At 42.3% G+C, this 288358-nt stretch overlaps 7 protein-coding genes across 9 annotated transcripts; 3 read left to right on the top strand and 4 right to left on the bottom strand.

Annotated features, from left to right (window-relative positions):
* Nucleotides 1–2523: 2523 nt before the first annotated feature.
* LOC308107617 (ephrin type-A receptor 4) lies at nucleotides 2524–73994 on the bottom strand. The gene is made up of 18 exons (XM_080460038.1): nucleotides 73775–73994; nucleotides 72168–72235; nucleotides 68645–69308; nucleotides 43678–43833; nucleotides 35440–35775; nucleotides 25532–25656; nucleotides 25293–25452; nucleotides 23324–23435; nucleotides 21336–21394; nucleotides 20720–20833; nucleotides 20024–20209; nucleotides 14743–14804; nucleotides 13118–13327; nucleotides 12851–13000; nucleotides 12253–12449; nucleotides 9190–9348; nucleotides 6348–7469; nucleotides 2524–3827 (listed from the first exon to the last, which is right to left on the bottom strand). The coding sequence occupies exons 1-17, from the start codon at nucleotides 73869–73871 to the stop codon at nucleotides 7355–7357; spliced, it is 2970 nt and encodes a 989-aa protein (XP_080316164.1). The 5' UTR covers nucleotides 73872–73994; the 3' UTR covers nucleotides 2524–3827; nucleotides 6348–7354.
* An 86167-nt stretch (nucleotides 73995–160161) lies between these two features.
* pax3b (paired box 3b) lies at nucleotides 160162–193969 on the bottom strand. 3 transcript variants are annotated; one of them, XM_080460464.1, is made up of 9 exons: nucleotides 193618–193969; nucleotides 193048–193283; nucleotides 192803–192860; nucleotides 192313–192456; nucleotides 174505–174704; nucleotides 173133–173298; nucleotides 171189–171403; nucleotides 165919–166198; nucleotides 160162–160990 (listed from the first exon to the last, which is right to left on the bottom strand). In XM_080460464.1, the coding sequence occupies exons 1-9, from the start codon at nucleotides 193700–193702 to the stop codon at nucleotides 160956–160958; spliced, it is 1419 nt and encodes a 472-aa protein (XP_080316590.1). In that variant the 5' UTR covers nucleotides 193703–193969; the 3' UTR covers nucleotides 160162–160955. The 3 variants fall into 3 exon arrangements, with proteins under 3 accessions (XP_080316590.1, XP_080316589.1, XP_080316591.1); XM_080460463.1 differs by having other exon boundaries at nucleotides 160193–160990; nucleotides 192731–192860; XM_080460465.1 differs by having other exon boundaries at nucleotides 160193–160990; nucleotides 165914–166198.
* A 5874-nt stretch (nucleotides 193970–199843) lies between these two features.
* rnf228 (ring finger protein 228) lies at nucleotides 199844–204543 on the bottom strand. Its single transcript, XM_080459236.1, has 2 exons — nucleotides 204475–204543; nucleotides 199844–203354 (listed from the first exon to the last, which is right to left on the bottom strand). Exon 2 carries the CDS (start codon nucleotides 203056–203058, stop codon nucleotides 202279–202281), a length of 780 nt encoding a protein of 259 aa, XP_080315362.1. The 5' UTR covers nucleotides 203059–203354; nucleotides 204475–204543; the 3' UTR covers nucleotides 199844–202278.
* Nucleotides 204544–205599: 1056 nt separating this feature from the next.
* On the top strand, nucleotides 205600–222026 carry sgpp2 (sphingosine-1-phosphate phosphatase 2). Its single transcript, XM_080460174.1, has 5 exons — nucleotides 205600–205967; nucleotides 210003–210164; nucleotides 216916–217095; nucleotides 219311–219409; nucleotides 220795–222026. The coding sequence occupies exons 1-5, from the start codon at nucleotides 205776–205778 to the stop codon at nucleotides 221341–221343; spliced, it is 1182 nt and encodes a 393-aa protein (XP_080316300.1). The 5' UTR covers nucleotides 205600–205775; the 3' UTR covers nucleotides 221344–222026.
* A 434-nt stretch (nucleotides 222027–222460) lies between these two features.
* farsb (phenylalanyl-tRNA synthetase subunit beta) lies at nucleotides 222461–241256 on the bottom strand. The gene is made up of 18 exons (XM_080458942.1): nucleotides 241157–241256; nucleotides 239871–239926; nucleotides 239551–239705; nucleotides 238260–238332; nucleotides 238045–238160; nucleotides 236968–237118; nucleotides 236774–236882; nucleotides 236364–236434; nucleotides 236219–236280; nucleotides 235534–235585; nucleotides 234881–234942; nucleotides 233508–233715; nucleotides 233345–233425; nucleotides 233165–233257; nucleotides 232221–232338; nucleotides 231810–231962; nucleotides 223880–224027; nucleotides 222461–223484 (listed from the first exon to the last, which is right to left on the bottom strand). The coding sequence occupies exons 1-18, from the start codon at nucleotides 241212–241214 to the stop codon at nucleotides 222704–222706; spliced, it is 2547 nt and encodes an 848-aa protein (XP_080315068.1). The 5' UTR covers nucleotides 241215–241256; the 3' UTR covers nucleotides 222461–222703.
* Nucleotides 241257–244648: 3392 nt separating this feature from the next.
* acsl3a (acyl-CoA synthetase long chain family member 3a) lies at nucleotides 244649–277170 on the top strand. The gene is made up of 15 exons (XM_080460024.1): nucleotides 244649–244822; nucleotides 250691–251141; nucleotides 252821–252998; nucleotides 259550–259659; nucleotides 260290–260428; nucleotides 264009–264159; nucleotides 265733–265856; nucleotides 265993–266064; nucleotides 269482–269621; nucleotides 269711–269883; nucleotides 271499–271573; nucleotides 271883–272074; nucleotides 272273–272387; nucleotides 273031–273188; nucleotides 274232–277170. The coding sequence occupies exons 2-15, from the start codon at nucleotides 250767–250769 to the stop codon at nucleotides 274387–274389; spliced, it is 2160 nt and encodes a 719-aa protein (XP_080316150.1). The 5' UTR covers nucleotides 244649–244822; nucleotides 250691–250766; the 3' UTR covers nucleotides 274390–277170.
* A 1535-nt stretch (nucleotides 277171–278705) lies between these two features.
* On the top strand, nucleotides 278706–281079 carry kcne4 (potassium voltage-gated channel, Isk-related family, member 4). The gene is made up of 2 exons (XM_080460558.1): nucleotides 278706–278772; nucleotides 279186–281079. The coding sequence occupies exon 2, from the start codon at nucleotides 279226–279228 to the stop codon at nucleotides 279769–279771; it is 546 nt and encodes a 181-aa protein (XP_080316684.1). The 5' UTR covers nucleotides 278706–278772; nucleotides 279186–279225; the 3' UTR covers nucleotides 279772–281079.
* Nucleotides 281080–288358: the final 7279 nt, after the last annotated feature.

Below are 288358 nucleotides of genomic sequence, written 5' to 3'. Positions count from 1 at the left end.
TTACCTAGAAACAGCCATAGACTACTATCAAAAATCAAACATCAGTTTCTGTTTGTCAAATCTGGTTTGAGAGGGAAGAATATGACCTGCCTGCTTTTTAACGATTGTGAAGTGTGATGGACAAGAAGACGTACTGGTATGAGGCTGTTTGGTCCTTATCTTTACCGTTAATGCTGGAACATACCAAGGCATTTTGAACAATAGTCCATGAAGTCGTGCTTTGATGAGTTTGCTGTGGAAGACCTGAAGTGGTCCACACGAAGCATTGACCTTAACCCCATTGACAACATTTTGGATGAATTAGAACAAACAATGCAACAGCAGTATGAGATCTCATGAATGCTCTACAGCACAACTGGACACAGAAATAATCCAACACTTGGTGAAGCCTTCTGAAATTATGGGTAATCTCCATATTCAAGCATATTTATTCTAATTCAATGTCATTGCAGTCCCTGTTGGTAATGGTCTGGTATCTGGATACCTTTGGTCATATAGTATATGTTCACTGGCGAAATAACATTCTGTTTCAGACTGTGGACACTTGCACAACACTTTCCTCAAGGTGCCCTCATATTTACTGACTGCTTACGCAGAGAGATTGGTAGGATGTCTGAGATGTCTGTATGTTTTCCAAAGACAAATGTACTGTGACGCTCTCGTCCAAGGTCCAGAATAATGGTCCGTACTCCATATACTCTATGGTTCATGAATATCTTATTTCTTGTATCTTTTTTTTTTTTTTTAACATTCAAAGCTCGCGGCTTGGGGCAAATTTATCAATCCGAGCCTCACTAATCTTCTTCCAGGCCCTCCTTTAAGATTGCCAAGCAGCCGTACTTTCCCTCCTCGGCCGATAACCATCTCCTGCTGCAGACTTCAGAGCATGCCTCGCACTGGCGTCGTCTCAGGAAATGTGTAAAAACACCATTTGGCTGAGTGTTTACATGATTTCTAAAACTGTCCTTTCTTCCCTTCTCCTCCACCTCCTTCTTCTTTTCCTCCGCCCCGCCGGCCTTTATCAAAGGCTCGGGACAATCAGCAGTTTATCGCTGCTGGAAGTGAGCGCAGGAAGCAGATGTTGTTCTGATTAAACGCACACGCACACGCACACGCACACACACACACACACACACACACACACACACACACACACACACACACACACACACACACACACACACACACACACACACACACACACACGCTGAGAGGAGTTCATCAGAACCGCTGTCATGATAGCTGCTGAAAATGAGCTGTTGACAGAATAAGACTGCTCATTTGTGTACCATTCTCAGTGTTTTGAAGTATGGTTTAGTTAGTTAGTTAGTTAGTTGGTTAACCTTAAACAACAACAACAAAAAACGGGTGAAATCCTGCTAAATGTCGTACCTCGGCCTTGAGTTCTATCTATTCTATGCAGTCACACGATACAGTAATCAATACACTATGACTCATAATCAGCTCTCCTCTGCAGACACAGTGACTTCAATAACAGATGGAAATGCTGCTGGCCTTAACATAAAGCTGTGTGTGTGTTTATCGCTGTCGTGGGATCGAGAGCTGTTCACACACTCGCACTGTGGGGACTTGACATCCTTGTGGGTCCAACATCAAGTCCCAGAAGGAAAATCATTCAATTTTGAAGTGAGCAAGTTTCAGGGTTAGACTGAGTTTAAGGTCAGGAAAGGAGTTGTTATGGTCGAGTCTGCAGGAAATGAATGTAAGTCAATGTAATGTCCCTGTAAGACAGGGGTGTCACATTCATTTTGCTTGAGGGGCCACACACAGTCCAATCTAATCTTGAGTGGGCTGGACCAGGAAAATGATATCTAAATAACTTAAATAATGACAACTTCAAATTTTTCTCGTTTTATGAAAACATAATTTTGTAAAAAAAAAAAAAAGAAAAAGAAAGAAAAGACCCAACACGTGGCTGTGAGTGGTCTTGTATTTTCTCTTTGTTGGGCCCAAGAACGAGGAAACTATTGTAAGGGAATGTAATGTCCCAGTAAAACATAACCTGTGCTGTTGTGTTCATTCCTTTTGAAGGAACCAAATTCTATACACTCACATTCTGTGGACTTGCTTGGCCTACAGTTGGGGGTTGTGTTTTGTTCAGATTTATTACATAAGAAATCCTGTTAAGACATAATCATTAAGGAAAAATATGAAGGATTTCATGAGAATTATCATTTGTGTGTGTGTGTGTGCGCGTGTGCGTGTGCGTGTAAATGAGAGGCACAGAGATCGTCGCATAGTTTCTACTTTAATAAGAATGCACTTTGGCACCCTTTTATTTTCTTCACTTTAGGCTATTATTTTACAAACTAGATATAAAAGGACATAAATAAATGACATAAGTTACATGTACCTAGAGCTCATTGACCAAAAAAAAAAAAAATCAAACAAACAAAATGAAAAGAATGTCCAAAAAGAAAGACAAAAAAAAAAAAATCATGTTCACAGAAAAAAAAAGTATAAAAGAAGATTGAGAGAATGTTAGATCTACATGGCTAGATCAGCTCATATGGCATCAGAAGGCATACAATGACAGACATTAACTCTTGTGTATTTTTTTTTTTTCCTTTTTTCATCAGTTTTTTCAAATCATCCAACATTTAAGTAAAAGGAAAAAAGTATTTTACAGTACATTCTGGTTTCCTTCTCCTTGCCCAACATGTCTTGCATATTTCCAAACAGGTCCTTTTATATTTCGATTTATACCCAAAAAGAAGTGTCACGCTGCCAGGAAGAAAAAAAAAAAAAAAGAAGAAGAAAAAAAGATACGAGCGGTAGAGCTGTATTAAGGACGGAGGTGTTTCTTTTTTTTTTTTCTATTATGAGTTCAAAAACATTCACATAAGTGTCCTTTTAGCGGAGATAAAAGAAGAAAAAGAAGACAGTCCATTGGGTTAAACCTGTAGCTGTATGATGCTGTGGAGAAAATAAAGATAAGTTTTCCCTTCTTAGACACCGTTCTTCTTCACTTGTCCGCTCCGATGTTGAGTTCGCGTGCGACGGTTTTCCTGCGGCTCGGGAGAGTCTCTGCCTGCGTGCATCGTCGTGTGTTGCATTCCAGAAAGCTGTTTGATAAATGCTGTCGCCGAGCAAAAGTTTGAGCAACACACCTGTTTTTGTTTATTTGTTGTTATTTTTTTTCTGTAGAAGACACAAGAAATGGAAAAAAAAAAAAAAGAAAAGAAAAACAAAGACCAGGATTTTTCTCTTTTATATCAAAAACTATACAACTCTGTAATCTCCGCCTCCACAGTGGCATGAAAACAAGACAGTTACTGATAGTACTTTAAGACACGCACGCACGCACGCACGCACACACACACACACGCACACACACACAAACTCTTCATTTGCACGCTCAAATAAAACCCTTGTTACTTTACATGCAAACGGAACAATAAAAAAAAAAAAAAAAACACAAAAATAAAAAGAAACCTTCCAGAAGAAATCAAAGTACATTATATTACATTCTTCTTATTGTCTCTTTTTTTTTTTTTTTTTTGTCTGTTTTATTTGTTTTTCTTTCAAATCATTCAGAGTTAATTCCAGCACTGCCACGAGCACAGGGCGGCTGAGTCTCGTCAAGTTTGACGTGTTTTGGACGTCCCAGACGCATTCGAGGGCGGAGGAAGATGAGGGGCTGAGCAACAGGAGGAGGTTTGGTGGTGGTGGTGGTGAGTGTGGGGGGGGGGCGTGTGGGTTTGTCGTCTCGGTGCCGAAGGAGGAAGACAAAGAGGAAGAGCAGTAAAGAATGGCGGTGGTGGCCAGTGAGGCCCGGATCCTGTTTTTGTGATGGACGGCAGCAGCTGGGAGAGAAAGAGGGAGAAAAAGAGGGGCGGGCGAGGGAGGGAGAGAGAGAGAGAGAGAGAGAGAGAGAGACTGCATCAGTCATGGTGGTTTTGAATACAAACATTTTGCTGCCTGGCATCCATTTCTGACCAACAACGTTGGAACATTCGACTCCTCTGCTAAACAAAATCGAGCGTCCGGAGACCAGCGGAACGGACGGGGGGGTGGAAATATGGATTCCGTGGCAGCAGTGTACTAACTTTTTGTACGCCACATGCTGTTTTGTGTACATAACGTGCGAAACATGCCCTTGACTTACTGGCACACATCAAACACGCGCCAGTACACATATAATGGGAGCCTGTGTCCGATGAGCGCTCTATTTATAGCGGTGCGGTAAATGCCAAGTGAAATAAATCCTTTGTAAGCCGCCGAAAGTCCTCAGGCAAGGATATTGATTATCTATAGCTTAGTAACTGTCAACATTTATGACAGATATTCTTTCATGTTCCAAATAACATCTTTTTCACCTTTTATAGAAAGTAAATTTGTTCCGTAAGAATATTCCCCTGGGATTAATTAGGTGTTCCAAATCTTTACTGAATAATTTCCTTTTTAAATTATCATACTAAGTGATCAAGTACTGGATCATAAAAGGAGAGATACGCTCTAAGTTTAATTAGTATTTTCTATTTTAATGGTTAATAGCGACGACATTGTTCACTAAAAGCTTTTAAAAGGTAGATAGCTAATTTTTAGCATTTATAATTTCAGAACAAATTAAACTACGCAGACAGCTGGCGTTTCAAAAACTAAAAGTCAATCAGTCAAATGTCTTTTAATCAAATAATTGTCTTGTTCCTGTGAGGTTTTAATAGCAGGTCACGATTATGAATGAGTTGTTCATATGTAGCGCTAGCTAGCTAGCTAGCGCAATCAAGCTTTAATGGAAAACCTTGAGTTATTTGTCAAGTTCATCAGAAAAGCCTCATCTCATGTTAATGCATCAAAAGTGGCTCACAGTTCCCCCCCCACAAAACCACAAGTTTTTGGGGGGAATCGATGGCACACTTTTGTGAATAAGAAGCTAACGAGGCTAATTGCTCCCTGAATCTATTTATCATACATTTTCAATCAGATGCATTTATTGAGTTATTTCTTTTTTAAAAGTAGCTTTCAAACTTAAAACTGGTAGGAACCCTTGTTGTAAAAAAGCATCTCGTCACAAAACAGGGCTCAACTACTTGCACTCACAACATGTAGTACGAGTTAGTGATCTCAGTTCTTCCAAACCAATCAGGCGACTTCCTGCTTGGAAATCGAAGTGAAACTAGTTTGTTTGGCGATAAGAGGAAAGTCGTATGACAACGCTACTTTGGATTTCAAGCAATCGTGAGATGCAGCAGCATTTAAAAAGTACCTTAAGAGTAGACGCTCTGAAGTAACAATAACAATCATTATCTCAACTGAAACACTGGAAACACTCGAGCATATTTTTCACACTCCCACATTTTTTAACTGCTGTTTTTATCGTAAGCACCTATGTGTAAAAAGTTAGCAATGCCTAGTTAAACACTTTTACCTACTGAGGTTAATTGTGCGAACAAGAAATACTGCAGGTTAGGCAGACACACACACACACACACACACACACACACACACACACTGGGCTCATTTGGACAGTACATATTTCATTCTGTGGATATATCATTATACTCTAAAGTGTTCATATAAACCGAAGTATTTACTATGGCCGTGTAGCAGCAGTTGTGTGCTACAGCGCGTCTGTCTACATGGAGCTGTAGTCACAGCATTTTCGAAAAGCTCCACCTTGGGGGCACTTTTCAAAGAGTTGCGTTTTCAGCGGCTCCGACCACCATTGTCGTGTTAACACACACACACACACACAACAACCAAAACGCAACAAACGTTTTGCATTTTTACTTGAAAGCTTTGTCGTGTAGATGACACCTAACATGATGCTTTATTAACATGTTCATCTATGTACACAGAATACAACTTTCTCCTCATAATGATATTATAAATCTGCCCAAAGGTTAACTAATTGTGGAAGCTGCTTTACCAAAGATACTCCTGGCACAAAGCACATATTGATGTGTTTGTTTTGCGGGAAATTGCAATGCGTCTTTGTTCCTGGAAAGCATCTCCGAGCTCTGCGAGGTCGGTTTGGCTGACTGTTATTCAGCCACTGATTAATTCTTCTCATTATTATGCCCGAGGCGTCAAGCCTGCAGACTGATCACAGACCGGTGGCTATTGATCTGCTCCAGCTGCCTGAGGTGGCGCGACCTGCTTGTTAATTAACGGCGTTCTCCGGAGCTGGAGGGCCAGCGACGGCGGCGAGGAGGTGCAGAGTCTAATAAGCACTCTGTGGCTACACAAATTCGGTCCGAGAGCCACACAGTGATAATGAAGGGTGGTTTAATCCAATATTGTTATTTGTTTAGCTTAACAGAGCTGTTTCTGTGCCCAGTCTCTGACAACAAAAGAAGTAACAGAAGACTATTGATCCTCACCTTGATGACGCTTCCAGTCGTCCTCCGTCTGTTTCCTTATTAGCCTGATGGTTGTGACTCATTCTGCATTGTTTTGTTTTTCTTTGTCAGTAAACGTTGGTTGGTCCTGTAGTAGCTGAGGTGATGTGGAAGCTTTGATTTGGACGGGAAGAAAGATGGAAGGACCCAAATTGGGTGTTTATCGCAGGTGTAGGGGGGTATTTTTCGGAGCGGGGAGGGGGAGGAAGGCTCTGGAAGATCAAAAACATTCTCAGCAGCGTCCTGAGGGCAACAAACCGCGGCGTTCTGGGAGAAAAACAAGGCCAGAACAGACACAAAAATGTCCTTAAATTAAACCCTCCCACACCTTGATATTCCAATCCTCCACCTCCGAGAGATTCACTGCTTTCGATCTGATGGTGTGGGGAATCCTCCGCGACGTCAAACAGATCCAGGGAGAACAATGGTGGCCGGGGTAAAGCCCGGCGAGTCCCACAGAAACAATTCATGTACAATAAACTCTAGTCCTAGGAAATCAAAACAGTTCTGCTCCTTGGGTTATTCCAGAAAGAAGGTTCCAGAAACAACACTCTGCCCAAAAGGAGGAGGAGAAGGTACGATTCCACCCTTCCCCACCTCCTTCACTTTTCCTTCCAGACCATTAAAGGCACTCCAGATTGGCCCCTCGGAAGCACTTTTCCAGGCGTCCCTCCATCTGTCTATAAATGCAGACAGAAGCGTTGCGTTCTCCAAAACAACAAAAAGGGCAGAGTAAAAGGTCTGATTCTCCAAAAAAAAAAAAAAAAAAAAAAGTGCAGTTTTCACCACTTTTTTCTTCTTCTTCATGAACGTCAACTTTTCTTTTAGATCCAATTTAAAGTGCATGGATGAGGTAAACTATTTCTTCATAGTTTCTTTGTCTGTTTTTACTTCATATTTTGTATTTTTTTTGTTATTTGTTTTATTTTTTTTCCATAAGAAACGAAGTCGATTTTGCTCCCTTTGTCATTTTTCTGCCTGGTGACGGGTCAGACGGGAACCATTCGGCCTTGCATTTGTTGCATTTGGGACAGCATTCCCTGGACGCTGGTAAGGATCTTGCTCTGGTGTGCTGCCGAGGAGATGCCGATGCGTGCCATGTCCCTAAAAAAAAGACAGGGAGAAGAAGACTTTTAGGATGGAGGACAACAATAACAAACACATTAAAAGCCTCATACACATGATGATTTTTACAGCCTTCCAATGTAAACTGGATGGACGGTTTAACTGCTGTTTCAGGAATTTGACTTGGCAAGGCGGCTTTCCCAATCCTCTGATCTCCATTGAGCAGACAAACAGCTCAGACTGAGACACATTCAACATATGCACCTTTGCAAATATTCAAAATTACACCAAAAGATAGCTACTTGTGTCACACCATGAATGTAAAGGCTTAGTACCAGAGTGCTAAAGGAAGATGCATGTTTCTGGTAGAACGCAGCATTTCATGACTGCATCATTCTGAAGTCTTCAGTGAACAGTTTCCAAAGGAAAACATGCTGTTTTATTTTACAGACTTGTTACAGCGCAGCTGAATGGGCTGATGTCAATATTCCTCCTGACAAGGAACAAAATCAAAGCCACCTTGAACGGCCGTCCAACATTCGTACAAACAATGATGAACAAATCTAGTTATTCAAGGTCAGACAGGCTTTGATGTGTGACGCTTGCAGAAAATTGGGAAATCCTCCCACGATATTCCTGCGATAACTCGACCTTATCCTTGACCGAAACAAGTACAAATAATCTGTCCATTTCTGTCTTCGTCTCCATTGTAAACGGGTGAAAACGCCACTTTTCGAAAACGGTCGGACTCCGTCTCTATGTCGTCGCAGTCTCTGTGTTTGTAGCTTATTGCTCTCTGCGTGCATGTGTGTGTGTGGTTGCAATAGAAAAACAACCAACAGCCACAACTTGTGGCCTGGCATGCCAATTAAATCGCTTTCAAAACATTGCTGTGTGAACATAACACTTTTCTGAAGCAAAAACTATGCATTTTCACAAAATTTCATAAAGTAATTTGTTGTATTTTAACTTAAAAACACATTCAAAAAATGCCTAATCTTAAAATTAATTCATTAATAATATAATAAATAATTCACTAATCTTTAATTAAATATAATGTAGGCTACTGTTGAGTTGTGTTTTCTTTCTAGATTATTATATTGATAATGGTTCAGTCACAAAGAGATCAAATTCTGTGCGACACGTAGTCTTTGAAATAACACCCCTGGCTCATATCTGACAACTTCCACAATACCCTTCGCAGATATTGCATTTATATCACCATGAGGTCACTTATAAAATTTCACCCAAAAAAATATTACTTTGTCAAACAGTTACTAGAATTTGTAACGTAAATTTGATTCCTTTAACCAGTTCCTGAGACATCATCTAGAAACGGACCACATACACAGGGCTACGTATTATGAAGTGACTATGCAACGTCTGATAATGTTAAGTTTTGTGATAACAATAGGATTTCCAAAAAATACAAGCACTTCTATAGATGGTAGGTGATGTTAATGTCTTAGTTGACAAATTTCTTTTCGTAAATCAGTTGCACAGCATGAACGCACAGTGCGTGGGAAACATAATTTATTGCAGTTCAGTCAGTAATTTGTGAAATGTGTATTGTGCATGCTGATATCGGATAATGAGAAATTTGCGATTAATGGCGCAGGCCAGTGCTTACACTCTGAGGTTGTCGTAGCAGCAGGAATCAGTTTCCGAATTCTTGTTAATTTTAAAAATAACTCCAAATACCAATAATAGAGTTCATCTTGTCAACACGATATTCAGATGATTCCCCCCCCATACTCACTCTTGTGTCATGTGGACCACGGCCTCTGGAGTGGTGTAGCCGGCAGCGGTGAAGTTGTCGCTGTATCTCTCCATGCCTATGGCCTGCAGCCAGTCCTCCACCGTGCCCACAGCCGAGGACGACTCGGGGCTCCCTGGATCCAGCAGGGTGGTGTTGGGCCTGAGCGAGGGTGGAGGAGAGAGACAGGTTAGGGATTAATCCTTTATCGGACAAAGCAACTTTGTTTGGTAACGGCCACATTTTCCCTATGGCGTAGTAGACTTGGTTCAAATCCCAAGAGGAGGTATTCCTATATTGTAGTAGTAAAGTGAAAAAAAAAGTATTATTGAGCAATGCGACTGTTATCTTATGCCCCCTCCTTCCAGCGAGAGCACCTCATTGATGCTTTTTATAAAATGATAAGTGAAAGGACAACAGCAATGCTTGGTTTAAGTTCAAGTGAACGTATGCAAATGTTTAAATATAGAGTTCCAATTTAAGTGATATGTAGTGTACTGTGATGCATATAATAGTTTGGTGGTGGCTCGGTTGATAGAGTAGATGTCTCTCAAGCAGAATATTGCAGGTTCAATTCCCCACCCCCATCTGTCGAAATGTCCTTGAGCAAGACACTGCACTCCAAATTGTTCCCAATGGATGGATTGAGCACATTACCTGGCAGCTGCCTCCTTTGGTGTGTAAATGTGTGTGTAAATGGGTGAATGTGAGCAGTGTAAAGCACTTTAGGGGCTGCTTAAGCAGTGGAAAAGAACTATAAGTGAAAGCCATTTACCATTCATGGTACAATTGGTGGTCAATAAACGTGTACGCAATCATTTACAGAAATCCATTGAGCAAATTATTAGATTTAGGGTTTATCCTTAATATAGAAATTGAAAAATATCCTTAATTTTGGTAATTTAATTGAATTTCAACATATTGTAATCTATATAAATGGCAAAAAATCCCTAAATCTGAACATATTTGAACTATAAATGCTAAAAAAAAAAAAAGACATTGCACTGTTTACAGCCTGTTTGAAGCTGTACTGTTTGCAAATGGGCAATAAAAGTTATGTTCTGTGTGACGGCTTCGGACTGTTGATGTGATGTAACGTTACAAACAGGCGTGACCACAACACCTTGTATGATGACAAGAAGCTGTAAAAAGCAGCACGCCACATTTCTCCCAAACGTTTCCTCCTGGACTGAATCCTCTCCTCTGTGCTGCGTCGTTCGGATGCAGGATCCAACACGACACTCGCCAAGTCAAACACTGCCCGTCGTCAGCGTGACCGACACAGTTAGTTAATCCTTATTTTACAGAAGACACACTGCAGGAGCACACTCGGGTGAATTTTACAGTGCGGCATGATTCCGTCTGAACATTCCCATGATCATGTGCACATCTCCTTCTTTAAGAAAGGCCCACTTTTCAGTTAGAAATGTCCATCTGATCCAAAGCAGCCCAGCATTCTTAACTGAACCTCACTGGTATAGAACATTTTAGCTCTTGAGTATTCTCAATATGTCATGAGGTTGAGTTGTTTGTTTTTTTTTCTTCCTGTGAGGTGAACGCACCAATACCTGCTACATTTTCCTGTAAGATGGATGCAACAGGGACGCAACAGTTCCACCGAGCCCCAGAATCTTGTTCTGCTTTCTCTTAATCTCACTTTTCTTTCTCTCCATTCTATAGAAGACGATTTAAGCTGTGAGGACCGGGTGTCAGACTCTTTAATAAGTCAAGTTGGTGGAAAAGATTAAGTGCACACACTTTCTGCACTCTCTTCTCCTCTGTAACTGTGAAACTACATTTACAGGATTCAGTCCTGCTAATTACTCCACATGGACTCCCCTCTCGCACCTACCATGTCCTATTAGATGTGTGTTTGTGTGAACGTATGAGTGTGTATTTGTGCACTCGTTAAACTCAAACAGACTCCCGCTGGCCCGCGTCGAGTCTGTAAACACACACATAGGTCATTCTTAACACGTTTAGCCGCTCCAGAGTAATGGTTTCGGAGACGTAGGGGTCACATTTGTTTTTAACTCGGCGTTACATCGTAACTCTCCCTCTACCCCCCCCCCCTCGTTAGAGCATCTACATTCCTGAGCATACTGTTAAATAAAGCTGCTTTTGCAGGGGCATATTTCTGCTGAGAAGAGCCATGCGACCCTGCTGGATGTTGTTTAACGGTGAATGATGACCGAATTTAAATGTACCTTCTCCTGACACACTCACGTTGACACACACGACCATAGACATGACGCAGTTAGTTGTTGATTGACCTTCAACCAAGTGTGAACACAGAGCTGTTCATCGCGGAACAACTGAGTCTCCCTTCTCAAACTAATGGGAGAACTTGGACTAACTTTGTGTAATCAAGCGTGGAAGTCACCGTGAAGCGTTCACCTCTATTTCATGGAGAAAATGGGGAAACGTCACACGAGGCTGAATGAGTTATTTCTTCTCCATCAATCAACAATAAACTCAGGCCCCGTTGACATGACGTCTCGAGTGAAAATGCATTGTTTTTGCATTTTCGTTTCAGAAATGTTCGGTCTTGAAAACGATTTCCATTTACACAGAAATGGCAGAAACACGATGAACACGATGTAGTTAGCAGGCCAGGCCACAAGTTGGCGCTGTTGGTTGTTTCTATCATGAAATCACACACTCACGCACAGAGAACACTTCGCTAATACACAGACGTTCGTATGGACAGTTGACGAAGTTATTACGGGTGACTCAACTATAAAAACTACCAAGTCCCAGGAAATATGGACTGGGAGTCATGACACTCTGGGGGAAGCCATTGTTGTTATTGACCATCGACTCGCGCATGTGCAGGAGAACTATTTACTATGGCCGTGGTGCGCATGCAGAATAGTGGCATTTTGAAAACGTTGGATCCCCCCCCCATTTCCACTGAGACCATTTCAAAAGTATCCACCTTGGAAGCCGTCTTCCAAAAAACCGACTCTGAGCACTGTTGTCGTTTAAACGGATTCCCAAAATACAATGGAAGCAATCAGCAAAATCCTGATCACGCCAGCATGTTTTTTCAGTTGCTCCTCTCACCTGACCGCGGTCTCTCCCCCGGTCCTCTTCAGGGTGTTGGGGTTGCGGATCAGCTTGTCCAGCATGTTGACGATCTGGCCGAACTTGGGCCGGTCGGCCCGCTCTCGCTGCCAGCAGTCCAGCATGAGCTGGTGCAGCGCCACGGGGCAGTCCATGGGCGGGGGCAGCCGGTAGCCCTCATCGATGGCCTTGATCACCTGCACGGAGGGTTATAAAGCCGCTGTGAGTGGATTTGTTTCTGACTTTGACTTGAGCTGTAATAAAAAAACTGCAGGCAGTTTGATTACCGCGTCGTTTTCTTTCTTCTAATTTTATACACATAACCTAATTTTTAATTACCTCACTTAAGGCACCTACGCGAGACGTTTGGTTAGGCTTCAATTAAACTATTATTAGTGTAACTACAAATGTGGATTCAGTGAGTAATGAGCTGCTGGTGTTAATACCTCTGCAGGAGTGGATTATTTAACCACAGTAGGATGATGAAGCACTTTTTAAAAGCTGATTTGACAGTACGCAGCGTTCACCTCATGTGCTAATTCAAGCCATATTACTCACAACTGTCTGCACGTAATCGCATTTCACGGCTCGGACTCACGTCTTGGTTGCTCATGTCCCAGTACGGCCGCTCGCCGTACGACATCACCTCCCACATGACGATGCCGTAGCTCCACACGTCACTGGCCGAGGTGAACTTCCTGTAGGCGATGGCCTCGGGGGCCGTCCAGCGGATGGGAATCTTTCCTCCCTGTAATTGAAAATTACCAAGTGAAATTAATGAAGGCTGACAAGCAAGGTGACACACACACACACACACACACACACACACACACACACACACACACACACACACACACACACTCACCCTGGTGGTGTATGCGGCCTCGGGGTCGTCCTCCAGCACCCGCGACATGCCGAAGTCGGACACCTTGCACACCAGATTGCTGTTGACCAGGATGTTGCGTGCCGCCAGGTCGCGGTGGACGTAGCTCATGTCTGACAGGTACTTCATGCCCGAGGCGATGCCGCGCAGGATGCCCACCAGCTGGATGACGGTGAAGCGACCGTCATTCTTCTGCAACAGGAAACAGGATAGTTTCAGATGAGGTTTATGATATAATCACACTCTCATCTATCTAGCAAACTATACGCCGACTCAATCTAACTCAAGTAAGTTAAAGGGTTGAATTGAAACATATTTTCAACTGAACAAAATATAAATGCACACAGGTTTTAATACACACAAAATATATCTTTTTTTAAGACTTTCCATTATATCTTACTTTATGTATAATAAAATATGATAACTTTTTGTTAGTTATTTGTTTGCTCGTGCAAATATAGCACATTTTGTTGAAAAGCATCTTGTAACGATCTTTATATCTGGATTCAATGCTAAATGGCCATATAGATGCTAAAAATGTATACTTAGAGTCTAACAAAATATTAAGTTTTTGCAACAAAAATATATTCGACACCCCTGTTTTGTGTGATAGGTAGCTCAATAGGCCAATATCGATTATATACTATGTTTTTACAAATTTCTGAACAGTGTGAACATTCTCTATACACTCCACGAGCAAAATACACGACGCTAAAAGGAGGCGACATCTTGGAAGTTATAGAAGTTTATATCCGGCTCTCATAAAGGTACCATATAATTACTCATTGTGTACTTAATATGAAAAAAATGTATATGACGAGCATAAAGAAAATATTGTATTCCCGCTTTTAATGGGAAATACATAATGCTATGCACAAGCTTGCTTGCAATGTATGCTAGGCTAACCAGGTCAGGCTATTTTAATTTTAATGATGTCAACTCTGGCCCGCAGGACAAATTTCATTGCCACTGCTCATTACATTGCCTGTCTCTATAGTCACATTACTTTGAGTAATTATTAGGGGAATATAAAATGAAAAAAGCTATATATTTTTAGCGGTTCAAAATGAAAGTGTATAAAATGCTGAGAATTAATTTAAAATGTAAATATTCAAGATATGAGAATACTGTCATGTCAAAGTTTTGTATGTTCTTGTTATTTCTTACCAGCTTCTTTTCTTCAGTTTTAAACATTTTAATTTTACCTTGTTCACATTTTTCCACTTACATCAATGTATTGTATTGTTTTGAGCAGACTGAACCTGGTTTTAGGTGCAGTTGTTAATAATACAACTTAATTTGCACCAATAATCTCGCAATTTCTTCTTTTGAATGTCTTGTCTTCACGATAACCCTACTTATTCCTGGATTGTCGCTGAAGCGTCACTAAAACCTAAAGCGTAGTGAACTTGAGGAAACAGGAAGGTGACACCTGTGCCAATCTCGTTGTCGAGCCGATGGATAAAAATTAGGCTGAATGTTTTGTGAAGCAGCGCTTGTTAATTTTCGATGGATTACTGAGATAAGATGAGGATTGGCAATCTGCGATCATGTCGCACACACACACACCACGCGCACATTTGCATAGACAGAGACGCATGACTGACCCTCAGGAATGCATCCAGTGATCCATTTTCCATGTACTCGGTGATAATCATCACTGGCTTACCTGGAGAGAGAGAATGAAAGGCAGATGATTATGGAGGTAAACGATGCACATCACAGCTCAACACAGCATGGGAGGGTTCTCCAGGGAATGTGTGTGTGTGTGTGTGTGTGTGTGTGTGTGTGTGTGTGTGTGTGTGTGTGTGTGTGTGTTAGGCCATCCATCTCTGTCCCGTAGTGATTTAATTAGCTCAGTGCCCTGACGTCCCCCCCTTCCTTCGATGCACATGCAAAGGCATCTCAGTTGAAGCAAGACACCAGCGCACACACACACACACACACACACACACACACACACACACACACACACACACACACACACACACACACACACACACACACACACCATCTTGTGTTTATGCAAATATGAACCGACGCTGTACACATTATCCAAAGTCTGATCACAGTCACCCACACAGAATCTCTTGTTTGGCTATTTCTGTCACTCACTGTCCCTTTGCCCTCTTTGTCCTCTGCCAACTTTGGACACATCTGTCACTCTCCTGCTCGCTTCTCATGCTCTCTTCTCTCCCTGCTACTCCTCCCTGGACTTTCTCCACCCCCCCCCCCCCCCCCCCCCCCCCCATCACTCTGCCTTTGCCTCTCTCTCTTGTTGTCCCTCTTGGGGGATGCGTCTCTTGTCTTTATCTGAGCAGGGGCAGGCGGTGGCGGCAGCAGGGAAGGGTGGACGCTTCCCTAGTGGGTCTCAGTCTGTCTTTGTCTCAAAGGAAGAGGACAAGATAGAGGGCATGAGGAGAGGAGAGGCAGAAGTGGGGGGCGAAGCAAGCACGGTGTGGGCTTTGCGCGTCCCAAAATGGTTAAAAGCTGGCGCCCAAACAGCCACGGCAAAAACACATTCCGAAAAAGAAATTCCTCGCCGAACGTCGACAGTTTCTTTGTTCCAATTTCGAGTGGCTCACTTTAGGTGGACTTAAAAAGCTTTACTGCTTTGGGTGAAAGTGCTGACTTAAAGAATTTTCCACGGCAGGAGAAATGCTTGAAACCGTCGAGGACGGTTGGCAGCTGAGGTTCTGGATGGCCAAAGTTCCTCCGTTCCCGCCGTGCCAAGAGGCCGTCAGTCACCGCCTTGCCCCGCGGCGTGATTGGCACTCCATTAATTATGGGGCAATCCGGCAAATACCCTCCTGCCTCTTCCCTCCAGAGAAAGAGGAAGTTGGGCTAAACTTGGGGGAGAGCGAGGGTGAAGGGGCCCCCTCTTTGTCAGCCATCTTTGTTCCCATTGTTGTGTGCCTCTGCCCCCGGGGCCACCACTGATTGACAGCTCCGCAATCAAGTCTGAGGAGCGGCTGACCCGCGACCTTAAACTCTCGCCTTCCCAGCCCCGCCCTTTTCCTCCCAGCTCTATTTGCATGCTAATTCCTTGTTTACTGAATACACCCCGCCGTCCTTGGCAATGAACTTTGGGCGAGGACCCCGCCAGTGGGCCGATTATCACCTGCCAACATAACTGGGAGATTTGGGGGGAATTTGTTTTAAGCGCAACAGGGGGGACAATATTGGAAGAAGGTTGGACGAATGTCCTCTCGAGGCCCCCACGCTTGGTGTGAACAAAGATCTGGCTTTGAAAAACAGATTTTACTCAAATTAACACGGTCTTAATTCATGTAAATCGGCCAATCGCCATGATTTTATGTGTTCAGGTCTAATGAAGATTTGATTTCAACCACACACTAATATGACAGACAAAAGTTATAGATAGTAGGGTTGTCAAGAGTATGTTTATATCTTGTGTTTGAAAGATATCTATGTTACCATGCATGTACAATCTTAACTACACCATCACCGTAGTTCTTCAGATGATTTATGTGACTTTTTGACTCCGTTTCATAATAAAAGCTATTGAATAGAATATGTTTTGGGCTTGATTTATACAAATTAATTAAAGCATACTCAATTGAATGCTAACCCAAATATATTCTACCTATGGCTTGTGTGTGACCAACTTAGAAGTTTGATTGACATCAAGTGCAAACAGGAGTATTGAAATGGGTGTTCTGTGTGCACCATGCCCTGTGTATATGATAACTATCTACTTGAAATTATATCACTTCTGTATATGTTTAGTTGAGTTTTCCCTCGAGTGCTTGGATGGCGCACTGAGCCCCCAACAAATAAATTGGAGGAACTTACCAAACATAAGGGAGGGTTCCAGCATTAAATCAAATTTTGGCCAAAAAGGGAGGAAAAACTGATATTTGAGATAATTGGTCACAAAATGTCAGTAAATAATTCATGAGCAGGGGCAGATTAGGAAAAGTGATCCACAACAATAACAGCAGAATCTCTACTGAAGGCTGAGCTGGTTTACACCTCCTTTTCAAGTTCTCTGAAAACAAACACAATCATAAACAACACAACTATTTGCAGATTTTGTAAATCGCATTGCATGCTGTAAATTAATCCATGAGCATAAACTCCTCCCAGTCATTTCCACATGCCCGATATTCCATACTCATGAAGTTAAACGTGCAAAAATAACAGTGTGTGTTATTGTGTGCGACTGTCAAAAGTGATCTTTGGTGTGTCTACTTAGTACATTAGGTTCCACACATGCAAGTGTAATAAGAAGTCTGCATCTGTTTTTTTTATACAATAGATCAAGCCCAATGTGTTTTCCTCATCAGCCTACTGAACGTAGGTGGCTTACATTTGGACCAGCACTCAGACCTTATTTTCATAAAAGCCTTTTTTGTTTTTTCTCCACATTTTGGTTGTATTTATGAGTTATTGGAAGTTCTATTTTTATGGTAGTAGTACATCAACATTTACTTTCCTGGTATCATGGCAACCCTCACACACGATTCAAAATGGTGGAGGACAGCCAGCAGTCTTCACCGGGAGATTTCTGCACATTTATGTATTTTAGTGCCTATTTGGAGTTCCTCCATAATTAATGAGCCTTAATTGGCTCTGTTGGACATGCCAGCAAACTGAGCCCAGATTGAGAATTCCTTTTAACTTGATTGTAATGGAGAGCGGAGTGCAATTCAAATAATGGATTTTTAATAGATTCCACTGACACGCTCAAGTGTGAAGGACTAATTTGCCCAAACCTTGTGTCAAGCCTCTCAAAAGTACGCGTGGAAGGAGGTGGGAGTTATCGGATGCCCTTCTCGGTTTGGCTCGCCATCATTTCATGTCGGCTGCTGTCACCGCCGTGTAGCTCGTCTGCTTCTCCCTCAGCCCTCTCTTTCATCCTGAGCCCTCCGCTTGAGTGCTTCTCCCACCCTCAGCTTTCTCCTCTCTCTCTTTCTCTTCCGTCTATCCGTTTATCCATCACCTCCCAAACTGCCTCTCCTGTCGCTTCCTCTCTGCGTCTCTATTTGCGCCTTTCCCTCAGCCGCCGCTCGTGTCTGGCTTCTTTTCCTTCCCCCTGTCCATCTGTCCTCTTGCTCTCTCTCTCTCTTCTTCCTCGCTCCGTCTCTTCAAAGTCTGAGAGGTCATCCCCCCGTGGTGAGAGGTGTGATGGGTGATAAGCAATTCTACCGGCTTGCTGCTGTTCACTTTCTGGTACGGCTCACCAAAACGCACGCTCTGTTACAGAGACAGAGTTATCTAGTGCAGATACTGCCGGTTCTGTTGTGTCAGGACACATTAAGACACTTCATCCATCCAGACCCAACAGCACCAGGCTGTATGGTAACACTCACACACACGTGCATGCAATCACAGGATCCCGGATGCTAGCGTGTGCTGACAAGACGTTCGGCTAACAACACTGAAGGAAGGTGTAAAAGTGGGAGAGGAAGCGCGAGACAGGGAGGAGAGAGTGCCAAGGGCGGAAGGAGGGAGGAGGGGAGGTGTTCTGAGGCTGGAGCCGGGGCAGATAGAGGAGGGATAGGGTATCGCTCCCTAACCCCAAACACATTTACAGCTGACATCATGATTAATGAGCCTGGTGCCTCGCTACAGGGTCTGTTCCTGCACCCATTAGACCCCCTTCCTCCCTAATGCCCAGCTACCTGTAACACCCCCACCTCCCCAGCGCTGCAGGACCCTCTTCCATCTGGACAAAAAGCCCGCCTGGGAATGGCCAACAGGACGACACAACGTCTACACAAAAGCAGGCATCTAACACAATAAAAATACAACAGAGAATGGTTGTGTGTGTTTAGCAGGAACACACACAGACACACAAATACATTCAAATGTCCCCTGTTCACTTTTCTCCAAAGTCACCCACATCCACCACAGTTTGCAATGATTTATCGCGACATTTTTTAAGGGGGACAGCAGAAATAAATGTCCTCTCTGTGCTGTCATAATATGATAGTAATAGCGTGGGTAAATGGGTTTGTGTGTGTGTGTGTGTGTGTGTGTGTGTGTGTGTGTGTGTGTGTGTGTGTGTGTGTGTGTGTGTGTGTGTGTGTGTGTGTGTCAGCTGAGAAGCATTGCAGTTTCCTATAGTAATTTCACATTCAGAATATTGTTGGTTTTTTTGTCCTCATTTATGATGCCTTCTATAAACAGCACCGCGTTAGAAAAAGCTGGACTACACGGCTGATCGCTTTTAATTTCAGTCCTAAAATTGTCAACCTGTAAAAATAAAGTTAAAAAATACCAAAATACATTGAGGCAGACATCTCCAGGGAAGATTTCTATTTCCTGCCCGTTCAGACAATACTATAGCAAAGAAACTTAAAAACGAACAATTCCAGCGCTAAAAAAAAAGTATTGCTTTCCATCAGGATAGATCAAACTGGATAATTCAAGTAAACAAAAGACATTGGAAGAACAATCACATACTCACACTTATAGCCAATTTAATTCACTAATTAGCCTCAATTGCATGTTTTTGGACTGTGAAAAGAAACTGGACTGTCCAGAGAAAAAGCCATGCATGCACAGGAACGTCCAAACTGGATTTGTACCCACAACCTTCTTGCTATGAGATGAAAACTCTAATCACTGTGTGGCTCTTAATCATTCCAAAGCTTTGTCAGATTGCGTGTTGAGTCTCAAAACAATCGGGAGAAATCAAATGACGTCAAACTAGCGACAGGCGCCAGTCAACAGCAGCAGCAGTCATTCAGTACAAGATAACACACAAATACTTCAGTTGATGTTGGTTTGTGTTGCTCAAGTTGAGTATAATGACAAAAACTTCCTTTCCAGTTTCACATTGGACAATCAGACAAACTGTGGCAGCTTAACGAGACAACATCTCTTCATTTCCAACTCATTTCGAGTTGCGACACGTACATTTGGTGACCACGCCCTCCAGGTGGATGATGTTGGGGTGGTCGAACTGGCCCATGATGCTGGCCTCGGACAGGAAGTCCCGCCTCTGCTTGTCGGTGTAGCCGGCCTTCAGCGTCTTGATGGCGACACAGATCTCCCTCTTCCCCGGCATCTTCAGACGGCCGCTGCAGACCTCGCCGAACTCTCCTGGAAGCACACGAGCCGCATCTTTGAAATCAAATTGAAAAGGTTGTGTGCCTCTCGGTCTGTGTGTGTGTGTGTGTGTGTGTGTGTGTGTGTGTGTGTAGGTTAGAAGGGCTTCACTTTAAACATTGATCAGGGTCTCTAATCCCTTACCTCCCCTCCTCCCCTCACCCGCTGGAGCAGAGAGCGAGGGGGAAATGGATATTGATTCGTTCTCTTTATTATTTTGTCATTGGATGACTTTTCTCTGGCCACAGGAATAGCACAGACAACATATTTAGCCTCTCCTGATGTGTTTTTTTTTTAACTTCCTGACCTCTGTGAAAGCAAATTAAACACGCTCATACGTTAGACTGCAGGCAAATGCAAGCAACCTGCGTTTGCATTAAATAAAATATTCCATTATTATTCCCGAGCGTCTTTGCAGTATTGCAAATAACAGGACATTGTTGATTAAAATGTCTGAAAACAACCAAAGCACCTGTTTCACCTTGGATTGAGAACTTTCCTCACCTATGCCGATGACTTTCTCAATTTTGATGCAGGAGGCATCAATCTCTTTGGCGAACTCGCGGACGGCTTGGTTGGGGTCCTCGTAGGTGAAGGGATCAACATATATCCTGACTCCTGAAAGGGAAAAAAAAAAAAAAAGTTCCCAAAGAAAGGAAGGAAGACAGAAATGAAAGGAAAGGAAGAAAAGGGAAGAGGGGGAAAAAATGAAGGTTAATTCATTCCGTCAACTACTCTCCATCTGTTCTTTATTTGCAACATGCTGCAGGCTCCACCGCCTTCCTCTGCAGACCCTCCTCCTCCTCCTCCTCCTCCTCCTTTCTTCTCTCCATCGCTTTTCATGTCAACTATGGCTGACTCCAATGAAGATGGAGCTCATTAACTTGAATTTTTTGAGGCATGCAAATAACAATGCTGATGACTTGATAATGAGGTGTTTGGGAGCATGTTTGGATGCAAGTACATTAACTTCAAAATAGTTTGTTTGTGGCCCACCACCGCCGACTCCCACTTTATGGGCTTCATTTGCGGTTTAAAGTGCACACACACGGGCACACCTGACAGCACTAATGTTTTTTCAATTATAGAGTGTGTAGGTGGAGCGTTAACTGCGAGTTACCTTGATGTAAGTGCTTCTCTTCGTCGGAGTCCTGTTTGGCCTTGCTGTACTTACTCCTTCTGGGAGCAAAAGAAGCACAGATGAAGGAAAGAAAAAGTAGGACAGTCAAGAAACATCTTCTGTACCGCTTCATTTAGTTAACCCTTTATTAGCCACATAAAAGAATATTTTGAAATGGCTGTTTTTACATTGTTTTTGTTCAAGGCTGCTTAAAGTAGAAGTTACTGGCCTTTTTGTATTTGATGAGAACTTGACCAAAATCCCACATGTATTATTATTATTATTGTTTTTATTAATAAATTAATTGAGATGTATTGATTAAACATTTAATAATTCTATATTATTATTATTATTATTAGACTATTTTAAAATTACAATTACTTTACATATGCATTTATTTAAGCATTTCACTACACTGAACTGACAAATGTAAGAATTGATCAAAATCTGCACTGTTTTGTGTATACAGTATTTTTTATGTATGAACATGTGATAACTATCCATATTATAAAGTATTTTATTGTTGTGTGAGTCAGAATTCCCTTAAAATGCAACAAATTAAATATATCATTCTGAAGAGAGACCTTCTACATAACAAACAATTCTGATGTATATTATTTTAATATATATTACGTCTCACGGCAGAAGCCTGGAGATTTGTGAAGGGCAGTGAGCAGATAGAGCAGCCAGACGGGTAGAGAAGCCACAAATCAATCCCAGAGAAGATGCACTTAAATCTCTGCGAATCCCCCGGGCACGCCTGACACCTGTGCTTATATTGATGCAATAGGGTCAGTGGTGGAAATGACCAGATGCGAGGGCCATTGTCCTCCACTATGCCTGCGTAATGACGGTAAATGGCGCCGTGATTACAGTCCCTCCCCACAATCACAGGAGGGCCGCGGCAGCACAATGACAGCGGCCGTCACATGCATATAAAAGAGGGAGACAAGGGTGAGGAAACCACCTGCTTGGCTGCAGAGAGAGAGAGAGAGCGAGAGGGAGAGGGTGGGGTGATGATCATATGGGTGGAGGACACGCACACACACGCAATCAACAACCCCCTTCACTCTCCATCATCCTCAACTGCATGCAAACAGTGATTTGGTTCCTATATGAGGTGCAACACATGCAGGAAGCAGCACACACACACCATAAACACTCCCCTCCCCCCACACATGCAAAACTTTTTTGCAAACACACACACACACACACACACACACACACACACACACACACACACACACACACTGGGAGCGTGGTTAACACCCTGAGGTGAAGCAGCCCCATCTGCATGTAATCCCATCTGTGTGACGGCGCTTTGTCCTGCTTGCCGGTTAACACCCTGAGATTGGGTCACCACAAATCCACCTGATGCCTCTTCGCCTCGCTGTCCGTATCCTATCCCCCCCTCTCCTTCACTGGCCCCGCTTATCTCGCTGTCCGCCCTCCTGTCGCTCATTCTGTTGCTCTTTTTTTCCCCTGCTTCTGTCTCTCTCTTTCTCTCTCTCTCTCTCTTTTTCTCATTCCCTTCACGACGGTCAGGTGAAAATAACTGGAGGCTGGGATTACAGCAGAGAGATAGAGGGGAAGGAATGGGGAGGGGTGGGGGGGGGAGTGAGCGAGGGGGTCGCTGATTGCATCTCTTCAGCTGTCGGAGCTGTCAATCACATCGCCGGTGTGGCGAGTCATCACTCATCTAGCTTGTCTGCTGGCGCGCGTGTGTGTGTGTGTGTGTGTGTGTGTGTGTGTGTGTGTGTGTGTGTGTGTGTGTGTGTGTGTGTGTGTGTGTGTGTGTGTGTGTGTGTGTGTGTGTGTGTGTGTGTGTGTGTGTGTGTGTGTGTGTGTGTGTGTGTGTGTGTGTGTGTGTGTGTGTGTGTGTGTTTGATCGACTCGGGCTACTTTTCCCAAGACGTCCTCCATCGGGGAGGCAAGAGGGAGAGACAGGAAGCAGACGGGATGAGAGCGAGGGATGATGGAGTTCTCACCTTCGGCTGATGACGAAGGCGCTGATGAGGATGATGAGGAGGACCACGCTGCCCACCACGGACACCAGCAGCACCGTGGAGTTGGCCCCGTCGCCGATGATCGGAGCCGGGACTGATGGGGGGAAAAAAACAAAAAAAAAACAAAACGGTGGATGGGATTGAACAAAAGCAGCTGGGTTCGGTACGAGGCTGGACAGAGACAAAGAGCAAAGTCAATATCATTACACACATGAAAGAGCCGCCGTACGTTCAGTGTTTGTCCAAGTAACCGATCTCCCTCCCACGTCCCCGCTCGCTCCGTTTTACGGTGGCGCTCGTAAAAAAGTCTACTGTTTCTGCCGCCTCATTGGGAGACAATGACAAGCCATTGGGATGTGTGCTTGACCGTGTCATTATCATGCGCTGCTGTTTCCCATCTGCATTACAAAGGGGACACCTGGGCCTACAGTGTGCCTCTGTGAGCCGTCTCCACCATTACTAACAGATAACATTACGCGCCATTATGGATCTGAATGTCAAGAAAATCCACACGGATTCAGGTTTAGGTTGGATTGTTCATGTTTTATTACAAAGATGATGGTTTCCAGAATACGTTCTAGTGAAATAAAGTGAGCAGACATGTGTTTATGCACACGCATTTATATGCAGTGTTGGTTGGACGTTATCCGCCTTGTTGTACAGTAAATTTTGCAGCAAAATATTTTGTTGCTGGTTTACTTACTAATTGAGAGGCAACGATGTTCCATTGATTTTCAGTCAGAAAGTAATAAACAATGATTTAAGACTTCACTTTTGTTTGTTTTTTGGGAGATATAAGGAAAATATGAGTCGAGAAAATTGCTCCTGTGTTTTGTGCATTAGTGCTCGATAACACATGCAAGTAGCTTTGGTATCGAGAGTGGCAAGGAATCGATGCAGAGTACGGCCGCTTACACGATAACAATTCAAGTGAAAACACATCGATTCAGAAAGGTTTTGCGTTCACACTGCAACATTTTGAAAACGTCTATTTACACAGAATTATTATTTTTTTAAATGTATAGCAAATACTACATATGCAACTTTATGAGCTGTGCTATCCTCATTTTATAGGTTGAATATATTTTGCAGATCAGGACAAATTTCCTTTGGTGGGAAGTGGGAAAAAAAACGGTTCTAGTCATAAAGGGTTCCAGACGCCTGGTTTCGTCTTTGTAACCTTGTTTCCTTTGAGAGTCGGTCAACATGGTGAATTTTCTCAACACACTGAATAAGCGAACTACGCAGACTTTAAAATATGTATTACGACTTTGGTCAAAACCCTTTTCCTGACCTGAATTTCCTCAACATTCAGTTTCTTCTGTTTATTTCCCCTCGGGCAATGTTCTTTAAGGTTGTGTTCCTGTCTGACTGAATTACATTATATTTAGTAACAACTTGTCCAGACTCATTGAAATGGATTGGAATGAAAATCACTGAAAACTGTGGGTTCGCTGTTAGAATTTCTAAAGAAGTTCTGTATTTAAGAACCAGTTTGGGTTGAGCTGCTTGACACCATAATGACGAACCTGCCGGTGGGTCGATGGAAGGTTTTGGGAAGCTCATTTGAATTTCTGATCCGGAGTCCACCCACGTTGGAGATTTTAGTGCTGTAGATTCTGGCTGCAGCAGTTATCACCAGCTAGCTTCCAAGTAAAACTGCCAAAATGTGGTATCATTCTTCAAAAACTCATATAGTTTGAACCTCCGCTGGCACACCTCCTGAGACTCACGCTCACACTTGAGTAATGGAAACCTCTCAAGTTGCCAGTCAGGTGCTTGAGCACAATATCATGGCGGCTATTTTGATTAATGATTCCACAATGGAAAAGACCAGCTTGTAAGATTTGCTATCATCGCAGGATTTGCAGGAAATAGGCGTAACAGAGCTGGCCTCCGGCCTCTGATATCATTGAGACGGATCGCGTGGAGAAGACGTCACTGAACTCACCGGAGTTGGTCATGAACTCAAACGGCCCGCTGAAGTCCCCGTAGCCGGCCGCCGTGCGAGCGCGCACATGGAACACATACGAGGTCAAAGGGGTGAGACCCTTGATGTCGGTGTTCCTCGATGCGGTTTTTATGATCCTATAGCTTCTTTCATTCTGGTCCTGAGAAGACGAAGAAGACGAGTTCACGAAAAGGCTGTTGGAGCAACGCCGTTCTGCCTTAGAAGCTCCCCCTCCTCACCTTCTCGTAGTACTTGACCTCATACTCCAGGATGACCCCGTTGGCTCGATCAGGCGGCTGCCAGGCCAGGGAGATGGTGTGTCTTGTGATATCCCTCGCCTGGATGGAAGTCACCGGGGATGGAGCTGGGAAGAAAAAGAGAAAAAATGTTTAGGCTACTGCTTCCACTCTGTCTTCCACGTTGTTTTCGGGCTTGGAGACATGGAGTCTGCGTTGCGCCGCTCTCCTTAATCCTTCACTCCTTCCTCCCGCTGAGAAAGTCAAACAGTGGGCCAGGCCACAAGGCAATCACTTCCATTTGTCTTTGAGCTTGGATGCCGTTCAAAATCACAGGCGTTGCAGAACTGTATGACTACACGGTTGAAATTTCCAGAATATACGGCAACACTGTGCAGCTCAACTACTGCTGCCGTCTATAAATCTGATGCTTGTTCCCCTCAGCTGACACCGGCACCTCCAACACTTTCCAGACACTTCATTCGCTGTGGATTCATAGGTCACCCTGGGAATCACCTACGTCGCTGCACAGTCTGCCTCAGTCACAGTCAAACTCCAAACGAGCGCCGTGCCTTTTGCAAGCAAATCAATTGGTTTTCATTAAAGCTCCAGTTCCCGATCTTTATCGCGAAAACCCTCACTGCCGCCGCTGATAATGAGGCCATATTTCAAGCTACCGCGCTTATCAGTGTTCTGACGCTTTTAACATGTGAAGGTTAAAGCACAGATAATAGCTTACACCCGTACCCTCCCACCAGAGAGTCACTCCTGCACAAATCAAACCTCTATCTTCGCAGAGGGTGACAACGCTTAAATTGGGTCATACACACTCGAGGCGCAGGAAAAAGAAACATAGGATAGATAGTGTTGTAAACAGCTCGTGTACAGACGAGGAGTTGAGCAGTATACAAGATATGACAGGTAGATTTATAGACCCATGAAGAAAAAGATAAAGGAAAAACAGCCACAGAGGCAATAAAATGTACCAGGGAAAGTAGACACCAAGGAAACTTCATTTTTTTAGAGTAACAGATAAGTAAGAATATAAAAATGTAGTTTTTATTCACATCATTGAAAATAATAGGGAAACCATATGAAACACACACAAATACAGTCGGCTGCAGATCAGGTGCAAATGATTCAAACCTGTCTTAATGAAGCCTTTGACAATTAAACACTTCTGTTCTATTTCCTATGAAATTCCCAACTGGTGTCTTGCCAAAATCTAAAGCGTTCCCTCGAGCCTTTTAGACAAACATTTGTGGATTAGATGGCAAGAGATGTGAATGAGATCTCCAAATAATTTGAAATCAATTATCCCACTGTGCAGTTAATTATCTGTAAGTGGTGTACACTTACAGACCAAAGGGTTCGAATCCCTTTACAGGTTGTTCCTAAAACTGGAACGTTTGAAAAAAAATAGTTTCCTTACACATCATACACATCAGGACTGAAGGTACTAGCACAATAATGATGTGATTGATAAAAAATACAAACACATATAAATATTGTTAATGTTTCTGTGCTTTGTGATCTATTTATTCTTCATTATTCCAGATTTTTGCACTTCTACCTTCTCCCCTATGGAGGAGTAATTCGGGCTGTCAATAGATGCAATTGTTTATGTAAAATGCACAAATTTTCTCACTTCTCATTTTTCTTTCATATCCAAAATTTTCTTTTGCAGAGCATCAATGCACATTGATATTGTGATGATATACAGTATTAATAATATATTATGCAGCCCTGATCTTGGCATGTTGAGGGTTCTTGCACTGGGATAGTTCATTTGGGATCGTAGGCCGCGTTTACACAACGTTCAGTCAGTCCATTTATCTATTGTTGTTGTTTATGTCTATCTGCTCACGCCTGTGCAGAAGAACTATTCACCATGGCCGTGGTGCACATGAGCAATAGTTTTCAGTGGCTCCGAGCAACGGACACCGAACAAAGGTTTTCCGTTTTCACTTCAAAGCGTTGGCATGTAAACGGGGCATTTTTCTCTTTCGCCATTCACTCCAGTACCTCCAGAAACAGCCCTTGTTCTTTGTCAGGAGAACCAGAAAAAAGCCAAACGGATCAAAAGAAAAGACGCAGGTAACATTACTTAATGGCATCTGTTCTTATGAGTTCACAGGGAGGGAATCTTTGACCTCTTGCTCCTCACTGATTACTGTAACCTTACTCGTTCCAGACCATCTGCCTCTTAAAGAATTACAGTGGGATGATTAATGAGGGGTCCATGGTCCACCGATTATGATCGGATTATCTATGACATTATATACATTCTCATCACTTTGACCAGGGGCTCCAGGGAGCCTAGCCTCCCAGCTAATGCTAACAAAACCTTGCTTTTAACTGGGGATTGAATTTAAACAGGGCCTGGAATTCAAGCACCAGCCATGGATTGAGTTTCAGCGTGGTGAAGAGGCGGCAGGAGGGTGAGGTGGGGTGCGGGAGGGGGCAGTGGCAGACATTTTGTGACTGTTGGAGTCTGAGATGGAGATGGAGATGGAGAGAGGGATGGGATTGCAGACATCTCTCTGTAAATAGATTAACCCAAGCTTGTGTCAGCCTGCTGGCCTAATGTGTTGCGTGTCTGTTAAACAATTAGATGGCGGCCATTTGTAGCCCTCCGATCAATCTTCCCCGGCAGCGAGAGCCAATTTGAAAGGCCCTCCTGGGGCCGGCCAAGGACTCTCCAACTCAGAGGGAAAACCCATGAGGGGGTCAGAGGCTCTCCTTCCCCAGAGGTAATCCACACATCCATCTTCCCGCCAAACATGACAGATATGGCGTTCTAATCGCGTTCTGCTGCTCTTGTTGCGTTTTTATTTTTCTCTCTCGACTAATGTGGGGATGAAGATGAGTGATTCTCCGAGCGGCCCCTTCTGAGGTTCATTACATGGCACAACAGCCCGGACATGGAACAAGCGATCCGTCAAGGTCAGGTTTTAGAACCAGGATGAATTAGTCTGACGCATCCCTAAAAAGCAATACAGTTGAACCATGTGGCACACGAGGCTGATGCAAGACTGCACTTCAGGTGGTGAATGGGAAAAAGATTCACCTGAGGCTGCGATTTGGGAAGAACGTGCGAGACTTGCTCGCACCTGGTGGGGATTTGAATTTGAATATGTGGGGAAGATCTGTGATGTCTTACTGAGTGGGCTAAAAGTGTTAGACGCAATGAATATTCAGATCTCATTTCGGGCCCCACACACACACACACACACACACACACACACACACACACACACACACACACACACACATGGGAAGAGAGATAGACAGAAAAACACAAGTCTGGTCACATCATCTCACACAGGCGGTTTTCACCGTCCATTGCTTATACTGTAATGAGTAAAAACTCGACGCAATCTCCACAAAAAAGTCATCTTCTCTAACAACCTGTGTGAGGGCCTTCTTGTATTTGATTACTGAACGAGGTTTGAGGCCGTTTTCACGACGACTGACTGGAAATTGAATAGTTTCCCTGCTTACGTTTGAGAAATGTGTCACTTTCAAACAGCAACTTTTTAAAAATGATGACTGAAGACACAGAAACAACAAAAAAGGTGGAAAACACAGCGGTTTGCATGTTAGACCACGAGTTGATGCTTTGTTTTTGTAATCCAACCGACCATGCATGCATGCGGAGAACAGTACGATGTAAATATTGAAAGTCTTTCAAATTGTCTTTATTCGTTTTGTTGGTCCACTCGGTATCTGGAGTAAAAAAAACACGGTCTTCACATGTGATCCAGATGATATTGTCGTAAATAACAATTTGTTGGGAAAGAGCTGTGAAATTCAGAAGAGTGTGCAGTATAAACACTCTGGATTCCTCCAGTGTTATTGTTGGTGATCGACTCTCACACTATCTGCTATCAAAGGGCCCGTTTACACGACATTTTCAAGTCAAAATGGAAAACTTTCATTTTGTTTTCAGTGCCCATTTACACATCAGCATTTCTTGAAGACAACGAAAATGCAACTTTTCAAAAACAGCCACCAACAGCTATCAAAAATACTTTGACTCTGTATCTGTGTAAATGAGGGAAACTAAAACACAAAAACGATGTGTTTTCACATGAAACATCATGTACATGGGGCCTAAAGTTGCATTTTATTTTCTGTTTATACGGAGACATTATGTGGCATGTTTGAAAAAACTCTGAAAGCCGGTTTGAAAAAGTTATGTTTTGAACTTGAAGAGTTTCCCATTTTCACTTGAAAACGAGGCCTTAGAAATCAAAATGATGCCTGTATCTATCAAGTTTCACCATAAAATATAATTAGTTTTAATAATACATAAGGACTAATTGCGACTAAAATTGTGCTCATGGATCTTTCTCGCCTCATAGTTTTGGAAACAACGTCACCGACCGCAAAGACAAACGAGAGAGGAGACGGTTGCCGACGTCTAGTGTACAGTCGTGAGGTTTTGTCTCTGTGTGTTTGTTGAGTGAGAAAGTTTGTCTTTGTGAGCGTGTTCTGCGCCGCGTGGAGCGTCTGTGGTCGGTGCAAAAGTTTGGGCGAATGTGCGACCACTTACAGTTTGACATTAAAAGACGTGAGGAGGGGAGGGGGGGGGGGGGGGGGGGGGGGGGTACTCGGAAGGCCGGGAAACACGTGTGGTTGCCAGATTTGGAGCCCAGTTGCCAGATCAGAGTCACTCAATTGTGCAGGGAAAAAAAAAAAAAACAACGACCGATGAGGGAGCAGTTTCTTAGGGTGTCGAGAAAATGGCTTCTACTTACAAGAACAACCCTCCACACACTCTTCCCCTCACATCCCTGCGCCTGCAGAGGCTGCTTCCTCCTCCCCGAACACATTTCCACATGTACCTTTGTCCGGTGTTGTGAGAGAGATGGAAACTTGCACACACACACGTGAGTTGACAGACGTGCCCACACACACACCAGCCACAATCTCCGTGTACTAATTCACTTTTAGTCACCTCAGCCTGCCAAGTATTTTCTATCAAGACATAAACATGTCTCTCTAACACAGCCCCCCCCCCCCTTAGGCCCGGAGTAGCTGATCCCATAAAGCAGCATAAGATATCCATTTGAAAGCCGGGGGTCAGTTCAAAGCTTGGACATCTCCTCCCCCTCCCTTCCAAGCATCACTCTTTCGTCTCCGCTCATTTTCCCAACGCCGGGTCTGGGTGAAAGGGTTACACCCCGGCTGATTTACGAGGGTGGAATTGTTGGTGGCGACACATGGAATCTGACCTCCACGTATGCGCTCAAATCTGTGTCGGCAGTCGACATCCTCACATCATTCCCTCCATTTCTTCCCCCTCGCCCTTTTTCGACCTCCCATCTTCTCTTTATCGAAATTTTAACTTTTATTGGGGGGGGGGGGGGGGGGGCGGAGATGATGGTGGCTGTGGGGGTAGGAAGGAGGGAAAGATGGGGAGGGGGTGTCATTTCCACAGCACTTATAAATCCTAATAAATCTCTCATAATAAATGTGTAATCCGCGGTGTCTGGATGAGGGGAGGCGATACAGAGAGAAGGACAGCCGCAGATGACTGGCTGGATTACCGGCGGCTGAAACTAGAGCCTCCAAAGCCCCTACTGAGCATTAGCAGGGAGAAATCCAATCAGTCTGGAGCTATTTTCTTTAACACGCACACACATGTGCACACGCACAGGAAGAAAATTAGTAGAGAAGAATGAAATATTGAGGGGCAAACGTACACCCGCACTTCAGACAAAGCCAGGACTCTGTAATAGAATGCAATGACATGCAAATCGTTTAAACCCTGCATTTAATTGAAAATGGTACATATTGCATGTTGATACTGAGGGAATTAATATCAAGACCTTAACCTTGTTTTAAACCTGACGTACGCACTATTTTTATAGAAAGTTGGGACAGCCTGGAGGCCAATTGCAACGGAATAAACGTTAAATGCTCGCCACGAATTCAAATGTAGAACTTCTTGTGTTGTGTCAGACAGTGTCAGATGGGGACAGGACTGAATTTGTTATTGAATACCTAAAGCAGGGGTGTCAAACATGAGGCCCGTGGGCCAAAACCGGCCCGCAAGAGGCTCCAATCCGGCCCACAAAAATACCATGCAAACTGTAAAAGAAAAATTCAAAGAAAACACTGATATTCTTAGAAATTTCTTGAGAATAACGGACACAACCCAGCAGAGACTCCAGTTGAGATATCAGTGCTGCTGGCACCTTATTGCTATGAGACAGTCCTCAAAACCATGCTGACAGGGTGAGTTTGTGCAATAATGCAACAGTTACAGGAGAATTTCAATGTATTTTGCACCTTCTGGTACAAAAGTCGGTGCAGTAATTTTCGGTTGTGATTGTTTAGGTTTTGTGAAACTAAAAACATTTTCATCACGGATGATGTGCATCAAAACAAAGAAAAACTTAGAAATATAAGTTTAAAGGTTATTAAGGCACTATTTTACCAGTCTGCCTGTATGTGGCCCCTGAACTAGAGTGTGCTTGACACCTATGACCTAAAAAATATTCTTTGGCTTGTTTGAATCCTGAATTTGTCCCATGCACTGACTGATAGATATCGAGGTAGATAATCCCAATAAACTTTACTGTGGAGTTCAAGGCATCCGCCATTTAAAAAGGTATCTGGGCAATTCACTTTTAATTGCCCTCAGTACTTAAATTGAGCTTGAGACCAGAGCATTAGCAGCATCTCTGCATATCATTTCTGACTTTCAAGGCTGCACCATTGTGTCTCTTTTTATAGAACTGCTGCTACAAGGCCAAAAAGATCTAGCTCATCTTTTTATAGGGTTGTAAAGACATTATGCATTATAGATGATATAATCTTCCTGTCCTTTATGCTGAGGAATACTATTCTTGAAATTATTACTTCATTTTCCGGTGCAGTCTTCTCACACCGCCGTGAATCTTCTTATCTTTACTTGTGAATGACGTTTTTATGCATCACACTGACCTGTTGACAATTGATCACACTCACACTTTTGCTCTCTGCAGACACGTGACTTATATAAAATGAAATGTATGTTCATGTTTCAAAAAGAGCAATTTTTTTTTTTCTCGGGTTAAATCAGTTGATCTGTTGCATTGGTAGTTGTGCTATCATAACGTTCGCACATCGTACAACTCCTCCCAACTTTTCTGGGATTGGAGATCATCCCCCAAATTCTGTTTAACACATTTTCTCGCTTTTCGCCACGCATGCAGTCCGTCCGCTCTGCACATGTGCAGATAAACATGCGCACACATGCACGCTCTAATAGAGCTTCCAGCTGCCGCTTCATATAACTAATCCCGGGGAACAGTTGTGAAACATGCACCAGCGACGAGCCAAAGGCAATATCATCTATATCTCACATCTCCAAGTCAGCAGATTAGCCTGGAACAGCCTCAGGGGGACATCTGTGTGTGTGCTGAGTCTTTGTGTGAATCCGTGTCGGAAAGTGTGCGCACTTTGGAGTTCTTTTTGCACAACCATGTATCGAGGCGACCGCACTGACACGCTATTGGGAACGCTTGGCCAATGGACTCAGGGGCGTGCTCCATTACAGCCCCCACGCATGCCTGTCCGGCAGAACTCTGAGCTCTCCCATTCATCTTTATCTTCACGACACCCGCTGATAAATCAAGCCGCTGTTTCCCCAAACTGCTAGTCCGAGCCCTATTCAAGACGTTCACTTTTCCCATGGATGGAAATTGGTGATAAAAACAAAAGACACAAAAAGGCACTCAGCTCGCCACCCAAGAGCAGGCCAGTAAAAGAAGGTCGAGGTAATGATCGGCTTTAAGCGTTGGAGAGGAAGGAGGGACGAAGAGAAAGGGTCGGGGTTGTAAAAATCCATTTGCACAACAACCGGTTGCAAAGTGGCTAAATGACAAAACAACAGGAGGCTCCAAACGCACCACAGGCCCGGAGGGCTCTTCTCTACTCCTGAAGGAGAGGCTGCAGACACGTTCGAGAATAATTACACACAAACACGCATCATCCACCAGCATTTGTAATGAACCCTCCACAGATCAATACAGCTCATCTAATTCATTAGCTGGAGAGCTAAAAATAGTGCGGTGGCCCCTATGTTCAGCCGAGGCTCCTCACACCTAATTATGCAAAACTCTGTCGAAAGATTGTGGAAAATCTTCTCCAGTTCCGCAGAGAACTCATCACCCTCCTCGGTAATAACCCAAATTATTCACAGCTTTCATAAACATGTTTTCACGTGCCGATTGCCCCCCCAAAAATGTACTTGAGGCGATCAGGGTAACGAACCTACGCTCTGCATCAAACATAAGCCGGCGTGTGCTCGCACGGAGAAAGTCAACAAACTAGCTGGTGTTTTGTGATCAGCAGGAAAATGGAATCTCGCTGAATTTAGTTCTGCAAGCAAGTAGACGGAGGTTTCGTAATATATGAAATACGTTTGGAACTGTTTATATGCCTGGTAATCTAGTAAAAGAGATCGAATCAGACTGTCGGTGTAAACAGACCTCGTTTTCAAAACGTGGCTTAAGTGCACTATGAGAGGCCAGTTTTGACACCTGATGCGCTCCCTGCCCTTCTTATAATTCAACCTATGTCCACCACACTCAAGATTTCATAGTTTTAGTATGTTTTTACTGTTTTTAACTGCATTATTACTGTTTTTACAGGTTTTTTTTTTTTTTTTTTACAGTTTTACATTGTTGTAACTGCTGCACAGCAAATCTCCCTTCAAAGGACGGATAATGATAAAGTCGACATTAAAGTTGAAGTTGAAAACCAAACCTAATGTAAAAGCAGAAATCAGGCGAAGGCGATAGTTCCAACACCTGTCGGATCCTGAGTTTGGTTGAGTTTGACATTTATAATCTCTGCTGTGCTAAAGTCAAAATGCGTCGCAGTTTGTGAGGAAGCAGGCCAAGAGTAGCCCGCCAATCTAACCCATAACTGTCTGAATGTGTTGTGCCTGCAGGGTGTCCCCAATCCTTATCAATGACCTGGTCTCAATGAATGGAACTTATCTTATGGTGAGCTCAGAAAACGAGGTATGTTTTTCAAATAGAGTGTAAACTGACGAGTTGAACTGTGGCTGTCGGGAGGATTTTCACTTTGCTTCTGCTTTGGTGTCACCTCGTTTGACCTAATCAGTGCACATATAATGCTTCACCTGATTCATACATGGCCAGACATGTTTTTCTAACCCTAACCCTCCATTTAAATGCCCAGTTGCCTGCTCCCGAGAAGGACAAAGGACTCAATAATTATAGCAACAAACTGGGATTATTCGTCACTAATCCTAACCCTGTAGGTGTCACTCACAGTGGACATACTGCTGGACATCAAGGCCGTCCAACATTTGTCTCTTTGCCTTCTTGCTAAGCGACAAGCAGTCTGCAGAATCCTCGGTGCTGTGTGCTGGCCTTTGCCTTACATTTAGACTTTACAACCCTGAAACAATCAGATGAGACTGAAACAAGGACAATAGAAAAGGTACTTCCCAAACACCTTTGGACCACAGCAGTCACACTCCCCTGAATGAGCCTGCCAGCCTTCAAGATAATCAATGGAAACCTGACACGTGTGGATATACTTCAGTTCTCAATCTGGCAAAAGGAATGTGGTTCAATTGATGTATTCTAATGGCCTGACTGATATATATTCATATGTCAATACATTGAGCAAATCACTTACTCCTGAGGTAATCAATGCCACTCGGGTCACCTGTGGACAGTTTCTGACCCACTTTGATGAAGCACAGTCTATTGAATTTGCACAAATAAAAATGATTGGATTTTAAGTGCTCATGTTGGTCAGGTAATCTCTCTGAGTGATGATTTTCATTAGGAGGACCACTGATTTCAAGCACACCTCTACTCCTTGTTCACTAACACGTTGTTTCCAACCTTCCAATAATAGAATTCACGTCGTCTTACCGGCCTGGTTGGTGGTGACGGTCACTGACACGGCCTGCTCCGGCCCCGGGCTCTGTGGCGACACGCCGTTTACCGCCCACACCTCGAACGTGTAGTTGGTGTGGGCCTGCAGCTCGTTGATGGACACCCTGGTTCCCTTCAGGCTCAGCTGCTGAGGGCTGAAGTGGATGCCGTTACCGCAGGGTTGACAGCGCCGGCCATCCGGCCCGCAGCGTTTGCACACCACATTGTATGTCAAATCCTGGCGCCCCCCAGAACTCCGGGGCGGGCTCCACTCCAAATTCACTGATGTCTCGTTAACATTGGAGATCAGGTGGACGGGCGCCGATGGAGGACCTGTGGAGAACGTTGGGAAAGAGATGAGAGATGGAATATACAGAAACATACGAAACGCTAAGCAGAGGCAGACGTACATTTATATATACTCGTGGTTCATGAAGACAAATGGCGCTGACGGAAGCACACAGCGATCACACAAAATCAGTTTTCATCAACTGTACATAGTAAGAACTTCAAAAAGCTCTGTCTCCAGCAGCGGTAGTGACTGATTCTCTCCTTATGTGTTCATATAACAAAGATGTAACGGTGTAATTGACAGGGCAGTTCCTTCAATTTTTATTTGAGGCTTCTTGAATTTCCTTTTAATGTCCTGACCATTACGGTGTGGGTGGATCCAGTTTCACCTCAGTTAATTCACAGTGTTCGCAGAAACCCAACCAGCCAACCGAGTTCTTTCAGATTCATATGTGGGATCAGCTGGAAGGTGGCGGAGTGCCGAAGGCCCACTGTGAGCAGCATGACTTTATAGCACCCACTCAATAACTTTAAACAAAGTTTGCTTGGACCCTGTTATGAGGTTCCTTCTTTGAAGCAAATCCTCCATGTTGTAGATTTACATGTGAGAACTGCTCAGCCAGCCTGTGACATAAACTCTGCACCACGTCAGTCGCAATGTACATGTCTTATTTGTAATCAACATTTTTTATTTTTTTCTCAGCATTGCTTTCAAGCATAAGCGGTGGCAAATTACACTCGCTCTCTCGCTCTCTCTCCTACTCATGCACTCCCTGTCTCGCCCGCTCCCTATCTCTGACTAATGAAGCGCACGCGAGAAGGCTGGGAGGGGATCGATGTCGGGTGAAATATGAAAGCCAGTCGGTCCACAGACGAATCATTTCACAACGGAAATTAATTATCAGTGTTATTTTTGGAGGAGCAGAGTGGCAATGAGTGATTTCACGGAGACGCAGAGAGGAGCCGAGGGGCCAGTGTGTAGAAGTGTGTGTGCGCCCAGGCGCTCGCGGGCCGAGGGTATGCAATCCTTACATACGCAACGTACCATTGGAGAAGGGAGGAAGGAGAATTATACTTTCTCTGCTATGAATGGATTGGAATAATGTGGATGGATGGATGGATGGATGGATGAACAGATATGAGGTAGAAAAGGAATAGCTGCAGAAAAAGAAGAGACAGTCTTGGACAAGAAATAATGGAGAGTCGACCGTTAATATTAGCATCATCCAACCTTCCCCTTCCCAACGTCAATGAAACTCTATTAATAAATCCCTATTAAAATGATGATAAGGTGCTCACCCACCCTCTTCTTTTCCCCTGCTATTTTCTTTTCTTCACCCACTTCTCCCCCACCTTTGTATTCCATTCCCCCGTCTGTTCCTCAGACAATGGGAACCAGTTACAATTAGAGTTGCTAAATTAAGGTGCGACACAAACCATCATTATAATGTCTAGTTTTCGGGGCTCCCGATATAACCCCCACTCTGTGTGCTACGGTTACATAGTGCTGAAATAATAGGCAACAATTTGACTTTTTGGCTGAATAATGAGCTCAGAAATCTGCCAGACTGAGGTACTTTGTTGTACTTACTTCAGACATCCATCCACATCCACACACGTGCAGCGAACAATACGCAATAAACATTAGCAATTGCGAGTACAAAGACAGCTGACAAAGTAAGATTGCTCTGTTAACTATAAAACCACCAAGTCCGAGGAGAACACGGACTGGGAGTCACGACAGTCTGAGCCCGCCATTGTTGTTTTCTTATCCAACTTCTCACGTATATTTAGAATAAGGGATTTACTATGGCTGTGGTGCGCATGCCCAGTAGCAGCGTTTCAGAAAAAGTGGTGCTTTCCTCAATCTACATGGATTCGAAGCATTTTCAAAAAAAAAGTTCCACTTTGGGAGCCGTTTTCAAAAAGTTGCACCATTGTCTTTCAGTGTTTAATGCTAGGCTAAGCTAACTGTGTCCTCACTCCACCGGGACACATCTCACTCACATCGCGCTTGTCAAGATAGCGCTTACATCAGCAAATACAAAGACAACGCTGGGGTGAAAGTGTGTGTGAGTGTGTGTGTGTGTTTGCCAGCGGATGTGTGTATTATCTCCTCGCAGAGATTATTTTGTTTGTTTTTCACCATGGCCAACAGCGCCGTATAACTTTATGGCTGTATGAAGTGTTAAGCACATTCCGCCCTGTCAGTTTTCCTCCCTGCATTCCTCACACACAAATTAACACATGCAAAAAAAATAAATAAATAAATAAAACTACCTTTGGTTCTACCTGTCGCTCTCCCAGAATGCAACACTGGGAGCACGGGAGCGTGGGAGAGCCGTCGGCTGTGACTGACACCCGGTAATTAATCCTGCGAGAGGGAACGGCGGGGGGAGACGGGAGCACAAATGCTCGCGCAACCTTCATACAGCGTGAGCTTAAAAATTCACACAGCTTACAGGACGAATCCGGAGGGAGATTCACAAAGTTTCTCCTGAAGAAAGTTGGTGAAATCTTCCCCTTCTCCGTTCATTTAGGGCCGAACAATTTTCCCAGAGCCGCATTTCTCGCTTCCCCGTCGCCCCTCTGCTCTCTCCCGCCTTTTTAATCTGTCTTTCTCGTTTTCTTTCTCTTCCTTAAACGTGCTCCCACCATCTTCCTCTTTCTTCCCCTCCTGTCTTCCTGTCTCTTCGTATCAGTAATTGCGATCCAAGTGTCGGGCCGTGTAAGAGGGCTGGTTAAATTGGCCAGAGCGTCGACCTCACGATTACCATCCGGCCGGGATTCATTCGACGCCCCCCTCGAGTCCTCTGCATTCATCGTGCCGCCCGCGCTCCCTTCCTCTGACAATACTGGAGAAAAATCTGAGAAACACATCAAGAGCCGGCAGGAACCCCAAAATGTGGAGTAGCCCCCTCCTCCGTTTCACCTGAAAACAGTGGAGCTCCCATATGTGCCTGTCCCTGGTCCTCATTACTGCCCCGCGGTGTGAGTGTGGGGTGTATTTATACTGACTTGTGGTTCCTTATGTTGGACTGCCTGTTGTGTATTGAATTTCAACGCTGGACTCTAAACAGAGTTTATATGGATTGAACTGTATGTTTTATAAAGTTGTTTTCAATCTGCTGCCCATCATATACACTCAGCGTCGTGAAAAACTCAAGTGCATCACAAGGAAAATGTTGGTTTTCTTCAACATCAATCATTTTTATTTTCTTTAAAACGCTGCCTTTTTTTTTTTTTAAAAGCAATGAAACTGTAACAAATCACATCCAAAGAAAACAACTATGTTGACCTCAAAGTAACTTTAAATAGACAGAATTGTCGTGTCACATTTCAAATTCAGTGTTTGTGAATTGAGTGTTTTCACCCTTGGTTGTCGTTGAAGACTTTATCAAGACTTATATTCTAAGTTTTAGAATATAATCAAGTGTCTCTGTTGTGTTTTATTGGACTAGAAATAGTATTAAATCCTTAATTTTACATGATTACTACTTTATTTCATGCAGAGCTTTCCACCTCTCCGCCATTTTAAAAGGGATTGAAATTCTAGCTTGAACAAACGAAGGACACTTCTGATAACAACTCTGAACCAGTATCTGATTTAGCGTTGGTATTTCAGTGTGTTGTCCTTATTCCCAGATCGAAATGTTTTAAAAAAAAAAAGCCTTCCGGCGTGTGTTTAAGCCTTTTCAAATCATTCAAAAAGATCTCCAATTAATTTGAACCTAATTGGGGATTTCTTTCAAAACTGACTGTAGAAATCATCTAAATGTCACCAAGATGTCTGCAAATGGCTTTTATCATTGCTGTTTTGAAGAAGCATGTGTCCACAATCTGAAAGAGATTGCATTAATTCCACCTGCATAGATATTGAGCAAATTTTTCGTGAGATCTTGATCGTAGATAGTCCAACTACACCACTTTCCGTTTTTCTTACAGCTCCTGGATTCATTTCTGATAAATATTACTATCTTAAAGTGTGTCTGTGATGAGAAAATTCAACCGACATGTTGCAAAGGAAAAGTCTTACCATCCAAGGAGAAAAAAAAAAAAAAAAAACACAGCTCACTTCAGAACAGACACTGAGAGCATATGTGCACTGTTTTGTACGGCTGCCTGTGAAAGAGAAAAACAAACCCTGCCAAAGCTTGCGATAAAGCAGGGCCACAAGAAGTGCCTCGGCTAGTATAGATTCAGCAGCACTGGCCACGGAAATGTGGAGCAGAAGCCAAGAACAATAGAAGTGAGTCATCAAGAGCACAGAAACACAACAAGAAAATTAACCAGAAACCAGAAAACAAAAGTCAGAAAGGTCCGTTCATCATTCTTAGAAAGGCAATAAAACAGTATTTTGTCCTGGCAGCTTCCTAAAGTCAGACGATCCAACGAGTGGGAGGAAAACTCTTCATGTCGAGGGTGTCCAGACTTCTTTGACCGAGGGCCACGTTTCATATACAAATAAATCTTTGGATTTTTCTACATTTAGTTTCCGAAGTGATTTCTGCTCACCGGTAGTGCTGCACGATATCAGGTAAACATTCAATGAGGTTTAATTTTGTGATAACGATTTGATTTGCGATGAATACAAACACTTATGGAGATGATGCTATTGTTTGTGTGGTCTTAGATTTGTTGTTAACAGTGCTCTTTCTCTTGTCACTAATTTACACTACCTCAGATTGGGTGGTGAATTTTGTTCGTGACATGTGCATCTGCAGTTCCCACCATTTTTCTTTAATGTTTCTGCTTCTGACTACATATGCAATAGATTTTAACTTTTTAAAAATGTGTTAATTGTGCACATTTTGTGAATTAATCTGCAAGAATCCTAATTTTCTCTCATTTGAAATTCTGCCATTTTGAATATGCAAAACCCTGAAAGCACAGTAAGCAACAATAACTTGTCTCAGTCCAGTCGGTCTTTTGGGACGTGTGCATTAGACCTGTTGATATCGCAATGACGATACATTTAGGATGTACTCAACATTTCCCGTTGACCTAACTTGCTCAATCCCCTCCAAGTGTTGAGACTCAGAACCGTTGGTCTCATTTGAGCATTTTTTTTTTTTTATTCAACTGCAGTTGGATGTTTGGTGTCTCCAATGAGAGATTGGATCAAGATTCTAGATCAAACTAACGATAATCGCGAATGAGCAGAGGTGGAAGGATGTGACAGTGTTGCCGCTCATCGTGGGGATGACACAACATCCAGTTTTAATCATCATCTCACATCGCTAGACCACGAGCTGAGGGGGTGGGGGTGGCGTTTTCAATTACCCAACACGCACAGACACACAGACACACACACACACACACACACACACACACACACACACACACACACACACACACACACACACACACACACACACACACACACACATACGTTCCCCAATTACCCGAGACGCTCTTTCCCCGCCTGACCTTCAACAAGGCAAACTGGGAAATGAATTTAAGAGGCTGCTTTCTTTTTCTCTCTTTCTCTCTCTCTTTCGCTCTCTCTCTCTCTCTCTCTCTCTTTCTCGCTCTTCTTCTTCATCTGCTGCGTTCGTGACTCGGAGAGGTTTTACGACTAGAGTGAGGGAATGAAAACAAAATGTGGAGAAGGTAGGGTGTGTGAGTGACAGTGGTAATTACAGAGCACTAACATGTGGGTGAGAATTACAAAAAAATATATTTTTTTTTTTTTCAAATAGCGGGGAAGGAAAACAGCGGTCGACAGACGGGGCCACAGGTCAAAGATCAAATGTTGACCGGCTGACGAGGGCGGGGCAAAGGTCGGCGAGGGAGCCGGGATAATGTTCCGCTCCTGACTGCCATGCGGAGGAATGTAACGGAGATGGCGGCGCGGGGTCCTGTAAAATGGGAGCAGTAATGAGCTCCGACAGCTGTTGCTTGCAGCAGCGGCCGTCGTAAAACGCCGCAGTGACTAACAAGACAATAGGGACGGGACCCCTCCACCCCCCCACCCCCCCACCACCACCACTCTGTAGCTCATCCCTTAAAAACAGAGGTAGTAACGTGTAAGTGATGTGCTGAAGAAATCATGAGAGGGGAAGTCATTTTATTCTCATATATTAATCCTTGGGGCTGCACCGAGATTTAATCAAACCACAACCTCTTTAACCGCTCAACAAGTATTAAAAGCAGCGATAAAGACACAATAAAGATGCACTCACTCCGTCCTCAGAATCCCATTTTCTAAATTTAATTTGCAAAGAGTTTAAGCACTTTGTTTATCTTGAAGAATTCATAATTACTCAGTTGTGTGCTTTTCTTTTCATTTCCTTCCTCGATTTCCATTACAGGACGATGGAAACCAGCAAGGCGCTCAATTGTTTTAAACAGCGGTGCACACTTCAATAAGCTCCCTCAGACAAAAGATATCGACAAAACTGACTGTTTTAAGTGAAAAATAATATGTAAACCAGTTGGATCCTCATAAAATATTACGTTGTTTGCAGCAAACATGGTCAACACTACCAAGAATACTATTGAGTAGGAAATAATATCTTAAACAGATGTGGAGAGAGTACTGAAAATCTGTCCTACTGTTACGTTGTAATATTACTCATATTAAATGAATTTCCAACAGAAGGCATTTAATTTAAATGTATTAAATATCTCTGCTCAAAGCACAATTACATTATTACTGTTGTGTTTTTAAAACAAATTGTATTACACGGCAGGAATTTCCTCTGTTAAAAGAATCGACTTATTAGCCACAAAAATGTTGAAACCTTCTTTTCCAAACATGGTCGAGGTGAATATTTAGAGAAAAATAAGTGGCATTTCAAGCGCACACCAGCGAAGAGCCCAAAAATTGGAGCAATTGTTCACAATGTCCCATCGATATCAACTACAGGGGAGTAATTAGTTTAGGCATCTGATTCAATGAGCTGTTTCGCTGAGTGACGAATCCACAGGAACTCGACGGAACGTCGAGCCAACTATGAACTAAGCATCTTAACAGATGTTTTGCTAGTTAGAGCTGTTTTCTGACACACGCTCGCCCAAACACATCCAAAATCTTGTTATTTTCCTGGGAAAGGGGAGCGGGGGGATTTGTGTGTTAGGTGTTTTGAGTTCTCTTCAGTTCTCTCTCCGGATGTGTACATTTCTACCAGCTCAGAGGAGAGGAAAGCAGGTCTAGAGACCATGCGGAACAGGTATTGTCCTGGCGAGGATTTTGTTAAAACACACATGAGGAGGTGAGTCTGTGGGGGTAGGATTGAAAAAACCCAGATTCAACAGGGTTGACTCATGTAGCCAGATGGAGGAGAGCGAAGATGCCCTCTGAGGAATATAACACTGAGCGATATATCCTTCATTCCTGCTTTGAGCTTCATATATCTCTGATTGCTCGCTCTATGGCACCTTCACCTGTGTGCAGGTAGTGAATAAGAGATGTGATAGAGAATACATCTTCACCTTCCCCTATTTTCCCACCTTTTTTTCATCACCGCCCTCTGTTGTTTTATATATATTTGTCTTTTCTATTGTTCTCGCACTCCTCTGCTGTTTTTTTTTTTTTTTTGCAGCCGCTCTGTGGAAGACTGAGTTTGGAGCTGCAGCGGTTTATACCCTCATTAGCTCTGCGTCACCGTGACTGATCACTAAGTACCACCTGGAATCAAAATACACCCATTAACCCAGCAGCCTCCTGCTTTATGTTTGCGCAGAGTGATTGTGTATGCGAGTGTGTGAATCGGTAATTCAGGCGGACACGGCTCGAGAGCGAGGAAGACAGAATCAATGACCATGTTTGGGCGAATCTGCATGTGTGTGAGGTAGACTCCTTTTCAATAGCAGGGTTTGGTTACTAATACAGTAGGCAGTGAGATATTTTAGGCTATTTAAAAATGGCTGGAAACCACCGCCCCTCTGAGCATGGAGGTACAGTTATGTATGTGGTGTACTGCCAGTAGGTGTACTTACGGGTGCAGGGCATGGACGCCGGGTCTGTTTCCGAGCGGAAGTATCCCTTGTCGCAGGCGCAGGAGGTGGATCCCTCCCTGACCGAGTAACTGTGGAGCGGACACTTGGAGCAGGAGCCGTCGGTAGCCAGAGCGCGGTAGTAACCGATCTTACAGGCTGAAAGACAACAAGGGCAGAAAGGAAGTTGAGGTTGGGTTCATGTCTGTGAACACGCAACGTACCTTTATCACTCAATCGGGATAAAAAGACTCAAGAAAAACGACAATGTATGTTCTCACAAAGGGTTTGTGAGACTATAGGACTTTGCAAATGTAGGTACAAAGCAGGTTATTGGAGAGCCAGAGGAGCATCATGTGGATTCTTTGACCAAGAGAAGAAGCTTTGGAACAAAACAGGGCAGCGTCTCACAGAGGAGATAAAACAACAAGCTTGGGGTTGAATCGGTCACGTGCTCAGAAGGCCAGATGGCTGTAGAGCCAAGAAGGGCCCGTGAGTGGAACCCACAGGGGAAGAGCAAAGAGAGGGAGACCTCAACACACCTGGAGACATCCAGAATGTCAGGAGGTAGAGGAGAGAGAGAGCTTATGTGGCGCGAGGCAAAATATACTGCACAAAATAGGGTCGGATGGCAAGTGCTAGTGGAAGACCTATATTCCACCAGGAATAAAGTGGAATGTGTAAGTAAGTAAGGTTATGGGGGAAAAAAATGAAGGTATGAGCAACATTTGCCATTGCACTGCATCACTACAACATTCTCCACTGAAGAAAAATATAAGCATCTTCAAATTGATCTCTATACTCATTCACAACAATATCTTATAAGTCTGGCAAGTAAATACTGCTTCATATTGGAGTTGGAGGGGCTGAAAGGGAACAATGAGGTACAGCTGTGAGCGGTGTCCTTCCTTCATAATTTGATTTAACTTAAATAAGAGTAGTTAAATAGGAGTAGTTTTGGACTAGAAGTCAATCACATGCATGGTCAAACAGTGACGCCTCCTACATCTCTGAAAGCGCCACTCTTAGATTCAATAAACATACATCCAACCGCGGTTGCCAGTACCGAGAGACAACACGAAAAGTGAGTTTGGTTTGTACAAGCATTCTGATCAAATGCAACCATGGCATGAAGATCTGTTGAATGTTTATTTTTCCATGAACATTGTCATGTGTCTCGAGCTATGGTAGTAAATGCGGCAGGTTATATATTAGGAGCAGTGCGTTTGTCCTTTAAACTACATGATAACATCAGGATGATAAACCTAATGTAACAGTCGCTTGTTCTTAAAGTCATGATAAACCAAAAAGCACTGCCAGATGAAAAGTCAGAGAAACTCCAAAGGGGGTATTATGGTGTGGGCTGTAATGTACTAAATCCTTTAAGCAGTTGTTAAGAGATTTGGTTTTTACAAAAAAAAAAAATAAAAAAATCAGGGGATTACAAAGATGTAAGGATACATCAGCTAGATAGCATGTACCTACAAATGATACTTAACTTCAGGGTAATTTATCCCAGCTGCTGCTGGTCGGGACCAGCTGGGGTTGACTACACCAGCAGAAAGCAAGGCCATTAGCACGAACCCTCAAGAGACCACACAGGTCTGTACAACACTGCTTGGCAATCCATCTAATCATCAGCAGATCTTTTGTTAACGACTGAAATTTATTCCCCAACTGACCAAATGACACAATGATGCATATATGAAGCACAAACGAAGCTGGTGAAATTGAAGTTTTGGCGTTGAGGCAATGTCGCCATAGCACTGCATTTGTACAGTTGGAACAGAATGGACCGATCATGACTGTTTTCCCTTAAATTAGCAACAGCCAAACAATATGTTGCTGAGAGGCTTCTACTTCTTCCTTTGCCAATCCCTGCCCCCAAACCACGTTTGTCCACCTTTATCCATCCTCGGCGCCCTCTCTCTTTTCACTTTTCTCACGAGTCGGCGTTCCATCGTCAGGAACAACGGAAGACGAGAAAAGGCGACTATTTCCTCTGACAAAAAGGAAAAGATCAAATAACCACCCCTGGTCTTTGTCACAAATTTAAACGTAGCTGCTCTGTGCTGGCGAGACTCCGTGCTGCAATGAAACCAGATCCGTTGGCATTTCGGACCATTTAACAAACAAATGCCACCACACTTGGCACACTAGGGGCTCTGTCAGTCTTACAAGGCTGGACTTTTTCACGCTCCACAACACACACACACACACACACACACACACACACACACACACACGCACACACACACACACACACACACACACACACCTCTCAGTCTGAAATCGTAACCTAAGTGACACTTTTCCTACTTTTGGCGACAGTGCTCGCCTTTCTTTTGAGTGACAGTTTGATTGGAGGGCTCGTCTTTCAAGGAGTTCTCCTTCCTCTATCCGTTTCCATAATGGTCGGGGAAGCCTGAGCGGGGTTCTATTTCACCCCCTGAGCACTGAACCAGGAGATGAGGACAAAAGAACAATTCTCCGAGAGGTGCGGCGCAGACAGTCGCAACACCGATTGGACCAAATAACCTGTCATTCAGCAGGGCTGCTATGCGTTTTCTGACAGAGGGCGAATGGTATAGAGGCCCGAGGGTTGCTGGTGTGGGTTTAGTGGAGAGTGGGTGGTGTGTGTGCCTGCCTTGATGTAGAAAAGACTCACTGAAGACAGATGGGTAAATTTACTCCCAGCATAGGTACGATAATTACACTTACAGAGTGTCGGAGAGGAAGGAAAGGGGAATATATTTGGAAAGATCAGATTTCAAGTTGACACACAGAACCCAGTCACGTCAACACATTTCCACATTAGAAATGGAATCAGTGCCGCTCCATGTATTCGGCAGCATGAAGGAATCGTGCCCTCCAAGAAAAACACAAATTGAACTGGCCAGTACAAACAGCGAAATAAATTCACAAACTGCTCCAAACTATCAGGAAATCCACTCTCTTGGAAGAGCAATAAAGTCCGCCTCTTTAGCCCAACAGCGGCTCCTCTGTAGCAGCTGGATTAGCGTAGCGTGGCATTAACCGAGCTGGGGCTAGCTGCTACCTGCTGAGCCATTCTTTGCCCGCTCCCACTCGCTCAATCAGGGACTAAATCCCTGTCGCTTCACTCGCTAACATTAAACTCAGGGCCTCATTGATTGTAGCCTGCAGGGGTGTGTGAAGCCTCCGTTTCTTTTCTTCACAGTTACCAAAAAAAAAAAAAAAGAGGAGAGATTAGCTGGGAGGCACTTTGTGTTATCTCTCTATCTTTAAAGCAGTCCTTCAACACACATCACTGAGAAACAAAAGAAGATCTTCGGGATAGAGTGGACATTGTTTAAGAGGTTGCGACCGCTTCAGGTGATGAAACACAACGTTGCTGTCGGGGATTGTACGTGTGCGCTGACCAGGAAAGTGTACAGAGTTGATAAAGGGGTTGGCCAGCTGTTCATGAGCCGATGCCCCGTGTGCTAAAAGCTTGGAGGGAGAGTTAATTGAGTCCCATGCTTCACGGCCTTTGGGTCTGAGCCTCTTTAAAAGACTAAAGACGTGAACTAAGAGCGGGCTGCCTCACACTGTGCCACGGTTGATGAGTTTTTTCGCCCGTCAATTATTAAGCTGTCCCAGAATGACCCCCCCTCCTTCCTCTCCCCAAGGGCTCAGAGGCTGCCCTGGAATTCTTCGCACGACTCTGTATCCCTGTTTTTGCTTTTTTAGACATGCTCTGGCATCTTCGTCTGCGGTTTGGATTTTAGAGCCCGTGTTTGAAAAAGTGATGTCAACATATCTAGGCTTGTTTATGGCCACGACTGCCCGAAAGAAAGGAACGGCAGAGAGGAAAAGAGAGGTCGATATCCGAGTAAAGCTGGGGAATTTGCTTCCTATTAGGAGTGTGTGTGTGTGTGTGTGTGTGTGTGTGTGTGTGTGTGTGTGTGTGTGTGTGTGTGTGTGTGTGTGTGTGTGTGTGTGTGTGTGTGTGTGTGTGTGTGTGTGTGTGTGTGTGTGTGTGTGTGTGTGTGTGTGTGTGTGTGCTGGAGGAGAGACCGCAATGCTAGTGGGTGGTCCAAGAAGACTGTGGCTTCGGAGAGGAATCTCCCTTAAGACTTTGCTGGATTTATCACTGGCCATGGTAAAACCTACACACAGACGTAGAGACAGACACACACACGGACATATGCATGTGTGTTTAGTTTTTATGGGAGCGGAGCTGAGGAGCCTTCATCGGATTCTCTTATGCAGCTCTAACCTAATTTTTCCACATTGCCGTCTCCATTTTCGACCCCGTCGGTCGCTTACTCTCCTGCATTCTTTCTTCTGACGCTTGGCCTGCCCTCCATCTCGCTCTCTGAGGCTTTCTCTCGGCAGGCCTCCTCCTTTCAGACAGAGAAGGGTTTGTCAGGTGCCAAATCCCTGAGCTGAGAGATCAAAGGCAGACAAAGAGACTGGTGACTTACTGTTCTATTCTGGAAAGGCAAAAATAATGGAATCCCTCATAGACCGGGGACATCACATTCTTCCCCTCTTTTCCCCCAGCAGCTCTTTCAATCCTCTTCTCTAGCTTTAGTCTCTTTTGTCAAACCCTTCCTCTGACCCATCCCCATCCCTGTTGTCTCTGAGCTCAAGCCCATTTAGAGGAGAGGGGGGAAACAAGGGAGAGGGAGTTAATGAGTATAGTTTGGCCTGAGTGTTGAGGATACTGCCTGATGAATTGGTCACACTGCATAAAAAGGAGGGGGAAATGGGATGGCAGTGGCTATGTGTTAAAAAAAAAGAAATAGGAGCAAGCTAACTAATGATACAATGACAGCTGCCCCCGCGCAATCCAACTAAAGCCTGGCTAAGTTTTCCTCTGAGTGGCAACAACCCACACAACAGCGCTTTGAACAAGCGTAGACGCTCCCAAATAAAGCCACATCTACCCACGCACCCTCCTACTGCAGCCCACCTTGAGTGACCCGCATGCGAAGCCTGATGGGCGAGCTATTCTGCAGCCCACATAACAAAGTACCCAATACTCTAGGGAGTGAAAGCATGAGAGCTAACCTGTACTACAATAGCAATCCCCTGAATAAAAAAAAAAGAAAGAAAGAAAGAAAAACTTTGGGAATGTAACACCCAGCACATGGCACACAATAACGAGACCTGCCCAGGCAGAACAATCGCCTCCCTTGTAATCAAGAAAAGGAGAGAATTAAGTTCAAACCACTGCATTCTCCTTCCTTTCAAGGCCTTGCTTTATCTTCTCCGGGTGATGAAAACTCAGTCGCTCTTTTTTAGTCATAACAGACAGTGAGCGCTCTTCAGAAGAGCAGTCAAGAGGCGTCCTCACAAAGCCGCTCTTTCAAAAAGTGATGCGATCGGCTTTCAGGACCTGAGGGCAAGGAGAGTCTCTCCTTCTCCTGCACCTTAAGAAGCCCACCATCACTATTCAATCCGCTCTTCTGGAATCCACCTCTCCACTCCCTGCAGAAAGCGGTTTGCTGCTCAGGTGAGACTCCCGCTGGCAGGGATTACCTTCCCAAAAGGGCCTTTGTTTACCACAAACTGCAGTCACGAGCGGGACCTACATGCTGTGCGTCCCAAAACCGATGATAAAGAGTCAAGCCACATCACTACACCTGAGCCACCAGCGGATTAGCAGAGATAACTAGCCGCTGACCATTAGCATCTGTCACTGGAACAGCAGGACAGTGGAGCAGGTTAACTCATTAATTCTGTCACCCGGGGGTTATTAATTACCTCCGGCCCCGACGGCGACAACGCAGCCACACGGCCGGCGGAAACACATCAGCGTGATGGATGAGGGACACACGGCCAGCGAAACCGATCACCAAGATTGATGACACACACTCGACACACGTCTTGACCTTGACCCGGCGACCGGAAAAGGTCCTGTACAAGCTACCAGAGCCCCAACAAATGCGAAACCAGACGAAACCCCAAATCTGAGCGGTGACATCTGGGTCGACAGCGTTGCTCGTGTTAATGGAGACCTCAAACAAAAGCCAGAGAGGTTAACAATGTTAATAACACACATGCTAACCTCGCAGACAATTACTGCGGTTGTTGCTAGCGATGGTCAGTGCCAGTGGAGGGGGAGGTTTGCAAGAGTCGCCAGTAGTTTGTCAAAAGCCAGATGATTTATAACTGTGTTTTCAACCATGTCAATCCGTCATGAGAGGGCCAACCAAGATGTAATGCTAATTAAAATCTCCATTACTAATGTGCAGGAGCAGCACCCAAAGAGGTGGATAAGAGGGAAATACTGGAGATTTAAAAGTACAACAAAGGAAGAGCACAAGAACAAAATTGCTAAGGCTTCTTCAGATTGATACGGTGGCAGAAGAATTGGGATTTCCCCTAAACTGTAAATAACCTTGATTACCGTGATATAATATAAACAAAAAAATAAGTGCTAAAATGAGGAAATCGCTATAATTAAAACTTTTTGAAAGTTGTGTAATGCTACAAACTGGTAACTATCTTACACTCCAGTTCAAAACAACGTGGTGGGATTCATTTTGGGGACGACGACAGAATATGATTAATAGATTGAGACAATTTGGAGCCAAAAGAACAATATGGTTGAACATTGATCCTCAAACCATCGCGCAGCAATGCGATTAAAGCCAACATGAAATCCCAGCATGGGGTCATAAAGCCCTCTGAAAACCATTGTCAGTGAACACAGTTCATCACCGCATCAAGAACCACATGTTAGAACTCAACTCTGCACAAAAAGAAGAAACGAGCTAAACACAGGGACGTAATATCATCAAGCTCATTTAGTGCATAAGTGAGCAAAACATGCATGTCATCTGTGAATGAAGCATTTCTACAGTTTTTTATGGAAAACATAGAACCAAACCAAAAGCTTTCATGAGAAAGATATTTTAGAATTTAACTGAGTGTTGCAAAACCATATTAACAAAAGCACGGTTGGACATTAATGTTGTTATGTAAGCGATTAGTAGTATTTTACACAAATATAAAACCAAACAGGAGAAAGGAGACCCTGAACTATTGAAGCTAAAATCCCAATTTAAGTATTAATTCTTAAATAATCCTCTGTGGCATTGTTTGATATATACGTCTTAGTCTCATGTTAAAATCCGCTTAAAGAATTGCACTTTTTTTTTTTGTATATTACACATCAAACTATATTTTCTTTTCTTGACTTGTTCAAGTTTTAAAAAAAAACAATTCCTTTCTCGTCATTAAATCTAAACCAGAATCTGTTAAAAAAATGTGCAAATATGAACTTTTGAAATGTGAAATCTTGATTACTGTAAGACTGTCAGACTAACAAAGCACTTCCTGCTCCAAAATAGAGCCATTTTTGTTTTTGTTGTTCTCTGCGGTGCCAGCTATGCTGTAACAATTTGACCTGCATAACAAAACAAAAAAAAATGAAATATTGTTCTGAAGACTTCCTGTGAAACAAGGCCTTGGCGTTCTTACTGACACGTAGGCCTCAGCTTCCTCCATAATTCCTCGAGCCTGGCCTTAAGAAGGAATATCAGCACAATGGGTATATCGCACAAATCTAAGGCATTCCACCCAGCCACTTCACATGGTGCAGGGCCACTCCTTAAAGAGGGACACACAAGGTCCTGGAAGTGAATGCAAGGTAGGGAAAATGAAACGCCAAAGAGTGAAACAGATACAGACGGAGGAGCAGAGAAATGGATGGAGCAGGCACGAGAAAACAGATCTATCTTTGTTTGATGGATCACTGTTTGACTTGGCTGCGCTGGGTGGGAGCCGCTCAGATTCCACTTTTGCAACCTTGCCAGACCCGCAAAAGGGTGGCAACACCCAAAGCTGGGCGCCATGCCAACGGGCCGAGGACCTTTTGTGACCCAAGATTCGCCCAGCAGGTGGGTAATGGACCGTAATTCAAAGGCAAACAAGACAAGGGATGTATGCACAAACACACGCTCACAAACCTCTGCACACCTGCACGCTCTCAGGTAGCGACACAAAGCCCTTCAAAGGCCCTCTGGACTATAGAGATGCACTTTGCAGTGGCGTGCGTTGCATGCAAATGCGAGGAAAGACACACACGGACACACACTCAAACAGCAATCCATGGCATTGGTTTTTTTTGTGCGGGTACACTCGGGGACAGCGGCGCAGCAGGCACGAAGGGAGGTAAACAAACTCAGTCAAGGTATTGTCTCGGTCTAATTTCCTCAAGGTCTCAGGGGGGCTCCAGTCTCATGGTGACCGTGTGTGTGTGTGTGTGTGTGTGTGTGTGTGTGTGTGTGTGTGTGTGTGTGTGTGTGTGTGTGTGTGTGTGTGTGTTCACGGAGCGTGCTTTCCTGACATTGTTTACAATATGAAAAGCTGCATGTCACATCAGTTATGAACAACTACAAAAAAAAAATCAGTAGATATGTGGGAGGTGGAGGTTAGCACGTATGCTAATGCCGTTCTGCGAGGATGGGGGGGGCTCACTCACATGGATGTACACAATCAGGGGAGTCAAGCCGTTCCAGTCAAGGAGAATAAGGGCAGGAAAAGGGAGGATGTGTGAGGAGAGCGCACACAAACACTAAGAATAGGTGAGTGGTGGGGGAGGAAGCGATAGGGAAGCCGTCTGAATGGGGCCTCATAGCTCATTCTGTAAACAAGTGCAAACCACGTGTCGCGCCGCCGAGCACAAATACATAACAAATCACTGCCGAGGCCCCGCAAAGCACAAGCTCAATGCACACTTCTGCTAACGTATTGTGTGCTAATTGCATTTTATTCTTCCCTTGCACAATGTACAATGTCTCACATGGATTCTGCACCTGGAAATGAATGAAACTAGTTTTATTTACAACGAGAGCAGAAGCAGATCAGCTATGTACATTAGAACTGACATTATGATGCATATTATCTTCAGACAGACACGACGTCTTCAGACAAGGTCCATTTTAACTTTGTTTTGTGTCTCCGTTTCCACACGGGAGCCACTGAAAACGCAACTTTTTGAGAACTGCTCCCAAAGTGGCACTTCATGAAAACTTTTCTGAAACCCTGTCACTACGCTTTGGCAACGTGGCTGTAGTGAAAAGTTCTTCTGCACACGCGCAACTTTACTGACAATAACAATAATGGCGGCCGTTTTATCGTTGAGAGTCACCTGTAGCAGCAATACAACTTCATTTTCTGTCCATGGGAAGATCTGCGTTATTGTTTATTGGATATTTGTTGTTTATTGTTTATAGCATATTGTTCTCTGTGCGAATGTGTGTGTGGTTTCATTACAAAAAACAACCAACAGCACCAACTCATGGCCTGGCATGGTAACTGCATCCTTTTCAGCATTTAAATGAACAAAAATGTTGTGGTGTCGACACGAAACTTTTCTGAAATGAAAACGTAAACATGATGCCTTTTCACTTCAAATGTTGTGAAATTTAGGTGAGACAGTCCCTATAAATCACAAGAATAACTAATTTACAACTGAACGACTCTTATGCTTGAATTAAAATACAGAAAAAAGAACAACAATAAAAATAAACAAAATTACAAAACTCTGTGACTTAATACCAAAAATTGTATTATATTTTTATCTAGAAATCAACTGCAGTAGCTGTGATAAACTAATGTGAACATTTAATTAGTTGGTTTGATATAAAGGAAATATCAGTGCAAGTGCTGTCATGTCAGTAGAGAGTATAATATTTCTAAATTCATTAGTTTATTGAAAGTTTTTAATTAGACAATTACTGATGAATAAAAATATTGGCAACTAATGCTGACAGTATTCATATTAATATACAATGTTTGCATTAAAATAACCTGAAGACAAACACAATGACCACTCGATCAGAAATAATATCCAGTATAAAGCTCCACATTACCCGAATGCGGTTCCTAATAACTTCACTCCATAAAACGTGGCCTTTCTGGAAAGATTCTTGTGGGAAAATCGAGCGTTTACTGCGAACCCGACACTTGAATGATGACTTCATAATTCTTCACGGTGCAGCTCTTGAATGGCCTCTAAATCCTTCCTTTCACAGGTGTGTGTGTGCGTGTGTGTGTCTGTGTGTGTGTGTGTGTGTGTGTGTGTGTGTGTCCTCAGGTGGGTACAATGCAACTGGAAAACTGTTACCATGTGACGTCGACGGCAGCGAGCACGCAGCCCGGAGCAAAAGCAAACCTTTTGTAGCCTGATACTGACACGGAGCTTCGATCTGACGGGAGGAACGACGGCTTTTAGCCGGAGACAAACAGAACTCAAGCAAACTGCCTCTACAACAGGAGAGTCAAATATAAGGCCCGCGGGGCAAAACTTGGCCCACAAGAGGCTGCGATTTGGCCGACAAACCCACCGAGCCAACTGTAAAGATTTCAGTGGAAACATTGATTTTTTTTTTTTTTTTTAAACAAATTTCTGAAGAGTAACGAACGCAACAGAACACTAAGACCCGAGCTGAGAAATCAGTTATGCTGCCATGAAAGACCGCAACCCTGTCACTGTTAAACCAGCCTCGAAGCCAAGCTGTCGTATAACAACGGTTATAGGAGAAGTTTGTTGGACATGTCACTCTAATTCGCACCAGAAGGTTTCATGACAAATGGCTTTATGTTGAGATTGCAGCAATTTTTGGTGATAACTGATCAAATTAAAAAAAAAGAAAAAAAGACTTGTGCCACAAACTTAAAAGTTTGAATTTAAAGGCTATTATGGCACTATTTTACCGGTCCATCCTACACAAGATAAAATTGGGCTGTATGTGGCCCCTGACCTAGAATACGTTTGACACCCCAGGTCTTGTCACATTTATAGGTTTAAGCTGCTGTAATATATTTTCCTAATTCAAAAGATTAAAAAAAAAAAGATTTGATTTCTCAACTAAGACATTGTTATTTTTTCTAAATAAAAATAGATTATTAGTTTATTTCAATTTCCTGACGAAATACAATTTTTTTTTTTTACTTTTTTTGGTTGATGGTTAATATAAATACTGAAATACTGAATTAAAAGAAACACTGAAAACATTGTAGGCATGCCAGGCCATGAGTTGGCGAACCATTTACTGTACAGTAGCAGCATTTAAGAACAATTTTGTACAAACTGTTTCTGTGACTGGAGCTGAAGGGGGAGTTTTGTAAGATGCTAATTGGATTAAAAAAGGCATGAAGATTCAACAAGAAATATTATATATGCTAGATGCACACGGGTCACCATGAACACTAAGATTTAAGTTGGCAAAAGCTAAATATCTTAGCTGATTACAAATAAAACAAAAAAAACTTCTTCTTCTCAAACTCTTTTTGTGGGTTAGGGTTAGGTGACCTGTCCTCGTGATGCTTAATTGAAAAAATTAAACAAACAACAACACATGACTGAACATTTGAAGTAGTTTCTGTTTTTACTGTGTAGTGCTGATATAAGCTATATATCTATTTGATTTATTAAAAATTATGCTTTCAAGTGTCTCGTCCTCGGTACACGCCACAGACACACCTCACATGGGACATACAGTACGTGACACACACATCTGTCAGTGCTTAAGCCCAAAGAAACACCAGCACGGCCTTAATTACCCGCTTGTCTGCGGTCTCGGGGGCAAGTTTAACATCAACCTTGACGGGAGATTTTTTATTTTTTTTTTCAAGATGAGGCAGGGCGGATTGAGGGACGGGGTCGACTTACGGGTGAAAAGGAAGGTATTTTTAGCTTGTTTGTTTAGGTAATCTACTTGTAGCTCGCAGACGACAGCCTGTCTGGGGCCTCAAAAAAACACCTTCTATTGTGTGTGTGTGTGTGTTTGTGCGCGAGGTGCAGTGTGTGTGTATGTGTGTGCGTGTGTGTGTGCGTGCTCCAGATGCCATTGTGTTGCTGCATTATACGAGTTGTGTGTGTGTGTGTGTGTGTGTGTGTGTGTGTGTGTGTGTGTGTGTGTGTGTGTGTGTGTGTGTGTGTGTGTGTGTGTGTGTGTGTGTGTGTGTGTGTGTGTGTGTGTGTGTGTGTGTGTGCGCGCGCTCTGTCGAGGTACATTAAAAACTGTGCTGGGTCACTAGTTCTTCGACGGCTCATGTCAAGCCCGACGACACTCTGATGGTCTTCGCTGTGCCCGTCACTGCTCTGACCTTTGACCTTTTCTCGATGTCCACCCCCCCCCCGAATGCCACTTTCTCCTCTCTCTCAAAACAGCATCGAGGTCACTGCTGACGTGTGAGTGATAGCTGACCCCTCCCCTCGACTCGTATGTCTTGGTGTGTGTGTGTGTGTGTGTGTGTGTGTGTGTGTGTGTCTGTAAACTTCCCAGGAGTGGATGCATGCGCTGGCCTCCCTGACCCCCACGCTGGTTGAACCAGGCCCCGCAGGCGAGGGGTGTGTAACAGAAGCTGGAGGTTAATGGCCGCCGCTCGGGCAGGGTTACTCCGCTAATGTGTTTTTAGCATTTAGCTTTGAAGTGAGGACGGAGACGCAGGAGCGGCGATGACGGCGAGAGGCTAACGAAGCTGGAAGTGTGTGTTTGCGTGTGGAGGAGTTTGCAGAACGGATTTGTTGGACGTTCTCATACTCTCTATTATCTCTATCTCTATTCCTCCTCATCTACTATCTCTTCTGATTTTTATCCGCCGCCTTGTACCGCCGCCAGAGACGAACTCACGCAGTAAATCATGTTCTGTATTTTTCACTTTGGAAATGTTCGCGACATTAAAGTTTGAATTTAATTCATGAGGGCACGGTTTTACCAGTAAACAGAGATTGTTTTCTAAACGTTGCTGTGAAAACCATTGACAAACTATTAAGGCTCCACTAATGCCGGCGTGAGAAGGGAGCAGATCTTTGAGAAACAGTCTCAATAAAAACACAAATCCTGCTGCGTTTTCCAGGTTGGGAAAGTTCCCACTTGTATTTTCCGTCCTCAGCAGTGGGAACTTTCCCACTTCCCAGTTAACGAAGAATGCAGCACGTATCGCGTGACATTTTAATTTCATCCCACAGCAGGAAGAAGAAACGAGATCTGGCCTCTCGGTCTTTATCTGCAACGAAGCGCTTAAGCCGTCCGCTCTGTGCTCCCTCGACTCGAAGACGAGTGAAACGGCACTGCAACCACACACACACACACACACACACACACACACACACACACACACACACACACACACACACACACGTGCGAGTGACGGTGACTGTAATATCAACCGCAGCTGCCGGAGGTCGTGACACGGCCGCGCCAGGCTTGTTCAAAGCCGACGACCGGCGTCAGTACCCACAACCCCCTGCTTCACCTCTCACATCTCCGGCCGTTTGTCAGGAGCTCGAGACAGGAATCAATTCATCATCCTCTCCACTTTCTCTCTTGTACACACACACACACACGGCCACAGATATCTATCATTTTCTTTCAATTGTTTCCTTGTCTCACTTTCTTTTTTCCATTCACAAATCTTCCCGTAGCGTGAACCTTTAAGAGATCTCACTTTTTCACCCCCACCCCCACCCCATCCCCTCCTCTTGCAGCAGCATTTGACGACTCGCCGCGGATCAGGACAGATCAAGGCTTTAATCCCGGAGACGAGCCCGGGCACGGACGCACCTCCACCTCAGGCTGGAGGTCTGCGGAGTCGGATCCCCGCCGGCTGACGGCGTGAGGGAGAGAGAGAGAGCGTCCGCTGCATCCCCAAATTACATTTCAGCTCTCCCGCGGAGAGGTTACCCCTCGCAGGCCGCCCCACGGCGTGTTTGATACACATGGCAGTTTGCATTTCGGTGAGCATACGCATCGCAGCGGGACGTCGGCCACCTGATCTCAAAGTTACGGGCTAAAAGCAAAGATACTCACACGTGTCAGAGTTTGTGTGGAATGAGCGCTCATGTGCTTTCCTGCACAGAGGTGCATGTTCTTCCCTTTCATTACGAACACGCACCTCTGCTCGGTACTGTAATTAGTAATCAAATACCTGTAGTGGGATTTTCTGTTTCGATAGTCATTGGGAGTCTGTTGCTTAATTTAGATGTGTGTCTACAACAAATCACATTACTCACAAATCAGACGACTTCACATGTGAGATACACAATTAAGTAACACCCTGCTACCTCTGAGTCTCACATTCGATAATTATAACAACCAAACAACCACCAACGTGAAAACATTTTAGAAGAAAATAATGTTTTCTATGTAAAGGTAATGTGCATAAAAACATTTTTTTTTGGGTGTATTTAACCAAAATTTAAATGTATCAAACTAAATAATTCACATATAAAGTGGCATCTATTATGCCTTTACCTGTGTATTTAGATTACTGTGTTAACATGTGCAGGAGCAGTGTTTTCAAAAAACTACCACCTTGTGAGGCGTTGTTGAAGAGTTGCAACGAGAAGCTTTTTCCATTTTAACTTGAAATTAATGTGCAATTAATCACGTTAAATTCACAAATGTTTAACACTTTTTAAAAACGTGAGGTTGACAGTCCTAACAAAAAAAAAAAAAAAAAAACTACTGATGGGAACTACAGACATACATGTGATGTAAATCTGGGCAAGAGAAAGAACACTGTTATTTGGCAGAAGCGATCTTAATCATATATACCTTATCTACTTAAATGCTTGAATTCATCACACATCATATCCTGATCACAATATTCAACATCACACATTCACCTAATGTCGTGCAGCCTTAGTTTATATTTAAAAAATCTGTCTGACAGCCTGCTAATGCTAACAAACTGACTCGTGAATCTGAAGTTAGATCGTGAACGGTTCGAGGAATCGGTTGCATTTGTCTGCATGAAACTCATCAACAAATTATGTTTTAGGAAATAAACCAAAGCAAAGCAAAAGTCTAAACATGCAGGCAGCCGCCACCATTAGATTCAGACACAACAGCATTCATATTCCCGTCACACGGAAATGACAGAAACAAGAGCTATTGTTCTCTGGGAAACACTGCTGCTCTTCAGGCAAACAGCGCTTTCTGCTAATGCTGATGTTAAGTAACAAGGTCAGATGGAAACACCATTTCATGTAGGAGAGCGTTAAAATCCCACCGAAAGCTGTAGTATCAAAAGGAGAGAGAGAGAGAGAGCCATGTTCAGTCATGTAGTTAAGTATTGCAATAATGATATTATTTACTATAAATACAAGCAATAAAATAAACAACGGCGACGTCTTTTCCCTTTGAGATTTTGACTCTGTTGTTTTTCTTTTCTTTTGTTTTGCGTTCATGCTTCTGATTTCTACTATATCTTTTAAATTGGTTAATGTTTTTGGATTAAGAACGATTAATTTGCACTTTGTGTCCTGAGTAGTGTTTAAAAATAAAATCATTTGTTTTCTCACGTTTTCAACTTTGCCATTTGAAGATGGTTCTGTCTTCACCGTTACCGTTGTCTGCACTGCCCCCACAGGTCATCAGTGGTATTACTCTGTGGACACACATCTGTAAGCTCCCTGGAAACTTCACAAATTACCCCCGTAATGAACCCAGCAGACGGACAGATGGCTCTGTCTACAATGGTCTGCGTCTTTAACGTCGAGCATTTTTGGGTTTTCAATCTGTCAAACAAACTCGTAAGATTTGACTGAAGTCTGAACTCGATATGTACGAAAGACAAGACGGACTGAACAAACAACGTTAATGGACATTGGGATCTTAATTGCCGTTGTTGCTGTTTTGAGTCTATTCATACGTTTCTAAGGCTTTTAGTGCAGAAGAACCACAGAACCACAATCCGCCAACACATTGTTGTGGATGTTTCGGAAAAAGTTTGTCGCAGAGATGCACAGATCTGCAACGAATGCCATATTTTCAAGAGTCTTACAAGAGACCTGAGTGTAGATCAAACATCCAGGACCGATGCCACCTGTTCCATCGACACAACCTACAGGAACGTCTTTATTCAAATCACACCTCCACAGCCTGTTTTATTTTTTTTTCTCAGAATAATGACTCGGTATGTCATTTCCTCCGCCGCTTAGATTATAGAAAAGAGGGGGTATCTCAGCTCATTAAAATGGGCACTGCGTCCAGACTCAGGGCCCATCAGATTACATAGCGGCCCTTTTATTGCAAGGCTTTTTGTCGTAGCCCCCGAACTGATTGCTGCGGAGCCTTTGATTTGGCCGCTGAACTTGGCCCGGGGGTGGAGGGTGGGGGGGGGAGACCACCTAGGATTGGACGGAGGGGAGCTTAAGATAGAAATCAGCAGGCAAGAGAGACAGAAGAGGGAAGATAAAACATTTTCAAGGTGTTTGCAATCAGCTTCCCATTGTCGGCGAGCGAGGGCGAGCCGGCCGGTCCGAGGGAGCCGGCGGGCTGCTTTGTCTCCGTGTTCTGATCGCGCTAACAGATTGGAACGTTAATGGAGGTTTATGATACAGGCCACGATATGCCTGCCGAGACAGATGCACAGAATAAATACAGCACGCACAGATACACCCCTGTCTCCACACACACACACACACACACACACACACACACACACACACACACACACACACACACACACACACACACACACACACACACACACACACACACACACACACACACACACACACACACACGCGATCAGGAGCATATTGCCCCAGATCAAAGGGATTTCCGTGCGATGGTGAACCGTCAGATGAAGTGCAGAAAAAAAGCACGCTTGCCAGACTGGAACTAAATCTCTTTCCACTTCACTTCCCCCCTCGTGCTTTTTTTTTTTTTTGTGTGTGTGTGTCTCTTTTCTTTCTCGCTTTTTTTACCTCCCTCCCTCCTCATCTCCTTCCACTTTCACTCTTCTTGGCGAGAGAGGTCCGTTCTGCCTCTCTGTCGGCACAAAGAAGGTGGCAGGGGCCTTCTCTCTCACTCTCTCTCTCTCTCTCTCTCTCTCTCTCTCTCTCTCTCTCTCTCTCTCTCTCTCTCTCTCTCTCTCTCCCCCCTCTTTCAATCCCCTCTCTCTCTATCTCCAAAACAGTCCACCCATGCCCACTTGATGGCTGTCCACTTCTCCCTCTCCATCCGCCTTTCTCTGCCTATACATCCGTCCATCTCTCTTTACAAGCCCCCTTCTCCCTCTCCATCTCCCCCTTCCGCCTGCCAGCCGAGTAGGGAGGAGAAGAAGAAAAAAAAAAGAAAGGGTGAGGGATATTGAAAGAAAGTGAGCGCAGGAGAAAAGAGAGGGGGCAAGAGAGCAAGAGGGAAGAGTGCGCAGGAGAAAATGGAGGGAGAAGGAGGGGAACAGACGGAGGGGGAAGGGGTGAGGGAGGAGAGGGAGGACCGCGGGCTTGTGCTGGCGGAGAGAAGCCGGGGTATTGATTCAGGGCCTTTTGACATGCTAATTTGCTTGCTGACTGCTTTAATCGCTCCCTCTTCCCATCACGGGCTTCAAAGAGAGGATGCTTTGCGGCAGAAAGACGAGGGCAGAGGCGAGGGAAGAGCGAAACGTTATCATCCCCTCCAAACCCCCCCACCCCCACCCCCACCCACCATCCACTTTGACACTTCTGTGGCACCTACTCTACGGATGTTGGTAAAGCCGACAGCATTGACTCTTAAATACAGCTGATAAAGACCTAGAATCTCTGAATGCACCTTCCATGTGGGATTTTGCTCAACCGACTGATTGGAGATGGTTTTCTATTGGATAATGGTTTTCAGATGATGAAATGTATTTGTTGACTTTACTGTGATCTTGACCAGAACTTTCACACTTGGAAACTCCCTTCATTAAGTATTAAAATCAATTTTTTTTTTCTTCCTCCAACTTGTTACTGGAAGTGTTTGCGCCACTTTCCGAAGTCGTTTCCCAGCTCATTAAATCCATCCAAACGCTCAACCAAAAGTCAAATTAATGCAATAAAATGACCGACACTTCAGGCTGGCTCGCTCACTTTTTCCAGTGTGACTGAAGCTAATAAGCTGGAGCCTAAATAAAGGAAAGGATGTGGCTGATTTTGCCATTAATTTTTCATAGCTAATGTTTATAATCAAAAGTGTTATGATGAAAATGAGATTAAGATCATTTGAACGGGGATGAAAAGTTCCGCTTCCACATTTTCAAGAAAAAGACAATTCTATCATGAAGGGGTTGAAATGAAGCCGTATAAGGACGTCACTTTCTTTTCTTTATTCACAATAGTGTGTCTTTATGGCTCTCTTATTTCTCCAAGATTTTATCTTTAACCCTGCTTGAGTTCACTCTCAAAAGTTTCTCGTTTGGACTTTGTTATTGACATTTAGTCCTTTTTTTCCCCACTTTATGCCGGGATTACACAACATCACATTCTAGACATCTTAGTTTTTCTTGTAAAATGTTGACTTTATCGCAGATTGGACATAATATACTTTTTAAATTGTCTTTCATCTCAATGTTTCATGTTATTTTCAGTATGTGCACGTTATTCTCAACATAACTTCAGGTGTTCCATATTTAGTATTATTTCATTTAGTGTTTAGTGTTTGGGACTTTTTGATTCTTATTCTTATTATAATTATCTTATTGTCAATATTCGTTCTTATCTTTCAAAGATTTGCATTTATTTCTATCATTTAATTTATTATAATTGTCTTATGGAATTTTTATCCATGATGCTTATTACTTTTCCATTAATAAAAAAAAACCAACCTCTCATTTTTAGTGTGATTCTAATGTTTTATGGAAAAATCAAAACGTGATTCTATTTTCTGCGTTACACGCAACTCTTCATGCAGGTATAAGAACATGACTTACTATCACTGTATTGAAAAGTAAAAGTTTCCACAATGCATTTTCCACATGTAAAATCTCAATTTGAAGCCCGTCCAACTTTTTCCTGCAATCGGCTCCTTGAACTGAGCAGAACATCCTAAAAAGAAAAGATTAAGTACTCAATGGGGAGAAAAAAATAATGGGAAGCGGCGACGAACGAGCTATGCGATGGATATCGGGCGTAGGTGGCGCTGGAGAGAGCGTTCCGGCCCTCGCCCCGGGTCGCACTCCATCACCGGTGGCTTCCTGCCCTGAGCGGGGCAGGAGAACTGGAGAGGGGTGATGAGTGTCGAGAGCTGCAGAGGGGAACAAACACTGCGGCAGGACGGCAGCCCGGGCAGGAAAAACATTTCAGCACCTCGGCTAATGACGGCTGAATTACCACCGCCACCACCTCCCTCTCCCATCCGCCCCACCATCAGCCCCCGCCTCCTCCTCCTCCTTCCCCTTCCACCACGTCAGGAGAAGATTTGTGTGCATCGGATTTTCCTTCTTTGAGGGGCGAAATGAGAATATAAAAATAAAAAAAATTAAAATCATTTCAGCAGGGAGGGAGGGAGAGAGGGGAGGGCGGACTGCTCATGAGACATTTTGTCCTCTCTTTCTCTATCTGTTGTTCCTCGCTGCTCTCCGTTGGTAATAGATTCCTCGTCTCTATTCAGCAGCACAAAATGAGCCTCTCTGGTGGTGAGGAGAGTGATGAGTACATTCACCTCCAGTCTGCTGCTCAGCTCGGGCTCTGAGTGTGTGCTTAGGCATACTAAAGACTGCGTGTGCATGTGTGTGTGTGTGTGTGTGTGTGCAGCTCATACGTGTCTATCAGGTAAATCTGAATAAATATTGGCGCTCGCTTGCAGAAGGAGTTTTGCGTGTGCACGCTCGGGCTGCAGACACGAGTGATTTTGTTACGGGGGACTTTGTGCACGCCGGCGAGAAGAGTGACGGGCGATGAAGTTCAGTGTTGCTCATCTCCATTGAATGTTACTCTCATTATTCAGCCCACTTCCCTCTGCTGCAGTCAGAGACGGGCTGACGGACACTAACCACCACGATGGCCAGCGTTGGAGGAAGAAATAAGAGGGAGAGGAGGAAATGTGCAAGAGAGGGTGAAAGATCTCTTGAAATCCTGTGGTGAAAAAAAAAAAAAGATGAGGAAAGAGAAAAGACTAAGGCGAGGGGGGATTCTGTACCGATAGAGGATGCTAATGCTTCATCCGTTCCTCATTCGAGGACGAAGAAGCATAAAGGGGGGAAAAAGGAGTGAGGAGGGGGCAGAAAAGTGAAAGCGAGGGACCGAGTGTGTGTATTTAAAGCCATCAGGGGACCGGCGGGCTAAATAGAATTACGTGGTGAATTTAGAATGATGCTCCCAAGTGCATATTTAACACTGTCAACAGAGGAAGGGGGGGGGGGGGGGGGGGGGGGGGGGGTGTGAGAGACCCAGATATATACACACACAATGAGTGGAGAGAGAAACTTCATCCCTGAAAACCTCTTAATCCAATACCAATGAGAGTTTCCAGCTCGGTCAAAAGACTGCTGGGAATAATAAGTGAGGGGGAGGCAGCAGAGGAGGGTGGGATGGGGAAGGTGAGGAAAAGGCTCAGGTCCAACACTGACATCCCGATCAGGCCCTGTGATCAAACAAACAGGTTTGAAGGGAATTCTGGAGATCAGAGGAGCGATTTTAGGATTTTTACCAGTGAAAACTGAGAACTTTTGCTGCATTTTGGGGTTCGTTTACGTGACAACGGTACGGGTCCCAAAGTGGACATTTCTGAAAATGCTCCGACTTCATTTCCGTGTAAACGAGGGAAAACGCTGCTACTGCGGATGCGCATCACGGCCGTGGTCAATAATTCTTCTGCACATGCGTGAGTTGATAGACAATAACAATGGCGGCCTCCACACTGGCTATTGTTAGTGTTCATAACATATTGTTCTCTGCGTCCGTGTGAGTGATTTCATCACAAAAACAAATGACAGCACCTGCTAGTGTTTTCAGAACATTGCTGTGTAAATGCAAAACACAAAAGCGATGTGATTTCACTTGAAACGTTGTCCTTGGTAAGACTAGCAATCTATCAGCTTAGATCTGCGGTGAAACAATGAGCGCGAGTTACCTCATCAATGAAGTCTAATTGACATCAGAGCCAAACTGTGAGAATTTATCAAACAGAACACGAATGTTGAAAGATGCAAAATGCTGCATATTTATAGGACTTTTTTTTTTTTTATTGTTTTTTTTTTTTGAAAGATTAGACTAAATGTGAATTTCCTCATCATGTTGTTTGTATCTTTTCACACCGAAACCATTAAAAAAAATGCGAACGTGTGTATCCGCAAAACTTTCTTCACTTTTGGGGGGTCCGTTTGCACGACACCAGTGTGCGGAAGTTTTTATAGCGGCTCCCAAGGTGGAAAGATTCTTTCACGGTTGCAATACAGAGCGCTCTTACTGCGCTACATTCTCTTCTCGTTGAAAATACTTCCTTCCGCTCAAGCCTCTGCAAGCAAACATGGCGGACTCGTAGTGGTTTGACTCGCGGTCTGTATTCTAGTTTTATCGTCCATATCAGCAGTTTAATAGTTGAGACTCACCCATGATAGCATCCGATGCATCATCAGGCCATACGGATGTCAGATTCTCTCCATTTTTTTCCCATTTATAGTTTATTGTTCTCTGCACACATGTCTCTGTGGTTTCATTAAAACAAGCAACAGTGTCCTCCCATGGCCCGGCATACTAACTACATCGTTATCAATGTGTCTGCTGCTGCAGTGTGAACGCACTCCTTTTTTTTTTTTTTCACGGATTAGGTGTTGTCACGTGAAAAGATTAAAGTTGTATGTAGCCCCTGGGTTTTAAGTGGTTTGACACCCCTGTTCCCTCTTAAAAAGGTAGAACCCCTTAAAAAAATAAATAAATCACTACAGTTATCTGGGTTGGTTGTAGTTGTAACTAGATGTGGAACGGCAATGAAAGACAGCAGTACAAACACTTTTTATGTGTGTTGATGGTGGGGAAGGCTGTCAGGGATCGGTTTCCAGCTCAACCGTGAGCTAACAAACATTCTGCTGTGTCAAAAAGGCCTGTCACCTTCACACTTCAGCCGAGCTCTATCCTCGACAAACACACCAGCAAACAGTTTCAATGTAAACACCCGCATGCATGCACAACTTGATATCTGCTGATTTTCCTGAAAACACACAATGCTGCTCTGCTGAGGTTTTTTGTTTTGTTTTTCAGGAAAAGAAAGCAGCTGCAGGGGGGCACGCTTGCGGTCATGTGTTTCCCTCCCTCACAGACAAAAGGCAGTTAAGGTAATTATCATTTCAACCATAATGACATACCTAGTCCTCACTAATCTCCTCTTCCCACCACCTAATCAACACTGCTGCAGTCCGGCAGTAGGAGCCCCCTCACCAGATGAGGAGCGAAGGATGCCCTGACCCCCGCCCTACATGCAGAGGATGTGGGGGGGGGGGGGGGGGGGATTAACAGGGAAAGGGATCCCAAACGCAAACAGACAGAGTCCCCTTACCCTTTACATCAGGGGCCCCCTTGGCCCTCTCTGCCCTGGTTGCCCCTCTGGGCTTGGCCCCGGGAGTACACCCCAGCCACCTTGAGTCAACCACAAGCGCAGACACCCTCACACCCCCCCCCCCCCCACCGCAGCTGTCAAAACCCTGACATCTTAATCAATCCTGGATCTGCAACCCTGTCAGACGCAGCAGTAAGATGGATGCAGAAGGGGGCGACCCCTGACCTCTTGCCAGGGGTGGAGAATACAGATCCTCCATGCGCCGTCAGCTACCCCCTCCTCTGGAAAACATCGCCAGCCTCGGTCGGCTCTGCTGCTGTCCCAAAACAATGACCGAGGAGAGCCCATTCATCCTGGGCTGGGAACCAGGGGCCAAGGTGCCCTTGTAACCCTGCACGTATACAAGACAAGTTGAAGCACACCAGAATGTGAACATGCTCACAGTAGGGCTATAGCAGAAGACCTATGGAAGGAGAGTCGTTTAAAAATCGACAATTTACATAGTTTAAAGTTTGTAATATGCAAAAGAAATACCCACAACAATGTCTAAACTCACAACTCTGCCCTAACATCCACCCTCCCCCAAAACAAGCTTCTGTTTAAGCCCCTTGGTCAACAGAGGGATAAAGGAGCGAAGCCCCTCTCCTGTAGAGCCTGTCACATTGGGGAATATTAACCAGCTCATCAGCACACTTGAAGTCCAACAGTGGCCGGCACCTTTTAACCCTCCAGCCGTTGGAGCTGGCCCACCGTCACACTTCGTGCTATCCAAACTGCATGAAATGCCCAGCGTCTGACTGGAAGAGAAAGACTGGAAGAAGAAAAATTCAAAAGAGTGTAATTGAAGCTTAAAGTGAATAAAGTGGCTATACTGGCAATGCAAAGTTAAACAAACTCTGGCAGATGCAGTGATATGTTGAGTAAATGGATAAATTGGCTTGAAAAGCAACAGTGATACTGCCAGGCTGGCAAACACTGAGAGACTGCATTAGTCATATAAAGTCAAAGGTTCCAAAGCCTTTATTGCTTTCTCTGAGTTGTAACAGCCATTTATCTCAACTGGAATTAAAGGGGAAAGATAAGGAGTCAATGCCATTGTTGCAAGCGAATGCAACCTATGACACACAGAATGAGATCAGGGTTTTGAAACATGAGAGGTTATTATGGAAAATTGCAAGATAGACTGCCAGAAGAGGTTTACTTTAAGTCTGTAACTAGCTGCACTCTGCTCCCTTTCCCTCAACCCTCCCATCACTCCTCGCGTTTTTGAAGCCGACCCTTGGGGATAGAAACCTGGCCGAATCCATCAGCAACAGGGGAGAAGGGGAAACATCCCAAGAGAATTCCTGCAGCTCATACCAATCATACTTGTTTCTTCGATTTAATGGTGCACACACACATGCGCGCACACACACACACACACACACACACACACACACACACACACACACACACACACACACACACACACACACACACACACACACACACACACACACACACACACACACACACACACACAAACAACAAGCCCATCTGTGACTACTTGAACCCCTTCGCCTCCCCCTAAGCAAGCCGCTGGTACCCTCTAAATCACCAGACCTGTTTGTCATGCAATTAGTCCCCCAAGATAAAGGCTCCCTCGTAAATTGGGAGAGGTGTAGTGGTCCATCCCACTGTTAATCACCCGTGCCCAGCCTCTGACCCCTCACCGCTGTGGCTCACTGCCTTTTTTGTGTGTGGTGGTGCCGGGTGGGGTTTCTCCCAATAAACCATCATGGCAGATTTGGCATCCATGAATCTGGCCAGTTTACAACTGTGCCTCAACTTGGCAAAGTGCTGATCATGATGCACAAAACAGCTGCTGAATACAATTAGGTGAGCCACCATATACCATGAGATTAAATGTTGTGGGTGCAATGAAACAAGTGAGTTCAATTAGAGCTGACTTTGTCAAAAACACCATTTATCAACAGCGTCATTGGAAATCAAGAGCAAACGCTTTCAATTCACCAACATGGCAGGGACTCAGGAATGAAATGGTGAAGGAGACACTCTGCTCTGACCTTAAAACCTCATCAAACAGCCTTGTATAGGATCATGGTAAGCTCAGACTAGTATAATTGTCCACGAAGGGCCATTCCCTCCTACCAAATAGCACTATTTCAACCCCATTTCACAGCTGTGTACTTCCACTCTTCTCCTACCTGCTTGGAATCATAAACTACTTCTCCCTCTTTCTCTTCCACTAAAGCTGTCTATCTCTCTTGCCCAGCTTCTGATTCCAATGGGAATAAGAGAAATAGCAGGTTGGCGGGGGTGAAGGACACAGCGGTAACGCAAACCAGTTGGAGCTCAACCCTCGTCTCTACTGGTGTCAGCAATCCTCCTGAGATGCATCCCATTGCACAACGCCTCCCAGCGGGCCTGCTAATTACTCCATTTACAGTCATCATTGCTTTTATCACCCAACCAGACACTGGAAAGGAGACTGTTGGGAGAAGGAGTGTGAGGAGATAAAAACATCCAACAGAGCGTAAGGTGGGAGAATCCATGAAGGGAGGGACAAAGAAAACACAACACTGACAGTAAAAACAAAGAGGCAGACAGAGAAAGGAGGGGAAAAAATTATAGAGGTGGGGAGACTGTTAGAGTGGGCAGGATTTAAGCAGAGAGAGTGGTGTATAAATCAAGAACCGAGCCAAAAAAAAAACACCAGATAAATGTCAGTCCCTTACCCTGGCATTCTGCGTTGCGCTCTTCATATCCAGGGTTGCAAAGGCAGTTCCCAATAGGCACCAGCCATTCTCCGTCCGCCCCGCAGTACATCTTGGGAACCTCCTTCTCCTCTGAATTATCCACGCAAGAGCCACGAACTTCCACAAGCGAGGACGTGTCGGCTCCAGTGATGGTGTCAGGAAACTGGGCCAGGTTGCGCACAGCCAGAGGGCATTTCTTATAGAAGACCCTGACGGAAACGAGTGCAATGCAAGCCCCAACATCCTGGAAGGCCAAATAGAAACCCTTCCGGGTCAAGGCACCCACGTCCCGCACCTCCGTGTTCAGCTTCATGATGCGGTCACCAATGTCCACCTGAGTGAAGCTCTCGTCTGCGGCGATGGTGTCGATCTTGCCAAACTGGTTCTCACGGATATAGCGCTCTTTGTCATTGTTGGACTCGTAGTAGTAAAGGTTGAAGGTCTCCTTGCAGGTTCCCATGACCCCCGGGAGGCTGTTACAGTCCCGGAGGGTGAACTTGATCTCGATGTAGACGCGCTGGGCACCTCCTCGGGGTATCCAGTCTGTGCGGAGCCAGTTGTTTTGGTTGGGCTCCATGACGTTGCACACCTGGTACGTCCGGATCGGGATGTTCTTTTCGTCCATAATGCTCACTTCCTCCCACTGGACAGAAGACACACAGAGATACGTTACAAGGAGATTTTCAAACTTTAATAAGCTTTCAGTGAAGCACTGGAGCTTTAAGCCAAGACGCAGCAAGAGGAACCTATAAAGGCATTCCAGCAAAATTTTTACGGGTTGAGAACATTTGAAAAGGATCACAAATCATTTAAAACCAGTTATGAAGAAATTACAAATCAGTGTCTGTTAGTTCTTACTCTACTGTGCAGAGGAGTATTTTGTTAGTCAATATTGGAGTCTCAGCACTGTAATTAATTGATGGCTAAAGTTAATGCATATTTTATGAACGGACCCTAAAAGAATTGTGTGGTCCAAATATAGAATCATAAAGATATTAATATTCATTGCTTCTCTTCAACTAAGAGAAAGGAAATGTGTAATTAGTTTTATGCCTCAGTAATGCCATCAGTTTAATTACTCGGGGAGTGGTATACAAAATCCACTTCACACACACACACACACACACACACACACACACACACACACACACACACACACACACACACACACACACACACACACACACACACACACACACACACACACACTGCAAGAACCGGACAGTTCAAGTCCAAGTAAGATCCCAAGCGCTGGATTATGTTGATGCAGGAGGTTCCTTAAATAAATGCTAATGATCTAAATGTGCGCCTGCTTCACATCTGTATGCGAGATCGGGGACGAGGAGACGGTGGCACACATGTTCGCTAATGTTAGCGTGAACTCACCGGAGAGAAAGAGGGAGACGCTGACGTGGGGTGCATGGATTACGTTATCCAGAGCGGGTCTGGCTTCTTTTTTTCTTCTTTTTTTTTTGCCTGGAGTGAATGTTTGTTTTATTTATGATAAAGGTCCCCCTCTCGACAGAGCGCCGTTGAGAAAATACAAGCATGTCTTGAGAGGCTCAAAGAAGTGTGTTCCTTCTCTCGTTCTTTTTTTTCACAATGTGTTTTAAATAGAGTCTTTGACTGAGCTGGGCTGTAAGCAAGAGCAGACAAGCCTTGTGGCTGCTATAATGTCAAATAGTTTTAAAACTCTACTAAAGGGAAGAAACCATAATGGGGCAATGTGAGATACAGGTTGGACCGCAAGATGTGATTTGATGCCTGAACATAAGATATCTGGATTACAGCTTTATTTCCCTGGAGTAGAGCGAGATAATGCTAAACATAGCTGCACCTATAACATTTGAGAAAATGTCTTTCGTCCCTGGCTGTTCCATTCCACTTTGTCTTCCCCGAGCCCTAACCCCCACCTCCCCCACCGCCCAACCCCTTTCTGTTGTGGGAATCAAGCGACGCTGCGATAAAGCCGCACCTTTCCCCCGATAGCAGGAAAGAGGGAGAAAAAGGCCAATTGGTCATAATGAGAGGGTGAATGCAGGCCTGCCGGGGCTGCCCGGACCCTGTCAATCACTAGTTTAGCGATAAAAAGGCAGAGAAGAGGACCTGAGCTAGGCAGCCTCTTGGAAAGGCTCGCCACACAAAGTCTGCATGAGCTGAACCAGCTTTGAACGTGCTTTTCATTAGCTGGCTTTGTTGTCGCTGATTTGTATTAATTTTATGAAATGTTAACGAAGCCCACTCGTAATAATCACCATGTCTATACTGGCAGAACAAATAGGTGATTTCTCGCTGATTCATGGCGTTCGTTGTATCAGGTGGCTGTGTGAAGTCACTGTATTGTACAGTCTGTCCCTCAGTTTGCTGTTGGTGAGACGCAGAGAGCTTCAGCTTTCTGCTTTTCCTCTAATGATGCTTCTTCTATTGTTGTGAGTGACTCACTGCACCACCTTGTGGAACAAAATGATATTGCAAGACTGAAGGGGCCAGGCTATGGATGTTTACTAAATTTGGCTGATATTTTGAGAACAGATCTTTAGCAATCACTATTTTAACAAAAATACATTTGCTTAAGGTTTGATATGTGCACAGTTTTCTCTAAATCTCTAGACACTGTGGGCTCATTTCAATGCTTCATTCCTTCTCTTATCAGTGCCACCGTCAATCCCCCCTATTCAAGGGAGGGATGGTGCATTTGGTCGACCCCGTTCCCTGTTGTTTTATTGCCGGTCATTCTGCAGCAAGAGCTGAACTTCTCTGCACTTTCACCCCCCTCATTCATCCATTCCAAAGAACCCCCCCCCTTCTATCTCTCCCTCTCAGCTGCCAGGTTCCTCTCTCTCTCTCTCTCTCTCTCTCTCTCTCTCTCTCTCTCTCTCTCTCTCTCTCTCTCTCTCGCTCTCTCTCTCGCTCTCTCTCTCTCTCTCTCTCTCTCTTCCTCTCTCTCTCTCCCTCTCCCTCTCCCTCTTTTCGACTCAATGGTGTAAAGGGATATAAAGTTTCTCCACAAAGACCGATTCAATTCACCGTCTATTCAGGAAACCTGACACCCGCTGCAGTATCGGCCCCTGCATCTGACCATTACAGAGCGGTTAGAGAGGAGGGGAGCCTGGGGAAACAGGAGCAGGGGTTTGGGGGGAGTGGAGGGGGTTGCTCACGGACCAATGGCTCTCAAAGTGGATTCTGGGACCCCATGGGGTCTTGGAAGGTGTTCCACACACTGGCAATACACAAGAAAATTTCATATTGATCCATATTTTGGTGCACAAAATGACCTCACCATCAGTGTAAGAGCCCAACTGTTGCACAATAAATCCCCAACAAAGATAGTCCCATAAAGGGTTCACCAGGACAAGATCTTATCAAAGAGTGCTGTGTATGGACTTGGCCGTCCAGTGCAGAGCTCCAGAGACTCCTGCCAATAATGGATATCATCTCTCTATTTTATGCTCAATGGGGGACCCCACATTCTAACAAGGGGACACTTCTTTGCAGTACTCACCCCTCCTTCTGTCGGGTTGGCGACCCATCCCAGCTCCCCCTGTACAGCTCGGGAGTCCAATAACGTGACTGGAAAACAAGAACGGGAGAAGTGAGCGAGGCCGTCGACAGCGCATCAGCACTGGCGTATTCAGAATAATCCAATTATGAGCAGGACTCTCTGAGGAAGAAGCAGAGAAAACAGCTTCCTGTCTTATATCCTGATTACAAATACCTGCTAACTGGATTCAGCAAGGAAAAATATAACGGTGAACATCAGAGAGATAGGAGATCAAAACTGAAGGCCACAGATGCAGGGGAGTGTTTCAGCTGGTTCCTTAACAGATGTTGATTTTCATTCAGAAATAACTTTCGTTTTTACTGATAAGAATCCCCCTGTGCCTTTTAAATAAGGATTTTTTTTTTTTTTCCAGTTTGCTTGCTGTGGGCTGTGAGCCTCTTTGCGCATGAAGTTGGTGGCTGACGAAGATAAAAGCATTTAAAAATGTCCCCTACGAAGGATTTTAAGCACTGGTGAGCACAAAATGAGCAGATTTGCAGCTTTACTTTAACAAATAAAGCTGAATTGGTCAGGAAATTTTCAGAGGAGGTCTGTGCGCCAGTGATTTCACGTTGTTTTGGATTCATCGCGCGTAAAGACGTTTGGGTCGCAGCATGATGTATTACATTTATCATGGTGACAGACGTATAAGTAGAATTCATAATTTATTAGAAATAATGCGTTTGTTATTATACATTTTCTTTCGATTTTAACTAAAAAGAGCCCGTGGTGCATGAATGGAGACGTGGCTGGCAGGATGGCAGTTCCACAAGGGACCCATTAAGAATCTCACCAGGTCGTTTGAAATAAACAAATTAACTCGAAATGAATTTAATTGTTGCAGAAAAATCAAGAAACTCCGCTCGAGGCCTTACATTTAGAAATTGGATGCGCTGCGCTCCGGGACACGGAGCGAGCAGCCCTGGAAACCGTTCCGAGGCTCGCTGTGCGTTTACAGACTGAATTTCAACCGTTTGTCGTGTTTGGTCACTTTCAACAGACAGCAGAGCACTGACTTGGGAAATTGGGAAATATTAATCTAATTATCCGTAAATGTGAAGCGTAACACAATTCAACTTTTTTTTGAGTCGGTTTCAGTCATCATGAAGCCAAAACACAATGTGACAGCAGGAGCGATCGCAGCCGACAATTCAGAAATTGATGGATTATCGGGCTCTCGGATATGTGCCACTGACTGGCACGTTCACTTATCTTTCCATACAAATCGAGTGTGTGGATGCTTCTGGACGTGTGATCGCGGAGGTTTGACCTTCCCGACAGAAACGGGCGCAGATCAGGGCTACAAGTACTCCCGGTGTTCTCGGGCGGCTGGGCGCACGATCCAAGCCAGAAGTCCGGAGACACGACAAGCCGATGCGCATTCTGGACAGCGACATCTCGCTCCGGTTCGCTTCAAACAGTGAAAAGAAAAATGCCAAAGTCGCTGCGTAAAAAGCACGAGATCAGGAGTTTCCCTTCATTTGAACTCATCGCGGCTCCTGCAGGGGCCACGGAACTGCCGCCAGAGGCAAGTCCGCGGTCACTTCTCTTCATCCAGACAGCCTTACCTTCATTCGGGGGGTATATCCGTGCCGACGAAACAAATGTAGAAATCCCAGAAATAAGAAAGCTGGCCGTGAACAAAATCCCTGCCATGAGTGCCATTTGTGTCGTTGCCCCGTTTTTCCTCTTCTCTTTTTCTTTCGTTGCTCTTCTCCCAGGTCCTGCTCCCTCTCTCGCTCTCTCTCTTTCTCTCTCTCTCTCTCTCTCTCCTTTCCTCGCTCGCTCCCTCTCTCTCCAGTCTCTCTCTTTCTGTCCCTGTGGAATATGGGTTTGAGAGAGAGAGAGAGAGAGAGAGAGAGAGGACGCACCAAGCGCTCCACAGCGAGGAGGCGGGTCTTCCCTGTGCGCTCTTACGCGGACCCTGTCTATCCAAGTCGTAGACAGGAGCACAGAGAGGGGCAAATAATCATTAACCGCCCCCGTTAAACACCCCCCAAATAGCCAACTCTCTCAATTAGAAATGGGCACTGAGGTCTGACACACGACCAGAGTGCTTTTTTAATGTGGCGTTACTCCAATATGTTGGCGAATAAAGGCAAAGCGGGACTCAGCGGGACTCCCAGAGTCTCCTCCTGACTTCGCAACAATAAATAGCCTCCATGTTCAACTTTTAGGGCGATTTCAGCGCGTGAGCATTTAGCTCAAGAGGGGCCGCATTACGCACAGAATGTATTTGCTGCATACTCGTTCCCTAACATGCAACAGAAAGTCAATGCGTCGGTTTTTCCCGTCCTGCTGCTGATCCTGCATGTGGTCCGCGCTCCAACCGAGCGCAGCAGCGCCGCGTCCCAAAGTGAAGCCGCGCCGGACCAAGGTCGCCACCTAGCGGCGCCGCCGACGCCTGTTCTGCCTCCACAATTGGATTAAAGAACAAGCCCGAGCATGACCTCCATCCACATTACACGGCATTGCACTTTGTGGGATTGACAATACGCGTCCTGTGGATCGGTGACGAGCTTGTATTGGATTATTGTCACTTGCTGTTATTCTAATATTATCAAGGCTTTATGGGGATTTATGATGAAACGTGCGCACGGGTCCACCTGTCAGTGCAAGGCAGAGCAGTGCAGAGCTGCAAATGCGAATAATGTGCAAGCCTGATGTTCCCGCTGCAGATTTCCCTCCAAACAAAGGCAGCTTTGTTCACATGTGATAGTGAGAAGCCAGCTGTGTCCAGGTTTGAGGGTTATTATTGTTTTTTGTTTTGTTTTGTTTTGCTCCCATTCTCCTCTGTCCTCCCACTCAGGTCCTCTGCTGCTCCCAGGAGACGTGCCCAGAGCTGAGGTTGGCAGGCCAACCTCTCAATGATCTGCAGAGAGAGATTGTCACTGTGTGGGCAGGTTAGGCCGTTCTGCATCAGCGCACACCGCAGCCACTGTGACCACAGAGAGGTTTCTGCAGCCACAGCAAGCACCTTTTTCAATACAGTGTCTCCTTCAGAGTGGCGTTTTACAGATTACACAGCTGGAAAAATGTGCTCCCTACCCAAGAGCCCTTGGGCAAGTCATTGTGCTTATAACAGCAAACCAAATTATTATAAGACAGACATGCTGGGCTTGTTTGACCTCACATTGGGTTGAAATGAGGAACCAACCCACCAAAAATAGTATCAATGAAATTAGTAAAACGTAAAAGAAATACACTTTTTCTACAATATCTAGCTTTTAATGTGAAAGCAAATACTCTCACTCTCACGGTATTAGTGAGAAATCCAACTTTTGTGAGTGCGAGCTCAATGATTTCATATAACAGCTCCATCATTTCCTTAATTGTATGTGTCATCTAGTTTGTTTGACCTGTGTAAGAAAGACTTTGTGAAAACCTCTTTTTCTTGACAAAGTTGTAATATTTCACGTGAAATAAATAAGTCAAACCTATCTTAAAGAAAGCAAAAAACATTTACTGTCCCCTCCTTAACAAAAATAACACAAAAAAAACCTGCATGGAATTTCCAAACAGTTTTTAGTTTTAGTCTTCAATTATAGATGTGAGGTGTTGTAAGCCCCAGTAGTTGAATGGATAAATCATGGAGCTCAAGCTGGGGAACATTGGTCCATCGATGATGGGAAGATGAGGTAGAAGAAAAAAGGAGGAAGGAAGACATAAAAGTGGAAACAATGAGAGAAATGGGGGGAAATGAAAACCTTATATAGTCGCATAGCTTTTTTAACCACATTTAAATGTGTGACCTGGTGGGATTTGAACCCTCGGACCTCAAAGACCTCTGGGCTTGAAATGGCATCACTGTCAACATGGTTGGTTAGTCATGTGAGAAGAACACACACAAGAAATAGAAGAATTGTTATTGCCAAAAAATATATAAAGTGCTGAATCCATAAAAGGGTCGCTATGTGTTTTAAACATCCAGCGACATGTCAGGTAGTTTCCATCTAGTGAGGTTCGTAAAGTGCTTTCCACAACAAATAGCAAACTATTACACGCAAACAATAATATTAATCTTTATTTTTATGGTACTTCTCGTGTGTAGAGTGCAGTTAAAAGTGTTTTTACATAACATAAGAAAACTAATGAACGCTAATGCCAGAGGGCACGTCATTAAAAAACGAGAATATGGACGAAACATTTGATGTGAGGCACTAAAAATCAATATTAGGGCAGAGGATATCACTGAAAGTTAAACATTTTGAAAGTGAATAACACATAAAAGTTAGGTTTTAAAGTAAATTGGCTTCTGTAGAATGATGGATTTTACAATTGGATTACCCGACCCCACAAACCTGAAGCAATCATCTCGGCATTCGTCTAAAGACAGAATTTGATCACAAAGATCATTAAAAAATTAAATCTCGTATCTTGAAAATTTGAATGAAGTCGGTAGCATTTTGACTTCATTTCGATTCAAGAACCCAGAACAAGCTTAAAGTTTTTTCTCACACTCAGCAGGTGTCTGAATTCATTTCTCCCTGTCATTACTGCGCCATACGTATATAAAAAGTGTCTTTGTGTCGGGACATCATCTGTAGCCTCTAGCGTCCACACTTGGCAGAGCGCAAATGTTCCAGTTCCCATGAACATTTCCAATTCGCATTTTTTTTTTTTCTGGTAGCTGTCACACTGAACTCATGTTTCCAAGACTTGGCTGGTATATATTTATTTCTACCCATACAAGGAAACATCTAGAAGTTTTCTCACATGAGCGAGTTCATTGCGAATAGACCTGCCTTTGTCTGAAATGCTTCAACACACAGAGTGTGTCTTTGTTTCCCACCTCACAGATGCCCCTCAAAAGACAGTCTATGTTTTTTATGGTCTTGAGAAGCCAGCTTGGAAGTCTTCCTCTTGGATCGTGGTGTGGCGTGGTGTGTGTGTGTGTGTGTGTGTGTGTGGGTTTCTGGGTTTGTGTTGATCTCCTGGGACGTGATACTGGGTTGTGGGTTTCCTTACAGAAGGGTCTTTTGTCGCATATTAAGCGAACAAAGCATCTGGTGCTCCATTAAAATTGTCCCGATCCCTCCAAGAAATATCGATTGTCCAGAATAAAACCCCACCTTCAGTACCCCCACACGCCTGGCAACCTTTAAGAAAGGCCCAAGGGGAGACCCGGGGTGATGCGTTTGATGTTTGGTTTTAACCATCGACGTCTGATCGCAGTGGTGGTGGTCCAGAGCGGAGAAGTCGTGGGTGGGTGGTGTCTCCCTTTATCTGAGTCGGAGTGTTTTTGATTGATTACACTCGCATCTTCTCTTTTCTATTCCTGTCAAAACCAGCAGCTTTCATTCGGGTGCGGTGTGTGTGTGTGTGTGTGTGTGTGTGTGTGTGTGTGTGTGTGTGTGTGTGTGTGTGTGTGTGTGTGTGTGTGGGGGGAGTAAACCCTCCCCGTTCTACTCATTTCACTCCTTCTACCAGCCCACTCCGCTTTTTCCAGATGGCATCTCCTGCCCACACATCTGCATTGTGTGCCAATCACACACACCAACTCCCAAACCCTTGTACACACACACACACACACACACACACACACACACACACACACACACACTGATAGAACCGCTCGGTACTTGTTGGATACTGACAACAGTCGCTAACATTGAGGGTTCCATTTTTGTCATTCAGAGTGTTGAACTGAAATCATCCATCAAAGTTGTTAAACCTGTAATCCAACCTATCATGTAAAAAAACTATTGGGAAACTTTTGAAATATCAAGGAATTTGACACTATAATGTGTAACGAGTAGCAAAGAAATAAGAGAAATGTGCATTATAGTGGTTGCAGCATCACTAATTTGACATGTTCTTTATATCAGGCTTTTGTTTTTAATTATACTAAAAGCACACTGGATCTATTCTGTCAAAAAAACTGCCAGAAGAAGGAAATTTGCCTGCTCACATGACTAGATTGTGGTACATGGAACACTTTTCTTGAATGGAAAAGTTGTTGTCCTTTGAGACGTTGTCGTATAAACGGGGCCTTACTTTGTCGTTCTCATTCATTTTAAAGAATCTCCAAACCGGGACATGGCCCCTGCTCTCTCGTCTTCCATGCAGCTCGCATTCTTGATCGATGACGTCACGTAATACTCACCCGGTTGTACTGGGGCGCTTTCACGAGTACGAGTACTCAGGCTTGTATCGGGTATTTGTATCAGTACATCCCGAGTTATTTCACAAGTTCTACACCACACAGTTGTCACTGTGAAGCACCATGAGTTGGATTGTTGGACCCTTGTGAGTCAGGTTAGTTTTACCCGACTGATTGTGTCTTGTTGTTATAGTAATCCTGGTTTAGCCTTGTGTATCGGTTCTCTATGAACATCTTCCATGCCGAGCAGCCAAGGCATTGCCGAAATTCAACACGAATCTTCAACTCGTGAGAATGTTTCATATCTATTCCATAATTTTGGGTCGGTTGTGGTAATTCAATTCTTATGCGTTCACCAGATTTCTCTGTCACTTACTTTACCACGTTGTTGAGTGTTTGCTTTATTTAAATGTAAAAGGCTCGATTGATCGCCATTCATTTTATCCCCACCTTGGGGTAAATTGTGCTGTAAAGCAACCCGTTTTATGGCTTTCAGTTCTTAAACGGTAACGATTAGATCGCTTTTTATTTCCGTGACTGCGCAAGAACATAAGGTACGTATTAAGTTTTATTTTCCAGTAAAATCATCCAATGTAAAATGTGGCTTATGTTATTCTTCACTATGTTGATTATAGAAGTCACTGGGAAGCGGCTAAAGACCATTATCCTAAGAAAACCCTAGGAGGTTGTTAATATATCCCTAATGTGAGGGCCATGCAGGTTTACGATGTCGTCTTCATTGGAGCATTTGGGGTTTTTCCACCGGTGAAACATGTGAAGAGTGCCATTTTAGACTAAAAAAGAAAAGAGACAAAAGAGCAAATGGGAACAGTGGGAATTCAAAACACTTTGTTTGGTAATAAAATGTGCTGTCATAGTTGCTAAAGTCTATCAAAGCTTTTCCAGAAAGTGAAGTCATTTTAAAATGTTGGTTGTCAAATCTTTGGCTCGCTCTTGTTTGAGTGATTACATGTTGGGAGTTGAAATCTTTATGTGCACAAGCTCGGAAATCCAGAAATTACTCTACCAAACCAGCCACACATTTATTTATTTTTTTCCCCCAGCGCAGATTGTGATTGTTTCTCTCTTGCTGATAGAAAAATACATCTGTTGAGTTTTTTTTTTTCTCCCTGAGACTTGTGGCTTGAATGTCCAACAAAGCTTGGTAATCAAAATGGAAATTAAGCAGCACAGACTTTGTGTCTTAAGAAAGTGCACCACATATTTATTACCACCCCACTACACCCCCCCCCCCCCCCCCCACCCCCCAGGCTACAGTTTGGGCCATTGTTCCAACCCTTAAAGTCCCTTAAGTCACTCCAGCTGGCCTTTGACCCCCCCCCCAGTCAAAAGAAGCCGGCCCACCGCCTTCGGATGTCCAGCCTCACGCGGTGTTGGCGGACCTTCATTCAGGAAGACGGTCCCTGGAGGTCAGAGCGAGTGGGAGTCAGAGTTGAACAGGAGAGGGGAAAGGAGCAGCAGGAGAGCAGCTCTGAGAGGCCAGAGATAAAAAAAATAAATAAATGTAAAAATCCACTGGAGTGGAAGAAGTGCTCACAGAGCAAACTTTATTAATGCACTTGTTTTCTGTTACTCCGTCGTGACGTGACTCGTTGTTTAAGCTCACCGTCTGATCTCTCAAATCTCCTAAAGCGCTCGCATAAATCTCCTCATGATTTCCTCATTTTGAGCAAATATATCACGACGTTAACCGCCAATGATCTTTTTTTTCAAGAGATGTAAATCTGTCAGAAGAGTTCCCGTATCGCCTCAGAACTCTCTATTAAGTCCATACCTTCCTGCAAACCTTTATTAAAGTCTTTGCCTCAAACCATTCCTTATAATAAGTATTTTCAGCTCTCAGGCTTTTTAGGTTTTTTTTTTTGCTTTTTCTTTTTTTGAAAAGCTCAGATTTCATCTGGTTTACTGTTCCAGCACTCATCACGCCCCACTGGTGTTTGTCCTTTACGTCTAACTCACATCATGCCAGCAGTTATCCTCCAACCTGCTGCTTGACCAGTCACTTTCCATTTCTATCTGAATTGAAACGTAAGGAGTTTGGAAAGCGCTGTCATCCAGAGCCATTTAAAAGATTGCTCTGTGCTGAGAAGTGAGGCGACGCCCGCAGCCTAACTGAAGGTAGACATTTGGTGGCAATCAGACACACTGATTCCCTCGATATTCCCGTCTGTCACTTTTCTTTTGCACCACTGGCAGGTTGAAAACTATTTCTGTGCCTCGTCTAAAAGCTAAACTGCCCCCCTTCAGTGGCTGTACTTAAGGATACAGTGAGTGATTCTGACAGAAAATGCCTTGTTCCATGTGAGTTGATATAAAGAGACTTATTTTAAAGCTTTGAAGCGCATTGGGGCCTGATATCGTAGGCCCCTGTAGAAAGTGCTCTAAGTGACAAGCTCTCGCGAATAGATTTCTTTGCTTTTTTGGAGGGTGATACGGGAGACGAGCTGTCATAAAGCTAACACTATGGAAATAACGAGAACAACAGGGGCGATTCAGAAAAACAAAACTGCGAGACCAAATCAGAGGAACGACACAAATATGTGATGATAAAATCAAGGAGAGCCAGATCAGGAAATGTCACCCGGCAGCATTAAATGACAAACACTTTTCTTTAAAACAGGTTCGTCCCAACATTCTATAGTCTGAGGCCTGTTTTCGAATGAAACCAGGAAAACTCTGACAATACAACTTTTTGAAAACACTCTGACCATGGTTGTAGTAAATAGTTCTTCTGCACATGCATGAGTAGATGAACAATAACAACAATGTTTGCATCCTGAGGGTCATGACTACCCGTTCTTATTCTCCTGGGACTCAGTGGATTTATAGTTGATAGTCACCGTATCAGCAACCCAACTGGATCAACTATCCATGTAATTGCAACGTTAACGTTCATAGCATATCGTTTTATGTGTTTGTGTGTGTGTGTGTGCGTGCATGAGACTCAATACAAAAAACAAACAACAGCACCCACTAATGGTCCAACATGACAACTACACCGTTTTCAGCTGTTCTTCCGTTCCCATGTAAACGGATATAATTATCAAAACATAGCCAAGTAAACTCAAAACCTTTCTGAAAGGAACGTTGAGTAAATGGTGCCTGACAAAGCAGTTAAAAGGTTTTATTAAAGAGACGTTTAGATTAGAAAGTAATCTGAGTTTGCAGAGCCTCAGATTTGAGTTGCATCTCTACGCCACAAACCTGAACCGATCATCTCAACTCTTGTTAGAGTCTAATTTTATTGTAAACGGGGCCGAAAGCGGACGTGCACGTACAAATCTACTCTTATTCAGAACGTGGTACAATCTCTTGTTTGGGGCATGAGGATCGTCTGGAAGAAGGAAATGCTGACAGAATCGCACAAAATACAACGATTAGTCAACTGGTACTTCAAGCAATACAAAGGTTTTACCAAAAAGGCCCCCATACAGAGAAATCTCCACCAACGAATGACTTTATCATCATCAACATCATCTTGTGCACTGCCACGCTGACTCTGAGAAGCCTGGGCGAGCGGCCCACCCTGCAGTATCCGTCCCCGCTGCCCCTCGCCGTGATGCTGGCTGTTCCCTGACCTATTCGTGCCCCTGCCGCCTGTCTCCTGCCCCCCGACGGCGGCGTGTCGATCAATGAGCTTCGCGGCAGGCCGGGCTGTCGGGCCCAGCGGGCGCGAGCTCCGGAAAAGTAGGCGAGCGGCAAGAGGCCCCCTTTGTGCCGCTTCAGATTTACCTGGGTTTTTATTTTTCAGCGTCTGCCTTGTCGTTGACCACCCCTCGTGCTCGAGTCCAGAGTTGTTGTTGTGGGAAATGCCACTGGTTTGAGAGCTGACAGCAGGAGGCGCGAGCTCACGGGGAGCATTTCTCCAATGCCATGCATGTAACAACTTCTCCGATCAAGACATATCGGGATTACATGCCTTTCTCTGAAAAGTCTGACGGGAATGAATAGACAGTGTCACAGAAAAGTCACATTTTACAGTAATCTTTCTTCTCTGAGGCTGTGACGAAGGTGCGTGATTTACAAGTCCCCATGTCTTGTTTTATGAGGCGCGCAGGCAGCGAAGTCGTGTCAAAGTCACAAATTACTCTTTGTAACCCCATGAAAACTCAGTCATTCTCCTGTTCCGTGGGAGAGGCATCCTTTTGGGTTGTTAGGGCGCTGGGTAACGATCCAGCAAACACTCATCTGGCTGCCAGATTAAGCCTCTGCCGTCAGATGCATTGGGATGTCTGCGGCAGAGTCGTCGCTCAACGCTTAAAGCGTCAACAAGAGCAACAAATCAGCTCCGACTCCAGGCAGCTTTAGAATTTTTATGTGAAAGATTACACACAAACTGCATTTGGCAGCCGCAATAAGCGCCCGAAGGAAGATAACTTAAGGTGTCTCTGAGTTATTTTATGGCTCGGTGTCAGGAGCTCCAGAGCATCATACTTGGGAGAACGGGACAAGTCGAAACTATGGAGAGCAGACAGAGAATGATAAGAGCCGGGGTCTGCAACCTCCATGACCTGAGGATCAGGTTTCGTCTGGAGTGAAACAATATAGTAACTTATAAAATGAACATAGAACAGCTTCTAAACATGTAATTTTACTGTCTATCTTGCCTTTGTGAAATTTAAGAACTACTAAGTAATTTTATGATGGTGATTTTGTGATTTTATTCCTGTCGTTACCTGCCCTACCTAGTGTGGCACCCAAGGCAAGATTTGATATGGCGCCCCCCATCCATTGGCAAAAGAAATCAAATGCAAATGTTTTTATCATTGTCTTTAAATTTTAAGATGTGCTCAAGCGTGTTTCTGGATACTTGCCAAGCCACGATATTAGCTGATGAATAAATAAATAAATAAATAAATATGGACAAAAACAAAAACCTTTGCCCCAACAATCAACATCAAACTATTTAAATAAACACGCAGTTTGCACACAATAACTCCATACGTAAGCTACATTCACACTATGCAATATCTAAATCCAATAACTAATCAGAATAACTACATATAGAGCTATATAAAATATACATACAGTGAATATAACATCCAGGTAAACTAGAATTGTTGTCAGAGATACTAAATGTCCACCAACATAGAATGAAACTTGTTGGAACTTTTCTTTCTCCCGATATTGTTCATAGTTAACTTACTAAGATGTGTTTATTAGGATATTCTACTGGCCAATCTATTAGATATTCTCACATTTTAAAGATTATCTTTAATCCCTGGATGATGGATGTCACTCACTGTGTCCATATAATATATCCACACACGGGGTTACAGTTTTTAAGCACACAATGAGAGTTTGCCTCCCTTCAGCTCTTTAACAAACAGGTCCAATCTAAAGGTGCCGTAACAGATTCACCGTAAACCAATTTCATTATTAATCGTAGCAACATTTGTGAAACCGCTGTCACAGATGCTGAAAATTTTATTTTTATTTTTTTTGCTTTCTGCAAATCACATTGGGTGGTTTTATAGTGCTTCCTGTTGTCAGCCATAAAACATTCAGGCTTTACTGCTTCACAAGCAGAAACATGCAAACCTGGCAGAGGGCCAGGAAATAAATTCATCCCTGTTTAACGGTGACACATACAGCACTGAGTTTAATTGACTGAATTCAAAAATCTGCATATTCATTACACAGATTGATGCCATTGATGGGCGTGAATAATAAATCAATTAAAGAAGATGACAGGCATGTGGGGAAGAGGTGGAAAGTCTCAGCCTGTTAGTTCCAGTTCAGACTCTCGTCGTTTCCTGGCGTGTGGAAGACTTCCCGTTACAACGTGTGTTCCTCTGATTTGGAAAGTGATAATTGCATCTGATTGTATTTGGATTGAGCTTGGCGTGCGTGCGTGCGTGCGTGCGTGCGTGCGTGCGTGCGTGCGTGCGTGCGTGCGTGCGTGCGTGCGTGCGTGCGTGCGTGCGGCCGCTCTGTGATTGTGCTGCAGCAAACTGTAATCAGACAAGAACCCAGAACTTAAGAGGAAGTCACCACTTCGGCTTGAAACGTTGTAATGAAATGTAAATCTATGTCCTACTGTGGTTAGACAACAAACTGAACATAAAGTAATCTCAGGCCCCGTCTACGTGACAACGTTTCAAGTAAAAGCGCATCGTTTAAAGGTTTAAAGATTTAAAGGTTGACACAGTAACAATTTGAAATCGATTCCCAGGAAACTGGCAGAAACGCTGAAAACGATGTAGTGAGCATGCCAGGCCACAAGTTGATGATGTTGGTTGTTTTTGCAAAGAAACCTCAGATTTAAAAGATCTTCTCTGATCTCAGATGACAGTGACGCCAAACGCTGGTGGACTGACCCACTCTTACCAAACGCAGGAACAAGATGCAAGAGATTGAAGGATTCAGTGTCTTATTGTGTTTTCCTCCGACACCTTCACGAACCCCCGAGCAGTAAAGCCTCCGATACCAACCTGATTTCCAGCACTTCCCCAAGAGAGTCCGCCAACCCCCGATAGGGATCTTCCCTCTAACTTATCAGTCCTCCAAAATAAAATGGTTTTCCCAGCTCTCACCGAGGATTCGCAACTTACACATTTACATATAACCTTCCCTGTTCTCATTATTTTCTTTCAAAAGTTTAGTGAGGCATTTTGGAAGACGATACTGTTGCAGATGCTGCGTGTGATGCAGCGAACGCGGCAAAGTTATATCCCACATTTGGTTTCTGGTATCGTCAGGAGAGCCAAAGCTCTGGCTCTTCAAACCTGTTGCCAGAGAGACGTTGGCGTTGTGCATTCTTTTGTATCCACGGATGAGCGGAGGCTTTCCGTTTTAGAACCAGGAATATGTTGAGATTGTAAAAGCATCGAGGCGACACGCTTGTGAAAGTCACTGAAAATAATGAAATTATATTGCATATTCTTAAATATGCATGATGAGGTTACTTTACTCAGGCCTCATTTACACGTTTCAAGTGTGAAAGAATCGATTTTATTAAATTCTTTTCATTTTTGCTTCAAACTGGTCTGGGCAATGTTTTGAAAACAATGTTCATTTACACGGAGCTGGAAAACGCTGAACATGATGCAGTTAGCGTGCCAGGCCACAAGTTGGCGCTGTTGGTTGTTTTTGTAATGAAACTACACAAGCGTGCAGAGATCAATACGCTCTGAACATTAACAATAGCAAGTACGTAGAGATTCGTATGGACGGACGGTTTGATGTTTTCGATGTTTCGGCCATTTCGGTTGTTTGTCATTTGAGCTATTTATCTTTTCCTTTTTAAGCCATTTTAGCAGTAAATAAGTAAAAAAGAAATGTGCCCGTCTACTTTAGATGAAACCTTCCTTTTTCTCCCGAAGCATTTTTCGGGGGGTGACATTTTCAGGGTTAGCAACTTTTAGCAATTTACACAACTTCAGATGGCTTTACGCCATTTTAGAGTCGTCAGCTCGTTTTAGCCTTTTAGCTTTTTCATCATATATTTTTCTTTATCTAAACTCACATCATTGGCAGTAAAAAGAAAAAGAAATGAGTCTTTCCATTTTAGATAAAACCCTCAATTTTCGTTCCAAAGCATTTTGGGGGGGGGTTTGACGTTTTCAGGTTTCGCCACGTTCTTTGCTTCTGTTTCTCACTTTCCAACATACAGTTAAAGCAGTAAAATCAAATCAGTATGATGAATAGGAGACTCAAATTTTGTTCGAAGACTTTTCTTCTTTCTGAGTTATTCCTTGTTAAAGCTTTACAAAAGGCAAGAAAGATTTAACACAAATAGGTACACATACAAATGAGGAACATGGTATTCAACAGATTATTGAATCATCACCTTGAGCTGCGAGACGAGATTCCCGATTGAAGATTGTTTGCTTTGCAGCAAAAATAAAAACACATTATTCAGACATACTGTAGAACGCTGCAGGAAGCCAGTACAGCGGGGCTGAAGGAACAAGAGGACAACGGAGTATTTTGTTCCAAGAAGCAATTCCTTTCCTTCCTCTCAAGTCGTAGCCCCTCTCCTCCTCCTCCTCCTTCCAGCTCCTCCTGAGGGGGTGGGGTGGTGGGGTGGGATGTATTTGCACCCTGGGTGTTGATGGAGGAGGTGGGTGAGGTAGGGTTGAGCATGGTAATCACCTGAAGGTGGGCCGGTTGCCATGGCGTCCTGCCGCTGCTCAGTGACAGCAGAGAGGTCTTACTGAGTCGCATCGGGGAGGGGAGAGCTGTCGAGCTGTCGCGAGCACAGAGGATTACACACACACACACACACACACACACACACACACACACACACACACACACACACACACACACACACACACACACACACACACACACACACACACACACACACACACACACACACACGACACAGTCACACTTACTATACCTTGCTAGACCCACCATTCAGGTGTGATTGTACCTCTAAATAAAGACTCCTTTCAAAATAGTAGAGACTATTATACAGGAATAGAAGACACCGTTACAGTGAAGCAGAAAACACCCAAAGACAAACTCATCCCAAATATACACACACACTCACCCAGAGACAGAGTCATCCCCAGCAACTGACAGCTGCCCACATGTTTGCTTGAAATCAACATATTCAAGCACACACACACACACAGGTGGGGGTGAGGCAAAGGAAACAAGCAAGCAAGGGGAGGCAGTGAAATCCAGCAACACACACACACACAGTGGCACACCAGCAGTGCGGGACAATATGTGCCGATAACAAACCGCGCCGGTCCAACACCAACATATCAAGCCGAGGAGCCGTGGGCTGACAGAGGCAGCCTGCCGTCTCCCACCGGGGCCAAAGTAACACAAACAGGCAGCTAGACATGTGCTGCAAATAAGAAAAGGGGCACACACACACACACACACACGCACACACACACACGCACACACACACACACACACACACACACACACACACACACACACACACTCCGCAAATCTCTGACAAATTCACCGGCTTTACTTTGATTTTTTATTCAGATGACATCTCTTTACACGCACGCAGACACGCACGTAGACACACACACACACACACACACACACACACACACACACACACACACACACACACACACACACACACACACACACACAAATAGGTAGCACCTCTGTGCCAAAATAGCAATTACCCGTCCTGTGCAGTGAGATAGGAGCCGCTGGCCCCCCGGAGCAGCCGCCTGTTATTACTTATGTAAATATCGCATGGCAGTGTCTCTATCCAATTTGAAAAATGAATGATTCTGTGTGTGTGTGTGTGTGTGTGTGTGTGTGTGTGTGTGTGTGTGTGTGTGTGTGTGTGTGTGTGTGTGTGTGTGTGTGTGTGTGTGTGTGTGTGTGTGTGTGTGTGTGTGTGTGTGTGCGTGTGTGCGTGTGCGCAAGTGAAAATGCAACACATTTTAAGTTCGTTCAGTCTCAGCAAACAGAAGAAAAACATCCGTACTGACAAAGTTTGACGATGTGGTTTGAAGTTTTTTATTTCAATGTCCACATGCATGTAACTATTCTCTTTATTATTCATCAATCTAATGTTTCCGGCAGAACACAAAATGTAAAATTCAGGTTGTTAGCTCCTAGTTTATTTATAAATGTATAAAGTAATAAAGTAAAGCAGAATTCACTCAGAAAGAGCTGATAGTTTAAGTTACAGGATACGAGCCTGTCGCTCGTCGCTACAGTCTGCTGCCTTGTACCTGAAGCTCAAATATGCGCGGTCACTGTCAATCTTTTTGCCAAATTGCTCATTATGACTGGAAAATAAACATGTATTCCCTCGACGCAGAACTTCCAGGGGTGAAGGGACTGCGAAGAGGCTCTCTGGCGCCCCAAGAGAAGCCTACTCCATGTCTTTTATCCTTATGAGTCCTCGTGATCCTACTTTTATTCTTTCAGTTTCAATTAGTTTGCTCTCCAGTTAAAGTCACACTTGTTGTGAACATCAGGTTATATAGACTTCACACTGTGTTTAGTCACCAGCAACAGTTGTACAGCTGCTTCAGCTCTGCAGGACGCTCCGTTAGTGCCGTTTGCTCTCCAGCTGGAGGAAACCAAACAGCTGAAACAGAAGGAGATCAAAAACGTTTAATATAACACACAAATAAAAAGAAACACTTTTTAAAATGATATTACCATTGGCTTCTGTCGCCACAATATTTGGTTCCTTCTGGTTATGTATAGTTACAGTAATCCTGGCATATGTTCTACATTTTGCCAAAACACAGAAGGTATGACGATAATTAATTGGGAGTGTTTTTACACCCCTGAGTAGTGACTGCAGGATTATCTTTCCAAAAAGCTAATTGTCATGGTTCGTATTTGTTTTTGTGTTTGTACCTCGGTTTTTAACAGAAACTCATATTTCTTCCTCTACGTTTACAAAAGAATCTTCACTCACACTTGATCGTTTACAAAACATCTTGGGAAGAGGAGGAAGTGCTTCCTCTCGTGGTGCCATGTGCCAGAGCAGAGCTGCCTAATTGTGGGAGGAGTCAAAGGGAGGAGCCTACCTTGACCGGGATTGGCTGAACCCCCGATGACACTATATAGGGTTTGATTTCTGATTGGCTGGTTGGAGCGACACACTTTTAAGAGCGAGAGAGGACAGACTTTCTTCACTTGTGGGACGTCATTCCAGGTATGGGGACGCATATTACTGTTTGAAAGCTATTAGAAAGTGAATTTTGCAATACATGACACCTTTAATTTAATAGTCAAACTGTCCGTCTTCTTATTCAGCTCATTTGTTTTCTTGTTGAGCCAGTAGATACTGCAGATCTTACGGAGGCAGCTATTATGAAAAACATCCTTTCTCATGTCTTCTTTCTTTACTCTCCCTCACAAAGGAAAAGAACGTGATAACTGCCAACAATGTGACAACTAAAATGAATAACGAAAAGATCTTTTACAACCATAATTGAGAGCGTTGACTAGTTTGTGTCCTTTATAAATGAAAGATGACAACTATACCTATTTTTGCTCATAGGCTTTTGTTATTATATATTGATTTTTTTATTTCTATATTATATTTTAACTTCTAATCTTATTGGCTTAATTACAATGGAAACTTTTTGATCAAATTGTTTCATCTCATCAAATCATCTCACATATTGCCTTTTTTCTCACTTTAAGTTCCATTTAACTGCTGTAACGCTCCAATATGTTTGATAGGTTCCTCCCCCAACATGTCCAGCTCTTTGCTGTCACATATTATTTTATACATGAGGGCTCAGTGCTTCATACAATCACTCCAGTGTGAATCCAAACACATCAACGTAGAAACGATACCGTTCAAAGCTGTTCACCACATGCAAAACCAGAACCTCAGCACATTTTCTTTAGGATCGCAGTAAATAAGGTGCTTTCTGTGAAATGATCAGAAGCAAACAGGAGCTAGTTGATGACTGACGGACTCCTGTTTGTTCCTGCTGAGGACGGAGAAAGATAAAGAAGCTCACCTCCTTTCACCCGAGCTTGACCCGATGGCCTTTCTCACACGACCGATTTCACTGGAGGGGGGGGGTCAACATTGTAACATCACCTGATAATTTATTGATTGGATCAAGTCAAATATGTAAATAGCAGAGTAGCAACAATAAAATTTAACCAACAACGAATTATATTCATCTTTTTATTCATTTACACATATATGCATCAATATACACTTATGAATATTGTTCTGAAAATTCGGAATCTTGAGCTGTTACCTTCAACCAAAAATACATGTAGACATTGCCCAGTTTAATAAGGTGAATTAATTATGTAATAACCATCTCCTCAACCTCCTAAATCAAAAGCCAAAGTTGGTTTTTTTCACGCTTTTATTTTGACTTTAATAGTTGTAATCCTGACGTCTGTGTCATTGCCGTCTTGTTAAACACTGTAAATCTCACTCTTGGCAGTGTATCATTCAGTTTCATGGTTGAAGCAATTGTTTTGCAGATATCCATTGTTTATACCGCTCTGGGTTCTTGGCCCCGCCTCGGGTGAGGTGGGCTTGAACACAACACTACTGGACAGGTCACCAGTCCATCACAGAAACAGACATTCACAGCATGGTTTGAAGTACTTACACATATTTCAATACTTCAGCTTGCTGTACATTTCAATAAGGATACGCAAATATTTAACCAAAGACGTCTGGATTGACCAGTATCACTTAAAGTTTTCTACAATTAGCTGAAAGTCCATTTCCAGTCGATCACTAACCCAATAACCCAACAAGAAAACTTAAATGTTAAAGCCACACAACTCTGCTTGAGCTTAATAAATTCAAAGCTGTAACTTACATCAATAAATGCCAATTGAAAGCAGGAGGTTGTGTATTAATATTGTGATAAAAGTGTTTCAGAAAACTTGGCTGAGGAACTTCTGGGTGAAGTCCAAGTCATAATGAGTGCTTCACCAAAAATAAATGTCTTTTTTTTTTTTAAAGACGGCATCTGATGGGAAGGTGGATTTATAGCAATGGATGAAGATAAACGGTCCACTCTATGTTTTTTGCTTCAATCAATCGCATTTTGAGGCCAAATTATCAGGAATGAAATTACACTCAGTCACTGGTTGTTTTACTTGTTGTGTGTTCTGGAGAATCTTCTATATAAAACAGACAATCTGAGTTTCATCTGTTGCCTCCCAATCTAATATGGATTGATGGATATCGGACAATTTATTCTCTTTTAATCTTTATTTTCACTCCTGATGTCTATCCAAGGGAATGTTTACCTTCATTCTGGGTCTGAAAGTGTAGATGTCTTTTTAGTAAATGCAGGTCAAGTCACTGAAATAGTGGTGAAAACAAAATAGTGGCCGCATTTAAACACAATATGTGAAATCTGTAACTCATTTTAACTCTTTATGAGGCAAGTGAATATCTTAGTTTTTTCTTTATTTAAGCTCAGTTAAATAACAACAATATGCTTAGAACTATTGATTCCATTAAATAATTGAGCGATGAAAATAATGTAAATTTCTGCTTTAAACATTTCGTAATTAAAGCAACGGGTCAAAACAAAAAACATATTTGTGTGATTCCGTATTCCTTTGTACAATTATAGAAAAATGTTCAATACTATTATAAAATATCTGATTGCGTGCAACAAACTTATAGAGCGATATTGTCAGATTTTTCAGCACTTCCTGTCACGATTTCAGGCAGAATGCCCAAATAAAACACCCTGATAATCCCGTCTCTTCATCCATCCACACTCTTGTGTCAAAAACCACGTGGAAATGTTCTTCGCCGTGTCTTTCTACGAGAAGGCAACAAGGTTGTTTAATCAAACATAAAAACATCAGATGGCCGTCGGATGGACAGAAAGGGGTGCATGTCTGAGCGGGGGGGGGGGGGGGGGGGGGGGGGATCTATTTTTAGCAGCCTTGTGTGTGCACGGACTGCTGCACAGTCCCACAAGGTGCAGCGGTGAGTAAGCCCTGCATTAAGCCACTTCAGCAACACCGACTCCACTCACAGCTAAGAGCAGGTGGGCTTGCATCCATCCCGACCACTATACATATAGATATACCTCTGGAGTGGAGTCCCCTGTGTCCCCCCCCCCCCCCTCACAACCCTAACCACCGCAATAAAACTCCCCGTCCTCCTCTCCAGTTCCCCCTCAAAGGTTGCAGGTAAATGGGGTAATCTCCTGGCCCATCGCCCCCTCTCTCGGGGTGGATGAAACTCAAGCCCCCTCCTCCATCGAGGCATTTAGACCCCCACCCTGCCCGCATATCCCTGCCCTCTCCGAGTTTCTCCATCCTTCCCTCGCTCGCTCCCTCTCCTCCTATCTAATCACAGTCCATTAGCCGCCCCATTAAAATTCTTTTGTCCAATTTGGGAGGAATGCTACCCTCGTGGAAAAACAGAATGAAGCCACAATAGAGCCTTTTCAAATCGCGCTCGACTTTTATTACCGAGAGTCGCTGAGGAGTGCCACCCACCTCTGAGCACCAGTGTGCCTTCCAGTCCACTTCTGTGTGTGTGTGTGTGTGTGTGTGTGTGTGTGTGTGTGTGTGTGTGTGTGTGTGCACCTAATGTAATAACCCCAGGTTAAGGTTAGAGAAAGAGTGCATTGTTATCTGTGTTTCACGGTGCGATTGATACATTTATTTAGTGCTATAAGTGAAAAGTCCTTATATATATATTTATATATATATATATATATAAGGATCTCTTTAAGATATGCATATATGTGTTACAGAATCCACACAATTAAACACCACAAATATGTTGAATGTGGCATGAAAAGCTATAAACTCCAATTCCTCTCACTCAGAATATACTGTATCTCCTAGTAAAGGTGGTTTTGTTTAGTGACTCTCTCTGCTCAGCATCAGTCTCGTATTTCTTTGTATTTCACTGTAAAGAGGCCAAAAAAATAAGCTGCAAAGTCCCTTAATGTGAATGTTTTTGTGTGAATAATTTTCATATGAATCCTTTTGTATCAATCACCTTTCATGGGCCAATCAGATTCAGCCAAACGGCTGCATGTGGCTCGCGGGCCAATAACCTTTCATCTCCTTTGCTGCGGTTAATACATCATATTGTTGGACATTAGGGCTCTGCTATGTTGTGGAAGTCTTTCACAGAAATCCAGTGTAATGTTCATCATATACAGTGATTATTCTTTTAAGCAATGAAACATATAAAGTGTATGATTCAGTCAATTTTAGTAGACATACATGACATTAATTAAGCATCACAGGTGAGGAAGTCCTTAAATATGCTTGAAAAACTTTGGACATCCTCGTTTTAAATTAATTTCCAGATTCAAAAATAAACACACAAACCTTAATTTTAAACACTTAAATGGATGGAATTTTTTATTTAATTTTTTTTAAAGAAGATCAGTCACTTTTAAGATCAGGAGACCTCTGCTGAAAAGATTAGAAGTGATTCCGTACTTTAACCGTATTACTACTAAATTGACTGGATTCCTTCCTGTTGTGAAATGTACATCGAGTGTTGACTCACAAACCTTCAATATCCAGCAGTGTGTCAATATTAGTCCTGCCACAGTGTGATCGCGGCACTTTCCCACTGCCAACATGACATCCAGTGCAGCTCCAGTGTAGATTTTCATCGTAGCTGACGGGGTGTAAGGGGCACCACAAGGAAGCATTTAAAGCTTTTAGTGCAGGACTTAATGTAGGCAATTTGGAGACGTTAGTGTACATACAGTTTTTGAAGTTCTCTCTCTTTGTAACTTGGTTGAGAAAATCCTGTTGGTTACATTCATCTCTTTATCTGCTTCTACAGTATGATTTATATGGTAGAAAAGAAAGAACAACACTAGTTTAGTATTATAAACTATATATATATGTATATATATATATCCCATAACTTTTTTTTCAGTCTCTTTAAGGAGAGAGGAAGGGCTAATGAGGCTTGTCCTACATTTCCTGTTCACATTACTTTCATATTTGAGGCTTATTTCCTTTTCATAATAACATGAACGGCCTTGTTTTGTTTTTTTTACACACTGCCTGACATCACTTAGAACCACCCGTAGTTAGAAGCATACACGTTGTACGCAATCAGGAGAACTGCACTGTTACCTTGCTAAAAACACAAACATCTGAGCACTCGTTGGTATTGATAGAAAAGAGATTGCAGGCAACAAGGCTTTTTAGTCATATAACGTTTTATCGGCCGTTACACCCGGGCGGGATATTTATAGATGCTTTTCAATTGGAGGAATTCTTCCATAGTTCTTCAAACTGTTGGAGGAAAAGTCGTCTTAATGTAGAGAAAGGTCATCGTGCCAACAGGAACTCAACCGTGTACAAAATAAAAGCCAATAAAACCACCCATTTCTTCATTTTATCTGACCGGAAGTTACCGTTTTTCAAAATAAGTGCGCATATGAGACGGTGCTGTGGGAAAGAGATAGAATTTCAGCTGAATGGACATGGATCAGTGTGTTGTTTTTTGAAACAATAAAAGAGTGTGTCCCAGGAAAGAGGACATGACTGCAAAAAAAAAATAACAAACTAAGCCGCATATTTTCAGCTCATTTGACCTGAATCCAGGAGCTCACTGTGAGGTTCATGGTGAGGACGAGATCGCTCCACCACCCCATCGTTTATCCTTCGAGTGATCACACGCAGAGATTTCTGCAGATGACAAGCCTTGTTTTGCCGCATCTAAAATCACGTCAGAGTTCCAAAGACATTTCAGCCTGGGCAAGGGAAACCACAGGTCGTAGGCTGAGATTTTGTCTGTCTTGCCAGAAACTAGGCGCTGTCCTCATACGCGCTCTTACTTTGAAAATGACAACTTCCATTCGCACAATCTAAGAAATTGGGTGTTTGTTTTTGTTTTTTTCTGTTCCAGAACGATTACATTTTTTGTTTTTATTTAACAGAAAATGAAAATCAACAGGTTTTTTAAAGTTATTATCATCCCTTCTAGAGCCTGACTTTGAAAAATGCATTGAATTGTAATTTAAATTTTTGAATTTTAAAATGCAAATCAAACAACGACGATTGTTTTTGTTTTTTAAATATCTTTTTCTTAACTGTAAATCCAATGACCAAACGAGAGAACAAAATGCAGACAGACGGATGCAGCATTGAAGTTCAGGGTTTCTTGAGTCGATTCTTGAGTACAAATCCAAGAACAAAACTCATTAAAGGCTTTAATTGAATGTGACTTTTTTTTTTTTTCAGCTGAGAGAAGAATCCCAATGCAAGGACGAGCCCAAGCCATCAATACAAATACAAACCCCTGTGTATTTACATTTTATATTGTTTGTCCACATGTATTTTCTCTGGCAACTTGAATTCAACATTTAAAAGAAGAGCAGTCAGCGGAGATTCTCAGTGGGTGGTTTTCAAACCGCTTTGTTTGGTCCAGACTTGCTTTATCACAGACAAGGTGACGAAGATAAAGAAAGATAAACAAAAAGCAGTCTACTCTGAAGGACTGTTGACACAAGAACAATCTGTCGGAAATAACATTTTTTGTCCATTTGCATTTCAGAAATCTGACGTGTTCAGGCAGAAATGGTTTGATTAGCGGTCATCACTCACGCAGGAACATGACAAACGTTGACCATATGTGCACAAAGAACAAGACCTGAAGCTGTTGTTCATCATATAGGCCCGCTCAGTCGCCACGATATGAAATAAGTGTGTCTGCAGATGCAGATAATGGCGTCATAAAGGCCCCTAAATGTAGATTTTGTTAATTAAGTGCTGTTAAATTCAAAAGAGTGTGCGGCACTCCAGAACCTATTGATTGCAACTGTAGTACCCATGTGTAGCACACTTTTCAGAAATGTTGTGTTTTGCCTTTATGGATAGCCTTTTTAAATCATTGGACTCTGGAAACTGGTGAAACAAATATATATATATATATATATATATATATATATATATATATATATATATATATATATATATATATATATATATATATATATATATATATGTATGTATGTATATATATATACATATATATATACAGATGGACAGATATACAAAGGACAGAATGACACCCTTTTCACTTAAAAAGTTCCCTTTCAAATATTGATGAAGAGACAAAAAGACAATACAAACACCGATCCTAATTTACTGCCATGTAGTATGTGTAATATGCACATTCTACCACATACACCTTGCATTGGTACTGTAGCAGCTTGCTGTTGTTATACAGTGATATCTGGTGGAACCCGGTGGTTTGCACTGATATATTTTAATATACTACAAGTTGCTTCTGAATATAAGTGAAGCAACCGAAAAAAGTGGAACTTATATGGTAAATGTATTTTATTTATAAAACTACCAATTCACAGAATATTATGGACTGGGACACTCTGGAGGACGCCATCGTTGTTACTGTCCACCTACTCGCACATGAGTACGGTTTACCATGGTCGTGGGGCGCATGCGCAATGGTGCAATTTCCCCCGTTGACATGGAGACCGAGCCAGAGTGTTTTCAAAAAGTTGCACTTTCCCCTGTTTCCACGTACGAGATGGAGTCAGAGCGTTTTTGAAGTCGCTTGTTCAGTTGCTCAGAGCTCAGTTGTCGTGTACACGGGCGCCCAAAACACCACTAAAGATTTGCCTTTTTAACTTGAAAATGTCGTCAAACATAAACAGTCTTAAACTCATGGAGCATAAAAGGGTCTTATTTTTAGTTCAAAATCAGAGAAGGCTTTGTCCAAATTGGATTCCTCTTCGTATTTCTATAATGAATATATTCACTTGGACAAGCAGTTGTTTGAGTTGCTCACTTACTGTTTGCCATGACAGAGCGGGCTGAATTAATGTGATGGTTAAGTGCACATCGTGTCTTCCAGCTGCTTTTACAGCACGTCGATGTGTCTGATTTAAAAGCGTGCACATTCATATAAAGGCAGTTTATATGTCTGCATGTACTGTTTTTCTTAATGCTTTTCCATTTGCAAGTCAGCCGAATCAGTAAAAGTTGGGCCGAACGTGGGAACCCCTTAAAAGTAGACAAGCGTGGGATCCACGAAGTGCACACCAGTGCTTGACAAGCAGCCACACACACACACACACACACGCGCACACACACACACACACACACTTACGCACTCAGGCTTATCTGTCAGCATACTGGGACACAGGCTGCAGACGACAGGCAGGTATGACAGGCCAAGACATGCCGATAACAGATAGGACCGGCCATTTGACAGATGGCATATGTGTGTGTGTGTGTGTGTGTGTGTGTGTGTGTGTGTGTGTGTGTGTGTGTGTGTGTGTGTGTGTGTGTGTGTGTGTGTGTGTGTGTGTGTGTGTGTGTGTGTGTGTGTGTGTGTGTGTGTGTGTGTGTGTGTGTGTGTTTGACAGACAGAGCGGCGAGAGGAAGAATCTTGCCGGTCTAGACTGAGCGAGCAGCAGCGAGGACAAAAAGGAGATAATTTTCTTAAAGATATAACGTCGTACACTATGTACATGTATACTGGATGCGATTCACTGGATTATTATTTAATTGTTTTTCATCTCCAATGTAGTGATTGAAGCTTCTTCACCAGCAGACCAGGCAAAACACGTCAAATAATTGTACTTCAGTATAGTCTCACACTTGTTAGTGTAACACATGTATAATAACCAATAATGTAATATTGACCAGTAAAGTTGTAGAGAATCTTCAGTGAAGGAATATCACAACTCTCCCAGCCACACTATACCTATTTTTACTGAGTGAACTGCACAAAACTAAAAGAAAATAAAAGCATGATAAGAATTGTGATGATGCTTGTCATTGTCGTCGCTACGACATCACAATTTCATGTCCAGAAAATATGGTAGAAAAGACTCTTAACCCTCTCTAGGTGGCTGTGTTGTAGTCTATTCTCAGCCATTTATTCTTTTCTAAATTAGCAGTTCGAACTAACAAGCTACTTATGGATGAATTAAATACAATCCCTCCGATCGATCTGCCTGTCTGTCCCGTCCATTTCCCTCTTTCTACTCCTTCACCTCAACCAGAACAGCATAAATCTCCTGTTTCCTCCTGTTTAAAGGGAGTTTTTCTTTTTCGCCATCGTTGACGCTTGTTCATGTGGATTTGTTGTGTTTTTCTAAGTTGAGGATATGACGACTGTGTTGTATTTGTTTCTAGATAAATAGAATTGAATAAGATTAAATTGAATGTTTACCATGAACTTAAAATGTATAGAGTTCTTTAGAGGTAAAGCGTTTACAGGCGCTTGGGGCAGCAGCCCTCTGTACGACATGATTGTTCATAAAGCATTGTGGGCTCCATATATATGGGGTATAATGCTCACTATACATTTGGACTGCACATCAAAATATATAATCGATATGTAGTGTGTGTGTGTGTGTGTGTGTGTGTGTGTGTGTGTGTGTGTGTGTGTGTGTGTGTGTGTGTGTGTGTGTGTGTGTGTGTGTGTGTGTGTGTGTGTGTGTGTGTGTGTGTGGAGGGGGCTTTCATTAGACTCTCCACACAATAATTACTAAAATGATCCTCACACTCATAGAAGTGGGTTTCCGTGTGTGTGTGTGTGTGTGTGTGTGTGTGTGTGTGTGTGTGTGTGTGTGTGTGTGTGTGTGTGTGTGTGTGTGTGTGTGTGTGTGTGAGCCCTATCATGGCTGCTCTCAGCGGTGTGTTTTTGCTAATGCTCGGTGCTTTAGGTGTTTTGCTGCTTGTCCATTAACGACACTTACAGACAGATTATAACAAGTAGGTATTAAGCGGGATGGGGAATTGCTCCAATGTCATTGTGAGCGCGTGTGTGAATCCGACTCGGCGCAATACACTAGTTTCGATGACCCCCATGTTTAAATGTGAGTGGGTGAGGATAGTTTAAAAAAAACAACCAAAAAAACAACAATCAAGGGGAACGGGGAGCCAACGTCTTAGTGTTTATACGTGTGTGTCCTATATACCCTAAGCCGAGATGTAATCCAGAGCAGGAAGCGGCGTGGGCCGTTACAGTAAGTGTTAAAGCTCCACTGCTTCCCTGAAACACTGCTGCTGACTGTTTCACTCAGTGCCTGCTAATATGGAGCCCCTATTGGGTTTCAGCGCCTCCAACCGTCAACGCCGCAGCGAGAGAACCGGCCAAGCGTGAACTCAAGGTCGCTCTGCGCCTAATAAACCAGCCGCTTCATTTATAAAAACCTCAGATTGTGTGCAGCAATGCAGAAACGGCTAAATGATGGAGCAGTGTTTCTGCAAAGTGGCGGAGCTGTCGGAGGAATAATCTTATTAAAAAGCGTGTTAGGACACAAGGCACTGGAGGTTTTAGCGCATATGCTAATTCCAGTACAACACTCGTCACTTCACTGCGTTGAGTTATTGCCATATTAAAGGCCTCCCAGCGCCGATCTGGTTGTGTTTTCATCCCCAGTTTTGACGTGTTATTTCCCCAGCTTTGAGCCTGGTCTTGCTGAATCAGTCCAAAGGAAGACAACGTTGAGCATCACATGTCTGGCGCTTCCTGTTACGTTGTCAGAGACGCCCGTTCTGCTTCCTCCGGTGATGACCGGGAGGCGAGAGCCCGACTGTCTCTTCAAAGAACAAGACACGTCAACACTACTCCTCCGACAGCACTGTCAGACACAGTCTGGCACGTCGGGCAACTACCTGTCAACAAGATCCCGGCGCTTTATCACCCCCTCCCGCCTTCCCCAGACCACCCACCCCCTCTTCATCTGATGATAACGACGCTGTGTTCGCACGCTGATGTGGAGGTGAGAGTTTGAGCCTGTTGGTCTGTCAGTTCTGCCGCCGTTTACCCCCTTTTCATTGTCTTTGTTAGCCGATAGGTCCCCAGGTAGAATCTCAAAGGGTTTTGATCCAAGAGCAGCTTTTCCTTCTCAACTTTGTTCACCCACGATGGTCCAAAGCATTCAAATACTGAATAAACTGTTGGGCACAAATTGGGCACATACAACTAGTGAACGTCAAAACATATAATTAATGCTTTCAGTGACTAATATTAAGGGTACTTTTTTGCAAAATAACATAAATGGAATAAAGGGTATTTTCCTCAGGCTTATCGGAAATCTCAGTTACACTGGAGCAGCCGTGTCAAACACATTTTAGTTCAGGGGCCAGACCAGAAAAATGGTGCTATAATAACGTTTTAATTTAAACTTTATAGCCTTTCTTTGTCGTAAAGCAGAGTATACGTAATGGAAATGTTTATATTTTTGTGAAACCAAACAAATACTAGAAAAAATGACTACAATCTCAACATAAAGCCGATAAAACGATACCTTGTAGTATAAATACAGTGAAATGTTAGACTTTTTGATGGTATCGATCTTTCATGGCAGCATCACCAATATCTGAGGTCTCAGGGTTGTGTTGTGTTGTGTTGTGTTGTGTTGTGTTGTGTCCACTTAAGATTTTTTATATCTATATATTTTTTTAATTTGTTTACAGTTTTCTTGGTGGCTGGATTGAAGCCTCTTGTTGGCTGTTTTTTGTCCCACGGGCCTTATGTTTGACCCCCCCCCCCTTACACTGGACTGTAGTAATTCAGTAAATGTACATTAAAGGGTTAATTCAAGCTGCAAAACTCAATATTCCATTTATATCAAGATGTCCCAGCAAAATGTTCCACAAAAGTTGGCACAGCAGCAGTGGGCCCCAAAAAAATTGAAAATAAAAAAAAACGAATCCCATTGTTGCCTGGTGGTGGATTTCAGCTCTCCTTTGTCATATCATTTTTCTTTTTTCACATCGGATCTGGACTGTAAGCAGGTCAGTTCAACACCTGGACTCTCTCACTGAAGAGTTCAGTTCCCAATAACAAAGCCACTTTCTGTGGTTCCGACTGAAATAAAAGCTATTATTGACACTCATTCCTCACGTGACCACTTTTCCATGAAACTCGAACCAGTTGGGGTTTTGGGGAAAGAACCAAGGCACCGACACAGAATCAGAAACTTTCATGAATTCAAAAACAGGGTGTTTTAAACGGCTAAAAAAGTTTTTTAAATGGGTTCCAAAACAAAGCCTTCAAATACTGAGAGAGAAAAGTACACAGAGAACATTGAGGGGGGGGGGGGGGGGAGAAAACTTAATTTAAAAGGAAGAAGCAGGACCAAATAAACAAAACAACAAGGGAAGGTTGAGATACATAGTTAACCCAGCATTTTCAAGTGAAAACGGAAAACTTTTATATCTTTATGGGTGTCCGTGTACATGACAACTGTGCTCAGTGATACTTTAAATGCAACTTGTGAAAACGGCTCCCAAGGTGGAACTTTTCCAAAACAGTCTGACTCCGTCAACGTTTCATAAAAGGCTTCACACAAAGATGGAGAATGGAACATTTCAAAAATGAATACCGTTTTCAAAAAGTTCAATTTTGATTGTCAGGGAAACAAACATCTAGAATGCGATATCTTTCCTACGATTTAAGTGAACGAACACTGAAGATATTGCTGATTTAAACCTCCTTTAGGAAACAGACACAATTTTAAACCACTCAGGCCTTAAGCCTCATTTATATGCAAACCATAGGGAAAGGCTATGCGTTGTCACGAACCAGCTCTGCAGAGCCGGAGGTCGAATTCACAGGTTCACTGCCAATCTTTGTGCCAAATTGCTCATCATGGCCAGAAAATAAACACTACAAACAAGTTTACTGAGCTTTTGCGGCCAATCCTTCTACGTCCCCAGGATTATAACTACTTTGCGGCACATACAACCTGGACACAGAACTCCGAAGGGTGAAGGGACTGCGTAGAGGCTACATACTGCTCTATGTACTGTAGATACAGTAGCGTGTATCGGTCTTCATGTATTTAGTGGATTGGCTTCCAACACATATCAATCCTCGATACCGCTCTATCCTGTTTAGGGTTGCTGAGACCAATCCTTAACTAACTATGGGTGAAGGCAGGGTACACCCTGGAGAGGTCACTAGCTGTATTCGCATTGCATCAAACCTTATATCACACAACCTTCACTAAATCAGACATATCGTCCTCAAAACTGCCTCAAATTTCCTCAGAGGATAGAATCCTAAACCGCGTTTCTGAAATCCCCGTCAACTGGAACACACTTTTACTTTGCCTGCTTTGTTTTAATTATTAGAATATTTGGAAAAATGGCATCTTGAATGTAATTATTTCATTTCTCTCAGTTAATATAACATTGATGGCTAATTTATTCCAATCAGAAGGAGAATTTAATCACATTGAACGTTAATAGTTAAGTGTTCAGCTTGCTTGATCCTGGGTGGATGTTGAGTGGATGACGGCTGGAGGGGCGAGTTTAAACAGGAGTGAAGTGAAGTGGTGAGAAGGCTCAGGTAGGGGGGCATCGACCCGCTCCGAACCCCAGCTGAGTGACTTATCCGTGCGATCCAGCTGGTCTGCTGTGGCCCTGATGCCCTCCATCACCCGGCCCACAAGAATCAGCACTCCTGAGGAAAAACAATATGTACTATATTTCTCTGTTCTGGTGTATTTGTTCTCTCACAGACAATATAACCTTCCCCTTGCTGAGGCAATGACCCAGTTTCCCCGGAGGGATCATTAAAGTTTCATCTCTTCTTAACCGTAGGAAAAAGTTGCTTTGAAAGCATAATATATTGCTCATTAATTTTGAAAGAAAACACTTGCGATTACACTATCTTTTCTGCGGAGAACAGTGGATGAAAGCAGTTTTCCCACTGAGTTATGTGCAGCCTGCAGACTGTTAGCCAAGATGCATGTTGGTCATTTATTTTTCTGTTTCCTCCATTAAACTCTGACATCACGGACAAGCCATGTGGAGAAAAAAACACATGAAGTGGTTTACCGACTTTTAAAATCTTTGCAAAAACGTCGCTCAAAGTACAAAAGAAAAAAAAAAAGCCCCAGTTAGTTAAATGTTCTGTGTTTTGTATTGTCATTCTGAATTCCATTGCTTGTCTGTTTCCTCATGTGTGTGTCAAGTCGTTGTGGTGTCAGTGCAACAAACGCAGCCTGGCTGACAGATGACAGGATGGGGTGGAAGACACACAGGCACACACACACACACACACACACACACACACACACACACACACACACACACACACACACACACACACACACACACACACACACACACACACACACACACACACACACACACACACACACATACACACACACACCATTTGCAGTCTTCATTTGACTATGTGTCTTCAGTCAGCAACACATGCAAATGCAGGAGTTATGCATGAAACATGAGTTCCCCCATTGTTTGGTCTGTGCAGGACACGTCGCTCTAAATATGCAGAGATCAGCTGCAGTGAAGCAGAGACCCATCTGAGGCCCCGCTGACGCGGCAATGTTTCACGTGACAACACCGAATTCGTTAAAAAAGAAACAAAAAAAGGAGTGCGTTTACATTGCAGCAGCGGACAGAGACAACGATGTAGTTAGTATGCCGGGCCACAGGAGGGCGGTGCTGCTTGATTTTATAATGAAACTACACAGACGTGTGCAGAGAACAAAACGCTATATACATGAAGAAAATGGCGCGAACTCGAAATCTGCATGGGCTGATGACACATTGGCTGCTATCAGAGGTGAGTCTCAACTATTAACCTACTGATATGGACGATAAAACTAAAATACAGACCGCGATTCATACCACTACGGGGCCGCCATGTTTGTTTACAACTGGGTGAGCAGGAGGGATTTGGAGAGGTGCGCATGCGCAGTAACAGGCTCCTTCGCCTCTCCGGCTCTAGCCAATTTTACATCTTCATATTTAGTAGAAAGTTTATAATAATTATGCTGCACATTGAGATAGGTGAAAATGTATTAAACCTGTGACAACTGATTGCATTAAAATTCTCACAATCACACAAACACTGTGTAGTTTTATCCCTTTCCTTGACTAAGTATCTCTTACTTTCTTTGAAATATTGCAAAATAGTTAACACCATCACACCTGAACTGCCCTACAAAAAAAGCATACTGCTAAACAAGTCACGATCGCTTAACTTTTCACAAAACACCTGAAATCGTCAATCTGGCATGAGTCAATGAATAATTGTGATCTTCAAGCAATGCGTTCTTAAATAAATGTGTTTTATGTTAGTTTTACACCCTTAAATGTGTTATTTTGAACGTTAATGGTCTAAAAACACAGTTTACTAACTTCGAAAAGTCATAAAGGTGAATAAACATCTAAATTATTTTCATTTAGGGCCCTATAAAGGATCAACATGTGATTGTATGTCTGGATGTATGCAAGTAATACAAGGCAAAAGTCGGGACAGGAGCATGTTTAACACGGTGATGTAACAGCTGGATTTTTTAATGATACTGTGTAAGCATGTGGGAGCTGAGGGAGCCACCACATGTTGCACAAGACTACAAAGTCCAGTGTTTTTCCAATTTATTCTTGTTATTTGATGTCAGCTGCTGCCCAGATTCAGTTTTCTGCTGCATGATGAAGTCAGTGGGTGACAGGCGATGACTGTTGGAAGGTCTGTTAAGCAGCTAACAGTCTGGTAGTTATTATCCACTTATCGTGAACACTGGCTTCAGACGGTCTCAGATTGTGTGCTGTCCTTCCGAGTTTTGGTCTTGCGCCAAACTTAGATCTATTTCCTGTAACGCTGCATTATGTTTGAGAACTTCCTCCTCCATCCTGAGTCTCAGAGCTACACCCAGTCACTGCATGGTGAACACTGAAACAATACGGGAACGTTTCTGGCAGATTGTTCTTGTGCAAGCACAGAATAAAACATGCAAAAGCCACATTTGAATGCTCGTGATAGAGCGTGATGTCACTCATGGGGTTTTTCTCACTTGATCATTTGCAAACCGAAAGGTTTGGGTGAGCATGCAATCCGCCACGCCTTAAACAGGATCTCAGTAAATCGGGTCCTAAAGGTTTGTGGACGAGGGAAGTTTGGGGTACCTTATATAGTTTCCCCTCATGTCACTTCCTTTCTGTTTAAAACATCATTGCTGGATGACTCTTTCGTATTTGAGCAAAGTTTTGGGGGTGGGTGGGTTATTTTCTCCCCGAGTTTGGTCTCGTTTTGTTGTATGAATTTCATTCTTTTGGATCCATTCGGTCCTCCTTCACAAGTCTGTGAACTAATGTGATGACTATCAGTTGTTTTAAGATGTACACAGTCTTATTTAAAAAAAATAAACTTAATTTAACGTACTAAAAGTCTGCTCGTGAGCTCATTTCAATGGATGATCAAAGTGGCTTCGACAATTTACTCCATATATGATGTCATCACCATCACCGCAAATATCTGACACTGTCTGAATTTCTTTGCAGGTTGTCTTTGGTCACAAGACCATGACATCGGCAGTCCTTGAACCGGTCTCACAGTGCGACGTAAGACGGAATCTTTCATCCGGGATGGATGAAAATTGCAACGTGGCCGAGGTAAGACTATAACTTTTAGGGGCCGAGACCAAGTCAAAACAAAACTAGAGCGTCTCAAGTCCAAGCCTTGACTACTACAAGACTAATTTGTGTGATTTTGAACAAGTTACCAAAAACAGACATGTCTGGTTGTTGACACACTCTCCACAGAGTATGAGTTTAGAGTTCACGTGTGAGAGGTGACCGCTCTGCTTTACTTGACATTATTTGAAGTGTTTGGTGAAGTAGCTCTAATTACAATGCAGGAGGGATACATCATCATCTGAATTAGACGCAGGTTCTTTCCTTCCCATGTCGCCTCCAGGAAATTGCATCCTCGTTATCACTGTATCTCCCCGGGCTTCTTCCGCATCGGGAACCTCATGAGCAGCCTCTGTGAAGTTCCTTTATACCAAATTTAACTGCATTTTCTCCCGTTTTACAATTATCTTTGTTAAATACAGTAATACTTTACTCCACATTCAATATTTAGTATTTCTAGCATTCTTGGCTGAATTTTCTGTTTTTGACCGACATCCCAACTATTTTGTTTTTTAAATCTTGTTTTGTTGTGTAGTTGTAGAGTTTTAAGGTAACAATGACCACACTCAGTTCTCAGTTGGACCGGTCTTTCTCCATCTGTTTCCCTTCACTACAGTATTGAAGTACCAGGAAATGGTTTTTCTCGACTGGTGTTCAAGCTGCTATGAAAACAGAAAAGAGTCTCAGAGTTCGTTCTTTAATTTAAAAAAAAAAAAAAAAAAAACTGCAGCTGGCAAAACACTTTCGCCTCCAGGTACATTTACTAAAATCTTTCCATCATTTAAGACAATCTTCATCGACAGATGGACATTAAGTCCTTCGCCCTTCAGTGGGCTCGCGGCCATATTTGGTAACTTGAGCATTTCTTTCTGTTTCTTTCAAACTGACTGTGGTGAATTGATGACAGTGACTGAATACGCCATTAAAAACTTGTACAAACCTTTAAAATAAGTGCTGCTTTTGTGATTTGTACAATTTGAGAAGCACTTTTACTTTTCATTTCTCAAAATAAAACAACTTTTGGTGGGTTTTTTTTATAATACCATATCATATTATATGACAATAATACAAAAAGGTGTATGTGGCAATATATTACAGAAATTCTATGACAAGTTTTACCTAACAAAGAAATTTAGAGGGAATAAATTGCAGAATAAGTATGATTTTAGTTTGAATTAGCATATATTTATTACGTAAGGATTTGTGTGTTAATGTTTAATCCTTTTTTTGTGCGATCTATGTGATAAAGACCTGAGGGCCCATTTACAAGACATTTTGAAAACATCGTATTTTCTTTGGGGTTTTGCTGTTTATTTACACAACAACAGCATTTGGACTCACTGAAAATGACACTTTTTGGTAACGGTTAAAAAAACCAACTTTTCTGACACCCACACGACTGCGCCACAGTATTCGTAAATAGCTCTGCACATGTGCAGTGGATTAACAGCGACAATGAAGGCATGCCTGCTTGGTTGTATTGCAAAAACACTGTGCCACCTAGTGGCCTGACACGAGAACAACAACATTTTCATCATTTCTGGCACTTCCATATGTTCAAAACACCGCTATCTGAATGTTTACCTTCCCACCTTTACTTCAAGATTCAACCAACTTTTTTGGAGTAAACAGTGTCAGCTCAGGTCATCCAGACTTTCTATCGTTTTCAGGGAGTCACAATGTTTGGAAAAGTAGTGAATAAAAAGAGTTTGCAAGAAGCCTTTCAAGAAGTCTTTCAATGAGGGTTAAAGAGTTGACAACGGCATTAGAATTTGATCGCACGATTACATTAAACCTCAGACGTTCACATGGACCTTTAAGTAAAATTGCCTTGTCAACCGAGTCGGGCTGGACATTTTTTCCACACTCAGACCAGTTACACAAATGTTTTACATAAATAAACCCTCCAATAGAAGAGATTATTTTCCCACTGTAGTATCTACAAAGTTTTAATTCCCTCCATCCATCATTGGTGTTTTGACATTTTCAGCCAAGCACTGGAAGCATTTACAAGGTGCGTAAGGTGTCCGGCACATTGAGCTTCTTATGAGGCATGAACCCACGAGCCCATTCTCAAATCAGCCTTTGTTTTTGTAAAAAAAAAAAAAAAAAAAAAAAAACGGGGGGCGGGAAGGAGAGCAGATGCTTCGCTCATTCAATCATGCGTGTCACGGCGCGGATCGCAACCTTGTGCACTGCCACCAGTCCACAGTGTGTGTGTGTGTGTGTGTGTGTGTGTGTGTGTGTGTGTGTGTGTGTGTGTGTGTGTGTGTGTGTGTGTGTGTGTGTGTGTGTGTGTGTGTGTGTGTGTGTGTGTGTTGCAGAAAAAAAAAAAATACATCTGGCATCAGGTGTTAATCTAAGCCAGGTGGTGGAAGACCCCATCACTGGTGTCATGAATGTGACAACAAACTGCCAGGAACTTCTCACACACATACACACTCTCGCACTGACCCCACGATGAGGAGGAAGTGGGTGTTTGTGTGTGTGTGTGGCATTGTGATATTGTGTGTGTTACTGTCTGCGTGTCACTGTCTTTCCATCTTTCACTGTGTGTGTGTGAGATTGCGTGTGACTGTGTGAGTATACGTTTTGTGTAGGGTGCACGCTTAAATGTGTGTCTATCACAGTGTCCATGTGTGCATCAACTGGGACGTGTTACTTTGCATAACAGCCAAAAAAGTTGAAAGTTAAAAAAGAAGCACGTTTGCACTGCTTGTCCATTCGAATCTGTGAATATAAGCTTCTGTGTGTTTGTGTATGTCTGTGTGTGTGTGTGTGTGTGTGTGTGTATGTATGGATGTGTGTGTCCTTGATTTCTCTATCCACAGAAGCCCACCCGTAACGTGGCACATCGGGGCGAAGGGGGTCTTGGTGGAGTGTCAGCGGGTGTCAGAGGCCTGTTTACCTACCATGACGGATGGGAGTGGGGTCAGCAGAGAGGCAGGCATTTCATCTCGCGCCACCTTTGACCAATACAACACACACACACACACACACACACACACACACACACACACACACACACACACACACACACACACACACACACACACACCACACACACACCCACACACACACACACACACACACACACACACACACACACACACACACGACTGAGCTGCTCGCACAGACATTTTACTTTGTATGGTGTGATAAGAGGACATCAATTCATTATAAACAAATACAAAATACAAATTTAACACTGAATTTCACCTGATCCTGTTTCATTTTAGTGTATTCATCTTGTGAATAATTCATTTTCTCTTTTATCTACTGTTATGTAGTTCTGAGTTTGACAAAGAAACCAAAATAAACCATCAACAGCTTCCCAACCTATTAGAGACATTCATAACCATTCATAGGAACTCTAAAACATTGTTGTAAGATATTTTAAGATAAATTTTGACTTTTGAATAACTGTCTTAATTACACAATTAAAGTTTAAAACTGATCAAATAGATAGATTTCACAGTTAATAGCTTAAAACATTAACATGTGACACGTTTCTCACAAAATTTTGGGGTAAAGTTCTACAATTATGGTAAGAAATGTGATCTAATATGGTGTCACCACTTTTTTGAATGAAGCTCTTCAAATAAAAGAGGAGACCCCCCCCCCCCCCCCCCCGGTAAGAAAAGACTAAACATGTTATGATTAATAAACTTGTGTATTATCATCCTGTTCACAAATTTGACCATTTTCAGTCTTAAGTTTGAGAAAGTGCAGAAGCTTTTGGTTTTGAAGTGAAAAACTTTTTGAGTGTCCGTTTACGTGACGAAAGTGTTCAAAGACACTCCAAACGCAACTTTTTGAAAATGCTCTGTCTGTCTTGAGGCGCTGCTACTGTAGCAGTAGTAGTAAATAGTTCTGCTCATGGGCGAGCAGATGGAATAACCTCCAGAGTGTCATTACTCCCAGTTTGTGGTCATTTTCCACTGTTTATTAATCAGATCTTTACATTGTCTCCTGTGAAAAACAAAACGTTCAACTGAAAGATGCAATTGATTTGAAGACGGCCGTACAGTGACAAATCCACAAGTATTCCTCTTCCTTTTTCATGATTTCCACGTGATTATTTATAGTTGAAAGATAACTCGGTGGATCAGTGTTTAAATCAGGGCTGTGCATTTGGAGTTTGCATGTTCTTCCTCTGCCTTTGTGGGTTTTCCTGTTGGCGCTGGAGGTAAATTGGCCACCTCATTTCAGGTGAAACTGCCTCGAACCCCAAACATTGTTCACCTAAATAGAAAGTAACTACATAACCTTATAGGTATAGAAGATAGATGTAGATGGCTGCTTTATATGCTCTATGATGGAACTAATGTCTGCATTGTTAATTTCATGTGTGATGCAGTATGCGTCACATGTGGTGGAAAGTAAAGTGTGACAGCTTAACCCTCAGTGTATTACAAAAGTAGGTGATCTTCTATTAGTTTCCGGTAATTTGACTGGAGGTGCTGTAACACTTAACATGCAGCGATTGCAAATCCTCTGCTCGGGCTAAATTTGCTTCGTGCACGGGGACAAACAAAGCTTTCAGACAACATGAAAAGACTGAAAACACAAGGCGCTTTCGGTCTCCACAACAATCCCCGGTGGCGGCACAGCCGAAGGTTAACACACATGGGGTGGCTCTAATTTGGTGCAGTCCTCTCCCGTTCACCGGCCCAGCTGGGTCCAGGGGAGGCAGCGCGGAGAGGTGAAAGGACTCTCTGGACATCTGGCCTTTGAGACAAAAGAGTAATTAAAAGGGGTCTCGGAGCCAGAAGGACCCTCTAAACCCTGTCAGCTGTAGACACACGCTCACAAACAGCACCCCACCCACCCAATCACCCCCAGATAACCACTGCACTTTGTTTCAGTACACAGTCCGGTTGGCCACATCAAGCACACAATAGATGGAAGAATAAAAATAGCGAGACTTTTCCAGAAAGAACGAACACGTGAGACAAAAATACTGGATGGATTTGGACACTTAGAGTTGAATTGAGCAGCATACACACCAGTTTAGTGGTTCAGGTGCAGGTATGTGAAAGATGAGCAGCTTTTGAATAAACAAAGAACAAGTTCATGTCATTTTATATCCCATTAAACCATTTTCAAGGTAAATATGGAAAGAAAATGTAGGAAGTGGGAAGTATGGGGATCAGGACCTGGTCATCCTCACATTACGTGAAACCATTAGCAATTTAGGTAATGTACAAGTTTCCAAAACCTGCAGTACTTTTTCACTCTGATCTGAAAGAGCTTGAAAAGAACTCTTAAGTCTTCAGCTTCCTTTCAGGAATCAATGACTTTGCTCTCTGCTGAATTCCTGCTGCGTAATGTTCCACTTCAGATGTGACTGTCAACGCAGCCTCGCACAAAAGGAAAATGATTCATAACTTTCCACTGCCGACAATTTGTGGAGTGCTTATCATTTAGGAAATAGTGAATGAATGGCGGGGGAGGGGGCGTCGGGTTACATAAACCGGCTGCCCCCTTCCTCTTGGCAGAGGCTGCTCCTTTATCTCCGAAGAAAGCGGTTTCAATTTCTGAGGCTGACGCTTCGCAGCGCCGGCGTCAGCAGCGGCATCCAAGACAAACTTCGCAGAGCGCAGTGAAACTCCCCGCAGAGCAGCGACTCGGTTTGGGTTGGCATGCAGGGCTGTGAAAAGCACAAACACCCCAGTCTGTGACATCCTGGCTACCAGAGCAGCCGCCGCGGCCACTGGCCACGCAGCTGCACCGCCAGCCCCGGATTCACAGCCTCATTACCTGCTTCTTCATCTAATAGGTTCACAAAATGCCTAGATTTTTTTTGTCTTCAATTCCTGTCAGATATACTGGAAATGTAGGTTTGATCTGTGATACCAGGAGTCAAACGGTTCTTCAAAAGCAAGTCAAAAGATGTGATGATAACTGCAAAGTGAAGAGGCACTGTTGCAAACTAGTTAGGAAAAAGTTAAAAACAGAACAAACGTTAGCGCCTGATTACAGTGAAGAATAGAAGAATAGACTCATTTAGCTGAGGTCAGATGTCTTGATATATTATTCTCATCACCAGTGAGGTCAAAATCCATCCGCCCACCACAGTGATTAATGCTACTTCACTCACATGTCGAACAAAAAACATAAATTATGTATGTCTCAAAATACGTTTTTAAATAGTAAAGCAGTAACAGGTAATTAAAGTGACGTTGAACGAGCACTCCAACTGTGTTCACAAGAAAAGTCAGCTGAGGTGGAATCAGTCAGCAGCAGACTTTTAGCGTAGCTGTTTCTTTTGCGATCTGATTTTGGATAAATAAACACCCGACGCTCTTGGAGGGGCTGCTTTAAGAGGACTGGACCACCTCTGAATGCGTTGGGACGGTGGAGGCTCACAGAGGACAGTGACTGCAGAACGAGACGACTAAAAAAAGACGAGAGAAAGTCACCAAAACTCCAGAAATAGTCTCCAAAACACTACAAAATGTCTCCAAAACACCAGAAAATGACTTGAGAAGACAAAAAATGTATTAATAAATAACCAAAACACAGGAAAAAGTCACCCAAAAACAGATAATAGTCTGAAAAACACAAGAAAATGTCACCCGAACACCAGAAATTTGTCAGATTGGGGAAGTCGGCAGATTTAACAAGAAAGTTGCCAAGTTGGCTTCACTACAGTAGCATACAGACGCAAACGTTTAACACCTTTCATGGTTTGTTTGGTCTGAGATTTTATTAGATCATATAAAATTCCTTATTATCATTTTATTGAATATGTGCAAATCTAGTTTTGCCGACCTGAGCAGAGGCAAAGCCTTTACAGTCTTTGGTGCCATCCTGAAGAGCGTCGAGACTGAGAGGTTAACCACCACTGACCTGCTTCTTCACTTCTTTAATTGAAAAATGAGCACGAATTCTAAAAGATTTATTGGCAATGCAACAAGAAAGGAAGAAATGTTATGAAGTCATCTTTAGCTCTTCTCTAATGTATTCATACATAAAGAAATAATCACTTCATTTGCAGCAGGACTGTCACGTCTCTCGTCTGCTAATAAGAGCTTGAGCGCTGATGGGCAAACACAGATGACAGCCTCTTTGTGTCTCCAAACTGCCTCCCAAACAAATCCCACCAACTCCCCATGAAATCTATTCATGGAGCCATTAACGCAATTGTGTCTTATGACATGTATGAAATCAACAACAATGGCGCGTCGCCTCAGCCCGCTCGCAAAGTGACGGACTGACAAACCGTCCAGGGGAACGGGACGGAGAGACGGGAGGAGGGAAAGGAAGACAGCTGCCGTGACAGAGGTTTGTGTGAGATGAAGACAGGTGGGTTCGAGGAAGATAAAGGAAGGTCCGCTGCAGCTTCTTTGATGGAGACTGGAAGACAGGAATTTACTTGAGACATTTAACCCCCGAGCGTCAGTATGGGCTTTTGAGCTGGGAGAAAATTAGGAGTTTATACTGGGAGGAATAATAAGCCCAAATAAGCAGCTACACTTGGGAACACGCGCCCAAAAACCTCAGCACCGACAAGCTCCGCAAGAACATTCACAAGTGGAACGAGCACAGGTCGATAATAATGAACGGGCTTGGCAACACTGTACTGCAGCGTATTCAGGATGGGACCAAACTATTATTGCTGCCAATATATATTAACCATAAACCCGACAAGAAATGTCGGTAAATCCATTAGATATGCCTAAATTGATTGATATTTACAAACAGGCCAACCAATTATCATCCATCTAGCTTGTATCCTGGCAGACACTTATTGATAATGTTGGTGATTGTTCGCTGCATTTTGATATATCTAATACTAATGCATGGTAACATAGAGTTCGACGGGGATGTTGTAGCTCATACTTCAGCAAAGATTAAGCTTTTTTTTTTCTTTTTTTTAGGTGTATGCTTTGTCAGATGCCCACAGAACCAGCTCTGGATATGACATTGACAGCATTTCATGAAGGATAGTTTGCTAAAAAAAAACAAAGATCAACTCAAAGTGCACCAAAGCTGACAAACACGTGTGTTTGTCTGCCGGCGAGTTATTCCTGCCCTCGCAGTCACGGACATCAGGAAACTCATCGGCACGCTCGACGCATAAATCTTGAAAAAAAAAAAAAAAAAAAAAAAAGGGAGGAAAACAAGAAAAGCAGCCAAGCAAACAGCTGAGCTGCCAAAGCCAGCCTCTTTAAAATGACACAAGGTCAAAACCGGAGCGCAGCGTCTCATGTCCTTGTCACGTCCGTGTCGCGGGTTAGAGCCCTGACAGCCGCGCGACGCCGTTGCGCCTCTGTTAATGATAACCCAGCTCCCTCCCAGGGTTAAAGTCATTTACTAGGCCTGTTCTTCCGCCTCATTCCTCAGTAACGAAACACAGCCTCCATCCTTCACTGGCACATAACCCAGAGCAGCAGAGGCAGGTCATATTTATCACACTAAGCCAATGGTAAATGACTCAGACCAGAACATGGAGCGCACACACACTTTCCCAGTGTATAATCAGTGCTTGTAACATGCAAACCAGGAAGATTGGGTGTAACCTATTTAGTACAGATTGGTCTTGAGTGCTATTACAGCAAATTAGGAATATAAATATTGCGCTTCAATAACAGTTTACCATTAGAACATGCCAGTCTGATGTGAGATGGTCAGACATGTGCCAAACCACAAAATGCATTGAAATAGATTTCTCTTACTTCACGACTGCTTTAGCAGTTTCAAAGCACTTTATGTTATTAGGCCTTGTTTCCATGACGATGTTTCAAATTAAAACGCATCGTTTTTGCATTTTCATTTCACGGCAACGTTTTGTAAACGATTTACATGGAACGACACGCTATAAACATTAACGATGGCGAGTACGCGGACATTCGTTTGGACAGACAACGTGGTCGTTCTGCTATTACGGGTGACTTATGGAATATGGCGTGGGAGTCGTGCCACTCTGGAGGACGCCATTGTTGTTGTTGTTGTCCATCGACTTGCGCATGTGAGGAGGAACTATTCATTACAGTCGTGGTGTGCATGCGTAGTCGCAGCATGTCACAAACGTGTTTCCCCCGAGATGGAATTGTATCGTTGTCAAAAAGTTCCACTTTGAGAGACGTTTTAAAAAGGTTGTGTCAGTGGCTATAAGCGCTGTTGTCGTGTAAACAGAACCCAAAGACACAACGGAAGATTTCTCTTGAAAAAGTTGGCATATAAACGGGGCCTCAATCGTGCTCACCTCTTCAATCCATTCATTGGGAGCAATTTTCATAACCTTTTACAACTTTTACAAATTCTACAAGCACAACAAACCATACAAATTTTGTTCTTCTTCTCATTCTTGTTCTTTATGAATGTTTTCATCATTGTATTTTGTTCTATCCTCTACCCTGAACATCATATAAGTGTTACAGAAGATGATTTTTTTATTGAATTTTATTGAATTGTTAAATTGTTTTGTGTTATTTAGAAATGTCAGTCCCATACTGCTTGCAACAAAGATTGTTTAATTATGATATCCTGTCTGCATCCAGTTCAGCTCGCTGTGTTTTTAGTCTGGCTGAGGACAAAAGACTGGAAGACGGGAGGAAGTAGTTGCTCTCACACTGTCAAAAGTGAGACAACTCTATAACATTAATAATGGCCCTGCTCCAATTTTATGTGTCATTACCTCATGTCAGGGGGTTAGCACAGTACTCATACTCCTGAAATGACTGAAGCCAACATTAATGTTAAGGATCATTTCACCTCGTCTGCCCTGAGGCTGCTCTGGTTCAGGACCAGGTTCCTCATTCACTGAGAGTCTGCAGCCTCAGTAAATAGTCATTTTTTTAAACAAAAATGCAAAAACCTTTTTTTTCTTTTCCCTTGACATGTTGTCGTGTAAACGGGGCCTAAATATACTGTGGTGAACTTAAGTAAACAAACAGAAAAGCAATACTCTTACCAGCAGATCGTTGTTGTGTAAACCGGGACTAAAGCACGCAAAACCCTCATTTGGATACTCTTATTCACAATTACAGTATATTTCTTACTTGATCATCAGCAAAATTACCCACAAGCTTAAAGCACAATCTATTTGTGCTCGCAGGAAAACTAGATAGTGGATTATCACAAAAGCTAGTCATTGTAATTTTTTTATATTTCTTTCATACATTTTTTTGTTTGAGACGGAACTTAACAAAATTCTGGTTGAGTCGCATCGACTCTCACTGTTTCACATCTTAAATGTCTCACGTGTGGTCTTCCTTAAAAAACCCTCAACATACATGGGCGTTCCCTTTAGTCTCAATCCCTCCAGCTACGCTATGAAATGTCACATTAATGTAAGTTAAATCCACACCGGCCTCATTCTGATCTCATCTCCTAAAGTCGATCTCTCACTGTGTCTAACTCACGACAGTGAATCTTGGAGAGCGGCGGTCCCACGAGGTGGGGATACAGTCCTGTGTGTCAGCACTGACTGTAGCCATATGGCACTGCTTACACGGCGGCTGTGGGTGTCAGTCCTAAAATCAGCCGTTGGGGCCGAGTGGCCACTGACAGATGACAATTACACGCCATTAGAAAACCATTGACAGAGGCAGACACCGGGGTGGTAACAGAATGAATGTTTAATGTTTGAGGGGAGGATGCAGAGAAATGGACACGTTTTTTTCTTCCTTCGAGGACGATTTGAGTGACACTTGTGCTTAAAGCAAAGGAAATCTTTGGGGACAGTGAGGCTGTGTATAAATAGGACCTCGTTGTCAAGCCTCGGGACATCGGTGACAAAAACTGACGATACCAAACGATTCTCACTTCAGTGTCACCCCTCTTGAGCCGTCGTTACCATCAGGAAAAAAAGACCCTGAGGCTTCACTTCGTATACCTTTAAGTCTCGCCTGTCCTTCTCACCGAAACACTTAATCACGTTTTGGGATGTCGTAGCCTCTCTGCCCAGATCAGTAATCCTCCCCGAGCTGCAGGGCTTTTGTCTCCAGCTAAGACCGAGACTTAAGAGGGGATGTTGGGGGGCTTTAGAGGTCTGGTGTTTCAGAGTCAGACCGAGACCCTCAGGATGAATTACACTGCCAGGGCCTTCTTAATTATTATGAGAGAATTTACCAAAGTAGAGAAATGACTGTGTGTGTGTGTGTGTGTGTGTGTGTGTGTGTGTGTGTGTGTGTGTGTGTGTGTGTGTGTGTGTGTGTGTGTGTGTGTGTGTGTGTGTGTGTGTGTGTGTGTGTGTGTGTGTGTGTGTGTGTGTCACACTCTCTTTTGGTGTCCATATGCATTGGTTTATTTGAGTATTGTTCATGTGGGTTTGCACTCTCGCATGCGTGTTACTGTGTAATTTTGTGCATCAACTAGAATGTGTTGCTTTGTATGCATGTGTGTGTGTGTGTGTGTGTGTGTGTGTGTGTGTGTGTGTGTGTGTGTGTGTGTGTGTGTGTGTGTGTGTGTGTGTGTGTGTGTGTGTGTGCGTCACCTAACGTCATACAGAAAGTAATCAGTCTTAATTGGCTCCCTCTGATTATTATTTATTATTATTTCCTCTAAAGCCTTTATTCAGCCTCTGGATACACACTCAGGAAACAGCTCCTAATTACTAATGGATGATGATTAAACAGTGGGGTCAGCCAGGGTGTGTGTGTGTGTGTGTGTGTGTGTGTGTGTGTGTGTGTGTGTGTGTGTGTGTGTGTGTGTGTGTGTGTGTGTGTGTGTGTGTGTGTGTGTGTGTGTGTGTGTGTGTGTGTGTGTGTGTGTGTGTGTGTGTAGGAGCCAGTAGGAAAAGAAACAAATAGAAGGAGAAGAAAGTGATTCTGTTCCTACTGAACAACTTCTCTAAACCTTTTCGCTCTAAAAGCTACAGGATGTGTGAGAATGTAGTTCGCAGGTGAACAACTGTCTCCGTCATTAAAATACAGTTCGATGGGTGAAATGCTACCAAACACAATATCAAGTCATTGGCGTCACAATCACGTCACAGTGTATTTAGAATACATAAATATACTGTATAAACGTCTCAACCAGGTGTACTAACTGTGAGTTAGAGGCGATTTTCAATGGCAAAGGGGCAAAAGTATCATTTTTTATGTGGGACTCTGACAAGTTGAAAACTGAATTGTCATGTAATGTCATTATTCACACAAATTATAAACATCCTACACAAGGGAAATAATTAAGAAATGACCAAATATTGTGAACCGTCAACCTGTCAAAAATGCTCCAACTCTCTCCATGGATACGGGGGAAAGCACAACTTTTGTGAACTGTTGCTACTGAGCGTCACGACCGTATCGGATAGCTCTTCTGCACATGGGCGTGTAGATGGACGATCATAACAACGGTGGCATCCAGAGTAGCACGACTCCCAGTCCATGTGATTATAATTTCATTACAAAAAAACAAAAACGATGCATTCTCTCTTGAAACGTTGTGTGAGTGGGGCTTAAAATAACATTATTTTCAAGGGTTTTGGTGCGGAAATATTACAATGTTGACACTTCCAGCATTTCTGCCCCACGCCTCGGTTGACTGAACCAAATTTCAAACCTCATTCAGAGGGTGGTGATGGGGGTCTGTTCTTTCAGGTACGCCCACACACCGCTTAGGGACACCCTGCTGTTCCACCATTAAACACACACCCCCTCCACCACAGAATACACACTCGCCACGATAAAAGGGTTTGCAAGCAGTTGGGCGGACGGGCATAGCGGGGCGCTGTAGAGCGTAGGAGGAAGGGGGATGTTGATTGAGGACGTGCGTGGGTGTATGTTCCCACCCAAACGTCGCCCCCCCCCTCAACAGTTAAAAGTACATCAAACTCCCCCATAACACACACACACACACACACACACTAATCACACAAACATGCTGGTGTCCTCCCCTAAAGGTATACTTATGCTCCTGGGAAGACGGGTGTTAAACCGCTCATTGATTTGTTCTCGCTTCTTCTCCAGTGCACGTCTTAATTTAGATGTGTGTGTGTGTGTGTGTGTGTGTGTGTGTGTGTGTGTGTGTGTGTGTGTGTGTGTGTGTGTGTGTGTGTGTGTGTGTGTGTGTGTGTGTGTGTGCATTCCAGTCATTGAAAGAGATAAGAGTGGCCTCCAGACATTCCTGATGCCCCCCTGCCTCGCTCTTTTTTAACCCGACTTTAAAATCCATCTATCCCTTTATTTCTGCTTCACATTCGACCCCTCTTTGTTCTCTGAAGGGGCTCTCATGGTGACTCCATCAGCTTTCTTTTTTTTTTAATCATTTCTCTGTCAGTCTTTATTCTTTTTGTTTCTTGTTGGTCTCTTTGTTTCTTCATCAATTTACACTACGTTACGTCGCCTTGATCCCTTGGCCCTGGATAAACACCATTTATCAGAGCCGGCTGATGTTTGCACCTCTAATTCAAACAGGAAAGTCAGTCTTGGCCTGAAAAATGGCATTCCTCATGGCAGGGAGAGCGTGTGTCTGTGTGTTTGTTGGGGGTGGATGTGTTGTGGTTCTTATGTCACAATCCAATCAACCTTCCAGTTCTCCCATTCTGACCTGTGACAGAAAAACAAATCACAAACTCAGGAAGTCACACGAAGTCTCCACAAACACACAACATTTCCCCTTTAAATCACACACACACACACACACACACACACACACACACACACACACACACACACACACACACACACACACACACACACACACACACACACACACACACACACACACACACACACACACACACACACACACACACACGATAGGCTCTGAGAATCACCCAGGTGTGGCGTCTCCCACAGATAAAGGCTGCAGCAGGTCAGGATGAGGCGAGATGGATCGAGTCTAATGGCGTTGCGCGTTAACACGGGAAGTAACGCGGCTGTACATCTAAACATTTACACTCTGGACCGTGAGGGGAGGAGATGGATCGCTGTTATTCCGTCTGCACTCTGCGCTTCTTATCGGGGAGTGTTAATTAAGAGGCTGACAAGTCGAATGTGAAAGGTGACATTACAGCTCAGGTTACAATAAATCACTCAAATGGAATAGAGACGCACCGCATGGAGAAGACGGATCGCACTCTGGTCAATCTGTTAAACGGCAGCAACACGGTTAGAAAATTACAGCAAACGATAAATTCAGGTAAATTATGTGGCTGTTTAATTGGATTGCATTTACGGATTAATTAAGATTTCTTCTAGTAGAAGTCTCAACATACACTGGCTTCAGATGGAGAGCTTCTTCCTCTGTGGAATAAAACTCAGACCTCAGCATCAAGTATAGTGACGCTTGTCTTTTGGCCTAGCTGATTATCCCATTTGTACTATTGATGAATGAAGTCCTTCCCAGATTAAAACAATTCTCAATTTATTACACAACTTAAATTTACAACAGAGATACTGTTAAATCTGTCAGTTGACAACAGATGGTATAAATTTTGACAAAACACATAATTCAATATACATTATCATAATTAGATATGTAGAGAGAATAATGTGTAACGTACATGCATATTTCAGAGAACTACATGAAAGAAATTCAAAGTTATGCCACATAAAAATTAAAAGTGATGTAAATCTAACCAAAGACACGTTTGCTTTCTCAGTATTTTCACATCTGAAAGAGTTCCATAATACATATATTTAACCTGACCCAGTGAAGAAGTACATTTTAACCTTGATAATGGAGAACACTTTGTTTGGCTTTAATTACTAAGATGGAACCAGTGAGAGTTACAGTCCTGCCTGCCGTCTAATAAATACATGCTTGAATATGTATTATATCTGAATACAATTCTGTCTGATGGAGACACGTTCTAACTCCGTCATGCCCAATATTACTAATACAAAGTCTATGCCACACTATTGGATTCTGGGCTTACTGACCATATGCAGATGACAGTCGTGTTTATCTACAAAATGACAACAGAATAGATTTTCTATCCCTTTGACTTTGTTACTTGTACAAGTGAATGTACAAAGAAGAACTCCAAAGAAAACGTGGCTATACTTGGTTGCATGTACAATTTTGCTATCCATAATGATTGAGGAATCTTTTTAGACGATTCATTCTCTTACTACTAAGTTGACATGCACACACTGGGCCCTGTGTCCTTTCACAGAGAGATTACAGAAGCTTTTCCTTTTCAAAGAAAGTGGCTCAGATGATAAATATCCTTTCTTTAGACTTGCAGGGTTACCAGGTCAGATCTGAGTCCGTGAGTGGCCGTACATCGTTTCGACACCAGCATTGGTATCAGTCAACCAGTAACACTGTTCCATTGAGATATCACCTGACGGCACTGAGGGGTCAGGGGTCACGGAGGCAGAAAGGGGATACCTGCAGGACCGGGTCACGTTGGCTGAGGAGGTGAGAGGTGTCTGATAGAGTTTACAGAGATTGGGGAGGCGTTGCTAGGCTACTCGTTGATTCTCCAACTGCTTTTTGCTCTTTAGTGTTAATCTTATTTATTGTATCACTTATTGCACCGAGTGTTGATGTGTGCTGCTGTTTGGTTCCTTTGTTTTCACCAGACCACCAGAATTCTTGGTAGAAACATCACCTTAAATATTTACCTACAAAGAAGGGAATAAGGAAGCGGCTGTTTAAGTCTTCAACATGCTGTTTAACCAGTTGGATGCGCATATTTTGATTGCTATTTTCATTAAAAACCTTTGAGAAATGTATTTCTTAAAAGGGTCTAGTTCAGAGTATTCATCTCTATTGTGAGTCTATTTCTTCCTTTATACATATATATATATATATATATATATATATATAAGTTCCACATACAAAGTCTGAACTGTTTGTAAAGGGACCCGGTGTTGTTCAGGTACGTCCAGTTCAAGATTTAAGAGTCTATACCTGTTTTTTTAGGTTCTTGTTTACGGAGTCTGGTTCAATTCTGAACACCCAGGTCTTTTTTAGTTAGTTAAGTGAGTTAAGTAATTAATATTTTCCTTCAAGGCAGGACATTTTGTACGTACTGTATCTTATTCACACACAAAAGAAGGTGAATCGAAGCAATAACCTTGCCTTCAGTTTCTCTCGGTTTTGAGACTTTCCCTTGTGATCTTGCACCTCTGAGCTGACTGACATCAAATCTTTTCTGCGTCGTGCTAAGAAAAGACCAACTGAATTTAGCAACGCCTTGAGGGGCCCTAAATCCCTGGAAGTGTCAACCTTTCACCCCTGCTCTCCCAAGGGATCTCCAGATTGGTCTTACCAAGTGGACGGCTCATGTCTGGGTCCAAGACGGTGACTGTTTTAATGGACCTCTGTGTCAATAAGTATTGGAGCAAAGGGAAGCCGAGTCATCAATACTAAGGGAGGCTTCTGTATTATCGGCCATTGATTATGTGCGAGGCATAATCTGAGGCTGGAGTCGAACCTTGCGTTTGTTCACTGCTGAGTTACAGATCAATAGAAACAGTTGGACAACCCGATCTGCCACTGCAACGGTAATGTGGGTTATTATTTCCTAATTCTTCTTGATGTCGTGATAAATCTTAAGTTTTTATTCGCGACTCTGATTTTTCCTCAAGTCTTGGCACGGCCGGGTATGAATCGCTGTTAAAAGGCACAGAAACTGTAAAACATGCCTCGAGCTGAACTGTTGCTAAATAAATAATTAGCACAGCGCAGAAAGTGGGGGGAAAAAAATGACTGTGATATTTACGACGCCGGTAAAAGTGTGTGAAATATCACCATGACGACACGTGAGCAGCCTGTTCATTTGGCTAAGTGAGTGTTGAAGATGAATTAGTGCAGCGGGACTCAAGACTTTGCCCGGCTCGTGCTCTGCCCACTGGTTCACCCAGCGCTCCAGGCGTTGATTAAGATGCCCCTCCGTCCTCCTTCGTTACACGGGCTCACGAACTATCGACCCAATTAGCAAGATTAAAACCATAAAGGCGCTCGCAACAACCCTTCTTCTTAAGTTTTAAACTAAATCATGTTGACTGTGGTGGCAAACGTCCTCATTAAAGGCTGATAACATCAAGTTCCTGGATCCTCCTGGACCGTGTGGTTGGCACTGTCGTTCTCTCCTCAAGGAGAAGGGAACCTTTAGCATTGGCATAATCATGTTCAGGGTGGTGCCATTCTAACCATTTGTAGCTGGTAATTCCATATTTAAATGTTGCTTGTTCTTGGATGAATAAAGCCACAGATAGTCATTGAGAATGGGTTTTTCAGTAGGACCTGGTACCAGCTTCAACCGAAGCATCCATCCCCAGCAGGCACGAATGTAAACACATTTCCAATCCTTCCTCCTACGGGAACGCTCTGAAGAGAGTAATTTCAATCTTTTATTCATGCTCTTTAATGTAACCCTTTAATCTGGGTGGGAGCCCGGGGGGGTGCGGTGGGGGCTTTAATCCAGGAGTGCCAGCCGCCCGGTGTGCCGCTCTGCACCGCTTTCTGAGTACATCAGCTCCCATTGTAGTCCCAATCAATCACACTCTCATTACACCGGCACTATGAATGCCGAAGCATGCCAGCAGTCATGCCCGAGGCCCCCAGTCGGCAGCTCTTCCAGATCGCGCCCGTGCCAGGACCACCAATGGCGTGGGCACGACTGCAACCTCGCCAACCTGCCCGCACTGCTGTGTCAACATGCCTGTGCTGTGTTGCTCTGATGCACGGGTGCTGTCTGCTGCTGCAAGGCAGTGTCACACAACAGTGCTTTCAGGCCGGAGGAGCCATCTGGGGATGATAGTGGCTCCTCCAACCACTCCTGATTATTCATTCTCATTCGCCTGCCAGCTCCATTGAGGAGGCATACACAATGGAATGATGGGATATTGTCGGATTTACATGATTGGCATTTTTATTGACACGCCGGTTGTGTTCTTCCATATTTCATGTTGAATAAAATCCTCTTCAGGATTACTGGCATCTGTAATTTTCCAGTACAAATTCTAGCATACCTTCACGACGATACACCAGTGATGCAGGCTTGTATTTTCTTGTTTCTTACATGAGAAAATCTGTGGGTTTTTATCATTGAATAAACATAAGAATAAACACTATAATGAAAGTGACATAAAAAAAAAAAATCCAGCTATTACAGATTTGTTAAAAAAAAAAAAAAAAAGCTCAATGGATTTACTAATAAGGTACTAGATACCTGATACTACCTCGTACTAATGGTATTTCCTGGCTAGATGACGCTAACACTGTAAAAAAGGATAAGGGCTGTTTCAATGTGCTCATATTATTGATAAGTGATAACAAACAACAAAATCGAACAATTTGTTCTTGATAATATTGTGGTGGAACTTTTCTGCTGAAATACTAATAATGGGCATGTGCACCACGGCCATAATAAATTAATCTTCTGCACACGCACTATTAGATGGACAATGACACGGCGGCCTCCAGTGTGGCATGACTCCCAGTTCATATTCTCCTGGAACTTGGTAGTTTTTCATTTGAGAGTCATGATAATCCGACTTTGCCGTCTATTCTTGTGAATGTTTGTGTACATAGGCTACTGTTTCCTATAGATTTGATCCATTCATGTGCTGACTGTAGAAAGAAAAACCAATATAGTTCACTCTGAGACGAAAATGAACATTAACATTACTGTCTCAACTAAAAAAGTCAGTAATGAAGTTTAAAAAAGAAAAATTTTTATTCCAGAAAAGACCATAAAGAAAGTTATGTTGATCTTCTTATGATATCTTTATCGTGATATTGTTTTCTGTTGCTCATCATGAACTGTAAATCTAATATCATGACAGCCCTAAAAGTGATTTCTTCCTCACAAGGCAGTGACCACGGCCCTGAAAGACACTTTGATTGGAGCCAGGTTGTTGTTCTTGCTGTTGGTCCAAAGGTCATTACATGCCCGCTTTTCCTTTAGTCATATAGCCTCAGCAATAAATCATAAACGGCCAGATGTACACTGGCTTTCTGGAAATCAGTCATTATTCTGAACGTGAGTTAACATTGAGATAAATTGCACTTCACTTGTAGTCTCTCAAAGTGATTATACTGCTAATGAAGAACAGTTCAAATAAATAGAGTTTAAAAACTAAGTAAAGCAGAGCTTGTATTCCATGGTTTTCCAAATTAATAGGATCATCTTGCAAAAAGTATGATTGCTTTTTTCACAATATTTCATAAAAAGAAGATTTGCCTCCCGATGGAACTTGAACATCAGGCCCTTACACATAACTTAATCCTCTCTCAAATATTACTTTAGTTCTTTATGTATATTATACATGATCGTATCACCTTTTTTTTTTTCATAACGACTACTCCTTAGACCTTAAACATAAGAGTATGCTGGTCATTTATTCAGCTTGTGCAGTCAGCTTTTTCTGTTTGTGCTCCAAAATGGTGAAGCTGGTGTCAAATTACAAGCACCTTTTTCCTCCATGCTTTAGCTCAGTACTTAATATAATATTAGAATAGAATAGAATAGAAGTTCTTAATTGTCACTCTCTAGCAATGTTAAAACAGTGTTAGCAGCAGTGAAATGTTAAGACAGTAACCTCAGTGACAGCAGTATAAAACACACACAATGGTAGAAAAGAGAAAGCCGATTTTGCCGGTGCGTGCCATTAACTCAGCTCTGCCGTACTGTCGGCTGGCAGTTGGACAAAGCAGGGTAAGAACAATAAAAACAACGAAAAAGCTGCCAAAACGTGAGGCGCTGCAGCGTCTCTGCGCGCCGCCATCTTGGTTATTAAAAGGCTTGTCGGGAGCTTTCCCGTCTGAAGAAAGTAGTTTTTCCATAGACAGCAGATAAGAGCTCATTTCACACTGAGGATGAATTGAGCAGCTGCAAAAAGACTCAGTATAAGAAACATAAACATTTCTTTTTAAAGTGAATCATGTACATCTATACTAGTGGAGCTCCAGAGAGTAAAAACATCACCATAAGTTCCCTCTGAAGGAAATACATTTCAGCACCAGCAGCGCTCCTCTCTTAAAACTTTGGTCTCGGTTACACAATTTTCACAGCTGCCGCTTTCAAAGCCACTTTTAACCTCACAAGCAAACTTGAAAACAGTAAAACTTCTTTCGCTGCCTCCTGTCTCGGCTGCCATTGTTTTCACAACTGCAAAGATGTGCGAGGCACACATCACACACTTCACTCCTCCTCCTCCTCCTCCTCCTCCTCCTCCTCCTCGACTCCTCACAACCTGAGAGGAAGAGGAGAACAAAAGGCTAACTCAGCCTCCTACAGGTTTGTGCATGAAGCACACTTTGCATGGTGATGACCTTTAACCCCTCTCCCTATTGGAAAACACTTGGTAATCTAAGTATTCTATTAAAACTGCATTAAAAAAAACTACACATGCTTTATTATCCATCACCTGGGACATGAAAGCAAACAAATAAAAATGTGAAAAATAACTTATTTGAAAGTAAAAGTGATTTGAGTACCACAAACTTAAGAATATTAAGTTAGTGTTTTCACAACTGAAGCATCTTGGTAAAAATTCTTAAAGAAGCTATACTTTCTTGTAATTATCTTCTAACTTGGATGAAATTACACTCCACTTTTATTCATTTATTTTTTACAAATTCAGGTTTTTTATAGTTGAGTTCGTGGGAGGCCGTTTGTAATGATTGAGATTCTGACACGCGACCACGGTGCTCGAAGCCACCGAAAATGCAGCTCTTTGAAAATGGCTCCCAGGGGGGAACTTTGTGAAAACACTCTGTTTCCATGGAAACAAGGGGAAAACGTAGCTTTTCTGCAATGCTGCTACTGCGCATGCACAAAACAGTAGTAGCAAATAATTCTTCTACAATTTGCAAGCAGATGAACAATAACAACAATGGCGGCCTCCGGAGGGTCATGACGCCCAGTCCAGATTCTCTTGGTAGTTTCATAGTTGACGGTCACCAGTAATAGCAATCCAACTTGTTTAGCTGTCCATACGAATGTCCGTGTTCTCACCTTTGTTAATGTTTATAGAGTATTGCTCTCTGTGCGTCTGTGTGCGTGGCTTCAAGGTGCATGCTAACGCTTTCACCAGCTTTCAATCCGTTTGTAAAAGTTCATGTAAACCTGTGATTGGCAGACTGATCGACAGGTATAATGTCACATGTGCGACTATAATTTATATCCTAGCCTCTTAATTGGCTTAGTGTGTATTACTATTGTATTCTCTGGAATAACATTCACTAAAGACAGTGAAGTCATTGATGCTGACTTTGGAATATAAAGTTTCCTCCTATAATAAAATTGAAAGATGCTACGTTTAACAACTTTCATGATCTATAGAGAAGCAGCTACCTTAGGTTTATCTTTTTCATCTTTATCATCATGATTTATTCTCTGTTGACCTTAAATTAATGCGAGTAGATATGACTAAAATTAGAAGAAAAAACTTAGATTTCAGCTGTATTGGGTTTTTTCTCTACTTCAGCAGTGAATGGCAAGAGTCTTAGTCCAATGTGAAAAAAACAAAACAAAAGCTGACAGGGTTCCTCTTTAAAGGTCTAACCACTACAATCAATACATAGCGACGCATTGATACTTTCACTTTAATAGCAGTTTTCTCTTTCACAGTGTCGGACTGCTCTGATTTCAGTCTCCAGCTCCGGGACAAGGACTCAGGTCTCACTGATCTTCATCTTCCTGCACAGCAGCTGCTGTCCAATTATTCTGCATTGCCTGCTGCACTGTGGTCACCTGTAGCCTGTCCCCCCCTGGAGGCCACTTTAGCCACCTCACACACCGGCCGGTCAACTGTAAATCTCCCCCTTAGGAGAGGAACACAATAAGCTTAAAAGGATTATTGTGACGCTTTTGTCTCGGGCTGAAAGTAATCACAACTCCTCGCAGCGACTAATAATCCGGAGGCCTGCTTAAAAAGTAATATCTCTCTTTAATGGTAGCTTTAAAAAAAAAAAATTAAAAAAGCAATCCACCAGGAGCACCAGCTTCTTTGCTCTGTCCTGAAGAGATACAGAGACTGTGGAAACAATAGTGTTTGACAAACCACCAAGCAAATTGTACGTCCACATTTAGTCAATTCCAGCCAAAGTTCATTCTTAAAACACATATGAAAACAACTCTAGTCAAAGTTGTGTGCATGCCATTCAAACATAACAGAAACAATATGATAACGTTGATTAAAGTCAGTAGATGACAAAAGAAAAACATTAAAATTTGCTGCGAAAATTTTAAAAGTTTAATTCAAGTGATCAACTTCAAAGAGGTGGTTTGTAATTCTTTCTTCTTTTTTATTTCTCTATGCTCTGCTTCTTTTTGTTAGGGGGAGCTCTTCCAAAGTTGCACAACAGAAAATGGTTGATTACCACAGGTTTTTATGTGAATATTTAGGTATGTTTCATATGCAGGTATTAATAATCCTTGATTTGTCTTGGTTCAGTCGGTTAATTGTTCCTTTATCTCTTGATCTGCGACCAAAGGCATGTCTAAAAAACATCATGTTGGAGTATCTTTACATCAAATCAAATTTTTATTCTTGTTAAATATCTGATGACTCACTATTTCCTAATTCTTGATCCAATAGAAATGTTTCTTTGGATTGATATCAGCTTAGACTGGCATAGAATGTGGCTCACATATCCTCAGTGATTAGTTAATGAAAATGTCAATCGCTCTCACTTCACTCACACTGTTTTTATTAACAAATATGCAGAAATCAATCATATGGCTTTATTGGTACTCTTAGAGGGTCTTATTTGCATCTCTAATGTAAAGAATTTGGATTTATCTTTAGACAGTAAATTTGTTTCACTCCATCATCTGTGTGACAAGCAGAACGTTGAACCAGTGGACGGTGGCTGAGTTTGGACCTCTGATTGTTTCTTCTGCTCCTGGCTTATGTTGTTCCTCATGTTGGGCACTACAGAGTTACACTGTGTGCTTCCCTTGCAGACAGCTGCTGGCTGTTGAAAATCACTCACAATGTGGTCTAACTTAGGGTCGATGAGAATTGCTGAGGAGAAAGTAGAAAAAAAAGTACCGCACAGGGTTATGGAGCTGTTGTGGTGAAACTGTGGGAAAGTTTATTTCAGGAATCAGGAGCTGAGCTGAAAGGAGTCTCAGACTCCAGGTAATAGTTACTCTACCTAAGCAACGATTAACAAGCTCACTTTGAAATGTAATGCAGTTGTATGAACAATTTCACAATAGCAATGAGTTTCTCACTACTTTCATAAACATTACAGAATAGCCTGATATTCATAATACTGGTTATACACAGATAGTCTCTTCCTATTTTAATTCATGACTTCTACTGCAATGAGCCAAATATTAAACCAGGAAAGCATTAGCAGACCATTAGCCTGGCTGAAGTTAGACCACAGGCACCATTGATTAGTGGATTTATGTTGGTGACCAGCCAAGCACGGACTTAAATGAAGTGCAGCACATACATGTGGGTTGGAAATACCACTATCGCCATCAGCCACGGAGGAGATGACTCAGTTAACCATTAAAAATGACAAGAATAGCTGCTAATTTAGTGCTATTACACCACAACACAGAGAGCTTATGTTTCTGAGCCAGTCAAAAAAAGATGAGGCCAACGTGATCCTCCCCTCAAGTGCTTGTCACATTGACCTTCCAAGAGTGGCAGATCATCAGGATAAGCATGGCTGCAGCGCTAAAAGGGATGCCGTTAAGCTGCTGGCGTGGAGGGATGCTGCTTTTTGCTCATTCCCATCTTTCGGACTCATTCTGATTGCAACTATCGTCTCTCCAAACGCCTGCCAAAGCTGCTCCATCATTTCAGTTTGCCCGTTTCACCTCTCATATTGTGTTTAACAGCAGCTGGAAAAGTGTCCCGGCTTTGTCGGATGAGGTGGGGGGGGATCACTTGAATTCCAATATTCCTGCCATTCAGCGTGAGACTGAAACAGTCGACGCATCAAGGGTACAGACAATGTCAGTGGAGTTGTATTGGCAGCATCCCGCGAGCTTGCCAAGTCTTAGCCCAGCTTTAATGGGTTTTCGTTCAATAACAATGAAGACACAGAGAGCAGCATAAAGACGGAATCAGCCAATCCTTTCTGAATCCTAATAAGGACCGATGCATTTTAATACTGCGCGGAAGCCTGTTTTCCCGTGACAAGCTCTCATGCGCTGCCAATCAAACAAGTTGCAAGTCATTTACAGTCTGGAAAGAGTTTTGGATGGAGGGGTGGGAGGCAACCCGGAGGAGCTCCAGTTACATTCGCCGTACGAGCGAGGCAGCAGAAAGGCTTTTTCTAATTACGGTCACTAGAGAGGAAAATCCATCGCAAACAAGCTGTAATCGAACCCAGAGCGGCCCCGCCCCAGAGCGGACCTCGGACACCAACAATCTAAACATTCATGCGATTCCCTTTTTTTTTCCTGCAACGGATGACGAATCAATCAGTCAGTGAAAGTTTACGGAGAGGAGGCTGCGTGAAGCTGCTGACAAGTTCGTTCAATTATCAACATCGTACAGCTCGTGTGTGCAAAACTTTAGCGAGCACTTATGACGCGTGGTATGCAAGATGCATATGTATGATATGGCGTGTTCAAACATAACCAAGCAGGTGGTGTGAGTCCAGCAGCAGACGCAGCTGCGTGGTCCATCCATGGACCTATGGGGACACATTAAGTGGGTTAGTGGGTCGGAGGCCAGCGAAGATAGGAAACATATACTTTTTACGCACAGTGGCTGTCCGTATGGATTTATTTATATCTGCAGGCCTTGGCTGTTGAGTCAGTGTACAACATCCGAGGAGTAATAAAACACGCCCACACAACGATGGGAGAACGTTCAAGTCTTCCAACCAAATTCCAACTCTGAGCACATAGTTTTTGGGGGAATTTCGCTGGGTAAAATACGAGGGTATAATGAAGGCGAATCAAAGGGGAGGCATGATTTCATTGCCGCATATCATCCCTTGGTAAAATGACTCATGTTATTGGGTCTGTTTGTGGGTTTGAGTGTGTACGGCTCTGGCTAGACTTACAGGCACCCTCAGTACAGAATGTGGAACATCTTCACAAATATTAAATCAATTTATTAGATCACTGTTGCAATGTAATGAAAAGGAGAAAAAAAAAAGAGGAGAAGTACTGTGGACACAAATACTGGAAGACATTTGATTAATTTAGTTCCTTAAATAAAATTTCAAAACAAACCAGATTCACCTTGAACTTTCAGCAATCAAGTGATTCGAATAAAACCATCACATGTGACCGTGTTAAAAACAGCTGGTGGAATCCAGTTCAGTTTCTTTTCCAGTAAAAGCAAAATAGTTATCATTAATCAGTTATCATCCACTCCAAGGCAGGTTTGTCAATCTGTACCAAACACCAAACCAATCATGACTCCATGAGCCAAATATAACAGAAGTACTGAAAGAAAGACACAAAAAGAAAAGTGTGAAAGACGCATCAGAACAGAGAGAAGTCCTGAAAGAAAAGTCCAGCATACCTTCTGTCAAACGTGTTCGGTACTATTATCCTGTGGGTCTGGATCACTGTCCCTGATACCAGAGCCATTAAATATATGAAAGGCATCACATATATCGAAAGATTACCCAGTCATTTTAAGAAGAAACGTGTTGAACATTATTGTAGATCAAAAACTGACCCATGTAATTGTGAAGCTATTCCAACTCCTTTACTTCAAAACACTGAAGCAGCGTTTCAAGTTTTCACTGCATGAGAAGTTTCCTTTCCTCGATGCTGTTGTGGTTTCAGAAGTGAACAAACTGAAAGTATCAGACATCGTCTGAAAGCCACTTCAGTCGGTTGATTCAAGTCTTCATCAAAGCGTGACACTTGATGGAAAGTTAACATGCCTCCTGTCAGGACAGTCAGCCGTTAACCACTGAGAGACGTTTCCCTAATCCTTCAGAAATCCTTCTTCATTACATTTTGTCATTTGCAGCATTGTAGAAATGCACTTTTGGATTCTTTATTCTCCTCCAGTAGCTGAAGGCCTGGTTGTCAGATTGCAGCCACACCTCCTAGTATTTACAGGACCACATGTCTCCGGCGGCGTTGCGGTCGGCTTTATTGAGGTTCTCTTGGAAAAATTGATCCCTCCACTCCCTCCGCAATAGATTTTTTTTTAACCGTATGTGACTGACGAACATTTATACAAAGGCCTGAAGTTGGAAAGTTATGTTGAAGTTGGAAAGTAATTATCGTGTTGACTTTTGAAATGCTTTGTAGTCAGATTGCAACAATGGAAAGAGTATTTATACCTCATATGCAAAGGACACACAAAGGCTATGCATTGAAACAAACCACCTCTGCACATCATCCGATCCGATGCGTACCTCCAAAAATCTCTAAATGGAATGCACCTGAAGCTAAAATCTGTCACTCTCATTATGACCAGAAAATAAACACTACCAATGAGTTTAGTTTCATGACTCATCCTTCCACGCCCCCTAGTGTTATGGCGGTGAACTACTTTGTGATACTTATGACTTTGACGCAGACGTTAGAGGGTTTACTTCATCGTCTGTCCATACGAATGTCCCTGTAGTCGCCATTGTTGATGTTTATAGTGTATTGTTCTGTGTGCGTGTGTGTGTGTGTGTGTGTGTGTGTGTGTGTGTGTGTGTGTGTGTGTGTGTGTGTGTGTGTGTGTGTGTGTGTGTGTGTGTGTGTGTGTGTGTGTGTGTGTGTGTGTGTGTGTGTGTGTGTGTGTGTCTGCGACTTTATTATAAAAACAAGAGCAGTCAGAGATTTATGACCTCAGTCAAGGGGAGACATGGACACAGGGAACTGACACATCTAGGATCCAGGATTTGATCTGGATCACCACCAAAATGTACGTTTCTTCCTTTGATCCAAATGAACCTGTGTACCAATTTTCATAAAGATCCACTCATTAGTTTTTGAGAAATCTTGCAAACAGACAAACAGACAAATAAAAACAAGTGAGTTTAAAACCTCCTTGGCGACGGAAACAAACAAACAGCACCTCTTGTGGCCCAACAAGAAAATTACATCATTTTCAGCGTTATTGCCATTTCCATGTACACAGACAAACATTTCTAACATGAAAAAACTAAAAAAAGTGACGTAGCAATGGAACTCAATTCAACAACCCATTTAATGACCCACCTCACTTTCACTCTCAGGCAGGTGAGAAGCAGGATGTGAACTAACCTCTTTCCTCCTCCGGCCTGTGTGTCTCACAATCATGTGCTGAGGGCAACAAATTGTGGCGAGCCCCATTTCCCCCGGTGTTTGTTTTTTAGCAGCGAGTCGCCTCATCTGGTAAAAACGGGTATGGTGATGCATGGAGGGATGAAACATTTATCGAAGGACAATTTTTCATTACGGCAAGGGGAGAGCTTCCATCAATATTTCAATGGGGCTGCCACAGTGTGTCAGAGTGTGCAAGCGCTCAGCTGTGCACTCCTGCACGTCTCCTAATGACCTCACATCATCCGGGACGCCACAAAGTTTTGACGTTATCAAGACAACTTAGATTTAAAGATTGTGGCTGTTGAATGAATCATCCATTTGGAGGGACACTTTTGAAAATCTTGACCCATCATTTGCTTGTACTTCTTTATGATGATAGGACAGTCTGCGTATAGGTGAGCAGGTTTCCGGCGTCACGCTCTTGCCATGCTTCTGCAGACTCACGTGCCGCCACCTCCTCTCCCACCCTCCCCCACCCCCTTCATTTTACTCATACATGGCTGTTGTAAGCCGCTTTCCTCCAAGCATTTTCAGCTGTCACACTTTTTCAGAGTTCACGGCGCTGGTTTTAGCCCTTTGCATCAAATATTCATGGGAAGAGAGAGAGAGGCAGGTTTGCCACGTGCGACTCCGTCCTCCAACCAATCTGAATTACATCCCTCTCTTCTGATGCCCCTTAAATCCCCCCTGCCCCCCTCTCAGGCGTCCTTGTCATCCGATGTTATTATCCGCAGGTAGATTCGAATTTTCTGTCATCAGCTGGAGTCTCCCACAGGCAGAAATATGGAAAAGAGACAGACACAGAAAGAAGGAGCCATAAGATACTTCAGTCAAATTCTCTAGGAATATGAATTGTACCTAAAGGGCGCCATTTTGAGTGCAAACCCCCACAAATATGTTATTTCTTTTTTAGTTTTTTGGTTTTTCTGAGTTATTCGGGGCTTTTTCTTAAGATACTGTACGCCCAGGCAAAATAGTTTGTGAACCTTTAATGTAGGCAGCAACAGTTTACAATTATTAATCATCACCAGGAAGGAACATTTGATTAATTCCTTTATTTTAACACTGATTTATCTCGTTACATGTTACCTACCAAGTCCACTAAGGGTCTCTATGACAAGGTTTCTCTCTGACACAAGGTATTATTTTGTTGATACCGATAAATGATTGTAAAGTGCGATATATTTTATGCTCCATTTTTTTACTATTTGATTTGATAACATCATTAGTAAACTGTGGGGAACATCAGTCCAGGCTATTTTACAATCTACAGGCCACATGTGACCCGTTGATAGTCCGTGTTCTGTCTTTGTTAAAAGATATATGACACACAGGAACTTAAAGTTCTCTCTAACAATCCAAAAACACAAGTATTAAGTCAATAGTGACTCTAACATTGCCCGTAGGTGTGAGTGTGTGTGTCCGTCGCTCTGTGTTTGCTCTGTAAAGCAGTATAGAAGATGAACGGTGGACATGGGTTCAGGGTTGATGTAAGGTCACATTAAGAATCAGCTCCCAGTCTCTTCTTGTTTGCAGTATTGATGGACAGGATGACAGATGATGTCAGGTCAGAGGCTTCGCAGATCGTGATGTTTGCAGATGACATTTTAATCTGTGAAGACATGAGACAGCAAGTGGAAAAGATTCTGGACAGGTGGAAGGATGAAGCACAGTTGAGACAAGACATAATACATACGTACAAGGGAGGCAGAATGACGGAGCAGAGTTAATGAAGGAGGACGGGTTAAAGGACCAGCTAAAGCAATGGACAGTGTTCAAATGAGGCGAAAGAGAAGATGGAGAGGGTGGAGATGAGTGTCAGGGCTGATGTGAGACATCAAGCGGCAAAGAGAGGGTTTAGTATGAAGTATGGTTTGGATAGGTTTAAAATGAGATTAAAATAAACATATTGATCATTTTAGAGTTCAAGAGAAGGTGGAGAGGAGACATAGTGGATTTACTGAACAAAGGATGTTGTATGGAGCTCTTAGGCTGGAGGAACAGTAGAGGAGCATCATCATCATCATTATCATCATCATCATCATCATGCAATTAGAAAGATATAGGTAAAATACTTGTGTGAAACTCAATGCCCTGGACAGAGCTGATCTTTTTACAGGTGCAGTGGTGTCTTAGAGCCTGAAGAAGTGGATTGGGATAGGAAGCTCACAAGTTTGAATCCCACAGTGTACAGGTCACCACTGTGGCTCCCTGAGCAACACCCTTGACCTCCATCAACTCCCCAGAGCGCCGTCATGGGGCTGCCCACCGCGTCCTAGAAAATCCTAGAAAATGGAATTTCCCCATCGGATTAATATAATATGCTTAGCAATTGGTTGGTGTTATGAGGGGCCTGCAGCCAGTAGCAAAAATACATAGACGCATTTAAACAAGGTGCACGGATACTGTTACTAAAGTGTTGTTTTCACACCAGTATCATTTATTCTGCTCATGTTGGATAATTGACAACAGTGGACTACTTTATACCTCTGGACTAGCCAGTTTTTTTATATTACCTTTATTCAGATTCAAACTTAACTTAAACTTCCTGTGTGTTCCCTGACATTGGAATGGCACCCGGCCTCAGGAGTACTATTAGTTTGTAGTAGCACAGTCAATGGAGGAAATATCGAGTGGCAGTATGTTTCTTTCCACCCTTTGGTACCCTGTCAAGTGACTTGTGCGTTGTGCACTCAAACCTATTACAGAAAAAAAAAGAGTGGGAGACTCAGCATAGTACTCTCCCACATTATTACTCTCCTCCCTCAGGTCCCATTAACACACATCTGTATGTTTTGGGTTTTTTTTTCTTTCTCCAGGTAAATGTGACCCTGCTCCTTTTCTGTGATGTCTGATGCAACAAACATGAGAGACACGCGCCACTGATGTGTTAACTACACGCGAAGTGCTCTCCATACCCTGACACCGGTATGCATGTGCGGGGGCCTCGGCACCACACGGACAGACTGGAGGGGATGCTACAGGAGCTGAAGTATGGAAGATGTGAAATGTGAGGTGGGAAAAAAAAAAAAAAAAAGGAAAGCGGGGGAGTGACAGGAGCAGAGATGACATGATGTGGGGGTTAAACTCACCGGGTAATGGAGAGATGAGGAGTGACGGAGTGAGTATGAATATTTGAACTGGTAGTGAGGTGGTTAGAAGCCGGGGTGGGGGTTGGGGGTGGTCGTCCCAGAAGTCCCTGTGATGAGTGGAGCTGTAAAAATATTTACCTTAAACACAGCACCGTGGGACATGAGCAGAGAGGAAGAGGAGGAGACATGCTAGGTGCTCCCATGCTCCTGTCTCTCTCCTCCTTTCCTCGTCCTCCACCGTCAGTTTAAGTGGGTCAGCATTACACATCACTGCTGTGTTGCTTGGGGGGTGGGGGGGGGGGGGGGGGTGAAGCTGGGAGAGACGGAGAAAGGCGGATAGGAACGACGTAAGACTGAGTGCAGAAAAAAAGAGGGAGATGCAGTAGAGAGAGAAATGTAATGCTGTCACAGAGAAGTCTCTGTAGCAGCAGTGAGGAGGGAGGAGGACGAAGGGGGAGAAGTCGATGATTAATTTATCTTTGTGTTTCGGCGGGCCGCTGGCAGCCTGGCAAGACCCGGCGGCTTCCAGCTCCCTGGGACGCTCGACAACATGATGGCGAGTCGGCCATTACGGCGTTTAAAAAGCGTTGCCTCCCGACTCTCCTCTCATCCGCCGCCCGTCTCTGTCCTCAGATTTCTGTGCAGTTTTGGTTTTCAACAGAGGGAAGATGTGGAATGGATGGAGGAGGAGGAGGAGGAGGAGGAGGAGGAGGAGGAGGAGGAGGAGGAGGAGGAGAGCAGGCAGGGTGGAGAAAAAAGAGAGGAAGATGAAGAGATTGCAAAGCAGGATGAGCTCAGCCGTGTGTCAGCCCCACCGCACCCTGTGGATGTATTTACCCACATCCGGTGTGGAGACACATGTTTACCCACCTCCTCTCTACCTGCCACCAGGGCCAGACGCACAGACAAGAAACAATCAAACTGAAAGGAAACACAAACCCAAGTGATTCAGCTCTTGATTAGAGGGGGTAAAAAAACTGAACAATATTTGCATCAGTTTCGTGGAGTCAGTCCGACCTTCTGGTGAAATCATCACCAAGGAAATGGAGAGCTGGGCGTCCCATGAATTATCCACACTAACAAGGACAGTGTGTCTTGAAGGAAGACGGGGTGCTGCTGAATTTTTCAGGTGTAATTTTTCACTGTGCTGAGCACCACAAACACAATTCCATTCACCTTCAATGCGGTCTGACAGCCCAGCGGAATGCATCAACAGTACGGAGCTTCAGCCGGGTGAAGGCAGCTCGCCAATGGGAATGAAAGACTCACTCACGTTAAAGGCTTTTACGTAGAGGTTGGAGTTGAAGAAGAAAAGACTGCTCCTAAAAAGTAAAAGACTCACAGCATATGTACATACAGGTATGTATGTGTATTAGGGCTGGTGAGAGCCCAACATGTAACAATGAGCTGAACTGTTATAAAATCTAATGTAATAAAACTCGAAATGTAATACCTGGTGAATAATGTAACAGGATGCTGAGCTCAAAACCTAAACAATCAGCTCTCTTCTCAAACAATGTCAACAAGTTAGTTTGTCTTATCAGCTGGCTGAGAAAGGAGGGTCACTCTAATTTGGATAAATGTCTATTTTGAAAATTAACTTTTTTGTTTGAATGAACTGTTGAAGGTGTTTAATAAATATGTTGAGGGCATATATATATTCCCTTCTTTCTTAAGTCTGTTTGCTCATGCAAACTAAAACACTATTAATATGGATTGAAAATAAATTATATTAAATTGTGATTCATCTAAATCAATCCATGGATGGATGGATGGATGGATCCTTAAAACCTTTCTGGTAAAGGCATGGAATTTCAATTTTATCTTGTGCACATTGAACATTGTGTTAAATTAATTTCTTACCTGTAAATGAGGTGCTTGAATGCATCACAAAACTCTTGAATATTTTTGACAGTACCAATGTGAAAAAAGAAAAAAAAAAAAACTTTAATATGATGATGACATGACCTGTTTTAACTATTTTTAACAGCTTGTGTTAGAGTCTGGAAGGATTCCAGACACTTTCCAAACCCCCGAACTGTTTTTTCTGACCAGCTTCCACAGGCTCTTGCTGTATTTGGGGTTTTAATTTCTTTAGAAATACTTTGATCCCAACAGAGTTCTGAAACAGCTCTGGCTCCCACAGCGTTGTACAATCTGTAGACATAGATCGCATCCTCCGGTGAAAGACGAGTCTATTTGATGTTGTATTTCAGGACTCCGGCCCAAGTAGGTTTGAGTCTGTAGGGTCTCTCCAGTGTCTCCTTCAATGTCGACCGGCTGACTTAAAGTCCACCACTGTCTCCTAAGACTTGATGGTGTTGTAACAGCTCTAGACAGTGAAGACCCCTGTACTCCCTCTCCTGTCCAATCCACAAAAACTGCATCATCACACTATTCATGAAAATGGCAAGACTGAATTATATTTGAAGTAGAGGTTTGACTTTTAGGTTTACTGTTGACCCTAAAGGCCGTGATGGTTTATGTGAGTGGGTGTACTCAACCTTTTGTCCAATGTCATTCAGAACAGGTTCCGGCTCTCTGAGACTCTGCCTTGAATGAAGAAGCTATAAAAGGATAGATGAATAAGTTTAATGGCTATTGCAGGATAGAAATGTAATAAAGATTATGTCAGAGTTGATTTTAGAAATGTGGATCATAATAGATGTGCATCAATAAAGCGCTGTGGCTCTTAAGGAATCCAAACGAGGACATAAACGTCTCTTCCCTGCTTTACTCATTTGAAACAAGAACCGTAAGACAGGATGAGTTCAGGTTCCATTTCATGTTATTGATGGCGAGACAACAAGAGGTGCTTGGCAAGGCAGTGACCGGAAGGGCCACCTGTTGGGCGGCACGATTCCCTCACAAGGGTAGACCTGATCCTAAATGCCACCTCGATGGTTCGAGATGCTTAATAGAAGATCTCTTTTATATGGAATCAGGCAGAGTTTGGTTGGTAGAGCGGGTCGCTTCTCAATAGGAAGGTTGCAGGTTTGATTCCCTATCTGTCCACATGTCGAAGTGTGTCCTTGAGCAAGACACTGAACCCCAAACTGCTCTCTATGGCTGGACTGAGTGAACTGCATGGCGGACCTCTCCATTGGTGTGTTAATGGGTGAATGTGATTACCAATGCAAAGTGTTTGGGGGGCTGCTCAGGTGTTCTGGTCCAATCCTCAGGCAATGTGAATTACCTGAATACAAATGCAAGATTCATGTTTCATCTCCTTATGATTGAGCCACGAAACTGTAAGATTTCACTTCTTTCACTTCTAAGACATTTTTCTGAGTAATACTGAGTAATACCTACACAAGAAACATGTTATGTTCAGACAGGTGATCAAAGTACTAGTGTACTGTATTCCAGGTGATTTTGGCAAATGTTTCCATGTTTGACTTTGCAGAAGTGCCCAGTAAGAGGAAGACATTTTGTACATTCTGTGTGCTTCCCCTCCACCCTGTTTACCACCGCCTCACCTCTTCCCGTTTCTGTTTAAGCACCTGCCAAGATGAATCCAGCACAACTCGACCTGCTCACACTGTGCAAAAAAAAAAACCCTCAGCGAAGCCCCTTCACCCGGTGCCATCCTCACACACCTCGGTCCCCAGTCTGGATGAAAACATCAGGACTTTTCAATGAGAAATAAACACTACAAAGTCTTAAGAAGTGAAGGGGGAAAAAAAGGGCGTAGGGGGTGTTTTGCTTTGTAGTTTGTCGGTTGGACATCGTCACAAGCGCCTCGCTGACATCAAACGGTTGGCAGCGGCTTTGCCAACCAGCTGGTGCAGATGGCCGCACTGAAACGGGACTTTCTAATGAGGAGCAGGTAGGCCATTAGTAGTCTGGGTAGGGTGGCAGGGCCCAAGGGGACCACGTTACATACGGCTCTAACCAGCTCTCTGCAAAGAGGAGGTGCAAGTGTGTGTTTTGGCTTTAAGGAGGAGAGGAGGGGGAAAGAGGAAGGGGGGGGGGGGGAGAAACTCTATGTAACTTGCTTCGTTTCTACAGACGCGAACATACACGCAGCAGCGTCCCCCAGGCCAGTCTGGCAGCACGGCTCGTCAGAGTTGAAACAGCATAAGATGGGCTCATATCTCTGTTACAGAGCATGGAGGCCGAGGATTCTCCCACTCTGGGGTGGAAAGTGGGGGTTAATGGGTTCATGAGCAGGAGTCATCAGCTGGTGATCGCTGCCACCTAGTGGGACTCACTGGCGTGGACTTCAGTGGGAAGGGTGCAGAAGGCACGAGGAGACAGATACGCTGCCTGGTGGACAGTGTTCAGGTCATGTAACGTGAGCAAAACTCAGAGAACTGTCATTTTAGATCACTAGGTGTGACGTAGTGCTTGGTATCCTTGACTCACAGCAAGGAGACCGTCAGCTCAACCAGATGGAAATGAAGCAACCATCAACAGTGGCCAATAACAGAATTATTCTGGCCATTTCAAATGGAACAAAATACTTCACAAGCATATTTAAGAGAGACTGCAGTATGTAACTCTACGATACCATCCACTATGCTTCTATATGATGAGCAGAAAAACAAAAACTGCAGAAAATATTTTGTTTGCCAAGTAATGAAGCCTATTTGTGTATAATTACATTATTATCTACAGTTATTACATTTTATTGCTACTTCATTGATGTAATAACCTATAGCCTATAATGTGACAATTTATTAGCAAAGTCTGGCTCAAATATGTCGTTGCATCACAGGTATATTATTCCATTTACAGTAGGCAAAATGATAACATTACAGGCAGGTACTACTGCCACTTCAGTGTCCGAGTAGTTAAAGAAAATGCATATTCATTCCTCTAAATGTCTTATGTCTTTTCCAATTGTTGCATAATAAGTAAACCTGCATATAAGCAGATTAGTTTTTAGAATTCATTAAATGAACTGTGGAAAAACTACCAAATTGCATTATACTGACACGCAAAACATTCAGACTGCATTTATTCCATGTTGATAGAATTATGTGCAACCCGTAATGTTGGTTTAAAATGTCTGTAAACAGTTGTTTATGACTGTGTTTGTTCTAAACATGTTTGTAAAGGAGGTGTAGCTCAGGTCAGCCGTTAGTAGAGATGTTGCTTTTATTGTGGTGAGAGGCATCTCCTCAGCTGGCCCTCCACGACTTTTATTTGCAGACATCAAACTTGAAAATGGTGAAAATCAAATCAAACCAAGACTTTCTGCGTTGCTCTAGTTTTTCCCTCAGCTTTTGACTTTGTGACAGATCATCTTCCATGTTGAGTTTTTCTTTCGTTCTTATTTATGTTCCTAACAAATTCTGATTTATTTACCGTAATCCTCTCACAGGTTTCATAACTTCCTTCACCAATGCTTCAAACTCCATTTCATCCCATTTCTTTTTGTGCTTGCGGGACTTCAGCGCTACATCCAATCACTCGATGGTGAACTTAAACAAACACAGAAATTATTCCGCTTCCAGCAGATCATTCTCAGGTAAACAGGCCTAAGACATGCTGAACCCTCATTTTTAAAACTCTTGTGTCTTAATTATGTCGTGTTTTGATTGAGAAATGCAAATTAAACATGTGACAACTGGCTGACTTACGTGGATCAATGGATCGTATTTACATTGACCATGTGTGAGTTTTTAAGTCATTTATTGATTATTTCTAAACGGAAAACACTTTGACTTTCCCTTCATATATTCCCTCTCAGATTGAAAGTAAGAACTGGTAATCGACGTAGCTGTGTGTGCAGATCAGACTCAGTCAGATCTTAGTTTAACTCTTTATTGGTGCACATCTCAAAGTAGCATGAATCAAATACCATAAAACAGGAAGAAATTGTTGTTGTCATTTTTGGAATGATTTTTAGATTCTTTTAATATTTACACATGTTACACTATTTCAGTAGAAATTTTGAAATATGAGTGATTTTGATGTATAATTGGCATTCAACTGTGTGTATTTGCAAAGATTTCAAAATATCTAAATGTAAAAATGTCCTTCAACAACATCTTACAGTTGAAATCACATTATATTTCACATATTGTACACAAGTCTCTATAAAGTTAGATATGGGAGAGTTGGGCAGTTTCCATCGGAACCAGCAGAGGTCTGTGTTGAGCAGTGAATTTCCTTCAGAGACACACTGAGTGTGTGTCAGACTGTCCTGATGCACAATTAGAGGCTTGATTTAAAACCATAAAAATTGACTATTATCATGGCGGTTCTTCATAATGCGCTCATTTAGTTAAGGTTCTTGTTGCATTTCATGCAGCGATCGGCCAGCCAGAGATAAGGACTCCTACTGAAGAAAGCTTTCATTCAGTTTATTTGTAGCACAGCAGCATGAATGCTGAGATGAATGGAGGAAACATTTGTTAAAAGAGATTTAAACATGTGATGGGTTCAATTTTCAGACGCTAGAGATGTTTTACTGCTTCACTGATTTATTGCAGGCTGTTGGTTTAGTGTTTTAGTTGTGATTGTGACAGACTGCTGACCTATTTTAGCCTTCACTCAATGCAGCTCTGGAATCACACAAAGCTCTTTAACCATGAGCTTTCAGAAAATTATCTTTAAAACATTTTCCCCGTGTTTATTGGTTGAAACTGCTAAAAGGCGGTTAAAACAAAAACTGTTCAAAAGTCTAAAGGAAATACAGCTAAAACAAATAAAATGCTGAAACAAGAAAAAAAAAATCGCTAGGATACAAAAGATCAAAAGGAAAAAAAAAATAAACAATGTGATTAAAACAGCTTACCTGGATAGAAAATTTAAAAATAAAAAAAAAGTTGAAACAGGCTGAAACTGGAAAAAACTCTAAAATTGTTTAAAAAACATTTAAATCGCTAAAACAGATTCAAAAATAGAAAATGTTTTTTTTTAAAAGAGGAAAAACAGGTTCAGTGGCTAAAATATCTAATAATGCTAGAAAAAGTTCTTTAAGCAAAATAACCCCAAATAAAATATAAGAAAAAGACAACAAAAAAATAGCAGGGGAGAAAAAGGAAACAATTTCTTTTAAAAAGTTAACAAAGGTAAAAAATTTAAAACTACTGAAAACAGCTAAAATGGCTAAAATAAAGAAAAATGCAAAACAATTTCAAAAATGGCTCAAATGGCTCAAACAGCAAAAACAAAATTGCTTGAAAAAAATAGTATGAAGGCAAAATATTCAGAATGACAAAATGGCTAAAATAGTTCAAACAGCTTTAATTACTAGAAAAGGTGAAGGCGGGAAAAATGAGCCCACCGCGAACTTCTCTGAGCTCTCAAATAAAGCCTGAAGTCTGACAGAGTGAATCTCAGCAAGTTTCCATGAACCAACTCAGCCCAAACGCTGTGATTCTGCTCCGAGGCCGAGCGTCTGCTCACTTTCACTCCTGTTAAAGGTCTTTGTTCTGCCTTCATGGACTGGATTCATTGGCTACGCGACACCACGAAAGTCAAATCCTGCCCGCGGTAATCTGACCTATGTCGGCGTGCAATTAGCAGTCACTTGGTCGGAGGCGTTCAGAGATGATCAGGAAAAGTCTTGGGATGTGAACGTGAACGGCCACAGATGTTTATAGAGAGGTTGTTGTCTGGTGCACAGAGAGCGGTCAACACGGACCCTCAGAGGCCGAACACTACCCGATACCCACAATCACAAGTCAGTGAACCTCAGTGAACCTCAGTGAACCGCAGTTTTACAAGTCACCAAACCGTATATGAACACATACCGACAGCAGGACTCATATATTTAGGATTTTAAATGGTTATAGATTGATTCCATGTAATGAGATCAGCTGGCTTCACTTTGCATTAAAATCAGTTACAGCCTGATTTCAGGAGGGAGGATGGATGTTAGGAAACCGTTCATCGTGGACACGAGGGCTTTGAAACAGACCATCTCCGGCGAACCTTATCCTTAAAGTTTTCACTTCAAATCAACCAAAGAACACAAACCTGAAGAGTTATAGATTTTGAACTTCAAAGAGATACTGTTGTCCCCAAAACAATAGTTAAAAATCTGCTAAAACAGCTTAAAAATCCAGCAGTAAAAACAGCTTAAACATCCAACAGTAAAAGCAGCTAAAATCACCACAAAAAGATCAAATCGCCACAAAAGGTAAAAAGTAAAAATCAAGCAAATTGGCGAAAACAATAAAACAGGAGAGATTACACACTAAAAAATAAAAAATTTAAAAGGTAAAACATCTGGACAGACAGCTCATTTTTAGCCACCAGTAACATAATAATGGCCAATAACATAACTTTTTTTTTTTTTTTTTTACCATTTTAGATATAATAAAGTCAGTAATGTAATAAAGCATTTAATCTACTATCATAACATTTTGCCAATAATTGAATAAATTCTTTTAATATTGGCTGATTGTTAAATTGTTGATGCAGCATGAAAACAAATCCATTGGAAATGTAATAAGTGCAGCTAATACATAAACAGATGGTGTTCGTCCAAGATACATACTTGTGGATTGGTTCAAGCTATGATATTATTGGCAAGTTATTTTGTTGTTGGCTTTATTGCATTTCATAAAGTTATTACTTTATTGTCCAATATTACATTACTGTTTGCTACAGTTAATTTTCAATTTAAGATTTGTGGCTAAGAAACTGTTTCTGATGTGAATATTCATCCACTCATTAATCAAAACGCAATTTCATCATTTTTACCATCATGTCATCAAGTTCTCGTTTTTTCAAGCTGAATCCAATTTAGACCTGAATACAGCTAATACTTCAGTATAATCCTCTGTTTTCAAAGACTTAAAATGTTCCAAATGTCCTTTAACTCTTCTAATGTATTTTATGTTAATGTAAATTGACCAAGATTTTTGTTTTTTTATAAGACATTAAAACATACAACAAACTATTAAAATTTTGGGGATTAGTTTTAGTTTTAGTGCTGAATATTTAAAAAAAAAAAGTCATAATATCCATCAGGATCAGACTATAACATTTTGAAGCTAATAGCTAATCCAGGGGTGTTAAACACATTTCAGTTCGGGGGCCACACACAACCCAATTTCATCTTGAGTGGGTTGTACCGGTGAAATAGTGCCGTAATAACCTTTAAAATTAAACTTGAAAGGTTTTTATTAGTTGCGGCACAGAGTATACGCAATGAAAATATTAACATTTTCACAAAACGAAACAATTAACCCCAAAAATGATTCAAATCTCAACATGAAGCATATTTAATGAAACCCTCGCGTGTAAAATACAATGAAATGTCCAAAAACGAGCGAAGGTAGCCCCTCGCTTTGACTCCTCCCACAATTAGGAAGCTCTGCTCTGGCACATGGCTCCCCGAGAGGAAGTACTTCCTCCTCTTCCCAAGATGGGCATGTGTGGGCGGAGCCAGTCCAGCTCACACAGACACAGCAGATTCTGAATGCAGCTCCTGTGATCCAATATTCAAATGGAGGAAAATCAAGAAAAAGAAAAAGCTGGATTTGGGTCAATTCACTTTGAATACAAAGTTTGTGGACCAACGAGACCATGTGAAAGTGTTGAAAAGCTGAATAATAATATGACGTTTTTTTGGACTCCGTATTAGCTGGAATAATAAAAAGTGATTACAGACTTTATTAGAGACTTAACCATAGGGGGAAAAAAATGTAATTATGAGGACAATAAAAGAAATCAGCTCGTTGTAAGCTTTTTTTTTTTTTTTTTTTTAAGTAAAACTCCCATGCCAAGTCATATCCTGGACATATAACAGATGGTTAAATACATTGAATAACAGAAAATATTTGGTGTTTATGAAAGAACTAATTAAATGACTTCAAATGAATTCAATAGAAGAACAACAATGTTAAAGTAAAATACAAAAGTTCTGTTTTGTTATTCATCCAACATATACACATGGTAAAAACAAACCAAAAAAAAGGCATTTATCTTTTTAACTGGACACAAATGGCAAAAATAAATGACCGTTTGTAAACATTAGGTACGTATTTATCACAGTTTCTCCACTTTAACAGTTTATTTCTGTGTGGTTTGGTGTTTTATGATATATGGTATTGATTTATTTGCAGTGTACATGAGAGCATGTTTGTTCCCACCCAGTGTGTGTGTGTGTGTGTGTGTGTGTGTGTGTGTGTGTGTGTGTGTGTGTGTGTGTGTGTGTGTGTGTGTGTGTGTGTGTGTGTGTGTGTGTGTGTGTGTGTGTGTGTGTGTCAGCCCATCCAGTGTGGATCCAAGGGCCCATCTGGCTTCTGTGAGGGTCGCAGCTTCACGGTGCTTCAGCCTGATTCATGGGCAATGGACAGCTTCAGCTGCTATCCCACTTCCAGCGTTTTACATCACATACCTCTACATTCAAAAGAAAGAAGAGAAACCCTCTGCATACCTTCCAGCTTTCACCATTCTCCATCCAACAGAATATCGCCACGGAGCTGCTGCCTTTCCCAGAGAAAGTAGGATCCTTCCAGAAATCCATCACTTACATCTGCCTCAGTCCATCTGGTTCACAAAATCCCCGCTTGTTCTTCATGTGGAAGTCGCAAAGCCGTCTTTGTTTTTCTCTTAGAGATTTCCAATTTCACCTCAACTGCTGTAAACCCCGTGTACCACGCCCTTGTAGGAGGATATATGTGCTAATTACAACCAACCCTTCCTCTGTGTGTCCTTTTTTTATTTTTCTATTTATTTAACTCCTTCTTTCTCTTCCTCTTAATTCCGTCTCCATTTTAATCTCTGGCTTTCTTCCGCTTGTCTTTTTGGTTTTCACACTTGTTGGCGTGACACGACCGCGAGGTTCTGCCAGTTTGTCCTCGGTCCCCGAGCCAAACCTGGCGACCTTGGCTTGGCCACCCGGAGGCGATTGTGCTGCACAAGGCAAATTGTGGAAGTCTCGCATTCGCACCCTGAGGAACTCCTCTGTCAATCATAAAGCAGCACTACAGAGGGAGTGAATGGAAAGATAAAGGAAAATAAATAGCATGAATTATGAATGGATGTCGCCAGTGTGATCGGGCTCATATCTGTTGCGGTTGTGGCATTTCTTTTTTTTTTTTTTTACCTCTAATGCACCATCTAGAGATTTTCCTTAATATAAGTTGCACCTGAGTATAAGACACATAATTTACATAAAAAAGGGAATAAAAAAACGTAGGTTGCACTGGCATATGAGTCACATTAACTTTTTCATGTATTCAAAAGGTGTAGCAAATCATTTATAGAAATCCATTATGAGTCTTTGAAGTAGAAATTGTGATTGTTTTGTGAGTTTAATGTTGTTCACATTGGCTTTTTTTTTTTTTTTATCTACATATTAAGGGTTTTATTTTCACTTTAAATCTTGAAGTCTTGATCCATCCTCTGAGATTCATCCCATCAAGGGTTAACCAATGACTACAATGTGAACCACTGCAGGACAACATTCTTACCATGTGGCAACGGCAACAAGTGACTTCCATTTCGAAGTAACATCATAAAACCATAAAGATTTATTAAATCAGTGGAGGAATGTCAGAATTCCCTCCATGTTCATGTTTTATATCTAACGCCTAAAAATGGACTAAATTAGTGGTTCTTTTATCTTGAATTCAGTCTAATTAGATCAGTTGTTAATTTCATTCTGGGTCACATAGCGGCTGAAGTCATGAGTTCCTTCATGCAATGCAAAGTTGGCTTGGTTCCTCATTAACTGGATCATTTTTAATGTTTTCATTTGGTTTACAATCGTTCCAACAACCTTGTTTTGTTTACCGGAGCAGAGGTTTGTTGAGCCTCACATAAGTCACAAGGACTCACTGAGCACTGAAGCCGTGATGTCAAGTTTATCTTTATATGTTGGATTTTAGCAGCAACGCAGTTTTAACAAAAGTGGTTCAAATTCCTGAACTGGCACCAAAACAACATCACTCTCCATCCCTGTTTCCACCACAGTGGCCCTTTCAACAAGGCCACTAAATACCCCCAAAAGCCCCCATGGGGCAGCAGAGTGGCTCCCCATGACTGCTTTAGATTTGGGTAAAAGCAAAAGACAAAATGTCCTTGTACTATTTTGTACATATGACAAATAAATGAGTGTGTCAATCTTTATTTCTTCAGAGCTTTCCGTACAAAAATAATGGGTCGCCAGTGAGGCATTAATAAAGATTAAAAACAAAAGTAAAACAATTAGAGTTAAATTATATTTTTTTAAAATGGCACAATTTTGGGAGAAATGTACTGAAAGTGAGTCAGATTAATAGTTAAAGGCATTGGTAAAAAAAAAAAAAAAAAAGTGAAAAAGTTAAATAAATACATTAATTAATTAATTAGAATCGGTTAAAAAGGTGGGCCTTATGTTCAGGAATTTAGTTTTGTTTAAAAATCTCATTGTCTGCTGTCACAACTCTAAAATTATGTTTAGTAGTGATACGTATTTATATTAAAAAAAAAAATTATTCGTATATGTTATCAGATTTCGTGCAATAAATTATAACATGTCAATTAGGATTAAATGACAAATGTTAATGTTTAAAATAACGAAGGATTGGTATATTGGTACTGTATGTTTAATCTCCAGCCTAGAACAACTATCAATGCACCTGACTCTATAATAGTTTTCTATTCTGGTATTAACTCAAATAAAATGTCTAATGTTGCTTACGTTGCCTCTGCATTTGAACCAATGCTTGTTTTAGTTATAATACAGCAGATCAGTGAACAACAAACCCCCGTGTGGAAGGCGGAACAGGGATTCCTTGGTTTTAGTTCAAAAAACTTTGGATGGAAGACATTTGCAAAAAAAAACCTTCAAAGAATTTTCACTGAAGCAATTCAAGGCTTTGGTATCGCCTCAATGCTCATTGTGTAGCTGCGCACATGGACATATGAGCTAATATTAAGTTACTCGTGGTGTTAGAATTAAACAACAAAGAATAGTTGATATAATAAGTTTTGCAAAAAAAGTAAATAGATAAACCAATTATTTTGTTGTGTGAATACTTGCAAGTCTATTATTGACAAATGTTGGTCATGTTAATGAACAGAGTTTTAAAGACACATTTTATTGCATAATGTTTCATGTATCGACACAGTGGGATTTCTTTTTTTAAGCTTGCATATCAGGAGCACATTTGCCAGAGTGAAATTCAATAATATTATAGTTTTGGACATGCTTACTAATGACATGTCCTTTGCTTGAAATTTAGGCTGAACTAGACCTTAAAACCCAACGTTGTCTCACCTCAAAACCTCAGACGGGACAGAGGAGAGATTTAACTTAGAAATCACTCTGAAACAAAATATTAGCTTTACGTCTTCCTTCAGCAGTTTCTGAGATGCAGCGGATGCCAGTGTGACATCATATAACTTGGACATATAGTACTTTTTGGTTGGAATGAAAAATAAATTTCACATCAAACCCCAAAGTTGGTTTGACTGACAAACTCCATCGTTGGACAAATGCTTGATTTGTGATGGAAATCGAGATCGTTGAAACTCGCATGTGGGTTGAGGACACGTCCCACTGATAGACACACAGTAAACTTTGGTTGGAATTTAAGCTCAGATACACAAAGCCCAACGTTGACTTGACATCAAACCCACAAGTGGGACACTTGTTGGTTTTTGGTTGGAAATTGAAAGTAAGAAGACATGAGAGTGAAACGTAGGCTTTCTCCTGCCGTCAACATTGGACAGGTTATGAGACACTATTAGGAGGTCAGAATTGTCATTACATTTTTACTTCCAATTCTCCCTGAATTATCCAACAGAAATGGCCCACAGAAGTTGGAATCACCTTTTACTTTGAACTTTATGAAGCATAAAGTTTCCCCAGCTAAACACTGTAATTGCTGTCGTCTTTGGAATAAGTTGGTAATGGCGGTCCGGCGGTCAGTCCAAGCTGAAGTCAGAACAACAATAATGGGATTTCGCTTCGAAAAGACGACTCTGCTATCGACTTGATGGGGGAATATTTATGCAACACAACAAATGCTTTGGGGTGTCCTTCAATTGTGGTTCTCCGTTGGGTTTTGATCTGGGCGGATTCTTTGTTTGTGTAAGTATTTTATGTATTTATTCATTTATTTTGTCAAGGCAACACAAAGTCAGAAGCTCCAGAGTTCTTTTCATTCTCTTTACATTCACATGGAAAGAAAGAGAAGAGAAATTGTTAGTAGATCCAAAACAAGGATTTTAACATAATGCAATTTAAGGGACACACATTAAGTTAATACATATTTAAATATACGGTTGGTTCTTGTATTAACGTTTACTCCTTTTCCCGAGACTAAAAAGTAGTTGTTTAAAGTTTTTTTCCTTCTTCTCAGCCAACTGAGGACAAAAGGCAGGATTCAACCTTGACAGGTGATGAGCATATCAGAGTGAGAGGACCAGATTTATATTATCATCTTGAGTCACCAGTCAATCTCAGGAGCATGTCATTGGATTGCTGGAGAAACCTGGAGTACTTGGAGAAAACCCATGCATGGCACAGGGAGAACATGCAAACTACACAAGTTGAAACCAGGAACACATTGTTGTGACGATACGGAGATAACCACTGCTACATCACTGATTTTACGGTCCACATTCCGGGTTCAGGTTCAGATGCTGTTCTTCATTTCAGACTCAAGACATAAACTCAATATCCTTAAGTTCTGGGAACCTCTCGTATTTAAAATCCAAACTGGACCGAACTTGACAGTAATCGTTTGCATGGATCAATGAAGGAAGTACACAATGACACATATTACACACGTCGTACATGATTCCTGCTTTTTAACCAAATATGTTAAGGGGATAAAAAGTTTCTTCAAGGTCTAATATCTTCCCACACCGACTGAATGGGTGACCTGATGGCTTAACTTGGCAAAGGGTGTGGATACAGTATGATTTACCCCATGAAGGAATGTTTAGGGAGTACCAGCATGTCCCAGGAGGTTTTACAGCACGCCATGCTCCTTTCTGCTCACAAGCAACATAGAAATGCTGATTTGCTTTTTCCATCAGGATTTTCCACCTCTCCAGGGCCAAAACTCTTCAGAACTGCAATGCTGAACATTGTATTTTGATTTATTAAACACATTAGGAGAGCCGGGGCAGTTTGGTTACAATCCAGTGAAAACAGTTGGAAAAGCAATTATGCAACTATGAAAATCCCATGAAAACCTCCTGGTTCATGTACTTAACACCCTGGAAATAGAACCGTCTTTTTTAATTGTCTGACGTGGAGTAAAGCACACGCACTCTTAAGAACAACTCAGATATCGAAATCTGAAAAGTAATTGAAAGCACCATAAGAAGCAAGAGACGCAGCTTAGTCCACATGTCCAGCTTTGTGACCAGGCCGGCGGGGATGATGCTGTTGAACGCTGAACTGAAGCATTCACACATAAGTCTCTTCCCTCCAGATGAGCCGGGGCTGTGTGTAGCAGGTTATTGATGTCAAAACAACAAAAGACAACTGTAACTTCAGTTGTGAGAGAACACCTTCAGGGAAGCTGTTTGTCTTCAGAGACTACCCGAGCCCTTCTGCTCTGAAAACACCAGTTCTCACCAACAGAGGCACACTACATTTCTCAATGTGTGCAGTATTTCTTGATTCTACTGAAACGATTGTTAAAAAAAAAAAAAAAAAAAGGTTTTAATAAGTTTGAATTTCTTCTTCTATGTGAAGCAAATTCATTAGTCATGATAGAAACACCTGTCATCTGCATAGCGATGAATTCTGAAATCAGATAAGCAGCCAATCATTCATAATCCTCCATGTTCAGTTATACCGGCCCTCCAATTACTGTGGGTGTGCATGTATTAAGTATAGTTGCTATATTTCATGGTCACATTTTTAACAAGTAATTGTGGAAAGTTGTTATTGTTGTTACATTGGATTGCAGTGGAAATCTGCTGTTAATGTAGAACAGGACGAAACAAGGTGAGCATCACAGTATTTTACAGATAGTTACAGAAAAATCCTCATAAAGTCCTCCAGTGACAACAGGTAATTTCAAACACATTGAACCAGATATTAGTTGTATGTATTGGATTGTATTGTATGTATTGATTGCATGTATTTACTCTTTGTCAGGCAAGTGACTATATTTGGTAACTTTCTCATTTATTCAGATTTCTTTGAAACTAACAAAAAACCATACAGTAAAAATCCAACAACCACTCACCTGATTGAGAGGCTTTGCTTGGTTTAGGTTTTGAGAATTTATTTACAAACAAAAATGACAACTTCCACTTTAAACTTCTCATAAACTTTTTGCCTCTTTGCTATGACCACAATATTGCTTACTTGCTTCAAAATGTGCAAGAAATGCAAAACAATTTTACAGTGTTTGAGCACATCAAAACAACTGAAATGTGTAGTAAGTCATAATAAATGTCATTGTTATAGTTGGTTAGTGGTTATTGGTTAATCACGGCTCCCAATTTTTTTAGTGTCTCCATCCATCATTGTCGTCAAAATGGACACCCAAAACGCAATAAAAGTTTTGCTTTCTCTTAAAATAGTCAACAAGCCATTACAGTATATTTAACTTCATTACACTCCCAGAAAACTGCCAGTAAGTACCAGTATCGGCACTTAAACTACAAATACAGACGTACTTTCAGCTCTTGTCATTAAATTAGTGGCTCCAATACTCAGATATCTTTGTAATTGAATATTTCTGTAATCTTGTTTTTTGTGGCTTTTACAATAATGAAAGTTGCTTGTGGTTCCTTCCTGCTGGTGATATGTTATTGTGTCTGTGATACACAGAGGAGGTCTCTCTCTCTCACACACACACACACACACACACACACACACACACACACACACACACACACACACACACACACACACACACACACACACACACACACACACACACACACACACACACAGCGCTGGTATTGACGCAGTCACGTTGTTCCTGCTTCGCTCGCCATCATTTCCTAAAAATTCCTGTCTGACTTCATTCCTCCAGTCCTTTCCCTCTCTCTCTCTGATGTGCGTCAGCGTCTGGCGATCGTCTTCCGCCTCGGCCGAGAAACACATGCGAGCCGCGGAGCGCAGACACGCTGAGCGTAGCTTCCGCTAACAGGACATCTTAAACACTGTACATATTGTCTGCTTCCTCCCCTCATGTCGTCTTTTTTTCTTTTTTCCATCATGTGATTCTGAGCAAAATTGATGGAGTCTGTCCAGTCAGAACAGAACGGGCTCCAGGCTTGCCGTAGTTTAGCCTCAAAGTGATGCCCCATGACAAATCAGTCACTGGAGTATCAACCACTCACCATCTGGCGGTGGAGCTCTTCCCTCAGTTCAGATTCAGGCTGTGCCGTTACATGATGGCCTTCTTTCATTTTTTATAGGCCTGTGGTGGCCAAGCATTCATAACATCATGAAGCAGAATTCACCACTTTCTGCTAAAAATCAATCTGGAGCTACGGAGTGGCTAAAGAGCCATTATAGGGCGGCTGTAGAGCCACATTTGGCTCCACAGCGACACCTCAGGTTGCAGATTTCTGGTCTGGACCTTTGTGAGACAGGCTAGATGTCCCTGAAAAAGTCATGTCTCAGCAAGACTTACCTACATAGAAAAAGTCCCGCTTGAGGAAATTATTACAAATGTGGCTAAACATTCCAGTTTGTTCTGAAAGGAGACCGACACTGTAACGGGAAAGAAATAAGTTTGAATCGGCTATTTTTACAAAGTCTGTGAGTCACATGACTGCGTCTGCATGAAAGAGGGTACTCACTGAAACAGGACATCAGAGAGAAATAACATGACTCTGCAGTTCTGTTTACTTTCACGCATTTGTATTAAATTTGACAGTGTTGTTATAAGTAGCTGCTGTTTGATTAGAACTTTTACAAGCTCCTTTATGTCTTCACCCCACCATCCAGCAGGACACTTAAAATATAAATAATATTGCACATTGCATCCATGTGTTGGCTTCTTTAGGTGATGACAAAAGGCAGGATTTACTGCGGTATTGGAGAAACTGTGTTGTATTGCAGCTCAAGATGTTTTGGCAGTTTATTTTTCTTTTTACATTTTCTATTGATAATGCAAGTTTTATCCAGTTTGACAGTTTTAGCCACGAGGTAAACCTGTTGAAAGATAGTCGGCTGTCAAAATAAAATAAAAAATAAGATAGATTATTTATATATGATTCTGTGTACGCTGCCGGAAGCCTCTGGAAAGAAAATTATATATTTAATAAATCTCTGTAAAAATGAGAGTTCTTGTTCTCTCTCTGTGACATCCATCCCTTCCTCCTCCTCCTCCTCCTCCTCCTCCCCTCCGATGTGTTCCTTCTCTGTCGATGTGTTTTTCCGTGCGGAGGTGCAGAGGTTAAGTTGTCCCCAGCATGTGTTCGAGCTCAGGTCAGCAGCAGCCAAGACCAGTGATGACAGAGTGTGTGAACGCAGGGGAGTGTCAGGGGTTAAGTGTGTGTACAGGGGTTGTATGACACAGCCGTGTTGTGGAGGAGATGAACCCAAAGACTTCCTTCCACCTGGTGTGCAGACAGGATCAATTGTGTTCTGTGGGTGGACAAGGTGGCAACATGTGATGATGATCATAATAAGAGCATATTGACAAGTTTCATTAAAACGTTGGCAGTGATTCTGTCTATTTTGCCCCCTGAACCTCACGAAGGTGTAAATGGACTTTACTCATAAAGCGTGTTTTACTATTTTCCGTAGTTTCAGTTGACGCATGCTTTACACTGTCACTGCAATGATGAAGGCTATCATACAAGATTTTCCACAAACCATCCAGGACAATCTCTGGTTCACTGTCTATACCAGGAACACCTCGACTGATGGTCAGGACAAATATGAGTGACCTGTTCTACTATAACTGCCCCGTGTTCTGGGCCTGTCCATGAAGGATGAGTTTCTGAGGTTGACCCAAGACCATCTGGAAAGAAGATTTCTACGTACGTTTGTAAACAGTTTTAAATGAGCTGAATTCAAGAAGTCAAGATGTCTGGGCTTCTCTGCTCCCCACATTTCCAAAGTAATTCCATTCAATCTTTGATGTTCTGTTCTGCTTTATCCAGTTCAGGATCATGTGGCGTTGGAGTCAATCCCAACTAACTCAATGGCAAAGTCAGGGTACATCGGACCATCACAGAGCAAACAAAGACAAACACCTTCATTTTTCTGGTTCTGGAAGGAAACTAAACTTCCCAGAGAAAAAAGGAGAACATGCAAACTCCACACAGATTTAAAATCCACACCCACTTTGAGGCACGACCACTGCACCACGTGCCTCCGCAGTGGAAACCCTTCCAGGCCAATCAGCAAGTTTAAATAAGTACCAAGGTGCATCAACGTAAGTGGCCCGGGCTGGTTCAAAGCCACTGAAGGAGAAAATACCTGCTGTGTTTACCGTGAGACATAAACACAAAAGGCTTTGTGTGGACAGACGAATTCATTCATATCTGGGCGGAATTAAAGGTTTGCCCTCTCTAAAGTGCAACATCTGGGCTGAACCCGCACAGAAGGAAGGGAGAAACACACTAACACCAGCCAGCTGCTCATCGGACTCAAACCCAAAACCCTCCTCAGTCCATGTTAACAACCACTCGCTCTTTTACTGCCAGATTATTTCAAAGTCACTTCAAAAATGTCACAAAGAGCTGCAGGACACATGGTAGACACACACACACACACACACACACACACACACACACACACACACACACACACACACACACACACACACACACACACACACAGAAAGTCAGAATGACAGAAGCAGCTGCTGGCGTGATCTGGAGGTCATGTTGGATCACAATGCCGAGGAAAAAAACAAATTCTTTGACCCAGGGGGCTGTCTAAGATGTGAGTTACTGGATCACATGCTTGTACATGGCTAGGAGTGTTTCCTACAGTGTCTGTGTGTGAGAACAAGACAGCGAGAGGGGGGAGCATCTGTGGGGTTGATGTGATTATTCAGCTTGGAAGCCAAAAAGGCTTTTAGATAACATCAACTTTTACAAATGTATTACTTTGATGAGCATGTATGTATGTATGTATGTATGTATGTATGTATGTATGTATGTATGTATGTATGTATGTATGTATGTATGTATGTATGTATGTATGTATGTATGTATGTATGTATGTATGTATGTATGTGTCTGTGAGCTGTTACATTTAAATTAGTAAAAAATAAAAAGTGACAGGGTTCAATTGCAAAAACTTTTTATGCTTTATGTAAATATGCTAATGTAATAAAGTCGTAAGAAATGATCACATATATTCTGAAACTTTATCTCACGCTAACGTAAAACGTTTTACATGATGATATAGTGATCAATCGATCGTCTGGGAACTCGGTTGGAATGGGCGGGTAACAACGAAAAGTTTCACAGCTTCGTTTGCTTTGCTTTGCTTTCGCACTGCACTTTTAAGAAAAACACAATGTCATGCAATTACAACACCAGGGAGGAATAAAAGCATGACAAAGTAGAAACCCAGATCATTGATTGGTCCAGACCAGAAGCGGGAGTCCGTCCCCTTTACAACATAAACAATGGAGCCACAGCTGCTTGTTGGTCTTGAGCTGAGAATACCATGCAGCTCATCGCATCGTATGAACTTCTGCTTCTCTTCCCCGAGCAAACACTTTTCCATAGCGAGTCACGGACCCTAATGCATCGTTATAGCTTCACACTTCAGACCCACGCCGTCCAGACCAGAGTCCAGACGAGCTCTCACACCTGCCCAAACAGAGCGGACTGTGCCTGGAACGAACTCTGGTCTGGACCAAACAGTGCTGCTGTGAAAGTCATAATTCTGAGTTTTATTGCAAAATGTTGTCGCATGTTAATGTTCTTAGGTTATGACTTAACATCAAGGGGTGATGAATTGGAAACGTAATCACAAAACTTATTGTAACATAAAATACCTTGTTATTTTATTGTGGTGGAAGTTTGTTTTGTCTTATGAAACCTTATCGCACAAAAATAAAACATTAAACAGCCTACATCCTTAGAGAAAAGTTCTTTTGTGAGGCTGTAGTTCATTGTGAAATTTTAAAATGCGAACAAAAAGCTTCTATTGCCATGATCCAGCATTTATTGGCTACATATATCACAATGCTTAGGTCATATTGTGATTATAACTGGTCATATTATATTGTGGGAATTTATCGCATAATGTAGTAAAAGTTTATAAATTAATCTTAACAATATTCTTAGCAATGTAGTACTATATATATATATATATGTATAGATATAAACTTTATTGATATGTACTGTACACTAGTACCGTATATTGCGACTCATTTTAACTTTCATTAATCTATTTTCTTTTCTTCTTTCTATAGAAATAATATGACCTCTATCAAACGATCAGAATTATAACCAGCTTTTTTTTTTTAAGAAAAAGCTGGTTTATTTTATTTGGAAATACTTTAAATATGTGTGTGTGTGTGTGTGTGTGTGTGTGTGTGTGTGTGTGTGTGTGTTGAGGCAATAATAGCCTTTTCACTGGAGGGGGGCGTTCATTAATAAAAGTAATGTCTGCAGGTGTGATTTGTCTTCATCTTTAATGGAATGGACTGATTAAGAAAGCAAACAGTGTGTGTTTGAGTGTGTGAGCGTGTGTGTTGCCGCGTCCTCTGATTGGCCGGATTATCGGTGGCTGAGCAAACCGAGCTGACACAACTGTGAGTGATCCTGGGACGTTGTTATTGACTCAGGCTGTATTTATAGAGCACTGTGCGGCGGTGTGTGTGTGTGTGTGTGTGTGTGTGTGTGTGTGTGTGTGTGTGTGTGTGTGTGTGTGTGTGTGTGTGTGTGTGTGTGTGTGTGTGTGTGTGTGTGTGTGTGTGTGTGTGTGCGTGCGTGCGTGCGTGCGCACACAGCGCCTCCACCCCTCTGAGGCCTGCATGCAGACACGATTAATCAGAAGAATGTTATAATTAGGCATGATGCCCCCGGGCTGCATGAACACACGCATACACACAGAAACAACACTATAAGCCAATATAATATATGAATGCATGTGTTGCACGCACACACAGAGGGGGTTCTGTGTGTGTGTGTGTGTGTGTGTGTGTGTGTGTGTGTGTGTGTGTGTGTGTGTGTGTGTGTGTGTGTAGCAGTGGATGGGTTGCAGAGGTTTTGGGGCGTCACTGTTTGTCCAAAAGATCTGTATGGCCTCTTAAGGCTGGTTTAACAAAAGTCAGTCTGTTACAGCAGCATTGACTGTGTGTGTGTGTGTGTGCGTGTGTGTGTGTGTGTGTGTGTGTGTGTGTGTGTGTGTGTGTGTGTGTGTGTGTGTGTGTGTGTGTGTGTGTGTGTGTGTGTGTGTGTGTGTGTGTGTGTGTGTGTGTGTGTGTGTGTGTAGTAATACACACCAGTCTCAAGTGTTTTACATCCATCCATGTTAACGCTTGTTGCCGTTGTTGTTGTTGTTGATGTTGATGTTGATTCTCTAACATCTGGTGATTCCCCTTCTCAAATCAACCTTTTTTAGTCCAGGGGGCTCACATGAATCCCCCCCCCCCCCCCCCCCCCCCCCCCCCTTTACAAAAAGTACACATTTGTCTCCCTTTCTGCCAAAAATAAACACAAAGCCTCCATTCAAACAGAATCCACCGCCCCTCCGCACCAAAATAATCCAACAAGACAGTGGCTATTTTCAGAAAGGTTTAATTTTTATTATAAATAGTAGTAATAATGCGCTCGTACACATGACATTATGTCATATCGCTTTGTCAAATAATACAAAAAAATATTTATATATCAAAAGGGAATGAAAAGACTGCTTCATTCTGACAGCTGGAGTGCTTTTACAGTTTAGCTGGAAGACAAAAGTTTTTTTTTGTAAGTGATTTCTGGTCCATATAAATACGACTGGAATGCATCGGACACTTCAACTGTGCTTCCTGCTTTTGTAAAATGTAAGACAACACAACAAAGGTTTTTATTTTAAAGTTAAGAAGTAAAAGACAAACAATATTCCAGAAAAGTTGGGATTTTGAGTGAAATGTGAACGTGACACTGAAGGCAGCATTCTTAATGTAGTGTCCATATGGAATTTAGAGTTTTTAAACTAAACTTTCTGTGGATACTTTTCTAGAAATATCTGAATCTTTGAATGACCATATTTGCATTTCTTCCTGTTTCCTCCAAACAACCAATGATGAATTCACGGGAAAATATTGAAATTGGTGCTACTTAGATATTCAGAATTTGAGTAAATGATGTTAAAACATGACACTCAAATTTTTCATGTATCAAAACTTTTTTATCTTTTGATATGGAAAAGCGCCTCTAACTATAAATTGGTGCACGAAACCACCTGATTGTATCTTTAATATCAAAAATCTGTAAAAATATCTTAAATAAGTGACACATTAAGAAGAAATATACAAATTTTTAAGCTATAAATCATGAAATGTAGGTGACGGTCATTTTTTCCCCCCAAAATCACAAATAAATGACAAATAATGATGCTCTTTTAAAAATGTCTAGGGCACTGTCATGTTTTGGGCACTAATGTACCCTCATACATTAAATCTAGTGCAGCATGGTTTTCAGTTTTGTCCTGTTCATGATTACTCGGGTTCATTAAAGTGTTTCATGACCCAAAAGTGAGTTGGTGGCCTATTACTGGAGGGTTAAATGATCTTAATTGCCTTGTAACATTTATGTTTTATTAGGTTGAGGACAAACAAGGAACAAAACAGGTGATGGCAAAAAAAAAAAAAAATGGTTGAAGTGATTAAAACTAAAACTATGTTCAGACCAGAGGTGTCAAATAAATTTTAGGTCAGGGACCACACGCAGTTGAGTTTCAAACTCAACTACAAACTCCTCTTTTAAAGGACAACTACTTACATGTCTGATTAAAATATTTTTAGATTACGTGTTTTTTTTTTCATTGGCAGTTGTTAAAACAAACAAATAAAATAAATACATGTTTTTTTATGGCCAAAAAGCAAAATTATTTCATATTTCCCAATTTATGGTAAAAAACTGAAGACAATCAGTTTATCTCTTCCTGTACACGACTATATACACTCGTCTCCCACCAAAAATGTGAATATTTATGTGTTCATGTGTTATTTTTTAAGTAAACAAGATCACTGAATATTGATTTTTTTTCGTCTCCATCCTTGATGTCCTCAGGATTGTTCTGGATTTTCTTGTCTTGTCTCTCTGGGATGATCATTCTTGACTAAATTAGGCCACCGACAAGTTGCCAGTTTATTCTTTTTTTTTTTTTCAAAATGTGGCCCAGAATCACTTCCAAAGTGGAAAAACACAAACTCCAATCAACGCTTTACGATTGAAACTTTGCCAAAATCTTTTGTATTTATTCTACAAGATGTCCCAACTTTTCTGAAATGAAGGTTTGGAATAAAAAAATAAAATTAAAGTAATTTTGGCTTTGTCATTCCTCAATTTTCCCTTGATTGGACGTCCGTTGCTCCTTGGTGACGTTCGTCCTCGATGAGCTCGTACTGTACGAACAATGTTTCCCATTTGTTTTGGACTCGGAAACCTTCAAAGGCACACATGTTGTTCCTTTACAAAGTCCCAAACTGGATCCAGAGTCTGAATCCAGAGATTTTCGTAAGACTTCAGGAGGGTTTTTTTTTTCTCCTCTCTCTCTCTCTCTCTCTCTCTCTCTCTCTCTCTCTCTCTCTCTCTCTCTCTCTCTCTCTCTCTCTCTCTCTTCTTACTGTTTTAATAGCGAGGTTGACTCTGCGACATTTGATATTGCACTTCTGGTCAGCTGGGAGGAATGGCTGTCTTTGCTCTTAAACTCTCTCGCTTTCTCGAGTGTCTCTCACTCGTGACTTGTGACCCGGTGGCTTTTTTTCTTTTTTTTTTTGAGAGGATCTTTAAAGAGTTTTTTTTTTTTTTTTCTTTTAAACCCTGTGATCGATCTCACTGGTCCCCTCCCCTCCTCTAAAGCCACCTCGCCGCCGCTCTCTCATCTGTCACTTTCCCTGAAGTCGCCCCTTGACCTCCATGGAGTTGGAAAGACTACAAAAGGCCGAGGGTCTTTTGCCCCGCCGTCCAAAACATCAGCGAGACAGAAAGGGGCAGGGAGGTAAGAGAGGAGGGAGGGAGGGGGACCAAGAGGGGGGAGGGGGAGGAATGTTTGAATGAACTTTCTCTGCAGTACAGCTGTGGTGTACATTAGAGTTTCGGATACGGTCCGAGCCCACAGATTCGTTTGGCCGGCGTTTGTTTTCGTTCCCTCTGGAATTTTCTCTACATGTGTGGGATGCGGACATCTCAAATAAATGCAATAAAATCAACAAAGCCCTTTTCAACCACCACCACCCCCTCCCCACCCCTACCCCCCACCCTCCGCCCCCCTCCCCTACGATTCGGGGGATTCATTTGGAGATACTTGGAATTTTACAAGCGCTCACGTGGCGCTCGGACGTGTAAACACGCTCCTTTCCGCCGGGCCGTTCGGAGATAAGTCTGCGGATTTTTTTTACAACTCCGAGTCACTTTCTTTGCGCCGATATTCCTTCTGCGGTCCCTTTTGCTCCCCCACACAGCTAATATCCTGCAGCAGAAAGAATGCATCCTGGTACAAACAAAAAAAGATTTAAAAAAATAAAATAAAATTAAAAAAATTTGGTCCACATAGGAGGAGTTTCCCGCCCAAATGTCCGTCAGGTGATCTCAGGCCTCAGATAAGGAATGGCACCTGGAGGATTCAAAAGACATGAAACGGTGGTGAAGATGGTTTTCAGTGAAAGGACGGTGAAACAAACAACTTTGTGCCATTCTGTTAACATGTGGCTGCTGTTCACGTGGGATTAGTGTTTGGGCGATGTGAGGTGAATGGAGCAGTGTGAGGACAAGGAAAAATAATAATTAATGTATATTTACATAAAAAAGCAAATAGAAACACTGACATTTTATTAAATAACCACAGTTTTACCATCCTGTAAATTCAGTATTATAGAGAACTTTAGTATTCATTTGCTATAAATCAAAGTTAACGGTTTTAAAAAGGAAATTTTGTGGGGTTTTTTGGGGGGGAGGTGTTACACTCTCTAAACTGAATCATTTGGATAGCTGTGGGTGGAGTTATGTAAAGACAGTTTTGACAGTTTGGGATTTTCTTTCAGTGAATATCACAATCGCATATACAAGTAATGTTATTAGCATGGCTCCAAACTGCTCTGCAGCCTGTGGAACAAGTGAGAACTGAAGTATTTGCTACAGACATAGCATTTCTATTTTTGTGTTAATATGTTTTCTGTTTAAATCCTTATCTTTTTTTGATAATGAAATATAAGCAAATAATAAGTCAATACCAGAATCTTAATAAGAAATCCTTTGATTATCAAGAAGGAACAAACGATAACGATCAATTGTTTGATTCAAAATAGATTGGTAATAGTTTTTTGACTTCATTTTTGGGAAGACTTGAGGTCCATTTTACTCAAGTAGTAAGTTTTCTTTGTCGAAACTCATTAAAACAATTGTCATTTAATGAACTGGAAGCGACTCTGAAAGCCAATGACTGCACCTTTTCAAACTACTGAAATCAGGGCTTAGCGACGCTGTCCTTGAACACCTCAGGTGGTGAAAGTAAAGCACAGGCGAGATTCTTAAGATATAAAGTTGATCAAACAAAGGAGAAATGAACAGAAGTTCAGCTTGTAAAGTCCTAAAACTGTACGTTAGTAATCTTCCCACACTACTGTCACAGTTTTCATCATATCATTGACGTTTTACCGTGACAGATACGATGACAAATCCCCGACTGTGCCCCTTTCTGACATAAAACGTGACTCCATTCTTTAGTGCAACGGTACGACGCATGCATGAATAACCACATCAACAACAAACATTTTGTGAGCGCCTCAGTGAAATGAAGAGAAGAAAAACTCTCTTGTCATATTCTGAGTGATTTCCTGTTGCGAGAGCAGCTGCAGCAGCGTCGACGGCTCAGCTTTTTTGTCGGTGGCTCAAGTTGAGTATAAAACTCGGAGCCCGGCGGACAATAAACACACATCAAACGGAGTGAAACCGATACGACGCTATAAATCTCCTCTGGATTGTGGTTTAAGCCGGCAGAGAATTGAAGCGTTCAACACTAACAGGGAAATTTAGAGCGGAGTGACATCCAAACCAGGAGAACAATCAATAATATATTTCATAATTAACAAATTAAACAATATATACTGTATGTAGGCTCGCTGCATTTTAGTTATATAGAGCATGTATTGTGACATCGGGCTTTTAATTAATCTTCCAGGACTTTGAAAGCTTTTTGAAAACATTCAGTGATAATTTTAACCTATTCAGAGCTTTTTTTCTATCAAACGAACATTCAGTTGTGTTTTCAAGACTATAGCTCTTAAAAGACTAAACCTACAAAAGCAGCTCTTGAAATATTTGTTACCAAACCCGAATATTGAATTTCTCTATTTCCGAATACACTGAGTGCAGTATACAGGGTTAATTCACTTCAATCTTCCTCCTATATTTCTACTGAAGAGTCTGCTTCATATTGAATTTATTCACATTCAATCATGTGTGAATAAATGAACAATATAATCCAATCTGTCTTATAGAAAGATATTAATGAAATAGTTTTGGCTAAATATATAACGAACACGTCTCAATATAAGATCTAATCAGAAAAACAATCAAAAGATCAAAAATCAAGATGAAAAACATTTTTGTTTTTTTTATAAATAAATGTAAACGTTTTAAACATTAAAGCGCAAAGTAAGGATTTCAGGGTTTTTTATCAAAATACGTTTTTATTGGTGAAATTAACTTCTTTATAGTCGCTGATAATAAGAGAGTATATAATGCTAAAAGCAAAAAAGTTTTTGCAAACTATCATTTCATTTTTAATTTTGAAAAGGAATTTCTAAATTGGAATAAAAACATAAATTAAAAGGTTTTGTGATGCTCCTCAGTTGGGTGACGTTTGGGGATTTGGACCGTAACGTTGGGAGACGAAGCTTGAAATTATTAACGTTCATGTTGGGTCGTTTTGAATCAGTTCATTTATGTTTGTTATGCCGTTTTTTTTTTTTTGTTCATCACAAATGTCAATCATGCCGTTTCTGTCATGACGAAATAAAACCATGCCAAAGTGCGAAAAACCTGAATAGAAAGAAAGCAAAATACTGTTTCTCAATAATTGATACCCAAACTCAACAACTGACGTTTCTGGCGAAGACGAAAGAACAGCGACGGAAGGAAACACATACCTTTGACATGTTTCCACGGTTTTACTTCCGTCGTCGTCAGTCGCGACGTTTCCGATGAAGACGGAAGAACGTCGTCAAAACATGTCAAAGGTATGCGTTAAAACCCGACGTGCGTGAAAAGAAGAACGCAAAATACTTTGTTTCTGAATGATCGTGACCGAGAAGGAAGAAAACTGCAAAAAGGGAAATCTAATCGCCACGATGAAGTCTCCTATCAGCCTCCAGAGCGAGTAAATAAAGGAGCTGTCCTGATTTTGAAGGATTCCACTGTTCCAGGGCAGGTGACCCTTCCTACAGCGTCATGTGAAACCTGCCACGCCAGCCTCCAGCAATCCCGAGACGTTACCTCAAGAACAACAAACGAGCGTTTGACGAATCGCCTCTGTGATTTCCGTGAGGCAGCGCGGCTGCCGTGTCGTCAAGGCGCTGGAACCCGGAGCGGCACCGATCAACCGCTGCTTCCCCGGCTGACCTCGGTCCGAGCACCTGTTTCCAATCGCCGCCCTGCCAGAGGCTATTAGGATCCGTCCACCCCCAGAAAGGACCTTTCCTCCGCCGCTCCAAACCCAACCGCACACCGGCTATCCAGTCGCACTGATTAATCACATCAAGATGGGGCTGCTCGGGCCCGTAACGCCGCGAAGGTGTGTGCGTGTGTCCCGAATGCTGCCTCCTAGAGGCCTGCGCATGCTTTCTTCATGTGTGTCGCCCTAATTCCTCTCTCTGTCCACTTGAAGATGTCGGACCAAGATATTTCATTAGACGTTTGCTGCTCTCGGATATTAAGTTAGATATTCATTTGATACCTGCCGCCCCACGGAGCTGCACAGAGGCAGGCCCATTGGCCCGCTGCCACGCTCTTTGAAGGCTCTCGCTTGTCTCAAGGTTACATTGAGGTCAGTGGATGACCCTGATTGGTCAACCCCACCCCCCCCCCCACCCCCACTCCGCCTCCCCAACCCTACAACATGGAACCAAAATTGGAAACGGCGGCCGCTGTAATCACGCTGCGGCAGGAAAATGACGCTGCTCTCCAAAGTCAGACGGACGTTTGTTTGAAGTTGATTTTAACCCTTGAGGTAACGGTAATGTGAAGTGAAAAGAGGCTCTCGCCGCGGCCCGGGGAGGCCTATCGGGGCGCTGCGTTAACGTGATGGGAGCTGACTGCGACCGCAGGGTTCAGTATCAGTGCTGGGCCAATCACCTCGCAGATGGAATCAGATCTGCACAATTAACCCCAACACTTGAGACCGGACCCCCAAGATGTTGGCTGCCTCGACCAGGCAGGGCTGCAGCTACCTGCATGAGATCCACTTTATTTTTCCGACTTCTTCGAAGAAAGTCATGATTGCAGGATACAGACCAGGTGGACGAGGACCAGCGCGCCTGATACTCACACAGCTGTTCTCGTCTTGAATGGGCCATTGAGATTTAGTCAAATTTGTTTTAAAAAAAAAAATGTATGTTTTCAGTTGTGTACACAACTTGAGGAAACTTTGACTTTCTGCGGGCAGTCTACACATTCGGCCTTTAGTAGATGTTTCATTAACCTCATCTCGTCTCATAACTTGATCTGTGTGACTGAAAATGTTTGAATCTCAGAAGCAAAGTGGCATTCGTTACTCTTCACATCTTCAGAAGGACCAATTTTTCCATAAAATACTGACAGAAACATCGTATTTAAAATGACTGCATGATATATTAACGGCTGCTACTGTATTTTATTTAGGGATTTCTATTCAATGTGACATTATTCAATTACATCACAGAGAGAAAGATTGAGATTTTTAAACCCCCTACAGTTATATAACAGTTGGGTATATATTTGTATGATTGTTGTTGTATACTAAAAGGTGTTTTACTTTAAAAAACTGCATTGTGGCTTTTTTATGTTCATGTGATGGAGAATGTGGAATAAGATCTTTTTTTTTTTTATATATATTTCACACAAACACGCACACACACACACACACACACACACACACACACACACACACACACACACACACACACACACACACACACACACACACACACACACACACCTTTGTTTAGAATATAATAAAGTTTTTATTTAGTTTATACATTGAAACCTCCATACATTACTTTTTTTTTTATATAGACAAACTGAAATATGTTGGTTTATCCTAAAATTGTTTTAAATTTTATTCTTAAAAGGGGTGAAAATCTAAAAATATTGTATGTGAAAATATTTAAAAAATCTTTTAAGATCTGATGTTTTTTAATTAAAATTCAAAACAAAATGTTTCAAGCTTGTAATTTTTTAGATGTAATGTGTGAAAACATTGACCGAAACATGCCACGATACATTTTTAGTGCCACATATTTAGGATATTTTTCAATTAAAAAAAAAGAAGAAGGCTATTGACCTTACTTTGTCCGTACTGGCCGTACTGGTAGGACGCCACGTGGTCGACGGTGTAGCCCGGCGAGCTGTACGACGGCGTGCAGTAGGACTGGGAGCTTGGCAGGGAGGGCAGAGCCGACATGGAGGGGACGCTGGTGAGACCCTCCAGGCCCTTGATGTGGTCCATGCGCTGGCTGCAGCTGGCCGCCATGCCGGCGGGCGGCTCCAGGCCGCCCGTCAGAGGGGAGATGGCGTAGTCACTTTGAGGCTGATGCGGCACGCCACCGGGGTTCAGGAGACCCATCACCTGATGGGAGGAGGGGGAGAGCAGCGCATTTCCATTCAGTTTGAAGCTGTACTTCATATGTCAATGCCAGGAGGGGAAGGTATTTTCCTTCATCACTGATCTCTATGGTAGGTAAAAGTTTACTTTGAGATCTTCCTGTTCCTTTTACTCCAGAAAATCCTCACATGGGAGTCTTTCTTATATGTTCCAGTATAATCCAATAAGCTTGAAATTAGTCTTGATGATGGGAAGTCACATGATGCTGAGGGTCGTGATTACAGTCCCAAACTATGCATTACAAGCTGTAAAACTACATAGGATAAAGTCCAGTAGAGATACCCGAAAACTCTGAACTACAATAACAATGTATCTGCACCTCTGAAAAGCTGGAATAAGTCAATGAGGAATCCTCGTTGTCTCCACAAGATTTCATTTCCCTTGGTAGTTTCTGCCAAGCCTTTTAGAATATCTCTCATTTCGAGTGTGCAAGCAACAAGAGTGTGTGTGAGACAAGCGCACAAAGGAAATCCCCCCTCGACTCCTCGCAGACATCAAAAAGCTCCCGGCCAGCCTGTCGCGGACAGAGATAGCGCCAGAACGGAAGAATTAAGCAATTTGTCTCCGATCTGTGGCTATACTTATTCTAAAATTCCCTTTAGAACCTACGGCGTGAGATAGCGGCTTATCTCTTAGAGATGCATGGGAGAAGATAACACTAAGGAGAAGTGAACGTGAGCTCAGCTTGAGGAGTCTGCTGGCTCTTGACCTGGTCTTTATTAGCAACCAGATAATCAAATTTGGGGGAAATACTCTTGGGCTGGCAAAGGACGGAAAAGAGCCGTGGGGCAGTGGGTTCTGACGTGCTTCAAAACAGAGCGGCGACGCCGCTCGAATTTACCTGCCGGTCATCAAAGTGGACGGTAAACTGTAAATAAAGCACGGAGGTTGGCTTCACCACAAGGTGACGCTAACTGAACCTGCTACTCCTAAATGTATCATATCCCACCTCCTGTTCGGCAGAGCAAAGGCCTCCAGGCTCTTCCAGTTGTCCTAATAGGAAGCAGGTACGGTGCTCTTTGCGTCCTGAAGGCCCTCTAAGTGACATATTATTCTACATCCACACACACATGGTCCTGCTTAAATCATTTCCCAAGCAGGGGTGGTGAGCAGAGGAGTCCATGTTGATTCTGAGAGGGGAGTTGTGTTTCCTCTTGTGCCTGGTAACATTTTCCTAAAAAATTAACCAGCGTTCGGAGGGTTCCGTTGAAACAGAAGGAGATCGGGGGGGAAACAACGAAGTCGAGAAGAGAAACCCTGCGAGTGGTAAACCAAGCCGTCGGATTGAAGTCGGCTAACATTTTGTATGTTATTTTGACCAGTTCCCTCTTTGCTCAACCGCCAGCGATCATTTCTCTTGTTACGGAGCCTCGCTCAGCCCAGTCAGATGGCCGCGAGTTGTCCCGGTGCTGCAGCGTTTTTAGTATATTGACGGCGCTGCACATCGCCGGCGGCCTGAATCAGTGCGTCCGCAGGAGCTGGCGGAAGGAAAGAATGTCGGAATGGGAGGTGGCAGCGGCGGGTTTGGGAGGGAACATGTGAGACGGGACATTCTTTCCCCCCGCCGTATGAAATATATACAGATAAATTAGAACCTTTGCTTTCACGTGGAAGAATGTGGAGGCAAACATTTTAAGAATGCAATCACGAGAAGCTTCCCCTTGGGGCTAGAGTGTAGCTTTGTGTGTGTCGGGGGTTGGGGGGGGGGGGGGGGGGTTGCTCATACACATGACTGTGATCATCCTGCATCTGGCTGCTGCAATATTGTTATTATATTTGTTGGAGAGCATCTCTGTACGTCTGAAAGTTTTGTGTTCGTCAGCCAGTACAGGTAAACGAGCTGCGTGTTCTCGAACGGGTTGAAATAACATTGGCATGATATCAATATGTCACTATTTGGATGGTATTTGGAAAAACAGGATTATATAAATGCTTTGTCTTTTTAAAATCCCGACAACTTCTAGGGGATAGAATTATATCTTTCTACACATATTCTGAAACTTATTGAAAACACTTTTAATCCCAAACTATATGAGGCAAACATTCAAAAAGATGTTGTTATTGCTTTTAACAGGCTGTATAATTATTTAAAGGAAAAATAACAGAGGCAAAAGTCCTGGAACTCTTTGGAACTGTTAGAATTTGGTCAATTATACTCCATAGTGTTATTTTGTCATTGATATTATACCTAAATCTTTGTCATATGAAGTAATATGATTGACCCTGTGGCCATTTTAGTTCCGGTTTGGAGGGAGTGCCAGGCTGAGGGGCCATAGAAACTAAAAGTTTGCTTTCCCAGTTCAGTCCAAACACGAGGAACACGCAGGTGAAGAATGTCATTGGAGCGTAGGGAATAATGGCTGTTGGTTCTCTGGAGAAGAATACATAGGTAGGAAGGAACTAAGGCCAGCAGAGCCTTGTATACTAAGGTCATTCAGTGAGTGTATCTCCATTCAGCTCGAGCTCCAGCCCACAGTGGTGAGACGACCACAACCAGCCACACACATTAAGGCACAATGATACACTGTGTTCAAGGACTGCAGATATTTCAATAAAGCACTCATATAAAGAGGTAAAAAAAAATAAATATTGCAGACAAAAGACATTTACGAGCATTTAGGGGAAAACGAAAATAAAATCCAATCTCAATTTTAAGTTTGCGAACTAAAATTGAAACACGATACTCATTAATACTTTGGAGAAGATCCAGGTTATTTTTATGATTTACTTTGTAATTCTCTTTTGGGGGAGTCTTGACTTGTTGACATATACGTAAGCATTTTGTGGAAACGGATTCAATGTCTTTCTCCATGTCTGGTCTTTCTACGTCCACAGAATTCCCCCCCAAAAGCTACAGCCATCTACTCGCACACTTTCAGTATAACCATGTAATTCCACAACTAGACAGACAAAAGCAAAATGAAAAATGACCCTGCTTGTTTGCGTTGCGGTGGAATTTTGAGGGAGAAAAACTGCTGTAATCAATCCTCCAATCTAAACTGGAGGTTGAGAAGTTGACTTTGGCACGCTGCTCAAGCATGTCGTGTAATATTTGTCTTAAAGACGTTGCAAAATCCTTAACTGATCCCCTGAATGTGGTGGAGTTGATCAATTATCTACACCACGCGGGCGTGTGTGCAATTATGGGAACCTGCGAGCAATGCGAGCGTGTCTCCCGTCTTCACGCCGCGCCGTTAGCAGTCGGGCCGCGCCAAGCTGAAATCTCATTTTCTGCCTGTTAGGGGTCTCCGACTCATCCGTCTCCTCTGCGCCCGCTCTGTCGGGGTTTGGGGACCTTGGGGACGCCCTGGCCGGATAATTGACTGTAATTGTCTTTTCACTTCTAATTCGTCATACGATCCATCGCCCTCTGTCTGTCGAAAGTCATCTCGCTCCTCTCGCCCGACAAGCAAAGAGCCATCTTCATTTAACCAGGCAATATATGAGTCAGAGAGGAGCATGTCTGTGTATCTATATTCTCCACAACTGTGTGAAACAATCTCTGAAAAGGTGAAACTGTGAAGCGTCTTCAAGCTCTGATAAACTGAGTGGATCTGTTTGTCACACGTGTTCACGACTTCTGATTGGCTGTGTTATGGTCAATACTCCGGCAGGAAAAACAATCTATATCTCTTAAAACAGAACTGATACTAATCCAGGGAACAGGTTTGAAGGACACTGCGTCCCTTTGGCCTGACCTAGCGTTGACTTTTTCTCTGATGATAAATTAAACTAAAATCAAAAGTCAATATGAAAAGTCGGAGCAACAAATGTCGATTTAAAAGTTTTGAGATTTCTCAGTCCAACCTCAAGATGTTACGCAAAGAAATATGACACCTTTTCTCTATCAAAGAATTCAAGATGCATTCAAGACAGGTGTAGTAATCAGGATTAATGCAATTTCTACATTAAATTTTAGTTTTTTTTTTCCTGTTATATGATATAAATGTCAGAAACGTGCTTCGGGTCACAACATATCTCAATGTGTTTCAATAATTTGGATTACATGACAATTATAGCATGAAGAATAAATGATAATAAGTGATGGGTATTGATGCTTCCATAACAACTTGCTGTTTCTTGAGGCAGGTCAGATACAGTCAAACAAACACTTCATTTCTTGTTTCTCTTTGATTTAGGAACTTAAGAAAAACATCAAATTACAGCAAAGTCGTCATTCTGAACACATCTGGCCAGGGAGAACCTTTTCAAAAAGGTTCTTATAATACAGTATGCTGAAAGTGTCGCTGAAATTAAAAAGCTGGTGCCCCTCGGTTTTCTTTTGCACTAAACAAGTTTGTTTTAAAAATGCTCAGGCTCTGTTTAACAGATAGTTCTACTGCTCGTGCAGGAATAGATGGACAATAACAACAATGTTTCCCTCCAGAGTGTCTTGACTTATAGTATATTGTTCTCTGTGCGCAAGTGTGTGTGGTTTCATTACAAAAACAAACAACAGCACCCACTAGTGGCCCAACATGCTAACTACATTGTTTTCACTTGAAACGTTGTTGTGCTAGTGGGGTCTAAGTGTTAATTTTATTTACTAATTACTAGATTTACAAAGATGAAGTATCCATAAAGTCATGTATCCAAAAAACATGAAAGAATAAATTTGAATGGTTTTTTTTATATTCTGTTTTCATATCATTAATTTAGTCTTTAACATTTTACACGGAATCGAATAACTCTAATAAAAGTGTCACTTGATTTAACAAAAAAATGGTTTGTGATTAAGCAGATGAAATACATAGTCAATGCTTAAAATGTGGCATTCATTTATATGGATGTTTATTTCAAACAAACTTTTTGTGATTTGGGGAAAATATTTCATACTCAGTACAAAGACACTAATGAAATGAATACAAGTAATGCCAGCAGTGTGATTTAGTGTTTCTGTTACCGTAGTCTTTCAGTCATAGTTTAATCCAACGTGTGCACACAAACTCCTCACCTGTGGAGACAGCCCGTTCCCGATGGCGGGGTTCATGGGATTGCTCGGTCCTCCGGGGCCCACGAAGCTGTCCGAGTACCCCGAGAAGGAGTGGCGTCCGGAGGCGAGGCAGTAGGCAGAGCCACCATCCCCCTGTCCTCCACCTCCAGACGACTGGTGACCCGAGGAGGGGGGCAGAGGCTGGGGGCGGTGCACCGTGCTGGGGGGCTCCGATACTGCAGGACGAACAGGACGGAGGAAGTTTTGTCAATAAAACCATTTTTCTTCACACAGATGCTCGTACTGAACTTTCAACTTGAGACAAAGCAAAACTATATAAAACTTAAAATGTGTCAATATGAAGTACTAGAGTGAGAGTTTGGTATTACATCTGGTTGGTTATGTCATTAGTGGGTCAGCAGAAAATCAATCAACAGGATTCTTTTTGAAATCATACATTTAATGTATTTTGTGGATAATTAATGATTTTCTACATTTTCTTAAATTCATGTAAATTAATCGAGAGCATGACCAACAAATGAATTGATAAAAAAAACTATATTTGGAAAAACGTCTGAGTGTCCTCAAAAACCTGCCTGTTGAGTTGAAATTGTGGTAAAACATTTCAGAGACAATCGTTTGGCTTAACTCTTTATTCTGCGAATTTACTATATTTAGTCACTTCATTTCTTCACCATCATAGAATATTTATATTTACTGAAGACATAATAAAAAATTTGTGTTCATTGAGATAGGTGTAGCTTGGTTAAGAATTTTAGGATTCCATTTCAAAATAGAACATGACAAATGCTTTAAAATGCTAAAAGCCCTTTTGCTTTAAAATGTTTTTTAAAGCTTTTTTATGACTAATTACTTTAACTGAATATCTCTTACATGCTTTGAAATACCAAAAATAAAAAGTAAACTAAAGAAAAAGAAAAATTTATTGTAAACAAGTCATCGACATTTTACGATTTATTACTCGATAAAATGTATATCAATAAATGCATATTTTCAAGCAATGAATGGGTGTGATTTTGGGTAGTTTTACACTTTAGAACACATTTTATTGCATATAAATGGCCTATAAATGAAAGACAGAATTGAAGCACAGGTGTCAAACATAAGGCCCCGGGTTTTGGCCCAGGGTAACAAACACAACACTGAGACCCGAGCTGAGACATCAGTGATGCTGCCATGAAAGATAGCAACATCGGTGTTATCAAACTTGCCTCAAAGCCACGCTGTCAGGGTGAGTTTGTAAAAACGTGCATAATACAACAACCATAGGAGAATTTTTGTTGGGACATTTCACTGTATTTCGCACCAGACGGTATCATTAAAGTTGACCTAATGTTGTAGTACTTTTCAGTGGTAACTGTTTGGCTTTGCAAAAAAAAAATACAAATTTTCAAAAGTTATACTCTGTGCCACAGAAACTTGTAAGTTTACATTATAAGGTTATTATGGCACCATTTTACCGGTTCGGTCCACTCAAGATAAAATGGGGTTATATGTGGCTCCTGAAGTAAAATTTGTTTGACACCTGTGGATTTAAGGTAACAAGGAAAAGTTCTTCCTGTGTTTGAATCTCCTGATATATATACCCTGAAGCGTCTCTTTCATTTATTTTCATTTATTTGGACGGGACAGTGCATATCAATAAACAAGCCATCTCTTCATGAGGTTACTAACTGTAAATATGCCGGATTTAGCACAATGCTAATTTCAATCCGTTTGGTTGAAATTCATCCCATGTTATTGTGGTACGATGTCAATCGCCTAATAAGTTGGAATACTGCCACCATCCACACAAAAGATTTATTTTTAATATGGGTATATAATATATAAAATAAAGGTATATTCTATTAGTAAGAAAAAAACAAAGTGGCACATACAAATAAAAAAAATAAAAAAACTATCTAAGCTGGAGCATCGATGTTCATCACATGAACTTGCCCCTACCTTGCGCTATGGAAGAGGGGGGGTAGGTGCTGTCAGAGAGCTGGTAGGGTGGGATGCTGGACATGGCTGAAGGTGGGAATCCCCCTGGTATCAGGTGATTGAACGCCATCAGCTGATTGGCTCCAGCTTGTTTCCTCCACCTCGCTCTCCTGTTACTGAACCACACCTGGAAAACCAAACAAAAGTGATCAGAAGTGTGTGTGCCATGAGCATCTCATTGGAGTACAGCAGTTTGAGAGCGAGAGAGAGAGAGAGAGAGCGAGAGCGTGTGTGTGTGTGTGTGTGTGTGTGTGTGTGTGTGTGTGTGTGTGTGTGTGTGTGTGTGTGTGTGTGTGTGTGTGTGTGTGTGTGTGTGTGTGTGTGTGTGTGTGTGTGTGTGTGTGTGTGTGTGTGTGTGTGTGTGTGTGTCTCATGGCTGGCTGGCTGCACTGTGACATGCTGAGTCCATATGGACGGTGCTCATGCTGAGCCTGTTTACACTTCCCAGATGGAGCCTGTGGAGGAGAATTTACTGGATTCCAAATCACAATGGGAAAAGTCTGGATTGGGCCCCTGGGAGCAGGAGAGGACGAGATGTGCATGCTCAGATACGGACATGTTGCCTTTAAAGGTGCAATGCGTACCATTTCAACAGTCCCACATTTGGCCTTGGGGTGGCAGTGATGAGTTACTGTGGCGGTTAGTCTATCGTCCTTCTAACTGAGGGTCTGTTTGTACAAAGGAGCTACGGAAAACGCAACTTTTGAAAACGGCTTCCAAAGTCAAACTTTTGGAAAATGCCACGTCTCCATGGAAACCAGAGGAAATACAACTTTTCTGAAACGCTGCTACTGCCCATGTGCACCACGGTCGTAGTAAATAGTTCTGCCGAAAGAGCAAGTACATGGACAATAACAACAACTCCAGAGTGTCATGACGCCCAGTCCATATTCTCCTGGGACTTAGTAGTTTTATAATTGAGAATCACAATCGCATGCTAACCTACATCAAATTCCGCATGTCTGCTGTTTCAATAGAAACAGAAATTATGTTCAAAGCCTTGCTGCGTGAAGGCTAAACTTTTCAGAAACAAAAAATGACGCGTTTTAACGTCACAACCTTTTGCTGGTTCTTTCATTGGCCTGTGGCCTCCCCCCGCCATGTGGTTAAGAGCGGTATTACAAGTTAGGACACTTGCTGATGATGTCAGTCGATAAATGGATTGAAGTTTTTCTGCTGATATCTTGACTGTTTTTTCACCTTCTGTTCACTATCTTAGGTTCTATTTAAATATCAAGTAAAATTACAACATATTATATCGCAAAATTCTGTGAGGGTGTGAGGGGAGGTGATTTGGTGTGTGTTGGGTTGTTTTCATGACGCGTCTCTGTACCTGCACCCGAGCCTCGGTGAGCTTGGCCCTCTGAGCGAGCTCCTCCCTGGTGTAGATGTCGGGATAGTGTGTCCTCTCGAAAGCCCTCTCCAGCTCCTCCAGCTGCTCTGCGGTGAAGGTGGTCCGGCTGCGGCGCTGCTTCCTCTTCAGCGGCAGGTCGGGCTCAGACTCCACGTCCGAACCCTCGTCTGAGTGGCTCGCTGTTCATATGAAATAGAAAAAAAAACAAAAAAAAAACAGGTTGAGTTTTTTTTTCCTTCGGTTTAAAATGATCCATGTTTGGATTCCCCAACAACTGAATTCACTGAGGAACTACTTGGCTTTTTACTCACTTTTGTGACACACACACGCACACACACACACACACACACACACACACACACACACACACACACAATCAACCAAACAGAGCTCCATTCAGAAGGAATATTCCAAGCTGTAGGAATAATCCCATCGGACATGATTCCCCAGGCACCACGGGGGGCTGGAGGACTAAAAGCTTCACAAAGGGCTAATTTGGATCCAGGGCTTATTTGCTGAGCGTGTGTGTGTGTGTGTGTGTGTGTGTGTGTGTGTGTGTGTGTGTGTGTGTGTGTGCGTGTGTGTGCGTGTGTGTGTGTGTGTGGATTGTCGTCTCTACGCCCAGGGGCAGTTGGCTCGATGAAGGACAAACGGCTTCTCAAGCCAGGTGAACGCTGCTTTACGATCTGAAGGGACTTTTCAGGGGAGCAGTGCTGAAACATTGATCTCCTTGCGTCCAATTCTGTAACAAGGGAGCTGTTTTCAGTGTCTCTGACCACCGCGTCGTGTAAACGGACGACCAAAATACTATGAAAGTTTTCAACGTGAAAACCTTGTGGTGTAAACGGGTCCTCCGTCAACGTAAAGATCCTCTCACTGCTTCATAGCAAACTGTCGATCACGTTGATGCTGACTGAGGCCTTGAATTTAAAACCTGTCGCTCTTGCCTCCCACTTGTTATTTAGCGAGACCTTCACGCTGACTAAACCTTGGTGATATTCCACGCCCTGACAGCTTTTGTGTTTTTTTTTTTCCACTCTTCAGCCTTTCAGGTTAGTATTAATACCATTGTGAGCAATATTTTACATAAGCCAGCAGATTGGTTTTTCCAACTTCAAACACCCCACTGGCTCCCTTCGAGGTTCACCAAGGCCAATGAGCCCACTTTTTGTGCCACACTTAATTAATTCCCCCTCAGCACCAGGGAAGTTTTGTGTGCAACACTGTATTAGTTCCCCCCTCAGAAGCAACAATAAAATACAAGAGAATCCAAATAGCTCAGGGCCCCTCATGTGAAACTGATCCTCTCCCCCCCCCTTTGGCCAGTTCTCCTCCTCACAACACCAATAGCAGTGGGAGTCAACTTAACATGCATTAGGAGCAAATTGGTAAAGAAACATTCAAGCATGAGGGAGCCAATAAGTAAAATATTTTCAAAGGGGGCGCGAGAGAAATGAAGACATTGCCTTAATCCTCAGCTGAATATCTTTGCAATTTTGGGGGGATTGGTAATTCTACGTCAGCTTTCGATGAGCATTTTGAGAAAGGACGCAGGGAAAAGACTAGACAATTCCTTTAAGATGTCGGTTTTATTAGCTGTTCGTGGCACCAGTTCTTGAAAAAAAAAAACCTTGAGATTAGTGTCACATCATGGACGTGGAGGCGAGACGTCACCCTATCAATGCTGTGGAAGGAATTCGGGGCGTGGAGTGCAGGGCTTTGGAGTTTTTGGATGGGACGGCTGAAAAACAAGAGACGAGGCCTTTTTTTTTTTTTTGCGGCCTCCCCCACCAGTTCCTGCCACAGAGGAGGGCTGCGAGGAATGCCCTCCCCAGCCGTCCCCTCACCCAACCCTTGCATGCAACGTTCCTCAGCATTTCACAGGGATTTGGGCCTTGGGAAAGCCTAGGCGACCTGGGAAAATCCTTAATCACTTTGGAATTACCTATCGGTTATGAGCGCTACCAGGGTTTCCAGAGGTTTACTTAAATAGCGACAACGTGGCACCTCTTTAGTCTGGGGAGTCTGAAGTCTCAAGCTGGTCTCAAGTTAGTTGCACTTGTCTTTGTCAGATTGTCGCATTCGTCGATCTCCAGATGAAACTTAAAAGGACGGATTGAAGTTGAAGCGATATCTGGAGAGCAGCCCTGATCATGATACTGAGACAGAAATGTTGCACTAGTTCACTTCAAGAGACGGCTTGAAATTCCAAATTTGCCCAATAAAGCTTGTACTTTTTACCCTTTTGGCACACCAGTACTTCTTAAACAAGCACCACCTTCTCCTCCCTCTCCTCACCCACGCTTGTTCCCCCTCCTCGTCACCCTCCTTTTGTCCCCCGTCTCCCCATCTCGCTCTCTCTCTCCCTCTCTCTCTCTCTCTCCCTCTCTCCCTCCATGACTCTTGGGGGCTCTTTGTTGCTTCCACAGAGCTGAGGTCTTTGCCGGCGATTTCCACGCTCCATCTGTGGAATCCGTCATGGCTCCCTCAGCCCTTCACAGTGGAGGCCTGTCACCTGCCCCACGGGGGAGCTTGGGAGGGGTTGGGGAAGGGTGGAGGGGGGGACAAAAAAGGATCCGAAGAGGGCTTGGGGGGGGATGGGAGAGGGGGTACATGGGGGGCATAGCTCAGGGGCATTCTACCCCCACCCCTCTGTTAAAAAAAAAAAAAAAAAACAACACTCCCCTTCCCCTTCTTCCAGAGGGAACTGTAAGAGCACCTGAGGGGCCGGAGAGGGAAGTGGGGGCAATGGAGGCTGTTGTTGTGGTTGTAAATGTACCCATGGGGATAGTGTGTCTGGGCATCTGTGTTGGCTCATAGTTGTTGGGGGCAAAGGAACATCCACAGTCTGAGGGGCTTCTCTTCAAGTGAGTGGACACTAGTTGAAAGGAGGGAAAGGAATGTCTCCTCCTCATTGACTGTCAGTGATTTCCTCCAATTTTCTTCCAGCTTCTCTAAGATAATTCTCATCCTTGCTCCACTGCCCAACACATTTAGAAATAGTCTGTCAGATCCGGTGGTTTTGAAAATGATTGTGAGTCTTCCAGAAGTTGGAAACAGAACAATATAGAAATATGCTTTGATTAACTCAAATTAAAATGGTAAGATATTGATATTAATTTTTTCGTATTTAACTATAACAGAGGTGTTGCTGGTTTGTAGCTTTGAAGCTCTTCTATGCATTGGGCCTAAATGCAAATGTTTATATTTTATAATATACTATTTAAAATGCCTTTGAATTAATTTGTTTCACCCTTGGCTGTTGTTAAAAGCTATTTCAACACTTTAATGTGAGTATAACGAGAAACCAATTAATTTCATTGTATAAAAACAAATATATTTGAAAGTGTGAAACTCTTCACAAAAAAAAGAGAGAGAGAAAGTAAATCACAATTCATAGTGTGAAAAAGTCATGAAATCAATCATTTCAACTAGTTTTCATAAATAAACGGTCCTCGTTGGCATAAAATGTTATTTAGTTTAACAGAATCAAAAGCACGTGGGAATTACCATATATGCCATAAAGGTTACCAAATAAACCCTATTGAATACTGACTTTCATCAGGCTCTGCTACACTGATTCTTTTCAGGATAATCACAGTTATGTTATCACTGACCAAAAAAAGCACATCGAGTCAAGATAGAAAATAAAAAAGCAAAACAGTTTACATAATGTAAAGACATTTATAGATTATAACAAAGGGTGTAGGTGTGCATGATCTATGGAATTTTAAAGGGTTAAAAATATCTGGCGGAGCAAACACTGTGTAAACCCAATCGGTGAGCAGAGGTCATCTCTAAAAACATGTTTAACAGCTTTGAGGACTAAAAAAGCTGAGAAGAACCCCGACTCCTCGCTCTTTTCTGACTCTAACTGACTCCTATGCTATTTTGTAAAATCACTAATACCACTGGAATCCAGAACCTTTCCAGAACTCAACATATGAAGGCAAGAACACTTCTTAGCATTTTCATTTCTAATTTACTAAGATCATATACAAAGTTTGCAGAAATGCATATTAATGCAAGTTATCACCACAAGTCTACAAACAGGAGTTTGAAAAGAGCCTGTGCAATAGGTCTGTTGGAAACTGTATCACCCCCCTTACCCCTTTGCCTGCTTTGGAGTGCATTGGAAAGGAGCGCTGAGCCTCCAGCACGAAGCCTAAAATCTGAGATCATTCATCTGGACGTGTTAGAAGTCATCAAACAGATAATAGATTTTAGTTTGACAAAGAAAAGGAAGAAAATAAAGAGTAGTATGACAGATGATTTATCTTAAAGTCAAAACTGTGGTGAAAAAATACAACAGAAGACATTTGGAACCGATTTCAAGGCCTAAAGGGTAAAAGAAATCTGAAAAAAATAAAAATCTAAAAGAAAATCTGAAAAAAATGAATCTAAAAGAAAATCTCCAAATAAAAGTCCTGGTGGGCCAAGTTAGGAAAAGCTTCTCACTACAATAACAGCAACTTCTCTGCCAAAGACAGAACAGATTCAAACCTTTTCGAATACATTGCCTATTGTAAATTATTCTATTCATATAAACTCCTTCAAGTATTTTATTCTATCTGACAGTGTGTTATTTAGCATGTCTGTAAGACAGACTCCTCAGTGCATCCCATTGGTAGATCAAATAGTATAATGTTACGCTCATTTTTATACACACAAAGCTTTAGTACAGAACTGGACACTATAAGACCCTGGGGACAGATGTGGTTATCTGATAATCCTGAATAAAATTACATTTTTGTTATCATTGGCTTTATCACATCTAAAATGGTCAATTTTGTTTTACTTATTGGTCAATATTACATTATTGTTTGGGTCGAGCACCTTTGCTCACAGAGCTAGTAATTATTACCTCATAAATGGCTGTTTTACAGTGAGAAAAAATATGAAAACACAGTATTAAATTATTTATGTATTTATTTATTGAACTTGAAAATGTAGGAAAATCTAATCGTGATTTCCATACAGAGACTGGGGAAGAAAAGAAGGTCGCAGAGCAACAGCAGCTCAGAAAAAAAGAAATCCTGCTTTTTATCAAGACAAAATTTCTTATTGAGCAAAACTCAAGTCAACTAATGTCTCGGGCCTCATAGTGCCAATCTTTCATGTGGCCCTTTGGGAAAATGAGTTGTCCACCGCTGCTTTAGTAGATCAAGCTCAATTAAGTTAGAGTAAATATTTGACACAGAGTTCCACCTATTTTGAGATTAAATTGTCTTTCCTGCTCTGGCAGAGGAGAGATTTAGATCACGGACCTTGTTTCCTTTCTGAGTCTGATAGTGTTCACATCAGCCAGGTTGGAAGGAGTTTCTTTCAAGTGAGATTCACATATATAAGAAGTGACATGGGCACTGATGTTCAAAGATGCAGTGGGGAAAGGATATTTTGAAAGGCTGCCGATACAATCTCAAGTAGTTCAAGACTTGTGGAACTAACTCAGAGAAAGAGAGAAACTAGAAATACTGTGTGGGTAAGTAAACACACCATTTTGAATTTAAAATGTAATATTTGGGTTTACAATTTGAGTGAATAAATTCCAGAAAACTTATTGATTTACTTTTTACAACTTTTGTAACACTTTAGGACACTTTAAAATTTTTTTTTTTTTTTATATAATTGCTGCCTGCAAATGTGTTGGATAGATTTAAGCACTTTCCATAAAACGTTAAAAGATAATGTCGTGTTCAATAACGGTGGCAGGAGCTGAGGAGTCATGGAACGCGGGGTAACTCTAAATTGCTGAGTCGTGTCGAGATCAAGGGCAGCCGCACAATCATCCCATGCACACACACACACACACACACACACACACACACACACACACACACACACACACACACACACACACACACACACACACACACACACACACACACACCCACACACACAGTGCTGGACTTCCCCCTCGTATTCGCCGACTTTTAGGCTTTGCTAATCGAGCTTGTCAGCCCCGAGGCGTCCTTGCTTCAGCGTCCATTAATACTCTCCCCACTCACGTGGCGTCGAAATGGACGAGCTCCAAAACACCCTCCACGCTTTGTCGAGATAAAAACACTAACTCGGCGTGGGTGCAGAGCGGTCCTACCTCTCCGAGACAAAGAGGAAGAGGAGGAACGTTTAGATGGAGAGATGACAGCGAGACCTTTCTCTCCTGCTCCCCGGACCTTTTCCAACCTCGTAAAACCTGTGGTTTCTGAGTGCCTCATTCGCCGTCATCGCCTCGCTATCCCCGAGATCTGATCCTATCGCCGTGGCACTGTCGAGCAGCCTCGGCCAATCAAATTATCCACTCTGAGCACCGGTATCACTCCCCGCCTGTAGACATATGCTATATCTTAAAAAAGCTGTATTTATAACCCCTGTAAACACTTGACTTCTTTCTACTCGCTCTACTTTCACTCCCACGTCAGATTCAAGGAGCAGAGGTGATATAAGGGGGGGGTTGCAGATGTGGTCCTGGCTCATGTCACTTTATCGAAATATGAGAAAACGTGAGCCTTAAAAGGGTAAAATTACCCGAGCGGGAGCGGGGATGAAGAAAAAAAAAAGAGAGAGACCTCTGCGAGCTCGTCCGGGAGCCGGGTGAGAGCATTAAATAGGAGAGGTGGAGGGGGAGGTGGAAGGGGTTAAAGAGAAGAGAAAAGAAAACTGTTTAATTTAACCAAACTGAAGCCCCCCGAGAGGCACATGGGGCGAAAGGGAACTCCGGGCCAAAACAACCCTCCCCAGAGCCAAGAAAGCCCCAAAATGGCTCCCACTGCGCAACGCCATCCCAGGGAAGAAGAAGAAGAAGAAGAAGAAGAGGAGGAGGAAGAAGAGGAAGAAAACAGCCTGAAACAGCCTTTTCTGGAAGGGTGTCTGAGAGGAGGAGGTGGGAACCACAGCAGTGGAGACGGGGACACAAAAGGCCTGAAAGTGTCCGCTGAGACATGTGGCACTGCACTTTATTTCATGAGAGACGGCGAATAAAACGAGCGAATGGCGTGGATTTCGTGGGGAGTTTTTTTTTTTTTTTGGGGTGGGGGGTTTGTTGAATCGAGTGACCATATGTGGGATTGTTTACGCCCCTTTCTTCGAACATCCCTGTAACTCTTCTGGGGCTTTTGGTTAATAGCGAGGGTAAATCGAGCTCTCTGTGACACATCCACCCTCCCTTTCCCCCTCTATCAATTCTCTCCACCTACCCCTCTCCAAAAAAAAAACAAAAACACACACACTCACAAAACAAAAGGCAGAGGAGACAAACGCAGCATTTATTTGGGCGGAGTCGACCGTGCTGCTCCCATTCAGGAGCCGAGGGACTAAGTGACTGGCCGACTGCATTAAACAGTACATAGAAGTCAAGGCGGGCAGATGCTGGGCCGGATAATGGCTTTACTGACAGCTTATGGACCCATCTGCGACTCTAAGAGAAAGGTGGGGAGTGCATGTGTGTGGGAGATGAGGGGAAGGGAGGGAGGGAGGGAGGGAGGGAGGGAGGGAGGGAGGGAGGGAGGGAGGGAGGGAAGGGTGGAGGCCGAACTCACTTGACTGGCTTAAAAAAAAAAAAAAAAGAAGAAGAGCTGTGACCTTCACAGCTGGCCTGTAAATGAGAGAGGTGAGCAGGCGTTGGTCGGGAGATACAAAAATAAAAGTCATCAGTCTCACTCTTGTTAAACGTCGACGCGTCGGTCATGAAAGACTGATGGGAGCCGGGCCTCAGGAGGTCGTTACCTGTCATCGGTGGCTAAATGTGTTGCTAACCCCGTTTCCTGTGTCGCACCGGGGGGGGAGCGACCCCGAGTAAACCCTGCAGCTTATCTCTTTGACTTTGAAAAATGACCCCCCCCCCCCCCAGCCACCGTCAGGGGAGAACTTGTCGGAAACCCAGCAAGGTGTGTTAGCGGGTCTTTTAGTTTTTTTTCATTTTGTTTTGTTCTGACGTGAAGTAAGTTTGACAGCTTCATCTTCACACACCGCCCCTGCTGACGACAGCCACTATTAGCCTATGATGTATTTAGAAAACTAATATCTTCAATCAGCCAGGTTACAAATTCAAAATTCCAGACTATAACAGTGTATTCAGTTTACGTCTGTGAAGGTCGATCTAGGTTTTCATGCTTTTTGCCTCGTGTCTCTGATGGTAAATATTTCCAGGGAAACTTTTGGTTTGGCAGGGAATAACTGTTTGAACAAGGAAGCCGCTGTAATCAGCTTCCACAAAGTGGCGCATTCATTCAGACAGACTCTAACTATTGATTATTTTCATCAGGGATTCATTTTTCAGGCCGCTTATGCTGTAGGGACTAATAAACCCAGTTCCACAAATATGCGAGCATCTTTGCACGTGTACTTCCTTCCAACGGAAGTTGTTTAATGGAGTTTCCATTAGATGCATGAAATTAGGTTAACATGGCCTCAACAGATGCAAAAACAGAAATAGATTGGGGGGAAAACTTTTACATGGTGTAAGGAAAATGGTGGCTGACATATTTAGAACTTCGCAAACGTTTCTTGTTCGCAAACTTTAAACTCATAAACGGATAAACTAAAGGGTCAAAGTGGTGTGAGTACAGTATATAGGTTAAATAGTATGAAAATGTTCAAATCAAGCAAACGCCATTTAATAAGATTATATTCTGAAAAACACTCAACAACAGCAACACTTTATAAAAAAAATTTAAATTTGTTTTGTTTGTTTATCTGACATTTACAGCCAAATGTGATCTAGACATTCATAATAACCCTTAAATACAGTTTTTCTACAAACCTATCAAGTGCCACGAGAATATGGAGAATATGGACTGAGAGTCGCCGCCATTTTTGTTGTCCATCTACTCACATGACCAGTACCATGGTTTCAGAAAAGTTGCACCCCCAACCCCACCCCCACCCCCACCCCCACCCTGTTTACATGGAGGCTGAGTCAAAACATTCTGAAAAAGTTCCACTTTGGAAGCCATTTTCAAAAAGTTGCACTTTCAGTGTCATGTTAACGGAAAACCAAAAAGATAGATAGATAGATAGATAGATAGATAGATAGATAGACAGACAGACAGACAGACAGACAGACAGACAGACAGACAGACAGACAGACAGACAGACAGATAGATAGATAGATAGATAGATAGATAGATAGATAGATAGATAGATAGATAGATAGATAGATAGATAGATAGATAGATAGATAGATAGATAGATAGATAGATAGATAGATAGATAGATAGATAGATAGATAGATAGGAGTTAACAGTAAAGATGGCAACAACAACATCTCACGTGCTGAATTCAGTGTTAACATGAAAAACTGACTCGTCTGCTCAGACGCTGAGCAGACAGAGTACACAGTGTGTATACAAGCCTTCTGGTCCACGGGCTGATTATGACAGACGATAACCCCGCGTGGCATGACGACAGCACAAACACACGTTCTAAAAGTCTCGGGGGCTAATTGGTTAACAAAGCTGGGAAAAGAGAGTCAGGCTCCATCAGTCGGGTGATTGACGGCTGCCTGTCCCCTCCCCTCCCCTCCCCTGCCCTCCCCATCCCCGTCAGCGGCCCTGATGCTGTGTTTACTGGCCTCTGGCCGGCCTCCGCCAACTCTGACACGAGAACGTGACCCCGGTTCCTGCACATGCGCTCGCACAGGCATTAAAAAAAAAACAGCGATGCTCACAAAACCACGCGGTACAACACGTAAAGGAGGGAAAACACAGACGCTCACAGTCTTGTGTGCTTTCGCCACAAGAAAACACACTTGCGCAGGTTAAAAAACAAGTCCTCGCCCAGTCTGCCCCCCCCCCCCCCCTCCACCCCCCCACCCCCTCCCTCCCCCTCAGCTGTTGTGCCTATAGTGCAGATAAAGAGGGGCCTTATTCTAAGGCGAGCTATTCTACTTGACCTTCGCTGGGCCTTTTCACTCTTTCACTCCCTTCAAACCGTCTTTGGGGGCTCGTTCACTCTCAGCTCAATGTAGCTAGTCCATCACGGGGTGAAGGCTGGGGGCGCTACGGCGGGGTTTTGAAGGGGGGAATACCCCCAAAATACCCCGATGCACGCACGCACACACACACACACACACACGCACACACACACAACTCGACCAAAGCCCCGCCCTCTCTAGAAATCACCCTGACTTCAAAGTTGGTGTGCATTCATTAATTGCCCTTTGAATTGATATCAGAGGGTCACAATAAGAGTGTGAAAGGAAAAAGAGGCTTTAATGAAGCATAGAGCGGCCATTCATTTGCAGATAACTATGTTTTCATGCTCGGATAGTCGCAGTGCATGGGCTTATTAGAGAAAATGCTCACGAGAGAGGGAGGAGTGGAGGGGAGGCTGAAAAAGAGAGGGAGGAGTGGAGGGGAGGCTGAAAAAGAGAGAGAGAGAGAGAGAGAGAGAGAGAGAGAGAGAGAGAGAGAGCCCGGGGGTAGAGGAGAGTGATTTGGTGTTGGCGACTTGGCCCTCATGCCCCCCTCTGCCCTCGTGCCCAGGGACGCACTGAGTGACACATTGAGTCTTTGAGTGGACACACAGAGCCCTCTTCAGCAGACCCCCGGACCACTAATAGCCAATAGCTATTATCAGATCCATCAAGCATTCATTGCTCATGTCTCTGCCAGAATTTATGAGTCAGATCGACTAAAAAGTATCTAACATACAAAATCGAGATGTGAAGTTAATGAGAGTTCGCACAAAACACGAGTTGACACAGCAAGACATTGAATTTTTTTCCCTTTTGAACGGCCTAGATTGGTCAAAAAATGTGGTTGTCATTTCATGCTTTTGCAGGCAAATTGAGTTGGTAAGCATTAAAATGTTTGTTGGTGAAACTTGATAATAATTTTTATTTTTTTTGGCTTTGACACTCAAACATATTATTCCACATCTGATACATGCAAACAGTAGGATATAGATGACTGGATTTTATCAGTATCATTAGGGATATTGAGTGATAGCATGGAACATATCTTGGTGATGCCTTTCAACAGTTTGTCAATTGAATTTAAAGTGAAGCAAACTGGATTCTGGTCGAGTAACTTCAAAGTATAAGCTTACATGTTTTTAGGTTGGTATCATTTAAAAACATTAAACTGATTTATAGCTGTACACAACTTGATTGAATTGTTCTTGGTTGCCTTCATTTATTTGAGTTAAATTAGGTTTTTAAAATAATTTCTTGTTAAGTAACCGTAAGTAGCACTTTAGCCCGTTTAGTGTAAGAATGAGTAAATAAAGCAGGTGTAGTTCATGTCCACACGTTAAGGTTATAAGTCAGCCTGTGCTGAAGAGTTTCTACCCCGACTCATATGTTCCTGCCCCCCCCCCCCCCCCCCCCCCCAGGCCCTCTTGTGCCATGGCACCGGTCCAGTGTGTGCCCACGCCTCGCGGTGCTTCACCCCCGAGTGGCACCGAGACCCCGGGCCCTCATTCACCAGCGTTATTTACACAAACAGAGTCCTGCTCCATTTCTGTGACAAAGCATGTTAAATCTTCACGACTCTTTCATGTATTGTCTGTTCACGGTTCCCCTTTTGTTCCCCGGCCACTGGCCCGGGCCACAGACACAATGAGGCCGGCCGAATGGAGGCAGATTGAAGGAATGCGCCTCAATAAACCTAATTATGACATGATGACTGCGCTCACCATGGTAGGGCTTTTTCAAAGATCCCTGGCTTATTCAATTAGCCCGGTCCAGGATCCCCTTTCACCAAATAAAGTTATCCTTCTGACTGTTTGCATTGCAGAGTGGAATGTGTGTGTGTGTGTGTGTGTGTGTGCGTGCGTGCGTGCGTGCGTGCGTGCGTGCGTGCGTGCGTGCGTGCGTGCATGTGTGTGTGTGTGTGTGTGTGTACAGAGCCTAAAATGAAAATGTATCGGCCCTCAACAAGGCTCCTCTGTATTATCTGGCTAATTTCACCTCCGTAAGTACAGAATGGAAAAGATAGACTCTGAAGATGTGAGGAGGAGGAGGAGGAGGAGGAGGAGGAGGAGGAGGAGGAGGTGGAGGAGGAGGCAGCCGGGCAACACTGAGCCTCATTTTAATCATTAACTTTAATTACTGTAACACCCGGAGTTCGTTTAGGGCCTGAAGGGCCACTCTGACTGCCAGAGAGGTTCCAATCTGAATGAAAATGAGGAAGGATTGTGCTTTTTTCAAGTGAAAATCTTTTGGGAAATTGTTCAAATCTGGTTTCATTGTCTTCACTTTATCATGTGAGCTTTCCAAATTTGATGAAGCAACAGGTGGCATCCACATGGTGCACTGCCTCTTTAAAATACCTTCATCTTTGACTCATTATTGCAATTTTGCAAAAGATTTACAAAGTAAAGGCAATAATTAAAGCATTAGCACATCTTTTTGTATCAATAAAATGCAGTAATTGTTGATTTAGTTGACAAAAAAGTATAATCTGATAGTTTACGAAATGACAAATAAAGAATAAGGTATAAATATTCCATCAGTTTACCCTTCATTAAAACACTTTACTCCAGTGTTATATGAAGACATTTCAATACCTAAAGATTCGTGGGAAACCTTTTTATTTGCTAATTAACATTAATTAAAATTGCTAAAAAGCATTATAATGGCTAAAATCACACATTTTTTCCATTTATTTCTTATAAAGTTTCTAAATTGGAAACATTTTCTCATTAGAATTATACTAGAGATTAACTGGATGCTATTTAGTACCACTTGCAATGCACAGTTTTCGCAGTTTTCACTGCCAGAGCAGTGGAGTAAATAAATAAATAAATAGGAGAAGCAGCACCTAGATACATAACCAATTTGAAAGAAATGTGAAAAAATGCACACAAAACAAAAAATGCAAATATGTTCTCCTACCTAGTGAAGGGTTTAAGTAGACTTTCGATATTCCAATTATGTAATGACGCTTTACTTTTACTCAATATATTTGTACACAACATCTGTACTTTTCCCTTAAAACTGGCTTATCATTAGTTTTAACCTCTGTAAAGACAAAACACAGAGGAAAAGGCAGGTTATTTGGATAGTTTGCAAAATATTAGTAATTTTTTGCTTACCTGGTAAAATTATGCTTTTATATTATCACTTCAACCATAACTTTTACTTGACAATGTAACTTCTGATATGTTTACTAATAATACATGATAGTTGTTTTTGTTATTACTGAAGTTTTCTTGGAATCGAACATGATTAGATATTCATTTTAAATAGTTAAATTGATTTTGATACGTGCACCCAAAGTACAGTTTAGAACCAGTGCTACTTAGGTAAATAAGTTAAAACACCCTGCGCCATTTTTACTCTCGTAGCTTTACTTCTTCCAGGGTGTGCGTATTTTTCCACTTCTCTGCGCCGCTGATCACTCGCAAACTAAAAATAAAGCCTTCCAAATGAATATTTCCAAGAAAAGAGTTGAACTTGCGACTGAACACGCACAATCAAGCCACAAAAGGTTAATACAGAGCGCGCTTCGCAAACTTTCTGGCGCACACTGGCGGCCCTTTGTGAGCAGCGGAGGATGCGGCTGAGAAATGAGACGCTGTGCGCCGCAGGCTGAGACAGAGAGAGAGAGGAGGAAACAGAGGGAGAGGGGCGGTGTGGCTCTCCAGATGAAAGTGCCATGAAATAAAAGAGTCGATTTAATCTGCTTGAAGAGATTTGGGGAGCAAGTGGTGGAGGGGAGGCTGGTGGTGGTGTTGGCGGTGCGGCGGCGGCGCAGGACGGGTGGCCGGGGCCCCCATTGTGAAACTGCGCTCCGGGGCCAAATCGGGGGTTCTCCGGGGAGAACATTGGACCCCATTCAGCGAAAGCACTCTTTAATACACTCCCTCCGTCATTAAATGTGACATAGCACAATATCGACATCGTTTAGAGGACATTATTAATGTCCGCGGGGGCCTAAGGCCGGGTCGCATCAAACAATCCGTGATGGATCATGAGGCTGCGCGCAGCTCCCGTTTATTACCGTCCGTCTTCCCGGGGCAGAGTGGGGCAGAGTGGGGCAGAGTGGGGCAAAGGGCCTCTGCTCGCCACAATCTGAATATTATGACAAACGTGGCAATTAGGCTCTATCAAATGCGCCTTAATAGGACAATATTGTTTTTCCTGGAGCATTGGGAGTGTGGCGCATTTATTCAAAGGAAGGGCGCAAATGCGCGTGTTTTATGAGAATTACTGCGATTGTGACTTTAAACTGGAGGTGTTCAACACGGGGTCTGCGACCCCTTCGCGGTCGGAGAACGTACTGCTGGGAGGATGCCACATTTTTTGGTTCAGTAAACTTTTCAAAATGTTTGCCTCAGAAATTAAACATATCTTTTAATACTATGTAGTTGAATCCAGCATATTTAAGGGATCAATGGAGGCAGACAAAAATATGATGAGCCTTTTCTTTTTCTCTTTGCAGCAACATATATTTTGTAAAGGTTAGATTATCCTCAATTATCAACCAGAAAAAGACTTGGACAGGAAGTCAGGACTCCAGTCATTATTAAAGAGGACAGATGTGAGACTCTTGTCATTACACCCTTACTAAAAAAGAGCAAAACTCTCACTAACATGGCACACTTGTTTCAACGTTTATCTTTAAAATAACAAACAAAATAATAAAAATTTAAAAAAAAACACTTTGAATGTGTGATTGGTTACCAGTTCAGATAGTGTTGGGATAAGATGAGCAGAAGTGTTAATATGAAAGCCACAACAAACTTACACGTTTAAAAAAAAAAAACTTTCATATAAGAACCTGTATTAGAATAACTTATTACTGAATGGACAATAATCAGGTCATTTCAAACAGGAGCTAAAGGCACACATATATATAACACATACTTCTTCTTCTTCTTTTGCTTTTTTTTAACATTTCTTTTAGCAATAAGCATTTTGAAATATGCATTTTCACTTAAAAAACTGCATCTCCTTATGCTGATCTATGTCATCCAGTACTAGCATACTTTTAAATGGTATTTCAATTCAATGCAAAACTTTTCAAACCCACAAAGGTAACTAATTTATATATTATGTCCCATTTATTTAACTAAACGCTGCATGAATAATATTACAACTATTATTATTATAAGCATAGAAATATGTCTAGATGGGATTCATCACTTTATCATCCACAATGTGATAACTCGTTTACTGACTGTCGCTAATCACCCAGCATCATATATTTGTGACAACATGTTCAACATGAAAGCATCAATCAGGTGCACTAATGTGGAGTAAGAGAGGATTTTCGAGGGCAAAGGTGCCAAAAAAATGCAACAGTGGTCATGTGAATATATAAAAGTTTGATCAGTATTTAGATTTATGTGTGAATAATCAATGTTTGATAATAAAAAAATAAAAATAAAAACATATTTTTTCATCTCTTCTGTGAGCGTCATTCAGTCATCATAGTTTGGAAGAAACTTGATTGGAGTTGTTTAATTGAGGCGCGGGCCCGCGGGTGTGAGGGCCCGGGAGCGCGCACGCATCCTCAGGCGGGACGTGAGTGAATTTCAGAGGCTTCAGTTGTCCCCGTGAATGAATGGCAGTCGGGACCCCGAATAGGGAACATTTTGTAGGTGAAAACGGCCATTTTCCCTCTAAACCGTGCTGCAGCTCTCGCTGAATAATTCATCCTTCATTGCGGCCTCAGAATAAGTTCTGTCGGGCTTCGCGGAGGAGCTCTCCTCTCCCCTTCTTTTTTTTTTTTTCTTTTTCCCCTCTTGCTTCTTGAATTCTAAGCAGGTTCTCCCAAAGCTGTTTCCAAGCTGGCCCCTTTTGTCCCCGCGCAGCCCGAGCGTGAGCCCCCAAATAGACTCCGCGCGCCTTTGTCTCCTAAGTTCATCCGCGAGCGTCCCGTTGTGCGCGCGAGGCGCGCCTTTGTCCGGAGATGGAAACCGTTCAACAAATGTTTGATCAACTCATCTGGGGGGACATTTTGTCTCCTCAAACTCGAGGCCTTTATCCGTCCTCTGTCGTGGCTTTAATGCTGCGAATGGAAACTGTTTGGTGCGCCACTTCGTGCCAGAGATGCTCAGATAGTGACAGCTCATTAGAGAACCGAGGATCCAAAGAGTTTAGCAACAATACCCGCCTGTTCTTAAGTTTCACTTTGGATAAATAATACCAGCAGCCACCACTTCCAGTGTTTCCCCTCTGAATTATATGCCCCATTTCAGTTTAACCCTTTACTTGGAGACATGGAAATAGAAAACTGCACGTCCAGTGAGTGGCTGAAGGATCCTCCAACACTTTGAAACTTTTACCAATCTTTACGTGCCGCTGAAAAGCATTAAACTGACAAAAATAACACAAACTCACGTTTTAAAATGTTTTTTTTCCTCCACCGCGTACATTTACAGTTTCCAGAAGAGTATCAGTCTGTCCACTTTAGAGTATAGTCAATCATGAAACGTTTTTGAATGACTTGTTCAATCTGTGGTGCAAATTTCAATACATTGAACAGTTCAACACTACTATACTATACTATACTATACTGAGTACCACTGTTCAGCTATGTAATGTATTATTCGCGATACATAACCTCCTATGATTCCATATTGGCGTTGTGTGTGTGTTTGAAACTTTTCTTATTTTTCTTTCAAATTCTCAAGTTAAAATAATCGACTTTCGACAGTTACTAACGATTGTTGTGCGCTTGCATTCATTAATTTCGAACATATAAAAATGCGCAAGTTACCGAACACGGTCACGTGGCCATTAAAGGGTTAATTTAACTGAATCAAATGTGAAAAGTGTGGCTGTTTACCAACGAGACGAACTCAGTGGAATTACATATTTAAAGATATGTAGGCTATGCATGCTGAGTTAGTTATAATATTATGGAAAGCACAAAATGCATTGAAATAGTTAACACCTGGGCAAATTTCACTCATCTGATGCAGGTATTAAATAAAGCGATCTACTGTGGCATTACGCTTTCTGTATTAAAAAAAAAAAAAAAAAGTGGGGCCTTTGAAGCTCAAATCATGTTCCCTTCTTTCCTTGGCCCGAGATTCATGGGTTCAGCAGAAAAGAAGCATTGACATGAAAGTGACAAACTTTGTGATCCATCAGATCATCTGTGAATCTTTATTTATAGTTTATTTTTGTTTGATTTTAAAGTGAGATTAGCTACTGATTAAAAAATTAGCACGTGGTAAGCTTGATAGTAAAAGAAAAAAAAATAACACACAAGCTGTAGATAAAGTTCATCTTATTATGAAGGTACTGCACTGAAGCATTGACTGGATTATTAATGCTGCATCACTTTAGATAAGTGTACTCTTCATGTGCATTCACAGCGAGAGGATTTACTGTAACACACATACACAAGTCTGTAAAGTCTCTCTCTCTTTCTCTCTCTCGCTCTTCTTCTCTCTCTCCCACCCCTCCCTCCCTCCCTCCCTCCATCACCTGCTGCTGTTTGATTTACGGTACGGCCTCATGGGAAAAGCATTAGCCTCACAGATATGGTCGATAAAGAATCCCTAACAAAGGAGGACACACACTCTCCACCCACATCCAACAATTTTACGGCATGCTAAAACTTCACACACAGCCTGACTGCACCACTGCGTAAAAGTCTTTGACAGCCCGTGCGTAAAGACGCTCCACAGGTTAAAGATGTGGACGCGGATGCTTCTGGATTGTGCACAATTAACAGGGAACTCTTCTGTAGAGATATCCGCTCGAGCACGACTCCACTAGGCTCTAATGTGTCTAATTGGGGTCACACGTGTACAAATATAAACTTTTTTTTTTTTTTTTTTTTTTTTTTTAACAAGCAGCAACAAAAACCGTTGTCGTTCACTCACATCTGTCTCCTAAGATGCCTTCAATGCTGTGTTTGGTCCTCCGGTCATTGTCTTCCAACTCCTTCTTCTCCATTTCCTCATCATCTTCCTCTTCATCGCCTTTCCCTCCGAATTTACTCCGCATGTTGCGACTGATGGAGCTCACTGTGAGAGTCCATTGAAAAACACGAAAAAAACAAATTAAATTCAAATTAACCAAAGATTTTTGCAGAAAAGATTTTTTTTTTTTTTTTTTTAAATGCTAAAATAATTATCAAACTTGCAAAAATGTGGAAGAAGTTTATTGGTACATTTTAAACTACAAAAACATTTTCTGGAATTTGCACTGAATTGTTCAAACTATTATCAAAACTGTGGATGAAATGTGTTATCAAACTATCTACAAAAAGTGCATCAAGTCTTTTCTGCCTTTTTTTACCTGAAGGAACGTTGTTGCGGTCACATATCCCATCCTTCAGTAATTTATCCCGAATCTCCCAGCTAAACATACCCGGGTTTTCCCGCTTGTATTCTTCTATTCTCCGCTCTACGTCCGGCGTTGTTCCCTGCTTCAAAAGTAAAGAAAATAAATAAATAAATAAAAAACAACAACACATATTTTTCACTTTTTGCACACACGGAATTGTAAAATCAACAAGTTACCAGCTGGCACAATAAAGTCAGAAAACATCCGTGCACATGCGTCCCAACCTCCCCCGGTCTGCACCTTTCTCTCCCCGCCTCTCCGGTGCATACCTTAGGTTTGCTGCCTCCGATAGCCCCCGGTCGAATAGAGCCCGTCTCCTGGTACCGGCACAGGATCTTGGACACGCAGCCGTGGGAGACGCGCAGCTGGCGGGAGATGACGCACGGCCTGATGCCGTGGTGCGCCATCTCCACGATCTTATGGCGGATGTGGTTGGGCAAAGGTCTGCCATTTATGAAAACTCCTCCGAGCTGGTTGACTCGGCCTTGACCCAGCGGGGTGGACACTACAAGTTGGACACAGGATACTAGAGTCATGACTCTAACTACAGAGGGGTGCAAGGAATATCTACAGTCTAAATCACCATTTATTGCCATTACTGCGTCAACAATAAGTCTTAATAATGACACAATAAAATGCTTTGAGGGAAGATATTTGCAGGGTACATGCAAAGTTTAGCAAAATATAGTAAATAGTAGAAAAAGAGAAGTGAAATTACACATTTACGCAAATCAAGCAATTAGAGCGAGCTGTGTTTTTTTTAGACTTTTTTGTGATAAGTCGTTTATGATCCAAAACACCATTGACCCAGAGACGAACATCAAACCCGGTCCCGTTACCTTCCAGGGGGAAGCCGCTGCGGGGGTAGTTCTGAGCCAGCGTGGGTCGCATCATCCTGGGTATTGACCCCGCCAACGCAGTCATATCTCCTCCACCGGCCCGGTGATCCCTTCGGACGCGGAGGCTGCTCCTCCGCCGTGCGCGCAGCGGGAGGACGCCGTACAAACCGCCTCAGCCGCGGCCCGCGCTGCAGCCGAGCATTCGTCCCGGGGCAGCCACGAGACAAAACGGGAAAGCAATTCAATAGAGGGAGTTAAAATAGTCACTTTTCTCGGTCTGCCTGGTTTTTCCGGGTAGTTTTTTGTGGGGCGGAGATGTTGTTGTTATTTGTTGTTGACACCGGTTCAAACTGAGAGGAGTCACTCAAAGACAGCGGAGCTCCTCTCTCACCCCTGTCTGCGCTCTCGGATATGATTGGTCGAGACGCTGCGTCTCGGCAAGCAGAAGAGGGCTCTGATTGGCTGAAGTGGAAAACTTTTGACCAATCAGAGAGGCTGTCACAAGCTTCCACTCGGACCGGACGAGACGGGACGTGAGCGTCAATCCAGCGACAACCGGCAAAAAAACAAAACAAAAAACAAACATCAGACCCCAAATCCACGTCCAGGGTCCTGCTGGGTGGAGAGTGCGAGCACGAGAGGATTAAGGAGGCAGAATTATATAATCTGTGTGGTTATTTATTCCCACTTCAAGCTTTTCTATTCACTTTTATTCATTAACCACCATTCATTAATCAAATATTCAAAACTTCAAACAATTATCCTCTGAACTACAATCAAACGGTGTAAAACTGATCCCAGCAAAGGTTCCTGACATTGCTGGAGATTATTTTATTAATAATCCCGGAATATCAAGTAGATGAGCAAATTATTCAACATTGTTTTAACACACATGTTGAGCTACATACACATTTAAAGTAAAGATTTCGACAAATGCTGCTTTTTTTTTCCAACTATGAATCATTATGATTTCCTTTATAAAATGCATAGCAACATCTCGCTCACCAGATTTGAATTTTAAGATTATGTATTTCATCGATTTGTTTTTGCGCACTAACACATACGATGGTTTGATATTTGTGCTCCATCTTATGGTTCAGGGAAAGAAATACTATATTCCGTATTTGACCAAACCTCTAAACATGTTACTGTCCTTTGTCTTGATGGGCTTAATCGCACTCCAAAGTCACCAAACGTGTGCCTGATATCAGATCCGGAGTGTTTTTACGCACGCTATCACACACGACCTCTAATTTGTTGCCACCCTGCCGTCTCATATATGACACAAATGGTGCTAAAGTGTGTGCACCTCCAGGAATTTATTGTGGGTTTTCAGCACTGAGCACCGACCAGCCGAGAGCAGCGTGAAGGGGGACGTGCGCCACAGCGGGAGACGACGCCAGGGCGGCAGTAAAGCCCGTCTAGCTCCACCGCCGCTATAGACAAGTGGCTTTATTTCCAATCTCTGCCCCCCTCAAAATGTCTAATAATCAATATTGTCACAATAAAGACAATAGATTGGGGGTAAATCGTTGTTTCTTTTTCAGCCACTGTGTTTGCGCACTGCGTGTCGCGGGTCACAGCATCCTTTAGAGCCAAAGGTTCAGCGCCTCGGCTTTGAAATGACACACAAAGGGCCGTTTGACTTTATTGTCCATCATTCTAAGAAAGTCCATCATTGGGATTTAGAGTCAAATTTGGGGTTATTTTTGAGAAGTGCGTCATGGACTCTATTTATTTATTGTTTCCTTAAAAAAATAAAGATTTCTGTCCTATAGTGTCTATATTGAGGATAATATATACATTTACATTCCTACCATCATTAAACGCTTTTGTGCTAATGATTGTATGACAAATGATGCATCTCATAAATGTAAATAAAACAATGGAAACTATTCTGTTTAATGCCCCAGCAAACAATAACAGGGGGTTTGTGCTTTTTACTGATTCTGCCCCATAAAGGTGCAAGTTTGGGTTCAATGTTTATTTATTTTTCACTGTCCATTAAATATACATTGTTCAGGTCTCACTGTTGTGCTCAAAACACAGAATCCCTGCTACACGTAAATACAAAGAAAATAATTCCGGTCAGTATATCTTGTGTCATTTATCCAGGCTGGACCTCGACCCCCTACGTATTACACAGCATACATATATACCCGTATGCCTGTTATAAATGGTAATTGTGTGGATGTACAGGATGTTGAAAAAATAAATACAAATTAAAACCTGAAAGCTTCCACATGTAGTGGGCAAGGAAAGAAATTCCAGATCATTGCTGGTTGTAGGGAGCAAAATCAGAAAATAAATGTCAAGATCATTTTCTGGGCTGAAGGAGCAGCACAAACCTTTTGATTCATAGTTTTATAAACGATTCATTTTCTGCATAATACTAACTTATGTTGAGTGATTCTGTTATTATGATATAGTTTCATTAGCAGGGGTGTCAAACACGTTTTAGTTCAGGGGCCGCATGCAGTCTAATTTCATCCTGAGGAGGCCAGAATGGAAAAGTAGTGACTTATAATGTAAACCTTAAAGTTTTTCTTTGTTGTGGTGGAAAGTTATACGTGATGAAAATATCAGTTTTTTTTCCCCACAAAACTAAACAACAACAACTTGAAATGACTAAAATCTCAACATAAACCGATTTTTAATGAAATTCCCCCCCAAAACCGTATCTGTTGCATCCGGGAAGGTTTACCAAAGTCACCCTGGCAGCACGGCTTTGATAACAGGGAGGCTGATCGCTTTCACGGTAGCATCGCCCGGGTCTCAGTGTTGTGTCCAAGACTCTGAAGAAATTAGTTTTTAAGAGATACAGTTTCTCTTTGAAAAATGTTTTAATTCGCTTGGTTGTTTAGCGGGCCGGATCGGAGCCTCTAGTGGGGCCGGTTTTGGCCCACGAGCTTTATGTTTGACAAACCTGCACGAGATGACATACTGGAGGGGACAGTGTGACCCCTCCCACCGCCCACGATGGTGAGGGTCACTGTCAGTCACCTTCAGTTAGCTGGAGAGGAGATCTCCCACAGGTTAAGTAGGTTTCAATTAACTTTGGTCTCCTTCGGTGTCAGAAAATCTGAACATTGAGTTTGTAAAAGGAGCGTTTCACCTGCGACTCAGGGAGAACGACTTTTGTCATGACCCAGAATAACTTCTTTTTTTAAGATTTGTCTTTGATTAAAGTGAGATGAAGATGTTTGTAGATTGCATTAAAATGAAGAACTGAACGTTTGTGCAGCCGGACTGATTGTGAAAAATTACAAAAGTGTAATATTTGTCCTTTTGAGGTGAGGCTGACAAACGTGACAATTTCAGAGAGATCTTATTGAAATTGGATACCACACACACACACACACACACACACACACACACACACACACACACACACACACACACACACACACACACACACACACACACACACACAGCAAATGGAAAACAGAGAGGAAGGCATGATGCATACCTCGGCCCCTTTTTTCTTTTAAAGCGACACTGAATCTCCGTGTCCAATCCATTACCGGGGGGATGAAATTCAAAGTCAGAAATCTCTCCTGATGAGAAATAAATGAGTTGCATCACATGCTCAGTGCGGAGGGCAGTCACATACATGCATTTGTCAAATCAATTAGTTTCCCACAGGTCTATTAGTGTCATTATCAGCTGATGGAAAACATTGGGAATGAATATGCTTTCACTCAAAACTGAAATGTGTCATAGTACTTCACTCAGGGTAGCTCAGTTTTATAGTTTTAATTACCCAACAGTGAATAAAAGTATAATGAATAGCCCCGACACGCAGGTGTTTATTAAATACCTTCAACTCTAAAATGCTGTATTTGTCTCTAACGTGGACTTTTAATAAAGTCGCTCACTAGTTCTGAATTTAAACCCTTTTTAATAGTGTAACAGTGACTCTATCTGAGTATAAAGCCGAACACAGAGCAAGGCAGATCACATCAGTTAGACTCAAGGCGATTCACAGTGTTTTACAGGTAAATACATTAAACAATGTGACGAAAAAGGGCAATAAAAGTAGAGTAAATAAAAGGAAAACTTCAGATAAAGGCAATAAAAGAAATAAAATCTATTGTTTATTGTAAAGCCTGAGTTAATACTACTGTTTTAAAACCTGAAATAAAAGAAGTGAGTGTGTCAGCAGGACGTTTGTTCTGGTGTAATGTGCGCCACCATCTTTGTGTCGGTCACGACTTTGGATTAATCCAGCCTGCTGGAGATAAATGCAGAATCTTGTTTGAGTCACAAATCCTTTCATTCGTGCAATGTTTTGTTTCAGATTCTAGTATTTTATTTCTACATTAGTATGAAATAACATTACAAGTCAAGTGTTTTTATTTTTCTTACTGCAAGTGTTCAACTATTCACTGTTTTAAATAAGTTCTTGAAATGATCTGGTATAGGTTAAACATATTTATGCTATATTTTCAAACGTCTGATTCCAGGAATTTAATTTTACAAGGTCGACCTTCTACATTTGTTTGTTACAGTGGTTAATTTGTGAACTCGCACTTGCCTCGAACAATAATTCCACTAATGTGTGTGTGACTTTGGCTCAGAAGGCACAGCTGTGCTCAGGCACAATAAACTCCAGTGTGATGCTGCTGCTCTGAACCAGAATCACTCAAAACAGACTCACATACAGTAGTGCTGGAATTACCAGGCAACACAGCTTAAAACATCGTTTTCTTTGTTTGTTTGAATGGTTTGTAATGAATAAGGACTTCATATGGGCTTATAGCTGATGTACACCCTCATCGCACACACTGAGAAGACCTGCCTCAAGCACAATAATCTCTGATTAACTTATTTTTATAGGTTAGTGCAAAGAGACACAAATACATTATGAAAAAAGTTCAAATTAAGCAAATAAATGTTGTAAAATTTAGACAAACTGACAATCTGAAGACAAATTGATGCAATTTAAATATATCATTTTAACTAATGCCGACCAAAGGTTGAAAAAAACAACTTTTGTCCTCTCTCGGTTTTTCTTAAAATAAGAGTTAGATTAGATTTCTGTATCCTTGTTGTCTAAGAGTTGGTCTTTCTTGCAATAAACGTGCGATCCCGAGTGAATAAATGAGAAACGGCAGCTCTTTTTTTCTCAAGAATTATAGCTGAATAATTTCTTATCTTGTCATGTTGCCCAGTGTGAGATACTGCTGCTGCTGCACACAACCACTGTAGTGCACAACAGGAGTGTCAAACACGTTTTAGTTCAAGGGCCACGTACAGCACAGTTTCATCTTGAGTGGGCCAGACTGGTGCCTTAATAAGCTTCAAATCTAAGCTTTAAAGTTTTTCTTTGTTGTGTCTCAGAGTACATGTGATTAAAATGTCTATCTTTTCACAAAACCCCTCAGGACGTGTTTGAGTTCATGATAATAACGTCCAAATTGTAAGTTCCGATGCGAAGTCTCAGACATCCATTCATTGCGGACCCTGTCGGCGCTATAATACAATGAAGTGTTCAAAAGCACGTCCCCTCCAGCTCTTGTATATTTACAAGTTCAGCCTGACAGCATGGCTTTGAGCCGAGTTTGGCTGCAATGAGGTAGATATCGTTCGTGGCAGCATCACAAAGATCTCAGCTCAGGTGTCCGCAACTCTTAAAAACCCTGTTTAAAAATACATGAATGTATTCTTTGACATTTTTCCAATTTGCTCAGTGGTTTGGCGGAACATATTGGAGCCCGTGCAGGTCGGTTTGGGCCCACGGGCCGAATGCTTGACACCCCTGCAGTACACAGAGTCACATTAGTAGAGGAAACCCAGTGTGAGACACTGATATGTGGCATGACATTTTTTTGGGATGGCTATTAAATGTAGATTGATCAACACAGATTTCTGCTGTTTGTGTGTGAATGGAAATCCTGTTTGTGAGTGAAGCCTTGTCTAAAAGAAGCGAACGCACACGACAAATGTGAGCGCATGATAACATCCAGCTCACAGAACGTGTTTACTTTCAATCAAGCTTCAGCCACCAGGAGCTTACACTAGTGTGAGTAATGTTGTTATTGCATGTGTCACCCTCAGTCCACCAGTAGGGGGCGTGTTTGGTGCACAGCAGGGAGCTTAGTGTGTCAAGTTGGATTATGCACAGTGTATTACCAGTCATTATGTAAGACATAAAACGTCCCATCAGCTGTTTGTCCCCCCCACCCCAACCCCCCGTGGGGCAAATAATGAGTGCAAAGCATATCCATGTTTCCTTTATTACTGAAATGTGTTTATGTATGTAAAACAGCACGTCAAAGACCGTTTCCTCTGTGCAAATACAGTTTGGTACTTGTAACAACAACCACGGATTCTCATTAAAAACACCATCTAGGTCCTCTGAAATAAATACAACACGCTTACATTTGTTTGTCAAAAGGTCGACCCCGTTACTTGTGTCAAATAAGAGGGTGAAAGTGCATCGCGTTAGAGGTCAAGAGGAGGAAGGAGGGTTGGAAGGGATGATTGAAGCAAGCATGAGCAGCCGGACTGAGAGGAGGGACGAGGTGTACTATCATGTCAAACTGTTGTTTTCTTCTCGCTGCAGTGAGGTAAGGATACCGTGCAATAAGTGCTTCCATTACTGGAGTCCTGGTGACCTTCTGACCTTTTCTTTTTTTTTTTTTCTTTTTTTTTCTAAATGCTGTGAGGGAGTCGGGAGTTTACACAGTTGTCAGGAACGAGGGTCTTGCACTGCTCCAAAAACGAGGTTTTTAAATAAATAATTATACAGATTACAACAATACCAAAGAGAAAACTCTACCAAATGTTCACATTAAAGAATCAGAACAAGAAGACTGCCCCCTGCAGGCCGCTGAGTGTGAGCTTTTTTTCATAACGTTGCATTGTCAGAAGCTCACTGATTTCTCCCGCTTAAAAGGCCGTCAGCGGATTTTTCTGTGAGGAAAATGAGATAAATATAAATTAATTTAGCTTCTTGCTCAAATGTTAATATTCGCATGTTGTCAGTGCATTGATTTCCTTAATCTGAGGCCTTGTTTACATGACAACGTTTCAAGTTTTCGTCACAGAAAGGTGGCCGCCGTTGTTGCTAAGTGCAAAACAACTATTCAAAGTTGCATTGCCAGTGGCTCCCATCATCATTGTCGAGCAAACAGATACCCAAAAAGCAATAAAAGTTTTCTGTTTCTACTTGGAAACGTTGTCGTATAAAAGGGGCTTTGGTTGGCTTTGTACAGATTTATTTACGACCCCTGACAGCCGGATTGGAACCAGAGCAACACCGAATGCATCTTTTTCTATGTTCTGTCAAAAGCACATTATTATGGCTCTGAGGGGAGACGAGAGCTGTAGCCTCAGATTAAACTCTTTTTAAAGGTACAGTACGTCAAAAGTTTTGTCCATTAGATGGCAGCCGTAAGTCACTGTCCATAATCTGTTAGACACCATCTTGTGGTAGAAAATGGTATTACATGATTGGGGTTGTTAGCTTGAGTTGATATCCCCGCTCACAAATTAAATAGATGATGTTTTAGAAAAAAAATGCTTTATCTTCTCACAGTGTTTAAAATTTGTGATTTTTTTTAAACTAAAAATATTACATACTGTACCATTAAAAGAACATTTTGTTTATGTCCAAAGTCAAACAAATATGTAAATGTATATATTAAAAAAGGTGCTATATGTTATAAACCCTGTTTTCAGACTCTGGGAGTCTATAAATCATGTGACCAGAGGACCAATAAGCTCCTTTCTTTTCTTTTTTGACAGTGAAAGTTTTGCTTTTTTTTCAGCGAGGCACACGAGTCAGGAGACGCATTGGTCCTTTCCATTGCAACCTAAAAAGGAAAAACTGAAAGCCCTGACCTGTCAGTAGACAAACATGCAAAAACAAAACAAAACATGTAAAAACACAACAAATAACAATATAAAAGCTGTATCTCCTCAACCCTTTGTACCCACTTTTGGTTCAAATCTCCCAGCGTGCCAACACAAACAGTGCCATCCTGGGGGGGCTAGACGTTAAAGAGCGTGGTTTAGGAAAGTGTTGGAGAAGAAAAAAGGGCTGGTCACATCTACCCGGCATCGCCTGTGGACTATTTACAAGTTTGGATTCTGTTAGAGGCTTCCCACATAAAATTGCACAGCAAGCCTCCATAAAAACAAAAGAAAAGAAAAAGAGGTGAGCCTTGCCAAACATCTGTACAACACAATAGTGGTTGTTGGAGATATGAGCGAGTCATCGTGGACAGTTATTATACAGTGAGTGGCATAGTGGGATATGCATATTATTGAGCAGGACTGGGGTGGAGGGGGGGTTAGAGGATGGAAATAAGCACTTCACATTCAACCATCAAACCCAGCTAAGATTCAGACCAGCAGCAGTGAGTCCAAGTCCTAAGTTCACCCATTAGGAGGCCCAGTGGAACAATGCCTGCTTCAAAATTCAAGTGCACAACTTTGAGGAGAAACATTACCAAGGATCATGTTGGCCTATTGCTCCAAACGACATCAAGGCCTTGGGGTGTTTGCTATACTCATAAAAAGGCCATTTCCGGGCAGGGTTGGTTCCTAGAAAAAAAGTAAAGGGAGCAGGAGTATCAGTTGCCAGCAGTATGTACAACAAGAAGAAGGAGAAGAAGAAGAGGAGGCAGTCAGTAGGAGGCAGCAGCCTGCGCGTCAGGCGTTTCTCCGGGAGTTACTGGTGGCGGACGCGCGGCCCGTCTCGTGGTCCGGTCTGTATTTGAGCCAGCAGATGAGCCACGTGACGACTACCGAGAACATGGCCAGGATGCTGGCTACCGACAGGCAGATGGGTCCGGCGGGCGAGGGGGGGATGCTGTGGCTGTGCACGAAGATGAGGCCCATGAAGAGCAGCACCAGCATGGACAGGAAGGAGAAGATGACGCACACGCAGCCGGTGGTCAGCGCCACCCGCTTGCAGCTCTGACAGCTGTCGTAGCGCACCGAGTCCTGGGAGAGGGTCGTGGCGGTGGACACGGTGGTGGAGGGGGTGGCCTGGCTGGCGGCGGCGCTGGACGCCGCTCCGGATGCCTCCTCCCGGCGGAGCGCGACGAGCGCCGGGTGCAGTGGCGGAGGGTACGGCGGCAGCGCGTCCTGCGGCAGCGGGTCCGAATCGATGTAGAGGGGGAAATCCTCCGTCACCTTAGTGTTGTTGGGGAGGTTCTGTATCCGGTAGTCCGGCACCGGGGTCCGGTGGCGGCAGACGGGGCAGCTGATGCGCCATGGCCGCTCCTCTCGGAGGTGAAGCGTGTTCAGGCACTCCTCGCAGAACGTGTGGAGGCACTCGAGGATCTTGGGAGCCCGGCGGTCAAGGTCGAAGTAATTGTAGCAGATTTTGCACTCGTACTCCTCGTAGGGGAACACCGAGGGGGCCTCGCCGGGGGGCTCCGCTCCGCTCGGTGCCAGATCTACCTCTGCCATGTCATCTTTCGCCATTCACATTCTCCGGTGAACACAAAGGGAGCTGGCGGACAGATGCTGATGACGGTGCACGTCTCTCCTCCTCTCCCCCTCCTCCCCTCCTCCTCCTCCCCCTCCTCTCATTGAATCGACATCATCCCAGCAGACGTTGTTGATGTGTGTGTAGATTGTTTTTCTCCTTTCCCTGTTTTGCTGTGAATCGCGGAAATTGCGCTCCCGCTTCGGTCCCGCTGGTTAAGAAAGACGCGCTCTCACGTCGGGATCGGCTGCGTGGGAACAGATGATGTAATGGTGGCTTCCATCCGGAGGGTCTGAGCATCCCACAAAGCAGAGAGAGAGAGAGAGGGAGGAGTGAGAGGGAGGGAGGGGGACGTGTCGCCTTAAAGTCCCATTAAAGAGAGAGAAACTGTCAGAGCGTCTGTGCGCGGACAGCATATGACATCCACCCTCCACCACAATTACGCGCACTGGCGCACAATAGGATGCGCTAATTTGGTCAACCGGGGGCGTCCGTTTCCTGTAACAATGGACATCAAAAGTCACACAATGTTCCTGGAAAAAAAACACCACATACGGGTCCATCATCTAATCAGCCACTTAAACCATGAGGTCATTATTAAAGAGGGATCCTCAGTAATCAAGAAATATTATAGTGACGCTCTCGTGCTTTCTGCCCTTATACAAAGCCCACATGAAATTACTATAGCAGAAAGTGGGACTGGATGGAAGGTTTGGGATTGTGAAGAGAGATGTAAGAGCACACATGGGTTTGAAATTACATCAACAACTGCAAAGAGCGAAAGAAATACTAAAAAAGACAAATATCAGGTAAACAAAACAAACACACACACACACACACACACACACACACAAAGATGCAAAACAACAACAAAAAGACCATAATAAAACTGGTCATTGTGTTCAAGTTTTTGTTTCCATAAGATCCTAAGATTTGAAATAACAGCAACAACTGCAGTGACAGAGACCTACCAAACAATCTACTTAATAAACATAGAACACAAAGAATCCAAAATAAGGCACATGGATCATTAAATGACCACAGAGATACAAAATAGCCCGAAAAGAGCTAAAAATATTACTTAAAAGACGTTACATGTTTACAAACAATATGAGGAAGTGGCAATAAATGACCATTATGAGACAGACAATGCAATCAAGGAAACATTAAATTAACATAACATCATGTGCTAGAGGATAAATTCAATCACATAAAGACAGGATGCCAGAATGATAAAAAACATCCATCCACTTGTCTGTGTTGCTGCTGCCAACCAACAAACCAACAAAGTGAAGCATATTAAATAAAGATTTTGAGGGACTATATGGTACATTGGCTTCTTGAATATGTACAAAGTTTTGAAATTTAGAAAATGTTGATACACAGAAACCCCCTGGAGCAGGTTTACTCACTTCAGGATCCAAGCAAAGCCGGTCGAAGTAGAGGTTAGTTTGATACGCTGTCATCGTGTCAAACCGCAGCTTTCCATTAAATACCACAACTTCTTGTTCAAGACAGCCATATGGCTTAAAAGTCCTCTTCAAACGGATTTATCACAGGTTGCCAGTCCATCACAGGAGACAGAAGCACAGAGAAGAACAATCACAGAATGGGTTAACTTCATTTGTTAAATGGTTCCGATATCGTTATGCAGAAAATAAACATATTCAAAAAATACAAACTTTCCCCATTGGCTATTGAAAAAATATTATATCGTATTATTAGAAAACTGCATAAAAGACTCAAACAATGTCAAAAGAGTTAATACAGTGTAATTCAAATGTACTATAACAACATGAAAAGTGCAGAAATTACATACAAAAGGGTTATAGCATTGTTTAAAAAGAGTTACAACTGTGTGAAAACCTCTTAAACCATGTGGAAAAGGGTGTAATACGTTTTTTTTGAAATGCTATAACAATGTAATAATGACTAGAAAATCAACTACAAAGAGTTAAAACTATATCACTTGGCAAAAACAACTTTAAAAGAGCCAAACAGTGTACAAAATTTAAGAAGGTCTAATACAAGGTCAAATCGGCTAAGAGTACTTGAAAAAAAGACTAAAACAATAGAAAATTGAATAAAACTTTGCGCAAAAAGTGCTAAAACACTATGGGTAGAAAATGTAGACGAGGTAAAACAATGTAAAAATGGCTTATAACCTGAAAGAAGCAGGTAAAAGTACAAAGGTAAATGACATGATGCTGAATAAAAAACACAAGTGGATTTAGAGAAACAAACTACATCTGGTTTAGTTTTGTGTCCACAGGTAAAAGCAGTTATTATCAGTTATTTCCTGTTATTATTAGCCCCAGCAATAAATCTCATGTGATAACACCTGCTGCAGTGCCAGGGTAAAGGTCAGGAGAGGTTTTACTATGAACCACACGCACACACGCACACACGCACACACACACACACACACACACACACACACACACACACACACACACACACACACACACACACACACACACACACACACACACGCAACCTGTCCAACCCTCCACGTGAAGCCCCGCCCCGTTACGCGCACCTGTGCCACAGAAGGACCGCACCTATGCGCTTTGCTGTCTGCGCTCTGCACCGAGGATGCGCCCTGTCCGGGCTCAGGATCACTCCAGGATCACTCCAGGATCACTCCAGGATCACTCCAGGATCACTCTAAGATCATTACAGGATCACTCCTGTCTCCTCTCAGCTAGACACGATGGATCTGCTGGCGTACCTCCAGGACCCGGAGCTGGTGGCCCGGTTCCAGAGGCGCTGCGGGCTCTTCCTCGTCGAAGCTCCGCATCATAACCAGGGGAAGCGGATCGGGAACCAAGCACGTGGACAGCTGAGGGGCCACCAGGACACCAACTCCAACTATAAATACAAGGAGAACGGACATGCTGCTGATGTAAGTCATACAATATAGAAAATGTATAAAAATGATTTGTCCTAATAATAATAAAGAGAAAGCCCACTTAAGTTGCAGTAATTCCTGCAAACTGTAAATTGCATTAGAAGATATTCATTATAGTAAAATACAGTAAAACTTCACAAACTCCACATTAATCCATAAAAGAAAATCATCTTAAAAGATTATTCAAACGCAACCGTTTCTGGCTTTTCTTGTTTGTCAGGGTGGCGGTGACAGCCACACTTCTTAAGGACAAACTGTGAGATGTGAGCAGATTTCTGCCTCTGCTTGAAAAAAAAAAAAGAAAACTTGTTTTGCGAGCACGCAGTTACATTCTGACTAAGGAATCTGAGATCTCTTGATAAAGGTTAAGCAGCAGTAAGACAAGATCAAGCTCTGGCAGCTGGAATATTTCAATGAATGTCAATTTGAGTGGAAATTGAACTTGCATGCAGCCAGAATATAAAAGTCCATCGTGAAGTTGAATTGTGTTTTAACTTTTATTTGGTTTTGGAGAAAAACATTGACTCAATTTAAGCAGATTAACAAGTGCTATAAAGTGCACATGTGTGCACATATTAGCTGATTAATCATTGTTTGTTGGTTCTTTTATTTATTTGTTCCTCCCTAATGCACTGTAATAACTGATCGACTGCATTATGAGTCAGAATTTACACAATTGTGAATCGTAAGACTGACTGTAGATGTATGGAGGTTGTGTGAGAGGCATACAAAATCAGACTGGAAAGCACATAAAACTCAGGATCCATACAAATAATTGACACCAAATGAAAACAATACCCAAGCATTTGAATTTTTTAATGAAAGTTGATCTAAACTATAATGTTGCCACTAAGTTAAGTGGCAACTAATAACGTCATAATTCATAATGTGTCAAAATAATGGGAATAACACAATAATTCACGGCGCTGCACAGTATATATCTTTAATCAATTTAATACATTTGTCCCATGTTTGATAAGCAAAGTGCACAAAAACTACAAAGTCCAGTTTATGTATTAATACATTTCTAATGCCATTCCAGTAATGTAATAGCCGGACAAGAAGGATTTAACTTATTACAGCATTTGTAAAATGGTTTTATGATATATTGCCTCAAGTTAGTGGATTTATTACACTTAAAATTGATAAAAAAATATAATGTGCTTTAAACACTGTGAAAATGTTTGGAAGGCGATGAGCTCATCACCAAATAAGGTCAAACATAGTATTCAAATACAAAGGGTTACTTCATGTCTTTGTGAAAAATCATCACAACAAACATAATGAAGACACATTAACCCTTTGTAGGTATTCATGGAAATACATGGACATCAAACGTTTCCATTCTGAAGAATATTTCAAAGTTTGGTTTAATTTTTCTGAGATTTTTAAAGTAACTCAACAATAAAAACAATATGGCATATCTGTATTTTGAGAGCTTTAATATTTATAAACAAGCCAAAAAAATATATCTCGATTAAACGTGTTTTTTATTAAAGTCTTCTCAAAAGAAGATTTTGTTGTTCTGTATTAAGTTAAAGAAAATTCTTCAGTATTTTGTTGTAACAGGCAATAAACTGTGAAGTGCTTTAAGGTTCAGCAAAATGATGTGTTATAACCAGAAAATACACTAGCTGAGACACGTTTGGGATATTTTTATTGTCTCATTTATTAGTTTTCTGAGTACATCGGTTATGAAAAAACAAGAAAAAAATGCTAAATACTACCATATACTTCATAACCACATTGCCCAATAAAGGGTTAATACCATACGTTTTCAGGTTTTGCACTGACCCATACCATAGCTTTTACTACGGGGTTGTGAAGCCTCTCGCCACCTGGAATCTATTGCCGACAGATTCTGTGTTTTGATGTCAACATCACAGGAAGTGTGGCAGGCAACCAAAACACTTGAGACTGGAGTTTAGAGTCAATCACATGCTTCACTCTCTCTGCTTTAGTTCTATCAGAACATATTTATTTGGCCAGAAGAGTTTATATCAGGTATTTTTTACACTTTGAATAAGGGAATTTTATTTAGAAAATTAGAATGAATCTTTTCCCGTTCTCACTCGGTCATTTCCGTCATCTTGCAGCACTGTGGAAGTTTTTCCTTGACAGACTCTCGATGCTCTAAGACCTTCTTCATGTTACCTTCACAGACGTGCGAATCGCCCTGTTCTCAAACCGAATGCCGGCATACTGCAGACGTATTGTTTAGTTTCTACACTTTCTCAGTTTGGATAATACAACAGAGCAGAGAACCCTTTCCTCCTTCACCTCAGTTTAACTTGTATGAGCCTGGACACCAAAGAGATGACAGCGTGTCTGTAGACCGTCACTGTGTTCTTCTGCTTCAGTTTTAAACAGGATTCGTGACGCTTGTCTTCCTGTGGAGATGACCGCCACAGACTCGTGTCTGTCTCCGCTGCAGCGCTGCCCGAGGGGCTTCAAAATCACAGCCATCCCACATTTCCAGCCTTTTCCTCTTGGACACTTTAAACCAGAGTCTCCACCCTTTTCAGTGCTGGCGGGCCGTGTTTGGTTCTTTTTGTTTTGCTTTGCGGGAAGCGAGCCACTTTGAATTGTCCACAGGTGTAAATGTGTGTCTGTCTCTTTGTATCAGCCCTGTGATGGATATGGATTAGTGTTTTTGAATGATGATACAGTGGACATGTACCCCTCAACCTTTCGCAGAGCATTTTTCATTGGAAAAAAAGACACAAAACACCAGTCAGTGTCTGATTGATTCAACTTAAACTGAAGACTTCTTAAAAAAAAGAAGAAATAACTAACTTAGTTATGAATAAAGAGTTTTACGTACAAAAACAACTTGAATTTTATTTTAATTATTACAATTTGTTTTAAACTCAATAAACAAACACAAAAAACTAATAAATAGTATACAATCCTCAATATAAAATTCACTCCAAGAACTCATATATTTGTTGACACAAATATTATCAATTCAAATAACTTTTGAATTGATGCTATTTGTACATATATATTTCAAGAAATGAATCTCACCTGGAGTGCCTTCCAATGCCCTCAGGCGTAGACTACATGTACTCACATTTGAGAAGTACCGACACAAAGATGGATGCATGTTGCACCTGTACAGCCTTTCAAAGATGGAGAAATCCCTCCTCATCCTCTCTTTTGGTCATTATCAAAGATTAAATATTCCACCAGGTGGTTTAATCAGCTTGTTTTGACTCGGTACTCCTGATTGTATTCTGTGTGATTTTAGTGACAATAACATGGTTGTGCAATCAAACAGTTCTGACTGTTTTGAGACGATGTTTCCAGCAGAAGCTCTGCCGTCCATTTCCGAGACGCGCCCACTTAGTGTCCTGCTTTTTTTGGACGACACCCAACCGGTCTACTTTTTTGATGAAAACCAGGAGAGATCGAGTCAAACAGGATGATCCCACGTGTCACAGTATTATTTCAACGTTGTGTCATACCTGGTGAAACGTCAGAGGCATGAATCAAGTAAAATGATGGAAAATGACTAAGTCAACGAGTGGGAACTGGTGGTGAGATTTTTCAGCTTTAACAGACGTAAATTAATTATATTTCTAGCCTAAATACAACTCTGCTTCGCCCTGTGACTCTGGTTATAGTGGTCAAATACAGTGTGGATCAAACAGGTGATCATCCAGTTTTTCTTATAATAATTTCTTGCCAATATCCCAACTTCTTTTGAAATGTGGCATAAGCGTTAAATTAAAGAACAATTCACCGAAGCCAGTTTCATGATCTTTCTTCATTTCTACATTGTTTCATAAAATACTTGCCTTCGTATTCGTTCTGATTGAAAGGAACGTCTCGGTAATTCAGGACTAACAGTCAGTCTCACGTGCCATACCGTATAAACGTGAAGGCTGCAGAAGATGATCGACGTCTTGCCGGCTAAGATTGTGACTGCAGGATTAGACAGGAGATCTGATGTGATCTGATCCTGTTCCGGAAGCTATTTTTAGACCCGCGCTTCCATCGCCTTCATCTGTGTTCTGCTCTCTGCAGGTCTGCGGCGGCCCTCACTACCAGGTGAGGAACTGGCCTCTGCACTTCCTCTTCCTGTTCTCGGCCGGCCTTGGCCAGGAAGTCTTCTACATCACCTGCCTGCCGTGCCTACATTGGAACCTGGACCCCTTCCTGTGCCGCCGCCTCGTCAACGTGTGGACCGTAAGTCTCGGCTCGAGAGAGGGGATCCGTGGTGAGAGCGCCACTGGGTGTGTAGCCTCGGCTCTGATGTTCGTCCTCCTCACAATACGTCCTCTTTGCTCTCCCTCGCTCTGTCCGTCTCGCTCTCTCTTCACCTCTCAACCTCCTTTCATCCTTCTCCTTCTAACCCCTGCCTCTAAGTGACCTGTCTCTGACACCACCCAGTCTATGTATCCCCGAGCCTCGGGGGGCTGCCGGGGCCTGACCGGGGTTACTCCGCCGATCTGACAAGAAAGGCCCCACATCAGGGCACAGCGGTGGCAGGAAAAGTACAGCTCAGATGTTGATTCTGACAGAATCTCTGAGCAGAGACCCCGAGAACATGTTCTGAGAGGGGTCTTCCAGGAGGCGTCAGTATGACACACGGATGGACTCGGACAGACGGCTGCGTTGCCTCTCTGTTGTGTGGCCTGTGGCTGTGACTGTTTTCATGCCCTTTGCGTCCTGGCCTCCGAGCGGTTGGTGGGCGTCCCAAGTCTGAACCCCCTCATTTGCCCCCTCCTCTGTCCATTTCACCCCCGAGGGGAAAAGCTATCATTCTTGTAGAATCCTGGTTACAACTGTGGCTCTGGGTGAACTCCTTTTAAACACCAGAACACACACACACACACACACACACACACACACACACACACACACACACACACACACACACACACACACACACACACACACACACATACACACACACACACACACACACACACACACACACACACACACACACACACACACACACACACACACACACACACACACACACCCACACACACTCACACACACACACACACACACACACACACACACACACACACACACACACACACACACACACACACACTGGCACTCCCTTCCTCGTCCACTAAACACACTCATCGCCCTCCCCCTAGTTAGATATTACCAGCTTTACCCCCCACCCCCCTTCCAGGTCCACCAGCAGAGTGTTTTATTAGCCTCATCAGTGCTTTGAGCTTTCTGTATCTGGACCGAGCATTTGGTGTGTCAGCCCTCGGGGCGCGTCACCCCGCACTTCTCACTTCTCACGAGCAGCCTGCCATTGTGCGGCTGTCGGAGTTATCTCGGGTTCATTGAGGGTTGGGTACGCTCTGTCTTCTCCTCTCTGTCAAGCACACACATACACTCCAGCCATAAGTCACAACCGGCAGCACAAGCGACACACATGTACCATTGTGTCCTTCACTGTTGGCTTTACTCGCAGCGTGACTTTGGTTGACTTAACTGTCATTAACCATATGGTCATGAATTACATTGCAGGGTTGCATGGTATAATTGTTGCCCAGTGTTATGCAAATGGTACACTTACCCTGCTGTTCAGAACACCAACGAGACCAGGTGAGGACAGAGTACTTGGCAGGACTTTGGATGAGAGAGGAGAAAATGAATTCATGTTGGAGGATTTATAAGTAAATAAATATGTGTATATACTTTACATCCATATACAAAAAACACCACGGTAAAATCAGGACTAAAGTGATCATTTAAATCAGTCTTTACACAAGCAGAAACATTCGAACCAACCTGACCTGACTGTATTCCCTCTTGTAGAAATGAATGCTACCTCACCAGCAGATTGGACAAAATACATGTAATAAATTGACTTTAAAGTCTAAGTGAAGCAGAACAACCAAATTTCATGCATGGAGAATGAAACTCTTGCATATAAATCAGCTATTTAATACGTTAAGATATAAAGGAACTTTTTTTTCTTTCAATCAGATAAAAAAGTACATCCAACTTTGCAGACATTTTAATTCTGCATTGGATTTAATTTAATCCTTCTAATGTGTCTCGACAAGCCCACGGTGCAGTTAACATTATCACTCTGAAACACTGGGCAGTCATTTCAGCATATAGGTAGTGGAAAAGTACAACGTTCTGAGAGGGCAACTGCGATTCTCTCTGACTGATATGAGTCAAGGGGCAGCTCAGGTGTCGTGGTTCGAACTTTCAAGAATGTAATGGGCTCAAGTCCTGGTCAGGTCCCACTGTGTGAGGCTTGCATGTTCTCCCTGTGTGTTTGGGTTTAATCCAAGCACTCCAATTTCCTTCTGATGGATGGATGGATGGATGGATGGATGGATGGATGGATCGATGGATCGATGGATGGATGGATGACTGTAACAAACAGTTTAAATCCAGCAGTCCTCGTCCTATGTTAGTCCCAAGTGCTTAAAACTGACCTGGACACCAATTAATACTTATTTTCTTAATGAGAAATGTTTCAATCTGAGCTAAAAGCACTCCATAGAAATAGTCACGCCAATATAAAATGTTTTAGGTTCCCATTATTGAATCACTTCAGTATCCAGAGAAGCCATGTATCATGGATTTGACATTTTGGCACCACATAGTTTTATAGAAAACGTTACCTTTGACTGTCGAGTTTTCTCTGACAGAAATCCAAAGTCAATAAGGTTTCATGTTTTTTGAGTTGTTGTTGTTAACAGATATGATCTTTAAAGCGTACAATTTATTTTCCAACATGTTCTGTGCATGGACAACAGAGCATTCAACCCAATGCCACTGGCTTTGTTTTCAGCGGGGCCTTTCTTTATACCTCCGAGGTCACAAAGCTGATAAGCATCGCAAAGACATGCGCAAGTGAAACGGCTATTCATCCCTTTGCCGTGGAGCAGACCTAACATCATGTGTTTCCTCCTTACAAACCCAGGCCTGTGCAGGCGCCCATCTTCCTCCACACAAACGCACACACAGACACGTAACACACAGTCTCATCCTCATGTTGACAGATCAAAGTCCAGAGCTGCGCCGGCCCCGATCAATGCGCCCATTCACAAGATCACACACTGTATGTCTTGACCTGCCTTTAACTCTTCTCTTAATGTGGCCAGACGGTCCCTGGGGTCTGCCCCGTCTTTTGATGGAATGCTTTACAAAGACACCAATGAGACACTGCACCACTGGCTTCTTCAACTGGGGACAGCTGAATGTGATGTTTGTGTTGATGGTGGGTGCAGAGGGCGGGGGTATCATATCATCCAAGCACTTGAACTGGTGGGCAGAATCATTGTGTGCAGGCAGGCAGGCAGGCAGGCAGAGGATCATGAGCACACAGTATGGATTGTTGGATGAATGCACAGTCCCGGCCAATGAACGGGGTCAGACAGGCTAGATGGAATCATCCTGTCCGTCTGGGGGTGTACAGAGGTAGACCCAAATGGTGATTTAAGAGACACTGCACAGGCTTGGCCTGAGATTTTGTGTAGCTAAAGAAAATGGACCTCACAGTAAAGATACTGCATCTGAACGGGACAAGATTGTAAAAGTGGATCTGTGTGACCTAAATGAACAAATTGATGTAAGTCTACATAAGGGCTTGTTCTGTCACGGGCCAAAAGTCTGGGTTGTATGACGTTCTTTCACTGCTTCAGGTCTGTTGGTTCAGTTCGATGAACTCGACTTCAGCTCCACAACGTTGGTTTCTTCAGTAGATTCACTTGCGTGTTTAGAGTCACTATTGTGATGCATGGTCCAGCTCACACTGAACTGCAACTGGTGGGCAAACATCCTGACATAACCCTATCAAATACACCTACACTTTCCACTGCAGTCTCCAGCGAGTCTGACTGACATCAAATGACATAATGGAGACTCTGCCCATGAAGAAGGATTCTGTTCTGCTTCACCTGTCGGTGTAACCAGATAAAGTTCTGTAGAATATCGTCATCATATCTTTGTTTGTGATGGAAATCCATGCAAGTCTTTATGCAAGAACATGCAGCCTTAAATCATGATTATCCCTCCACCACACCTCGCCATGCACATGATTTAATAAAAACCAAAAAATGGACCAGAATAGAACCGTTTATAGCATGAAAGTGCTCTTTGTTTCCCTTCACACTTCAGCCTGAGCTTCATTAGTTCACATGACATTTCCCCAACAACATTGTGAAATATCAAGGGGACGAGATATATGGTAAAGGTCTCCTTCTTTTTCTCTCATATTGAAACAACGGCTCCCTCTGTGGTGTGTTCCCCTCATGTTTCATTACACAACAACACTCCTGAACCACACGATCGCTCACGTGGCTGAAATCCTGCAAATCTGCACTCGGTCCAAAATGCTGTTCAATCTTCATTCTTCAGAGCGGGCCCCTTGAGAAATATATATCAACATTTTCAAAATGATTTCAACCAGACATCTTCATCATCTCAGCAACAGTTGATACACTGGCCACACAGTCGTTGATGTAAATAGATTGCGCTTGCAGCTTGCAAGTGTTTTGCGGTTGATGATGAACCAGGAATAAGATGAGTGACATATTGTGCAAACAGGAGTATTTAAACAATGTTTTTGTTGGCTTCGGGTCCTGCTGACACAAGAACGAGCGGCTGGAACTGGTATCATTCACACAATCAATTTGTTTCTATTCACCGTGGAGAGACTGCTTGAAGCAAACAGATTCCAGAAGCACAGAATGAAATTTGATTGTGTTTGTTGTTTTTGTCACGAAACCGCACAACATGCACGCAGAGGACAACATGCTACAAACATTAGCAATGGCGAGTACGCAGATATTATGTACAGAAAAGGAATTTGGATGCGCGTGACTCTCGACTATAAAACTACCAAGTCCCAGGAGAGTATGGACTGGGAGTCGTGAGACTGTGGAGGCTGCTCTTGTTGTTATTATTGTTGATCAACTCGCGCATGTTCAAAAAACAAATGTACTGCACCGTTTTAAAAAAGTTCTGTTTTCCTCCATTTCCACAGAGTCGGAGTAGTTTGGAAAAATTCCACCTTATTCCGCCTTCGGAGGCGTTTTCAGTGGCTCCGAGCATCGTTGTCGTACGAACAGTTTTTCCACTTGGGAACGTCGTCGCGTGAACGACGCCTCAATCTGATGTTCCAACTGGCTCCAGACACCACCCTGCTTTAAAGCTTCCCCTGGATCCCTGAGGAGTGCCATAGCCTGATAATTGACACACGATTCCTCGATTGTGGGTTCAGAAAAACCCAAACGGCTCCCCAAGATGAGAAACGGCCAAACCCGCTTTAAATTCTTAAAGCATCAGAGCAATAATTTAACCAGAAACCAGCTCAGAAATATCCTCTTGTGGACACCAGCCAGTCGTCACAAGCTGGCATATTCTTCGCTCAGAATGAAAAGTGCAAAATTGTGAGGCCTCATGTCATATCCCTCTTCTCTTATCTAAATGTCATGTGATAACAGCATGTCTGTGGATGTCATTTTGAACCTCATTTGCCATGGTAACATGTGCTCTCTGATTACAGTGTCAGTGGGGATGGTAATAACAAGCTCTCTTTTCTCTCCCTTAAACACACACATTAGGATCGCGCTCCGACTCGGTGCTCCCCCCCCCCCCCCCCCCCCAGCGTCTCACTAAGACAGCCAGTCATTAAATATACAGAGAGGCAGAGCTTTAAATAAACCTGGAGCTGGAGCAGGCAGGCCCTCCGAGGCCCGCCGGGGAGCTCATGAAAGAGAATAGGCAGGACGCACACGTTCCGTTTCCCCCCCAGACCCTCCCGTTACACCTTGAACCGACTGTGTCATTGTGTCAGGAGCCCTCTGTTTCACCTCAGCCGAGGAAGACGCTGTGTCAGCGAAGTCGGCCTCCTTGGCTTCTCTGTTACTTACAATAGATTCGGTTTCTGTGCGACTGCAGCATCCGCACTTTGCACCGAGGCGGTTCTCCTCGCCTCTCAATTCCTCTCCTCTCTCCGCCGTCTTTTTTAGCGAGTGGACATGGCAATAAGTTATTCATGAGAGGATGTGGTGAGTTTTAAAGCCCAGACTGATCAGGATTTTACTTCCCCTCATTATTTTATCATCTTCCTCCCCTCTTTAATTGCAGCTTTTGTAGCCAGCACAGTGCAGCAATCTTCATTTTGAAGATACAAAGAGACGGGAGACATTTCTGTGAGGAAAATCAGGCTAATAGAAGCTGTTTCTTTTTTAAATAATCAAAACCAATTAAAACAATTTCTATCTGCAAAGCCAGAGTTGGAACAGTTGGTTTCTTTAGCTAAAACCTGCGACTTTCAACTGGAAAAACCGTCTGGCACAGTTAGGATTTCACCAAACTCCTGTTTACCAAAGCAAGCGTGTCTCATTAAAGGTGGACTAAATCAGTCCTGCTGACAGAAACATGAGAGACATCAGGAGAGCATGAGATAATGTCAAGTACTGATTCATGATGTTAATGTCTTTGAGCTTCGGTATTGTTGTTATTATTATTATTATTCCAAATAAGACCGCTCTTTCTTTTTGGTCATCTCCTTTGATTTTCTTCCGCACAATGCATCGAGAAATAATTTACTACAGTTCAATCAGGCTTTTACCTTATGCATTTTGTACATGTTGGGCAATTATACAGCTATGTGCTCATTTGAATTTATTTAGACAATTTTCCAAATAACTATTTACTTTTTTCAGTAACTAGTAAAGTAACTCCTTTACGTTTAATGAAGGAACAAGTAACTGTAATCACGAGCTAAATTGGAAAGAACATATTGTTTCCAAAACAAAAGTAGGATACTATAGGTGTACTCGCAGTTTTATTGAAAAGTGCACAATATTTTTTGTTGAACGTATGAATAAAAGTTTTACTTGTAGTCTTACTATATCAAATATGTTAAAGCAGCCTACAAATTTTTTTTTTACGCTTTATTACAAAGAAGATTCTCGCACTGTGCTCTCTCTAGTTGGTGATGTACATTGGTCAGGTGATGAAGGACATACTGAAGCTTCCGCGCCCTGGATCGCCCCCCGTGGTGAAGCTGGAGACCCGTGTCGATGCAGAGTATGGACTTCCCTCCACCCACGCCATGGCCGCCACCGCCATCGCCTTCACTTTTTTATTGAGCGCTCCGTCTAGGATACAGGTGAGCAGCCAGCAGTATACATTCACAGGAAAGCAGCTTAAAACCGTTGTTTTCCACTGCATGATGAGTAATAATAGTTGTTTTCTTTTAGGGTAGATGATTCTTTATCTATCTTAAAGCATGTACTTTGAATAAAACCTACTATAAACAATATAATAATAAATAGTTTGAATTAGTACAGGTAGTAGATTAATGATTCAAGGAGATAGCTTTACTTGCAGAAGTTGCTTACTGGGAATGATAGATAAAAGATTTAGAAAATACCAGATTTGTTTTACGGTTCAAAAAACTTTATATACTATTGACTTGTAAGAATTTTAAGTATATACTTTTGGGTATTACAAGATGACCTAACAGCCTCTGTGAGCTCATTTAGCGACTTGTTAGCAAGTGATAATATGATAAAAAATTAAAAAATTAAAAAATAAATAAAACACTTAGTTAAATTCAGAGAACTAATTTAACTAAGAAAACTAAAGAAGGAAGTGGTTTTAGGCGTAGTCGGCACAGCGGATACCTACAGTAAGTGTGAGGAACAACTCATCACACCATCTTGTGGTACAAAGTGGTATTACAAGCCAGACACTGAAAATGAAAGCAACGCAAGATTTCAAAACCAATTTGCTTTTTTTAAGTTTTTCTTGAAACCCGATAAAAATTGAATTCATGAAATTCCAGATCAGCGGGAGTTACAGTTAAATAAGTCCAGTTGCACGGAGTCGCAGAGTTGAATGAGGTTTGAGGCACAGGGAGCCTTTGGATGGAGATGGATGAGGGGCGTGGCCCCGCCGTCCATCAAAGAGTCCCGCCTGAGCCGTTGGACAAAGGGTGAAAAGGGGCGTGGCCAGCAGTCACCATCAGTCACCATCAGGCGGCCCCGTCGGGCTGCTGTTTGGTCCTCTGATGGACTCCAATGAGTCAATGACTGTCAGTCCACATCCCCACACATCTCCTCCCCCCTTCTGACTCTTCCTCTCCTCACCCGTCCCACTCTAGTGCCGGGTCAGTCAATATCTCAATCCATGTCGCAGACAGTCTTAATCAACGGCTTCTCTTAACGAAGGACACACTGATTGCCTGATCTTCCCCTGCAGTCATGAGAGAGCTGTCAGGCTGATTTGTCTTCCCGTCATTTCGTCACGTTTTCTTGGAAACGTCTGCTCTCGAGGTCAAACGAGCCGGACCGCCGACCTCCGACTCTCCCATGTACAGTAGAGGTCTTAAACCGTGACCTGAAATTCCTGAAGGTTCATTCCTGAAAGGAAAGAGCGTGCACAGTCACGGATGAGTAGCGGACTTCGACGGAGGCTCCTGAATAGCTGCGAAAAGGCCTCAGGGCAACTCGGCCCGTTCCCCAAGCAGGTCGGAGGTCACGACAGTCAATCACAGCCTAGACCCTCCTCCTCCTCCCTCCTGTTCCTGCCACCCCTTTGTGGCCATTCATGGAGAAACCTCTCTTCATGAACTACCAGTGAATAGGCTTCCAGCTGCAAAGGACAGGAAAAGACAGAGCGGAGGAGGAGGAGGAGGGGGAGGAGGGGAGGGCGGAGGAGGTGAATGAATACATGAGGCCTCTCTTCTCACTGTTATTGAAATGGGGGGCAACAAAACCTGTCGCCATAGGTAGAGGAGGGGAGGGAGGGTGGAGAGACAATGGAGGACGAAAGGAGCAAAGAGGCGACAACAGGCAGAACTTCAGAAGTCAACAAGGACGTAAAGAAGAAAACGCACTGACAAAATATAAACTGACACACACACACACACACACACACACACACACACACACACACACACACACACACACACACACACACACACACACACACACACACACACACACACACACACACACACACACACACACACATATATGTGTGTGTCTAGACTTCTACTTGTGTAAGCAGATGAAGGTTTCTGGAGAATTTACTATATAGATTGTTAAATAACTATGAAAGTTTTATTAATTATTTGAAGAAAAAAAGGTCTTATTTTGAGAACACATTTATTTCTCTTTATATAAAATGTATATGAAATGCTAAATGTTTTGGGAAACATGACTCCTACATACTTATTAAAGCTTTAGACACATGGACATATACTTAAGTAGAGGCTCTGGCTGAGGCTGACTGAGGAACTCTGCTGGTGTCATCTCTATCTGTGTGTTTCGTCAAGTCGTTGTGATGTTAAATAATCAGAGTGTGTTTTTTTTGTCTAGTTGTCTCAGTTCCAGTTCGAGGTGGGGGCGCTGATCGCCGCCACGCTGTCGTCCCTGGTGTGTCTGAGTCGCCTCTACACCGGCATGCACTCGGTCCTGGTGAGCGTCTCTTCTTCCCCAAAAACTCTGTTTTCATTTCCTAAAGTTGGTTCAACAAACAAGCTCAGTACTAATAAAATAATATAATTACTGGGTCAATAACATGATTCATAGACCCTGTTTTACACGACAACGTTTTCGACTGAAAATGCAAAACAGTGAGCAGCACTGCCGTGGAAGTTTTCTGTTTTCACTCGAAAACGTTCACAGCGTATTTGAGATCTGACGATGTTCAACTAATAGCAGGAACTCTTCCCCGAAAGTTAAATAGAGTACTCCAAGATTAATTCACCGACTTTCATTCAACATGTAAAGAGAGAGATAAAAAACTATAGTAACAAAAAATTAAATATTAAAGTTTTAGCATCACTCTATCTTACCAATTAATTTTTCTAAATGTAAGCAAATTTAATATATTAGCACATTATTTATGTTGCCTAGGCAGTTAACTAACGTGCTTCGGTTGTTTAAAACCATCACAACAGCTTGAAATGTCTCGTAGAAAATAAAACCCTAAAAAAAAAACTGGTTAAATAATTTACAACATACCTCTGTCCAAATTTGTTTTAAATTTTAAAAAAAAGCTATTCATATGTGTGTGAACTAGCTGCTTAAAATGTGGACCAGCCAGATTGTAGTGGTTATAAAATAGGTTTGATCATTTTTACAGTGTATTGTGTTACATAGAACAATAATTTTCAAGGCAGGATTCATAATTCATATCCGTCTGGTTAAACTGTCTGATCCGACTCTCAAAATTCGATGTGCTGCCGTTCCCTAAAACGGAAATATTGATTTAGACACAAAGCCTTACGACTCAGTGTTGTTATGTTTAAGTGCACATTTATCACATTTATCACATTTATCTTCACTCTGAAGTTCGTCTCCGTCTCCACGGTCTTTTGTTTCCTTGTTTTTCTATTGGCATCAGTTTTGTAGAAAGTGATGGTGTGATCAAAAAGAAGAGTCACCTTCTTGATTCAAGCACTAAATAACAAAAAAAAAGCATCCATATTGATGAAGCATAAAATGCTGCTCTTGTTGTCTCCTCATATTAGTTTACAAACAGAAAGGGAGAACTTGTTAGCCTGGTTCTCTATACGGAAAAGTAAAATATTTTTTATTCCCAATCTAATTAGTTATCTTCAATGAGATATGAAGCATTTGCTAAAAATGTAAAGAAGCTTGGTTGTGTCTTTTCTTCAGAAGTCAGATTAGTTACTGACCTTTAAAGGCACTTGTAGGTTCATTCTATAAGTTTCTACATCGACTTTATTGGGTAACTGCTGTTGACCTCGAATGCAAAAGAGAAACTCAAGTTAGAAACCGTCTTCTCTTTGTTTTTCCCCTGATGTCTTTAGTAATAATCCACCTTGTATTTTCAGGATGTGATCTGTGGTGCTTCGATCTCGGCTGCCCTCATGCTGCTCACTTACCCATACTGGGACACCTTCGACCACTTCCAGCTGACCAGCAGCGCCTCCCCCGTCCTGGCCGTGACCTTGCTCTTCTTCCTGAGCTACACGTACCCCGAGCTGGACCACTACAGCACCACCCGGGGGGACACCACCATCATCCTGGGATCGTGCGCCGGGTGCTCTGTGGGATACTGGGTGAACCAGCAGCTGGGGCAGACTTTTGAGCCTTGGGGGCCGTTGCCCGTACCTCTGCCCACACTGACGGCCAGCGGCCTGGCGTTAGGTGTCGGCCGCTTCCTGCTGGGAGTCGTGGCCTTGGTGGGAACTCGGCAAATCGTGAAAACGTTGAGTTTGTGGCTGTTGTACTCGTGGTACAAGGTGCCGGGATGCGACGACGACGACGCCCGGAGGAGGAAAGAGATTGAAGTTCCTTATAAGTTTGTCACGTACACATCCGTTGGACTTGTGAACTCCATATTGGTCAACAGGGTCTTTATTTTATTCAGACTACTATGATCTATTCTTATAAAACCAGGGTGCGATTTGAGTTGATCCCCGTTCCGATCCGCAGATTCCTGTTTCTATCAGGGCTTCAGATCTATCTTTCTCTCATGGTAATGAGACCAGACATGGAACAGACAAAACAGATCAAATATCTTATTTTGAAATCAAAGATCCATGCAGCCTGTATTAGCTAATCAACAATTTCAAGTTGATGTCTTTTCCTGAAGAAATTCACATTCAAAGATTTTGTTCTTGGTTCTCAACTGTCATTCCTGTTACACTTGTGGTTGTTCATTTCAATTCATCTTCAATAAATTTACATTTAATGGAATAAATGATGGTTTTAAATCCCACTTTAACAAGAGGTGGAATCTCGGCTGTGACGGGAAAGCATCCAGGTTAATAAAATGGCCACGTTGATGGTGGAAGTTGCAGTGACGCCTGAAATAGAGAGCAGCTGAATAAGAAAAGGAATTAAAAACATCTTTCTACTCACAAATCGCACCCTGAGAAATAATTGATGAACAATGATCTGAAGAAAGAAGACCCTCATGTTTATGTAACTGTTGCCCAAATTCTATATTTTATTCCGTGTGCAGAATTCCATGGACATTTGTGTCTCACTGGGAATGATTCACAACCTGTGACTGAGCTGAAAGCAAAAGTATTCCAATAAAAGTTTGGACTAAAATCTCTGTTGGATTGTTTGAATGGAGCAGTAAAGGCGGGAGCGTTATTTTGTTAAGTGTTCCATATTTCATCCACCAGACAAGCTCGTACCAGCCTGGGGGGGTGAAAACCAGTTTAACGGAAAGCTCGGCGGCTTCACTGCAGCAGTGCCCGTCTCTGTGCTTAAAGCCCGATCAGTCGGCGGGGTGGGGGGTGGGGGGGGATTGGGGGGATTGGGGGGTTAAGCCATCTATTGCACCATGTTGGCTCAGCTACTCAGTGTGGGAATGAAACGGTTAACGCCGCTTCGCGACAGTAGACTTTGAAGGAATGCCGAAACACCTGTCAGACCTCATTTATGAGACGGCTTATCTGCGCGGCTCGTCTTCTTACGGGAGTCCACCGGCTGCAATGATTTGCCTTTGAATTGTCGATAATTCCACAGAACTGAACCACAGACCCCGAGAGAAACGTTAGAATGGCTTTATTCGACTTCTAAAGGAGACAATCTTTTGTACTGGTATCAAAAGAATGACGAGTCTTTTTTTTTTTTTTTTTTACATAAAGCACCTGAGTTTGTGTTCTACCACACAGATCATGAAATAGCTACTGAACATAGTGTTCCATACATCAGTGATCCGGCGCCAAGACCACAGAACGTCAGCTGGTACCATTCAGCCAATTAATCCCCCATCTGGATGATTCAGATCTTATTGAAGGCAGCCACATCAACAGATTGAACATAATCCTCGAAGGCGGTGATGGCTTCCTCCAGCAGATCTGTGCCCACCTTGTCGTCCTCCACCACGCATCCTATCTGGAGCTTCTTGATTCCGTAGCCCACCGGAACCAGCTTGGACTGCCCCCACAAGAGCCCGTCCATGCCGACGCTGCGCACGCACTCCTCCAGCTTGGCCATGTCCGTCTCGTCGTCCCAGGGCTTGACGTCCAGTAGGATGGAGGACTTGGCAACGAGAGCCGGCTTCTTGGCCTTCTTGGCCGTGTACTCGGCAAGGCGCTGCTCTTTGATTTTAGCCGCCTCCGCGCTCTCCGTCTCTTCATCCGAGCCAAAGAGGTCAATGTCATCGTCGTCGTCGTCGTCGCTTGCCGAGGCGAGCGGGGCAGCCGGGAGGACAAACTGGCTCTTGGATGATGGGAGATTTCCTCTTTCTGCCCCAAAGGACTGAATGTGACTGTACCAGCGGCTGAGGTGGCAGAGGGTCGGCGAGGGCGGGGTCGGGATGGCGTCAAACATGGCGACGTCCGCCAGCGACGCCACAAAGCCCTCCAAGTAGCTTTTGTCGGCCAGAAAATCATCGAGAGCTTTCAGACCCGCTTGTGTGCTCACGTCTCCGAACACGGTTTTAGTGGAAGTCGGGCGAGGGAGCGGCGTCTGCACGGATCCGTCCCGCGTGGGGAACTTGTGCTTGATGACTTCTTGCATGGGGACGTCGTGTGTGAGGAGGGCTTCAGCAGTGTGGCCACTGGAAGAACCAAGGCAACAAAGCAACAGGTAATGAGTCACTGAGTTTAATTACCATGCACTAACCCCAAGGCACAAGAAGTCTAAATTAAGACCAGGCATGCAAGCACAAGCACAAGCCCACACACACACAGACACACACAATCCATGTCACAAACACAATGGGAATCTTAACTTTTAATTCTTCTGACTTTGGTAAAAACAACCTTGTTACTACCCACGTGTAGAAAAATCAATAGTTCCATGTGATGCTGCATAGATTGTCCTAAAGTCTTTTGTCATGCACCAAATAGAAAAGAAAATTAAATCCCCATATTATGTTCCAAATGTTTGTTTTTTTTAATGGGGAGAATAGAAAATGCACGTATTGGTTTAGATTAAGGAATGTGAAATCACAGGAAAGGCTCGATGTCCATCTCCAGGGCGGAACAGGGCATGGTCAACTCGAAGCGGTTGATGACGTCTGGGTGGAGGACTCCCAGTCGCCCAACACTCTTTCCACGAACGAAGATCTCGGCACATCGTCCGGGGAAAAAGGTGGAATCTGAGAAACAAAAGGGAAACAGGTTCTTAGTTGGGGAGAAGACAGTCTGGTTTCATGTTCATCCAAGAATCAGTAATGATATTAATAATTAAGAACACCAACACCAAGGGCCTGATTACAAGTGAAAACACATTTTACTACGGTTGTAGTGCGCATACGCAGTAGCAGCGGTTAAATTTTTTTTAAAGTTGCTTCATTCACCCTTTCTGCAGAGACGGGGGTTCCTGCTCTTCATATGGAGACATTTCTAACCTCTCTGCCATCAGGCAAATCGCTGTTTGGATTCATTTGCTGGGCCTGTCGGTTCTTGACCAATAGACAGCTATCAGAACTCAACTTCACTTTCAGTGGATTTTTTTTTAACTCAAACTAATTGAGAGATCATTTAAAATCGTATTTCAGACAAAAACCCGCAGAGCTCTTTGGATTTGGCACGGTGACAGCTCAACACTGCGATAGAGAGCAGCAGAGCGTGAATGTCGGCGTCAAGCCGGACCCACCAGGTTCTAATCATTTACAACCAACCTGAATGCCCCGTCACAACTGTGCTGGATTGTAAGGTTGGAAAACTACAGAGTGTCTGTTATTACAGTTCAATCAAATGATTATAAATAGAAAGTGTTGATGGGAAATAATTTGCTCGTCATCAACTTCATGGATGGACACGAACCAAAACATTCACATTGGGAAGTATTGGCCTTCATGATACTAAACTTCATACAGTATAATAAAGATTTGTGATCCAGACAGGTTTGTAAATGGCAGGTCGTACATGTTGTATGTGTCAGAAGTCTTTCACACAAACAGACTTGCATCCAGGGCTGCAAAACCTTTTTTTTTTCTTTTTTTAAAATGGGAAACTTTCCATGGGGATAAATGGGAATTAACCAGAAATTCAATAAATTGAAATTTGGCTCTCCATAGGGGAATTTAAATATAGTTGGGGAAACTATATTTTAGCATTATCCTGCCTAAAACAACCAGATTTCATGCAAGGGCAGTTGATTATCTATGCCTTTCCTCATAGGACAAAAGCTTCCTGCAGGTCTGTTGAGGCCACGCCCCTTATATCACATGCACTGTGCCCATTGCGCCGTCAGATGCGGAGATGATTTCTACAATCCTGGACCCAGAGCACAAGACTATTGAAGCTATACATTTGAGCCCGTGGACTACGTTTATCTTAGAAATTAAACAGAAACGTTAGCGGTGTTGAATCTAATCGTTTCTACGATGCATGGTGACGTGGACATTTTTGCATCGATGCAAGAATTGGGGTTCTTCTCAGAACGTTGGGAGAACCTTTGAAAGGCTGACATCTACAACATTTCTTCTGAACGCCTCACCTGGGTCAACAGTCAGCATCAGGACATTAAAATCTCTGGTTCTAATTTTACACGGCGTCTGTATGCGAGTATGTGGCCTCAGGTGAAGATGGTGAGAATCTGCAGGTTGATCTGTGATGAGTTTGCATGTTCTCTATATGCATGAGAAGGTCTTCGTCTGCTGTTTGGACTTCCTCCCACAATGCAAGGACTGTCAGCCTGTCAGCTTTATGTTTTGCTGTAAATCGCAGGCGAGTTTGTGTGATTCCATCTGACAGCAGCAGCTCTCCAGGAAGCTGGAAACAGAGAGTACACTGCCTTTCTTCCTGCGTGGGCCGGGACAGTCACTAGCCTCGATGTAGAAAACGGAGCGACGACTTTATGGGATGTACTTACCTTTGCACATGCATCACCAACGAGTTTAAATGAAAGAATACCTATAAAACTGTATTTTATGTGCATTTTTCTTTTAAAATGTACCTTTATTTGAACACTTTTACTCCCACCCTATAGCAGCTGACAGGATGGAGCACAAGTATGTCTCATCACCATAAATCCTTGACTGTTTATGATGTATAGAATTTTCTTTTTTTCCCTGAATCAGAGAAACAGCTTTTTGTCTTCCGAGCACTTGAACCCCAGGAAGACATCCAGTCCCATCACTCATGTCTAATCACAGACAAGATCCACAAGCATGTCACACATTCCGAACATCAGTTTGTTAATACTTTTGCACAGTGGCAAGAACAAACGGTCAGTTATGAAAGTTAAATTTATGTTGGAAAAAGAAGCAGAAGTCATCAATTATTGCACATTTTGTCAAGCCATAAAATCTGCTAATTTCAAAGATCATATGTCGGCTGGTCCAACTGTGTCAAAACCTCACTGGGCGTGTTTATAGTCGCTCTTGACCACACATACAGTAGTTGGCAGCTCACGCGTCGCACTGGCAGCGCCTCCTTGTTGTGCTGCATCTCAGACTGTCGAGCCACTTCACTTCTTGTGAGTGCAGCTCCCTTTTTTCTAAACAATTATCACCTCCACAAGACTGTTCACAGCCTTCAAAGTGTGCTGGCAAACTCCTCCTGACCACTGTGTTACTATCTAAACACACCATCGGTGTGATCTCGCCGCTTTCTGGATGGCGCTCGTTTGCTGCTCAAAGCCCGCCGGTGGAGGTGTGTGTGTGTTTTACTGAAGCGCTGACGGTGTTTCTCTGCAATTCTTTCACATCAGAGAGATCATGAGTCAATTGTTGGCGGTGTGGGCGATCCCGCGTTACCTCGCTTCCTCCCTGATGATCATTTGTTCACCCACGTTCATTATCAGCAATTACCTTCTACCTCGGCTATTCCGAGCGGATCTATACTTGTTCACCGTCACAGAGGAACAACCAAAGCTGAAAAGTGGGAAAAGGGTATATCTTTAATGGACGGTGACAAACTGGATTCTGATTGTTTAATATTAATCAACCCAACACTCCATATGGTTCAGTGTCAAAGATCATCAACTGAATTTTCCACTAATTTCTCCCGCTCTCTCTTTGGGTGTGTGGCAGGAGTCTGGACTAAAGGCCACGTCGCTCCACAACTGCTCCTGTCAAATCGTTCGCTCACTTGCTCAAAAAAAACAACAACAACACACATGTGAACCAACAGAAAGACGGACTTGTCAGAAGATGACAAGATACAGGGGTTGCCATGACAACAGCCCCACACGTTCACACGGACATGGCACTCTCCCATGGTGCACTGCTTCTTCCCACGCCGCCGTGCTAATAGGTTCCAGAGCCCACTGCTTCAGATGTTCACTCATCACTATGGATGAAGGCCTGCAAACATCCATGTTGCCCTGTACTTCACAGTACGAGTGTGTGGCTTCTTTTACCGTCTTTGTGGGGTCGGACTCATTTGTGGCATCTCTTATCTTGTGTTTTACAAATATCGAAGGGTTCAGAGGTAAATATTACAACTGTGTGTAAAGGCAAAAAGAATGCATTGCATTGAGAAGTGGGCCTAACAGTGCTGTACAGCCTAGTGTGTGTGTGTGTGTGTGTGTGTGTGTGCGTGTGTGTGTGTGTGTGTGTGTGTGTGTGTGTGTGCTAAGAGGCTTCTAAAGCAGGGAAATTCTAGAATTTCTCACAGTTGCCTGTTCTGCGCCTGTTGAGTATATTAAATTGGTGGAAAAGTGAAGTGCCTGCGTCGGTTCACACGTCATCCACTTGTACCATAAGCGGGGGATGCCATGGCAACTATATAAATAGCTCCGGCACATCTTAAATAACCAATCAGTCAATGAAAATCCTACACTTGAGCCAGGCCACTTTCCGCCCACTCTGCTTCCAACTTTCAGCAGAGCTCTCAGCACAAGGGGAGACGTCGATCGATGCATGGTGGAGCGCAGCGCGCCGGCTTTACCACCGGGTCTATTACTACTTTCACTGGACTTCACACACGTTCTTAATGAAGCTGTAACTAAACTGATTGAAGCAGATTCATCATCGTCCATGCAGCCGTTTCACACCAGGAAATTATCATTACTAGCACTGACTTCCAACAATGAGTTTTAGGGTTTTGACAGTCCTAATCTACACAGTTTAAATGAGTGGTGAACACCTGGAAGACCACCAGACGTGTTTGTGAAAAGGTGGTCAGAGCAAACAACGTGATTTGAAAGTCTAATTATTCATTCATGCATTGTTTATGACTTGGCATATTTGAAACAGCTCTCATTCAAAAACTCTTGAGGAAGCCCGATTTAAACAATCATTTGTGACTTTAGTTAGAAAAAAATTTATACGAGATTTAAAGGTTATGACCCTTAACTGAAGTCATAACAAGCAGGTAGATATTTCACAGTTCAAGCAGACGATTCCAAAACCAACAACATATCTGAGCGAAAGGAAACGTCTTCTTACTGCAGAAAACAATTGAGAATTATATTTCTTAAATGGATATTCATAAAACATGAATAACAGTCACACTTCATGGAGGAGGGCTACAAGAGGTTGCAGTGGTTAAGAGTTGCAGCTCACTGGGAGAAAATCACTGGTTTGAGTCCCGGATTTTGGGTCGTGCCAGAGATTTCTGCAGGTGCTCTGGTTTCCTCATTTCCTGGCTAATTTGTGACTAATATCTCCTATAAATGTGAACGATTTTCTGTCTGTTTGCTCTGTGATGGACTGATGTTCTTAGGAGTACCCTGCAAGGATGCCCCGTGACCATAAGTTGGATAAAGTAGTCTAAAAGATGGATGGATTGATTGATGATGGATTTATGATATCAGCCTTAAAAAAGGTGCGTCTTCAGCAGCTTTTATTGGTAGTACAGGAAGTATAATGTGTTTTAATGACAGTACGGCTTACCAATGACAGTTGCAGTGATGCCACGGTATTGAACTCTCCAGAAAGAATGTACTTATTCAACTAATCCAGTCATAAAGGTGGCATGACTGAACTAATGATGTATTCAAGTGATTTTCAGATGTTCTCATTTATGTCGATTTCTGAAAACGACCCTGAATTTGTGTGCCGGTAAAATAGCACGAATGCTCCCGTTAAATTAAATTAATAAATGAAAGAAAAAAAAATGTGCTTGTGCATTTTGATAATTCTCATGAATGACTGAGATTTGAATGAAGCTGAAGTTTCAGAAAGAGCTATACAATACAAGGTAGAAGCTCAGAATGGAAGTAGACTGAAAATGTGGATGTGATCTAACATTTTACTTCCTTGTGAAACAGCAAACTATTGTTTGGGTGTCACTTTCATTGTCACGTCAAAAAGGGAAAAGAAAAAGCCTTCACCTGATAGCGACGTCTCTGCTAACAAATGGGTCAAGACCTTGGATTGGACACAGTTGTTAAGCAAAACGTGTGCATCTGTTCCTTAAGTGTTCCTTCTCCTGCACTTCAAATCCCCCGACTCAACATTTCATTCCCCCCCCGCTGAGTGGCGGAAACCGGGTCCTGCCTGTATTCCCCAGGAGCAGCTGTGAGCTCTGCTGATGAATGCCGTTCTCAAGGAGGTGCGTCTGCATCAGGTGGGCTCTTAAGACTGCGGTCACAACCTTGTAATGGGGTTAAGGACACGCTGACATATGGGGGGGGTTGAGCTAATGGTGCATGGTGTGCATGGCCCAAGTGTGTGTGTGTCCAGGGTGATGTGCACTAGAGTCCACTGTGCGAGGATGTGCATCTCAGCTCTGTTTAGTGTGTTTGCCGGTCAGATGGCAGGTCTGAGTTCCCCCCCCCCCACCCACACTCCTGAGGGTGGCTACTGTGTGCCAGCCTGTCTCACTCTGGTGCTGTGACTCTCATGCACTCTCTCATACCCCAGTCCTCTCACACAGCCTCCCTCCCATGTTTCATCTTCCTCTAATAGCTCTATCCGTCGCTCTCCCTGACACAGCTTCCCCTCACCACCACTTCTTTATCTGCACTCTCAAGTCTTATCTCATCTATTCTTCATCTCCCCATCTGCCTCCTGCACCTCCTCCTCCTCTTATCTCCCATTCACCGATACTCAAGCTCATTGATTAGCAATCTGAACGGCCCCTCAGAGGTACGGTTAGACATCCCACGGTGTGACCTTGGAGCATGAAAGCCAACTAGAGAAAATTGAGCGTTGTGGGAACGAGGCTGGCCAAAAGGAAAAGACTGACGAGTCCAAACCGGGTCTCTATGGAGAAGAGTAGGAGCCAGAAATGCAAAGCGATTCGCCTGTGAAAGACTACACACGCACAAGTCGAACTCTAATTACTAATCTCGCAGGAACCAAACTCCTGCACCAGAAAGACGAACATTCCACGACCTGCCAATGTACGACTTCATTGCACGTATCATCGAGCCAATCACTTGTCACCACCACCTCACGAAACCAGTCTGCAAACGATTCAACGAAGCAGCAGTTTAAAGCTCCTCTGCATTAAGGTCAACGGGTCTTACCAGACGAGGAAGGCTGATGCAACTCATTCAGTTCATGTCACACGCTTTGACTGAATGGCACTCACAAGCAGACTTCTTGGTCCAGAGCAGATGAAATTCTAATGCTGAGAGAAAGCTTTTGATTTTTTGGTGACTACAGGTACGCGTCACGTCAAAGCTATATGGTTTCAAAAAGGACAAATAGTGGTGTTACACTGATTTATTCTACGTTGCTATAACTGCTGCATTTGGATGTAGAGCAGGACAACATTTAAAGAGAAGGGAGCGGTTGTCCAGATAAAGTAGCTTTCCCACTGATGTTCTCTGACAATCAGAACAGAAACGTCTGGAACTCTTCACTCAGGATGCAACAAGAAGTGATAAGTTTGTAAACAAGTCAAAATGCTCAAATTTGTGATGCAGAGCCGTTTAATTTAATCACAAAAATGTGGGACATTTGCTGCCAATATCCACATGTAGAATGGTCGTGTTAAAAAGGAGATACTTTTTGGGGAACTTACAGTGGACAAGAAAAGCACCTGTAACTAATAAAGACTGACATCTGAGAACAGGAGAAACCCGTCACACTAGATTTTCTACATTAGGTTCATTGTATCATCCATCTTGGAATCTATAAATCATCTTTTAATAACCAAACTAAACAAAATCGCAACTCTATAAAAAAGCCTTTTCTTATGGTGGTTCTGACTTAAATACATGATTTATTTATCTTGTGTCTGTTTTCTGTATTTTGTTTTTCAAAAGCAGAGAAGGGAATGACGTATGAACAGCAGCAGACGCAAAGGAAGAAAGGAAGCAAAGTGTACGGACACCACTGCTTTATTTCTCTTAATCTGGTTATAGATGTACTGGGACATGTTATACTGACTATATTTTCTTTTCTTTTTTTTTTTAAATGTTGTACTTTGGTCTTAGGAGATTTAGATTCATTGATAACAGAACCAAAAGGGATGTACATCGTTTTTATTTTACGTCCAAAAAACTACAGACTGAACCGATTAGTTTGAGCATCACAGAGTGAACAAACCAAACTAACATGAAACTGTTTACTAGTTCTATATTAAAATAAGCTGAATTTACTCATGGCTCGGTTTTAGTTTCAGAAAAGTTTCGCGTTTACACAGAAACACGCTGTAAATATTACGTGATGTCACGGGTTAGCAATGTCACCCGAAGTTAAACGAAAGAAGAGCGATGTCCGCGGTTTGGAGATTCTTACACCGCCATGGAAACTGTACTTTTCTACATTACTCCCTGATTCCAAACAACAACGCGGTTACTGCTCGTCACAGCCTGGATTTACATAATCTGGACAAAACCTGCTTTTTACCCTCGCATGGCCCAGATTCCTCTGATCGCCAGCTTGGACATAAACATGCTCTCCATAGAATGGGATCAAATCTGCTGCTGGGATTTTCTCCTCCCTCTATGGATTCAGCCTTGGGATATTTACCATGAGTTGTAACAGAGCTGTGTGTGGGTGCCCCCCTCCCCTCCCCTCCCCTCCCCTCACCGTCTGCAGCTTGGATGTGGTAGCCCTCTCCACGGGCCAGCTTCACATCCAGCAGCTGCATCGTTCGGTCCAGCAGCCCGTGGATCACCTCGAAGCCCGGACTCTTGTTGTAGTAGACGGCACAGAAACGCCGGCTGTTCCGCGCTCCGACATCTGTGTGGTGGGAGGAAGGAGGAGAGAGCATGAGGGGAGTAGAGACCACTGAGTGGCCGATACGCCATGGATACTTATCATCTTCCCATCAATCATCTGTCAATCCTCCAATGCAGGATGGACATTTATAACTAGGAATTACACTGACATTTTAGCTGAATGTGGTAGGAAACAATAATGACAATCATCTACATCGTGATTCAGTGAATTTCTTAGTGAAATCTGGTATTATTAATGTCAAATAAACAAGTTTTTCACCTTTGGTTTCATCCTTCAGCACAACATCAGAGACCTCAAACAGTTTGAGGGGAAGGGGCATTTTCCTGTTGGCAGCGATGGTCTTCAGCAGGCCTGGCAGCAGGGTCGTGCGCGCCACCTGGTGGGAACACGCAGCAACAGCAGTTGGAAGCATGGCCTCAACTTATTATGGAGAAAGAGAGCGCCCTCATGCGGAGGAAACATGAATAATGGGAGACGTGCGCTCATCACCACAGTAGTTAAACAGGTCTGTCATTATCAATCAGGAGTGTCAAACACATTTTACTTCAGGGGTCATAGCCCACTTGTATCTACATTTAAAAGAAAATACCAAGACTACTACTTAAAATATTGCTTCAACAGGTGAGTCACACGCTCCAAGTCCACTGCGTAATATGTGGTGACTGTCGAAGCCAAGAAATCCTCATAACTGCTTCGTCATATTGAGACCAAACGTTCTGCCTTAAAAGACAAACCCTTAAAAAAAAAAAAACATGAACACAAAAGACAAGAAACAGTTATTGTGGGCTGCCACTTCATGAAATGTGTCTGCACTGAGAGATTTGATTTAATTGCCAACACAAAGAAGCTCTTTGAATTTGTGGCATAGAAGTGGACGTTGAGACGCAGTTCCTTGCGGAGTCGAATGGACATAAGGAAGACGCTTTGAGTTTCACTGTCTCCTATCAGCACCAGATGGGAAACAAGCTCAGTGCTCCCACTAAGTCTTTCTGATGGTGAGTCCTGTATTATTATATAAATTACAATGTAATAATAGAAACGAAAGAGCATAATATAAATCAATAATTATATATTTTACATAGTATGTCTAATATCTAAATGAGATACTCTGACCCTTTGACTCTGAACTGGATGAAGCTTTTATAGAAGATGGATGGATGGACGAATTAGGTGCTGAAATTTCTGCGTCTCTTTTATGTCACCTGGAATTCTGCCGTCTTGGGGTTGGAAATATGTGCCGCCCGGGTCTCTGTGATCTTCTTCCCAAGCTTGTCTGCTATATCTTCTTGAGAACACTACAGGAACAGGAAAAAAATTAATAAAAATATCTTGAGAGTGAAATCCAAACGATTTATGTCATTTTTGTGTTGATTTTGTCTCACCAGGGCAAAGTTGAGCGCCTCAGTGAATCCCGCAGCAGCCAGGTCCTGCCTCAGGAGCTCAGTCAGCTTGTTTAGAGGAAACTGAACACACGAAGAACATTTCATGAGAACCCTGCTCTGACCGGGATCCTACAACCTAACGGACACAGAGGAGAAGCAGTACCTGGTTGGCTACGGTGTAGGTGCGTGGCGTGGTCCGGGTGATGTTGTTGAAACCGTAGGCGATGGCAGCGTCCTCCATGATGTCGCAGGCGTGGATGATGTCGGAGCGCGTGGGCGGGATCTCCACCTCGATCTCGTCGCCCGCCCCGGTGGCCTGGGAGAGCAGGCACATCCTGGTGAGCAGCTGAGCGATTTTCTCTGTCGACTCGCTGTCGAGAGGGAAGAAACAAAATGACGTCAGTCGATTTATTTTCATTCGTTCTCATGCCCAGGAGGAGCAGAAAGAGCCGACGCTGTGAGACAGGAGAGGACACCCAAACTGAAAACTAATACAGACGACGTTCAATTGATTCTAAACCTTTTATAGAGACCTTAAAATGTCTCAGGAAGACAAAGACATTGTCCACTGCAAGATATATGTTCAAAATTGATAAAAAAAACAAAACGAAGACATTATTAATTACAACTCAGATATTGTATGATGCAGATATACTGAAATGAGCTTTAAATGTCTTGAGACAGTAAAATAATTAAAGCTTTTATCAAAAGAATTTAATTGAAATAAGCAGAAGTCCTTAAAAAATGTACTCAAGTAAAAGCATTGTTACTGTAGCACAATATTAATCAGGTAAAAGTAAAAAGTAGGCTACTTGTTGTCAGAGTAATACAGTACTTGGATTAAAACCTACCCCAGTGGCTAGTAATTTCCGAGTAATCTCGTAAAGATATGGGGGATATCTATTTTGTTGTCGCCCTAAATAAAACTACTATATCAAAATACAGAGGGACATACCATCGGTGACGAGTAGATGTCACTATATGATGACAGAAAGCTGCTACAGTACCACAGAAAATCTTCCTTTACTGCTGTATATGACTGACAGAGCAAGCAAAATGTCTATAAAAAGATAAATCTACACAGCAGAAATTTAAATAAAAATGATAAACTATGAAGGACAAAACAAAATCGTACTGAGATGTGAGTTATAGTGCAGAAAATGCAGTACGTATATCACCTCTTTGAGTTGTTAGATCAACTTTCATTTTCAATGTGCGAGAGTCAACAGGTCTGGTTTAAAATACTTTTAATTGACGTGTTTCATCCATTTTGAAGTAGTTTTAATCATTTATTCCCTTCATGATGAAATGATTCAGCAGAAAAAGGGACACGTTGACCACAAGCAGGAGATATTCTCTTCAGAAAACTGCTCCATTTCACTGGAAAAACTCCACTCAGTAACCGAGCGACGGCTCTGAATGTGTGCCAGCATACGTGAAATGTTGCCAGGCCTTTCTAACTGTCAACACTTCTAAACACACTCTAGTATCTGTCGCCACACTAAAACCATGTGCAGCCATAATTTTTGGTCTTACTTGATTCCGACTTTTCGGTTGATGAAGTCGCTGGAGAGCTTCTCCTTCCTGTAGGCCAGCTCCTGCAGCAGCAAGGAAGAAACAGTTTCAAGTGAGAACAGAAAACTTTTGCTGCATTTCGAGTGTCCGTTTACACGACAACGGTGCTCGGAGCCACTGAAAACACAACTTTGTGCAAACTGCTCCCAAGGTGAAACGTTCCGAGTCTGTCTCCATGGAAACGGGAGGAAGTGCAACTTTTTGAAAACACTCAAATTTCAGCAATGTCTTAGAAGCGCTGCTACTGTGCTCCATGCACCATGGTTGTCATTAAAGGTTTTACTGCACATGCATGAGTAGATGGATGATAACAGCAATGGCGGCCTTGCATGAATTTTCTGCCGTTTCTGTGGAAATGGGACATCATGTATAAAATGTTGCTGTGTCAATGCGAGACGTTTCTGAAATGATTACGTAAAAACAATGTGTTTTCACCTGAAATGTTGTGTAAACAGGGACTAAGATACATTAAAGTTGGGTTTAGTTGGGTTCTGTTGTACTCTATCATTGTAAGAGCGCTTTGAGATGTTTGTTGATGTGATTTAGCGCTTCACAAATAAAGTTGAATTGAATTGAAAGTAAAGATGAAGGAGAAGATGCAGTGGAATGAGTACCGGATATAAGCAGGTCTTTCCGTCTGGGTACACAACTTCGGCCTCCTCCACCCTGAAACACAAGGAGAGGAATAAAATCACATTCACTGTGACACTAATGTCTGAACTTTATTCAATTCTAGAACATCAGTGTAAAACAAATGTAGTAATAAAGAAACATTAGCCAAATACAAAGTGTGTGGTTGTTTTTTTACACTAAATGAGTTATTCCGACAATAAACAGGAGCAACAAAAGAGCATATCTGAGCTTTTCCCCACTCTAAATTGCTTTGTTCAGGGGTGTCAAACAGGCCTGAGGACTAAATCTGGTCTAAAACGGGTCCTATTCTGGCCCGCCAAACCAAGAAGCAAATACATGTTTTTTTAAAGACATTTCACTTTATTTCGTACTAGAAATTATCGTTAAAATTGGCTTTATGTTGAGATTGTAGTTATTTTTGGTACTAATTGGAAAACATTTTGCAATAAACAGACTCATTCAAAACTTTTACTCTGCACCGCAAGAAAGAAAGACTTTTAAGTTTTAATTCAAAGGTTATCATGGGACAATTTTACTGGTCCGGCCCACTCAAGATAAAATGTGGAACAAGAACTGAAATGTGTTTGACACCCCTGGATTAATTGAATCGGTGTTACTGCCACTGTGCAAACTGAAGGCACCGTCAAACATTACGTGATTACGTACGTGAAAGGCTGTGAGCAGTACTCGCAGAACATGGTAACCATCATGTCCAACACAATCTTTGCCTGGAGGGAACAAGGCAGAGAGTCAGCTCTGATTCATCACAGATTACACAGGATTCCCGTTTTCTTTCTAAACTGACTTGTACCTTGGTCACGTCTGTGGCCGTGCACTCGATGAACACGTTCTTTGTCTTCAGGGTGATTTTTGAGTGGTCCCCTGAAACACACAGAAATACAATATTAAGCCATTTTTAGCCATTCTTTCTGAAAATAAGTCTGGTATGTAAATAAAATATAAAAAAGACAGCATTAATTTAGATGCGGCTCAAGAGCAGCAGGTTGAAGATTAGAAAAGCTTGAGGGATTTTAACTTGAATCAGAAAATTTTGTTTTTGAAAGAGGAAGAGGATGTGGAAGCATGAATGTTTAGAAGAGATTTCCTATCACCGTGTTTTATCTTAAGTTTAGTCTTCCTCATATGAACACTTGATGAAATAAAAACAAAATATCTGCAATATTTGAAAAGAAGGGGAAAACAAAGGAGTGCAGTTCTCACCATTGATGATCGGAGGCATGGACAGGACGACCCCGTTGCTGTCGTAGATGACGGGGTACGCTGGTTTGTCTTCAATGATGTGGAGATAATGCTTCAAGTGGCTGTCTGACTGCAGGAGGCCATGAGAAACAACACTCCGTAAATACAAATGTACCCAAGGACACAATCAGCTGGTCACACCAACAATGAGTCACCTTGTAGAGGGTCATGAGCTGCGTGGCCGTGTACTCTTTGGTCTGGTTCAGCGGCTTGAAGCAGATGTCTCCGGGCGGCTTGGCTGTGTAGGTGAAAGGACCAGAGATGGTGTCCAGGTCGTGGGTGCCGATGGCCACCAGGCTCCTCTTCCTGCAAAGACGATTCAAACCAAACTGAATGACATTCAGACCGTTAACGCGTGTAAAGGACCACATCTTTGAACGACTGTAAGAAATCCTCACTTCAATAAGTCTTAAACATTTATTTATGCAGGCTGCGTTCATATATTTTGGTCTTGCCCACATTTTTAAAACTATTCTGGAAGGAGGCGGAAAATCATCAGAAACCCCCTGTAAAGCACTGGAGTTTTCGATTGTCTCAATGCACCTTGGAAAACGCCCTGAAGGTCTGTGTGAAAGAGACACAAACCTTCTGAGGATGATTATGGTAGCAGGTGAAAAAAAAAAAAAAAAACAAATGCTGCAGTTGGATCCACCCAACAAAGTCTTCCAGGAATTGTGCATGTTAGACTGAGTCATCCGTTGTAATCTGTACATTATTCTGTTTAATGATACCAGCACGCAGCTTTGCTGTGATCATTTATAAAGTTGGAAAAAAACATAAATCATAAAGTTTAAGAAACAACAGAAACATTTTGTACTAATGTGAGTTAAGTGGGAGTTGGATGGATATGCACAGACACCTGTGGCCATATTAGATCACGTGTTAAAACTATGTATTCATTATTATAGTTAAAAACTTCACCTTGGAAGACATTTACAAATAGTTGTGTTTTCAGTGGCGCCCAGCACCCAAAGGTTTTCCATTTTCCTTTTAAAACTTTGTTTTGGAAACGGAACGTTAATCTGTTGAGAGCAATATGTAAGATTTTTTCTTTTCGTTCCATTTTTTAATAAATTGTTAATATGTGTTGGGAATATCTTGAAACCACTGAGGTTGGTATTAAAAGTCACGTAACTGAGCGGCACCGTCTAAAATAACTACGCGAAACGTGTCACTGGGCAGGAAGTAAGACAACAACTTGTCTGATCGTTGTGTCTTTTCTGTGCTCTGACCTGCAGATGTTCTGGTGGAGCTTCTCCTGCAGCTCGATGAAACTGTCGTAGCGCTCCTGAGTGAAAGTGATGTTTCTCAGCACTGCGGCCACAGCGTGTGGTCGCACTGCGGCCGTCTGCAATTTAAAAAAAAAAAAAAAAACAGAACCCACTCAAGACGGCTGCTGGCCACGAGCTGCTTCTTCACAGTGACGGACTTCAAGGTTCGCACTCACCTCCTTCGTGATGACCAGCTTCTGGGGCTCCCCGCTCGCCGGGCGAACGCGTCTGTAGCGAGGCGCCTCGAGTCTGAAAAAGAAATAAATCTGTGACAATGCTGAAGCAAGTCAGCACCAAGTATTTTATAATACTCATGCAAGAAGTAATGGGGAAGGACTTTTACAACGTATCACTGCAAACTGTCAGAAGAAAAAGGTCCTGAATGATTTTAAATTTCTTAGTTTTTGCATGAATTCATCAGAAAATGTGATCTTAGCCACAGCAAAGACTAAACCTAATACATGTTTAATCTTCATAAAACATTCAGTGTGTGTCTGGAAAAAGGAATTAAAACTTGGATTTAACAGCTGCTTCTGCCTCCTTTGGCAGCAATAAACTGAACAAGTTCCTCCAGTAGCAGCCGATCAGGATTTTTACTTTTCCTCCTCATAAAGCTGCCTGGGCTCAGATTATTAGGATATCTGCTTTGAATTGCTCTCCCGAGCTCACGCCACAGCATCTCTGTTCGAATCAGGTCCGGACTCTGACCTGGTGCTTCCAAACGTGTAAGTTTAATTTGTTTGAAGTTACTTGTTCATGCATTCTTTTCTTGTAGGCTAGATTATAGTAACGGTGTGTTTACAGTCAGGAATCTGTCAGACAACTGCAGCTCATGAGTTGTCACCGACACAAAGATGGCGGATCACATTACACCCAGCTTCAATCTCTGCACTGGCTGCCTGTGTGTCAAAGGACTTCAATATCTTACTTGTGTTCTATAAAGCTTTGAATGGTCTCGGGCCTAAATACATCTCTGATTTACTTGTAGAACATGAAACTTCCTGAACACCTGAGGACTGACACACTCACTTCCTTCAAACAGGATTATTTGCACAGGTTTTCCAATAAACAAGAAATTGTATTTAACTTAATCATAATAAATCCTCAACTATTTAGTCTCCTTTTTAACCCGTTCTTAATCACCTTGTGTGAATGTATTTTATAATGTTAATCACTAAATAGTCTTACTTTCATGTATTCCCTTTATTTCCTTGAAAAGCACTGTGAATTACCTTGTGTCTGAATGGTGCTATAGAAATAGATTTGCCTTGCCATTACTGTATTCTGCAGTAGTCTAGTCATCAGAGGGTTAAACCAGAAAAGAAAGGATAGCACTAAAGTAAAAGCATCTTTCTGACCTGTCCCATTTACTTATCGTAGCACAAAATCAAAACAGACCGGTTGAGTCTTTGCTTTCGTTTTAACAAGACTTCATTGCATATCAGCTCGTCTTCCAACATGACTCACTTATTCTTGAAGACCTGCAGTCCGCGGACCAGCCCCTCCAGACACAGCAGGTCGTAGCGGTTAGCAGGCACGTCGATCTTGTACAGGATGACATCGGAAGCCCCCGCAGCCTTGGTGTTGCCCTGCTCCCTGCTGATGATCTCCTTCTCCGATGTCTACCACAGAGACACAGACGAGAGGTTTCTGCATGTGTGGCAGAAGCTCTAAAAGAAGATTCACTGACTGGACAACTATTGTGTTGTATTTATTGACACGTGGACCAAATGAGACTAAACGATTCAAGAGGAAACACTGATGAATGTCACTTACAATGTACTTACAATTTCATCCAGCTCCAGCCCGAACTCGAAGCACAGCTCATCGAACTCCTCATCAGCTAAAACAAATAAAAACAAATATGTTACCAAGTATTCTAAATTGAAGGAATAAAACCTAAAATAACCTCATGAATAAAAGCAAACCAAGTCATTTGGTATTACCAGGATATTGATTTAAATGCTCAGTTTGTTAAAAAAACAAACAAAAAAAACAACACAGTTTCACCTGCAATCTAAAACTAAAACCAATTGAAGTGATGCTAAAGAATAGAGTAGAAACACTCTATTAACCCCAACCTATTCTAAGAGTAGGAGCGGTGAGCTGTCATTACGGCGCTCAGGGAGCAGGGGAGACGATGGGCGGTGCTTCCGAGGCCAACAGTGGCAACCCGTTGGTTCTGGGAATCGAACCAGCAAAAATTAGATCCCTAGTCTGTTTCTACAAGTTAAATCCCTTAACCATTAGTTTTGTGATACTCGAGCGTGTGAACAGAGATGGGATATCGAATGCACAAATTTGTGCTCTGGAAGACAACCAGCATCACATGACTAAGATTGTTCAGAGATGATCCGAGTCTGGAGGCATAAAATCTAAAGCCATCCAAAACCTTTGAGCAAGCCAGGGCAACAAAACATAATTTCAATGGGAACCTTTTGCATATTTCAGCAACACAGTGAGGAAATGTTTAAGTCCAACAACACAAAGGCATGACTGTAAAATAAAGTGTCCATCAGTGAGTTTTGACCTAAAACCCACAACATTTTTAAAAGTTTAAATGTGACACTGTGCATGCATCACAGTGTAAGAGTGTCAGAGTTGCATCTACAAGCTTAAAATAGACGTTTGGAGGCTGCTATAGCCACCAAATCTTCTGTGAACGAATAGCAATAAAATATATAGTGTTCGTCTTTCGATCTATTTGCAGGTTATGTGTGAAGATATTCTGAACTGTGATGATCTATTCTACTGTCACTGACGTTTAAATGACAGCAGCCAGAGGAAATGATGCAACCACCCTGACATCCAACACATGTCAGGACTCCATCTATTTCTCACCACAAGCAGACATAAATTATTCTTAGAAGAAGCATTTTCTATCAAGTGTGGCAGCACCTAAGTGACATTTTCATTCAAAAAAGTTTGAATTGGAATCAGAGCTGGTTAGCTGCTAACATGCTAACACCGAGGCACTCAGTTAAACCACTCCTGTGATGTTCTCTGTCTTCAAGAGTGAAAATGAGGAATGGACAGAGAGTCAACATTATAAAATAAAGTAGATAAGACTTACTGTAAGTTCTTCCCAAAGCTCTGAAGAGAAGATCTCTGTTCACTCCGACAGTCGGCATGTTAGCTGCTGATGCTCATCCAGCTTAGCCCCGTGGAAAAGGACCCTTCTGGTTGCAGGCAGGCTGTCTGCAGCGATGCCCGCTCAGAAATACAGCTTTTATCATTTCCATAAAAATATTAATTTTAAGCATTACGTTTTTCGCTAGAACCAAATAAAAATTCCATCTAAATATATTTTTCGTAAAATATATATTAATTGTGTAACTAGTAGCCTAGTCAGGGTCTGTTCCTGTTATCATTGTCAATGAATATTTGCATTTTCCCGATAGATAATTCATACTTTTTTATTTATGGTGTGTGTTTGTTTTATTTTATTTTATGTGTCTGCAAATGCTTATTGACTACATTTTGAAATATCAATATGAATTTGTTTATGATTTATTCTTTAATAGTTCCATTTACTTTGTACAATGTGGAGCTGCTGTTATGATTCGAGTTATAAGATGATTAAAGTCTTATCAATGTATAATGTATATTTGCTTAATGAATTAAACCATTCTATTATTAAAACTACATTCTTCTTCTTCTTCTTTATATGTAAAAAATAACAGGTTTTATGTGTTGTGTCTTGTCTTTCTTATGTGTGTAATTTCAAAACAATGATCTAAATTCTGAATCCAAAACTGTAAATTCCAAAATGGAAAAATATCTCAGCACAAAGACTTCACACTACTGCAAACTACAACTTCAAAACACAGAGTTAAATTAAACCTGACCAGATTAAAACAAAGGAGAACATATTGAGTTGTTTAAAATCTTATAGCCTAAGGTGATCGTGTTTTGCTGTTCCGGCCCATTTACTGTCAAATCTGACTAAAAGTGGCGAGAGCGAGAGAGCGAGAGCGAGAGAGAGAGAGAGAGAGAGAGAGAGAGAGAGAGAGAGAGAGAGAGAGAGAGAGAGAGCGAGAGAGAGAGAGAGAACGAGAGAGAGAGAGAGCTAGAGAGCGAGGTGCTCCTCACTATTTTTGTGACATCTGCCCTTCCTCTGGGTGTTTTATCCAGTACGATGCTCCATAGCTTTGCATGAAAGGTCAAGTCAGAGTGGAACATGCTGAATGTTCCATTTATGTTTGGAGGGTGACATTTTCAGATAGAAGTCTCATGATTTCTGTGTGACAGCTTAAAAAACGGACGCTGCTTAGATAACAAATGTGCAAGAATGTGCTTGAGTCATCTGACTGCTAAGTGGATAAACTGATGCCAGACACATTCCCGCCATGAAACAATGAATTAACCATATTCTTCTATTTGAGTGACTGAATGAAGGACTGTAGTATTATATGAAGAAGGCGGTGTTCCTTTTACTTTGCTACAATATTTTCTCATTGAATAATTTCCCAAGATGATTATCTTTCTTGCTATATTTATAAATCTGGACGACACAGCAGAACAAGTGTACGCACGCGTCACACGCCATAATATTGTGATAGTTTCACTGAAATTTCAGAGATGGCTTACTTAAAAATACATAATGAAGAGATTCATTTCATTCTCACCTGTTTGTGTTTTGGAGTGGAACCACCCTCTCCTTCCTGGATTTGCCTAACTAGTGTCTGAGTAGCCCAAAGAATTTAAGCATGTAAAGATAGATAGCAGGCAAACATTGGGAGTCAGAAGCACAGACTTTGGACGGTTTTGAATAATATCAGTCAAACATTTCCAACATCAGTGATGCATTTACAAATGAAAAACCTGGGTTTGCGTCACACAGACGTTAGGAAATTGCTATCCATCCATCCATCCATCCTTCCATCCATCCAGACCTCCAACAGCAGGCACCAGGATATTACCCAAACTAATTCAAGTAGTGGAGTAGCTGCTCTACTTTGAGTTCCTCCTGGATAGTTCTTGAACAGAGTTGAGGGTGGGGACAAAAATGCTGAACGTCTTGTCTCTCAGCTCAAGCCTCTCTCTTCACCTCAACAGTAAAATACACTGCAGCGGGGTCGTCGTCAAGCTTTAAAGTCACGTCAGGGTCATGTCAGCAGCCCACATGTCTTTGTGACAGCGCACCAAAATGACAGGGACTTTGCGCCATTCAACACAAACAACAATGGACAAAATGCAGGAAAAGAATGACAATGACAGAGTTTCAAGGAGGGACTTAAAATCCTGCACGTGTTTGTTGAAGCAACACCAAGTGTTTTGACAGAAGGAAGTCTCAGTGCATGTGTCCGATTGTGTGCCTGAGTTGTGTGTGTTTCTCGATGGCTGGGATCTATTTTTATATTAAAATGAAGAACGAATCATTCAGACTGTGTCCATGCAGCGAGAAAAGCAATCCTTTTGTAAAATCGCCTTAAGAAATGTGGTCGTCCGCATGAAACCACCCAAATTTGTAGTATTTATACCGTCTGCCACGGAAATACAGAGAAACACAAGAAAACATGAAGCATAAGAAATTCAAACCCCCCTTAGTGGACTTAGGAGCATTCTGTCTATGTTGTTCCCAATTTCCTCTTATAGCTCAAAGTGATTGAGGATGGTAAAAGTCACAACAAGCTAAGTAGCCTCGGTGGCTTGAACACAACTTTGTAATCCTCCTTTGTTTTGCTGCATAAGCCTTTGATTTAGTCATGAAACCATAAAATGTTTCAAAAGTAAAATATTATAAAACAAAGAATTATAAAAAAAATGTGAGATTCAAATTTGGTAATTGCATTTTGTATGAATTTTTTTTTTTTTTAAGACATTTTCACTTGTTAAGGTTTTTTTTTTTTTTTTTTTTAAATGCACCGAAAGAATAAATGGGAATCTTTTCATTATGTAGTCTCTTTGTTTATTTTGTTGTCTATCCAGAGACCGAGTCAAGACCAAGACCATTGTTAACGTTTATAGTATATTGCTCTCTGTGCACATCTGTGTGTGTTTTCAATATGAAAGCAAACAACAGGGCCAACGTGTGGCCTGGCGTGTCAACTACATTGTTTTCAGCATTTCTGTGAAAAAAAGACATAATTTTGAAAGTGTTATGGTGTAATCATGAGACCTTTATGAAAACGAAAATGCAAAGACAATGCATTTTCACGTGGAACTTTTCCATGTAAACACCGCCTTAATTGCAGCAAGGTGTAATTAAGATGGATGATGGATTAGTGACTTGTCACCCTCAAATTGCTCAAATGATCAACAAAGAGAAGGTTCAAATTAGGATTGGTGACATAAAGTTAAATAATATTAAGTTAATACGTGATAGAGTTGTAAAAATGGTGGGGCAAATTGTAAAAGGAAAAGTGAGCGCGTGCGTTTATATGTGTGCGTCTTGCGCACGGATTCTGGGTCCTCGTGACCGTCAGTAACCCATCCACCCAGCTCGAGGTCCGGCCCCTCGCACGCGCCACCTCCGCAAGTCCAATCATAGCGCTGGAAGGGGATCCCCCCCCCCTCCTGACACCGACCCTGCCTGCCGCGCGAGCACGCATCCATCATCCATAGCGACGCACGACGTGACGCCACGCCTCGCGTCGCGTAGCGCCAGCCGCGTCAGTCGAAACCGGGAGCCGGTGGATGGACGTGAGTCACGGTGGGGGTCTGAAGCGCTTCTTCTCGGTTGTAAAGGGACACTGCACGCCCCCTCGACGCCCCACCACCTCCACACACGCGCCAGGTGAGTCCCCTATCCTCACGCACGCGCTTGGGATGCTGCGCCAGCGTCACGCTGTTAAAGAAATACACTTTGTTATCGGATTATGCGGCATGTTAATCTCGTTTAAATGAGGCTAGAAGAGGAACAAATTTAAAGAAAGTTTTGAGCATTTCACGTCAGAATATTGACATTTTAAACAGTAGAAATACATTGAATATGAATATTTTTACATCAATTGATGACTTTTCCTTAAGTTACCTATACAAAAACTTGTTGCACACAGAAGCTGCTCTGACTTTGAAATATATTAAAAAGCGTTAAAGTGTTTGAAAATGACACATTTAACCATCTCTAGTTTAAAAAGTATCTAATCTGATAACTGTCTCACTGGATTTGTTGTATAGAGTTGGCAACATTGTATTGAGTACCACTCCAGAACTCAAGTGTTGCAAAATACAAAATGTTACAAAGTATGGAAGAGATAATAATGAAAAAAAAAAAAAAAAAAAGTAGTCAAAAGCATCTTCATGGTATTCTCACTGCAAATTTAGGAAACGATTGGGAATTGTGCTCATATAAAAGCTCTAACCGGACATAGCATACTTGAAACTGGATGATCCTCAGATTTTTTCTGGATCAACACTAACTATCTCATTCACTCATTCACTCACTCACTCACTCACTCACTCACTCACTCACTAATTAAATTCATTATTAAGTTGAATCAAAAAGTTGTTTTTAAATAAATGTAACAAAAATATTTCAGGTTTTAAAAACAAGTTGCAGTCATATTAAGGAATTGTCACATAAAAAACTTAAACACCAAACACCTAAAAGTAAGAAAGTTAAATATTTCTTCTTTTAATCTTTTGTTGAACCAACACACACTGTTAGACAAAGAAAATATTATTTGTAACTGTGTAACTTGTGACTGTTGTTTGTTTTTGTAATGAACATTTCACTGTAAACATTAACAATGGCGAGTAGATGGACATTCAAATAGACTGAAAGAACTAAGATTGCTATTACAGGTGACTCACAACTACAAAACCACCAAGTCCTTGGACAATATGGACCGGGAGTCATGACACTCTGGTGGCCGCCATTGTTGTTATTGTCCGTCCAGTCGTGCATGAGCAAAATAACTATTTACTACTGCTGTTTGTGCATGCACAGTAGCAGCGTTGCAAAAATTATGCCTTTTCCCCCCGTTTCCATGGAGACGGAGTCAGATCACTTTTGAGAAGTTCCCCTTTGTGAGTCGTTTTCAAAAAGTTGTACTTCCAGTGGCTCCGTGTATCGTTGTCGTGTAAACGAACACCCGAAATGCTACAAAAGTTTTACGTTCTCACTAAGTTGTTGTGGTTACAGAACAACGTCACGCTTTCTGGTTCACTTCATGTATTTGCCTTGTTTTCCCACTGTAAGGTCCTCGACCTTCATTGTAATCAATACAGGGTTCAAATATTATCATTCGGGTTCCTTATTAAAAGTATTTTCAAGTCTAACAAGTTGACTGAAATAAATAGGTTGCCATATACTGGAATTTTAAATAACAAAGAAATTGCCCAAAGAAGGACACTAAGAACCTATATTAGGTTTTTACAAACAAAAACATGCTTATTAATTTGTAGAAACATAAAAGAAAGTTATATTGAATATAGTAATCTGAAACTAAAAAACCACAACAATGTTTTATTACTGTACAAAGACAAAAAGCATCTTGTTGAATCTCTGCTAGATTAACATTATTAGAAAAGTTGATGATATTAGCTGGATACGCTTAAACCTGTTTTCATATTTGCAATAATATAAAAAAAATTTGATTTTGTGGGGGAAAAAACCCCAACATAGAACAAGAACCATCTGCGACTTTATGGAAACTTATCATCTAAATTATCATTTTCAAAATAGAGTAAATTTTTTCAGATTTTTAACATTTCTACTGGTTTACTTATAAATCCTATATAAGATAGGGGCTTTACATGATTTTTAAGTCATGATGGACTTTAAGTTTTTATTTTTCATTTATTTTTCTGCTATTTTGTGCTGAGTCACAGCAGGGAATCTGGTACGAAACAGGCATAAACAGCTAAAATGGCTATAACAGATAAAATATCTAAATGGAATGAATGAAAAAAAATTATAAAAAACAAATTTGCCAAAAACATATCTTCGGGAGAGGGTGAGACTAGTTTGTTTTTTTTCAATATGTATTTGCTGACGCATTCCACATGAGCCGGGATGGATTCCCAGATCAACTCCAGAAGTTTTATGTTCTTTCTGAAATCGTTGGTGACCGGTGTGTGTGTGTGTGTGTGTGCGATCTGCAGAATCCAAACGATTGCACAAACACACACACACACACTGACCCTCAGCCATGTGTTGGTGGCAGGTCGCTTTGGCCACAATAGCTGTGTTCAAGTCTCTGCAAGACTTGAGCGGAGTGGGCGTAAGTGCGATGACGTGTGCGCACAAAAGACCCCATTGACTCCGTCTCCTGAGGAAGCCATGATTGTCCCAGACACATGCACGGCCGCTCACCCCACCGACACGTACATCATGCCACTACATTACTCAATTAATCCAGCCAGAGCGCCTGCCCGCTGCAGGAAAACATTTATTGAGCAACCACGAGTTTGCATATTTCAAACTACTCTACGAAGCCTGGAGATTAGACTAAACCTTACTTATGCAATTTGGGGGCTTGACCTCTTTGCAGATGCAGACAGAAGTACGTTTTGTTATTTTGGATTGGATGTTTTTTTGAAAGCCTCCGCCGGCTGTTTTGAATTGGTCTCTGCTGGCTGGTAACTGGCTAATCGAGCTCCCCGCTGCCAAACAGCATATGAATTATGGATGGTCTGTTAGTGGACTCCCAACACCTGCCACGTCGATGCGTTTAGTCCATTTATGTGTGTTCGGTTCATGTCGTGTTAGAAATGTTAGAAACACACAAAATAAGTTCCTTTTTAAATAATTGATAACTTTTCATCGTCCATTTGGCGCTATTATTTCAGCCTAACCTCAAGGGAGAACACTTTGTTTTTGTGTTGTCGTTTCGGAAAGGTTTCATGTAACGGCAGAAACACTGGAAATAATGCAGGTAGTGTGCCAGGCCACATGTTGGCGCTGTTGTTTGTTTCTGTAATGAAACCACACACACACACACATGCGTGCAGAGAACAGTACGCTATAAACACTAATAATGGCGAGTATACAGACATTCATATGGACATACAAGAAAGTTAGGTTTCTATTACGGGTGACTCTCAGCTATAAAACAGAGCAGCAGCGTTTTAGAACATTTTACTTCCCCCCTGTTTCCACAGCGACAGCGTTGTCCTGTAAACAGACACCAACAACGCAACAAAAGTTTTCAGTTTTCACTTGAAAATATGACGTCATGTAAACGGGGCCTCAATATTAATCCAACTTGGCTGCAAAAACTCAAATTGAGCACAGTAACATTGTGAAGCCGTCTCATAATGCATCTTTCCTCCTTTTAACGCATGGACTCAGATGCAGCCATGCACAATAACACATGTTGTTTAAAAGCTGTGCCAGAGAGTCAGTCTCAAACAATTAGACACTGCGTCGTGTCCTTTGTAATATTTGTGGTAAATGTTCTGGCTTCTAAACAATACTGTGGATTTAAATCAAGATGTTGCACCTTTGGTATTTTCTATTGCATTCAGCCATCAGTTAAACCAACTAAAAAAGTAAATCATCATCCATATTAATACATTCATTTTGTGAATTCAGTTTTACCTTTGAACATTGTTTTTGAATAAGCATAGCTGCAGGAAAATAGCATCAACCTCAGCGGGAGTGTAGAGCTTTGGAACAGCGTCAGTCCTACGAAAGTCAGAGGCCCTGGATGAAATTCTTACCAGACAGTTTTGCTTTCGGTTGGCAGCAGACAGTGGAACTTCTAAGTTTTTATGTATTTAAAGTTGTTGTGCATGTCTGAGACACTTGACCACACCAGTGGTTTCCCCCAAAACATTTTCCTTGGAGATGCTCCACATTTCTCCCACGAAGGGCCATGTCCAAAACATAACGGTAGAGCCGAATACTGCCGGGCACGTCTACTCTTACCAACATACAAAGACAGAAACCTTAAAAAAAAAACAATCAAACCAGGAGGTACTAGACTTTGGGTACCAATGGTCTGCACCACACAACAGTAGAAGTAGACTTTTGTCTTTTTCCTCTCTTTGACTGCGTCCCTCCTCTCAGGATGCACATACAGCAATCAGAAAGTGGATGACCACGGGCGGTGGGTTTGAAACATCTGTTCCACCACAAGGGGCGGTTTTGGTAATCTGTGTCGTCGTGGCTCTGCATCAAGCAGAAACACAGCGGATCATGGAAAAGAGTCCACATCCCACAGGGAGAGAACTGCTGGTGAAATGTGTGATTTATTTATGAGTCTCAAAGGGAGACTTGAAGGATGACACACTGGGAGGTGTGTGTGTGCGTGTGTGTGTGTGTGTGTGGGTGTGTTTGTGTGTGTCTTTTCAGGCAGCCATAGGAACAATGTGGTGCTCCAGGGCAGCAAAATGAGCCTCGTCCTCATATGAATAATGAATTAGCGCTGGGAAAAAGGACTGATGGAGAACTTCAGATTGTGTTTGTGTGTCACTGCTTAAACAGTCTTGATCTGTTTTTATTTATTATTCTCCAAAATTCACAAATGGAAGTTGATGGCCTGTATAGTAACGACTTTCTAGTTAATACTCTCTGGTGACCTCCTGTGACCCTCAAAAGACCCTCTGACCAAAAGGTCATGTGACGTCTGATAATGCTCTGAGTGACGTTTGCTGGTGTCCTTCCCAGTTTCACACCACTGCAGATGTCTTTTTAACAGTCCAGCACCTGTTCTGCTTGAACACGTCTTGTATATATGTTGGTCTATATATTGACAGAATTGTATTCACTGTGCTTTTATCATCATTTAAGTTTAAACAGCACTCAAATAAATGTGCAACTCACAACACTGACACGTCTGGTAGCAGTATTTTAATGAATAACCTCAATGTGAGCACAGGATGGAAGACGGTAGCGTTTGATTTTCTTCATAAAGTAAACTATCAACACAAACAGGTTATCCGTTACTCATGGGCTCTCCTCACACTTACACTCCAGCTGTCACTTTCACTACTGACAATGATGACAATTCATCATTTGATGAAATGCTAAAAAAGGTACCGAAGAATCGTTTGAATTGCACTTTTTCTCCCAAGGGTCATTGAATTAACTCAAATTAGTGCAATTCTAAAATAACTTTTCTGGATGGAGGGTTAATTACACCTATGTTTAGAATGTGAACGGGTGACGACACAATATTTGACAAACACATTCAATAAGGAGGATAAGAAAAAAAAGATTTAGAATAGCAACTGTAAAATTATCCACGATGAAAACAACTAAATTGGACTTGGACATGCCAGAAAGCATTAACACTGCAGAGTTTTACTTAAGCCTGTTGAGTTGTTTACATGGTTCAAACTGTGTCTCTGTTGTTTTCTTCGCTGTCTGTGTGTCTCCTCTCGTCCACTCCCTGCTCTCACGACTCGTCTCTCTGTCTTCCTGGTTTACCTTCATGCCTGGCTGACGCTGACTGTGATTGACGCTGATGGATGAAGTGCTCATTGACACTGTTGGGTGGAGGAGTTGCTGGGAGAAGTTGCTGTGTCACAGCGGTTTCATTCAGACTGAACATCCTTTCGGATTCAGAATGCGCTCAGGGTCTCTTCCAGCCAGCCAGCCAAACCTCGGGATTACTACAGGAGTGTCATTTCGAAACTAAAATGGCGTGTTTCAGCTAAACCCAGGAGCATGACTTTTACTTTCCAGCAGTCCTGATTGCGGGTCTGTTTTCAGTTTCAGAGGCAGAGTGAGGAGCTTTAAAAGAAAAGGACGAGCCTCCCCTCCACCTTCTCCTCACTGCTCCACCAGGATGAAGCTGAAGGAGGACCTGAACCCGATGCTGCTGCTCCTCTTCCACCTCATGGTGTGGATCTACACCGTCATCAGCTTCCTGCCTTCTTACCTCCTCAGCTGGCTCTTCCAGCCCGGTGACGGCTTCTACGGCTCAGAGGACGAGCGAGCCAAGAGGGCGAAGGCCATATCGGCTTCTGGACGTCCAGAGGGACCATACCGAGCTGTGAGCGCCGCCAAGAGGCTGGTCACATCGCTGCACCCCGGAGCAGACACGCTGGACAAGTTGTTTGAGTACGCCGTCACGAGGTTCCCCCACAGAGACTGCCTCGGCACCAGGGAGGTGATCAGCGAGGAGGACGAGCGGCAGAGCAACGGGAAAGTCTTCAAGAAGGTAAACAACGATGTGACGGAGATAGACATGGTCTGAATGCAACGATGTACAAAAGCAACACACAGAATGTATTATTTGACACTATAATTAAACAGAGATGGAGCAGGGTTCATATTCTAACTGGAACTAGTTTAACAGTTGACAGTCAGACAATAGCAATTCAACTCTGTCGTCTGTCCAAACAAATGTCTGTGGACTCGCCATTGTTTATCTTTCATTCAGAAACAACCCACAGCAACACGTTTTCAGCCGTTTCTGTGTAAACGGACATCGCTTTCTAAAAGTTGCTGAGTAAACATGAATCTTTTTTAAAAATAAAAAAATCTTAAAATACATTTTTATTTGAAACGTTTCGTAAACAAGGCCTTTAATGATCCCTCATCTTTAACAGCAGCCTTCACCATGGTGTGTGAATGATGATGAAAATGACCTTTTAGTCCACTGAAGTGAAGAACATTCAGCTTCTCTAAAAATGCATCTTTCATTCCTGTTTTGTCACAGTTGACAGGATTTAACATGGTTACTTTTCATAACTGTAAAACGTCACCATACGATATCTGGAAATCGGATAAATGGTCATTACAGTGTCCCCAAGAACCAAATTGGTATAATGGTATAATCACAAAGATTTTTCTACAATTATTCAGTCATAAAATTCATATAAATTCAGGCTTTCTCATCCTACAACCATGTTATTGATTCACCATTTAAACTAAGTAATTTTAGTCAGTTTTCTTTGTTTCTTTTCCAACGTCGCACGGATTTTTCACATATTTCATTTCGTATATATTCTTTTTTTAACCAGCCTGAAGAGCTCCGTCAGTAAAATAAAGAAAAGTTCTAAGTAATCAGGTTTATGCTTTATTGGCACAGCTTTGAAATCTTTTGCAATCCTTGGGATCAGCTGTGTAATCTCTGGGGGCTTCAATACACTTCCACTAGTGAGTGCCATTATTGTGAGTTATTTTCAACTTTAGGTCAGAGTATGTGGAAACTGCACAAATCCCAGCAGCACCAGTGTGAGGACGAAAACACGTCACCCGGTGCACTCAATGTAGGTCAACTGAGAGGGATCCAAGTAAAAAAATATTTAGGCGTCTTTTCTTGAAGGTAGCGTTTTCAGAGTCCTCTGGTGTCTTCTATGTCAAGTTTAAGCATTAAGTAACTCAACAAATATAACACATGACGTATAAAAAGACTACTTTTCCTGAGCTAAATCTTTGTATATGAGGTTATCTTGAGTGCACGGTGCCTGCATGGTCCAGGATTATTAGCATTTACTTCTGAATTACTGCACTAAAGCCACCAGCCTGATCCTTTTAATCCATTTAAACTGCATTGTTGTAGCACTCATTGCTGCAAGAGTGCATAGCTTAGGTGTTTAGCTCCTGTTATTGTTTCCTGTATGTACTAAACAGTGCTGTGGGGTTGTCGTTACTGTGTGTTTTGTGTGCACTGCTATTTGTTAACCATTAGGAGTCGGTATAACCTCACTGATGCTCCTGCAGGCCCGTTGCTGTGTGAGTGTAAACAGCATGATGAGGAATCAATGAGCATGAGGGAGGATGTAGATCTGTGGTTAGTTTGTTTGAGATGGTGTCACGACTCATAACACTCATTGAATTTTTTAAGAAAAGGAACAAAATCCCCACCGGTTCTTCTCGCGACGTCTCCTGCAGGTGGTTCTCGGAGAGTACCGCTGGCTGTCCTATGAGGAGACCCTGACAGCGGCGACCCGCCTGGGCAGCGGCCTGGCATCGCTGGGGCAGCGGCCAAAATCCAACATTGCCATCTTCTGTGAGACCCGAGCCGAGTGGCTTATAGCCGCTCAGGCCTGCTTCAAATACAACTTCCCTTGTAAGTATGCACAGTGTACTCAACCTGATGCTGGATCACAGGACAAAGGTGGCGGTTCTAAACTTCCATGGAAATGGGAGGTATTGCAAATGTAACGTCATGTACCTTTAGGAAATTAAACTCAAGGAAAGTAATCAGCTGAGTTAAATCCGCCTTTTCTCGCTTTCAAACATCCTAATTTACCACATTTTGAAGAAGAAGCACGCATGGCTAATTTGTAGTGTTGCATAAATTACTGAGAGTTACCAATTGTGTCCATATAATATTATTGTATACATGTTAGTCATATGTATTTTTACTCACATAAATGTGTTGTTTTTAATTATCATTTCAAACACTAGTTTGTATTTACACTATTTACACTGCCACTGTCGATTTCGTGTAGAATTTTATATTTTTACATAGTGACCTTTGAACGTGCTCATGAGGCTCATCACACCAACTAGTGGTAAATGAAAGTATTACAAGACTTGGGCCCTATTTATACGACAATGTTTAAAGTAAAAACACATAATTTTTGTCTTTTCGTTTCAGAAAAGTTTCATGATAACACAGCACCGCTTTGAAAATAATTTAGACCAGGAAGTGCAATGTTACAACACACACACACGTACGCACGCACTCACACACACTCAGCGGTCCATAAGGGCATATTGAACTGAAGGGTTCAATATTTTACAGATAACCATTGCATCCTTAGTTTACACCAAAACGGCAGAAACATTGAAAACGATGCAGTTAGCCTGCCAACTGTTGGTTGTTTTTGTAATGATACTACACAAAGGGACACCCAAAACACAACAAAGGTTTTCAGTTTTCATTTGAAAACATCACGTAAACGGGGCCTCGGGTCAGTTGGTTCACTGTTATGGGGGGCAGTCTCTTTGTTGTGGCATAAATCTTCCCTCTGGTCTACGTGTCATTTTCCTCCTGTTTAATTATTTATGGGTTAAAATAAATCCCTCCTTATTAATAGTGATGAAAACTACTTAAGCAGCAGAGCAAACCAAACCCATCAAATGAATGTATTATATAATCCAAAGTACAGAACAGCTGTTACCGCTGCTCTTATAGAAAACAGCAGTTAAACCGTTAAAATAATAGCACAGAGATGAGTTTGGTCTCACAATACAACCACAAGTCAATACATTGTTCCTGAAGATCACAAAAGCCAAACGGTGTGCACATGCATGAGGAAAACTCACAACAAGCAGCTGAGGCAGAAGAAGGTCACTTTGTCCCTTCTGCTTTGTTGTTACGCAAGTGTCCCATTTCTCCTCCTTCTCCAGTTCTTTCTCCGTGTTTCTGTGATTAAAAAAACACACTCAAACTCTCACATGAGAGGACATTCTTGTTTGATATGACACGCTCTAACAATGGCTGACTAAAAGGCTTCTTGTGTCCTCCTAAATGGTTGGGTCAGGTTTGTATTTTCTTGTTTTCGGGGTTAGGGTTAACGGCGCTGCTATAACTGCTTGTAGTGTTTCGGGTCAGAGCCACGATAAGAAAAAAAGAATTAATGGATTAATGAGCGAATCTTTATTTTGAACATGCAAATATAAAAAGAAAGAAAGAAAGAAGTATTTGGATGAATAAAACAAAAACAACACAATCTACTTATTCTACATTTGCATGACAAAAAGGAGTAGACAGAAGTAAATACTTAATGAGTCCTACCCCTCTAACGCTCCTATATCCCTGTCAAACATTCAAAAGTTCCTTAAAATTTAATTTAACACCAACAGTTGCACAGATGCCTCTTATGGTACATTTTGATGCAATACCTCTCAAGAATCAGTCCTTTATATATCTTTTTGTAAACCGAATTATTGGAAAATGCACAAGCTCTAAAATGCTTTATTGCCAAAGAGGAATTTCTTTCAGGATTAAAAGTTTTTAAAACCAGTTAATCTGAAGCCATTATTCATATGACAGATTGAAGCCAATGCTGCTCCAAAGTTTTTGTCTGACATTTTTGAGAAATGAGAAGCGACAGACTTTCACCAACACTAGACTGACTGGATTTCACATTTTAACCAATTCACCCCAAAATAATGCAAAATTAAGATTATGTGTTGCATTTAATTGTATTTTTGAATCTTTTAAAAGAAAATAAGCACTGAATGAATTAAATTTTTTCTGGAAAAAATAGTATCATATTCAGGTTCTTGTTAAAATATAATGATTAAGGGTGTTTTATAATAGTTCTTGTTCTTCTTCACACCCAAAGGAGAAATTCTGAACTTATTAATATCATTGACCTGACCCCCTTAGTCTGTATGAGTCCTGAACTAAAATGAAGTGGCTCCACTTGACTTTATTTACCTAAAACATTGAAAAATGTTGTAACAATTACATCTACAATATGTAGTTTTTATTCAAATTTCAGTCTTTTTGTCGACTCTGTCCCAACTTTTTTTGAGATTTTCTGATGAAATGCTAAAATTCTCAAAATCCAGATTTGTTGTTTAAAAGGTTTTGTGTGAATACATTGTAAGTTGGATGAGGGACATTGCTTCCTTTCTTTACAATTGAAGGTTACATTTCAAATTTTTATTATTGCAGCTTTTTATTGCCCTGTGCTCATTTATTGTTTTTTGTAAAACACTCAATACCAGTTCAGTATATCTGTATCCCTAAAGGGTTCTTCATCTGGTCTGCGTGCTTCAGTGTAGACTCTAATAAACTTTTAGAAAACAGTGCGAGCCAGGAACTCATCTTCCTGATCTCTACGACTACCCCCTGCAAACACAAACAGCAGCAGTGGAAAAGAGCCGGCGGGGTATTTTTGGGGGGGGGGGGGGCAAGAGAGAGGGGAGTTAAAGGTTGGAGCGAGCAATGGGGAAGAAACAAGAGGGGAGGAAAGAAAGCAAGGCGGGGTGGCGTCAGATGAGGGGTGAGAGGGTCTACGTGAGCATCTGATGTTGACAGAGGCACGGCGGAGTCAGCCAAACGACCCCCGTGAACTCAAACACTCGGAGCTAGCGTGTTAGCGGGTCCCCGCTCGTGTGATTATCAGTTAAAGCAGGAAGGCCGACCGCCCTCCCAGATCCTGATGGCGTGTTCATGTGAAGCCAAACCTCTCGCAGAGTTTTTCCATACGCCACATTTCTGAAAGCAGGGGTCCGATCCGGTGTTTAGATCTCAGGCTGGGGGTGTCACGGCCCTCGTCCACACACACTTGAAGACTCGCAGCTCCATGACGCAGGAGTGTGACGTCTCCAGGCCCAGTGTGTGTGTGTGTGTGTGTGTTACTGTCTTATGCTATTTCCTCCTGTCACCTCTTCTTCCTTTCCTGTTTTGTCCCAGATCCTTTAGTTTGACCTGACACACACACACACACACACACACACACACACACACACACACACACACACACACACACACACACACACACACACACACACACACACACACACACACACACACACACACACACACACACACACACGGTTTCAAAATGTGGAGCTTCAGTTGTGGTTTTCCTTGTGATCCAACAGAAGGCGCTGTAATGGTTCACTATCAGGTTAATCAATTGACCGATTATGAAACAAAGCTACTTTTAATGTTTTTCACTAGAAAAACAAAACAAAAAGAATTTATTTATTATTCAAACTGTTCAAGAAGATGTTTTAATTTTGGGGGTGAAACTAATAAAAATAGAACATTGTAAGTGGCCCAGGATGTTTTAGCAGGTTTCCTGTTGCATGGCGTGCCACCCAATGACTTTAAAGTACATGTTTGGGTAGTTTGCAGTCATTGGGTCTGGCTTAAGTCACTGAGTGTAACTTACCATTACTGGTTGTCGCCTAAACTACTCAAGGTGTAGTTTAAACTACACTTTGTGGACGAGTGGGAAACTTCAAGACATGTAGGTTTTATGTTTTGTCTAATGTGTTTGTTTTTTGTTTTTTTTTTACTTTAAACTCCTCAAATACTCAAATAATTCCAGTTATGATGAACTGTCAATCTACATCTATCTAACATAAACATCTATCTGACAATACCAGAATTATTTCCTCATTAAGGCTTGAGCGCTTCAAGACAGTCCTGAGCGGAAGCATCCGTGCAGCCGCACATTCCAGCTCTCCATCAAACATTTAAAGTCAGTCATAACACCAAACCGCCTCCCACATAACCCCAGCAGAGCTTCTCATGCAGCGAGAGCTTGAAGCCCTCCAGCTCCAGGGCCACTGGAGATGCTCATGATATCATATGTGTGGAGAGAGCCAGCTCAGCGCGTCTGAGCAGCGTAGACAGAGCGCACGTACAACTGTGCTACTGTATGCAAACACAAGAGGCAAAGGTTCAAGGAAAACTCAATGTTGCTTCTGGGCTGTAGTACCATGTTCTGATGTTTAGTGTATCTGTGTCAAGAAAAGCAGTTGACTCATCACCAAGTTTATAAAAATGCTAAAATTCAGTTGAACCAATAAAATAAAATCACATTTTGACTCATTTATGGCCACTTGTGCTGTTTATGATATAATGTTAAGGTAAAGTACTGTCTCGCATTCATCGGGACTTTAAGGCCCTATTTAAGTTTCAAAGTAAAATTCCTATATATTTTTTTTCTTAATGAAATGTTTGGCATTTATACATTTTCAAAACGAAGACCATTTCCACACTGAAAATGATGTCTTTAGCATGGCAGGCCACAGGCTTGTACTGTTTGTTCTTTTTGTAATGAAAACAAATACACATACATTAACATTAGCAACGTCATGTACACAGCCATTCGTATGGACAGTTGAGAAAAATGGATTCTTATGACTGTGATTCTCAACAATAAAACCACCAAGCCCCAGGGGAATATGGACGGGTCGTCATGACACTCTGGAGGCAAACATGGTTGTTATCACCCATCTACTTGCGCGTGTACAGAAGAAGTATTTCAGGAAAGTTGCATTTTCAAAAAGTAAAATCTTTCCTTGTTTCCATGGAGATGGAATTGGAGAGCCGTTTTCTCAAACTTTGCATTTTCAGGTCGTTGTCATGTAAACGGACGCCTCAAAATGCAACAAACGTTTTATGCTTTCACTTGAAAACATTGTCATGTTGACAAAGCCTGAGATATTACTTTGTTTTACTTTAATCAAGTGCCACTGGTGAGATATTCCTTTTTTTTTTTTTTTAAATAGTAAAATTATAACTAAAATTACAAAGTTGTGTGGAGGTAAAGCTCAGTGATTGTTATTTTAAGCTACAACTTCACAAGAAATTAATCTAAGAATTAGGGGACTTACTTTAGTGACGTAAAGTTCATGTGAGAGTGTATTTAGATATTTCAAAACCCCACTTTTCTTTGTAGTGTCCTTAATCTAGGCTTTGTTTGCTTCCTTGATGGTACAACGTGTTAAGTCTTGATCATTAGCGTGGAGGACCTGAGTTTTACTCCTTGTTGCATCAGAAAGGGCATCAAGCATAAAGCTGTACAAGATACAGTGACTCACTATGGTGAGCCGTGTTAGAAAGCAGCAGCCGAATAGACACTATAGCAGGCTTGTTTGATATTAACTTCAGATAAACCAATCAGATTGCCGTCTTCCATCCTCTCTCACAGCCAGGTGCGCTTGCATGTTGGCACATATTTTCAAACCTGGTGAAGTCAAGGCGTTCCATTATAGAAAATTCAGCAACACAAGTTAAAGTTATAGCAACCGCCGTGATGAAGCTCTGGGCTCGACAAATCAAACTTTGACTGAATGACACGTACAGGGTGAGATACTGACCTTTCCTTGGGGATGCATTCAAAGTAAATAAAGAAATCTGCGCTTCTGGGAGACGTGTGATTTTATTTTTTTATATCCTCTGCTGGAGTTGCACATTGAGATCCTGCTGTTGTTGAATGCTGCTAGCATTTATTTGACTCAACCGAGGAATTTCGAGAAACGGGTGGAAAGAATAAAGACAAATTCAGAGAGGCATGCAGAGAATATCTTATTGTGAAAGTACTTTAATGCCACTGAATTCAAACTTGGTTTCAATTGGCCTGTAGTGCAATTACTTTACGTAGTCTAAAGAAAAACACTACAGTACCTTAGCAATGCGTTATAGCATCATGTTTTAGGATCAGCATGCCAAAAGTGGACATGAACGTGGCATTTGCTTCAAAATTGAGACGAGCCAGTACATAATGAGCCTGCTTTACAAAGATTCTTTATGAAAACAAAATTACATGATCACCCAAATAGATTGTGCTCTCAGTTTGCATGCATTATCCAGAACAAAGAACAACACCATGAGTGACAACATGTGGAAACAGGAGTATTCAAATGATGGTAAAACAGGCAAAATCAAGTAATACTTTCAATCATAAATCACATTGGACATCCATCCATTAATATAAACTGCATTTCAGTGATTGTTCCGTTAATAGTTCAGCTTCCACATACCAGATTTGTTTTTACACGAGCAAACCTGCAGTGGATCGTCCCCTCGCTGCTTCACTCCGGCAGAATGATTGGAGCAGTAATGATGCGGTTATATTTCAGCTGTTTCTCATTGCACAGATTGTCTCATCAGTGTGTGTGTGTGTGTGTGTGTTACAGTGGTCACCCTGTACTCCACCCTGGGAGGTCCGGCTGTAGCTCACGGCCTGAATGAAACTCAGGTCACACACATCATCACCAGCAGAGAGCTCCTGGAGACCAGGCTCAAGGTGAGAGCCACATAAGTGACACAAACACAGAAATGGCTGCAATGAATGCTGCAAATGTAGTTCTACGTGCCTAACCTTTAATAAGAGTTTGCGTTGTATGTGTATGAAATCACAGTTTAGATGTTTTATCAAATGGGTTGAATTGACCGAAGCGCTGATGTTTCCACCGCTCCCATAATGCTGCTACTGTGGAGTTGTTGCATGGTGGTCAGTTTACAGCAGCTGTTGTTATATAAAAAATAAAAAATAAATAGCTTGACTGCTCGATCCAAACATCAACCCTGATCCAATCAGAACATAATAATAATAATAACTATATCACCGGTTTCTAATCTGACCTACATCAGAGATTTTTCTGTCACTTTGGCCTGTGGAAACAGTGCGAAGAGTCAACTAGGAGCGAGTGCAGTGTGTCAGTACAGAGGAAAAAGACGATAGAGCCACTCGGACAGATTAAATCCTCAAAGACAAACGACGCTCTGGAGTTTCATCTTCCCCCCGTTTTATCAAAGTGACATAAACAAAACGCTCCTCTGCTCACTCTCACATGTCCTCCTCTGCTCTTCATCTCATGCGAGTGTAAACACAACCTGTGAATGTTTGGCATGCGTGTGTGCCCGTGTCCATCAGGCCATCCTGGTGGAGGTTCCCAGGCTGCAGCACATCATCGTCATGGACGACGCACCGGCCACGCGGCCCGGCTTTCCACGAGGCATCAGCATTCACAATATGGAGGCTGTTCAGAAGCTGGGAGCCCGGCCAGAGAACAGTGAGTTCTGCGAACTACTTATATTGTGCTGTTTTTTTTTTTTACATGATAATCAGTGACTTCAACAGCACACCAGACGAAACCCAACCACTATATGTGTTTTAAGATCTAAGTGAATTGTGGACAATAGCTGGAGCTGATCCAAGCTGACTGTGGTGAAGGCAGGTTATACTATAGACGGGTTGTCAGTCCTTAGAGGCTCGAATATGCTTCTTTGACGCATGCAAATTGCTACGTGGATTTTAAATGTTGTCGTGCATCGTTTACGTTTTATTGGTGTGGTTGTTGGTCAGTACATCCAGTAGAGGGCCGTGCACATTGTTGGTTTCATGGGGGACAAAGTTTCTAATCCAAACATCAAAGAAACAGGTTCAAAACTGATCAAATATGTATATTTGCAGCCCGAGCAGTATTTAAAGTTGGTGTGGGGGGGATTATTTGTTACGTCATGTTTTCAGCTTTGCTAATGAAGACAGTTCTAAACGGTTGACACAAGTCATCTGAGGTTTCTTTGTCCTGATGTCCAGTCGAGGTCATGTCTGCTTGTGTCCACACACATTCAGTCTTTCCTTCACTTCTATTTCTGTTGTCCTCCAAGTGAGGTGCTCTTCTTTTTTCCTTTCACTGGCCACACATGAGCTATAACCCACAACACTGCCCCCACAGGTCATCAGTGGTATTACTCTGTTTGCTATGCATCCGTATGCTTCCTAGTATTGAACCAAATTACTCATGTGATTAACGCAGTAGATAGATAGAAAGTCTGTCCACGTATTTAGCATCAAAACATATTTGATCTTTCATGGTTAAAATCACATAAAACACCCACATTTTAAATTATAATCGGCAGTTATTGTCTGATGCATGGTATCGGACTGCAGGAGGAAAGACCGTAGTAATTCAAAAAAAGAATAAAATCACACAGATCCGAACTCAGACACAAACTATGGATTACGCCACACAATATATTGCAATATTATGATACTCAAATATGCACATTGCAAAAGACCTGCCTGGATTAAAATAATTTATACATCCATGCACATTGGATTATTTCTCTGCAAATTCAAAGTGGCAGCATTTTAAATAAGGGAGAACAGTGTAATTGATTAAAATAAACATTGTTGGATAACCAACCTAGAAATTTAAATGGGATGACAGCCCTAATTATTTCATACCAAACTAATAAACAACCTCTCCTCAGATGTTTTTCCCATAGAATAAATCAGTGCGACAGGACATTATGAAATGGGATTAACACAGCTTTGGAGATAAATACAGCAAACAAATACATATATATAAAACTTTAGTACAGTACATAAAACTTTTAAAAACTACCCAAAGATAGGAAAGGTCAGCAATTCATGATTTCTGGGGGGTTTTTTGTTCAGTTTTTTTTGCTGTAACCACTGTAATAAAATGTTTCTCTGTCAGATTTAATACATAAACGAGCTGCCTCCCTAAAGGAACCCATATTGAATAGAACAAAGACCCAAACTCTCCTTGTTTGAGCAGCAGATGAGATGTTGGAGGGGCTGGATGTCTGGTGGACGGGGCGGGTTGGTTGTAGTCCCGTGAGGTCATGTGAATGAGGAAGTGCTAACATCTGTATCAGATTAGGGTCAATGTGGTGAACATGGAGGAGCAGGAAAACCGGCCTTTTCATTGAGGCCCCCTCGAACCCCCAGACCCGGAACATGACGAGCTGGTAGTGTCAGGAGCAGATAAAGGAGAGAAGGAAGCGGGGCTTCGGAGGGGGCGATGGAGCTCTGGGATGCAGGGGAGGCTCATGTTTACACACAACGGCGTTAACTTCACATGACATCAAGTCTCGGAGCACAAACTCCATCAAACATGGCTGCCGTCTGAGGAAGAGAGCACCGAGGTCCTCCTTCTGGGACTGGAATGGACTTCACTCTGCCTTCATCTCGGATGAGATTGAGCGTCTTCGCTCCACATGACACTCAATCTAAAGCGGTCCCTCACGTGCCCTCTGGTTTTGTTTCTCTCTGAAACTTTGAGGCAGATTTGGACTCATTTATCCAAACAGTGGGAGAGGAAGCCAGAGGAAGGATTTCATTACTCTGAGCTCTGCAGTTTCTCCTGCTTTGATTAGATGTTGTGATTGTGACCCTTTTCTAATGGGAGACAGAATCCTAACGGAAAGATGAATCATATGGGAAGAGTGAAGCTCTGCATTGACCCGCTCATCTGCCCAGTAAAGTCAATAGTAAAAAAGAAGGAAAACTTCAAAACTTGAGTGATTACCTAATTTAAAATTTCACAAATGAAAAGAACTGTCACAAATACATGAACATCATTTACGTAAGTGTTTGAGTATTGATCAGAGATTATCACAATACTCAGCATCATCACATGTTCTGATGTCGCGCGGCCATAGTCACTTTGCAACAATCGTTTTTCATCATCACAAAAACAGCCCAGTCTTTAACTCGATTCTGGGAATACAATGCTGTGCTTTTTTTGCTCAGGTTAAAGTGAGATATATATCTGTGATATTCTTTACTGTTAAACGGCGCTAGCAGGTCACGCTAATCCGGTTGTCATCGGATGGCCCGTAAAGATTACAGGGATGGTCCAGCGCCAGGCCTGAATAAAACGGCTTGAGTGGTTTAAAAAGAGCCAGAAAGGCAAAATGCATACTCAAGTCTCCAGTCAGAAGATTTAACAGCATTGCAGGATTTAACTCTTTATTTGAGTATTTTATATTGATTTAACGCTTTCTAAAAACCAACAATCTGAGTAATCTGCAGACATTTTAAGCAGTGTACACCTTTATCAGGTTTTCAGGACAACTACAGAATCACAGTTTCATGAATTACATATAGATTTCAGCCAAACCTGGGCCACATGCAGGCCCTGACTTCATAGTGAGCCTCCCACAAGCCAATTTCCAAACAAGAAATACTCATTTTCAAGAGTAATGGTTGGCAGATGATCATTTTATGCACATTTTATTTGCTATCAATCAGACATTCATCCAAAATACTGATTTACTGAGGTGATTTTAATGAAATAATGTCCAATGCATGCATGTTGCTTTAAATTAGGCACATATAATAAGTTAAGTGATTAAATAAAATAAGTTTTATTAAATTAGCGTCCCTCAGTATAATCAAAGCTACACATTTTGATTTCTGACTAAAAACAAAAAGCAACGCACTTAAAGCAGGAGGAGAAGAGCAAGATAAAAAAACGAATGAAGTAATAAAAAGTGAAAGTGGAGATGGGAACGTTTAGGAGGGATGAGTGAAGGAGTGGAAATGGCTTTTTTGGCTCTCACAGTCTGACACAGACTCTCTGTGGTGCCAAGAAGAGCCTGATTGTTTAATATCACAGCTGAATATTTTCCATTCACGTGTCTCGCTCACAAATATTCCTTTGGCCTCTGAGATTCTCGGTGTTTTCACTGCCGAAAAAAACCCCACTTTAAAACCATTTATTTTACTTTAATTTATCCATATTATATCTATTCTAAGAATATAGAAAGTATTCCAGATTTGCTGTGTCACATTCAGCTCAAAGGTTTAAAAAAATAAAAAATAAAAATTTTCTACAGTGTCTGCAGAGCGGAAGCCGCCGCTGCCGTCGGACATCGCGGTCATCATGTACACCAGCGGCTCCACCGGCGTCCCGAAGGGCGTCATGATCTCCCACAGCAACATCATCGCCGGCATCACAGGGATGGCCGAGAGGATCCCCGACCTGTGGTAACCAGCTCGGCCACACCAACTCACCTGTGGCCACCAGTTTTACAACTGTGGCGTTTGGAACTCGACGACATCTTTGATCCACGATAAAAAATAAATAAAATTCAATATTACTGGATCCCTGTGTTAAAAAAACCCACCAGAGAATAACTTTAAATACTTTGTGTGTGTATGTTTCAACACAAAACAACAAACTAGTGACCCGCCATGCTAACGATATTGTTTTCATCGTTTCTGCCGTTTCCATGTAAAGGGACCTTGTTTTCAAAACACGAAACGTTTTTTAAAAAAAGAAAACGCAAAACAATATGTTTTCAGTTGAAAGGCCGTCATGGAAACGGGGCCTCATATGTTGAACTATGAGAGACCATAATAAATATACATAAATGTCAATATTGGCTGTTTACATAAAGATTAAATTCTGTATGTCTTAAAGTAAGACTAGGTATGTTTCAGATTTAATTTAGATGTGAATTATGCACCTATAATTTTCATTTCTTGATTTTTTTTGGGGGGGGGGGATTTGCATTTTCAACAAAGTTGATGGACTTGCAGCTGTCTAAACAACTTTTTATACAGCAAACACAGAGAGACAAGCACACACTCACTCATTTTGTAATGTAGAGTCACTAAATATTCCTAAACACACATGTTTCAACCGCGAAAACCCACACACGCTCAGGGAAAACATGCAAACTTTAAATAAAGAAGATCTTTGAATCGACCGTTTTATTTCCAGCTTGAGACATTCTCAAGCTTAAAATCATTCTCTTTTCCAGCTTCCAACCTAAATTCTCTTTCATTAACCATTAATTCTGAGTGAAAACCGACACACGCGTGGTTTTAAAAACTTCTCTTTTCACGTTTCTGCGCAAACACCCTCAGCGCTGCGTGTTTGAAAGGAATGCTTTGAATTATGGGAAGTATGTTTCAGCCAGTATCGTCATACGAGCCAAGTGTTTACATTAAAGCCAAAGCCCACCCGGCTCTCTGGGGACTGAAGCAGGGGGCGAGAGGAAACACACGGAGGAGGGAGATGGAGGAAGGGAGTCGTAAAAAGATGGATGAGTGTCAGAGGAGTTATGAACAATCTGAGTGAGATTACACGAAACTTTCCTTTGAGCTTCGGGTGATACGACTGTTTAAACCTCCGACTGATTGAAGCCTCGTTTCAAACAGCTTCATACAAATGGGATTCACTTATCAGTGTGGATATATGTGTGGCAAATAGATAGTTGCTGAATTCTGAAAGGATGAGGTGATGGTCCTAATAAAAATCTGTCTTGTGTGAAACGTCTTCCAGGACATTTGATCGAGTCGAGTGGACCCGATTCAATCACTTTGCATTTTCTGATTCCTCCAATAAGAAGGCATCTCATAGATGTACGGAACATCCAATAATGTAATAAAAGCCAATAGCAGGATCATCTTAGCTGATTTAAATACAATAAAGTCAATAATATAACAGGATATTTTGCCAATAATCTAAGATGTTATATTAAAAAAAATAATCTTTTCAAAATGTAAAAGGTGCAGCCAGCAATGCAGTCAGTGTTTCTAATTGTTTTCACAGTGAGGACGACACCTACATTGGCTACCTGCCTCTGGCCCACGTGCTGGAGCTGAGCGCCGAGCTCGTCTGTGTTGCATACGGCTGCAGGATCGGATACTCGTCTCCTCAAACTCTTGCCGATCAGGTGAAGTATCCGAAATCTGATTAGATCATTTGAACATTTAGACAAATCCACATTCAAACAATGTAAAATGACTGAATGAAAAGCATTTAAAAAGCCTTAACCATGTTGGGACGCCGCTTCTTTTTCTCACCGAAAGTCAACCAAGATCAAGAAAGGAAGCAGGGGGGACACCAGCGCCCTGCAGCCCACCCTGATGGCAGCCGTCCCGGTATGTGAGACGGCACAATGAACACGTCACATGTCGCTAATGTGCAAGAACACTTGCAGGATGAGTCGGTAGAATCTGCAGAGGTTGTCTGCTCGGGTCTGCAGGGTCTGCAGTTTCATCATATCGAGGACTATTGAGGTCAAAAACACCATGAATTATAAAAAGTGAAGCAACATTTTAAACCGTAGAGATTCAACTGTATTTCATATTTGTGCATGAAAACGTGCAAGTCTGTGAGAAAAAAAATTAAGCTAAGAGTTTTGATTTAAATTAAATACAGCTTATTGAGCTTAAAAAGTGAATATTTTCTGCTCTGAATCTTGTCTTTATTGGGTTGGTACACTTCAGGAAAGGAGTTCTAGATATGTTGTTTATGATAACAAATTTATGAATCTACCTAACATGCAAGTTTATATCACATTGTCCACAAAGGATAAATGATCCACAAAAGTACAGTGAGATATATCAGTTTCATTTCATAAATCATTATTTAGGAATCAAATCTTTGGCTTTAACATCAAACTAAAAGAGATGTTTTGTAATGTAACTCCACGAGGCTCCGCATCATACGTACCGTCAGTATCATCTCCACCAGGGTTGCCACTTATTGACTTGCTTCCTGTTGCAAAAATACAACTTCAAATGAAGGATATATTTCATGACAGCTGTGCAGAGTCACTGAAAATGCAACTTTTTAAAAACGACTCCCGGATGGAATTCTTTGGAAACGCTCTTACTGTGGAAATGCTTTTCTGAAATGCTGCTACTGCACATGCGCCAGTAATTCTTCTGAACATGTGCAAGTCGATGGACAAAAACAACAACAATGTTTGCCTCCAGAGTGTCACGACTCCCAGTCGTTAGTCTCCTGGGACTTGGTAGTTTTTTTTGTTAAGTCGCCCGTAATAACAACCCAACTTCATCATGTACTGGTCATTGTTAATATTTATAGCGTATTGTTTTCAGCGAGCATGTGTGTGTAGTTTTCATTACAAAAACAAACAACAGAGCCTGCTAGTTGCCCTACAAGCTAACTACATAGTTTTCAGCGTTTCTGCCGTTTCCGTGGAAACGGACAATGTTTTCAAAACTTTGCCGTTCAAAGGCAGAACTTTTCTGAAACTAAAATGTAAAGACAATGCGTTTTCACTGGAGACATTGTGTAAACGGGGCCTAAATATTTGAACAAAGGAACCGTTTTGGACTCTCTTCTTCTCTGACAAATCACCATGACAAGCCCCCCCCCCCCCATCCCAAAGCCCACCTCATCCCAGCCCCCGCCGCCCCTCACCCCTCACCACCCCCCATCTCCCTGTGGTCGTAGTGTAAAGGGCAGAGGGCCCCAGTTTCTGGAACCATTCACAGCTGTAAACAGAACGTGAGAAAGCCCCCTGTGGTTCTCCCCACGACACACACACACACACACACACACACACACACACACACACACACACACACACACACACACACACACACACACACACACACACACACACACACACACACACTAACAAACTGTTTGCTGTGATATGACAACGAGCTGTTGCATGAATCCTGAGTCCACTTCCTCTCCCATTGCCTCACACACACACACACACACTGAAAACAGCTGTTTTTTCCTGCTTTATTGGCCTTTCTTTCTTTTCTTTTTTCATATTTGTGTCCTTTCCTCCCCTTTTTTTAACGACGGCTCCACATTTTGAGGACATCGTGGTGATGTAGATGATGAACTTTACTCTAATCTGAGGATTTATCTTTTTCTCCATTTGACAGGACATAATAGAACCAGATTATTTTCACAGTTGTCCTCTTCCTGTTGCAACTTGACCCTATAGACTCTATAGTACTTTACAGTCTTTATTGTGTCAAGTAGCTTATACATTTTGAGTAGAGCAATTAAATTTTATATTTATGGATAAAAACACAATTTAGTGTGTTTAAAAATAAAGTGGAGGGTTACAATTAATAGGGTTATAATTAAAATACAACTTATTAAGGATAAAAAGGAATATTTCCCTCTCTACCTCTCCATTTTCTGGTCATTTCATTGTCATTTAAACTTGTTAATTTTCTGTGTTGTCACACTGTAGTATTGTATTCAACCGTTAAAGGTTTAAACTGTACTTTTTTTTTACTTTTAATTCAATGTGGTAGAAAAGTTGTACAATGTTGATTTGTGTGATCATAAGTGCCTGTGGCTGTTTCAAAGTGTTGGCATCACAAACTGCTCGCCAAGATCTACCGTCATCTTTTACAGCAGATTAGATAATATAGTAGATGATTCAGATCATGAATATTTGCAGTTTCTTCTCCCCCAATTCTAATGTTCTTTATTCAATTTAATCTTGTGCATTCACGTGGTTCCTCTCTGGTATTTCTTCAGGGAGCCTTATACGTATGCAATCACTGCTAAAAAGCACACATCTGTTCCATATTGTGCAGTTTTCTTTCTTCATTAAGATGTGTTTACTCTCTTCTGGGACTTTTACAAAAGGAACTTGGTGACAGACTTGGGTGACCACTGTCGCTGTTTATATTGACTTTAAAAAGTCACAGTTTCTTGCATGCAGCTTCCTTCCACAATCTAAATACATGCTTGTTTGGTTGAAGGTGACTAGAACATTTGCCGAAGTAGCCTTTGTATGGATGATCGTCTGTCTCTGTAATAGACTGGCTGCCGGTTCATGTTGTACCCGTTGATTATTATTAGCTGTTGTCAGCTTTTTGTGACACTTAGGCCGTGGTTACTCAACGTTTGTAAGTGATAATGGGAAACTTTTCTGAAACGCTGCTACTTGGCACGCTCACCACGACCTTAGTGAAAACCTCTTCTTCACATGCAGGAGTTGATGGACGATAACAACAATGGCGGCCTACAGAGTCTGACTCCCAGTCCATTTTCTCCTGGCACTTAGTGGTTTTATGGTTGAGAGTCACCAACTGCATATAGCAACCCAACTGCTTCGTCTGTCCATCGTTCTGTAAACGGTACCAAAGACTGATCAAGTTATGTCACTATTTACTTTCAGTGCTGTATCTAAACCACTTAAATTTAATCAGTAAATAGATACTTGTCGTGAACAGTGCGTGAGAACGATGCATTTTCACTTGAAACGGCATGTAACACATCCGAAACATGGTCCAGTTTTGACTTCAGCCTTTGGATTTACTATGAGTCTATTGAAGAGTTACTTAAAGAAAGCAAAGCTGTGGCTCTAATGGTCTATAAGGTAGAAGCTCTTATTTTTTTCACTCCTAAGAGTCAAGTACAAAGAAACGCTCTCTCCTAACTTTTATCTCCAGTGTCCAATTGTCAATAATTTCTAATCCGTCTGTGATATTTTCATTGCTGTAATTCACTTTGCTACATCTTTTTCTATCCATCCTCATCTGTCGCTCACCTTTTGTTGGCTGCAGGAGATCATGGATCGTATCTACAAGAACGTGATGACCAAGGTGGAGGAGATGAGCTGCGTTCAGCGGACGCTCTTCATCCTGGCGTACAACTACAAGTTGGAACAGCTGGCCAAAGGATACAGCACACCTCTGTGTGACAGGTGCTTTATATCTATACGACCTGTATTACTTGTTAAAGTGTCGGACGGCTGTATTGACTGCCTCTTCTCTCTGTGATCTGTTCATTCAGGCTGGTATTCAGTAAAATCCGTTCTCTTCTCGGGGGTCGGACGAGGGTCTTGCTATCGGGTGGAGCGCCGCTTTCAGCAGCCACTCAGCGCTTTATGAATGTGTGTCTCTGCTGCCGAGTGGGTCAAGGTTACGGCCTGACCGAGACCTGCGGCGCTGGAACCATTAGCGAGTGTAAGCAGAGGAATGAAAGACTCACAGTAAGACACATTTAGCATGTCAGTAGTGTATGTGTAACCAGCTTTCCATCCATCCATTGTTTGTACTTGATTTGTTCATATTAATATTGCTGAAGCAGATTCCAGCTCACATTGGTAGAAAAATGGACTGAAACCTGGACAAGTTGCAGATCCACTGCTTATAGGCAATTGAGAGTCCCCAATTAACCCAGCAAGCAGTTGGAGACATTGGGTTGTGGTAGAAATTAGGGAAACCAGGAGAAAACCATGCAGACTCCATACAAAAAGGCTCCAAAAACAATTTTTTTTTTTTGTGAGACAAGAGGGCCAGCCACTACCCCAGAGTGTAGCGCTAGAGCCAGCCAGTAAATCACAAACCATGAATGAAATATAATTCCAAAGCAACAGTTGTTTGTCCTCTCTGTAAGAGAAAACATGTTTGGATCCAAGAGGAAATTCTGTAATAGTCCAAGAACTTGACTGCCATTGCCACTTGAAAACGTTGTCATGGAAACAAGGCAAAGTGTTTGGTTTAAGTGGTCGTTTACACAATAACAGCTTCTCAGAGTCAATTACCCCCCCCCCCCCCCCCCAATATATTCAGGCTGTTTTATCTATGTCAGTCTTAATATTAATCCCAATGTTTTCAAATTATTGCACAAATGTGTGGAGTTTGCGGTTTCCTCAGAGATAAAAAGCAGTGGGAGAAGGCACGAAGGGGAAGGAGAATACTGGGAAAATGGATGACAGGAAAATGATTATTATGCGTGGGAGCCGGAAACACAAGGGAGTGTGTTTTGTGTTTCGAAAAGAAAGAGGAGTGGAAAAATCAACATTTGTCACAAGTCATTGTATAACCTGTTCCAAACAGTTGTGACACTGCAGAAAACTGGTTCATATTCAGTTTGTGATATGTTCTAAGGGGACTTTAATCTTATTTCAGAGAATACCTGTCGCAGGTGATGCATTCATAGTAGGCTACATTATTACTTAAAACCAACATTTCAGTTCTGTGTACTTCTTCAGTTCATTTCAGCATCGCAATGCAGATTAGAGCCAATGCTGCTCCAAAGTCTATTTGTCTGATATTATTTATATATATATATATATATATATATATATATATATATATTAGATATATGGCTCCACCCTCGGTAAGATTGTGACTCCAACAAAGTCAACATTTACTGAAACACCATCTGCATACCTCCAGGAAATGATTTCTTACATACACCAGATAATGAGCAGGCCAATATGAAGAAAGACAGTTTAAAGAAGCTTGAATGTTTACATCGTACTGTTGGTACTGCATGTTGAGATCATTTGTGGCTCCAGTTTTGTACAGGAATTCTGAAAAGAGTCTTGTCATGTCTGTCACACTGTTGTGTTTTGTGAAGGGTTTTGCTCATATTTCAGTCAAATGATGTGAATCCTGTCAGGCGTTCCCAGGCTGCCCGTCACTTCCTCAGGGAGGAGGTTTCCATGGCGAGGGAGCAAGTGAGGTCATGTTGCTATGGTGATGAATGTTGTGGCCTGATGCTTATTGTGTGTGTGTGTGTGTGTGTGTGTGTGTGTGTGTGTGTGTGTGTGTGTGTGTGTGTGTGTTTCAGTGTGGGATTACAGCACGGGGAGAGTGGGGGGACCGCTGGTTTGTTGTGAGGTCAAACTCAAAGACTGGGTGGAGGGTGAGTGAGACCAGACACACGCACACACGCACGCAAACACGCACACACACAAAGCTATGGCGTCACTCAATAACCTCACAAGGAGAGCAGAACACTTTTCTCCATCTTTTCGAGCTGCAGCAGAACATAACAATTTTTTTTAAATTGTGCCCTGCTGCATTTCCATTCTCAAACGGAGCGTATTGCCTTCTTGACTTGCAGAGCAGAAAAACTATTTAAAATGAACACACTGTTCAGTATTTGTCTTTTCGTTTCTCAGGGTTTTTTTTGTTTTGTTTTCACACCACTGATGTTCAGCCTTTCTTTTAGGTGGTTATCGTAGCACGGATAAGCCTCATCCTCGAGGAGAGATTCTCATCGGAGGACCCAATGTGACCATGGGATACTACAAGAAGGAGGCCAAAAATCAAGAGGACTTCATCGTGGACGGAAACGGCCAGCGGTGGTTCTGCACAGGCGACATCGGCGAGTTTCAGGAGGACGGGTGCCTCAAGATCATCGGTGAGGACTCAAGAGAGTATCAATGGATCAGTGGGGGTCCAATCCTGGTCCAAGACCCCGTTTAAACAACAACATATCCAAGTGAAAATGCTAAACTTTTATTGCGTATCAGGCCTCTGTTTACAGAACAGTGGTGCTCGGAGCCACTGAACACACACACACACACACACACACACACTCCCTCCGCTGTGTTTGCAGATCGTAAGAAGGACCTGGTGAAGCTGCAGGCCGGAGAGTACGTCTCTCTGGGAAAGGTTGAGGCCATGCTGAAGAACTGTCCCCTGATTGACAACATCTGTGCCTATGCCAACAGGTGTGTTCAAGATACTTTACATTGTTTTACGTTACTTGTTGCATACAAGGAATTTGCAACTCATCAGGTCTTTTGGTAGAACATTTTGGTAGATAATGGTAATTTTCAGAATTGTTTTTGTAGTTTTATCTATTTTGGAAATTTTTAGCGAGTAAATATTGTGCCTGAAAAGTGACACATATTTAAGCACCGACAACTTTGTTTTTCCCCACATGTATAAATAACCATTTATTTGCTTTGAAATCATCCATTCGTCATCCAAAACTGGGACAAAACCTTGAGTTCTTGAACCAAAGCTGATCCCCCGTCAAACAGTTACCAGGTTTTGAAGTGATTTTCCAGAGTGTGAGGCAGAAGAGCCAAACATTTTTGTGCTTTCGAGGACGTATCGGACTCCACAGCCTGAAATGTTCATTCTGTTCTGTGTCATAACAATGGCTGTTGTGAAGGCCACAACGTTCTTCAGGCATGTATTGTTTTCATCTCCTTGTAGGGGTAACCGTCTCACTAAGAGAGGAACTGATTGCTGCCTTACTCTGTCGTACAGGCATGCGAGTGTTTGCGCTCCATCACCTTATTCGTTCAGCTTTCTATAAACCCGGCTTTTTGTTTTTTTGTTTTTTTTCCTTCTCCTGTTCGGCAGCGGTGAGACGTATGTGATCAGCTTTGTGGTGCCCAATCAGAAGCAGCTGCAGGTTCTGGCTCAGCAGTACGACATCCGAGGGTCGTGGGAAGATCTGTGCAGCAGCGAGGCCATGGAGGAGCTGGTCCTCAAGGTCATCACCGAGGCCGCGCTGGCAGGTAGGAGTCACGGAGAAAATTCAAACTTCAGTGAAGGGCTTTGAATGTGGCTGGTTCCGTTCATCACAGATCAAAACCAGGTCGAGAAAAGCAGAATGCAATCAGGAAATCTACTTTTCCTTCGAGAACTGCAGAACGACTGAAACTTAAAAAAAAATGCAATACCCACGTTTTCAAAAAAAAGTTGGGACAGTGGCATGTTTATAACGTTTCAGCTACTGTTAAGAAGAACCAGAATTAAACCAAGTTCTTGCATCTTGAACTTTTCTGTTGTTTTGTTTGCATGAACAGTCTTCTCTGGACGCTGTAGGTCAGATTATCGCCTGTACTCCTTTATGATGGAGGCGTCCGGTTAGATTAAGTACAGAATGACGTTTAATATAATGATATAATATTATTGCTGAAATCTTTTTTTGGACCTATACTCAAACAGAGGCGGCTAATGCCACATCACAGACACACGTGACTCTCAAGCGGCTCCCTGGAGTTTTTAAAACATTATATGTATAGAAAAACGGTACCTTTATATTTACACACTATTCACTTTAAAAAGACTTTTATCTCCTGGATTGAAAAATGTGAAACGGCTCAAAACAAGAAAAATTTATAAAATGACCTAAAAAGAAAAAGGATAAAATAGATCCACTCACGAGAAACGGCAAAAATGGTCAAATAGAAAAAATGGCCTGAATATCTATAAGAGTCAAAACAGCTAATGCAGGTAAAATTCTATTAACAGGTTAGTGTTAGTTAATAAAAAATAATTTGATGAGAGTAAATCTGTCCAGCAGTGTTTGGATTCACTGCAGCTTTTCTCAAATCAGAAGATGGGTTCTGCAGTTTTATCTTAGTGTAGAAGATGAATGACGTTTGCCTTTTGTTTTCATCAGCTCATATTGTTCAAAAACATTTTTCCACTTTTCATCCATTCTTTGATTGAAACTGCTTGGAAATGAAGGGTTTAAATGAGTGCTGCACAAGACGCCGCAAATGTACCAACCGGCTACATTTCAGCTTGTAACTTTCTCTCCTTCCTTCTGTAGCCCAGCTGGAGCGCTTCGAGATCCCCCGCAAGATCTGCCTGAGCCCCGAGCCGTGGACCCCGGAGACCGGCCTGGTGACCGACGCCTTCAAGCTCAAACGCAAAGAGCTGAAGACACGTTACCAGGACGACATCGAGAGGCTGTACGGCGGCAAATAACAAACCAGCCCCGAAACACTGCCACGCAAAAAAAAAACAAAAAAAACTAGTGAATGTGAAAGGAAAGGTTAACGTCCTTCTCCTCGTCCAGGTGTGCGTTCCTTCCTGGAGGCCTTGATTGCTCCACGTGTTGAGTCATGAAACTTGAGTTATCGATGCTGAGCTCAGATCGTTAATTCTTTTGATGCTCTTTAGATTTTCACTCCTCTTGGGTTTTCCGCGTCCCGCAGGTCAGGAGACGGTTAACCTCCTCTTGTTTCTTTTGTTTTGCGTCCCGTCTGCTTTGTTTTGCTTCCCACCCATGGTCGAACTGCGACTCCCACCCTCGCGGGACGTCTCACAGTCATCTGAGGGCAGACGAGAGCCCATTGGTTCGAAAAAGGCTGAGAGAAGCACAACTTGCACTGCTGTTTAGTCTACTGATGTGTCCTACAGTGACAGAGTCCGTTTTCCTACGTGTTTGCATTGCAGATGAAATTACCGTGTAATCACTGTCGGGTTTGATAGATCAGTGCAATATGGAAATGCATCATTCCTGCCCATGTAAGGCCGTCCATTACAGCGCACCACTTCTGCATCCTCAGCGGCTGTGGGTGGGCCGGCTGAGGAACCAGCACACTTTTGGAGCGTTTATCATAATTATAAAGCTTCAGTGTGACTCACTATATCCATAAACAGCTCCAGCCTCCGTCACTGCGGAACACCTGTTGAATTTGAGCCGGTTCTGAGTCGCCTTGTAATTTAGAAAAAGAAATAAAATTGGTGTACGCTTGTGTATTTTAAAGTCTGTGTGGAGCACAATGATTACAAGTTTTCAAACCAGAGAAAATTGTGATAATGCCCACTCAGCTAAAAACGACTCTCCCCTCTCCGACTGTAATGGCGTGAAACTCAAAGTGAAAACGCAGCTGTCTGAATGTTAACGAATCAAGCTGAATATAGATTATAACTGAGTTAGCAGTTAAAATTATAATCTACTGTGACACAGTAACTCTGACCGTGAGGATTTATTGTCTGTGGCTAATTGATAATAACAGATAAATAAAGAAATCTCTATTTTCTGAGTGAGACCTGCTGAGAAACATGAACCCTGTAGCAGAAAGTGATATAATAATGCTCAACAATGTCATAATTTGCTAAAAATGTCTATTTCATTGCCATAATGAGAGAAAGTGCTGCATTGTACGTTTCCTCAATGAATGAATAGAACTGATCTTTTGTACCTTTTTTTTTGAGAAGCAAACTACAGGAGAACTGTGGAAAACTCTGAGAAATGCAGAGTGATGCATCTATTATTACATTAGTGGCTGCACTTATGTTAATGCTACTTCAGTGATAAAATATCCAGCCACTGATGGAATAACTGGGAAAGTGTCACTACTGTACTGACCCATATATTTCATTAGATGATGGGAGAGTTGACTTTGTTACATTGAGGCCCAAACTACAAGACAACGTTTTAAAGTGAAAACGGAAAACTTTTGTTGCGTTTTGGGGGTCTGTTTACACGACTACGGTGCCAGGAGTTATTGAAAACGCAACTTTTTGAAAACGCTCCGAATCTATCTCCATGGAAACCGGGTGAAAATACCACTGTTCTGAAAAGCTGCGACTGTGCATGCACACCACGACCGTAGTAAATAGTGATTTTTCACATGCGTGACCAGACGGACAATAACAACAATGGCGGCCTCCAGAGCGCCATGACTCTCAGTCCATAGTCTCCATATTAAGCTATCCTATTTGGTCGTCTGTCCATACGAATGTCCGCGTACTCGCCATTGTTAATGTTTATAGCGTTTTGTTCTCTGCACGCATTTGTGTGTAGTTTTAGTACAAAAACATCTAACGGCACCCACTAGTGGACGAACATGAAATTGTTTACAAAAAGTTGCAGCGTAAACACAAAACCTTTCTCAAATAAAAATGCAAAAACGATGCGTTTTCACTTGAAAGATTGTCACGTAACCGAGGCATTAAACTGGTAAAAATTGTGACATGACTGAAAGACATTACATATCTGACTATTATCACATTGCCATAAACCTTTTGATAGAATATTTTAAAAGCCTGATTTAAAAAAAGGATTTCAAATTCAAATAAGGTTTTTGTTGTTTTATTCAAGTAAGTAGAAGTTTGAAAAATATATGGTTCATAGTCTTCTGATTTTTCACAATAAGATACATTTTTTTCTGGCTCTGACATTTTGCAGAAACAATAAAGCCATACCTTGATGACTTACCCGTCTGAACCAGCTTGACTGAATCATGCCTGAGACGGTTTAGAAGGAAAAGTTCTGGTCCAGTTCAGTGCCGCTGAATGAAGGATTAACACTTCACAGCATTTACATTCGTATTTGGTCAAGTAACTTACAGAACGGTCCAAAACTCAAAGGAAGAGTGAAAAGAAGCTTCAGCTGCTCAGTTCCACAGAAAACCTCCAAAAGGTGCTGAAAATTCCCTTTCATGGTACCTGGTTGCCATGGAAACCCCTCACCAGTCAGCAAACAGAGTGAATTGAGTGAAATGTGCAGCTTCATCCACATTACAGGTGTTAAAACAACACAAAAAGTCACGTAAACTCACAAAACAACTGAAGAAAGCGTCTCCTCATATGAATGTTGTATTCATTAACCAGCTTCAGGATTTACTCTGCACAGACTTTAACATGAGCTTGGACCGATTCTCCGCTCTGAAAGACTTTCCTGTAACATCCCACTATTTATTTGTAATCTTTAAAGGAAATGACTCCAATGAAGTGAATAAATGTTACCTTTGGATTATTCGTGTGTTTTATTTCTGCTTTTCTCCACTTTTTAAAGTAAAAATGATTTAACTCTATTGGATGTTTAGGGTGTAAAATCAAAGTCCAGACACACGATGGTAATAAGGTCATTTCCTCAAAGAATTGGGGATTAATTCAATTGAACTGTTGATACTTTTTGAGGCGTAAGTGCGCTGACTCAGCAGATTCCTGGTGGTCCATGTTGAATTACATCACTCATTTAGAGATCTTGATTTCGTTAATGGAGAAAGAGCCACCCAGAAAAATACTATTTAAATGACGAGGACCTGGATGAAGTGCCAATGTGAAGGAAAGTGAAAAATGTCTCTAAGTTTGAGAAAAGACTGGATTTTTGGAGATTAGAGCCTCTTGCAGGTCGGTTTGGGTCCCACAGGCCTTATGTTTCACACTCCGGCATTATGCATTTGACACTAATATGTTAGTAACAGATCACTGTTGTATTAGTTTATTAGTCTGAAGTATAAATTGTAAGTGAAAACATTTGACACCTGATTTATTAAGGCTCTATATACATTGTGCTGAATTGCATGCTCAGCTAAATGAACTGCACTTTAAAACAATGAAAGCAACAATGAAAGAAAAAATGTAAAATGCATGGTGATCATATTAAATTGAAATTGAGAATAGTCTACAGATGAAAACTGGATTTACAGAACCCATCTTTTCACCCAACAAGCAAAAACAACAATAAAAATGTATTTTGTTGTTTGGGCTTTTTATTTGTAAATTGCAAATAGTCTAGATTATTCTAGAATAAAGGCATAAATAAACCACAGCCTAATTCTTTCTTGGTCAGTTGAAGTAAACAGTGTTGTGTTTTCATTTGTATTTTAAATGTAACCAGAAATAAAACATTTTTATGAAAATCATTCTTGGTATGTTATCAAATAAAAGAAAGTATACAATAAAATACTTACACATGTTTAACGACTAATTTAAATTCAAGATCAACATGCATCTCTTGAGGAAAATGGACTTCAATCGTCATAATCTGCATCATCATTTTTTCCCCCATGGACCTTCTTTATGAATTCTAAATAAATATGTGCATTTCATTCTCATTCTGTCTTTTAATATGCTGCATTTTACTGGTTTAACATGTAATACTTGTGTTGCACTCAGTGTAGTATAGTGATATTATCAATAGTTGAGCATTATATCATCATATAACTGAATTGAGGTTGATTTCTAAGAGAAATCACAGCCTCATCTGTGACACAATGCAGCAACAAATGAGGCATTTACAGACTTTTTGCCCTGAATAAGTTATAATTTCTTTCTGTAAGTATTCCTGAACCGTTTTTATTGAACTTCTGAGAAGTTTAACACACTCCTGAGTATGCGATTACTTGAGAAACACGTTAAAACATGTGCTCTTTTTTTCTACTTTTTAAAAACATGTGCAATCAGGACTTCAGTGCGCTCATGTCACAGACATGAACCTCCATCACGTGGCTCACGATGACATGTCAGGGTCTTGGTATAAATAAGTTCATCCCCTCTGTGGCTCTGCCAAAACTCCAAGAAGAGCTGCGAGGAGTGAGAGGGAAGCTCATAGAGACCCAGCTCTTCAGTTTGGTGAGTTGACAAATCTGGACACAGTGTGACTGTTTAAAGATGAATTTATGTCTTTTGGATCACGAATCGTTAACTAAGTGTCGTCTTCAATAATGTTTGTGTAGATTTCAGTTGAGGTTTTTTTTTCAAAGTTATTGCAAATGAAACTTTACTTTAACTGGCGTAATGCAGAAGTAAGAGTGAAACGTTGCAAATGACTTTCGTTTATCAACTTGATTTTTCAATTACACGAGTGGGAGTGGGGGGGGGGGGGGGGTAGACGTGCAAAACTAAACTCATTAAAATGTGTTTTTGCGTTTTTGGAATCGTTTAATTACAACTTATCTTTGTGCGTCAGGCGTGCGTAAATCCTGCGTGAAGGCGCACGAACTCCTCAGATACTTATCAATTTCCTTCTGTATCTTTTTTTTCAGCACATTTCTAAAGTCCCCCACAGAGGCTGCGCTGAAAAAAATGGAGCACTTGGAAAACTCCACGGCGTCTCCCAAACTGCCCCCGGTGCACACGCAGAGCGCAGCGGGAGTCCCGGCGGACAAAAGCGGCGGGAACGCGTACCTCTACATTTTAATCGTCATGTCTTTCTACGGGATCTTTCTCTCCGGTATAATGCTGGGCTACTTTCGCTCCAAGAGGCGCGAGAAGAAGAGGGTGAACATCTTCACGCGCCTGGTGCACGAGGAGCAGCAGCGGGAGTGGGGCGCGCTGCCCAAGAAGCACAGCCTGACGCTCTCGGCCGTCGCGCCCGGGCTGCCCTCCCTGCAGGTGTCCCTGCCCTTCTGCGCAAACCACGGGAAGCACTTCGGACACCCGCCACACGAGGGTGCGCTGCTCTCTCCACTGGCGTGCACGCTGTGCACGGAGCAGAGCAGCGTCAGCTCCCTCTGCTCCTCCGGGGACACGCGCTTCACCATCGAGGAGGAGTCTGACAGCGGCACGGCGGAGGGCTCGGAGGAGAACGTGAAGGGAGGATCCGAGATCAGCGGGGATGATTCAGGATGAGCTTTTCCCTCCGCAGAGACTCCACCTTCAAGGCTCACATCGAAAAGGAGGCAACCATCCGCTGGAGGGATGATTAGGGGACTCATCATGTGCCCAAGCTTTGTTTTTGTCAAATCCTGGAGTTCCACTTGTGAAGCTTTAGATGGTTCCGTTTTTTTTAAATATATATTTATCTCATATGGGGCCTTGATGCACCCTATAACCTCCAGCTTCGAACTTCTCCACTTCCTGGTGGCTCATTTTCTCATGATTGACCAGCTTTTAGGAAGCATTTTAGCATGTTTGTCATTTGACACCAGCCTCATAATTTGGCCAACTGCTGCTGTGGCTGAAGCTGACGACCATATAAGGAAACTGAAGATTCCCATTTGTCTGAAGCCTGCTTTTTACACTGACAATATTTTAACCTCATATTTCACACTTGGGCCATTTTCATTAGAAACAGTCGGTACGATCACCTTTAAATAATCCAACTATTGTGTTTAAAAATGGCTGGAAATAACCAAAGACGACTAACTGGCCGGAGTGTGAATTGGTTGGGATCACAAACAGCTCAAACGAGGAATTCCAACTTGGTATATTTAATTTTATGAACCCTACTTTTCATTTTTACACACATTTGTCTCAGCGTCACAATTTAGTTGCAGCATGATTGTAAAACACCAGTTTTCCTTCTGCTTGTGTGTCCAGTTGGCCAAAATGAAATGTCAGGATGCGAACACGTCGACTTTATCAGGCCTTATTTTCACTGTCTTCTCTTGGCAATGCTGCTGTGCCAACGCCATCAGCATTAATCACATGTTGTTACTGAGGCTGGTGGGAAAGCCATGACCACATTAAACTGGTCCTGCATTCTTAGTTAGGATTCCACGTTGAGACAATCAGAAACCGAATGATTCACTGTTGCACTGTGTATGTTTGACTGTATTACCATGATAGTGCCCCCACCCTTCCTGCTGGAACCCCACTACCCCCCTCCACCGCACTGCTCTGGGCTGAGGATGACTCACCCTGCAGAGTGGGAGGACGAAGGCCTTCCCGGGGGCCTCCCCCCCCTCCACTCCCTCACCCACCCCGGTCTCAGAACTGAACTGGACTTGCTCTTGCCGGCCCGGACTTGAGCAGAAAGTACCTGGAACCCACTTGAAAGACTCAAGATCTTTGTCGTAGCTTTGTCGTCGACGCGATAGGTTTACTTGACAAAAGCACTGTGCGTATGATATTTTTGATATGTGTCACGCTGTAATTTATGACCAAATCTTTGTAGTGTTTGAAAGAGAAATAAATGAATAAATGTTTTGGGAATTCAAAAATCTGCCTTCTTCTTTTTGTTGTATGCTCTTTCACCAGCAGAGGGCAGTGCTGTAGAAGCACGTAGGAAAAGAAGCATAAACGAACAGAAAGCCTGGCTATTATCACCAAGTTATTTTTAGATGAGCCAACTTAATGATTAAAATAATGCAGAATAAGCCCGTTAATATGTGGATAAAAGCTTTTGGAGAGTTGGTCCAAATCATCCCAATTATCTTTAAAAAGTGAGGCTTTCTGAAGCTCTGGTGCTAATTAACAATGCGGACCAGCTCATTTAATCATATTCTAGTAATTAATGTGGTTGTGCAGTTGTGAAGACGGCCACAGAGGGATGAGACTGATGCAACACCTCCCTGCTTCCCTCCATCAACACCTTCAGACACTGAAGGGAGAGATGCCAACAGGCAGGTGCAGCTTTTTATCCCTTTGTTCCTTTGTGTTTCCTCTCAGCTGCGTCACTCCTCTCACCCATCACACACACACATACACACACACACACACACACACACACACACACGCACACACGCACACACACACACACACGCACACAGAGTTTATCAGCAGTGCTGCAGTGACAGCTCACCACACCAGCAAAAGCATTAGCAACAGTAACAAGTGCACGGAATACACTCCCGGACTGTGTGTGACGTGTGTGTATTGATGGCGTAACAGAAGCCAATAAGCTCGGGGGGCGTCTGGGTCCTGACGGGAGGGATTAACTCCTCACAGTCAGGCCTTTTCACGACTGTACCGATATATAGTTTTGACGATCTTCAAGGCTCGAGGTGATTTTATCATCTCATTGAGCAAAATGTTCGTCATTTGACACCAGCCTCCTCATTTCAGCGGACACTTATGTCCCGCATGTCGACGCTGAGAATATAAGATTGAACCTCAGTGTCTGGGCTCCTGGAGCTCAGCTCTGTGACGGAGTGACCGGTCCAACATGTTAGCACAGCGGCTAAAAGAAAACTGGACCTTGTAAATATTGTAGCAGAGGAATGTCAGCACGTGAGCATGCAGAGTCTCTCTTTTTAGGCCCTGTTTACATGTTTTCAATTGAAAACTTCTGATGTGTTTTGGTGAGCTCCCAGAGTGGAACTTTCTGAAAACTCTCCGACTCCGTCTCCCTGGAAGCTCTTCTGAAATGCTGCAACTGCACATGAGCACCACGGCCGTGGTAAATAGTTCCTCTGCACGGATAACAACGGCATCCAGAGTGTTCTGACTCCCAGTCCGTATTCTCCTGGTATATTGTAGTTTTATAGTCGACTCCCCCGTAACAGCAATCAAACGTGGTCGTCTGTCCACACTGTATCTTTTTCTGCACCTTGTGTTTTTTCCGAGGATCTGAATCCCGTTTTTGGATTGAAACCAGGGGTCTCCAGAGTTCTTGGTCCTGTGGTGTGGTGCCCATTACGATCACTCTATAAGCATCCTGGCTGGCGGTATTAGTGCTGATTTAGTTGTGTTATTAGGAGGGAAATGATCAGTATCCAAAAACCTGCGCTCAGTCATACTAAAGTAAAAGAGTGTGCATGCAGGTCATAGTTTCAGGCTGCACAAGAGATGGAATGGGGGGGGGGTATTACTGCAAAAGGAGCAGAAATGCAAAATATCTGACACAAATACTTTATGAAGCATTTCAAATCTTCTCTCCTACACGCCATAAACATGCCGCTGAATTATTCATGTACCGCAAACACACACGACCGACACACACAGCCAAGCCTTCATGCATTATCAACAAGGAAGTTGGGGGGGTGACATGCTGTTGTCTCTGAAAGAAAGAAGGATAAATTGAGAGAGTGAGAAAGACGGCATCCCACCCTCAAACAGGATGTTTATCATCACCCCCCGCGGGAGTGTATGGTGGGCCTGTGACCTGCCTCAGGCCTCACCCATACGCACCATTAATGAGTCTGGAAGTGAGTCACTATCAGATCCCACCGTCCTCCCTCCTTACCCCCCACCCCCATCACCCCCCCACCCCCTCCTTCTCGTCTTCCTTTCTTCCGTCTATCATCGCATTAAACTTTTCATTAAGCCTGATCATTAAAGAGTCGAGGGTTTTATGATGTGGCTGTCTGCCTTTAATAAATCCACCGAATGAAGCTGATTCAGCTGAATGAGGAGCCTTAAACATACGGCTCTGTGACACAAACAGGGTCCGATCCAGCCCCTGGGATGACCTCAAAAAATAACTGATTGATTAACTATAAAATGCAGCATTTGCGTCAAAGGTAACTCACTATCAGGACTTTACCCGATACATCTGTGAAGTTTAGCAGCTTATTGACAAAGTGACACGAGCATCAAATGTGTAATTACATGCAAAAAGCTGTAAATGGAGAATCTCTTCTAGAACATTTTCCTATATTTTCCCCTTTTTAGCTTCTTTATAGATCACATATTGTTGAATGCTCTTCAGTTTGTTGAATCTTCAACTTGTGAAGGATTTTCTAAATGACAATGCATTAAATTGAAACTTTAAAAAACCTTCTGTACTTTTTAGCATTGTAATGAAAGCAAGCGTCTGGAATATTCCAAAACTAAATATTTAAAGGTTAATTATGCTTCTATCTCACTGGTCTGGCTCTCTTGACATCTATTTGGGCTGTTGAGCTTAAACGTGTCCCCTCAGATGGAACTCATCAGTTAAATAACAAAAAAACTGTGGTAATCAGTCATTTTATACAAGCAACTTGCCATATGATCTCACATAAGAGATTCCGAAGGTGCTAAAACAGTATTATAATTACTCCTCCATAACTGTTATATTTTCTATATTAACCTGGAAGTATTGTGTTTTTTGCATGTTCAGAGAAGGCTTTTTTTTTTCTTCAACATATCTTTCTGTTGTAACTTTTTAATCGTTATTGAAAAATGCATTACAAAAAAGAAAATTAACAAAAAAGAAGTTTCAAAAAAGTATGTCACATTTGGAAAAAAACGTTTCTATAATCCAACCTTCCACATTTCAGGATAAATTCCAGGAGCACCATGTTTGGTGCAAAGCTTACAAGTTAGATAATGCATTTCAATACTTCTTAATGCTATTGCCATGTTAGTATAATGATGATCTCTACACATTTATGAAGTACGTTCCAGAAGATCTCATCTCCACCCTATAACCGCGAGCCAACCGGCACACATCACACCCTCAAGTTACAGCAGAGTTTTATGATTACTGGAGCTATTTGTGACGACGGATGTGATTCACGTTTCCTCCTGATGAAATAAGCTGCAGTGCGAACTGGCATGCGCCGAGCTCGATTAGCAGACTTTATCTGGGTCATGGAGACGGAACAAATTAGAAGTCAAATGCTGGATCATTTGAAGCAAAGCGGCAGGTCTGCATCGCCCGGGCTCTCATAAGGCTGAAGGCTATTCCCAGGGAACAACATGCACATGTTTGCTACATTATCCATCCATCCATCCATCCATCCATCCATCCATCCATCCTGGCAGGCCAGTAGTCAATTACCTCACAGATAGTTTAGTCGGTGATTAGCCGCAAATGTTTTTATTAATATATTATTTTTTTGGGACTGTGAGTGGAAATAAAAATATCTGAATGAGGTCCTTTTCAGGGCTCGTTTACCCAACAACGGTGCTTGGAACCACTGAAATGCAACTTTTTGAAAATGGCTTCCATGGTGGAACCTTCTGAAACCCTGCTACTGCACATGTGCGAGTTGATGGACAACAACAACTCCAGAGTGTCATGACTGCCAGTCCTTAATTTCCGAGGACTTTTTATAGTCCTGAGTCACCCCGTAAAATCAATCCAACTTTGTCACCTGACCACACAGATGTCCGTGGAATGTTTATAGCGTCTTGTTTTCGGCATGCATGTGTGTGTGTGGTTTCATTACAAAAACAACAAGCAGTGTCAACTCATGGTCTGGCATGCTCACTACTATCGTTTTCAGCATTTCTTCCATTTCCATAGAAACAGACATACTTTTGAAAACGTTGTCGTGTAAATGTGAAACTTTTCTGAAACGAAAAACTGGTTGTGTAACTTGGGCCCTAATGTCACGCATGCACTGGGGGGGGAACATGCAACGGTATACGCAGTGGCAGCGTTTCAGAAAAGTTCCCCGTTTCTCCCGTTTCCATGAAGACTTGGAGCAGTTTTGAAAAGTTTCATGTTGGGAGCAGTTTTTCAAAAAGTGCTTTCTGTTGTCTCAGAGCACCATTGTTGTGTCATGAAAACTCTCACTGAGAGGCTGAGCATTATTAGAACGATGCAGCGATCCTCTCCTGAGCCTCACCGGCCTCCTTCATGCTTAAACTCGTCCTCCCGTATCCACAGTAATGATGTGTCGGCTGAGAGCCAAACGGAGGGAGATGAACCGCGAGGAGCACGGCCGCACTGACAAGCTGATTATGAAAACGTTCCACTGAGATCGCTTATCGACTCTGACCTTCTGCTCCTCGTCTCGGACCACGTTAGCCTCCGATCCGGGAACGCTTCTCATTAAATTGTGTTTATGGAAAGTGCCACTCTCTCCGAAACATCATAAGTTTTTCACAAGTATTAATGAGATATTGTCTCGAAGTGATCGCGGTTATTCAAGCCGTTCTTACAGCGCAATTATGGCTCTGTGACCTGACCTCCCCTTCTTTCTCCTTCTCCTCCTGCTCATTGAAAAAATAAAATAAAATTCTATCAGAGTCTGTCAACAGCTCCTTTTCTGCAACAAAGGAGGAAGCAAACAGGCGGGAGCATTTCGCCCGTTAGCAGATGAAACGTGTCTCTTTGCCAGCGTGGACAGCCTTGTTTTCCAGTACACAAACACCAGGCGGGACTCAATCTTTTTACCTAACGAGCGTTACCATGGAGACGTAAGCCAAAGGCTAATTTGCATCTGTGCTGCCGTTTTGGTGGGATCACGCGAGTCGGCAAATGCCTGTAAAATGCTGAATAAATAGAAAAGACAGTTAATCTCCTGGTTTATTCAAATGACTTCACAGAGCTGCACGTGACTCTGATTGATATTGTGTATATATATATATATACTGTATATATATGTATATATATATTACACAAGCGTGCTCCTTCTGAACGCTGGTAGGCCATGTAGCTCTACAAACCACATGGGAAAATACAACAACTGGTCATAATATGACAATAATACCAACATGGATGGACTCTTGTAGCCACTCCTGTTCCACCAAGATGTTGGCAGCAGGTCAAGGAAGTTGTGAGGTGGGACCTCCATGGATCAGATTTGCTTGTCTAGCTCTTTAAAAAAAAAAAAAAAAAAAAAAAAAAACGCTTGTTCAAAGAATTTTCAGAAGTCAAGAAATCAAACATTTTTCCTCAAACCAATCCTGCAAATGTCTTTGTTTTGTGGGGCAATTTCAAGCAGAAAGAAGAGCTACCAGGAGATTCTGTTTCCATGAAAGACTGTATTGTCACCATGCTCAGGTCTGCAATATACCGAGGTGCTATCAGGACCGAGGACCCCAACAAGAATCAAACCTTGTTTGCTCGTTTTCAAGTGAAAATGGAAAACTTTAGGTGTCCCTTTTAATGACGATGGTACTCGGAGCCATTGAAAATACAACTTTTTGAAAATGATTCCCAAGGTGGATCTTTTTGAAAATGCTTCCGACTCCATGCGAACAGGGAAAACGAAACTTTTAAAAAAAACGCTCAAACTCCATCTCTATGTAAATGTTGGAAAATGCAACTTTTCTGAAACGTTGCTATTACGCATGCGCACCACGGCCGGAGTAAAGGAGGAAAGTTTGAATGAATAGGAATCAATAGATATTTCTAATTATGTTAAATATTTAGTTTTTCTTAATACGTTTTCTTGTGATTTCTTTATTTCTTCATTTATAATATTTAAAAAATAAAATAATACAGAGCTGCACAGTTACAAAGTTAAGAAATGAGTATAATAAAACAGACGTTGACAATATTTCATATCATTTTTTTGTTTTGAACAGAAATGCTTTGCACTGGTAATGAATTGAGATCATGATTGTTTTCTCTTAACTTTATATTTAAAACTGAAAAGTAATGCCAAAAGTACATTTAATCCCCAACAACTTTATGTCATATTCAGCATCTTCTCTCTCACTCCTGCCCTTTGTTACTTGGTGATTGTCCCAAAAGAAAAGAAGTATGAGAAAGATGTCTCGCTTCAAATACCACGTCGCCCACTGGATGAGCTGGTCCTTTTGGAAAAAGCATCAGACTAATGTGTGAAACACGACGGCTGGTCGATCCGGGCGGAGCGAGTCCTACCCAGGTCTGAAAATACTCGGTCACGGCTTTGCTGGAGGTTGATTGTGTGAAGCTTCGTAAAGTCAGCGGGAGGTGTTGCGCCTTCCCACCAGTTTGGCCTGAATCGTTACTAATGAGCACAGTCATGGTTCATGGTCAAGGTGGAGGGGGGGAAAAAAAAAAAAGAGAGAGCGAGAGAAAGCCTCTTTGAGCATCACCATGTTTTCTCTTGCTGTGTGTGTGGAGGTTATCTAAAGAAAACCAAATCCTCTTTGATTGCAAAGCAAACACCACAGAACGTGATTTGGTTGCTTCAGCACACCTGACTAATGAATGGCAACTCGAGCTGCAAAATGCTAATTGCACACTGAAAGCGATGGCCTCTCTGGGCCTGTCGCCATGACAACCATACATCAATGCAAGCTTCTGCATCATTATCCACATGGACAAAGGGCCGATGAATCCTCTTTGCATGTTGGGAGAAAGAAACAGCCTGTGGTGTGTGTTTGTGGACCCATCTTGTGACTGCCTGGTGTGACGCCGAAGTCAAGAGTCTGAGTCACATTTCTGAGCATGCAGAAGAGGTTGTACACTGGTACATGGTGTGCCCATAGCTGATACATATGGAGATTGTTTTCTGTTTGCCCTTAAGGACTATATGAAAGCCTATGGTATTTCTTCAGGGCGGCAACGGCTCCATAAATTAGTTCCTTAAATCACACCTCAGCTTTATTTAAGTCTACAGTACACACATCCTAATTTTATATTACCTGATGGTAAAAGTAATTAGAAGTTCCAATTTCAGGTGAAATGAGCTGATTATCTAATAAAGATCATTAATCCAGAAACAGAATTCTCATGATCACTTTATTATTTGGTGAATAACAAGCTGCACAACTCCAGATTAGTACTTTATTATCAGGTTCTGTGCCCTTCAAAATGTCTTTATAGTAAATTTAAAGTAATAACAGGAGTGGAATGTGACAAGCAATAACATAACTGCCAATAATGTAATAAAATAGTCAAAGA

The sequence above is a fragment of the Lipophrys pholis genome (assembly GCF_963383615.2).
Source record: "Lipophrys pholis genome assembly, chromosome: 3".
In the NCBI taxonomy this organism is placed as follows: Eukaryota; Metazoa; Chordata; class Actinopteri; order Blenniiformes; family Blenniidae; genus Lipophrys; species Lipophrys pholis.
This window is presented reverse-complemented; position numbering and strand designations above follow the sequence as displayed.

Coding starts and splice junctions, on each gene's coding strand:
- sgpp2 (XM_080460174.1), top strand. CDS start 205,776: ATGGATCTGCTGGCGTACCTCCAGGACCCGGAGCTGGTGGCCCGGTTC. Junction 205,968..210,002: donor AGAACGGACATGCTGCTGAT/GTAAGTCATACA, acceptor TGCTCTCTGCAG/GTCTGCGGCGGCCCTCACTA. Junction 210,165..216,915: donor GCCTCGTCAACGTGTGGACC/GTAAGTCTCGGC, acceptor TGCTCTCTCTAG/TTGGTGATGTACATTGGTCA.
- kcne4 (XM_080460558.1), top strand. CDS start 279,226: ATGGAGCACTTGGAAAACTCCACGGCGTCTCCCAAACTGCCCCCGGTG.
- pax3b (XM_080460463.1), bottom strand. CDS start 193,702: ATGACTGCGTTGGCGGGGTCAATACCCAGGATGATGCGACCCACGCTG. Junction 192,457..192,730: donor CCGCAACAACGTTCCTTCAG/GTAAAAAAAGGC, acceptor GGACTCTCACAG/TGAGCTCCATCAGTCGCAAC. Junction 160,991..165,918: donor GTACGGCCAGTACGGACAAA/GTAAGGTCAATA, acceptor TGAATCCTCCAG/GTGCCATTCCTTATCTGAGG.
- acsl3a (XM_080460024.1), top strand. CDS start 250,767: ATGAAGCTGAAGGAGGACCTGAACCCGATGCTGCTGCTCCTCTTCCAC. Junction 251,142..252,820: donor ACGGGAAAGTCTTCAAGAAG/GTAAACAACGAT, acceptor CGTCTCCTGCAG/GTGGTTCTCGGAGAGTACCG. Junction 252,999..259,549: donor CTTCAAATACAACTTCCCTT/GTAAGTATGCAC, acceptor TGTGTGTTACAG/TGGTCACCCTGTACTCCACC.
- LOC308107617 (XM_080460038.1), bottom strand. CDS start 73,871: ATGGCACTCATGGCAGGGATTTTGTTCACGGCCAGCTTTCTTATTTCT. Junction 21,395..23,323: donor GCCTTCGTCATCAGCCGAAG/GTGAGAACTCCA, acceptor TTTTGCTCCCAG/AAGGAGTAAGTACAGCAAGG. Junction 14,805..20,023: donor GGAGGGCGTGGTCACCAAAT/GTACGTGTCGCA, acceptor CTCTCTCTCCAG/GTAAGCCAGTGATGATTATC.
- farsb (XM_080458942.1), bottom strand. CDS start 241,214: ATGCCGACTGTCGGAGTGAACAGAGATCTTCTCTTCAGAGCTTTGGGA. Junction 236,281..236,363: donor CGGCCACAGACGTGACCAAG/GTACAAGTCAGT, acceptor TGTTCCCTCCAG/GCAAAGATTGTGTTGGACAT. Junction 232,339..233,164: donor CCAAGACGGCAGAATTCCAG/GTGACATAAAAG, acceptor TGTTCCCACCAG/GTGGCGCGCACGACCCTGCT.
- rnf228 (XM_080459236.1), bottom strand. CDS start 203,058: ATGGCGAAAGATGACATGGCAGAGGTAGATCTGGCACCGAGCGGAGCG.